Source organism: Uloborus diversus, chromosome 10 (assembly GCF_026930045.1).
Source record: "Uloborus diversus isolate 005 chromosome 10, Udiv.v.3.1, whole genome shotgun sequence".
NCBI classification, from domain to species: domain Eukaryota; kingdom Metazoa; phylum Arthropoda; class Arachnida; order Araneae; family Uloboridae; genus Uloborus; species Uloborus diversus.
Window position 1 is genome coordinate 35,493,418 of NC_072740.1, and position 222,284 is coordinate 35,715,701.

At 33.2% G+C, this 222,284-nt stretch overlaps 2 protein-coding genes across 2 annotated transcripts; one reads left to right on the forward strand and one right to left on the reverse strand.

Moving 5' to 3' along the window:
* Nucleotides 1-11,205: 11,205 nt before the first annotated feature.
* Nucleotides 11,206-133,015, reverse strand: LOC129231826 (AP-1 complex subunit gamma-1-like). The gene is made up of 23 exons (XM_054866206.1): nucleotides 132,977-133,015; nucleotides 114,626-114,845; nucleotides 108,190-108,314; nucleotides 103,314-103,455; nucleotides 103,115-103,211; nucleotides 86,185-86,261; nucleotides 77,713-77,808; nucleotides 77,529-77,609; nucleotides 70,171-70,271; nucleotides 70,025-70,078; nucleotides 59,735-59,848; nucleotides 52,508-52,648; nucleotides 52,377-52,431; nucleotides 46,403-46,618; nucleotides 46,115-46,242; nucleotides 45,898-46,002; nucleotides 34,718-34,862; nucleotides 26,519-26,663; nucleotides 22,474-22,548; nucleotides 19,906-20,066; nucleotides 19,721-19,819; nucleotides 17,677-17,786; nucleotides 11,206-14,600 (listed from the first exon to the last, which is right to left on the reverse strand). The coding sequence occupies exons 1-22, from the start codon at nucleotides 133,000-133,002 to the stop codon at nucleotides 17,685-17,687; spliced, it is 2,505 nt and encodes an 834-aa protein (XP_054722181.1). The 5' UTR covers nucleotides 133,003-133,015; the 3' UTR covers nucleotides 11,206-14,600; nucleotides 17,677-17,684.
* A 1,400-nt stretch (nucleotides 133,016-134,415) lies between these two features.
* LOC129231445 (uncharacterized) lies at nucleotides 134,416-209,451 on the forward strand. Its single transcript, XM_054865763.1, has 7 exons — nucleotides 134,416-134,547; nucleotides 141,192-141,372; nucleotides 184,941-185,144; nucleotides 189,833-189,932; nucleotides 192,745-192,800; nucleotides 204,875-204,971; nucleotides 209,368-209,451. The coding sequence occupies exons 2-7, from the start codon at nucleotides 141,202-141,204 to the stop codon at nucleotides 209,379-209,381; spliced, it is 642 nt and encodes a 213-aa protein (XP_054721738.1). The 5' UTR covers nucleotides 134,416-134,547; nucleotides 141,192-141,201; the 3' UTR covers nucleotides 209,382-209,451.
* The last annotated feature ends 12,833 nt before the right edge of the window (nucleotides 209,452-222,284 follow it).

Consider the following 222,284-nt stretch of genomic DNA (forward strand, 5'->3'; position numbering starts at 1 on the left):
AAGTTTTACCCTAACATCATAAGTTTACCCCAACAGAACTCGGCGCCTTTTCGACTCAGGCGACGTCGTGCGACGCACGACTTTGCACATAGGGACGGCCCGGCCTTGATCCTAGCCATTGGCTAGTTTGACCAATTACTTGCTCATCTAACCAGCTATTGATGATTTAAAACAATCACTTGTTCGTCCGTCAAATGCTCAGTTATCCTGCCACTAGTCAGTAGACCTCAGTCACTTGTCAGAATGACCAATCACTTGCTCGTCGGTCAATTAACCGTAATCATTGGTCAGATGGACCAAACACTCGTTTTACTGTCCAGCCATTAGTCAAATGAACCTCCCCATGAGTCAGTTGGACACGCCCTCTTGCTCAGCTGTTCAGCCATTGGTCAGCTGACCCTACCATGAGTCAGTTTGGTACTCTTACATCCTCGGCTGTCCAGCCATTTGACAGTTAGACAAGCGCAATCGCTCAGCTGTCCTGACATTGGTCAGTTGACCGTAGCCACTGGTCAAAGCGAATAATCACTTGCACTTCTGTCAATGAATCTTAGCAATTGGTCAGGGGACTGCAGCCATTGGCCAGTTGGTACATCTCTTTGTTCAACTGTCCTACTGTCCAGCTATTGGAGTGGGCCGAACAACTTTTTTTTAATTATTTTGATGATGGGTAATGTGGACAAGGTGCCATTGATAGAGCAAAGTGCACATAAAAAATTGAATTTTTTTGGACAATTTCTTGATCTTGCGCAAAGGATAGTTTCGACTAAATGCTGTTTTTTGATAATTATTAACAAAATTGGTAAAAAATAGTATTATTTTATAAAAAATAATGGGTAGCTCGGAAAAGGTACCATTGATGGCACTAAAATCAAATAAAAAATTTTGAGATGTGTGCGTGAGGTGTAGTTCTTTCTTTTGTCGTAAATGCGTAGAAGTTTTTGCAATTTTCTGTTTCTTTAGCATTTCAATAAATCTTGTCAAACAGTAAAAATTTCAATTTCGCTATAATTGTCTGAAGTAAATATATATTTTATTTCATGAGATGAACTTTTTGATGCGTGGTATGTTATAAATTCACAGCTTATTACTAACAAATTTTTTAATTTGAAATATGCCATTAGAAAACTTAGTGCAGCTCCTTTGTTTGCTTTCGTTTAAAACCAACGGGAGTAACTCAGATCTCGCTCTTAACCCAATAAACGCCGCTACATGTACCACATTGAAATACTTAAGTCTTCACATGTTTTGAGGTTCAATACACTCCTCTAATCATATGTAGCTGAAATTTTGTAGCAATATTTATTAGGTTAGGATATATGGTATGGTCCCAAAATGGGAGACTCTTGGCGTTTAATGGGGATAACATACAAATCTCTTCCACTATTTTGATACTTGAATAATATCTGGCTAAATCCAGTTAAAAAACCCTAAAATCATCTTTATGTATTTAATGAAGTTAGTTCCTGGTACTTTAAGTACATATTTAACATATTCTACTTTAAAATATAGAACTTGTAAGTTTTATGAGGCCCGGATCTATAAATTTTGGGCCCCCTGCAAAAAAAGTATGTGGAGGCTAGCAATGTATATTTGCAAATAAGTCTTAGTGCTAGTCATTTTCATTTTTTTCTTCAAATTCTTGAGCCGTTAGGCCGCTTAGGGACGACCCCCCCCCCTCCCCTCCTGCCCGCCCTGCGGGTACGCTGATCCAGGCCTGGTTTTCATTCCTTTTTCTTACACATTTGTGTACGAAACGGAACTTTTCTCACACAACTTAATATCTTTTAGCGAAAAGCCTTAGGTTTTGTATATGAGCCATTCCATTTCAGATCAGGCAGGGTCTGTCACATGACCATCACCGATTTTTTTGAAAAAATTACAGTAGTTACAACTAAGGGACATATGAAATATCCCAAAAGGATTTTGCAAGAAAAAATTTTTTTCTTCAGTTACAGCCTATTAAAATTCTGCACAAAATCCGCCATTTTGGAAAAAACCGGCAAAACACTCCATTTGAAATGGACACTATTTCAAAAGTATTTAACCTACTTGAATTATTCTTTTTTTCTAAAAATAAATAAGGACCCATATATCCTCTAGACATCGTTTTTGAAAGTTTAGTTAGGTTTTTTGATAAAGAAAAAAATTCATTTTTGCGCCAAAAAAACTGCATTTTTACCGATTTTATAATTTTTTTTCTCCATGAAAAAAAAGTTTTTTTTACTAAACAGAGATGGCAGTCTAAAGCCCTTATATGATAGTTTCATAACATATTTTATTATAATCCTTGGATGCATACAGCCTCGGAAAATAAATTTGAAATTTTGAAAATTTTCAAAAATTACCGATTTTTGAAGTGATTTTACTCAAAAAACTCATTTTTTAAAAATCTAAAAGTTGGCTCGTTTGAACCCCATATAATGCTTAACAAGTGGATAGACACCGCATTCCGTATTTTTTCCCATAAAATGTTTTATGATTTTTTGAAAGTGACCTTATCGCCCATGGCATGCATATAAAATAAAAATTTCTAATAATTTCAGTCACTGAAAATCTGATTATATTAATGCCTAATAGCTACAATAATGGTGCACTTTATCAGCAACAAATAAAATTTTACTGATTTTTAATAATATAGCGATATCAAACCGCTTCTAATGACCCAGTCAATTCGACTTTTTGTACTTCATTATATTAATATATTTTTCTGCTGATCGGCGCCTAATTGTTATAGGAACTGAGCTCCCATACTTCCTTATTTGTTTCACTCAAATTTTTGTATTTTTGACCAAATTCAGGCCACTTAAGCATAAAAAAAAGTTCTGAAGACTATAGGGCTCCTGCACTTCTTTTGTTAGAAATTGTATCCCTGGCTATAATAGCTACCTTTGGTGATCTGTTTGGTTACCTCAACTTACAACCATGTTCAATTGATTACTTCTCTCGTGAAACAGGTGGGCTTTTTGAATTCTTAAACTACAAGTGAGTTTTGCAGTTTGAATTTACTATACATATTCTTACGTATAAAAGTAATCATACGAGGTAGGATCCAAAAATTATGTGACAACATTCGCCAAAGACAACCAAAGCACGAAATTAAAATTAATCGTTTTAAATGCATTGTATTGTTTTTCCCTTTGATGGTTTCCCCTGTCGCGTAATTGAGTTGAAGAGAAAGAGAATTGAAAGAGAAAGAATATGATTTGTCGCTGCATATGAAAGTAACGGTGAATGCATAGCTTTGGAGACAAAATAAACTAATATTTATTTAAAAGAAAGGAAAGATTTTAACTGTTACTGATAAAGTACATCATTATCGTAGCAATTAGTCATTAATATAATCACCAAAGGCTCTTCTATCTAAAGGCTACACACAGAGTCTTACAAAAAGACGAATTGACTGGGTCATCAAAAGCGGTTTGTTACTGATATATTATTAAAAGTCAGTAAGATTTTAGTTGTTCCTGATAAAGTGCACCGTTATTGTAGCTATTAGGCATTAATATAATCAGAATTTCAGTTACTGAAATTATTAGACATTTTTATTTTACATGCATGCAATGGGCGATAAGGTCACTTTCAAAAAATCATAAAACATCTTATAGGAAAAAATACGGGATGCGGTGTCTATCCATTTGTTAAGCATTATATGGGGTTCAAATGAGCCAATTTTTGGATTGTTAAAAAATGGGTTTTTTGAGTAAAATCACTTCAAAAATCGCTAATTTTTGAAAATTTTCAAAATTTCAAATTTTATTTCCGAGGCTGTATGCATCCAAGGGTTATAATAAAATATGTTCTGAAACTATCATATAAGGGCTTTAGACTGCCATCGCCGTTTAGTAAAAAAAAACTTTTTTTTTCACGGAGAAAAAAAATCATAAAATTGGTAAAAATGCACTTTTTTCGCGGCAAAAATGAATTTTTTTCTTTATCAAAACACCTAACTAAACTTTCAAAAACGATGTCTAGAGGATATATGGGTTCTTATTTATTTTTAGAAAAAAGAATTATTCAAATAGGTTAAATACTTTTGAAATGGTGTCCATTTCAAATGGAGTGTTTTGCCGGTTTTTTCCAAAATGGCGGATTTTGTGCAGGATTTTAATAGGCTGTAACTGAAGAAAGAAACTTTTTCTTGCAAAATCCTTTTGGGATATTTCATATGTCCCTTAGTTGTAACTACTGTATTTTTTTCAAAAAAATCGGTGATGGTCATATGACACTTTTCATACCTGTCTGCCTGATTTGAAATGGAATGTCTCTATACAAAAAGAGAAGTGATAGGTCTCTTCAAATAACCATATCGAGGATCGAGTGACGGTAAATGACAATGACCCGAAGCACTAGACTTGTAAAAAATTGAACTAAGCTATGTTTCGACTGCGTGACGGTGTTTTAGTTTACTATAGGAGAGGGTTTTTTTTCACCTTCGACATTCCGGTTGCTTCACTACATGTTTGATGAAATGATTTATATAATCATAATGGTTTCAGAGATTAATGGCCTGCATGCTGCAAGATGAGGAATTAGCAAAGATTCTAGCTTTACCAATTTCATCCAACAAATTACAATAAATTGTAAAAATGCGAATTGAGACAGTTATCTCAATATCTGTGATCTAAGCAATTTCGATTAATTTTTTTTCTTCTCAAATGTCCGAACAGAATCTGGCGGTTCACAAACAAGTGATACTGCAGTCGTCTTTTTGTAATACGCTAAAATAAACTATTTTCGTATTGGTTGCTGCTTGTGGCAAAGTCAAAAATGCAAAACAAACAGTAAAATTTTCTATTAAAATCCAACCTCTCTTACTGAAAGCTCCTGAACTAGACTTCATTGTATTTATTTTAGGGGTGCCCTCAGGGGGGGGGGAGGGGCACATGGCGCTGACAGAGCTACTGACATTTTCAGGGGGGGCGGGCGGGACAATTTTAAAGCGATCTTTGATCTCATTTTAGGGAAATCTTTTCCGTGCTCTGTAGAAATTCAGAGATGCGTCATCATCCTTAGGGAGATTGGCACCCCTGTTTTTCCAGAACTTTCTCTTAAACGAATGGAATGTCACTTGTTTTGATAAAAGCATCTGCTCTTGACCTTGAACAACAAAAGAGTGTTTGCAATGAGAAAATACAAAGGAGGGCTGATGCTTTAACAGGAAAAAATAAAGAGGGGAGAGTTTATTCATGCAAAATGGTTGAACATTTGTACTAGCCTTGCCTTGCTCTGTTAATCAGAACACGCCCAAGTCTCCCATTTTGGGACTTCAGTAAATAAACCCCTATAAAACTCCTTTAAATTATTTTTCTTGACCTCTGTTTATTGTGATTGAAAAAAAGCTGTATTGAGCTTCATATTCTATGGTTCTAATTTTCTGCATTCGTATTCATAATTTTTAGGGATTTTTTTTTCCGTATAATAAAAACACGAGAAGTTTTTGTGAAATTGAAGTTTTTTGTAAAAAAAATTTTACATTACAAACCTTTTGTAAAATATTACCAATAAAGTTAGGTAATCTGTCATTAAATTTAAAATAATTTCAAAATGATATCTAAATTACTTGATGAAGAATAAAAAATCTTAATCGAAAGTTCTCAAAATGAGAGACTTGGCGCTTAATGGGTTAATTACTTGTGAACCTTTTCAAGTAAGAACAAAGTTACCATCTCATAACTAAAAGCAATCGGATGAAACGTCACTCCTGTAAAAACAAGAAAACAAAAAACAACGGTGTCATTACCAGTGTTGAAAAAAGAAAGAAGGAAATAAAAAACTGCAACATTTGGGGTCGTTTTTCATATGAACTAACTCCCAGTCTGACACCTGGTAAATAGGATAGAGAGAAAGTATTGTACCTAAGGACTTTCAGGTCCAATCAAAGCTAAGCTGATGGGATGCGAAAACCTACTTATGCTACCAATGTAGGTTACCTCCGTCATATTACATGAGCAAAAGAATGGGAAAATACTGAATATTGGAGCATGGCAAGTACAGGATAGTTGTGCAACTGTTTCAACTGGACTGTGCCCTCAGAGTTTCAAGACAGCCAACCATTGCTTTTACGTAGTCTAGATGGCTCACAGCTGCCTACAGAACACTTTGCTACCTCAAAACCTCGAATCATTTGCCAGTATGATTCGTTTAAATGAACGACCAGGTTACGTAAAGGAATCTAATATACACAGGCGGAAAAAAAAAATCCCAACACCAAGAAAGACTTCTGCTAGATAAATGAAATTTGGTAGACGTGTTTATACATCTGAAAGAAGACATCAACTGAAATTTCGCGCATAAATGTGGCGCTATTAGAATCACTATAGCGCCTAGAAGGATCTTCCCCTTCTAGGCACTATAGCGCCTAGAAGGATCTTCCCCTTCTAGGCACTATAGCGCCACTCAAAACTTTTAAATTAGGGTTGCTTTAAGCGCATGCTGTAAGGTTCGTGAGCGCTGTTTTTCTGCGAAGTTCGACGCATTGAGTTGATGTTAGACAAGAATGCCTTTAAGAAGACGAAGAAGCCATTATCGACTGCTCACCGAGTTGGATTGAGGTCGTGCAATAGAACTACGAAACTAGGGATTTTTCTTTCAGCGATATTGCATAAAGACTTGTCCGGAAAGCATCCACTGAGCATGATTGTTAGGAGCAGTGGTCAAGGGATGGTACTGCCTCAAGACGATTGGGTTCAGGGCGGCCACGTGGAAGTACTGAGAACGAAGACTTCTGTATTCGGCGTACGTCTGTCGTGTATCATACTGCGTCTACGACAGAACTACTACGGTACTTTTATACCAATTGTTCAGTTTGTCTCATGTTCAGATTTGTAATTATTAATGGGTATTGTATTTTTTTTTTTTTTTCTCAAAAATGTATGTTGTTTCCTTTGTTTTAACAGTTAGAAATATAACTAAATATTGGTTTTTTATTCCATTTTATATTATCATTTCATTTGTCCACATTTTTATCAAAGGAAATGAATACTACTGTAAATCATTCGTGTGAAAAATGCAAAATATTTATTAGTTTATGAATAAGAAATATGCACTTCCCGTTTATCTTAACTCATTTTACAATTTACAGTAAGCAAATTTTATTTTGTACTTTCTCTTTCATTATGATTTAAAGTTCAAGTGTATTTTCTTTTTACCCATTCAAATAAATTTTCATTTTCATTTCTTATCTATATTTATTGAAAATACAATATTTAATGTTTCATGCATTAATTTTTATTTAGTTTACTATTTAAGAACTATTTGTCGATATTAAAACTCGAACGATATATATTTTTAATTGAGAGATGTATCTGAGTATTTCATGTAAAAGCCAACTGCTCTCTCAATGGATTTAAAAAAATCAAAATTTTTATTCACGGTAGTGCGTTATGAGATGTAAACAAACAGCCTTCCCGGGGCAGCCATGTTGAATGAGCACGCAGGCCTTGTGTTAAGATGGCTGTGGTAGAACTCTAAAAATTGGCAGGATTTACTTATCTTGTCACATGTGTCCCCGCTCACCAAATGTTGTTACAATCGGAAATGGTGAGGTCAAAAACTTTTTAAATTTGATTTGACGTGGAATCGCCCATTTGCAGCAGCTGCTCCTCGAGTTTTTCTCCTTGAGTTTGCAGCTTGTGCACACCTGCTAGGATCGGGCCTGACCAATAGTAAACAACATAATTAAGCAGTTTTCTCATTTGTGCTTGATTACGTTGTTAACTACTGTTGTATTGAGCTCCTTATTAGACTGATAGGAAACACACAACCTTAAAGTATAGAAAAGAATTAGAAAACATTCTTCCACATTCGAAAGATGAGGATTAATTCGCAAAATCCCATCAGATTGTAGTCTAAAGAGAAGAGTTCTCCAACTGGTTTCTTTCTCGCTGATAATTACAAGAAACCTATTTTTTTTTCAACTTACAAATCAACTTTACAACAAGTACCATTGTTTAAATTATTATTAAAGTAAACGAACACTTAAAAGTAGACAAAGAATTTTTTTCTTTTGATTTTAGCCTTTCCTGTCACTAGTACAAAATTATGTTCATTGGATCTAATTAATAGCACTAAATTATCAATTCATTTATTAAATTAGTAATTTTATTTAAAATATTGTGTAATTATGTAGCTTTTCAATATTGTGGTTAAGATGATGCGCCAGCTATGATGCTACTTTGTAGACAGTCCCAAAGAGGACATGAAAACAAGGTTCAACTGAATTCGTAACATAAGAAGTATAACAGTAACCTTAGTATCAAATTGTAACTTTTAACCGTAACTCAGAATGTAAACAGAACAGATATGTTAAGTTAACTTTCTCTCAAAATTAATCATACATCGCATTCTAAATAGTTCTTCTCCATACTAGATTTTTTTTTCTAAATAAATAGCTAAGTCACCTCATACATCACACATAGTAACAAGCTATTGCTTTAATTGTTACCATGTCAATGTGACCAACTTGTACTTCTTCCGAGATCTGTCTTTTCAAAATCTACGGAATACCAACTTTTTGCCATAGAAAATGCAACCAGATTCGAGACAGTAAGATTGCTCCTTTCCCTTCAAATCTGTACTCAATTTCAATTCTTGTGGAAGTGGTTCTAATTTTACATCATCTGAAGTTGCTTTTTCCAAATGCTTAGCTGTTACTGGAAGTGTCTCAGTCTAGGAGACTTGAAATATTTGAGACATCATCCGTGACACATATTTCTTCTGATTAAAGAGCTAATCTCAATAGACAGCCAGCATTACTATTGTCTTTGCATTGCGATATTTTATATCAAACTAAAAAGATAAAAAATTAAATGCATAGTGTAGAAGTCCGGAGGCTAACATCATAGGAAACATCCTCTTTGATCCAAAAATCTGAGTAAGGGGTCTGTGGTCAGTTACAAAAATGAATCTGATCCTTGAGACAGATAAAATTTCTTCACACCCCAGGGTATACCCAGAGCCTCTTCATCAATCTGGGAATATCTTATTTCAATCTTGGTCACAATCATTGAAGCAAAGGATATAGGGCTTTGAGTTCTATCTGGTAATCTGGGTGATAACACAGAGCCTAAACCAACAGGTGAGGCATCTGTTGCTAGCACTATAGGTAAATTTTGGTCATACAGTGAAACCTGTGTAAGTTGACCACTCGCGGTGCAGTGATTTGGTGGTCAACTTAGACAGGTGGTCAACTTATAAAGGGCGGTAATGATTTTTTTTTTTTGTCATTTCTAGCACCATGTATTCATTTTTGAGTAATTCACCCTTATTCTTTCTGTTCAACTCACTTTCATTGTTTAACATTATTGAAAGTGAAACAATAATTAAAAATACTATTCAAATAATTTTGTTATTGTTTTTCTTGTTTTTAACTATATTAGACACTGTAGTTTTAGAAATTCCATATGTGCCGGCTAATTTTCTCTGGCTTTCTCCATTTTCAATTAATTTTAATATAATATTTCTTATTTTTTATTAATCTCAAGTTCACAACTAACTTTCTTTTTCAAGCCTTTTTTGTACAACTTATAGCACAAAGAGCAACAAGCGCGACTCTCCCAGTTCATAAAGGCAAAATTAAAATATCCTATCTCTTAATCCCTTGCACCAGAAACATGTAATTTTACTCATTAGCAGGCCCAGATCTGCATACCCACAGAGCGAGGAGCCCGCGTCCTTAAAGGGGCTAACGGCCCTAGAAATTGAAGAAAAAATAGAAAAAAACTAGCACTAAGACTTATTCACTTTACAAATAGACACTGCTGGCCACTAGGGAGGGGCCCTACATATTTTGTTGCATGGGGGCCCAAAATGTATAGATCCGGTCCTGCTCTTTTTAGCACGATTCCTGTGTTGCCACAACATATTGCAACTGAAAGAAAAGACTGAACTTTTCTTCTGACATCTATTTTCATTGAACAGAGTACAAACAGCTATCTCAAGTAGAACAACAAATGAAAAACTAAATAAATAAAATAATTTGCTGAAGAAAGTTCAAAAACACAAACCAAGTGGTCAACTTACAAAGGGTTTTTTACAATACTTAAAACCAAATTTGGCGTACATTAGTCGTCAAGATAGAGAGGTGGTCAAGTTACAGAGGTTTTCCTTCATTATATGAGATAGGACTAATTCCGTTCCTGACAAAAGCGGTCAACATAGACAGGTGGTCAACTTTACAGGTTTTACTGTAGTGTATTAGTATTGTGTCTGAACAAATTTCATTCTTAATTGCATCACCTGTTGCTTTAGGTGCTGTGTTATCATACAGATTACCAGATGGAACTAAGAGACTTATAGACTTATTTAATCTAATTCAAAGACTCAGACGAACACTGAAATAAGATATTCACAGATTAATGAAAAGGCTCTGGATAAACATTGGTGTGTAAATTTTTTTTATCTATCTCAAGGGTCAAAGATTCATTTTGGTAACTGATCACAAGCCCATGACTCAGATTTTCAGATCAAAGAAAAGTTACCAAAAATGTCAGCCATCTAACTCCTACACAAACAGAACTTACAGAAACAAACAATTTGTTTGATTAAAATGTAAAAAAAAAAAAAAAAATTAATTTGAATTTTGAATTCAAATTATGTTTTTCGCAATCACGAACTGCGACAGGACCCTACTCGTTGAAGTTATTGTTTCTAGAAACGGCTCCTGTCCCCCCAAGCCTGCCTCTCCTCCTGGGCGGTTACGTGTGCATAGTTGTGTGTGTAAGTATGTAGGCTTGTGTGTGTGCGTACACCTGCGTGTATGCACATAGACGTGTGTGAGTGTATGTGTGTGAAATCGTATGTGTGAGCGTGCGTGTGTGTAGGATATGGACGCCTCCGACCAGGAGAAGCAGATAACTCAGGACAGGAGAAGCGGCGCCTGTAGAGGACGGTGGGGCTGCAGAGGCCTCTGGTCCAAGCTGAAAAAGGCACGGACATCAAGGACGGTCAAGTGAGGACAATAAGCAATCGTGATTGCTCAAAAAAAAAAAAAAAAAAAAAACGTTTGACAGCTTTTTGCTTACAACAAAGAACACATTTCAGAAAGGATCCAGAACCTTTTAAAAAGCTATTTCTTGTTGTCTAGTTTTATTGGTCTATGTATTGCTTCAAATTAGATACTTATTAAAAGAATATGCATTTATTTTTGTTGAAGATAGAAAACATTGAATGCATAACACATAGCAAAGAAAAGAACCACAATATGGGGCAATATTTTTATTGAAAAAATATATTTATCAATAAATCATCACAACCACCATTCATTTTGCTGAATTGCTGAGTTTCACATATTTTTAAAATGGATCAATTCATAAATACTCAAAATGTAGATGAAGTCATTTTAGACTAAAGAAACACTTTAAAACAAAGAAACAAAAATTAATTTTTTCCTAAAATGCTTTTAAAAAACAAGTATTATAGGTAATAGAATAACTCTTTGAATTAAATGACTGAATGTAATGATTTCAGGTTATCTTTAAAATTTAAATGTAAGGAAATGGGAAAACTCAATAATTAAAACATACACAAAAGACATCAACAACGATAGGAATATCTTCACAAAAATTAATAAATACGAGTTAGAAGGCTTTTCATGTGATGGAACAATTATGGTTAAGTAAAGTGAAGCAGAAGATTTACAATATGTTGAAACTGACAATCATGGGCCCTCTTATTACTGCTCTGGACAGACACAAAAAGAAAAAGTAGTTAAATATAAATTGAAAAAAAAAAGTAAAATGACACAAAAAATGTTGAGAAACATTCTATAACCGGGTTCTCACAAACTTCAAAACATATTTCTCTACTGGAAATTTTATCAGTGTGATTTTTACAATATTTTTGTAACAATATCAATTAACCAACAAACCAGCCTCAAGCATCTCTACACAGGCATACTCTAATCATTAATAGTTTTTTTTTATTTTTAGAAATTACAAAAATTTAATTGTAACATAGTCACTACAAACTGAAATAATGGCAAATTAGGTAAGCAATTAAAAGAAAGAAAAACATTGAGTGTTCAACTAATAGTTCATTTTACAAATATGTTGCTCAACATATTTATCCAGTTGAACTTTTTCGTCAACCTAACACTATTTGTGTCTATAATAAATAAAAATGCAGGTGGACTTTTTTTTTTTTCTAACTTAAATACAGTACAAATTTGCAAAACAAGTAGAATACACCTATATCAGGATTATGAAGATACCAATGGGGAAAAAATGCAGCTTTTCAAGAAAAACAACAATATATACCCAGCACGTTTTTTTTGCATAGCTTTTCTTTTCTTTTGCCCTAAAAAGGCACTTACTGACACTCTGAAACCAATGTATGCAAATTTAAGCCTCATTTACATTAGAATAGATGAAGTTTTCAAGTTCAAGCATAAAGCATGTTTTTTGTTTTGCAGAAAAATGTGAGTGTGCTAATACAGCTATTTTTTTCAAATGCATTTTCAATAACTTTTTTAATCTCTTCCATTCATGCATTCTATCTAGTGAGTTATACTTCCTATTTTCTTTTTAAAAATCTCTTTTAGTCTGGTCAGCCTTTTAAGAATAGTGTTCATTGAGTCTTTGAGTTTTAAACTGCAAAAACCCAGTAGAACTGCTAACAGCTCAGTAGAATGCATTTTTGAGAATTTACACAAAATTAGTTATAATTTTCCAACTCAAGCAATTTCACAAGAAACTTCCCTCACTTTTTCAACTTGTGAGGTTTCAGGGCGCTCTGATAACTAGATAAACACAAAGGAGTAGGAATCTTTTGGAACAGTCTTACAAATGAAAAGTAATGAGCATCTGATGAGAAAGTACATAGGAAAAATTATGCAAAATTTAATTCTAAGATTTATATGAAAAAAAAATATATAAACATGCATGTGAGCACTTTTGGAACAACCATAAGAAATGCAATGATTATGGAAAATAGAATGACCCATAGAGAAATTTCATTTCATAGAGCGAGATAAGAAACAGAGATAATGTTCATAGATATTGAGAGAACTTATTTCTGAAAAAGACATCTTCGTGTAAAATTTTCTTTTAAATACTGTACCAGTAGTTTTTTTACAAATAAAAAAAATGCTGCAATTCTATATAAACAGTCGACATTTTTAGATAAAAAAAATAAATACATTATTAACATTTTACTATTAAAAAGATAAATCATGAAACATTTCAGAGCATGAAACCTACTCTAAATGAGAAGAAATAGGAGGTTACCCAAGTGTGTACTAACTTCATACATATGAAAAAGTCAAACCAAAAAAATCCACGTTCAAAAAGACTACTTCCGAACATTTATATCACTTTGAAAGTGTTCTTTTAGATGAACAACAAGCACTTCAAACAAATTAAATTCACAGAAATAATGCATATAAATCAGTTTAATACTCAACTTCTTGATTATACTTAGTCGAAATTGAAAACAGTTAAGTACATTTTATGTAACTATTTCTAAATAATATAAATTCAAAAAAATATTTACAGAATCTAAAATCAGTTTAAGACAACACAGTTAAAATTGTAAACTTTAAGGGGAAAACCCCTGTAAGATTTCTCTTGGTAGCAAATTTTCTACATAGAAATGTAAAATGTTTGTGGTTTAAATTAATGAATTTTTAGAAAACCAATCATGCTAGACATATAATGCAATTTTGCAATTGGCCTTTCATATTTAAAATATTGAATCGCACCAAAGAAGAAATAAATTTAAAATTCATTTGTATAATGTGTTATTTTCCAATCCTAAATCAGAAATTCAAGAAAATGTATCTAGGCAATATTTTATAATTAAAATAATAACCGGTTAAACCAGTTATAAAATTGCCAAAATAAGTGTCACATGGTTATAAATAAGTTTCAAACTAAATTAAAAGTAAGAATATTTTGACACAAGTTAAAATGTACAATAAATGAACACAAAGTTATGTTTTAGCTTTTTCAAATATACATATTTACAGTCAAATTGAACTAAACTAGCTGTAATAATAAATTTAATACGATAAAGAATGCAAACAAAATCCTACTTCCAAAGACTAGGCATCTGGATCTTTCAAATTGCCAGCAGTAATATTGATCCAGCTACAAACTTCCAAAACTTTGAAGAAAGTAAGTGAAAGACATGATTCATAATACAAAAGATTTATGTATCAGAGAGAACAATTTTAACCTTTTTAAAAATAATACAAAATTATAAAATACTTTAATTTTCCATAGCTGGAAGTAATAAGAAGTAATATCACACTTTTAAGTTTCAAATGATGTAAAAATTTTGCTAAATTCCAACTATGGATGTAATTTCAGATCCCATGAATTACACAAATTTTTCATCATATTTTCATGGCTTGTAAATTGTAATGGAATGATAGAGTGCAAAATATGGTATTTAAGAGAAGCTCCTAGAATTATTTCTCTTTTAGCTAACTGTAATTCAGCATACAAACATTAGTCATTCACTTAGTCTTTCATATGTAGCTACATGGAAGCCAAAGACGGCATAAACCTTCAAAATTTTTGAAGCAACTTTAGCGTCCATCACTACGGGAGTCTCACTCGGATTTCCCAGCCATTATCTTGCTTACAAGTTCTTAAAATCTAAAGAATGAAAGTGTATACAAATTATTTGTCATGGAATTTCAGAATGATTGCGGTATTAAAGTAACTAACATCAGTAAGAAACAAACTATTCTTCATGCACACACAATTAACATTTTGCGAACTGCAACAACAAAAAAAATGGTCAAATCAGATTCTTACTGTTGCATGAGGTGACTTAATGTCAACATTGGGGTGAGATTGTGCCAGATCATATGTACCAATATCTATACATGGAGGTTTAATTAGGTTATGCAAAAGATAAAACAGAGTTCAGCATATTTCAAACCTTCTACCTGAAACGCAAACACCATTCTACCTCTCACAGTTATGCCACAATCCATGTGGCACAATCTCATCTTTGCTGTCACAAAGTCACCCCATTTGATAGTACTTTTTAAGGTTTTACTTATACACATAAAATCCATTAATTTCTGTTTTTTTTTAATTAGGCCTGATTACAGTTATATAATCGCATACATAGTCTGGCTCCAGATCCATGGGTCAGGATCAGTGGTTGGAAGTAGCGCGCTACAAGTAGTGACGCTACTGTAGTAGCTACATTTTTTAGTAGTTTGTAGTGCAGCGCACTACTTTTGAAAAAAAGTAGAGTGGCAAGTAGTTCGATACAAAAAAAAGTAGTTTGTAGCGATTTCAAGAAACTACTTTTAAATAAAGTTTCGAAAAAAAAGAAAAGAAAAAAGGAAAGAAAAAGAAACGAGGTTTCAAACGAATCTGACTGGTGCAAGTCTTAAGCGAGTAAAAGTTGCACCAATCAGGCTTGTAAGAAAAATACGAGCTGATCTCAAGCCTATTATTTCGACGCCGTACGTTTTTCCTGTTTGACGCCCATTTAGTTCGTTTGGCATCGAAATGTTCACATTTCCCCAATATTCGCCTTGAATCGAGCATGCATAGAAAAAAAAAGAATAAGCGATAATTGCCAATTTAGTGCAGCGTTTGTGCTTTCTGGCAGCAGAAAATCTCTCGTGGATGAACATTTTAAAATTTTTTAAGCTCTGACTAGTTAACAATAAATATACCAGTGCTATAAAAATGTATGCTAACCGAAACTTTTCCATTTCATGTGCCCGTCAAGCAAAAAGCTTTCGGTATCAGTGTCATACGTATATACAGTCGAATATCAACTTACGCGAGGGATGCGTTCCAAGACTCCTCGCATCAGTTGAAAAAGCTGTGTTACTGAATAAAAAATACTGTTAGAATGCACATAATCAATGGGAAAGAATGGCATAAAATGAAACAGTACGGTAAGTATAGTATGTAGGAATAACAAAATGCAGCACTACAATAGTACTGTATAATAAATGCAGTAATTATATTCGACGCATTTTTAGTTGTTCAAGAATTTCGAAAATCTTTAAATTTCTATAGTTGTCAGAAAATTTCTATTTTTTCTTTCATTTTCAAAGTTTAGATAAACAGCTTGTTTCACCAACGTCATATTTAGAATGAAAAAGATGCGCAGTGGCGATTTGTCCGTTAACAAAGCGATGTTTCGACTAGTACGGTGTGAAGAACTTCCGCTTTCAGTGATGCTAAAGAAAAAGTTCATTCACGGTACTAATATTTAGTACCCAATAAAGAAGGCAATACTTAAGACGCGCGATTCAGTTCCGAAAATTTTCGTGTTGTGAGCGAGGAATTCGCGTTAGCTCCAAAGTTTGTTCTTCGGGGAAAACTCGCAATATAGCCATCTCGCGTTTTTCAAATCGCGTTGCGACGCGAGTCCACTGTAGTTTAAAATTGCAAATAGAAGTAAAGCAAGCATGTTTAGTTACGTTTCATATTTTTGGATATTTAATAATATTTGATTTTTAATGCTAGTACTGTTTGGGATATTCTTCCTATTTCTTTATTTTTTTTTTTTCTTTTTTGCTGATTGAGTTTTGACACATTAACATAATAAGGGTGAATTATTAAATATTGTAAGTTTTTGAGGTTATTCGGTAAAAATGAATGATTTTTTTTTTTTCTCTTTAAATCAGTGGCGTAAGAAAGGAAATGGTGTCCATGTCCAGACCCGTAACTTGAAGCTCTAAATCAATTAATTAGTTCCTACAAAATATAAGTTCCTATAAAATCAACTCCTATGGTGGAAATTAAAGTTTTTCTGTTTTGTTTAAAATATGATTTTCATCATCTAAATCAGTTTTATGTATATGTATGCTTATATAAAATTTAAATGAAATTACGGCTGCATTTATTTACATTTTCAAGTACCCGAGTTGTACTTCTTTAATTAAAATATTCACAGTCAAGAAGGAATTTAAAATTTGAAGGTTGATTTCTTTTAACTTTTAAATCCAACTTTCAACTTTTAATTTCTTACAGCAAATATTCGAGAAAATCGTAAAACATGTTTGGAATGAAATTGGTTCAACAAAGTTAAGAAATAATACATAATACTTTGTAATATTCCATGTTAAAATGAGCCAATTTATTTATTTAAACCACATTTTGAATTTTTTTGTTCAATCCTCAAACGGTGTGTATGTGTACGCTTTTCATGTATTTATTTTTTAAAAAGTAGCGAAGTAGCGACTTCAAACTACTTTTCAAAAGTAGTTTGTAGTTGCTATATTTTTAAAAAAGTAGTTGTAGTTGTAGTTAACTACATTTGTAATAAAGTAGTTGTAGTTGTAGTTAACTACATTTGTAATAAAGTAGCTGTAGTTCGCTATAAAAAAAATGTAGTTTTTCCAACCACTGGTCAGGATATGAATTTTAATCAAAGCATAAACATTAGTAGGCAGTAACTCTTTCCTAGAAGATGAGATCTCACTCTAAGCTATAGATGTCCTTCTGATTAATACTGGCACTTTATACTTGACAAGCCAAATATAAACACGTAAGATAGTTGATTATTGGGTTATAAACAAAGTACAAGCCAGCCTAATTGTATTTAAAAATAAATTGAAAGGCTGTTTTACCTATCTTTTGACATAAGAAACACATAATTATTGACTAATCATAAAATTAAGTCATTTATACAGAAGCAAATACACACATTTTAGACATGGCATTCTTAAGCTGAAAAAATTTGAGTTCTTACCAATTTATTTACAGATATACTGCTTGGGGTATATTATTTACTTCTGCTTGCTCTAGAACAGCATTTCCATTTGATACGTACGATATCCTAAGCTTCATTCGTAATTGACTCTAAAAAATAAACATTTGCATTCATGTCATTTAACAGCAGGAGAATATTGCACGACATTTTACTCTATCACACACACACCAAAAAAAAAAATAAGGATCTATTATTTCTTACACACAATATAAAAAATGAAATATCTATAACACATCATTTAAAGGCAGAAGTAAAAGAGTTGGCAATTGAGGCGGTGAAAAGCACAGGCAGTGGATCTGCGGCATTTAGAGTTTTCAAATCCATGACTTTCCATGACTTTGGCTAGTAAGTTTTCATGACAACCGGGATACAACTTTTTCAGAAAAAAAAGCATACATTTTTCTTAATAATTGCAAACTAGTGTTTTGGTAAAATAAAATAGTAAGAATCTGAGCTATGCTTTGCACATAAATGTTTCTAAAAATACAAAAATGTAAAGGGCTACCACTATAACAAATAAAAAAAAACAATTAAAGCAACTATAATTATAATTGGAGTAAAGTTAACTTGCTAAAATTGTGAAGACTACATAGATCCTAATCCCACCATTGCATTTGCTGCCAGGTTAGGTTCGCACAAACGATAGTAATATTTATAAAATACAAATAGCTGCAGGGTTTTTTTTAAATGCATGATAATACTCGTTCAGCCACAAAAAGTATTGAATAAAAGTATTTGTTGAATAAAGAATTACTAAAGCAAAAGAATCTTCAACTTTGCGACACTAATGATATCAATTTTCTGACCAATAGGGAACCATTATATATATATAGGCCCGTTTTAGAAGTTTTATTTTAAGAAGATATTGTTTAAACAAATATTTTTCTTCAAAAAAGAAAAGAAAGGAAAAGATTCAAACAATTGAGTAATTATTATTTACAAAGTTGGCTTTTTTTTTTTTTAAATATGCAACAATCATTAATTTATTAAGTACTACAATTAAAGTCACAAGAAATAAATAAAATAAGTTAATTAATTAATGAAAACGAAAAATAACTAAATTAGTTAACTTAAGCTGGTATATATCAAAATAACTTCCATTGTTTAAAATTATTGAAATATTAATAGGGTGTAAAAAGAATGATATCTCCAAAAAGTCATTAGAAACCACCAAAATGTTGCCTTTTGGTGGTGGTTATATTTTTGATAAGACAACAGATATTTAATACTGAACTTACTTGGTAATATCGTCAACATTTTATGTAAGGTAGCATATAATTAACGAAAATATTCTCTAATTTTGAATAACTCACTATACAGGGTGGCCACTATCTAGTCCCAAGATTTCCAGGTTTTTCCACAGGAAAACTTCTGAAATTCCACACACAACGAGACATATTTCTGATATTTTAATTTGATTTTGAAACATAATTAAACCACTATATTGTACAACACATCTGAAATTCCAGACACCATGAGACGTATTTCTGATATATCAATTTGATTTTGAAACATAATTAAACCACTATATTTATACAACTATGTAAACACCCCTAAATAAAAATTGTTCACATGTGCCCTCTTTCCCCCTATATACTATTGAGGTAAAATTTAAAACATCATGAAGAATGCTGTTTAGAATTTGTTCTTTAAATTAATTCAAACTGTATTATGGCCAGAGCTTGAATTTAACATTTTCTAGCTTTGATAGTTTGCTTCGGAGCTTTTTTATTAAATAGTTACATTTTTATTTGTAAAAAATATCTTCAATTGAAAAATAAATTCTGATCACAATTGTAGTAAACGACAGTATATTTTGTTGTCAGTCTTACACATTCAAAAGTAATTTCCTAAATCTTTCCAGTATTTCAATAAAAATTCCAGTATAAATCCAGTATTTCCAGTACATAAAAACTTCATCTAAAAACTTAGCCCTAATATTTCCAGATCCATAGACATCCTGTTTTATCAAAATTCAGTTTAAAATGCTTAAACTAGATTCAGAAAAGTTAAATTCACATACCTTACTAGGATTTAGTATTTTGAGCGTTTGGTGTATCTCACCCATATTATTGGCAGGTATTACATTATTTGTAGGAGGGAGTAGCTGTAATTGAAACACCTGAAAGACAGTACAGCTTATTAAACTTTAACATACAAAAAAAAAAGGCATTTGAATTGAAAATAAAATAATTATGTTTTACATACTTTGGGTACAGCAGCTTGGAACAAAAAATCATTTATGGGAGCTAAGGAATGATTTGTGGCAATGAGATTGATAATGATCATTTGAGGATTATCTGAAGGCTTTTCAAATTCAAACATAATCTTTAAACCATTTTTATCAAAAGCTGTTATGGGAGCAATACCTACAAAATTAAAAATATGATTTCACGTATGAATTGAGAACAAGATTAAGAGTATGTTACAAACTTGATTTCATATATTTAAGAGCCAGTTTTTGTAAGAACGGGCAGAAATGGGATGTTCGGACATACACCATTTTTGATTTTGCTCAAATTTTTATGGTGGATTCTTTTAAAGATTTTAGAAGACACGTATTTTTTCTTTTAATCCAGAAAAATTTTTGGGGACCTGTAAAAATTCCTTAGCCCGACGTAGAGGTTTTCCCAAATCAACATTTTTTTTTAATGCGATTATTTCTGTGTGTCAAGCATCAGCTTAAAAAAATCTTGTGTTTATAATATGACATTTAGTACCTAAATTGAAACATATTGTAAATTTTGTGGTTGATCTTCAGTACAGCCTTTCACGGGTCACCAAACTTTGTCCAAATAACCAAAAAGTGTCATGTTTGAGGCCCTCTGGTGCCCTGCATTCACGCTCAAGCATGGTTTTTGTACGTAATTTGTTTAAGAATACATATAAATTATTCAATACCCTCATTAGTTGCATGGCTCACCCTCTGAGCAGCCAAAAAATGACAGTTTTTGTATTGAAGAATGCTAGAAAGTGCAGTTTTCATAAGCCTTTATCTCAGTGCACCGAGGGTCAGGGTAGAATTGTATGCCTGCATTTCAAACTAGAGTATGTATATTTTCACAAACAAGTGACAGAACTATGGGCAAATTCTTTTCAAGAACACAATAGGTATTTCAAAACAGTAAAATGAACTTCAATTCTGTCAACTTATCCGGGTTTAACTTTCCTCCAGGGACTTCCAGATACTATTTAAAAAACTAGTATGATCAAAAACGTACCATAAAAGAGTTATAAACTTTCAAATAGACTGATTATGCTTACTTGCATACTTTATAATATGATAACTAGAAGCAAAATATAAGAAAAACATCAAAAAATGATTAAAAAATGTACTTTTTATTGGCCTGTATCTCAGTGCCCTGAGGGTTAGTATAGAACTTGATGCCTACATTTCAAACTAGAGAGTATGTCTTTTTACAAACAAGTGACAGAACTATGGGCAATGGTTCTGCAGACTCATAAAATGCACTTCAAGCTGAGGAAATTGCATAAGAATTAACAACGCATCCAGTTAGTTGTACTCAAGATACAATGCTTTGTCTTGCATTTTTTTATTGTTCCAGTTAGGCAACTATACCCTTGTTTTATAATGTCATAGTATTGCTTTTCTCATAAATAATAAAATATGACTAAGTAATTGTTTGCTATCATAGTAGTTTAGTGCGGCAAAAATAATTTTTTTCACTCGTTGCGTCGTTAACTCTTATGCAATTTCCTCATCTTGAAGTGCATTTTATGAGCCTGCAGAACCATTGCCCACAGTTATGTCACTTGTTTGTGAAAAGACACACACTCTAGTTTGAAATGTAGGCATCAAGATCTATCCTCAGGGCATTGAGTCTTATCCTCAGGGCACTGAGATACTAGCGAATAAAAAGTACATTTTTTATCATTTTTTGATGTTTTGCTTCTAGTTATCATATTATGAAGTATGCGAGTAAGCATAATTGGTCTATTTGAAAGTTTATAACTCTTTCATGGTACGTTTTTGATCATACTAGTTTTTTAAATAATATCTGGAAATCCCTGGAGGAAAGTTAAATCCGGATAAGTTGACAGAACTTAAGTTTACTTTACTGGTTTGAAATACCTGTTGTGTTCTTGAAAAGAATTTGCCCATAGTTCTGTCACTTGTTTGTGAAAACACAACTTCAGTTTGAAATGCAGGCATACAGTTCTACCCTGACCCTCGGTGCACTGAGATAAAGGCTTATGAAAATTGCACTTTTTAGCATTTTTTGATATAAAAACTATCATTTTTTGGCAGCTCAGAGGGTGAGCCATGCAACTAATGACGGCATTGAATAATTTATATATATATATATACTTAAACAAATTACGTACAAAAACCATGCTTGAGCGTGAATGCAGGGCACCAGAGGGCCTCAAATATGGCACTTTTTTGTTTTTTCTGACAAAGTTTGGCAACCCCTGAAAGGCTATACTGAAGATCAACCACAAAATTTACGATATATTTCAATTTAGGTACTAAATGTCATATTGTAAACACAAGATTTTTTTAAGTTGATGCTTAATACAAAGCATTTTAAAAAACGCTGATTTCGAAAAACCTCTACGTCGGGCTCCACTTTAGGAATTTTTGCAGGTCCTCAAAAAAAATTTTTGAAGAAAAGAAAAAATATGTGTCTTCTAAAATCATTCAAAGAAACCATTTTAAATTTTTAGCTTAATAAAAAATGGCATGTATTTGACCTGCCTGACTCTTATAAAAATTGACTCTTAATGATATAAAACACACATCAGAAAACTTACTTTTTGTGTTAGATTGAGAGGCAACATATTTGTCTAACAATATATTTGTGGGTGGTGGAGGTGGGGGATATGAACCTTAAAGAAATATGATACATTAAAAGAAACCAAACATTCAGAAAACAAACACAGATGCATTTTAAAACAACAAATATCTTACAATACAAAAAAAAAAAAAAATTCAAGTCAAAAAAGCAGTAAAAAGCAAAGAGTATCCTCAAACAAACTTTTCCAGCCATGATTTTGTACTAAAACTGGACCTAGCTGTGGTTTGTTGTTTTATATCCTTGAGGTCTAGTGGCAGCTAGACTTATTCTATGAGGTTATAAATTTGCAAGTCCAGAAGATCTCTATTTAAGTCATCACAGGTGAATAGGAGGCAGTTCAAAATGTACTTGAATGAAGCATTCTCAAAAGCACACTTATTGCAAACCCAAAAAATCTTAAGTCCTCCATAAAAAGCAATTCTCTCAAATGACCAACAGCAAACATTGATAAAGCAGTCTTAAATTTTTGGTCATAAGTCAGGCCTAATAAACCGCTTGGACTTCATCTTTTGTACTCGTCATTTGTCGAAGATACAAGCCATTTATGCTTGTCCTTATTTTTTATAATTTAGAAGATATCATTGAATGTCCCAACAGGTGCAGGAGGCGGGACCTCTGAACTGCTCTTTGCAAGTTTATCTGTGACCTCATTTCCTTGAATGTTGACGAGTGGGAGTATCTACTGCAGATGTATCTGCATGGAGGAAATCTGATTTAGCATATCAAGGACAGAAATAGTAACACTACATCTCACATCACTCTAGTCTTATCGATGTTGGACTGAACTCTGATGTTCAATAGCATCCATACCTCCCCACAGAGCTTTCTTCCAGAATAGCCTTCAAGCTCACTTCAATAGCAATAGGTTCACTTCTGTCCTGTTCTCTATCTGAGATCTTAATATAGATACCACTGCCTGATTGGTTATTTTCTCCTTTATTACCATCTGTATAAATTTTGATAGCATCACCCAGAATCTCATTCATAATGCAGGGATGTGCCAGCTGAAACCCACTTTTGGAGCAATTTCAGGAGTAGAAAAATAGTGACTTTAGAGCAGCTTGGCTCAGGAAAATAGTGACTTTGGAGCAGCTTGGCTCAGGAAAATAGTGAACTAGGAGCAGTTTGGCTCACCAAAAAGTTTGTTTTGTAGAAACTCAGAGCACGAAAATAGTGTAATTGGAGCGGCAAAAAGTATGTTTTGAAGTAAGGAAGTACTACACACACCCACACGTTATATATATGTGCCGACCAAAACTCGCTTTTGGAGCAATCTTGGGAGCAGGAAAATGGTGAGTTTGGAGTAGCAAAACGGTGAATTTGGAGCAGTCTGGAGCAGTAAAATTGCAAATTTGGAGCAGCCTGGAGCAGTAAAATTGCAAGTTTAGAGCAGCTTGCAGCAGCAAAAATTTAAATTTCGCATCAATGTAGAGCAACTATGTATATTTCACACACAGAAACAGGTGTGACATGATAAAATAATAAAAAAGAAGATTAAGGATGCAAAAACATCAAACTACAACTAAAAATTAAAGCTCTCTTAATTACATTTTTTTTGTCTAATATTTTTCACAAAAGACAAGTCCTGTCCTGCTTTTTTTTCTGACACTTCTTTTGATAAAAATTTAGTGCACACAACCTCAAAAGTGAGCTGTTTGAGAAGTTCTGGAATACTTTTACTCTTGGTCAGTAGAGAAAGCATTACAATATGAAAAAAACACCCCTCATCCTTCATCAAGGAGATTGTGCACAAGCATATATACATTTACTTATTTAAAGCATCATGTGACTCACTATCTACCAATCACAAATCAAAATATAAAAAGATAATGTCAAGTCACAGCATAGTGAATTTTAATAGCACTTTTTGATTTCTCAAAAATAGACTTATTTCATGCAAGAAAAGCAAACAATAATATTTACGTCCACTTTTTATCCCTCAATAAGCCTGAAAGAAATCAAATCTCAACTTCTATAACACGACATTACCTCAAAGCTAACGCCAAGTCACAGTAGTGCAAAATCAATAGCAATGCATTCTTGAATGCTCAAAAAAAAAAAAAATAAATAAATAAATAAAACTGCAAAGATAAACAAGATTCCAGTATATGAATGATTTACACTTGAAACTTTTATTAAAAATTAAACTTTAAAAATTTTACTTCACGTAGAATGTAAGCTCTTTATTTTCAGAAAAAAACTGCTGTATGAAAATGTTTAATTGCAAGGAATCAACAAGCAGTTCCATCCAGAACTAAACGAGCCTACTTTCCCATACACACAATATTGACTTTCTAGTATCTGATCAATATTCCCAAAATTAGCTAACATTGCAAAATATTTCAAGCATGACTTCTTAATATTTTAAGCTGATATCTAGAAATAAAATATGTCTTGCTCATCTAAAGAATCAGATGCATAGAAATAAATAAAGAAATAAAGTAGAAGCACTTTTTAAACAAAGCAACTAATACATTTTTTTTTCTATTAAAAGCAAGTCTTTAACCGCTTTCAAAAAGAAAAAAAGAAAAGAATTGAAGTTAATAAGCTCATTAAAATAGATACATGATAACAAAAAATATATATATCATTTGTTTTTCTATTGGTGGCCAAAAAATAATGAAAAAATAAATAAATAAATGTACTTTCAAAAATAAATAAACAATAAAATGTCCACTTAAAGAAATAATTATCAAAAAAAAAAATCATCTGTGCATATCTTTATGTAGAAACATAAAGGATTCCGAATTTCTCCTCCAAAAACTGAATGCATAAATTAAAACTTTAGAGTGAAAATAAAAACAAATCATAAAAACAATAATTATTTCTCAGTAAAAGCTATGGCTGTAGAGTTGGCATCAATCTCATTTCGGGAAAAAAGAGTCAGATTCGGGAGCCAAAGGTTTTTAATTCAAAGGCTCAAAGTTCAAATCAGTCATTTTCCCTCAAAGTCCGTAACTCTGCCGAAGTTTGTGGAGTCTTATTTTGGGATAAAAGAGTCAGAGTTGGAGTCGAATTTTCAAAAGTTGGAGTCGGTCATTTTTCCTCCGTGTATAAATTTTTGCCAAAGCTACAAAGTTAGACACAAAGTCAGGAAGTCGGAGTTCGACTAATTTTCGGGCACAGGAGTTGGAGTCAAGTGCACTGAAATTCTTGGAGTCGGAGTCGGGAGTTGGTTGTCAAGAGCTATTTTCAACAAAATTTACTTGAACCAAATCTGCCTTTAAGTTTGGAATCTATATTGACTTTCGGTTTCCCCGTAGGCGCTAATGTTAAGGGATTTGAACAGTTCAAAATTTAACGGAAAACTATTCAAATAAAAAAAAATTTATATACATGTTCTACATTAAAGCTTTTTCCTACAAAATTTGTTTGAAGCGAATTAGCCTCTTAGTTCAGGATTTCTATTTGTCTTGAATTTCCCTACAGGCACTTTTATATTCAGTTTTTTGAAATGTTCAAAATTGAACGAAAAATTGTTCAAATCAAAAAATGAAATATAGGAATGAGGTGTCCTAGCTGAGATCTTTCGAACAAAAAAAAAATGTTCGAATCGGACTATTCGCTCAAAGGTTATTGGGGGAGGGGAACAGACAGACATTTCTCCCCATCTCAATACCCTACTTTGCAATTTCTAATTTTTCAATACTTATTTATTTTTGACTTTTTGTTTTTCATGATATTTTTAAGATGCATTAAGCCTTATTTTATGCTTTTTTCTTCTTTCTCTAACTTTTACTGGGAAAGTAGGGAAAAAAGAAAAAGCGTCATTGATTTTAAAGGACAGTTTGCTTTTTTATAATGAGGAGTTAAAAATAATCAGCCCTCTCTAGTCTCATTTTCAAAACACAAAAAAAAAAGTTAAAAAAATCAAAGAAAATAAATTCTAGATGTTATAGATTTATAAGCATTGAATAAAATTAAAATATAAAATAAACAAGAAATGAGAAAATGCCATAAAATATTACTCCAATAAACAGAAAAAACTAATTGTAACATACTTTGCACCTGAGGTTCAAGCTCCAAACCTCCTAAGAGGTCAAGTAAATTTGGCTCATCACTAGTAGGTTTAACTACAGGTACTGGCAACTCAGAATTAAATGCTGAAATTTCTGAAGATCCAGACAAAAGATCAAGAAGAACATTCTGAAAAAAAGACAAATAAGCTTTTTTGTCAACAATAATTACTAACAGTCTTGAGGATCCAATATTTTCCTGGCTTTTCATACAATAAAAACCATTAAAAATATTTTTCTAAAAGTAGAAGCTGTGAAATAGTGCAAAATTGTGGACAATAGGGTTTGAAATAGGGCGTGGGATTGTATGAATCATGCACAAAGTTGGGAACTCCCGCACAGTTTCAAATGCAGTACAGGATTTCCCCGCTTAAACTTTTGGTATACTATCACTGCTGAGATTGAGGAAAATATGATAAAGCTTCAGTATGGCAATGCTTACTCTAAGATAAGGTGGTTAAATAAGGCATCATTGGCAACATTGTGCAGAGAATCCAGCATTGCAGTAGTGGGAAATTCTTACTATTGTTTTAATTTGCCACTTCCTAAAAATAAGAAAGAAAAAATGGCGGAACATTTCCGGACATCGCTAAAGTTGGAGATGGTGCTTTAGCGCCTAGTCCATGAACATGCTTTCTTTCATTAACAGTTTCTTTAAAATGGAAAATTAACCACCAACTCTACTTTTCATCCCCTAATTCTCCACATGACCATGCTACCATAACCCAACCAATTAGTAATCCGATCTTTTTAATGAAAACCCCCTCCTCCTCCTCCTCCCCCAGCAGAAAAACGTAAAATTTAAAAAACACTGCATATCTAGAACAAAAGAGAAACCCCACACCCCCGTCTCACACGAATGAAAAAGAATTTAAATATCTAAAAGCTATCGTTTGAAAAAAAAGACCGTATAAGAATGAAACTCTCCCCTCTTCTCACTCTGATGTAAAATAATCATTTTCTTTAACTAAAATGCGTACATACCCTTTAAAAGACCAAAAGCAAAATTCTTTAATTTTAAAATATTTCACAAAATAAAAAAGACATTAAATTACAATTACAGTTATTTAAAAATGAAATAATAATGATCCACCAACTTTACTGTTTGACTCGCCAAACGACCATGATACCGTAACCCAGCTGATTAGCAAGCAAAGCGGACTCCCATTGCTTAGCGATCCAATCTGATTAACAAAAATGTTTAAACAATGATCCCTCTGTCTCGCCTCCCCCCTCCCCCGAAGGAAAACTTAAAACAAAAGGAAAGTCCTCGCTCATATATTGATGTCAAAGATTCGATGCCAGTGGGAAATTATTGCGAGATTTCCAATTATTGAAATCTTCCATTAAATTTATTTTTTGCAGATAGAATTCAACCTTTCTAATGAGGTCATTGAAGTACAAATCAATGTTCAAAAAATTGTTCCCATAATCCAGGCATATTTGCATTAGTGATTTTGGGAAACTTCAATCGTGTTAGGGCGACAAAGAGAAATTGTCACCAAATGCAGAGATTCTTTCAGTGATCATAAAATTTTTCTAAAAATTTTCCTCTGAAATGAGTTATCTTGTTTAAAAGCTTGCTTACTTTAGTTGGTGGATTATTTTATCCATTAACAAAAGTTTTTAGGTTATTTTGTTGGCGACTAAGGGAATTGGTAAAAAAAAAATATAAAGTTAAAAAATTTGAACTTCTGGGGATACTATTGAGATTATGGAGGGGCCAATAAATTTCAGACAATAACAGTTTTGTTTTGGTTACATTGTTAAAATCGAAAACATTAATATGTAGTTTTGGGCATTAAAAAAAGTGAGGAAATTTCTTTTTAGTCTAAAACTTAAATTTCTGAAAACACTTAAAAACTTCCTTTCAAATTACCTCTTTAAAAATCCACACTTTGAATTTCTTTGTTATGATCTTCTGATCTACAAAGTTGGTTCAACTCAACAAAATCAAACCTATTATTGCACTTTTAGTTTTTTGCAAAAATCCTTCAATTATTTAAATTTTTACAAACTACACAGTAAACTTTTGGATTATTTTCCTATCAATGATCTACAAATTATCTTTAGTTATAAATTCAACCCTCCTTTCTCGAAAAAAATTCTAAACTATCAAGAAGTAGCTAAAACTTTGATAATTATTTGACTTTGATTGCAACTGCGCTAACTTCTCTAGCTCCATCTTCTACAATTCTGATCTTGGTCATATTCTGACAGATGATTTAAATTTTTTACAAAACGAAAAACTCGTTAGACTTTTTAGTTTGGGTACTAAATATCGACCTAATTTTCGTATTAATTTTTTGAAAGTTTATCATAAGCTTGCCTTTGAACTTGAGTATTTTTTAAGAAAAATCTCCTATAGGTTTAATGTTCCACTTAATGCATTTCTTGAAAAAGTGGTGTCTGTATAGACACCACTTTTTAATTGGACGTTTGGTGTGGTCTTTTCAATATTTTTCACTTTATATATTTATATATATATAGAAGACATATTAAAGAGGAAAAATTAGAATACCATAAACCACAAGCCCAAAGATGCGCAAAGCAACTAAACAAATAAGCCAGGTAAATATAAACAACAATAAAACAACAAGCAGACAAGATTACAACATACACTCAAGAGCCAAAACATTATGACCACCCCTACATTTTGCAATGAACTTGCCTGGATGACGTGGAAGGCACGTGAATAGGTGGAAGTGATATTTAACTGCTGCTGGAGAGTCTGAAGAATCATTCTTCCACTTACTTTTGTGCGTGAGGGGAAAGGCTGTGGATCTAAGCGACTTCGAAGAAGGCAGATTGTAATGGCTCAAAGGCTCGGAACAAGTATTTCAGAAACTGAATCAACCCAACTCGTGGGTTGTTCGCGACCTACAGTTGTTAGTACTTATGCAAAGTGAATGAATGACGGTGAAACCAGAAGTAGACGACATGGTATTGGACGTCCACATGCTATCGAAGAAAAAGGTCGTCGGAGAATGTCTCGCATGGTGAAGCAAAACCGAAGCCAGAAAGTGGCTCAGCTGACAGCCCAATACAATGCAGGGCCAAGTAGAATAGTATCGAAGCACACTTCAGCGGACACTGTTGGATATGGGGCTATGCAGCAAACGTCCCACTCGTGTGTCTTTGCTGACCAAGCATCACCGCCAACTGCACCTACGCTGGGCCCGGGAACATCGCGACTGGTCGTTGGATCAGTGGGACAGAGTTGCCTGGTAAGATGAATCACGTTTTGTCATGCATCACGGCGATGGCCGTGTCAGGATACGCCGTCTTCCGGGCGAACAGTTGCTCCCTCAATGTACAGTAGGTCATACACAGGCCGGTGGTGGCGGTTTTATGCTTTGGGGGACGTTTTCTTGGGCGTCTCTGGGACCCATGGTTGTGGTACAGCAGACCCTGAATGCCACAGGGTATCTGAACATCATTGCGGACCAGTAGCACCCTTACATGGCCTCTGTTTTTCCAGCTAGAAATGGAATGTTCCAACAGGACAACGCCCCGTATCTCAAGGCTAAAATTGTGTTGGAGTGGTTCGAGGAACATGATGCTGAATTCCAGTTAATGTCCCGGCCGCCTCACTCACCGGATCTCAATCCGATAGAACACATTTGGAATGTCATGAGATGGCAGCTCAGAGTTCAAAGACCACCAATTCGCAATATCTCGGATTAGCGTAACAATTGCTTAAACATCTGGTACAATCTGTCTCCGGCCATCTACCAAGGACTTGTGGCATCCATGCCAAGGCGGGTTGAAGCTGTGTTGCGCGCCAAAGGTGGGCCAACTCATTATTGACAGGTGGTCATAATGTTTTATCTCTTGAGTGTAGATAAATGACAGAGATGAAGCCAGTACTCTTCAGCAGTGGAAACTTCATCATATGGTCGAAAGACCAAAATATTTATACTAAAACTAAATGGAGGATGTCCTGTTCCGAAAAAGCTAACATTCAGGATTACATTGGGCTTAACGCACCACATGTGAAAAATGAATACAGATTTTTGGAACTAAGACCTATGTTTCACTGTTGTTGACAAAGCCAGCTCCCATTTTCTATCTGTTGTAAAAAACTTTATGTTACTACAGTGAAATTCCGTTACAACGAATATCAATACAACGAAATTTCCGTTTCAACGAAAAAAAATTTCAGTCCCGATTAAATTTCTAGTATGTAGATTGAATTCCATTATAACGAAATTCCCGATACAACGAACAAAATTTGCGGTCCCTTGAAGTTCGTTGTAACGGGATTTCACTGTATCGTGAAATCTGAATTAGAAAAAACTATTACTTATAGATACTCCACACTAAATGAATCTTCCATCATAAAAAAAAATCTTTGCTGTCTACAAACTCATGACATTACCCCGGCATAAGACTATCCATTTACCTTACCTTTATGCATTTCCTAAATTCCACAAAACAATATTTTTTTTTTTTTGTTCTATCTGTTCTACCACTAACACCATTGGAAAAAATCTCAGTGTTAAACTTGAATTTTATCTTAAAAAGATTTTAAACCAACTTAAGCTCTGTCAAGAGAAATGTTATTGGATAATCGATAACAGCAATGATGAGATAAAATTACTTAATATGCTCGACATCTTTCATCTGGAAACATTTGATTTTGAAAATCTGTTTACTAACATTCCACTCAATGAACTGCAATTCACAGTTACTGAACTTCTCAAAACAGTCAATACTTCACTCAATATTAATGAGGAATTTTTTCTCAAACTTTTTAAATTTTGCATCTTTAACAACTATTTCAAAAATGGCAATTCTTGCTTTCAACAAATTAATGGTATTGCTATGGGTGCTAACTTTAGTTCTACCCTAGCTAACCTTTTTCTTTTATTTTATGAAAAAAAAATTCTATTAATAATCCTGGTACTACACCTTTTTGTTGCAGATATATTGATGATTTATTATGTATCAACTACTCTAACTTTTCTGAACTCAGCACAAATATTTATCATAACTCCCTCACATTAAAAAAGACTACTTCTAATTGTAAAATTTTTAATTTTCTTGACATTAAAATTAATAGTGACTTCAACTGTGAAACCACTATTTATGATAAAAGACGTGAATTTCAATTCAAAGTTAACTGTCTGCGAAGTTTTTCTTCTTGTCTCAGTAAAAAAGTTTTAATTGTCATTATTGTTTCGCAAGCCACATCAGGATCAAAAGAATTTGTAACACTTTTACGGCATTCAACAAAGAATTTAATCTACTTAAAAATAAACTACTTGAAAACCATTTCCCAAATATAATCTAGTAAATAATATTATCTCTAGCATAGCCTTTAACCAACACTTCGCTTCACTGTAACCATCTAACTTTTCATGTGTATGAATTTTTTGGAGGAAACCATGTGATTGGACTCCAGTTCATGACGATTTATTAAATGTGTTTTTCGGTCGACTTGGAATGTCTTTGGACCTGTTTAATTGGATGATCCTCTTATTTTTTATTCATTTGATTGGTTTTGTTTTAATTTCATTTTTATCGACTGGCACGAAAACTGAACTGATGATCACGGATTGAAATTTGCACCCGGACACATAGGTAAGACATGATTTTTCACTACCGGTACGGTTGAGGGACATTATTGATAGCCTTTGCCTTTGAAGACAAAACCCCACTACTTATGAAATACACCGCCAGCTCAGTCATCTCCAGCCGAGGACTGCAGTTTCGTGCTTATTTAGAGATTTTCCATCTCCAGCTCAGTCACTTTCCTACGCCGGGCTGATGAGTGCTAATAAGCATGAAACTGCAGTCCTTGGCTGGATATGATTGAGCTGGTGGTGTATTTCTTGCATTTCTGCTTTAGCCCTGGCTAATGGGCGCTAATTTACTAAATATACCCAGTACTTAGTTTTAGATTCTTAGTTCCATAAATCTGTATTCATTTTTCACATGTGGTGCGCTTAGCCCAATGTAATCCCGAATGTTAGCTTTTTCGGAACAGGACATCCTACATTTAGTTTTAGTATAAATGTTTCGGTCTTTTGACCATAGGATGAAGTTTCCACTGCTGAAGAGTACTGGCTTCATCTCTGTCATTTATCTATGTTGTAACCTTGTTTGCTTGTTGTTTTACTGATGTTTATATTGTATATATATATATATAATTATAATAAAAGTGAAAACTATTGAAAAGACCACACCAAAAGCCCATAGATGCACAATGCAGCAAAACTAAAAAGCAATGTAAACCAAGTAAATATAAAAAGTATACAAGCCAAATAACAAGTTTTCAACAATTTTTACAAAAAATGATGATGAGAAAAAGGAAAATATAAACAGCAATTTAATAGGAAAAGGCAAAGGATGAGCCCAGAGCTCATCAACCGTGGAGGATTCAATAAGTATGGTCAAAAGACCAAAAGATTTGACTACAAACTAAAAGAGAGTGTTTAAGCTCCAGTATATGCAATACAGAGTAACACTGGGCTAAAAGCACCAAGTGTTAAACTATAAACAAATAAGCAAGAACTTAAACCTAAAATATTGGCCTAATTTTTGCATTAATTTTTTGAAAGCTTATAATAAGCTTGCCATTGAACTTGAGTATTTTTTAAGAAAAATCTCATATAAGTTTAATGTTTCACTTAATGCATTTCTTGAATACAGACACCACTTTTTAATTGAATTGAAATTATGTTTATGTGATACTGTCAATAAAGAATCTTCATACTTCCATCTCTCTGCTGACAAAAATAATATCATTAATGATTTTAAAGAAGCTTATATAGTTAAGTTATTGATAAAGCTAGTGTTAATTATTCTATTTGCTGCAAAAAATTATATGCTAATACCTTGAAAACTGAACTTGAAAAAAATAACCACTTACAATTCCTCCAAACTTAATGAATCTTCTATCATCAAAAAATTCTCTACTGCTTAGAAACTTTTCAAATTGCCACGTCCTGAGTCTGTTAACTTACCTTACTTATATGCAATTCCAAAATTTCATAAAACACCTATTGTTTATAGTTTAACATGTGGTACCTTTAGCCCAATTGTACTCTGAATGGCATATACTGGAGCTTAAACACTTTCTTTTAGCTTGTAGTTAAATTTTTTGGTCTTTTGACCATATTTATTGAATCCTTCACAGCTGATGAGCTCTGGATTCGTCCTTTGTCTTTTTCTATTAAATTGCTGTTTGCATTTTCCTTTTTCTCATCATTATTTTTTTTTAAATTGTTATTTGGCTTGTATACTTATATATATATATATATATACAGGGTCCATTATGAAAGTAATGAGCATAATGCTATTGTGACGCGACGATAGATGGCAGCACGGTAAAACCGGCTGGGAAATGTGGCGCGGGATATGCCTTTTCAATGCATCCAGTCGTCAGTTGCTTTTGAGCAGTGTGAGCGGAGATAAGTGCCTCCGCTTGAAGTATGTTTTCAACTTTTGTAACATAACGCAATGGAGCGTTCGCTTGAACAATGATACGCTATAAAGTTTTGCGTGAGGTTTGGAAAAAATGCAACCGAAACATTCCAGATGCTGCAAGAAGCCTTCAAGGATGATTGCATTTCAAGATCACAGTCTGGGAAGTGGCACAAGGCATTCAAAGAGAGCAAGGAGGAGGTCGCCGACGAACCCCCGTTATGGATGTCCCCCCCCCCCGGTGATCCCTCACCACCTTACAGTCCCTACTTAGCTTCATGTGACTTATTTTTGTTTCCCCGACTCAAGAGAGAGAGAGAGAGAGAGAAAGAAAGGAAAACATTGGGGAACCTTGGGAAACATCCAACACCATGTTACAACGTTCTTGAGAGGCATTCCCTTGGAAGAGTTTCAGGGTGCCTTTCAGGCGTAGCAAACACGTCTCCGCAAGTGTATTGATGCAGGAGGAATGTATTTTGAAGAATATTGAACATTTGTACAAATTACGATCAATAAATATATTTTGCCAGTAAATGCTCATTACTTTCATAATGGACCCTGTATATATATATATCAAGACCTCTCTGCATTAGAGTATAGAGAGACTATATTCTCCCTATATATCTCTCTTTTTATTTATCTATTTCCATCTCTTTTTCAAACTCTCTATATAAATAGCATATTAGCTTAGCATTAATTATGCACTAACCTAAATTTTGTAGAAAACAAATCTAGTTAGTTCAATGCACTTACAGACTCCTCAGCATTCTTGTGGTTTTCTTTCTCTTCTTTTATAGAATTGCTCAGCAGTTCATCTTCACCGGCATCTCCATTAGGTATGGCATTATTGCTTGAACTTTTACATTCCATATCTGGCATGCGTTCTAAGAGACTAGGTCTGAAAAATAAATATTTTCATGCTAGTAAAATACATTATCCAGCATGCAGAGTACACTACTGCTGTAGGCAGGCAAAAGGTAGTAACTGTAAATTTATCGATTTTCATTTTTATGCATTTTTGAAGTATGTACTACTTCAGTTTTATACTACAATCATGTTTAGTTGGTTGCCTCTTTTTAAAAAAAAGGCATTTTTTATTAGAGGTAATTAGCAGTTACTGCTTTTACTGCTACATTGTGCAGGTAAACAGCAGTATCGGCAAAAATGAGTTTTTGAGACATTTGAAGCACAATGCAAAAACCGTTTTCACGACTATCTTTGCAGCTCAACTAAGAGCAAACAGGAGTGCCACAATGGGAGGTCACGAGAAGTCCTTGTGACCTCTCAAATTATACCTTTATTCAGCAAATTTAGAGACAATATTACAAACACTACATTTTTTTAAATGATGCCTAGTCGCTTCTCATTAGATGTAGGTATGTGTGCGTTGTAGTATTTTATCATTCCGAAAAATTGGAAAGTTATTCAGTAAATTAAAAACTTACCCCTCCCAAAATTTAACTTTGGGATGCCCCTGAGTGCAAGATATACTTCAAACTATTATTTAGGGAAAATAATCATAGCACTATTCTCATATAAATTCGAAGTAAACGTTTTGTAATTTTACAGAGCTCAGACATTTTATTTTAAATCTTCTTTTACTCTTCATATTCTTGTTCTAAAAATAACAATACAAAATTATTTCATACTAAAATACATTTATAAAAAGATAACATACGAGGAAACATAAGCAAAACTTAGCAGACGACAAATAAACATGTAGTAACAGAATGATTCTATTCAATTTGTTTTGTTTTTTTCTTTTAAATACAGTTACTTTCAATTAGCAGATGGTATTTCCCTCAATTTACATAATCCTAAGCTGTTACACTTTTAGTAGTTTGGTGAAAGTCATCGTTAATGCACGAAGCATTTAAAGATCCTAAATTGTCTAAGGGATATTGTTTTCTTGCTAAGTGCAAAACATTAAGTGACTTGAAGTAATTTTTGAAAATGGCTAAAAATCTTCAAGTTGTCAAGTGACAACACATCACACTTTAGGGTCCCAAACAGCTACCACTACTTGTGGTTTTATCGGTTGGATAGGGCCTTGCAGACAGCTCTGTTTTTTCGACCTAGACTAAAAGCCAAGCAGTCCCTGGTCCAGTACCCCCCAAAGGTATTGATCCACTTGGAGAACTTTGTGAAACTGACATATTTAATGTGCCCCAGTCACCATTAATGAACAAGGAGGATCTTCAATTGGCTGACATTGAACCAGGGACCCTTCAGTTAGGAGTTTGACGCCTTACTAATCAGGCCACCACAGAAAGCACAAGAACATAAAAGATTATTTAATAAACTCTAGAAAGGAGTTTGTGTTAGTTATTTCTGTTTAAGTATGCAAGAATTTCTGGTATCCGAGTAGGTACGTAAATGTTATTGCATTAATTTATATCAAGTCACAAAAATTTATATCATGCTGATGTATCATTTTGTTCAACACATATTTTAACTAGATATTTTTTAATATTAAATTTAAAACTAACACACAACTGCACAATATATATGGCATTTACTCATACTTTGTGTAAAAATTAATGTTTTAATTTTATTTCTAAGTTATATTTCGTTCACTTATATCAAATTAATATAAAGTGTACATACAGTACATATGTTTTTAATAAAATATATTTTTCCCTTTGCAATAATATATTTTGTAAGAACGTATCTACTCCATATTATGTCGAATTTGTAATTACTGGACATTTAATAGCATACTGTGCAGTTACTGCTAACTACTAGTCAGAAGTGTATGACAATTACTAGTGCAAAAGGCATGCAAACAGCATTATCTGCATTAACTAAAATTTTGATTGCAAAATCAAAATTAAACCTACTGCTAAAAAAATATTTCGAAAAAACAAATGTAACAACCTAAATTCAAATTTTACTATTTTATTGATGTTTGTGGGAAATCAAAAATGTGTTTTATCAAATATTTTGATAAAACACATATTTTTTGTAGATACTGCCATTTACATGAGGACAGCAGACTACCATTTTATATCTCAGAAAGTTTCAGAAGTATACAATGACACAATTGATACCTAATTAACAATGACAATACAAATTACAGCACAAAGAAAGCATCGGTAAATTTGAACAACATGTTAAATAGCAAATACTGGTAATGCCAAGCTGTGCTGAAATCATAATTCAAATTGCATGTACAAAGCCCAAAATGCAAAGAATCCATACTTGTTCTTAGAAAGCAGTTTTTTACCAGACACTATTGCAACAAATATAAAAGAACTGAACTTGAATATAATTTTACTGCATGAAAAATATTCAAAGAAAACATACTAAACATTGGTTGTGAAAACAAGTTAATTTTGTCATCTTTGTCTGGAAAACACATCTTACAACAATGGAGGGGGAAAAATAGAGGAAAAAAAAATATTGCAGAACTGCTACTAAACAAAATTAATACAGATGTTTTCATCACTCAGATATGACTGTTTTAGAGAAATAATTTTATGAAATTGTGGCACTAAATTGGATAAGTAGATGTATAACTCCTTTATTTAGCATCTACAGCTGTTACCATTTTCTTTTAGTTCTCTTGTACTTGAGCAGAAAAGTTTTATGCACACATATAATGTGTGTAAGTGCATTTCTGATAAAATTTTAATTTTGTCTGGATACCAGTCATTTCAGGGAAGAAAAAACTAGAAGAAGCTTGAAACTACTCTAAAACAGGAACTATTTCAAATGTATAAAGAAGGTAACACATCAATATCCATTGCAGATGTGATCTTCTTCGCTCTTTAGACATTGTAACTGATCGGTTTTTCCCTTAACTATAGGAAGGAAAATTTGTACAATAAAAATACGTATGGAGTAACATCATTATTAGCATAATAATAAACCAATCAGTGCTCACTGAAAAATTCAGGGTGTTCAAAAATATCTTTACCATTCTAAACATTAAAAGTAAAAATACTAACAGAGGATCTGAAAGGCAGTTTGCTGCAAAAAAAAAAAAAAAAAGTTTTTCTGGTATCAGTTGCCTGGTGAAGAGGGAACTAGTTGCTATCCAGTTGAGCTAAAAAAAAAAAAAAAAAAAAAAAAAATGAAATGGTGACTGCATAAGTGAAAGGGCAGTGTTTATTCTGTTGTGCTAAGCACAAATGTGGTATTTGCAGTGGAACTCAAAATGATAAATTCAAGATTAAAGTTTCCCCAACTCGTTTCTTTGATTTGCGGTTTAATAAATTATTCAACTCACTGTAGTTGTTTTCTAAACAACTAGTCTAACCTTCGTGAGTGCTTGTTTTTGTAAAAGTCTTTGTTAAAAATTAAAGAATGTAGTTAATACAAATTTTCTCTTAAATAACATTTTTATATACAGGGTAATTTCTGCCGTAAGTGACTATTGCTAGTGATATTTAGTGGTATCTGCAAAGATGACAAAAATAGCTTATTGAAATGCGCTTATAGTATTGCTAAATATTTCTGAAAACATCTTCATTATCTGGACTTAGCAACTTAGCAGTCACTTAATTTTGTTAATACAAATCTAACAGAATCTGCCTTCCGAATTATACCATTTAAAAAATTTCAGACGTTTAGAACTGTGTAAACAAAAATAATATTTTCTTCCATTATTATTCATTAACTGAGCATGTAACTTAGTTTTGACAGTAGAGAATACTGAAACAAAAATATAATGAGCTGTAGTATTTGTAGTAATGAATTTGTAGAAAAAAAATGAGATATCAACATTTTAAGTGCATTTCTTTACAAGGAATTTGCATTTTAAATAAACATTTTGAAAGAAAAAGTTGAGTTTTCACATGAAGATTTTTGGAAGATTGTATTAGTTCTTATTATTGATCCATATCAACTACTCAATTCATAGGTAAATTATATTTTAGTAATCTGTTACAATAAACACACACGCAATTAAATGCTGCATTACTAAAGTATAAAAGATGTATCTACATTATTACAGGGTTCATACTCATTTTTAAAAGTGAAAATTAAGGCCTTTTTAAGGACTTATCAGAAATGATTAGCTAACTTTAAGTACACCATTTCAAAGATTTCCAGGGAAGGGGGGTGCAAAGTACTTGATATACACTCTATAACAAAAAAATCGACGTACCAAGAAGCAATCATCTGATTATTTTGAAATTTTGTACGCATGAGTGTTTTGACCAGATATGCAAATGATTAAAATTTTGCGTCCAATGAATGAATAGTTTGACCTCCAGCTAATCGAAACTGAGCGTTCAGCAGATGCATATAAAAAGCAGTTCTTAAACAGTTGTTAAAACTTTCAGTTTTATTGCGATTCAGATTACCATTCAACAACTTAAAAATGTCTTGCCTCATGGTTTGTGCTCATTATGAGCAACTGTCACAGTTTAAAAGAGGTTGTATCATTGGATTGAAAGAGGTCGGTTGGTCTAATCGGAGAATCGTTTGTCATTTGAGTCGAAGCGATGCGGCGATTCGAAGATGCTGGCAAGGATGGGTCGAAAATGGCCAAGTTCAGCGTCAGGATGGTGGCGGTCGACCTATGGTCACAACAGATCGTGATGACAGAGTGATTGTCCGATCAGCTGTCACAGCACTTTCTTCATCTCTATGAAGCATCCGACATTCAACCCAAACCCAAGTGTCCATCATGACCATTTACAGACGTTTGGGACAGCGAAATCTACTCGCGCCAACCGTTGCTCCACCTGCCACTAACGTCTACACACTGCTGAGCCAGATTACAGTGGTGCATAGCTTGATCAGGTTGAAATGATGCCGACTGGAGACGTATAGTCTTTAGCAACAAATCTCGCTTCCAACTGTGTCCTGACGATCATCGAAGACGCGTTTGGTGACACCCAGGGCAGAGGAGGATCCTAGTTTCCCTTTTGCACACCACACTGGCCTTCATCAAGGCATTATGGTCTGGGGTGCCATTTCCTTTGATAGCTGGACCCCTTTGGTTGTAATTAGAGGTACACTTACTGCACAGCGGTACGTCGACGACATCTTAAGACCTGTTTTGCTGCCGTTCCTTTTGCAGTACCCTAGGTTGGTTTTCAGCAGGACAATGCCAGATATCATATAGCACGTGTTGCCATAACTGTCTGCAAGCTTGTCAAACTCTTCTGTGGTCTGCCAGATAGCCAAAACTCTCTCCCATCGAACATGTCTGGGATATGATGGGATGGCGATTGCATCTGGCAAGGAATGTTGATAACCTCATTCGACAATTGGAGTAAATACGGCAGGACACCCTTCGGGAGCTTTTTTGATCTTTGCCACGCCTTGATTCAGCTTGTATCCAGGCTAGAGGCAGGTTAACACCTTATTGAACTTGTTAGTGTAACTCCGATATAAAATATTCAATTGTTAGGAGAATTTAATCATTTACTATTTTGTGCATTGTCTTCCTGTCCACTAATTTTCGTCTCAATCGAACCACTCCTTCTTGGTGCGTCAATTTCTTTGTTATAGAGTATTATATATACACATTCACAAATGCATAACATTGTTTCTAACAAGCAGGGAGAGACGCAATTGAATGAAATGTCTCATTATCAGTGAATTATATTTTAAAAGTCCATACATCACATGGATGAAAGTGGTCAGAGAGCAAAGAGGAGGAAATCCCTCCCCCCCCCCCTTTCCAAAAAAAAAATTCTTAAAATCAAGCAAAAAAAGGAAGAGACCAAAATAGCTCCTCGAGTTCATGACGTTCCAAAATTCAACAAAAAATTACTTAAGTTTCAGAGATAATACGAAATTTTTTCCTTATTAATTATGCTTGAAATGATTGGGTAGTGATTAATGCAATTCATGACCTATATTGTTCTTAAAGCATTGTATTTATTTCTTGAATTTCAGTTATAAAAAAAGATCAGGAAAATGGGGATAACTGTAGAAAATTAGTTGTATATTAAAGCATAATTTTTTTAGCATACATTATTGGAGTGAGAGGCAAACTGAAGGAAAAGAACTAAAATATCTTTTCTTCAAGATATTTATAGTTTTGTTATTTTTGCTTTTTATTTGTGGTCGTCACTAAAATCCCATTTTGTACAAATTTGCTATGTTGCACAATTTTTCCCAAGTTTGTTTGCTTCTATATAAATTTAAATTTTGAAAGAGAGGCAATAATTTCTAACTCCTGAGTCCTCGAATAAAGGGGTTGATGGAGCCAGAGTTTAATCTTGGCTATATCACTCAATAGAATCAATTTTTTATATATTTTTAAGAGAAAAATATATTTTTTAAGTTAAAAATATTAGAATTTAAGAGATTAAAAATGAGAACGTAAATTTTAAAACTAGGTTTGTTTATGAAGTAAAAATTTACAGCAGAGTAAAAAGTTTTCCTTATATGGTAAAACCTACTTCTCACAGCGAGAATTGAAAATAAATAAATATATAATTGGTTATCCTTTTTCCTTGCATTAGAACTCATTATTTGGTTTAAAAAACTTCATAATACTATTTGCAGATAAAAAAAAACAATTTGAAGTTGCTTCAACATTTAATCATAAAATTCCAAACAATTTTACAGGCTGTAAAGCCTAACCTAAACCATTACAGATTCACCATAAATATTTTGAACGCTTTCTTAAATACATTAAAAAAAGTAACCATGCCAAGTTTTAATACAATTCGAGACTGGGAGTTGGACCATTTTTTTTATTGTCTTTTGCATTTTTTCTAAAATAAATTCAAGAAAGAAAAATATTATTGAAATAATAAATAAAATAAGCAGATATAAAGTAGCATAAGGTAAAAAACCTTCCAACATTTGAAATATTTGCTGGATGCAAAAGGATTGAAATCTCAAACAAGGCATGCAATTTTCGACGAAACACGTGTTTGACGTCGTTGGCATGTCTCCCAAACATACCTTTTCAGCAAATATCGTGGAGGATGAAGATGTTGAGGGGGCAAAATACAAAAAATAAGAAAACAGGGGCCAAACTTGATATATTTTTTAAAAATTAAGGAAATTTTCAGAAAATTAAGGGTTTTTTAAGGATCTTAATTTTGCTTGATGAAATTAAGGACTTCTTAAGGGTTTTTTAAGGAAGTACAAACCCTGTATTACAAAGGAAAAGAGGGATAACTGTCCCAGATATCACTTTAAATGCTTAGTATTTGCCACTTACCATTCAAATATTCAATACACACTCATTTCAATATGAACTATGCAGATATCATTTTGTCTCATTATTTCACGTTCACAAATTGCCAAAAAACCTTGAGATTTAGGAAAATTAAATTCCTAATTAACACCTGTTGACAACAACTCAATTTTGATAAAATGTGAGGATACCACACTTGTGCTTAGCATGGCAGTATTATGTTTTAGAGAAATAAAATCACACATAACTTTACAAAGAAATCTTTGCATGTTTAAGATTGAACATTTCTTTGCATGGTTATCTGTGACTTTCTGTCAGCTAACCACAACACTCCTGTGAAGCAAGCCATTTTCTTCATAGCTTAATTGATAGGCTAGCAACTAGCATATTTTACTTCAGGCAATTAGTATCATAAAACACTTGCAGAGTTTTTCATTCTTTTGCAGCAAACTGCATCTCACTTGACCTATTTTTGTTATTAATATTTAGAATGGTGAAGACTTTTCTCAATTACCTTATTACTCTAATTCCTCACCATACTATAACAGAAGAAATCTACCGGTGATAACCCTCACTTCCTGCACTTTTGTCCAATAAATTCTCTACATTGCATATTTGTAGTTCAGAATAAAAACATTTCATACATTGTATCTAGATTCAGATGATGTAAAATACTATTTATGTAGATTTAACAGATTTTAAAATGTCACACTAGTAACAGCTGAAACTGGAGTCACAGCATAATGCAATGTATTCACAGAAGATTAAAAATTAAAAGAAACTAAAACATATTAGATCAATAATTACCAATTAACAAATGTATGAATTAAATGAATTTAAATATATTTATATAGCATCAAAGAAACTCAGATAATTTATCTTCTAAATTTCAAATCTTTAATTTAAACAAGCAGAAAATGATCATTTAATGAAAAAAAATTACACACTAGAAAAAAATTGAAAAAGTTGAGATTAATTAGGGCAAACAATCTTGGTTAAAAAGTAAAGAACATATTATGGTTCCATATTTTAATATAAATATAGTAGAACCTCGATTATCCGAGCTAATTGGGACTGCTAGTGCCTCAGATATCAGAAATCTCGGTTAATAGAAGCTTTCCATAAAAACTTGTCAGGATTGCAAATTTATAAACTGTATTACTTCAAAATACAATTACATATTTTTGAAAGATGAAAATGGTATAAAAAGTAACGTTTAAAAGTTAAAAAACTGAATACGAAAATAACTTGTAGTAAGGTTTAAAAAGTCAACTGATTTTTTTTTATGGCAATTGAAAGATGCATGAAAAAATCATTAATTTACAGAAAATATTTTTATTCTCAAATTAAAAAAAAAAATCAACATTTTTTAAAATGTACATTATTTTTTGAAAAAGTTTGTTGCCTTTCTTTGCAAAAGTCCCGAATTTCTGTCAACAGCTGCTCGATCATGCAAATTTTTAACCAACAAAAAATTTCTATTGGCGTAGTATCTCTTCTCTGCTCTAAGTATTTCAGAGCCGTAGTTCGAGTTTGGACACCTTCGGAATGACTTATAGTCTTAAAATCCTCAGAGAGTCCTGATCCTCATTCTCAACATCACAAACATTCGATGAAGGATCGACTGCTCGTATGATTTTCTTCATCGATAAGAATTTGAAAACTTGGATTCTGGTTTTCAACATCCAGCCTCTCTACAATGTCCTCTTCTTCACTCCCTTCAATGCCACTCATCATGCTCAGAAGTTTTCTGTCTGTTGGTGAGTTTTCTCTGAGCTGGGATTCCTCATCTTTTTTTTTTTTTTTTTGAATAATTATCTTGTTGAAAGCCTTTCAGATCGTATCCGGATTTACTAATTCCTATGCCTGAGCAATCATGTAAATTATGCCTTTTTTTAAGCGTTTCATTCAGATTATCTTCACTTTCGAGAATACGATTGATTATTATTATTATTATTTTTTTTTTTTTGTAATACCTTTTCAAGGTTTCAATCACTCCTTGATCCGTTGGTTGTAACAAAGATGTTACATTTGGCGGAAGAAAAATCGCTTTTATTTCTCCTAAAGTTAGAATTTCTTCTTCTGGGTGGCAGGGAGCTTTATCAATTAGCAGAACTGCTTTACATGGAAGATTAAGAAGCATCAAATGTTTCTTTACATGTGGTACAAAATCATCTCGAAAACATTTTTCAAAAATTTCGGAGTTCATCCAAGCAGATCTCTGATTTCTGTACTTCACTGGCAGGGAATTAACATTTATGTTTTCAAATGCTCTTGGCTTTTTGGATTTTCCTATTAGAAGCAGCGGTGGCTTATCAGATCCACTTGCATTTACGCAAACAAGAAGCAAAACTCTGTCTTTACTCTTCATATAGTCTGGGGCACTTGCTTCTTTAGACGCCAAAGTTTTCGGTGGCATCATTCTGTAAAACAAGCCGGTTTCATCGTCATTATAAATTTGATCTAACATCAAATTTTCTTTTTCTATCATTTCCTCAAAGTTTTCAACAAAGTCTTGAGCCCTATCTCTATTGGTGGACAGCTTTTCTCCTGCATTTCTCAGTTGTCGAATCCCGTGTCTTTTTTAAAATTTATCTAACCATCCTCGACTTGCAGAGAAACTTTCATTTTTGTTTAATTTTTGATTGAGAAGGGCTTTCTCTTTTATAATGTTCCCGGAAATTGGAATGCCTTGTGCACGTTGTTGCTTGAACCAAAGATAAACTGCCTCATCAAGTATTTCTGTTTTGGCTTTTTTTAATGTCAACCCTTCCTCTAAAGCTTTTGACGAATCAATCTTTGAGCAAAAAGCTTCTATTTGAGCTTTGTTCCATTTCCAGTCCCCTACTGTTGTTTCTCCAACTCCAAATTGCAAAGCAATTTCTTTTAAACTCTAACCATTATTAATTCTTTTAACAGTATCAAGTTTTTTACCCATCAAAACAACAACTCTTTTCCTTTTTCCACTTGACATTTTAAAAAGGAATGACTTACTAGCTCCATGGTCAGAAGTGAAATGATTAAAGCAAAGGCTGACAACAAAATAGGGGAATCGTAAAGAAAAGGTAAAATAGAAACCTCTCATCCAACTCAAATGTCCACTAGGAGAATCTTCTCTCCTCTCATTCATGCCGATCAAATTGGAGGAATGCCATTGCTTGATAAGACACTGCATCTGGTGTTTTCTGGTCTTTCTTACGTTTCTTGGAAGTTAGAACTGTTGACTCTTTTTATCCCAAGGGCAGTCATTTTCAATACACCTAGAATCCCAGTCACATGTCCAAGTTTCTTGTTCTATGCTCCCCCCCCTCCTTGTCCTGCCTCATAGTGCACTGCTGAGTTGTTAATCCTGTAAGTAACATCCTATCCATTTCTTCTGCTAATCAAACAGTGACAGCTATTTTACCTTTTCCATGTGCCACTGAAAATTTAAGTGAAAGTGCGATTCAGTTTATGCATTTCCTCAATGTCCCATGTATCAGCTGTCGCTTCCTAATTCAGTGCTCATATCGAGTTCATTTTTGTTAGCTCAGTTAGCTGTAAAGGGGGTGGAAACTTATTCTCGGCTGCCTTGGGTTATTATGGGAGCATTAGATTGTGTACGGCTTTTCTGGGAATGAAAGAGTTAAAGACAGAATAGCATGCAGCACAAGCAGAGAAATAAATCACCTTGTCTTTTCCAGGGCTTACCATTTTCCAAAAAAAAAGTTAAATACCGGCTTGGTTAACAGAAACTTCAGATAATCGAAGCTAGGTGAATGGAGGTTCTACTACGAAAAAAAAATTATATTAGTTTTGCAAAGAAATAAATGTGTTTTACCGTAGATGGTTGTACTTTCTAAATAATGAAGAAAATTCGATGGCTCGTTGCTGCAACTCCACGTTTACATTTGTTCCAAAAATATCCAGGAATCGTTTTATACGCCTTTTAGAGAAAAAAAAATCAGCTTTTATAATGCCTTAAATATTAGACACATTAGTACTTTTCAATGAAAAAAATTTGAAGCAATTGCAGAATAAAAGAAAATATAACTTACGGAGCAGAATCTGGAAAGCGAACACTCAGTTTCATAAGTGCTGTGGTGGAATATTCTTTGGTTGTCAAAGTCATGTGAATATTTAATGTGATTTTTTCAAACATATCTATGATGTCATCTGCAGTTACCTAAAAAAGAAAGTTCAATATAAATCTGACGACAAAAACTCTTAATAGTTTGGATTTGAAAAACTGTTTAATTTTAGATGCTATTATCAGACACATGAAATTTTAGATAAAATTGTTGATTAAAAAATCTAAAAGAAATTCATAAATAAATTAATTTTACATTAGCAGGTTTTGCATCTTGACCTTCTGATGAATTTAAAAGGTCTCCGAATTCTCCTATACTCCACGATGCCACCTGAACTAATGGCTGCTTAACAGCAAGGTCACCAGTCAACTGCTTCCACAATTGCTGGGCAGTATAAGTATGTAAAGAAGTAGATTCAGATATCAACTGAATGAGGTTTCCCACAACATCATCAATCACATAATTTCCAGCCTAAAAAAAAAAAAAAAATTTAAGTGTCAGGTTTTATAAAGGTCAAAATTAGCAATTGTCACCATCCACAGGATGACTAGATGATGAAAAAGGGCAATTAAAAGTTCATGTCATCAACAATCACCAACACAGAAAACAAATAGGGATCTTAAAGGATTTAAGTAGTAATTTTTTTGAACAAAAATAAAGTGCAGCCTCTACGGCCTAACCTATTATAATATATTATTTATATTAATTAGTGTGATTAGGATAGTCAGCTTCCACACATTTTTCAAAAAATATTTTTCATTACTTTGAGTAACAAAATAGGCAACTTATGAAATTGTTATAATCGGAATACTGGCAACCAGGGTTTACCTTAGGGCGCGGGATTGCGCAGGACTCTTTTCTAAAATCCCACTCAATAAAAGTTCGTTTGCTAGCTGTTCCCACTGTTCACCATTAGCGGACAGTTTAAAAGATCGCAAAATTTCTCATCTCGAATTTTTCCATTTTTCAAATTTTTTTAAAAAAAGATGGCAAGTATAAATGGAATGCTGACAATAATTTTTAACTTTCATCCCATTATAATCAATGAAATAAAGAATCTGAAAATTATCTACAGAACATGAAGAAAAATAGAGAATAGCATTATTTTTTTACTTTATTGTATGCTTAAACACCTTTGGAGTTTTGACATTATCTTTTGCTCCTAAATGCACCAAAAAAAAATGTGTTTTTAATGTCAAAGCTGCACCAAAACGCATTCTTTGACAAGATTGCCATGTTGGGAGTTTTTCTTTTTCTTTTTTTTTTTTTGAAGCATTGAGATGCATTTTTAATGGGAATAAAAGAGTACATCATTAGCACACTATTTAGTAAATAATTGGTTAAATACTGCCTATGTTCCACAGATTAAAAGAGATTTTAATGTTAATTTGGGCCCATTAACTATAATCCGACTTCAATTCTAAAAAATCCCACTTAAAATTTTGGTCAGGTTAGGAATTCTCAACTTAACTTTCCCCCTAGAGTGAACCCTGCTGGCAACTAAAGAATTTCTCCAGTTTTGTCCTGCTTGAACATGTTACTCACATATCAAGCATATTACATTCAAGTGTCTACCTTCATTTATTATTTATTTCCTTTTCCTTCACTCTCTCTCACAGGCACACATGGTTTAATAGGCCTGACAGCTTGATTGAGAAGATAAGTTTTAAAAGAGAATCAACTGATATAAATAAAAAATATTTTTACACTGAAATTGACTAGAAAGAAAAACTCAACAGAACTCAGCAATATAGTACGAGAATGTGGGGCAAAGTGAAATGATGAAATATTTACTCTGCTTTTACAGCCACCTATCTGGAAATATTTTAAGTAGTCGATTCCAGTCAAGAAAAACTTACCTCTGAAAATCGAAGAATAAGATAATACAAGCAATTTTCAAAAATAGATACTCATTATGTAATGTTTGGATATAAGTCAAAAATTATTTTTGTTATTACTGAGAATGAAACTTTTTCCTGGAATTTAGAATGTCATAAATTCTGAACGAAAATGATTCGAAAGCTTGTACTTTGTAATTCCATTGTCAATATACATGTTTTTAATGGGTTATAGTTGCAGAGCGTAAATACTGATAATCTAAAAGATATTGGCATCCAAAGTGGCTGTCAAAATTCTTCACATGAAAAATGGCCTTTTTTTAATACGCTGTAGCTCAAGTTTGTCACCTTGCATCGTCTTTTCGTTGGTACCATTGGAAAGAAGATATTTTTTCCTACAAAAATAGTTTTTCTTACGATGGTGTTCTTTCAGATAAGTGTATAAAAATGAACTTGAAATACTATTTGTGGTTAGCGAGAAACTCTTGTTCCACAATAAATAAAGCATGGTGAATGTCATGGAAACTGACTAATAATGATTTTGCAACTGTTATAAGTCAGAAATTGTTTTTAATTTATCTTTTAAAAAGATACTTTGCAAATGAAATATAATAGAAGAAAATTATCTTGTTCTGTGTGATGTATCAGTCTGCTTTCACAGAACAGGATATTTTTGTTTTGATCATATTTAATTAGCAAAGAACTTTTAAAAAGAGAAAAAGCTATTTCTGACTAATAACAGTTGCAAAATCCCTATTAGTCAGTTTCCGCGTCAATCACCATTCTTTATTTATTGCAGAATGAGATTTTCTCACTATGGACAAACAGTACTGCTGTGTGCAGGTAAAGGGCAGTATCTACAAAAAAGAGTGTTTGAGATACTTGAAGAAACGCGTTTTTGATTTCCCACAAACATCAATAAAATATTGAAATTTGATTTTTGGCAATTCAGTATGTTTATATCGAAATATTTTTTTGGGTAGACTATTTCATTTTGATTTTCCAATCAAAATTTTGATTAAAGCAGATACTGTCATTTACCTGCTCTTCGCACTTGTAATTTTCCTACACTTTTGACTGGCAATTAGCAGTAACTGCAATATAATTACAGATTTGGCCAATAATTACAGATTTGACATAATACGGAGTAGAAACATTATTACAAAGTATATTTATTGAAATATAAATAATTTTATTTTAAAACATAAATAAATACTGTTTATACACTTGACATTAATTTAATATGAATAAACTAAATGTAACTTCAAAATTAAATGAAAATTAGATTTTTTTACACAAATGTAAATAACTATATATAATATATATCGTCGCCTCAGAGCAACAGCAGAATATCTTAGCGTTATTCCTGGGATCAGATGTCTTAGTTTTGCTCTGAGGCGATGATATGTTGGTCATAAATTTATTATTAAAAAAGATATAACTTAAATATATATCAAACGTAATGACCTACATCCACTTGATAGTCGAGTAGAGGATGGATTGGATGAGTGCTCTTGCTCCGATTCTTCTGACAACGAATAACCGACAAAGCATATGTTTTGATTACTATCGAAAACTCTTTTATGTTTCTGTGTTGTCCCTTGGCAAATGGAAGATTCTTTAGGCATTTTTAAAATTTACGGCAAACCGCTTAATGTTCCGCACTTTGCAATAAAGCTACAGATCTCTATGAAAATTTTGGCAAAAGAAATGCTTTGTGTGTTAACAAGAATAAGAAGAATCAAAGAACATTTAAAAAAAATGTCTGAGGCCTGTGAAATTACAAAACATTTTCTTCAACTTTATTTGAAATAAAGTATGGAAATTTTCCCTAAATAATAGTTTTAAGGCTCTCTTATGTGTGCGCTAGGGACGCCCAAAGTTAAATTCTTGAGAAGTGGTAATTCTCAATTTTGCCAAATGATAAAATACGACCTGGCACAAATACTTACGTCTAATGAGAAGCGAATAGAAATAATTTTAAAAAATGCAATATTGTCTCTAAATTTACGAAATAAAGGACATTTTTGAGAGGTCACACAATGGCCTCCATTCGGGGGTGCTATTGCTTGTGCTTAGTTGAGCTAAAAAATAAAAAAAAAATCGCAATAACGGTTTTTGAATTTTGGTGCAAGTTTTGGCAGCGATTCATTTATGTTCCATTCTTCTGACAATGGTTATAGGCAGGTATAGAGCAGTAAATACATACTGTTGATTACCTGCACAATGTAACGATAATATCAGTTATACTGCTAATCACCACTGAAAAAAATGCTTTTATTTAGCGACAACCATATAAACATGTTTGCATCATAAAACTGAAGTAATACAGATTTTAAAAAAGCAAAAAAAAAAAGGGGTTAAAATCGTAAATTTTGCAGTTACTGCTGTTTACCCTCCCAAGGCAGAACGGTTATGGGCAAAAAATTTCAAAGAGGCAAAAAAAAAAAAAAAAAGAAAATGAAATTCAAAACATTTGCAGTTACTGCCGTTTGCCGGCCCATGGGAGAAAGTTTCCTTTCTGCAGTGAGCAGGTAAAGAGCAGTAAGTACATTTTGCCAATTACCTGCAAAACGTAGCGATAAAAGCAGTTACTGGCGTTTGCCTGCCCACGGGAGAAAGTTTGCATTCTACTGTGGGCAGGTAAGGAGCAGTATGTACATACTGCCGACTTCCTGCACAATGCTGCGATAAAAGCAGTTACTGTTAATTACCACTGATAAAAAAAATGCTTTTTTTTCTGCAGCAGCCAAATAAATAGGCTTGCACCACAAAACTATAGTAATATAGATTTCAAAAATGCAAAAAAATGAAATTTGAAAAATCTGCAGTTACTGCTGTTTACCAGCCCTTGGCAGACTATTTCAAGCTCATTTTTTTACGCTTATCTGACAGAACACCAAGGGAAACAAAAACTATTTTTATAGGGAAAATATGTTCTTTCTAATGGTAGCAACGTAAAGAGGATGCAAGGTGACAAACTTCAGCTACAGCTATTTTTCATGTGAACGGTTTTGACAGCCACTTTGGATGCCAATATCTGTTAGAAAATCAATATTTATACTCTGCAGTTATAGCAACTTAAAAACATGTATTTTGACTGTGGAACTACAAATTACGAGCAGTTGAATAATTTTTGTTCAGAATTTATGACATTTTAAAATCCAGGATACAGTTTCTCCCACTTCGTTTTTCTTGCGACTTTGCATGCGTGCTACGCAAAAGTTAGTGAACTCAAATTCATAAACATACTAGAACATGTTGACAACCAAAAGTAATTTAAGCCCCTCAAATTTCCAGCTTCCAGTGTAATAAAATATTTCCCGACCTGCTCTTAAACATGGCAATTTGTTACGAGAGACAGAATTTAAAGCTGAATTTTTTATCCTTAAATGAAATAACACCATCGAAAAAATAACTTATTTTGAAAGGAAAATATCTGTTTTTTTTTATGGTTTTAATGAAAAGAAGATGCGAAGTGACTTGAGTTACAAACTTGAGCTATAGCGCTTCGAAAATAGGCTATTTTTCACGTGAACAGTTTTGATAGCCACTTTGGATGACAATATCTTTTAGAAAATACATATTTAAGCTCTGCAACTCCATTAAAAACAAGTATTTTTACATTAAAATCACAAAGCACGAGCTTTTGAATTATTTTTGTTCAGATTTTATGACAACCTAAAAGCCAGGAAAAATTTTCCATGTCGCTCTTTTTCACAAGTTTATGCACATGCTACACAAAATCTAATAAGCTCAAATTCACAAAAATACTTGAATATATTAATAGCCAATTGTACTTTAGGTGCCTAAAATTTTAGGCTTCCAGCACTATGAAATTTTCTGTAAATTTAGTCTGAACTTGGCAATTTCACACAAAAAGCTGATCCGCAATTATGGATCACATTCCATAGATCCTCAGGATTTGGATCTAGGAAGCTGAAAATTTCAATAGGTTAGTTTCAAAAACATCTCTAGACTTCTATAAAGCTTCATCCAAATCGGAGATGGTCGAGCGGGGACCCTTAGGTCACTTGAAATGGAATGACTCACATGTCTAATGGATAAAAAAATAATATAGCACAAAATTCGGGGGGGGGGGGGGGGGAAGCCAACTATGTTATTTTGACTATCAAATTAAGATTAATGAAAAACCTAATAATATTTTGATTTAAGTCTCAATTGGATTATGTACAAGATTTACTGTACTTTTGTACATTCTAAAACTCCTTTACTAGTTTTTACTATTTTTGCCAGATTTCACCAGGTTTATTCCAGTTTTTGCCATTATTCTGGCAATAACATCATTTAGCCAGCAAAATGATCAACCCTAGCTGCAAGGTCTGTGATTGCAAGGCATATCTTTCTATTAAATGTAAAAATATACATACCATTGTGAGAACTTTTATCATTGTGTCTATATGCCAGCGTTTAGAAGGTGCATACCTAAAACATGGAAATAAAAGAATGAATAAAGTTTTAAATAAACTTAATTAAATACAAATTTATAAAGGATACATACATTTCTGCGCAAATAAAGAGATTTGAGGAGCATTGTGATTTAAATTCAGGATCAGCTTTTTCTAAAAACATGAGTAGTTCTTTGGTCATTGAGCGAATATTATTTGAGTTCACCAATGCAAAACAAAGTTCCATAGCCCTCCTGTAGAAAACAGGAAATCACTTTAAATTGTGAAAAAATAATCAAGTAAAGCATTTATACAATCTCAAAATAACACAGTGCATAGCAATTTTTTTTAATACTTAAAACTTAATAAAACAGTTTAGATCAAAAAACATAAAACAAAAAAAGCATTTAAGATGTTTTAGAAGTTAATTTCCTCTGAAGTACAGTACAAGCTTGAAAATTCAGAAATCTCTAAAAAAAAACATTGGAAGATTATTTTCATTTTTCAAATTTGTTCATTCAATAATTTTTAGATAACATATTTTCATCCTTGTCTTTAAATAATGATTAATAAAATGATTAATGAAAAAAAAAATTATTCTATGTATTATACTAGCTGTGTTGCCACCATTGCACGATCTACCTCGCAATAAAAGATGCGTTAAGTGATGCATGTTCAACAATCAGGGTTAAATAAAGGCAAAAATTGTATAAAGTTTGCCATCAACCTGCAGAAAAGAGCAATTTTATGACTTACAGTTTAAATTTAGACTTCTTTGGATTTTTTTTAAGTTCCAAAAATTTAGGTATTATTATTATTAATAGGTGTAAGAAGTTCATGTCATGGATTCTCTGGCAAAACTCCCGAACAGGAAGCACAAGAACTCTATGTTGAGTCCCTGGGCATCAAAGGAGTTTTTGTGCCAAATTTGGCAAAAAAAAAAAAAAAAACAGGATTTTCATAAACAAAACCCCCCTATGACAATCCCTGAGCATCAAAGACCCTTTCTGTCAAATTTGGCAAAAGATCCAGCGAACACTGGATTTATATACGGAACATACACAAACATACACATATATAGATAATCCTCCATTTATGTATAAGATTTGAAACTTTAAAAGCTATTTTTATGACGAACTTGAGTTTTTTATTCTGTAATTAATTGTGACTATAAACAGAAATGAAACTTTTTACTTTTTAATTAACTTATTTTCATAAGTAAAAGTATATAGTCGACTCGTGCTACAACAAGAAGTAGCTATAATGCGAGTTTTCACGCAAGAATTTATTTAGAGCAAAATTTCAATTTGTGTAAGGGGTCATGGAATGCATCCTTTTCATAAGTAGAGACTCGAATGTATATTAGGGAGGGCCGAAAAAACCAAATATTTCTACTGAGCACTTAGCCTTAGTGCAGAAAATTTGCTACTCCCTAACACTAATTACGGTGGAAAATTTCGTGACTCTGAGTTAATGTCTTCTGCTCCGACAAGAGACTTGAATTTTTGAGATTTTTAGAAAAACATCAAATAAAGAGAAAATTAAAAAAATATTTTAAAAATTCCACTGAACTTAAAGCCTTAGTGCGGTAATTTTTTAACTTCCTAACACAAACTACTGCGTAAAATGTCAAGCCTGCGAGTTATTTTTTAATGCTTTGGCAAGAGGCCTGAATTTTGAGAGCTTTACATAAAATTTAAATAAATACGAGTGAGGCATTACAAAGCAGCTACATACCCAATATGAGGCAATATTTCAAATTTTTAATCACATCAATGACATCAGTCCACCCATTGAACCAAGTCGGTCATTTAAAATATTGGGGGAAAGGGGGTCAATATCCCCCTCCTACATAAAAAAATAACGCTTTTGCATATAAGTTGGCGTGGTTTTCTGATAAAATTTCATTGAGTTCACGCCCTTTATCTCCTTCCCCCCCCTTCCAGGGAAAATTCAAAATAACAGGCTTGTCTTTAATTTTATAAAATCTTAACACAAATTATTATTCCAAGTTTCCTATCTCTGGGTTAATTTCCTCTGCTCTGGCAAAAGGTCTAAATTTCAATGGAAATTTTTTTTTTTTTTTTTAAATCGTGTGTGTGGATGTTGAAGTGGGTAGACATCATGGGACGCGGGAGCGTCCTGGCCGCCAAGGAAACCAAACGTCAGCAGCCAACAAAAGCAAATCCATCGCCAAGAAAGATGGAAGAAAACACAACTAAGAACAGTTTAAACGACAGAACAAGTTGGAGTTTTCTGGGGTTTTCACCCCTCTGTATCTCAGCCCCATGAAGAATCCCGAAGTTGATTTTTGGTATACTCAATCTCTAGTGGCCCCTGACGATGTAAACCAAAATACAATTCCCTGGACCATCAGGGGGAGGAGGAATTTAAGTTAGAAAATCGCTGTTCAAAAAAGTTTTCGTTTTCTTTAACAGGGCTACAGCCCAGAAGAAAATAGAAATCAAGCTGAAATTTTGCACAGACATTCCTTGTGTTTACATATTCTCGGGGGTCCATTGAGTAGGGGAGACCAGGGTTAGTTGTTACAATTTTTTTCAATATTTTTTTTACGCTAAGCTATTTAAATTATTTACACACGTGAAACTTTAAAATGCATCTAGATTGTTCAACATTCATAACATGTTTTTTAAAAAATGATTAGAAGCCACTACTCCAAAATATTTCAAGGTTTTTGAATAGATGTAGATTGTAACAACTTACCCCACCACGGGCATGTTGTTACACTATATGGGGTTAGTTGTTACATGAGATATATTTTAGTGATGAAATGAATTTTACACATTTTCTGGTTTATTCTGTTAAATTTTAAAAATTCTTAACCTGGTTAAAAATCAAAAACTTTTTGGCTTTACAAATTTACTTCATTAATGACCTATTCTAATAAACTATCATCATCATCATTGTCCGAATTACAATTTTCACCAGCATATAATTTATCAAACTTAGCACATCGGTCATGTGCTCATTTGTCAAAATTACGATATTGAAGCCATTTAGTTGGTTTTTTGGATTCTGAGTACGGTTTAGAGCACTCTATGCAGAACCAGTCTTCATCATTTTCATATGAAGGACGCACTGTTTGAACACAATTTTTTTTTTTTTTTTTGCCTTTGTGTCTGTTGATTTCTTCTCTGTTAGACACAATTTCCGTTTCACAGATTTTTGTTTCCCAGCTTCAGCTTGGAAAACATTTTTTACTGGTGTATCTATTAAAGTGGCGCTGACTTATGGTTTCCGCTTGCGAACCGTCTTCACTTCTGCACTCCTGCAGCATTGGAGAAAGACCTACATTCGAATAATACACTATTTATTATTATTATCGTTGTTGTAATTATTATTATTATTTATTCAACCATACATATTAACAATAAATTAATCATAGAATGAAAGAGATAAGAATTATTACTTTTATTACTATTGTCATCCAAGTACAGTAATTTATATGATTTAAATCATGCAATAAAACAGATCAGAAATAAGACTTATTAGCACTAGCATTTTTCATCTTACTACAGAAAATCTCAAGTGTCATGAAATTCATCGGCTGCCTTTTTTAATGAACTACCTGCAATTACTTCTTTAGCCACATCCAGGTATGTTTCTTTAGGTGTTTTGCCCTTGCCCGTCTTGTTTTTATAGTCCCCCGCCATATCACATTTAAAAAGAAAACATAATATTAAATTAAAGCTTGCATGGGGCAAGTAGTTACTTGTAACAACTAACCCCAACAAAATTGTAACAACTTGCCCCATACGACGCCACTTTAGTTCTTGGCACATATTACTGGTATTATATCTTTGTACAAAACTTTGAAATATGTTAGCACTTACCTAAAAATTTAGGCTTTCACGTGGTACAGAAATAAATTCGTTATCTGCAACGGCTTCATCACAAATAGAAAAATAACAGCGGAAAGAAAAATTACTTCTAGACTCAAAAAACCATGCTACTGACTGCAAGCACTGCAGTGAATGTCAGGGAATGCAGATGGGTTAGTGTTATCATCTACTGCAAGGAAAGTCAGTTTCTCCTGGCGGTTATTTTTAAATTCGAATGTAACAACTAACCCCGTGTAACAACTAACCTTAGTCTCCCCTACATATACAAAAATTCAACTCCCAGGGACGTCATGGGCTGGAGTAATTAAAGTTTGAAAATCACTAATTTCCCTTAAATTCTTATGTACCTACTCTCAGCTCATAGGGTTTGCTAATCTCGGACTGCAATTGCAAGGTTAGAACAGATCTAACAGTTATTCGAAAGTTGCCTTAGGAAATGAAATTCAAGCAAGACTAAAACAGATGCAACAGTTGCCACAAATTTGCCACAGCGACTGCACATGCACGCGGACTTCGCTCATTGGGCTGTCTGTTTTTAAGATTCCATGTTGTTTGTTTATATATAAGCAGAGAAACAAATTAATGAATGAGATTAGAATGCTGTCCTTAATGTTAGGGAGTCAGAAATTTTCCGCACTAAGGCTAAGTGTTCAGTACAAATGCGATTTTTTCGGCCCACCTTACTGTATATTCCGTTGTTCATTTAATTTAAATGTTATTTTCCTTGCTTGTCTGAGTTTTGTATTCCCTAGTCAATTGTGATTTTAAAGAAACTTAAGGGAGCGTAGGGTACCTTGGACCTATTTTCACTTTTCAATTTTTAATTTCATAATTATTTGCCAAATCTGAATACAAATACCTTTAGTTAAAACTTTATAATTTTTTACACAACATAAATTTCTTAAAAATTTATTTAACTTATTTCAATTACATTTTAAAGGAAAAATGGAAGAATGCAATTAGTACCGAGGTACACCACCGGTGGTGTACCTTGGGTCTTGGGATGGTGTTCCTTGGACCAATGATTAACAAGTAAAGAAAACATGATTTTCAGTAAGAGCATCACTATTTATCAATCACACAAATAATAATAACATCAAACACATAATAATAACATCACACACATAATCAATAACCACACATGATTTTAGAAATACATTTTTTATTTGATTCAAAGATAAATAAAAATTTAGATCTTATTATCTTATTACGGTTCACTTTTTTAATAAAATAACTAGATGCTCTAGCTTCTGAAAACCATACTAAAGATTTTTTTTAAAGCTACACTTATTTCTAACTAAGATTGTAATCGGATAAGTCAATTCCAAATGTTAACTTCTCGAGCTGCCTTTCAGATCCACCTAGCTTGAATATGATATCCTTTTTGTCAACCTCATAAGGGGTAGGATCTTCTCTGGTGAACTTCTGACAGTTTGGATCTTTTTTTAAATATTACACTTCATATCCATCATCAGCAATAAAAATAATCTTTGCATGAAAATATTTGATAGTTTTCTTGCCAGAGAATTTCACCAATTCAAAAACACCAATCTTAATATTGATGTTATCTGGATCTTCTAGCTCATTAAAATGATGATCTGAAGTATCAATATCCTCATATAAATCTTTAATATTCTCAAGTTCAGACTCTGAGGAATAATAAAGTTTTCTTTACTTTTCTATTTCAAAACACTCTTTCTCGGGTGTGTCGATCAAAATCCAAGACTTTCTTTTAGGTCTCCTCCTATGAAATTGTTTTCTTAGTAGTGCCTTTGGATATGGCCTTATTTCTTCAGGAGTGACAAGGCTTGGCAAAGAAATACTAGCTTCAGATGTTGGCACACCAGTAAAATCATTTTGTGTGTTATTTTCTTGTTGCTTTTGCATTGAGAGATCAGTGACATTTGATAGGAGGAAAACAAAATCTTGAGAAATATTTTCCTTCAGTATATGTAAGCCAGTGACCTTAAAGCCATGGATTATATTTGATAACATGAAGGCCAGTGGGAATGCTTGTCCAACTATTCCAAAAAACTGGAAAACATGAAATTTTAGGAGCTGTAATAATTATGCAGAAGTGTACCTCGGACCAGTCCAAGGTACACCACTTGTTATTGGGTTCGAGGTACACTACTTGGTTGTAAAAAACAAAATAGCTGACCATCATGTTACAGTTAGGCCTAACTTTGTTTCAACCACATGGTGTTATAGCTAGTACATGACAGTATAATGCATGACCTTCATTTCAGAATAAACGATACTTGTTTCATAATAAAAAATACATAAAAGTATCTAGAAAAACTTACTTTTGAATGGTATATTTCTTTTTTAAATAATACTTCCATCAGATGAGCTTTCAACAAAACAGAAAGGTATGCAAGGAGACGTCTAGTGGCAAATACTTTAACTACACATGTTGCTATTCAAATAATTTAATAAGCAGAGCTATAATCAGCCTAGGTCCAAGGTACACATATGTCCGAGGTACAACACTTACCCCTATTCTTAAAAAAATAGCACTAGAAACAGACAAGTGCAAATTTTATGATAATCATTGTTATTATCTCTAAATTAAGAAACATTAAAAATTCAGAGAGTTTAAATTTGCGAGCAGTCTGGATTTTTTAGGTTGTATGTATTGTATACAGAAAACAAAAGTAATGTCACATAATAAAGGGTGTCCCAAAATTAACGCAAGATTTGAATTTGCCGCCATTTTTGCAATAAATGGTTGGCAACCCTGAAAAAAGAACAATTTGACAGCTGAGAGTTTAGAGTAATCAAAAATGGAGCGTTATACGATACAATAACACACTTTCATTATTGAACAATTGTTTCAAAAATAATGAAAGTTAAGGCTGGTCAAGCAGTTACTGTTATTGGCGCTCGGTATCGCAACACGGTAATGCACGGGTGGTTGTGGGCTTGTTGACATAGACCTTTGAATTCAAATAACCCCATAAGAAGAAATTTAAAAATGTTAAATCACACGATCTAGGGTGCTAATTCTGATGACCGAAATGAGAGAGTACGCAATGAGGAAATGCCTTATGCAGTAATTGAAATGTTTCACTCTCTCTAAGTGTATGGTACAATAACACCCCATTTTTACTAACCCTAAACTTCTCAACTGTCAAATTGTTCTTTTTTCATGGCTGCCAACAATTTATGGGAAAAACGGTGGCAAATTCAAATCTTGCGTTAATTTTGGGACACCCTTTATTTATACCATGAAGTATTGAATGATTGCATACAGGTTTTATTAAATGAGATTTTCTTAGGAGAGAAGAAGTGAATTCAAATATATCAATGTGATTATTATTTAATTAATGGCAGAAAGAGGAAAGGTACTTTAAAATGGGGGGCTCTCTATCACAATAAAAAAAACAGTAATTATATGTAGCTTGACATTAAGAAACCTACAAGAATACTGATACAAAAGAACACATTTATAAGTAGCAACAATGTACAATTTACTTTCTGATAGATATATCAGGATCTTTTAGGCACTCGACAATAGTACTACGATGTCTTTGAACTGCACTATAATCAGCTCCAACTGTGCAAAGGAGGGTATTTAAAGCAACATATCTGCAGAAAAAAGTTTTTGATTAATCTACAATATAATAACATTAAAATAAACGATTACTTTTAAAACATCTAAAATTACATAGGTAATGAACAGCTAAAGTGCATTAATTGTTTAGTAAAAACAAAGAGAAAGAGAGAGACTGAGAAATGTATAACTTTTGAAAAATAAATATTAATTATAGTTCAACTAGTTTTTAACAAATACCATGCTCTTGAAAAAAATTTCTATTTTGTCACTTCAGTAGCTGCTCAATAATAATTGGTAATTGAAAAGTCACATTTATTAGCATTTTCTAAAGACAAAGGCGCAAAAATAACCTTTCATTTAAAAGAAAATGCTGTAGATTTCTATAAAGTTTCATGTATTGAGGAAGTAAAAGATTGAATATTTCAATTTTAAATAATTTTCTGTGCAAGCCACAATACTTTCCTTCTCCTAATTAGTAAAATTTTGTTCCAAAAAGTTTCATTTTTACATTATTGAGCAAAAAATTCATTTTTTTTTCTTTTTTTTAAAGGTAGGAAATTGATTTTGTAAACATTAAAAGAAAGAAAGAAAAATTGAATTAAGTAATTAAGAGCAATAATCTGAGAGAGTCACAGCTGTGATTCATGCCATCTCGGATTTTCTCCATAAAATTAACACCTGTTACTCATTAAACAACAAAATCCAGAAATTTTTATTCTAAAGTTAGGTTCTTCAATTTCTATGGGCCTATAAAGGTTTATGTGTGGTATCAGAGATCAAGCAGATATTTGAGACATAGAAATTGCTATTGAGCCACAACTCTTTCCACAAACTGTTTTTATCCAATTTTTTTTCATGTTTGAAATATAGAAGGGTCTAATTTTATATAATAAACGATAAATTTAGGACAACTAGTTGCCCCAAGGTCATTGAAGGTCACAAAAAAGCGACATTTTTGACGTTTTTTAGCAAGAGGTCCAAAAACAGCTTGCACTTTTTAGTTGCCATGACAAAAGTAGCGCAAAAGTAGTGCCCTTTGAAAGGCAAGTATAAGCACTTTTTAAAAAATGTATAAATTATTCAGGCAAGTTCGATGTGATTTCAGTTACATTAGGACGAAATATGGAAAATATCATTTTAGCGATATTCAAATTGTCATAATTTCTTGCGCAAACAACATATTGGAATAATTCTTTTGCCATTTTTATACTCTATTATGTGTATAATCACAGCAGTAAAATCTATTCAGGCGAAATGCTTTTAAAAATTTTTAAAACTTAGACTATCCATGTAGTGTGGGGTTTTTTGCTTTTTGATACGTACTTGCCTCACTTTGTTTTTAATCATACAGTTTGCAAAGTAAGGTGATATTTTAAAGTTCTGTGACACATATATGACATTTTCAAAATGTATTTAGCTTTATGTATGACCCTAATAACATTTAGGTTAGTCTGGGGACAGTTATCCCCTTTTTTGTTGGAGTTTTAGCTCATAACTTTTGTTGAATTTAGTGAAACATCTAACGATACATATTTAGATCAGGCTTTTCCCTGTCAAATTGCAGTGCCGTTTTTAAAATTTATATATTACAATTAAATATTTATTTAAAAAAAAACAGAGGTTGGTAAAAGGATCAAGTCTCCTTTGCACAAGAAGATATAATCAATCAGCAAGAGACTGTCCTTAGAAGTGTTTGAAATGCAAATAAAACTTTTAGAATTGAAACATAGTTATTATTTACTCATTCAAAAATTTGATCATGTCAAACTAAAAACTGAAACAAAAACAACAGCTATTATATTATTAGTCGACAAACTAGGGGGTTCTGTCCCCAGCTCGCTGGCACTCACCAACCCCTGAAGATTGCTTGGCAATCTTATTGGTTTATGAATATTTAGATTGTTCAATAGAAAGAATCAGACAAAAGAACGCATAATAAGTTCCATTTCGAACAAATGAAAATCCCACTCTCCTTTCTGTAGAAAATGGAATTTAAGTAAAAAGATCATAATTAGAACACAATTCCGATCCTACCCGAAGTAAAAAAGAATTTAATAAAAATATGCATAACCGAGGTATTAAAAAAAAAGGCTTTGAAGAGCACTAATTTGCCGGGTTCCAAACTTACTTGTACCAACTTGCACAGCTATAGGTGCTAAGGGCGTCTCTGAGCGTTGCAAAAAGGCAGTTTTAAACGCTTGAAAAGTCACTTTCAAATTCGTGACCTCTCGTAATATATTTTGCTCTTTAGCTACGGGCTTGAATAGAGTTGAGCCTAGGACTTTTCGGTAAATTAGGAACCCTTATCTCTGTTGCTCTTATTTATTGAAAAAATCGGAACAAGCTTTATTTGAAGTAGAAAAAAATCCCTTTTGAATGGCATCGAATGTTGACGGGGTGTGGGAAATCTTTCATGTCTTTAATAGGCAATTTTTGTGAAATTTTAGCTTATAAAATTAATTTTTAAAACATAATAATATGAATTAAAAAAAAAAAAACAGGTGTGAACTCCAAGGCTTGAAGTAATTTCATACAAAATTTCAAGGCTCTAGAGGATCTCCTGGACCCCCTAGAGTCCAGGGGACATAAGCTCAGCACAGACATCTTTTCACAATGTCTTCGACATAACTTTTTTTTTTATTATATAGAGACAAAACTCTGAAAGAGGAAATAACTAGCATTGCTAATGAAACTTATACTTTTCATCAATTTTTATTAAGTAAGTAGTGAAAATTACCAAATAAAAATACCCAAACTATTAAAGCTACTACTAAACTTATGGGATGCTTTTAGTTTTCCAAACTAGTTCTTGAAATTAGAAAATTAACATATTTTTAATTTTCATTTGAACCACTAATTTTAGCTGATTTTTGGTGTTAATTTTACATTTTTCTATAATTTATGATGTTAAAACAGTGATTTTGCTCAGCACGATTAGTATATAAGTTAATATTTTTTAATGTTTATTTTTTAGATTTCTCATTACTTGATTAAGGCTGATGAAAAAGTATTAGTTTCTTTCGCAATTATTTTCTATTATAAAGTTGATTTTGTTTGTTAAATAAAAGTTTAATTATTTATTGTTGTTGTTTTGTTTCAGTTTTAAATTGACATGTTAAACTTTGTCTCTTTTTATGAGTAAATAATAACCGTGTCACAATAATATATGTTTGCCTTGCATTTAAAACACTTCTAAGAGCACATTTCCCCCCAGATCAAGTTTCTTGCAGACTGGGATCATATCTCCTTGTACAAAGGAAACTTGATCCTTTAACCAACTTGCTTTTTTTTTTCTGGGGGGGGGGGTAAATATTTTATTCTGATGAATAAATTTTAAAAACAGTACAGCATTTTGACAGGGAAAATCCCATTCTAAACATGCAACGTTAGATATTTCACTAAATTCAATAAAAGGTATAAGCTCTAACAAAAAAGAGGATAACTGTCCCAGACTAACCTTAAAGTTATTACTGTCATAGGTAAAACTAAATACATTCTTTAACTGTCATATATTTGTCGCAGAGCATTGAAATATCATTTTACTTTGCAAACTACGTGATTAATTAACATTAAGTGAGGCAAGTAGTATCAAGCAAAAAACCCAGCCTACAGGAATTGGCTAAGTTAAAAAAAATTTTTAATTTTTGTAAAGCATTTTGCCTCTATGGATTTTACTGCTACTGTAAGACACCTAATAGAGTATAATAACAGCAAAAAAAAATTATCACAATATGTTGTTCGTGCAAGAAGTTATGGCAGTTTGAATATCGGTAAAATATGACATTTTCCATATTTTGTCCTAATGTAACTGAAAGCACATTGAACTTGTCTGAATAATTTATAATTTTTTTAATGTGCTTATATTTGCCTTTCAAACTACACTACTTTTGCCATGGCAACTTAAAAGTGCAAGCTGTTTTTGAACCTCAAAAATTCTAAAAAATGTCAAATGTCACTGAGACCTTCATTGACCTTGGGACAACTAGTTGTCTCAAATTCGAAGTTTGTAATATTAGACCCTTCTATACTTCAAACATTGAAAAAAATTGGATACAAACAGTTTGTAGAAAGAGTTGTGGCTCATAGCAATTTCTATGCTTCAAAAATCGGCTTGATTTCTGATACCGCACATAAACCTTTAGAGGCACGCAGAAACTGAACAACTCAACTTTGGAATCCAAAATTCTGGATTTGGCCTTTGAATAAAATAACTGACAGTTGTTAATTTTTTGAAAAAAATCTGAGATGGCATGAATCAGCTCATAATGCTATGCGTGACAGTTTCTCAGATTCTTGCTCTGAAGTATAGATGTTCCGGTTAACTTTCAGCCTCTTTAGTTTTTTTAATATATTCAAATTTTTAAAAAAATAGAAGGTCCAGTGCTTTGCTCTGTTTGCTAAGTTATTAAATCAGTTTTCTACTCTGTATCTTAAGAGTTAGTGTAGACAGCAAATTGTAAAATAAAATAAATGTAAAGTTACTGTTTGGAAGCTATTTCGGAATGCCGATTTGAAGTTGTTGAAATCCTACTAATCTTTTAAAGTGACATTAAACTCATTTATCATGGATTTTATTTGTTATTTACGGTGAATTTCTCAGCATCTTAATAGTTTATTTAGTAATACTTAGTGAAAGGACAAAAAGTAAGACATTATAGTTTTTCTCAAATTAACTTTGAGCCAGCTCCACATTAGGCTTTGCATTGTTGTTTATCAGTGGGTCAATTCATATTATTTCATTGTATATTTGAGAAAAGTGCTGATTTTTTTTTTTTTTTTAAAGACAAATTTAATGATGTTTTCATATTGTATATATGTTTTAGCGTATGCATTAACTAGTCGAATTACTCAATTTCAAGCAACCATATCTTTCTTACAAACCAAATACACAAAACAATGTTCACAACATGTATATAGTGCTTCAATGGAATACTCAATTGGCCAAGGAATTTTATTTTTAATTCCACCTTTTTTGGTTTAAAGGGGTTTCAAAATGTAGTCTCAATCATTTCTCAAATTTTTAAGATACTGTTAGTTATAAAGGGTAAACAAACACATAATTAGCTAGATTTCCTCATTAGTATGATGATTCCAGTGAGTAATTTTTGCCACGAAACATTTTGTGTTTTTGTTTCCTGAGCGAGTTATCCCTCTTTGAAGTGAGTAAAAATTTTACATTCAGTTTGGTGTCAGTGTCACCTAATATTTTTTTCTTAGTTGCCAAAATATTTGGTTTGGTTGCAATTTTAAAATTATGTTGATCAGATCCATAAATCATGCAAAGATTTAAGCAAAACTGTATAAAGTAAACATAATAAAAGTTTAAACTAGCTTTTTATAAAAAAAAACAAAGAAAAACAACCCTAAAACATACACAGTACAAAGTTATCCCTATAGTGCATTGTATATAAGAAAAGTACAATGCAAATCCCTTTCCCCAAGAATGAAATGTTGCTAACAAACTTAATCAATTTTAATTCAACTGCTATTTAAATAATTGTACACACTATTGACATAAAGCAAATAGGGCCTGCAGCATATAGCAGTTTTTTTTTTTTTTTTTTCTAAATCATCTTAAGATCATTTGTTTAGTTCATATGACTATGATAATTCATAATTATGTTAACACAATTTTTAATACAAAACCAAAAATATGTTCTTTTATTATTACAAGGAAAATAGCCAAAGTGGCATTTTAAACGGGAAAAAAGTAGTTTTCAGAGAAAGCATTTAAAAAAAATTTTACTACTGATATCTGACAGAAATCTATAATTCCTGGTTTGTCAAAAATATGGCAAAATAAAACAAATGCTACAGATAAAGGAATAAAAATATTATTTTACACCACAGTAGTAAATTTCAAGCAAAGCAATAAAGTTCTACAGCAAATCTACCACAAAGTTACCAACCACTAAGTACCCAATACAGGAGCACCCCCCCCCCTCAAAAGAGAAAAATATTAGTTAAAACACCCCTCTAAAAACTTTAACAGTGCATGACTCCCCTCCCCCCTTTTGGTGGGCACACCAGATTAAATGCATCAAATACTTTTACAGGTAAATAATTAAATTGGGACACACCAATGATTTGATAGCAAAAATAACGGAAAAATAAATAATTTCTCGAAACAAAAAATAAAATGGGTAGATTAAGGGTATCAAGGGTTAAAACAGCTTTTAACTTTCAGAAGAATAAAATACTTTCAGGACGCAAAATAATTGAAATCTCAAAGTTAGAGCACCCTTTTCGGTCATGCATAAATTGGATGTTGGCATGTTTCCAAATCAAATTTGTTTTTCACTTGTATAAGTTTGAAGTGATTGATAAAACTTAGAAACTACAAGAAATCTGTTTAAATGTTATCCCCTCAATCCCCACACACACACATATCTACACTTCGGTCACGAATCCTATCACAGATTTGGATCAACCTATAAGCTTTTAAAAAAAAGCGAATTTCTGCAAAAAAAAAAAAGGAAAATAGTCATACCTGAATATATGTAACATGTCAAAATCGTAAGAAAATAAAAAATAATAAAGGAAAAACAGAACATTTACGATTTTTTATGTTATAAACTGAATTAATCCAGCAGGATTTTTGATTCACCATTGCAGAGAATGTATGTGTGGCTACTAATGGCTGAATGTTTGAGGTAGGTACAAATGGAAACACAGGCAACTGGACCACAAATAGCAGACAGCTTGCTTGGCTTTTTCAATGGAGTGCGTTATCACATTTCAGACATGATGCTGATAAGGAATAGACAGGTGAAAGTGTGAGACTGAAATGGGAAGGAATCCCAGGAGGCTCATGATACAGAACAAAAGGAAGCAAAGATTAAGAGGAAAAAGAGGAGAAAGGGAACAAAACATTGTGCTAGTAATGTTTCCAGTTGATATCACATTACCCTGGGGGAGGGGGAGGGGAGGCAGTGATAATCTCAGGAAGAGTAGGAAGTAGATGTTTGAAAACAAATCTTCTGAAACTGGGAGCTGAACATTGAGGGGGGAAGCAAAAAGTTAGGGTTCAGAATGGCGAATGGGTTTAACATCGCGGTTCTCAAAACAAAATTTATAGTTGTAAAATACGACTGAACACTTCTAATTTCTAGCACTGTCTGTAACACTATCTCCTCTGGACTTTGAATTTATACCAGGTTAATACTGGTACTGTTGTATACAGGACATCTATGGAAAGACATTCTGCTCTGTCTCATCCATCTAAACCTCAAGGGTCTGGATATCCAGGGTAAAAAATATTAAAATCATCAATTGTAACCCGGTGAAAGTGGCCAATGGGAGTTGAGTGAAGTGCGCAGGGGGGAGGATTCCTCTAGTTTTAATTACTGAGTTAGTCAAAAAACTTAAAATGTCAGACAGTTATCTCATGTACTTTGACACCAAAAGATTAAATAACTGCCATAAACGTACTTCTAATAGATTTGAGCCAAAATTAAAAGGTCTAAAAGTCTCATTGATAACGAAAATGACTTTTAATGACCTCTAAACAATGATAGGCACAGATTAGGGGGGGGGGGATTAAAAGTGGTTTTCAACATTTTTCATATGCACCCCATTAGGGGTATGAGTTTAAAAAAAACAAAAATGATCAAGCACAGTCATCCGATGAATCTGTATGGCTTGACCCTTATGTAGATGGATACATTTAACACAAACTGAAATGTGAACTGTAAGAATATTTCTCAAAATACAGTTTAGTTTGTTTTATAACTGACAAACACAGTTTAAACATTTTGAGCATTAAAAATTTAAACTCACATAAAAAGTTCTACCGTAGCCATAGTAATGAAATGATTAAGTCGAAATTAATGGGTAGAACTTTGACTATTAATCTCAATATTGAATAGGTTACATGTTGGTTTTTTTATTTCTTTAGCAACTTTGCCAGTATAATTTCATAAAAAGGGGTGTATTTTTTAGTTTAAAAATTGAAAATTATTTTCTATGTCATTTTTATTTCTTACACAAATAGTGCTTCTTTTTTCTCTAAATACAGAGCAACGCAAAAGTTTAAAACGAGCAAATTTACACAGATTTTGAAAAACATTTAATCACTTTTCCTAGGACTGCTTCAGTCTAATGTACTATGCATATAATACTTATAACAATGAAAAGTTGACGTGCGCATCTCACAAGTCATTATATGGTAACAAAAAAATAACATTGTCTCAAAAGTTAAGACACAAACGAAATAAAATTTAAATAGGTTTTAAAACCTGCTTGTGCATCCATTCTTTTTTATTAGTTCATAAATACGAGTTTCCATCGCATGGTTTGGGGTTCAATATCGTACTGTAATTCCTCAACAGATCTCTTCTGTTCCTGTACAGAAGTGTATTGTCTACCATTGGTGTAAACTTAGCAACACATGATGCCCAAAAGATTCTCCATAGGGTTGAGATCTGGACTACATGCTGACCAATTGAGAACTTTTATATTAGATGAATTTAACCAGGATTTTTTATTGCTTGCAGTGTGACTCAAAGCATTGTCTTGCTGAAGTTCCCCCTAAGGGTGGCCTGAAAGTTTAGCAAATGGTAGGAGATTATCCTACAATGTCTTAGTATAATGCTCTGATGTTTGGCAACCTAAAGGTCCAAGACACTTGTCCATTGTAGCAAAAGGCTGCCCAAACCATCACCAAGCCACCACCTTGTCGGCGACTTAAAAAACATCTGGGTTCCTTTTGCAAGTCATGCCAGTACAGTGTCCAGCCATCTGGAACATCCATATTCCACTTTTTTTCTTCGCTGACTATTACTTATAGCTCTTTCGGTCCATATGACATATGATTTCCAGCCAACAACATTCTTTGTGACTTATGTTGTGGCTTTAGAGCTGGTTTCTCTTACATTTTCCAGTAAATCATTGTTAATGTTTCCAAAATTCATCTCCGAATGGTATCCGTTGATACTAAAAGTCCAGAGGACGTGTGAACTTCACAAACAGTCGGTTGTTGGGTTCTCGCTCTAGTCATTGAATCTGGTAATCATCTTGTTTTATTCGCCACACGCGACCCTCCCAGATCTGCATTTTGCTTTATATTTGCAGTCACTTGACAAAACTCAATCGAGATTTATTTGATTTTTTAATAATAACAGAAATTTCAGGAACAAGCTTACTTTCAGCTTTCAACTGCCAAATCTTAGTAACCTCATCTGCTTGAATCTGTTTAGCTTGTGGCATCTTGACTACCAAGTGTTATCCTTGGCAGACTAGTACAAGAAATCTGTGACTTCATCTGGTTTAAGTTTGCATATGCCAACAAAAATTCACAGAAACTTATAATAGGGCTTAAACTTTTGCAACAAGCAAATTTCTATTTTTATCCAAAAAAAGTATTGTTAAAGCATATCAAACAACCGTGTTTTATAACTAAACAACTGTGTTTTGATTTTAGTATTTTAAAAGAACTTTTGAATATGCTTACAGCCTTTTGTGTATTTCTATTATCGTAATTCGAAGCCAGCTGAATTGCGTCATTATCTAAACTTTTGCATCTCATTGTATTGATGTTTTTTCTTCATTCACTCTTCTATACATGTAATATTCTGTGAAATATAATAATTTGTATAAAACTTCTGATGCTACAGAACAAAGTGAGAAGTTTTTAAATGTTCACAAATCATACATTTCTATACTAAAGTTCTACAGCTATAATACTTTATAAAAAATAATTTTTTTCTCAACACATTTATAACCTGGCTCAAAATTACCCTGAGTGTCAGGTTAACTTTGAGCCAGGTGAAAATCCAAGGTAAATAGCTTTAATAATAATTATTTCTACAACTGGATGACTGCAAAACACATTCCGAGTTCTTTCATTTTATGCCAATAGATGAAACAGTCCTATTTAAACAGGCACAGGATAGTTAAAAGTCAAGAAAATGTGGCACAAAAGTTACCATGAATGACTGTAAACAAGAATATTTAGCAAAGTGGTTTTCTTTTTATCTTTTGTCTCTTCCAACTTTGAAATTAGTCTCCAAAATATCAATTTTGTTCCTCATATAGAATTTTCATAGCATGAATTTCTTTATTTTTACAGAAATATTCGGAAAACAGAAGATATTTTATGCAATAATTTTTTTTACACAAATTCAATTTACCAAAGCAAAATGCATTTCCAGCTACAGTATGCACAAAATTTTCAACTTATATTAGTAAAAAAATAATTAAAGACATACCGAATATTTTTATCTGTGTTCAATAAAAATCTTCCTAATATATTGACAACCAAGGACCTATATTTAGAAAAATGTACACAAATATTAATCAAAATTAAGTTTAATAAAAATAATAAGAATGGTTATAAAGGTTACATATATTACTTACCCTTAGTCCACTCTCAGATTTTATATCCATGATAGAAAGAACTGTTTCATACAAAATTGCGTTTCCAACATTTTTACTAGTTTCAGTGTTAGTTGCAACCTATAACATTAGAACTATAACTAAAAGCAACACTCAAATATTAACACAATTACATATTTTCCACTTTTTTGTACTTTAGAAATCTTCCTGTTACATGGAACAAGGACTACTGATTTTATATCAGTCAAGATTTAACTATTTTGAAAGCATTAGTTTTGCAAAAAATTAGATTCAACTAATTAATAGCACTTTATTCATAGCATAATCTTTATTGAAGTAAGGTAAAACACCAGTAGTGGCCAGAGTGCTAAAGTAGTGGTCTTTTCAAGGTTTGTATTTGAAAAATTAGGATTTTAGGCCTCGCACTGGATTCAAAAGAGCATCAAATGTGCAGCAGGTATTACCTAATGCATGCTTGAATCCATTGGGGAAACCTGGGATTCTATGTTTTTTAAATATAAACCTTGAAGTGGCAACTACTGGTGTGTTTACCATGCATAAAATAAAAGTTTTAGCAAAAATAATGATCTGTGTTTGCAAGTGGAAAATTTAAACAAAAATTTAAGTTAAACAAGAAATTACAATATGTTGAAGATGTATAATCAATTAAAATGTAAACAACATATGTAAGATATATTTCTGCTACATTCTACAACAGAGCATTTTTTTCAATTCTTTCTGAATGAATTTTTTCTTTCAGAATTAGCTTACAATTGCATCATTCATTAAAAAACAATTTAAATTACATAAATAAATTGAAAGGAAAAGCTTTTTTAATTATTATTTTATTTATTCTTTTTTTTTCTCTCAATTTAGAGCACTAATAAAGATTTTTTAACATCTAAAGCTTGAACACAGTAATAAAACATTAAAATGAATATCACACCAAGGATAAAAGTAGAAAACTATTTCATGGTAAATTCAAAAAAAATATTTTACTATATATCTATCTTAAATTACACTCTATTACAAAAAAAATTGATGCACTGAGAATGAGTTGTCAGAGTGAAACAAAATTTTACATACATGAGGACAACATTGATAAAAGAAAGTTATAAAAAATGAAAGCAAAAAAATTATCATTTATTGCTGGGAAAATCTCAAATGGAGGTTTAAGAACGCTGTTGGGATACCTGTAGCATGAATGCATGAGGCGATATTGGCAAGGATTGAGGCTTAAAAGTATCATAGCATGTCCTACCTCAGTTCATTCCACATTTACTTAAGGCGACACTAGTTTGATTTAACTCATAGGCCGTCTCACCGCCCAGAGTGATCAAAGATATGCTCTATCTGTGACAAATCAGGGGATAGAGCAGGTCAAATAAGGTGGAAGTCCCATGACAGACTTGCTGTGCATGACCAAGCAAAGGCCCAGAAGTGGCATTTGCCAAAAGAAATATTGACGATTATAGGAACTTTTTGAGAAAAAAAATGCGAAACAAAATTTTTTTTGGAAAAAAACAGGAATTGTTTCAAAAATATACGAACTTCTTGCACAAAAATAGTATGGAAAAAACAGGAAAAAAATATAAATTTTGGAGTAATGGGAAATTTTTGATCAAATTTTGGATTTTTTCTGAATTTTGGAATGGTTTACTATTTTATGAAACATTCTGTCTTCAAGTTCTACGAGGAAAAAGGAAACTACAGTGACATAAGAGTGTGAGCCATAGATCAAGAGGACTTCAAATGTTACTCAAAAAATAAATGTAATGTCACGTATAAAATGAAGGAACTATAAAACAAAGAAAAGAAAAAGAAAATTAGCTTGAATTTTGAGATCTCCTCTCTTGAGTGAATCAAAATTACACTTTTTCTCAATCACGCATTGGGTTAGGACTCGACTTGTTGGGTTTCTTATTTCTGCTAATGGCTTTTTATCCAACTTTGACCTGTCTCTGAGTGTCAGACTGAAGCCATGTAATGTCTGCATTATAAGCATAGAAAAATTAAATCAATGGATGCAGAAGTCATTCATTGGTCAAATGAAAACAATAAGCAATTTGTGACTGCCCAAAAAAATGTTTTCACATTTAGAGGAAATGTGCCTATCTAAGTCAGCTCTTTATAATACCTGGTACAATAGCCTATTTTAGATTTCCGCATTGCTTCCACTTAGCGACACAGATCTCATGAACTTAGGGGGTCTTTCCATACTTTCTAATTGCAAAACACTGCACTTTAAAAATATTACTATTTTGTAAATTGTGTTGTAAGCTCAATTGTTATAAGTATTTGCATGAATTATGATTTGTTGCAAACTGATTTTTTAGGCACTAATATGAGTAAATATCAACAAGGACAGCACTTTTGACTTTCAACTTCTTTTGAAGGGCAATAAACCTGATTCAAGATGGCAGAAATATATACAAGTTCATACATTGCATACGCCTGTGAGTCATTAGATATTTTGGATTTACTGCCTGTGAAATTAAAAGTATTACAAACAGTTCTGTACTTGTACTATTTCCTTGAAATTGAAGTGAAAATGTACAGTGTCAGTATACAAAAACATCAAAATAACACATTCAATTTTTTTTCACCGAAAACTTCATTTTAAGTTTCAACGGCTGCAATACTGCAATAAAGTACTTTTTGATATGTCAACATACTAACAACACATATCATTCAGATTAGTTGCAAGAAATATATTCAGAAATACTTTTTTTGCCACAAATGTTATTTGTGACACAATTCTACCGAACTGTTTTCCTCCGCACATCATCTTCAAATCACACGTTAAAAAAATAAATACACGCATTTTGCAGTTATAGATGAATGTTGAAAATATATTTTAGGCATAACAATATTTTATTTTAAGTTAAACTAGAAACACAATCTTCTGCTAACACCTTTTTCCAAAAATTAAATAAAAATTGCACATATTGTAAATTATCAATCAAAAAAAGAAGAAAAAACTAGCAGTGAATTTTCTTTGTAGCAATAGAATAAACCTTTAAGCTTTAATTTAAATACAGACATTGTTGAATAGTGCCTCTGTCTAACTGAAAAAATCCACTTTTCTCACCTCATGTTTTTCACTAAAAAAATTACTTGTCATGTTTTATTTATTTCTTTTATTAAAATTATATTACATTTTATAAATTTCATTTTTTTAATTAAATTCTTATGCCTTCAACAACAAATGTATGAAATTTTGGAGAGGTTGAATGATTTTTGTGTCAGACAATTCATAAAAGATGCACATTTGCATACATATTAGTCTTAGTGGATGACAGAAAAATGAAATTTTTTTCCAGGGGCTATAAAATCCACCCAAGCACACAGGAAAGAAAAAATGCACATGATTAATTTCCAGAATAGACATATTGAATATACCAAATTTTATCAAAATCCAAGAACAACAGATTACAAGGCTGGGTGAATTGATGTGAAATGAAAGGGGGATAAAAAAAACCATCCACACCAAAAATATCCTGTTTTTAATGTACTGTAGCTCAAATTTGAAATAATGTTTTTATTTATTTTTTTAGCCCCATTTGAAAGAGCAGATTTTCTCCTATCATAATATGCTCTTGCAATTGTGCTTTTCTTTCAGAAAGGATTAAAAAAAAAAAAAAAAGAGTTGAAAATGAATTATTTTTTTTGCAAATATTAAGAGGTTTCGCTGCTATCAAAAGTTATAATATCTATGTTCCATGGCGGCGTAGGCACAAACATTTTTACAACTTGTAACTCCATCTCAAAGGTGTCACTCCAGATAATGTGGGAGTCGCAGTGGTATTTTTGTGTTTTTCAAAACAAGGTATTTTTATTTTTCTATTTAATATGCAAAATAATCTTTTTAAAGAAGAATAAAAACTGTTTCTGACTAATAACAGATATAAACCACTGCAAATATGTTTCTATGGGGATCACTATTTGTAATACATTGCAGAACAAGCTTTTGTGTGAATGACAGAGGTTTTCAAGCTTATTTTTTCATCCTTATCTGAAAGAAGACAATGAAAGAAATCTCAAGGAGAAAAAGCAGTTTTTCTAATTTTGTTATCAAAAAGAAAATTGAAGGTGGTGAACTTGAGTAGCAGTGCATTGAAAACAGGCTATTTTTAATGTGAAGGATTTTGATAGTTAGGCTGGATGATAATACCTTTTATGACTTAAAAAAATCACTCACAGTAACCCTAGCATCTCAAAAAACAAGTATTTTGATAATAGATTTATGAAATACTAGCTTTTGAATCATTTTTGTTCAAAATTTTATGGCAACCTACTGTTCGTTTTCTTTAGCCAAGACCTTCCGTCAATTTGTGCATGCGTCAGATCTGCTTTGATTTCATCTAAATTGGCAGAGAAACCCAGAAGTAAAAGGTGTAAAATAACGTGTTCAGTGGTTCTGCCTAAGTTTCGTTGAAAAAGACAGAGATGCAAGAGGAAAGTTCCCATCTTCAACCTATCATCCCTTTCTAAAAGGAATCAATCCCGAGTACTAGTCTTTGCCTTCGAGAAACGGCAGTAAACCCCAGGAAAAAGTTTAACTACCGCAATTGGTCAAAAGTTTAATTGCATGCTACACAAAAGCTAATGAGCATAACCTCACAAAATTACTAGAAAACACATAAATGACCTTAAGTAATCAAAGCTCCTGAAATTTCAGGCTTCCAGAGTAATAATTTTTAAAAGCTTAGCCTAAGCATGACAATTTGATTCACAAAGCTGCTCTGCCATTTTGGAGCCCTTTATTTCAGGGATTCTAGATCCTCAAGATTTGGATCTTGGAAATTAAAAATTTGCATAAGTTGGTTTCACTCTCTACACTTCTACAAAATTGCATCCAAATCAGAGATGGTTGGGTGGAAAACACTAGATAACTTGATATGGAATGACTCTATAGGCCCGGGTAGCAGAAACTGCGAGACGTGAGTCCCAGATTTTTCAGCGGCCTGCAGATAATTTTACCAAAGAACAAAAAGAAATAAAGAAAAATAAATAAATAAAAGAAAAAAAAAGAAAGTTGGCAATGATCGTATGGAGATCATTTTTTGACCAGAAAAGCGATGAATGCTTCAGCATTTCAGCTAGAAACATAGTCACCGTATTTGGTCATTCACAGGATTGAAATAGATAAGATGTTCAAGTGCCTAAGTTTTGAAAAACAAAGCAGAATTGATTGTTTTATTTACCAAAAACTAATGAAAATAACTTAAATGTGCATCAAATCGTTTTGTTTTTCTTCTTAAATAATGTTCTTGAGAAATGAAACATTTTATATTTAAAATTTCACCTTGTCCTCATTGCTTTGAGTGCAAAAGCACCAAAATTTTTTGACTAAAGTGTAGTCTCATGAGGATTTTTATTTTTAAATTATTTTTTTGCAACAAATTCCGAAATTTATATCCAAATTTTTTGGCACAGTCACCATGTTTGGTCATTCCCAAGATGTTGGTACAAAAGACTCTTAATTGCCTACATTTTCACAAATGGAATTGGATGTTTATTGCAATGCAAACTATTGAAAATTATGCAAAAAGTGCCATTTTTTTTTCAGAAAATTCTTAATTGTCTTGAAAATGCTAAATTTTATCTTTTGAATATTATTTTATCTTTATTGCTTTAGAGGCTATGTGCTAAAAACTGGCAATTTTATCTAAATTTTAGTTTTTTAAGAAATTTGATGTAACAAATTCAAAAATCTATTTATAAGCATGAATTTTTTGCGTAAACACCATATTTGGTCATATGCAAAATGGCAATAGACGTGCCTATAACTTACTTAAGTTTCCAAAAACAGAACTGGACCTTTACCTCAACACAAACTATTGAAGATAACAAAATGTACAATAAATCATGTTTTTTTTTAAATTATTTTCCTGAAACATGTGAATTATTATCTGCACAATTGTATTTGATCCTCATTGCTTTGGAAGCTTTGCTATAAACTAAAACATTCATCTAGAATGCAGTTTCCTGCCAACTTCTCATTTACTAATTCATTTATTTAATCATTTAAAAAAATCAAAACCCTTATTTTAACTTATATTTTCCATATTTAAATAAATATGTAATGAATAATTGTTTTTCACAGTGCGCAGTTCTATTTATTTTTATTCCCCCCCCCCCCCCTTTTTATGCTTTAAAACTCTGCGACAGTGGTGGCGACTAAGTTTTTCGGGTCTAGTGGTCACTGGACAGTTAGAAAATTTTTGAGTCTTGACCTTTACCAGGGACTTGCGTATTTTATGAAAACTTAAAATAAAACTAATTATAATACTGTAGATTATTTTCAACTGCCCAAAATAGTGTCGCAGACTGGCTAGAAAGTTTCTTCTAATGGGTCTATACGTAAAATTAGTTTTATTGCAAGATTTAGAGCGTCTGGCAGACATTACAACCAACAGAAAGTGTTTGGCTGGGTTCATGATTAATTATTGACAACGTTCTGTTAAATACACAGAAAAATCAGCCCTCAAAATTTAAGAAAAGTTAGTCTTTGTGCACATTACTGGTACCTGTAAATTGGCCGTTGGCCCAAGCTAGTAATCTCTAATTCCATCCCACACATTTTGTGACTCTGAAAATCAGTCACATAAGACAACCTTGGGTTCTTGCTATATCAAATCTTTGACACAAAAACCACAGAGTCAAAGATCATAGCCAAAACTAAGTGTTCAAGTTGTGCTCTAAGCAAAATGTCAGAATTTCATTCCAATTCAAAATTAAATGCAGAAGAATATAATTTTGTATAAAATTCTACTTATTAAGTTAAAGTAAAAGTTTTGAAAAAGTCACATTGCAAGCAAATGCCAAACAGCTACGGGGCAAGTACCTCTAGCTTTTAAGCCACATCAGTTGGTAAGTTATTCAAAATCTACACATGATATATAGATCTAATTTTAATAAGTGACATTGCTACCTCCTTGCAAAGTAAATTATAGTGCCTATTTTCGGTTTTAAAAAATTCAATACTCAAAGTAAAATGTTAAATATTATGTGATGTTCCCAAACACATCTTTCAGGAATACTCCAGCTCTAATGGTCAGAAAACAATAAAACTGGTTATTTCAATTAATTTAGGTACCGAAAATTCATTTCTATAGTGCACTGTAAACAAAACAATTACATTTACTTTGATGAATAGGCATAACGATTGTGCAGATAAACTAGGTGATATTGTCGCCTCACAGCACCAGTAAGATATCTTAGTGTTATTTCTGGCATTAGATATCTTACTGTTGCTCTGAGGCGACGATCTGTCTGTTACAGGATTTCTGCATACTAACAGAAGCAAGTAAATTAATAGCTTCTTCGTTTTATATTTTGTAATCCTATTAAGTCAAATAAAAATATACATACTTGGGCTAAAATATCATTCATTGTTTCACTAGCTTCAGAATCATTTTTCCCCAATAATCTAAGTAACCTCAAAATCTTAACCTGCAGGAGAATACCAAAGGAAAATTAATTGTCTTAAACTGAAAAATTATTTGTATATTAAAACTGAAATATATTATTTGTATAAATTAAAGAACTAACATACTTGTAAGAAGGGATCACTGACACCACAAACATCATGTTCTGGGGAATAACCGGCCATAATTAGATTTTTAAGTACACGCACCAAATTTGACACAAGCTGAAATAAAAAATTGAACTTACTAAACACATGAAAGTAATGAAATACAGTAAAGCAGCAGTTAAATATTATTCAAAAGACAGTTTATAAATGATGTATGAATAAGAAAGATAAGCAGGCAAAAAGTATTCGCTACAAAATTTTAAATACTGTTTTACTATTGATGTGACACAGTTATGTTATTTTATGCTTAATTAGCTTAAAATATTTATCTACGTTTATCAAATTTTAAACTCAGGGTCTGTATAATAAGTAATGAGACTCATTTTTTCCTGATGTGACTGCACCTCTCTTAGTGGGCACAAACTGACAGGGGCGGATCTAGAGGGGGGCCATGGGGGCCATGGCCCCTCCCAAAGCCTTGTGATTGTAGGATTTTTTTTTAAGAAAAAAAAACGAAAATATTATGAAAAAAATAACAAAATTTAACACATGTTTTTTATATTAAAAGAAATTTTGGCCTTAATTGGGAGAGAAATTATATCTCTCTCCTCGAAAAAGAACTATTATTCCCAAAATTTTGCTCCTTCGTTTACATCATATCTTGATTCCAACTTTAGACACTTGGACGTTCTCTAAATGCTGTTGTCCTCAGAGTCACCTATTGCTCACGAGACCAAAGAGAGCCTAAATTTGCGTATTTATGGCTTTAATTTCGAAATTTTTCGGAGGGAGAGCTCACGAATCCTCCATTGCTTTCTCTAATACATGCAAAATAGATTAGAATTAGATTTTTAGAGCCTCTAAGGTAAAATATTTCTAGGAAGGGGGGATTCCAAACACACACACACACACAAACACACTCACTCTCCTTTTAGAATCATTCATTTTAATAAAGTTTTTCGAGAGTTTGTTCAAAAATTTTGGATGGCCCCTCCCAAAATGATCGGCTAGATCCGCCACTGCAAACTGATTAGGTTTGTGGGTTACTGGTGGGACTTACTCCGGTCCACAGTCGATTGGGAGTCTTTGTTCAGGCAGTATCATTGTTGTAGTGTATCTCTGTTGCGATCGTCGGTTCCAGCTCCAAAATGCAGAGAACATTTGAGAAGCGGTATGAGATTAAGTTTTGTGTGGAACTTGGTAAATTGGCCTCAAAGACTTTAGATATGCATCAGCAGGTGTTCAGAGACAATTGTCTGTTAAAGGCGCATAACAAAGTAACTATCAGTCTACAGTGGTAAAATATTTTTAAATGTATCATACTTCTATTCTAACTACCACTATCAGTAACTTTTCCTCCAGGAACATCTTTATACATTATTTCTGTAGCCTGTTTTTTTGTCACTATGCAAGATCTTTCTCCATTCTTGATCAATTTCCTTGATTTACCCCTCATATTAAAGCTATCGAGCAGGCTAACGAAGAAAAATAGAACCAAGGTCTAAAAATTGTTTTCTCTGTCAAAAAAATCTGTTTAAAAACATCAGACAGAGTTTTTCCATTAAATTTATAAGTTCAACTTGCACTGGGAACGAGAAAGCTAAATAGCTCTATCGGTAGAGCGTTCGTCTGGTAACCAGAAGAGCGAGTGTTCGGGCTTGCCCTGGACGATCTGCTGAAATGGAAAAATTAGACCTATAGCATGCATACGTGTACACTTACCATACAATAAGTAACGTACGTGAAACAGTGAAATAAATGAGCCGGGAAAACTCCTTGATGCAACCTGTAAAATAGAGTGGTTCAAAAAAAAAAATGTTCAGCTAGAGTCCAAGACCCCATATTTTTTTTAGACTTACTATTAGTATTATGCTGTAAAAATTTTAGCTTCTTACTCAAATTTTAAGAGGGTGTTCAATGACCCCTTAATTTAACATTAGAAGAGCATAGAAAATGTCCCAAATTTAGAAACTTAATTTCCCCAGATGTTTTTTTTTTTTTTTGTAAATAATTATTTTATTGCAATGTATATGCATCTTACTCTTGTGTATTATAACATGTAGCATTGTTTTTTACAGTTCAATAAATTTTTTTAAACTGCCTCACCATACTTATGAAGTTTGGGGGAAGAGTTTGAGCAGCCTCTTTCAGTTGAAATAGGAAGCTAAAATTCTTCCAGTGTATTACTATCCACAAGTCTAAAAATATTGAGGGGTGTCCTGTAATCTAGGAGACACTTTTTTTACATGTATTTTTAAACCACCCTAGTGTATGGATTGATTGTTATTCGGAAGTTTTTTTGTTTTTTTTAAAGCTTTGTCTTCTGTTAGAAAACTAAAGCATAATATAAGCAAAAATATAAGAGTCGAACCTTGTTAAACCGCCCACCGAAAAACTGCCACTCTCTTAGTTCGCCAAAAAAGACTGAAAAAAAAAAAACAATTCAGTATTAGAATGTAGTACAAATTCCCTCATTAAACCGCCGACTTACTGTCCGCCAACTGCCATTGATTTTCGACGGAGAAACTACATCCTCAGCATCTTAAAATAACTGTTTAAACCGCCATATTGAAAGCAGGACTAGAGAATATAGACTATACAATGGATACTTTTCAATGCCCTCAATTGAAAGAATGTCAGACAGTTCAAAGTAAGAGATAAACCATTTACTAGAGTGTGACTACAGACATAGAAATCATGCATACACTATATGACCAAAAGTATTGGGACACTTTCAAAAATTCAGTTTTAAAGATTTCTAAAGAACTATAAGAATAATGGCTTTGAAACTTTTATCACATAAAAAGTATGCTCCAGCTTTCATTTTTCAATAAAAATTGTACTACCCTTGCGTTTCGGGGGTCAGTAAGGAATAGAGGACAGCAAAAATGTTTTTTGGTCATCATTCATCGTAAATAGCTGAGAATAAGCTGTAAATTTCAGAAATTAGTTAGTTTCTTACGTGCAATCATTTTACGTACTTTTGAGATGGTATCACTGATATTCACGAAAATATAAGCATTTATTTAAAAACTACAAATTTTATTTGAAGGTTTTTGGCTCATAACACACCATGTTTTGATCAAAACTTATGAAACTTTCAGAAAACTTGACAGCATATAAGAGAAGCATAATACTAACATTTGAAATTAAAATGTTTAAAATTTGATAAAATATGGACATTCAAAGCAATAAATTTTTCATTGTGCATGCGCGAAAGATAACAATTTAAAACTTTCATAATCTAAAACCCAACTAACTTCTTCAGCTCATAAAAAAAATCCAGTTCAATATCTTTAAAATTCAGAAAGTTATCAGTGATCTAATGAGCTGAATTTCAATAATTGTTGGGTAAGCAACGAACCTTGAGGGGTCGTTTGCAAGTTTGCAAAATTTGCTTACAATTGTTCAGGGTGATTCATGATAAAAACAGCTTATTAGCGAATGATTTCTCGCAATCCGCAGCCTATCCAAGACTTATTCAAATTCGGCTCATTTGTTTGCTGATAACTTTTTAAATTTTTGAGATATTGAACTGGAATTTTTTTTATGAGTTGAGAAATTTAGTTGCTATTAGATGATGAAAGTTATAAATTCTTATCCATCGCACATGCGCAGTGATAAATTAAATGCTTTCAATGTCCATATTTTATCAAATTTTAAACATTTTAATTTCAAATTTTAGTATTATGCTTCTCTTGTATGCTGTCAAGTTTTCTGAAAGTTTCGTAAGCTTTGATGAAAAATTCTGTGTGTTATATGAGTCAAAAACCTTCAAATAAAATTTGTAGTTTTTAAAGAAATGCTTATATTTTCGTGAATATCAGTGATACCTTCTCAAAAGTATGAAAAATGATTGTACATAGTAGGCTAAACTAATTTTTGAAATTTACAGCTTATTCTGAGCTGTTAACAATGAATGATGACCAAAAAACATTTTTGCTTTCCTCAATTTGTTACTGACCCCCGAAATGCAAGGGTGATATAATTTTTATTGCAAAATGACAGCTGGAGCATACTTCTCATGTGACAAAATTTTCAAAGCAATTAATTGGCCTTCAATTTCTTGAGAAATCCTTAAAAATGTGAATTTTTGAAAGTGTCCCTATACTTTTGGTCATATACTGTATGTCACTTGCACCTGCCACTTGTTGTTGCCCACAATTTATTGCCCTGAACAAATTTCCCTACATTAGTCACTAAGGCAAGTGTCCAGCTTTCTTTTCACTCTCTGTCAGTATTCAGCTCCACCTCTACTTTCTGACTATGTCATTTACCCATTAATTCTTCCGCTGCCGAGTTCAGTTCCCCAAGGAGCATTGTTTTCAACGTCTCCAAGAATTCTTAACCTGAGTTTATCAGCTCTTCCATGTTTCTACTCTTCGATTTGACATTTTGTCTTTTACTCAGCTATGAAAGCATTCATTCTCCACTCCTTCTCGGATCTGGTTTGGGGCTTGGGGGAATGGGGGGGGGGGGGGAGTGAGGCTAAACCTTTGACATCTTATGCAGGCTTTTGCAAACGACTGTTGTAGGTATCAGCATTCTATAATGTTCCGTTCTCTCATCTGGCAGCGTAAAAATGTCGAAAACTATCTTAAGCGCGCACGAAAAAATTCTAATTTGTGAGTCTAAAGAAAAAAAATCAAGCCGCAAGCCAACAATCCCTATTGCCAATCATTTCTCCCGATATTCTGGAATATTCATCCAGAACTCTATCAAATATTGTTTCAAAGAAAAGGCGTGGATGAATGAAGTTGAATTTACTGACTGGTTAAATGTTTTTAACAACGGGATGAAAATGCAAAAAAGAAATGTGCTGCTGATTCTCCACAATGCACCATGCCACAAATTAAAGAAACTGCCCAATGTGAGAATAGAATTTTTGCCACCCAACACTACAGGAATTCTGCAACCAATGGATGCTGGCATCATCAAATCATTTAAGGCCCATTACAGATGGTTTTTGGTAAAGAAAACAAGTCGAGGATATAAATGAAAATCGTAAATGCGATGCTAGGTTGAAAAATGCAATTCACTTTGTAAATAAAGCCTGAGACTGTGTAAGTGAGGACACAATCAAAAACTGCTGGAAACATACCGGATTGATAAGAGCCGATGCAAATGTTGACCAACAGATTTTTCAAGACCCTGCACTTACAGGTTTCAATGAAACATTTCAAGAAGTGAATGAGGTGCTTAGTCTTGAAATGAATGTTGATGAATTTTTAAAGATTGACCATGATAAGCCAATATTTGAAGTGTTGACAGATGAAAAAATAGTTACCACAGTGAATCGGACTGTGACGAAGAGGAATCAAAACCAAAAATCACTGGGAAAGAAGCACAGGGTTGCATCAAAAAACTTAAGACTCTACTTTGAACAAAACGAAAAAACTGACAAAGAAATTATTAACAATGTACTCCCTCTTGAGAAAAATGTGGATGAGTTATGTACCCGACAAAAAAAAAAGCACTTTAGATAGTTATTTTTTTAAACATTAAACTGGTTCATGCCGGTAAGTTTATCTTTTAAATATTTGTGTTTGTTTTATTATCTTAGTTTTCATTTTCAATTATGATTCAAAGATCAATTGAGAAGGAAAATACACATTTTTAACTATATTTTCTTAAAACCATGCATTTATGAAGGATAGGGGAAACCTTGTTAAACCACAACCCTCGAGTTTCACCAACTTTTGGCTTGTCACTAAGGTTGGCAGTTTAACGAGGTTCCACTATATCATGTTAAGATTTCAAACTACAAGGTAATTTTCGTTCAGAAAAAAAACTTACAGTAAAATGTAGATTCTTCTAATGACATTTTTGATCTTTTGTATGAATAAAAAAAATTACCACCCCAAACTGAAATTATGCTTTTCATTTAGTTAACCTATGAATATTTATTAGAATACGAAGTAAAACATTAAAATTACTAACAACTTCATGGGTAATATATACATTTTTTTTTCTTCCTTTCGGCAAAAAACAAATAGCCAGCGAAAAGCTATGCCTAAAAAACAAACTTTGTTCAACTGATTTTGTATTTTAACTGTTCGATTAAATGATGAACACGTTCTACCATCTCAGTCCTAACGGTGCACAACATTTAATTTTAGCACACATTGGCAATCCTAGTATGGTAGTTTATGTGCATGTAAGAAACATCATGACCATCCCCCCTCCTGCTTGAAAAACAAATTCCAGATACGCTACTATGCACAAATATGATTATTTTGTAATTTATTTGAGAAATTCGATTTTTTTGCCCCTGTTCTTTGTTAGCCTTCAGCGATTAAACTTAGTTGAACCGAATTATGTAAAGATCCGACGTAAATCATGGAATAGTATAAAGATAAAGAACATATGCATATTGGTTTAAAGGATCATCCAACATTAAATTGTTGAAGCTTGTACATGGATAATGAATGAATTATTGATACTGACTTAATTTTGGTATTTTCTTGGCTGTTCATGTGGAAAATACTCATCCATATTTTCGTTCTACCATTACTGCTATGGAAATACCAAAGTAGAACCGTCGGGGACCGCAATGATTTCTGCTTTGCAGGATGCTATTCAAAAAACGCTTAAGAGCAGCATTTCTTTTCCGTTCGGCTTTCTTGCCAAACATGCTTACGCTTGTTGCTAATCAATTTTACGGCCATTGTTAAGTATACTTTTTGTGTTGATTGCATTTAAAATATCTCCTGGTGGTTATATGTTGCTGAACATTTTCATTTGCTTTGAACCAAGGTTCACAAACTTAACGATTACAGTTAATCTTTGAAGAGACTTTATTTAGGGCATTTTTTAAAGGCTTTTCATTCGGACCAAACTCATAATATGAAAATTCGTTACGTCGAAAACAGCCTTTTATGATTAAAAATATAAACTTTAACCTCTTTGGATCTTTTTTAAATTCCAAAACCAGCCTATATAAAGCTTTGAGCAATAATTTACCTCTGTGCCAAATTTGGAAGAATCCGATTAAAACTGTGGATTTGTATAAGGAACATACACCCCCTCCCCACAAACATACATCCATTTTTATATTTATGGATACATGTAAGAAAAGCCTTGACCACTCCCTCCCCTTTGAAAGATAAATTCTGAATGCGCTATTATGATTTACTATGCTTATTTTGTAATTTATTTGCTTTATTAGTGCTTTTACCCCTGTTCTTTGACAGCCTGAAGTGACTTCTATTAAACTGAATTAGGTTAGCAGTTATAGTTGAACCGAATTACTTAAAGATTAGACGTAAATCAAGGAATAGTATAAAGAAAATTTATACATTGCAAATTGGTTTCATAAGGATCATAGAACGCTAAGTTAAATTTCTGTTCCAAGGATGAAATAGATGTGGTTTTAATAAAAGTTGCCTAATGCTGAAACAGTCGAAGATTGTACGACAATATTGACTGCAATATTATTACTTTATTTACATTCATATTTTCTCTGCTATTAACGGGAAAAAAAACTGATCAAAAATTACACGCAACCCTTACTGTTGTGGATTTTATAATTAAACAGTATTTAAAAACTATAATTTAACGATAGCATTCAAATTAAGTAGCACCATGAGTAGCATCAGTGGACCCCTGGGGCTTTGTAGGTCATAGTTTAAGAAACGATGTACAGTATCATTTCTTATACCTACGGCTTTCTCACCAAACATGCTTTAACGCTCATGGCTAAACGGCATTGACGGCCAGCGTTCAGGATACATTTTGTGTTGATTGCATTTAAAATAGCTCCTGGTGGTTATATGTTGATAACCGTTTTCATTTGCTTTGAACCAAGGTTCATAAATTTAACAATTAAAGTTAATCTTTGAAAAAACTTCATCTAGGGTAGTTTTTTTACAGGCTTTTCATTTAGACTTAATTCATAACTATACAAAAATTCGTTTGTGCAGAAAAGAGAATTTTATGACTCAAAATATGAAATTAGACCTCTTTGGGTCTTTTTAAAAAATTTCCAAAACCCCGCCTATATGAATTCTTGAGCAACAATTTACCTTTGTGCCAAATTTGGAAGAAATCCGACGAAAACTGGATTTGTATAAGGAACATACACACATACCCACATACATCCATTTATATATATATATATAGATTACTATTACACTGATATTTTTTATGATTCTAAATTGTTTTGGATTCGTTACTTCTCTTTTTAACTTGTAAAACATGTAAACCTTGTCTCTTTTGGGGCACATTTTATGTCTCCCAAACATGTGTCACACACTTATCTGTCACACACTTTTTATGTGAATGCTTCACTCATTTTATACAAATGCTCTCTTCACAATTTTATTCTTCACTCTCTTACTATTAAGCATTATGAAAGATAACAAACATTCAAAATCAAAATCTAAATTCTTAGTAGAGTGATATTGAAGAAAAATAATAGATTTCACTATATTTTCAGGGATTAACCAGCAATATGCACATATATAATATCTATTGAACTTATGCATTTCATACCTTTTTGAAATGATGAAGAGCATCTGGACTTTTCTCACACATTTCTGTTATCAGTACAACTGCAGTGATTAGAACACCTGCAAAATATTAAAACTTTTAAATCAATAAGAAACTTAAAAAATAATATGGATAGTTATAAAAGGAATATTTTCTCTCAGGTAATGTTTAAACACATACAAGAAATTGTCTTATCTAAAATAGCAATAAAATAAGGTGTGGATTACAGTCAGATCTCGATATAAGGTCACATGCATAAAAGGTCACCCTACACATATGGTCATTTTCCTTAAGTCCTGACTCATTGAATAACGATTCTGTGTGATGACTTATCGGATATATAGTCAGGTCTCAAATACCGCCATTGATTATAAGGTCATTTTTGTCTGACTTTCTTTGAGTGATTTCAATGCCTCACTGATTCAGTTCCACGAATTTTTCCTAGTACATCGACTGCCATCTGTAAAACGAATGTAAGGAAAACTTTTCCACAAAACCCTTTATCCCCTCAAATTCTAAGAAAAAAGCGTGTAGAGACCCTGGAATGCTGTACAGAGAAGACGACTGGAATGAGTAGGAGGGATCATTCACCCCCCCCCCCTAACGCAGGTAAAAAGAGTTTTTTCCCCCTGGCTGCTTGCTGTTGGTCCCTATTTATGCTTTGTGGATTGAGGGTGATAGCTTTTAGATAAGGGTCAAGGTCAATAGAGATGGCATTTAGCAATGTATACAAATTTCGAAGGCAGGTCCCCCATAGTGTCACATGTCCATAGTAACACACGTCCATTTTCAACCAGCAGATCACCAGAAATTATCTCATTACAACATTGTGCAAAAAATAAATCCGAAATCCCAAGTCTTGTATTCTGGATAGAGACGTAAAAATTCGGGAAATTTTGAAGTGGTGGAAAAAAACTGGTTTTTACCAGTTTTTTTTCGGGAAAAATGTAAAAATTGATTTTTTTATGAATAAAAATAGGGTTTCTTAATAGCTGTGTGTTTCTTGGAATATATAAAGGGTTAAGCATGAAAAATATATGCAATCCACACATCTTCTTTTTATGCTTGACAGAAACACACATAACGGTAAGTTTAATAATTTTTTTAAAAAAACTTTTTTTTTCTTCATTTATCCAATTTTCCCTGAATTTTTGTTATTTTTTCGAAATTCCCTGATATTTCCCTGATCTGTTGCCACCCTGTCCAAATGAAAACTAAATTGGTTTTTCTTTTTCTTTCCAACTGAAATCCCAAACCAAAACTTTGTAATGGTTTCTAAAGCTGAATCAAAACTTAAACTAGAGTTTCAGGTTGTTCATACGGCCGTGCTAAACACAGTAGTAAAAGTAGTCATACCTGCACTTATGAACAAAACTGAGTTATTACAACCCAGTTTTTCTCTGTTTCGCATATTACTTAACCAATAAAATGTTTTAGGGTGATTTGATCAGGAACTTTTTTTTTTAAATTCTGAAAAAAAAAAAACTAGAACAATCATATTTAGTCTGTAGACACTCCAAGCACCTTGGAAAATGTTGAACATCAACAAAATCGGAAGTCAGGCTTTGTCTGTGATGGAATTAGCACAAGCGACCAAAAAATCTCTGGTTTTTTGTGGATGAGGGCCATAAAATGAATCAAAAAATGTACCAGAAGGAAATTTTAGAAGCTGTTGTACTTCTGTGGAGCTAAGAGCACTTCACGCCCAAAAAGACAAGAATGGTGCAAGGTTTTTGACATGGTATCATCTTTACAGTGGACGTTCTACTAGCTGGAACTAAATCCCATTTATTACACTGAATGGTCTGTTTTAGAGTCAAAGGTCTACCCTAAACTACACATAAGTTTGGACTCTCTAAACTAATTGCTTTATAGGGAATGGGATGGATTAAAGGACTTGCAGCTCTTGAATGAAAATTTCAATAAGCAGTTGAACCTCTGTATTACGTCAAAAGGTGACCAGTTTGAAACCAATTAATTGATTGCTAGAGGTCTTCTCATTTTATTACTTCTTGTGTTTTGTTAATATATTTATTTTTAATGAAGTTACATGGAAAATTCCTTGCCCTGTACTTTTGGTTTGCACAGTTTGCAGAAACATAGTTCTGTGATTAAAGTTATGCTTGTTTGTTTTATGAAGAAGGAAAATAAATTCTTCCTTAAGAATATTGATTTATTTATTTATTTTTTGCAAAAAGTATGTAAATGTTTTTTGATCTATAAGGTATAGTTCTTATCCACTGAGGCGGAATATGTATGATTTAAGGGTGCTGACCCAAATGCATAAACAACCCATACATGTATCCAAGTCCAATTAAATAATTTAATAATTAAGGCTTTCCCAATCTTCATTGCTTTGAGAAGTTTTTCAAATGGCATGAGAACAAAAACAATAACTTCTAAACTTAGAGTCAGTACTGAACATTTTTATTTCTGCGCCATTCTTTAAAAAACGTATACATTTTTCAGATTTACATAAACTTTCCATACAACATTTATAAGTTTTCTGAATAAATATTTAAAATATCTTCTGATAATTCCCAGATTTTTTCCAAAAATTCAAATATCAATAAGAATTTCCTTATTGCCCAGTCATGTTACTATAGCAAAAAAAGTAGGGGAATGTAGGACAAAGTAAAATAGTTAGAATAATTCTTACCTTTTTCAAAATGAAAAAATTGGAAATTTGTTTTGAGAATTATAGAACATGGGGAAAAAAAAGTACTTTGTAAGTACTTTATAATAAAATTTGCATTGAAACTTAATTGTTAATTTTTAGCAGTAAATTTGTACCTCAAAACTTTTTTTGTTTGCATAGAGCAAAATTAAAAATAAAATATTTTTGACTCTAATATTTTCTATTTGATTACTAAACATAGTTTTGGTAAGATGAAAGGGAAAATAAAAGAATGAATGAATAAATGAATAGATTACAAAACAATGAAAGAATAAATAATATACAATAAAATTAATGAATGATTAAAATAATGAATAATAAGGAAATAAGCAAATGACTGAATCAATAGAGAAATTATTGATTGAAGGAATGTAAATGAATTAATTATTAAATGAATAAGAAAAAGAAATGAACGATTTCACTTTGCTCCATCCACTTCGTCCCACATGCACATGACTCATTGGACAAAGCATTTGAAACAAAATAAGCTTAATATCAAATAAAATACTGCACTAAATATTAGTAAATATTATTAACAAGAACTTTATCATTTTTAAATAACCAGAGTTGCTAAGCAGTTGTTAGAACCAGGGCTGTGGGGTTGGACTGATTTTGGAGTATAGGAGTTGGAGTCGTTAGCAAACATGCCGACTTCAACTTTCTCATTTTTCTATAATTTTCACCGACTCTCCTTGTATTTTTTAAAAACTGACTACCAATTGCTTCAATTACATGTATAAAGGGCTACAAATAAGAAAATAACTGCCATTGGCAACTAGCTGGCTTGATTGTTTATCAAACTTTCTGTAACCCTCCCTTAGTTTGCTTGTTTTATAACTTTCTTTAACTAATAGCAACAGTCAGCAAACGGTTTCGTTGCTTTCAGCCGATTTGCTGGGCAGAAACTATTTTCTGCATGCACTCTTACAGCATAGTGCCAAAAGATTTGTTCCACACAGTCATGTTTCCACTAAAATCAATATCACGGATAAAGTGGCACCTAAAACTGAAAACTTTGCTATATAACTAAATTAAAAGTGTTTTCTGGTTACTTGCTGCTAAATAAAATTCTAAATTTTCATATCTACATTTACATATAAAGTTCCTGAAATATCCTCATTTTTAAATGCCTCTAGAACCTGTTAAGCAAAAAAGTGGAAGCTCTCCTTTTCAGGAAAGGTAGTGCTCAGTGGTACTGATCAACAGTTAAAAAAAATTAAAATTTGAAATTACAATTTTGGAGAAAAATAAAGATTTTTTTTTTTTTTTCAAAAGACTGGAAAGAAAACTAATACATGTATTTTTAAATTGTTGCATAGCTTTTGAAACAGAAAAATAACCTTTTAAATAAAACAAACTGCAACAAAACATGTTGTACCGTTCCTGAGAAAAGGAACTTTAAAGATTTTTTTGGAAAATCAGCCCAGGAATTTTGTTGGACAAAACCAAAATATACCCTGATCTTACTTTTTTATAAGTTTTAACACATGTTTCATTCAAAAAGTTCTATCAAGATAACACCCTGGTTAAATTGACATGGATTCTACCATAATAAAAGTAGAGTAACATTGGTACCAAGTCATGTTTCCTATTGTTTTTAACGGGGATAAATCACTGTCCCAATGTTACCCCAATCAATGGGGGGTAAGATTGGGACAAATTATTTTTTTTATAAACTACCATAGCAACTAGATTTACTCTTTTGTCATATCAAGTAAGAGGAATACTCAACTAACGTACTAATATTTTTTTTCAACCTTATTACTTTGGAAAGAACTCGTCAAGTTTTTGGAAAACCTTTTAGAATATAATGCAGAACAGTGGTTTTTATAATTTCCTTCTATAAAGCAATAAATGTTTCAGTGGTTTCATATACAGTAGTTTAATGCATTTGTCCCAATTAGACCCTTGGCAAGTCCCATTAGATACCAGAGTCAGAGTTCAGTGGGAAAAATGTTTTTCATAAAAATAAGTAAAATTCTTGTTGAAAAAAAAGGCCTATAATTTCAAGTTTTTATCCTTGAATAGAGAAAAGTTTATGTTATCTATGAAAAAAAAAAAAGATTTAAAGAATATAAGATTTAGCTATTTTATAGTATAAAATGCATAACATGTCCCATTAGCACCCAGTTCCCACTATTTTACCATTTTATTTAGCCCTAAATTTCCCTACATTAAATATTGGAATTCTTAGTAGTCTCCCACTGAAAAGTTTTTCATTGTAAAGACAAAAAAACATTGAATATAACACATCTGAAAACAAAGAGCAGCACAATTACGCTTCTACACATTTTAGGCACAGCACACAAGAAGTGCTATAGTGTTTCACTGAACTTCGGTACAACACAGGAAAAGCCTGATAGCACTTTGTCACACTCAAACGGTTAACCCTTTGTCACTGCTGACTTTCCGCAATTGGAGAAGAAAAGCCCACATTAAATTAATCAAGAACTTTTGCAGCAAAGCACGCCACAATAAGTTTTTTAGAAAAGGTAAAGTTAAAATCAGTCCAGAAAAGAGTTTGGACAAGAAGATAAGAATTCCTAAAAATTATTCTGATTTGAAAACATTCCCAGTTATTTTAAATAATAAAACAATATTTTTCCTTAAAAAAATAAGAAATAAGCTATAAACAATTTCATTTTGAGTAGATGCAGAATAAAAATGCTGTTAAAAGCATTTTAGAACATGCTGCTACGTGTCAAAGAGTTTAGCCTGTTAAAGCCACCAAAACATTTCCTTGTAAAAAATTAATTTAGTACTAAAATTTTTCAGCTTACAAAAACTGTTTCAGGAGAAGCCATTTTAAATCTTGGGTCATGAGGGAAAGAAGACACTTATGATGGACTGGTAAAACACAGCAAAGGCAAAAAAGTGCAAAATTGATGAAATTAGCAATTTTATAACTATGAAAATATGTTGAAAAAAAATAAGTAATACAATAAAAATACCCATTTCATACTCTATTTGGCAATTTTTGCTAGATGAAAGTTTTCTCTTCTTTACATAATAGTCCAATAAATTTGGGCAGAAAATAAGGTCAATGGACCACAAATTTATAATTCGCTGAGTTTTTCAGGATTAGTTTCTGAACATGTGTAGAAGAAATCCTAAAAAGTCCCCTAAGTTCCTGTGTGAGCTTCTATCTAAAATGGCAAATCAAAGATGGCAGCCTAGTACTTTTTTCCTCCCTTATATCAGTGTCATAAAATGAAAATTTTTCAGTTCTGAAAAAACCTGTAGGTTCTACAAGTAATAGTGTTTCAATACACAAACTAAAACAACTAAAAAAAAATTTCAAGTGTTTGTTTTGACACCAAAAACTGAAATTTCTGTGTTCTACATAATATGCAGCAGAACACATTAGCTACTAATATAATTTTTTTTTTTTGGCTTATTTTTTAAATATTTTCTCTCATATATTAGTAATAGTTATTACCTTTTAGCTCTAAAGATCCTTTGTACTCCATTCTGAAAAATGCTAATGTATGAGTAAAACGACAACAACGTGCATAAAGTACAAATTAAGTAATAAAATAGAGTTAAAAACTCTGCAAACAGCTGTTTCGGGGCTGTCAAATGCAAGCCCCTTATCAGTGCATAAAAGAACGAAAAGTTCACACAATGCAGACCGAACGACAAATGAACAAAAATGGAAGGAAGCAAAGTAAATAGACATGGAAACTGGAAACACATGCATCACAGAACAGCATGCGTCACAGAACTGGGAACACATGCATCACAGAGGGACCATATGAACAAATTAAGAAAGGCCCGACTGCAAGGGAATTGAAACCCATTGGTAATGCTATCAAGTCTTCCCCGTTAATTTCTGATACTTATAAGAAAGTTTTGATTCCTTCTGTCGCACGTTGTACTAGATTTTACGTTTTACCGAAAGTACATAAACCACTTATTCCTCTCCCTCCCATTGTTTCTAATATTGGTACTGCTTCCTACAAACTGACAAATTTTTTGGTTTCTGTTTTTTCACCTCTTCTTTCACTGTTCGGAATTCTTTGAATTTTGTTAACAAACTTCATAGTTTTCATTTAAAAGATCATCTCTTTTAACTAACGTCCCGGTTGAAGGGGCGTTGGATTGTTTTAAAATGAAATTCGTTGAACATCATTTTTCTTGTTTCGAGATCGATAAATTGTGTAAGCTAACTAGGTCTTGCTTAGAACAAAATACTTTTATTTTTGACAACAATTTTTTCCGAATGGCCGAGGGTCTTGCGATGGGTAACCCGTTGAGTCCAATCTTAAGTGACTTTTATATGCACTATTTTGAGGTTAAATTATTTAAAATTTTAGTTTCAATTTTACATCAGGTACATTGATGATATTTTTGTTCTTTTGGACTCGTCTTTTCATGAGTATCATAGTCTTTTGTCGGTTTTAAACTGAATTGATCCACATATTTAATTCACCGTTGAAATGGAATCTAACAATCATCTCTCTTTCTTGTATGTTTCCATCACTCGTTCAGATAATAATTTTATCACTAGTTTTCCGTAAACCCTTTGCAGTCACTCTTCCCCCACATAAATTATCTCTTCATCCCCTCAATAAAAATTAGCGGCATTCAGAACTTTTATTTTCCGGGCTTTAACGATTTGTTCTGGGTTTGCAATTGACATCATTGACACCATACACAGGAAACTTATCAATTCAACTAATAAAAATCAAGAACTGGCTAAGATGAATTATTCTAATTTGGTTGTTTTACCCTTTTTTCCAAGAATCAGTCTTCAAATCGCAAGAATTTTTAAAAAGTTTATTTTATCGGTTGCATTTTCCCCGTCAACAAACAAATTTTCGCAACAAAAACACCCGGTTCCGGAAGTTGACCGATGGGGCATTTATAGTATTTCTTGTCAGTGTCAAATGACATACATAGGACAGACCCGACGTTCTCTTAAATTTCATATTAAGGAACGTGAAAATTATGTCAAGAAGCAAGATTTAAAACCTTCCTCGATTGCACAACACTGTTGGTCTTTCAATCATATTTTCGATTTTTCTTCTGTCATGGGTGTTCTTCAATTTATGATTTAGATTTTTGGGAATCCTATTACATTTGGAAAAATCCTACTTCAATAGTTAATAATTTGTCGAGTACTGCCCCTTTCCCTGGTGTTTGGAAATCTTATCTTAAAAAACTTTTTTCTGTTTGTGACGTTTTTCCGCACTATAGGTGTCGTTGCTGTTCTGTGACGCATGTGTTTCCAGTTTCCATGTCTATTTACTTTGCTTCCTTCCATTTTTGTTCATTTGTCGTTCGGTCTACATTGTGTAGACTTTTCGTTCTTCTTTTATGCATTGATGAAAGGGCTTGCATTTGACAGCCCCGAAACAGCTGTTTGCTGAGTTTTTAACTCTATTTTATAACTTTATTTGTACTTAATGCACGTTGTTGTCATTTTACTCATTCCATAGTACAAAGCTTTTGACTGCTTTTTTACAATGCTAATGTACGTTTGAATTGATGCTTGTGTTTTACCAGTATTTCCCTATAAAAAGCTATTCACACATATGGTCTGCAAATGTGTTTTTTGTCTGAAACGCAAAATTTTTGTTGTGAAAATTAAATGCTGATCTGTTTAGCTCTTCAAAAATACTATAAATCATAAATGGTTCTAAATTCATTTTTTGATATTAAGTGGGAAATTGAAAAAAAACAAAAAAAAACATTTGCAGTAAAAGTAGAAAGTTGTCAAAAATGGTTCAAAAGTTTTATTTTTAATTAGGGATGCACCGGATAACCATCCAGTATCCGGCCTATCAGGCTGATTTTTTAACTATCCGGAACTATGAGGTATCCGATCCGGCAAGCCACTCCGGATCCGGATATCCGACAGTTTTTTGCAGGATATCCGGGCAATTATCCAGTAAAAATGTGAGAGATATCCGGGGTTGATGTGGGGTTATTCGGTACGAAATGAGGGTTTAATTTTGAATTTACTTTTGCAAAAATTCCAGTTAAAGCTTTCACTGTTTCATAAACTTTTCGATGATGCTTTCTCTTTTAATTGCTGCTTCAAAAACGACCATTCCTCTTCAAACCTAGCTTCTGGCATTCCCCCGCGTTGTCGTCCCCCCTCTCCTTTGCAAATCTGCTGACGGTATGTTGCCAATAATTTCTCCCTCCCTCTCACTCTCTCTCTCTGCTTTAACACGCTGAAGTGAAAAGTCGACCTTGAAATGGTTCATATCAAAGCGCTTGAAGTTGGAGGAGCGGCCATGTGGAAAATTAAAATACAGTCAAGTTCCGACTTGCGGGAGGAATGCATTCCACTACTCCTCTCACGTAAGTTGAAATTTAGCGTAGTAGAAAAATGTATGAATTCGGATTTTTAGAAACACACTAAAAAGTTTTAGGCATTTGTAAACACCTCTCACACTATTTTGAACCATTTCTTAACTATATATTACCGTTTCTTGCATAAAAAAAGCTGTATTATTCAACATAAAACTCTGTTACGATGTACAAAATTGATGGTCAATGGGAGAGAGACATGTAAATAAAACAATAACATAGTTACAGTGTATTAATAATTTAATAATGCACGCTTTGGTGCCATTATACCTCATGAACATTAAAACGAAGAATGAAAGAAACTAATGAAAAATGTGGAATAGTTCCCAGTAGCAGAAACTTTCTAGCCAGTCTGCGACATTATTTTGGGCAGTTGAAAATAATCTGCAGCATTATTATTAGTTTTATTTTAAGTTTTCATAAAATACACAAGTCCCTTGAAAGGTCAAGATTCAGATATGTTCCAACTGGCCAGTGGCCACTAGACCCGAAAAATTTAGTGGCCCCCACCGTCGCCGAATTTTAGAGTATAAAAAGGGTGGGGGAGGGGGGGTCACTACTTTCATAAAAATAAGTAAAACTCTGCTCACTATGAAAAACAATTATTCAATTCATATTTATTTAAATGTGGAAAAATTCAAGTTAAAATAGGTTTTTGAATTTTTTTTTTTTTTTTCAAAAAATGAATAAATAAATTAGTGAATGAGAAGTTGACAGGAAACTGCATTTTAGATGAATGTTTTATTCATGGAGATATGGCTGAATAGACTCCATGGTTTTAGCTTATAGCAGAGCTTCCAAAGCAATGAGGACCAAATACAATTGTACAGATAATAATTCATTTTTCATGAAAATAATTAAAAAAAAAGATTTATTGTACATTTTATGTTACCTTCAATAGTTTGTATTGAAGTAAACTGATCAAAACTTGATCCAATTCTTTTTTTGGGAACTTAGGCAAGTAATAGTCTCGTCTATTTCCATCTTGCGAATGACCAAACATGGCGTCTACGCGAAAAGTTCAATGATTATAAATAGATTTTTTAATTTGTAAAGTAGTAATAGAGAGAGATTCAAAATTCTTGAAATAGTCAGTTTTTAGCACATTAGCCCTTAAAACAATGAATATAGGATAATATTGTAAAGATAAAGTTTTGCATTTTTCAAGACAACTATTAAGAATTATCCGAAAAACAAGAAGTTCTGTCTAGAACTAGACGAGCCTACTTTCCCGTATACCCATACTACTTTCTAGTACCTGATCAATATTCTCAAAAATAGCTAAAATCGCAAATGTTTTTAAACATATTTTTAAAATACTTTAAGCTGATTTCTAGGAATAAAATATTCCTCACTCATCTAAAAAAAAATTAGATGCGTTAAAAAAAAAGGAACAAATAAAATAGCAGCAACTTTTAAACAAAGCAGCTAATACACTTTTTTTCATTAAAAAAATCTTTAACAGCTTTTAAAATGAAAAAATAATAATTAAAATTAATAAGCTCATTAAAATAAATACATCATATCAAAAAAAAAAAAAAAATCATTTCTTTTTCCCCTGTTGCCAAAAACAATTTTTTAAACGAATTAATGCACTTACCAAAATAAATAAAAACAATAAAATGTCAACTTAAAGAAATAATTTTCATTGTCAAAAAAAAAAAAACGTCTGCGCATATCTTTATGTAGAAACATAAATGACTTCGAGTTTATTCGACGAAAACTGAATACCTAAATTAAAACTTTAGCGTAAAAATAAAAACAAGTCAAATCAAAAATAATTGTTTCACAGTCAAAACCATAGCTGCGGAGTCGGAGTCAATCTCATTTTGGGGTAAGGGAGTCGGAGTCGAATATCTAAGAATCGGAGTCAGTCATTTGCCCTCCGAGTATAAATTTTTGCCAAAGCTACGAAGTCAGAGTCGAAGTCGGGGAGTCGGAGTTCGATTAAATGTTGGGCACAGGAGTCGGAGTCAAGTGCCCCTAAATTCTCGGAGTCGAAGTCTAGTGTCAAGAGCTATTTCCAACAAAATTTGTTAGAAGTAAATCCGCCTTCAAGTACGGAATCTACATTGACTTTCAGTTTCCCCGTACGTGCTAATGTTAAGGGATTTGAACTGTTCAAAATTGAACAGAAAATTGTTCAAATCAAAAAGATATTTGATATACAAGTTTTTCATCAAAAGCTTTTTCCTACAAAGTTTGTTTGAAGCAAATTTGCCTCACAGTTTGGAATTGCCTTGAATTTCCCCGTAGGCGCTAATGTTAAGTTTTTTTGAACTGTTCAAAATTGAACGAAAAATTGTTCAAATCAAAAAATGAATTATGGGAATGAGATGTCTTCGCCGAGATCTTTCTAACAAAAAAAAATTTGTTCGAATCGGACTATTCATTCAAAAGTTATTAGGGGGGGTGACAGACAGACCGACAGACATTTTTCCCCCTCTCAATACCCTACTTTCCAATTTTTAATTTTTCAATATTTATCTAACTATTTTATTTATTTTTGACTTTTTTTTTTTTCGGGATATTTTTAAGAAAAGCCTTCGTTCATGCTTTTTTCTTCTTTCTCTGACTTTACTGGGAAAATAGGCTAAAAAGGGCACATTTTGCACAATTTTCAACAGCATGAATTGCAATAAACATACAATTCCGTTTTATGAAAACGTAGGCACTTAAAGAGTCTTGTGTACCAACATCTTGGGAATGACCAAACATGGCGACTACGCCAAAAATTATGATCTTAATTTCTGAATTTGTTGCTAAAAAATAATTTAAAAATAAAAATCCTCATGAGACTACACTTAAGTTGCAAAGTTTTTAGCTCTTTTGCACCCAAAGCAATGAGTTTAAGGTGAAATTTTAAATATAAAATTTTTCGTTTCTCAAGAAAACTATTTTTAAAAAATCCAAAAAAAAACAAAAAAAAAAGATTTGCAGCACATTTTAAGTCATTTTTATTAGTTTGCAGTTAAATGAAACATCCAATTCTCCTTTGTTTTGGAAAATGTAGGCACTTAAGCATCTTATCCACTTCGATCTTATGAATGACCAAATATGGCGAATATGTTTCTAGCTGAAATGTTGAAGCATCCATCGCTTTTCCAGTGAAAAAACGAACGCCGAACGATCTTTTTGCCAAGTTGTATTTCTTTTCTTTCTTTTTGTTTATTGGTAAAATTATCTGCAGGCCGCTGAAAAATCTGCGACACACATCTCGCGTCTCGCAGTTTCTGCTACCGGGGAATAGTTGCACTGAAACAAAGCAATGTTTAGAGTAGTACGGTGTGGAAACTTCCGTTTTCAGTGTTACTAAAAGGATGAAGAACCATCAAGAAACTAATATGTAGCGACCAATGACATAGTCGATGCTTGCACCCAGTGCGCGCAGTTGTACAAACGAACTATTTTCGAAATTATATTTGCTTGTATATTTCTACATTCTATGCTAAAATCCTTTCGTTGCATTCATTGATATCCAAAATTTTGTGTTGCGTTTGTATTTTTTCCATTTTTAGTTATCCGTAAAAGTTTTCTCCCCCTTTTTTAAATTATTCCACTTCCGTAAAAATGAGTTGAAATCTACCTGGAAGAAAAAACATCCACAAAAAAAAAAAAAAAAATCTCAGAACAAACGTACAATTCATTTTATTGAAAGCATGACACATTTTAGAGGAAGGAGAAGGGAGGGTGGCAGATCGGCATCCAACTATCACCGAAAAATGTAGAAAAACTTCTGTTTGTAATGAAAAATCTAAAATATTCCCCTGCATTGATAAATAAAGATTTTTAAGTGTATATTGCATGAAATGAAGCATAATTCTAACTGTCATATTCAACGCCGATCTTAACTTGAGTCCATTGGAAATTTTAGAATGTTGAATAAAGTAATAATTGTTTTTCCCAGAATAATTATTTTAACTAAGACTTTCAACTGATATTTAGCATTTAAAATAGACGGTGAATATAGCAGTGAGAAATAACAGCTATAAGTTATTGCTTCATTTTCTTCTTTATTTTTTAATTGTATGGTATAATTTTTAATAATATATTTAAGAATTTAATTTGTATTCTTTAAGAATGTGTATTTTTATTTTTTCTAGAATTAAAGTAAAATTTAAGTTTATTGTTCAAATATAAATTTATAAATTCATTTAAGAAAGATTGAACATGTTTAGCATATTTTTTAATATTATATATAAGATGTTAATTTGCATCATTAAGAATGTGTAACTTTATTTTTTGGAATTTAGTAAAATTTCAAGTTGATTATTTAAGAATTGGTTTATTAATTTATTTTTAAAAGCGTGAACGTGCTTAACACGACTCTTAATAGTTCGTTTAAAATGTTAATTTGCATCATTTACGAATGTGAATCTTTATTTTCTGAAATTAAAGTGAAATTCTCAGTTGAGTATTTAAGTATAATTTTATTTATGTTAAAAAAAAATTGTTAACATGTTGAGAACGACTTTTAATAATATATTTAAGATATTAATTTGCAATTTTTAATAATGTGAATCGTTATTTTCTGGAATTAAAGGGAAATTTTAAGTTGATTATTTAAGCGTAAGTTTATTAATTTGTTTTTAAAAAGTGAACGCGTTGAGAATGACTCTTAATACTGTATTTAAGATGTTAATTTGCATCTTTTAAGAGAGTGAATCTTAGTTTTCTGGAATTAAAGTAAAATTTCCAATTGATTGTTTTAGCATAAGTTTATTAATTTGTTAACTGGGGTGCCCACCTAGGGGGGGATGTTTTAGGGGTATTTTTCTCTCTTTTGGGGGGGGGATATTTATGGTTTTTAGGGGGTGGACCCTTGCTCTTAAGGGGGCACCCCTGTATTTAAGATGCTAATTTGCATCTTTAGAGAGAGTGAATCTTTGTTTTCTGGAATTAAAGTAAAATTTTAAGTTGATTATTTAAGTTTATTTATTTATTTTTTGAGTTAAACTGGCCCTGTTTTAATATTTTCTTTTTTAACTTGTATGTTAGAAAAATTTTACACGTGTATTATCTGTAATAAAAATGATTTCAAAGCAAAGTTTTATTTTTTGTTATTTCTAAATTGGAAACAAGAAAATGTATTACTTTATGATGAAGTTTTAAAAAATTTCTACACATCATGCAAATCTAATAACAAATACGACTCATTATACGACTTTTAAGATTTCAACTATGAATAATTAAAAGTTTAAACCATGTGTGCATTACATACAGAATTAATTTTTGCCGAAAGTTTGTCTCTTTTGAAAAAATCTGTCGAAATAAAACAATATTTTAATGTTTCATTTTATATATAGCACAATTACTAAATTAAAATATAGAGGCTCTAAAAAAGTACATTTGAATGTACTTAACATGTTTTTAAAGAAATGATATGTGGAACAAGTTTGATTGATTGTTTTGAAACGACGTTGTAGAAAAATATGCGAACATGCAATGCAATCGAAATGCCGGATATCCAAATCCGGCAGGAAAGGGGGCATCGGATATCCGGTATCCGGCAAAATCACTATCCGGTGCATCCCTATTTTTAATAAATATAACATTGTTACCTCAAAATCGTATTTTTTGTGCATTTTAGATAGCAAATAGTTACTCAAGAATGATTTTTTAAAATTACATTTCCATATAATTAAGTGGCAATGGAGAAAATGTCGGTGAAAAATTACTGCCTTCGACTTCACAAAGTTCTTTTGGGGAAGTTAAATTTCAAAAGAAAAAGGGAGTTTTTAGTAAGAAATGGGTGTTCTGTTCAGTCTTTCACAGTTTTTCGCCAGGATTGCTGCTGATCTCAAATGGAACAATAATTTACGAGATCATCTCAAAGATTAATTAGCCCTTCAACTCCCCTTGCTTTTTGGTCAGGTTTCTCTGAGAAAGGATTTAAAAAAACAAGTGAGACAGCTATCATTGAATCAGTCGAGCCTTGTTTTAAGATGCCACCAATCTATTCGGCCATTAAAGATGAAGGATTTCTCATGCATGCATTGACATGGACAAGTCAGGCATATAATAAAAAGACATATGACTCAAATACTTCAGGTGTCTTCAGAAAAAACTTCTCTTTATGTGAGGCAGTGGGTTTTAATGGATACACTGGTGCATTACCAACTAATACTGTGAAGAAACAAAGGGTTATGCTGAAAGTGTCGGAGACTACTCCTTTTTTAAGAAAATGTAATGGCAACGACAATATACTTATATTTTTGCAGAATTCTGAGAACAAATCAAGATTAATTTCAACTATGATGGAATACTTCCGATTAGGATTAATCAGTGTCGTACAAGTGGATAGGGACACATATGTATTAATTTGCTCAATTGTCATAAAAACATGCCAGAACAGCTCCAGACCAGTGGCAGTAATAGGTACCGATACAGATCTGCTCTCGATTCTAATTGAAAGAGGTTTTTCTGGAACATCACTGTATATTTTACCTCCAAAACCAATTTAGCATAAAGAAAATGTTACAATATATTAAAAGTACAAGAAGCCTTGGGTCCCTTGATGGATCCTCTTCTACTTCTCCCAAGCACCTACAGGATGTGACTCCACATCAACAATATTTTAAAAGGGGAAATCTAGAGCTTTCAAGTTGCTTCAGGAAATTATCAAACTGCTTTCTCTGATCTCACAGTTCAGTAGTTACCAGCTTGATCCAGAAAAGGTCACTCAAATTGCAGAAGTGTTCCTGAAACATCGTTTTGGTGGGAGGGAGAACACTTAATTCTCTAGATGCCTTACAATACAACCACAATAATAACTAAGTAACCAAAACTCGTTCTTCAAAGTTTAAAACCTAGCAACTCTTCTGATCACAAGTGCAGCAGCTTCACAGAATTAACTTTGTGTTCAAGTACAACAGGGGCTGAAGAAAAACATAAATTCAATTAAATGGTGAGGCGTTATGAAAGAAGGTGGACTGTGCACATTGCTTTCATCCCTTTCCGAAGCTTCTGAAGGAATTCTACAATTAATGTTCTGTGACTACAAAATAAAAGTAATTATGTGAGACTGTGATTTCAGATGCCAATGAAAATGCAGACCTTCAATGTTTCAAGTTTTAGATGCATTGTTTAGGTGAAGCTTGCAAAAGTTCAGTTTTTGTGCACAGTTTCAAAGATGAGAATGATTATGATGATGTTGAATAATGATGCCTTTTTTTTTCCAGATCTTTACTGACATTACTATCTTCTCTTTGTATATTTTACATGTTCCTTCATAAGATATTATAAGTTAATTTTTATAATACTAAGTAAAAGATATTTTGCATTCTTTTTTTTTTTTTTTTAATTCTTTATAAGGTTACTTTTTTTCTCTGATCATATTCTCATTAAAAAGCTAGAAATAGCAAGATTTCTTTCAGAAATGGAATACAAGCTACTAGGTTATTAAATAAGTGGAATATATCTATCATTTTGCACTTAATATTGTGAAAACAATGCTATAAAAAAATTCTTTATTTTAGTAGCTTATTTGTTTTGCTGCATATTACCCAGAAAGTAGAATTTTTAGCTTTTGGTGTCAAAACAATTGTTTGAACTTTTTTATTAGTTATTTTAGGGTATATATCAAAACAGTATTACTTTTAGAGCATACAGATCATTTTAGAACTGAAAAATCTGCATTTTTGACAGACACATGAGAAAGGCAAAAAGTAGTAGGTGGCCATCTTTGATTCGCCATTTTGGTTGAAAGCTCACAAACAAACTTAGGGAACTTTTTAGAATTTACTCTACATGCTATAAGGAACTAATTCAGAAAATATTTCTGAATTATAAATTTGTGGTGCAAAAAATCCTAAATTTACTAGGTTATAATGGCTGTTTTTAACTTAATGAAAGTTAAAATCACTTTCCCCATTTTTCTTACGATTTGGGGAGGAAAGAAGAAAATTATTGCGTTCAAAAAATTACAAACATTACCATGATTTTTTTCAGAAAGTAATGATCTAGTGGCCGGAATAAACATCTCCATTAGTTCAGGAACCTTTTTGATAATTCTAAATGCACAAAGAGCAGCCTAGTAAAAAATAATACATGGAAGGTTTGATTACAATAAATTTTTAGTCAAAAGAATAAAACAAAATGTATGCATTGCAAATATTTATATGTACTGACTCACCTTTTTCCTAACATAAGCATTTGAAGTTTTTAACAATTTTTCCACTTCACCAGCTAAATCCCTACTCATCTCAGGAGAACAAATAACACCCAAAGCACATAGTGCTAAACCAATAACAAACTGAGTTTGGCTACTTAGGTCACTAAAAAGAAAAAAGGCTTACATTTATTTTAAAGGTCTATAAATGAAGATAATTAAACATGCTTATGATAATACAAATTCCACATCACATTTTGTTAATTAAAAACCCTGTAGTCTTGGATGCCGTAAGCTAAATTAATAGCATGTTAGCTCGTATTATTTTAGCTGCTACTTCTGCTTTCAAATAGGTGGAAGTAAGTAAAAAAGAATTTTTTTTTGTATTTTTGTTGTAAAATACCTTAGAGGCCACTGTAGCCCCTCCCACCTTTCCAGGTATAAGGTTCAACATTTACATTTCTATTAAGCTAATAGACTGAATTATTTAATAAGCATTGAAATAGGGTCATATTATGAAAAGGCAGAAAGTTCTACTACGTTTAGTTAGTGTTTTTTCAGCTCATTGAACAACAAGCTATGCGAGGGGCCACATAATTCAACACAAAGAACCCCGCATGGGGATCACAGATTTTTGATTCAAAAGGATCCCAAATCAAAGACCATCTCAATGACATTGACTTCTCTGTTCTTAACAACAATAAAATCACCTATCTGTCAAAGACAAATGGCACAGCATCAGCTATAGACATTACAGCTATAAACCATCAATCAGCAGATCAAACAACATGGAAGATCTTTAAAAAAGCCATCAGTGACCATTTCCTAATTCTTATCAAGACCAACCAAAAGATTAAGGCAGCCACCCAAAATAAAGGTCAAAGCAAAGATTTAAATACCTAGGGTCAAAAGAGGAGAAAAATGGATACCTTATTGGAAGAACAGCAAAATTGACGATCTAATCAAGGAACACGACCAACTGAGTGTGGAACTTCAAAGTAATAAAACTGAATCAAATAGGGGAAAATTCTCTGAACTTTGTCATAACATTGAGAAGGAAATCACCTCTTGCAAAATGTAAGAAATGGGTTCAATTCTGCGACAAACTTGACCCTAGAAAGGATTCACAACACTGGAAAGATATAAAACTTAAAGCAATCAAACTGCCTCACAGAAAACGACTATTAAAACAAACATCATTACCTACAACAACAGAAGGGCCTGTACAGATAAAGAAGCAGCATCAATGCTCGCTGAGCATTACACAAATAATAGCAAACTGTCCATTGACATAAATGACAAAACTATGCACCACGACTATAGAACATCTATTGAAAACTCAAAGAGATACTGTCATGAAGACATTTTTATAGAACTGATCACCATGTATGAGCTAGAATGTGCTATACTGAAAATGGATCAAAGCAAGGCACCTGGCCCTGATCTTATCTTTGGTCGTATGGTGCAGCATTTTGGTACAGCTGCAAAGAACCTTTTACTAAAAATTTTCAACCTCTCCTGGGTCTAAGGCAAACTACCAAAATCTTGGAAAATGTCTTTAGTTATCCCTGTTTTAAAACCAAATAAAGAAGCTTCAGAGTGCAATAGCTATAAGCCCATCCCTCACGACCTACAAGAGAAAATCTACAGGAAAACTGTAGTGGTATTTCTTGACCTTTCAGCCGCTTTTGATCAGGTTTGGCGCCAAAAATTGATCCATATTATCCATAACACTGGGATCAAAGGAAATACACTAATTTGGATTAATGACTTTTTAAGGGGTCGACAGTTCTCTGTAAAATTCCACGATATAGTTTCTAGAGCACACAGGATGAGGGCAGGGGTCCCACAAGACTCAGTCTTAAGTCCTCTCCTCTTCTTAATCTACATGAATACCGTACACCCCAATATGCATCCTGAAACAAAAATTGCATGCTATGCGGATGATATAGCAGTCTGGCACTCACAGAAAGACATTAAGAAGTCTAAGAAAATCCTGAACACAATGCTGGAAGGCATCGCTACATGGGCAGACGCCCTTAAACTATCCATCAACACTAGTAAAACAAATTATTTTCTCAACTGGGATAAACGACGCAGAGGCAACTTCAGTTTAAACATTAGCATCAAAGAGCAAAAAATCGAAAAAGTTGATGCGTCTGGTCTGACTTATCTGGGTGTGATCTTGGATCCAGAACTTCACTTTACAAAATGCGTAGAACATAAGGCAAATAAAGTTCTTGGAAGATTAAATATTCTCAGGAAGCTATGTGGAACTACATGGGGTTCTAGATCTCGAACCCTGAAAAACACATACTGCTCTATCATCAGACCCGTACTCGAGTATGCTACTCCAATCTGGGCTCCGGCTGCAACTACTACAAAACAACAAATAGATTCTGTGTAACATAGAGCCTCAAAAATTATAATAGGTGCCATCTCCTCAACTAACAATGAAAAGGCAGAACAAGAGAGTGGTCTATCACCATTGGAGAGCAGACGCAATCTTGCTACTGTCAAATTCACAAATAGACTCCACAGCAACAACGATCATATCTCTACCCCCCAGAGTCTTTAATAACTGGAATACTTCGACAAAGCTTAAAAGATCATCAACTCTCCAGTTAGATAGAGATATTCGAAGACAGACAAATCTGGAGCATTCATCCCTTGATTTCCTACTGGAACCTCTTTTTCCAAGAACACCACCACCTAACACGACTATTCATCTGAACCTGCTCCAACCATGCTCGAAAAAAAGAGGATCCCATTCTGCTCAAATAAAAGGGCCTTGAAACCATAGAAAAGCTTTCGCAAGAGAACCTAGCTATTGCCTTTACTGATGGTTCTTAAGACAAATTCCTCAATGGAGGTGGAGCAGGCATCTTTTTCACTCTTCCAAGCTGAGAAAAATTTAATCTTAAAATTAACACAGGATTAATTTTCTCTAATTTCACCAGCGAGCTCTTGGCGATCAAGGAAGCTATAACTTTTTACGTAACTAATTCTCAAGCTGTGGATCTTGCTGAGGAACTAGTTGTCTTCTCAAACTCGAAATCAGTCCAAGAGGCCATCCGAAATGGAGAGACAAACATCACCTTCACCATAAAAAACTTGCTCGATCGGATGCATTGCAAAAGGAAATCTTGCGTGTTGCAGTGGATACCCGCACATGTAGGTATCAAGGGGAATGAATGTGTGGACGCCTTGGCCAAAGAGGTACGTGGTCTTGACCAACCTCTCCCCACCATCACACTTGCAGATGCAAACGCAGTGGCCGGATGCAGACTTCTAAACCAGCCCTTAAAGAAACCTTTGATAACCGACTTCGCCTTCCCTAGGGACATCACGAGCACACTAGCCCAACTCAGAACAGAGCATTACAAGGGAATGAAAATACTTCCTGACAAGACAAGAACTTATCCTTACTGCAAGAACTGCCCAGACTCAATTCACACCAAGACACATCCTTGAATGCCCATGCATTACTGCAGCAATCTTGAAATTCGGCTTGTTACCAAATAGAGATCTGCTGCAGTAGACCCTCTATATAAAGCAGTGTCAAAAAAAAAAAAAAAAAATTGACAAGTTTTTTTTAATGTACTTTTTTAAATAAATTACAAAATTCAAAGACTAAAGATATATTTTAATGTTTCACTAGGTTTCCAAGCACTTGAAAATGAAACTTTTTATTTTAAAGTTTTTTTTTAACTGTATGAACCATGGGGTAGTAGAACTGAAACATTTCAAATATGCCATTAAAACCATGCTTAATTCTTAGATTTCAAAATAAATGCCATTAATCTTTAACTATTTGTTTAAAGTATTTTCTATCTGCTGTTAAATGGCAGGAAATTACAAGGTATTTAGGATTATTTACGTACTTTGTAAATACAAATATTATAGTTAATACATACACTTCAAGTGTTTCTCCAATAAAGTTAACATTAACATAACTTTTGGATATTACCTGCATATTTTAAATACCAATTCAGGTTGAACTAAGACTGCTTTTTAAACAGGAAATTCGTGAATTTTCAAATAAGTAAAATGATAACATAACTGTTTCATTGCAGAATTTGAGCACTCAATAGCAGTGGTGTGTCAGACAAGAATTTGGAAAATTTTGAACGGTAATGTGGTTAAGTTTTGGAGCAGGTATGAATAATTTTAGTTCTTTTCTATCGCCAAAAAAAAAAAAAGATATTTTCTGAGCTTTGGAGGGATATAATGTCTCAATGTCGATTATTTTGAAAAATTGAGCTTGAAATGAAAAATAAAACTCAACTCTAGTTAAATTCAATCTATCTGTTATTCAACAGCCAAAACATGTTTTCAAAAAATAATGTTTCAGGCTTGTTTGCAGAAAAATTTCAATTATCCTCCCCCCCCCCCAAAAAAAAAAAAATCATTATCAGCATGAAACTGAGACTAAACCCTTATTTGTGATTTAAATGCAAACAACTTACCAATCTGCAGATTAGTGTTGATCGTCAACTTTAAAAGTAATTACAGTTAGGTAAAACTCTCTAAAGACATGATCTCTACCAATAACAAATGCAGATTAGAAATTTCTTCTCTGCCAACTTAACAATAAATGCACCAAATTCTTTAATTATCATAAGAGCAAACAGTGAGTGAATAACTACCAACTTTGAAATGCAATGAAATTAACAATGAAATGAATTTTATAGGTGTTTTTAAGAAGATCCGCTAAACTAGGAATCAATAAACTACATTTTATTATTAATAAAACAAGTGTCTTCTTGTGTTCAAAGGAAAATTTTACCTAAGTGTGAAAAATATCTCTGAACTATTGATATGTGTACATATGTTTACACTACATATAAACAGAGGAAAAAATACAACTAAAATACATTATATTTTTGAAAACACTTACTTTTTCAGTGAATTTGTGATAAGAAGGTGTACATCTTGCCTTTCATCAAGAAGTAGCATAGACCCAAGGTAACCTATTCTTTTATCAGTAAATCTAGGCGAAGCTATTAATTTTAAGCACTCCAACTACAAAATGCACAAGAAGAAATTAGATGAAATTAATTTATAAAAATTACATTTTTTTTTAACAATAGGAGAAGTGGGGAGAAGGGGTTAGATACCAACAGGGTTCAAAACATGCATTACACATTGTTCTGAAGAGCAAAAGCAAGACAATTCAATATCACACAGTTAATGTCTCCTTTAAATGGATGTAATATATGACAGAACTGAATACTGTTTAACCATTTGTTAAAATGGGCATCCTAATTCATTTTTTTAGTTCACATTTTTCTAGAGTTGGAGATCTATAAAGCTCAAATGTTTTGCACAGACAAGCAAATTTAATATTCAACACACATACACAAAAAATAACCAAAATTAACAGCCAATTTGCCCTTCTCATTTTTTTTTCCGAAGAGCAGTCAAGACCCACTATTCAGACAGGATGATCTCGTCAAAATCTCATGACATCTAATCATATTCTGTTATGCTCAGAGTTAGCGTAACTGATGTTATGCAAACTCATGCGTTCTGACATGGGCATGCTTATTGCACCACCCAGTAGAGCTCATAGTGCAGGAAAGACCAAAATCTCTATTCAGGAATTCTCCATATAGTTTAATCTCTGTGTGTGATATTCAGAAGAATCTGTAGCACTTGAAGACTTGAAGTTAGCTACATAGGTAGTTTGAAATCTTAGATGATGTACCTTAAAGCATTTTTTTAATATTCTGTCTAGAAATTCTTAAACGAATTTTTAAACACATTGCTGTCTCAAAATGTCCATTAATTCTTCAGTTAGCCATCTTGCACAATATACATGCACAGAAAGCCTGAGAAATAATTCTAGCTTTAACGCAGAATATAAAAGGAACGACTTAAAATATAGAATCGACTTTCAAACCCTTGTGATTTCTTCCATCGATAAAAAAATTCGGGTCTTTAATTTGAGCATTGAAAAAAAAATATGTTTTAAGACCTAAAAATAAGGAAGATTTTAAACATCTTATTTTGAACAAATTAAGAGTTAAGTTGAACCTAAATTGGTGAAACATCCTATACTTAACGGAACCATTTAAAAAGTACGAAAAACTTAAATTGTATTACCTGGTCACAAAAGGGTAACATTAATTAGTATTTCCAACGGAACCGAACAAAAGTAAATCTTGAATGATACACATATTATTTTGCAAGAATCACGTCTGATTAATGTGTCTCACTAAATGTCGATTCAGGTATTATTCTCACCAATTCATCTTAAAAGCTAAGTGTAAATATATTTACTCACTTGTTCCTTTATTAATGAATGAGCAGTTTATCTTGTCCCGTTACGGACCCTTGTTACGAAACGCGGATCGGAAAGTTATGATGTGTAAACATCAGAATGAAAGAAGGATTCAAAGGATGTGACGTCAGTGCATGAGCGGATGGATGACGTAATCTCCTGATGACTCGAAGCAGATAGAATGTTCTGGAAGGATCCTGGTGGTTCTTACGTATGCATTTCCGGCGTGACGTGCTACTTCGTACGAGGACAGGATATAAGCAGAAGAAATAAGAAGGAAATCACTTCTGCTCGCGTTTCTCATTTTTTTCGGCTGAGGATAGTTGTTCGTTTTAGAGGATTGCTCGCTTATTGAAGCGGCATCCTGAAATCAGCTTAGGAAATGGTTGTTAGTTTTTGCCATGATAGTTAGGGTATTAAATTTTGCAAAACTTATTTAGAACATGAGTGTTAGGGACTTCAATCTTCATGAAACGTATTTAAGAAAACTTTATGTTTTAGTTGATAGCAGTTGAAATCTGTAATGATTAATTTACTATTTACATAAGTTATATTATTTTACAGTTGTTAGTTATTATACTGATGAATAAAATGAAGTTAGTTTTTAACTGAATTCTGTTAAAAACTAACTTCATTGTGCATGCATTTTAGATATTTTACACTGGAGGGGGAGGAAAAAGAAAGATTTTCATTTATTCAAGGGACTTCCTTAAATTTTTAACACAGGCATTGCCATGCGGATACAGCTAGTTTTGAATAACTCAGACTTTCAGTAATATTTTTATAGTTCAATTCTTCATAATCAATGAAATTTGAGACTTTTGTACATGTTTTATAACAACAAAAACAGTAATAGAAAAGAAAACACAATTGTGTTATTTAAAAAAATATGACAAAAGATAACTGCACTTTCTGGTTAAACCTTGGACAGAGAGTTTAAATATTTCTCTCAGAGATAGAAACTTTATAATTATGGCAAATCATGCTTTTGTCATCAGCACAATAGTTTGCATCTTTCAGTAAGAATAAAAGGCAGATCTTGTTGGTTAGCATAAAAATGTCTGAATATTTTTGCACAACAATTTCAAACTGTTAGGTGTTATATTTCAGTAAATTTGAAATTTTGTACTCAAACCTTTTACACAGAATGCTTTAAATTCAAGCGATTCTTTGTAACATTTAGACAAACAAGTGTTGCAGCAGTAAATTGCAGAATTGAATTCTCAAAAATATTTCTCCAAGGGTAAAACCTTGAATCAGAATAGGTAAAAATAAATAAATAAATGAGTAAACAAATGAAGAGTAAGAACAGTTTTTATACAATACAAATGCAGATAATTTTGTAGCTTTTCGATGCAAGAAAACCTCTGACATTATTGCCCAAGAAAAAAAAGGGTACAGTAAAACAGAAAAAATAGGACAAAATGAAAAGTTCATCTCAAGAAATGATATCAAAATAAAATTGCTAGCAGTTTTTTTTTTTTTTTTTTTCAATTTACGGAAAATAAACACATGGGACTTTGCTTACACCCCCCCCCCCCCATTGCTAAACATTAAAGAACAGTAGTAAAAAAATGCAGTGAAAGTTGTTTTTTCTACAACCATTTACATATAAAGTAAAATCATTTGCACTTTGATTTCATTTCACTTTCATCCAATAAATCTATGTCTAATTTCCTTAGTACTATTAAGTGTTTGGAACAGTGTTTAGAAACAAAAAAATTTAAAATGTGTACAGGATATTCAGTTTTCCAATACTAAATACTATAAATTTCTCTCTTATTGGTTTTGGAATGAAGAGTTATAAGTTCTACAATAGGTTAAAAAATGTTGATTTGTTCAAAAAGTGTCGTTGAAATAACTAAATCAGAAAACAAATGTTTTTTGAAAATATTCTATGTCAAAAAGTTATTTAAAATGATGCTTGGCTAAAGTCTCTAATCACTCTTAGGTTCCATATGTGCTTTAAATTTCCCCTAAGATGCTTTTTTTTTTGAACTGCTCATCATGTTCCTAATTATTTATAATTTTCTACAAGGATGAAATTTTATTTCAAATTTGCAATACAATTAAGTAAGCAACCTTGATATTATTTTCATTCCCTACAATGGGTGAATATTACAAATAAACAGATTCCTAGTTTTTCTTTTTTCAATTGAAAAACTTGATCAATTTTCATGAACTAACTTAAGCTTTACATAACAACCCACTTATGGCCAATTCATGTCATTTAAATAAACTGACCATTTAATATTCTTCCAGAAGCATCAGTAATAGTTTTTTTTTTTTTTTTTTTCTTTTTTTGACTAGTGCAGTTCTAGCTGCGCTCTCTACTTCTGCTACATTTCATACTCCTTTAACCTTTTTTTGTGTTGCAATGTGACAAAGAGTAACAGCCTCGTGATCTATTAACTGCACACTTACCAACATATTTCCCCTTTTCTTTTTTTCCTTCCTCCTTTTTTTTCTTTTTCATTTTTATTCAATCATTTCTCTGTTTTATAGTAAGAAGCTCTTCCATAATTAGAAATTTGTGCTCGCCCATCATTTCACATTTTGCCAGGGGCTGTGTCAAAGAGTTATGTGCTCAAAGTATGTTAAGTCAAAAAATAGCACAAACCAAGCAGACAAATATGTAAACATATTAACTTTTTCAAAGCCCTGAAGTCTCCCTTAAATGATGAGCCTTGAATCCATGTATATTCTGCTATCAAGGAGTTTTCATCAGGATCAGTAGAAGGACATTGAAACAAACCGTTTCATTAAAAGGACCCTATCAACCAGAAGAATATTCAACTGTGCCAATGTCTGGGAGGCAGAAAACTAATATTAGCGTCAAAACTTGTTCAGTAGGACCAGTTCTTATCAAGAGGTTTCATTAGCATACCAATTTTCTGCGATACAGCAGTCAAGCTCAACCTAATGCTTCTGTATTGAATCTTAAGCAACATTCACATGTCCTCCGTACGGCACGTGATCGACGTTTTTCTCTCCCTAAAACCAGTTTTTGATTGGTGTTGCCATGACAGCAAGCCATATTATACAGGATCCGTCAACAGGACGAGAAGTTAGATATCTGACGTCCATAGAGTTGGGAGTCACATTTCATTGGTCTCCACGAGATGAGAGTGCTCTCTCTATTAGGTGAGAGTGCTGAAATGTGCTTTACTCATGTTCGCAACATATGAATGCTTCTCCCGTTTTGGAAAATGTATGTCTGTCCGCTTAACGTGGTGAACGTGATGTGCGGACGATGTCTGAATTAAACTTTAAACTGCAGGCAACTGCACTATGGCTTTAATGCACATGCAAAATTCAGGAAAAAATTTTTATACTACATAGCTGCTAACATTTAAAGATTAAAATTAGGGAGACTTATGGGCAAAATTAGGAAATAGCATGAATAAATTTAACGACAAAAGTTTGAGCCGAAAAGGATTTTTTAAACTAGTTCTTAAATTAAGCATGTATAGGTATATTAAGAAATTGAAATTACTATTGTTACTTTCTTGAAGTAAAAAAAAAGCTTTAGACCCTTTCTTGAAGAGAGAGGCATTAAGTTAGCCAGCTTCCAGTCCTTTGGCACTCTCCCGGAGTTGCCAGAAGCATTGAAAATATTTAAAATAACAGGTACAAATTCCTCTGCACATTTACCTAAAATTTTAGGATAAATATTATCAGGCCCTGAAGCTTTAGTTGCTTTAATTTTCTTCAAATGAAATAAAATGTCCTATCTGGAAAACATAAAATCCTCAAACTGTATAATAGCTTGTGTCTTGATAGTGTCAAATGCTAAGATAAAGTTATAGTGAAAAACACTGGAGAAAAAATTATTTAGAATATTTGCAATATCCCTATCATTTTAAATTACATTTCTATGCTCATCGAATAGTGGGTCAATTTGACCATTTCCAATTTTCCCAGAATTAGCATAAGCAAAAGAACTCTTAGGGTTCCTGTCAATTTTATCAGGTTTTGGGTTTGATCCTAGTTGGTTGAAAATCCACCGCTTCATTAATTGTGACTGGGGGAAGTTAAACATGCTCATGGTAACAAAGTCCTACAAGTGAAAGGATACCTCTGGGGGTGCTGGACCAGGGATTTTCTGGCCCCTGGTCTGGATCAAAATATCAGAGCTGTCTTCAGGGACCCATCCAACTATTTAAACCATAAACAGCGATAGGTATGGGGGACCCTGGAGTGAAAAGGGAAAAGTATGAATTTCATCTGCTAGCCTTTGCTCTAATTCCCTTTTCTGAATCTGTATCAAGAACTTGATACTGCACCTTGCCTTAGAATGCTGGAGCCTGTCTATCTGCACACTGACCGGTTTCTTTAAATCAATGATTGCTTAAAGCTTCTTTAAACTCCCTGGAGAACCACATGGGCCAAATTTTAGTATTAACACCCTTTGTCCTGTAGCTACATTTCTGAAAAATAAAGCATATCCATTTTTACAAAGATAATTTTTACCATTTTTTTAAACCTTCGGCTAAAAGCCCCTCCTTTATAGCAGAAGCTTTCTCTTTTACTACACCAATCATGTCATGTGCTTGGCTCATGGGAATATGAAAATTATTTCCAGCTGTTTTTGCATTGTCCTAGTTTTCCACACAAAACTTCCAAGGCCTTGAAAAAAAATAAATTTGAGAACTTGGAAGGTTTTCTGGGACATGCACCCACCGTGTAATGACTAGTCATGAAACCGCTTTTTGTTGTAATTTCTTGATAGTTAGTGCTTTACTGACATAGATTACAGTATAACCCCGATTTATTTTGATCGTCACAGGACTGGAAAAAGTTATTGTTAAATTAAGAATATCGTTAAATTGAGGAGCATAGACTGACGTTCAATGCAGTCAAATCCGTACCAGTGAAATGTATCATTGAATTGAGGAAATAATTAAATTGGTTTTTGTTAAACAGAAGTTATACTGGATTTGTTTAATTCATTGGATATGGAAACAATAACAACACTTGGGCTAGTAATAATATTTTGAATGAGTTCTTGATGACAATACATGGAAACATATTTTGAAAAAATTACTACCTGTCCAAAATGAGCTTGATATCCTAACATATGTATGTACAATAGTTTAGCAACATTTCTACACCTCCAGGTGTTATCTTCTTCACGAAACAAAGAACGAATGTATGCACACTCTTTTTGTACAACAGCTCTTTCATCAGCAGCAGTGCGAGCTGCTCGAATTTGTCTTATTAAGTCCCTCAGCCTCATAGGTGTGGGCATATTTGCATAGGCATTTAATCTAAAAGTGAGATAAAAGGTAAGATTCAATGAAGTAAAATTTTTGCATAAGAATTATAATTTATCAAAACAATAAACAAAAAACTTCAAGTTAAAATCACCTTCAAATCTGATTTTACATAGATATACTAATGAAGAACTGATTGATGCAGTAAATTTTCAAGCAGAAAAAAAAATATATGCTATACAATCCCACCCGTTAAAAGGGAAATTGGAAGAATCAAATAAGTTTCCTTATTGCTGTAATTTTGAAGCACAACAAAAAGTTAAATAATCTAAAATTAATAAAAGTTGTTGTATGTGATACCCTTTCTGTCTATGCCATTGCTACTCCAGGTGAACGACAGACAACTGAGCATCAAACCAGGTATCGATAGATTCCTAATTTTCCTGGCTATATGTTTAGCTATGTAGCATAGCTGTGCTACTTTAATTAGCAGAGACATTAATTAAAAATGATTAAAAACCTAACACTCTTCATTGGCTCTTTTTTCGGAAGATTTTCCCCTTCTTTCGGATCACTTTTCCCCATAATATTCCCCATCATTCTGGCAGAAGTGACTCACAGAGCGAAGATTTTTCTTTTTCTCAAGGCCACGTTATACTGATTTCTTAATTTTTTCTCTTTTTTTTCAGCTTAAACCGGAAGTTATTGAATTGTTCAGAATTGAATGATTCTAGAGCTGCGTCTCAAAATAAATTAACACACTGTTATTAATTAATGCACCGAAGCTTTGTTGAGATATTTTTTTCATCTTTTCCTTTGAAGGAATGTAATTTAGTTATCGAAAACGTCATTTAAATTTCTTTCGCTAATCGAAGCCAAAGGCATTGGTAGATAGATATTTGGATTTTGAAGCATGGCAAGTAACTATTTCATATTATGTAAAATGGTAACTTACTTATTAAGTATTATAGTAATTAAATCTGAAGATATGTTGTCATGTTCATTGAACATTAGGCTTGTATTTCGATAGAAAATATTGCATGTAGCCGTAGTTATGTTAGGCCTAAAATAACAGATAATCTATATAGTGCAGTATGGAGCAGGTTGAAACACCTTAAAAGGTGCAAGTTTAGTTAAAACACTGTTTCAACATGTCCATTGTTATCTCTTGTTGCATAGGACAGTGTATAAATATTAATTTTTAATGTCTTTATTGAAATAGTTAGATTATTGTGAATATAAGTAGTGATAATGTCCCTAGAAAAAAAATTGTTATAAATCTGGTATTTTATCAATATTTAAATGTTTCATTACTTTTTTAAAGATGTTGTGGTATTATTTTACAATCATTTTTGAACTTCAGATATTTAATTTTGGTTTAGCATTGCAACCAGTTACTAAATCAAGGCCAAAACTATATTGGTTTTGGTTTATTTAAGTTTAGCTTAAGTTAAGTAAAGCTAAACTAAAGCTTAGAACAGTCAATTTCAAACATCTAGTTCAGAGAGGCATAATTTTAGTTTGTTTTTGTGATTGAATTTATCCTTGTGTTGTGAAATAAAAATTCATTTCTTCTTTTGTAGGTGCTCCCCAGGTGACTTTTCGAAATTCAAATCTAAAAAATGGAATTGCAGGTCTTCATTAACAAAATAAAGGCTACCCGTAAATTTTTCAAAATTGAAGCTTAAAAAATGTTATTTTAGTCGACTTTTAATGACGTGAAGGAAGGAGTTTCTGGACCCATAAAAATAATCTTTTAACATTTCGGACTGATGTGGTACTTTTCAGTGACACTGTGTAGGTCTTCTTTTCCCAACTTTATTTCATTTTAAATATCATGCCTCCAGAATCTCTTCATAAAGCTTTGGTTTATTTTCGTTTTGTACATTCAAACAATTATAGGTCATTCTTCAAAAAGTGTTTTCTCAAAAATTTTTCTGTCACACGCGTTTTACAGTAAAAATGTTAAGGAGCAATTCATTTAACAATGATTTTTAATTTCATCAAAAATATATCTATTTAAACCTACCAACAATTTTTTAATAATAATTTTTATTTTAGTATATTTTTGGTTCACAACATGTGAATTCTCACTTCTGTGTCAGGTCATACACCTTGTGTGACTGTTTATGTTGCTTAATAACTTGCTTAAATCAAATTATCTACTTATTTATTTATTATTCCTTTCACAAGTGTCTCAAATACCAATTGTTTAAGTATATTTAATTTTTTAATATTGTGTTTTAGTTCATTTTAGTAGGCCTAGAAGTCATGTCACACAAATTCTCACCTCCATTACCTAAACGTAAAATGCCATTCCTCATTAACACGTGGCAGTAATGACATCAAAATTTTATTTTCCATGATACAAGGGAGCCCTCTTGTTTATTTTCAGTTGCAGTTGTAAGATTTCCTTCGAAAAACAAGACAGATTTTGCTTTAAAAACTCAGTATGGTTATTCTGACTTCTCACATCCGTGAACTTGAATTTCAGGGATGTAAATTAATGTAAAAAAAGAAGTGAACATGTTTTCATATGCTTAACATGTTCAGATTGTAGCAACGAAGAAAAAAAATACCCTGAAAAGTGTATCTACTAGGCCTATATTAATGGAAAATTCCTCACCTCCGTGACAGACCTTGTGAATGTCATTATTTCTGAGGCGAAAATAAATGATGGAGGGAAATACATCAATAATAGGCATTCTACCAAAATTATAAATTTCCAGTATATCCTCTAATTTACTATTTTTTAACATACATTTGAAACTGAAGCTGTACTTTAATTAAGAAAGCTTAATATTATGTTCCCACTAATCATTAAAATGGCTGATTGTTTGCACAATTAACAAAATTCTACATTGATATTAAATTGGTCTCGATTTTTAAACATTAAAAGTCCCCCCCCCCCCCCCCGTGACCAAGGCATTTTTAATTTTTTTTTAATTTATGAGTAAAATAATTGGAACTTAGCTGGGCCATTGTTTATGGTTACTTCTAGTAGGTAACATTTTCATGTAAGAATGAGAAAAAAGGAAAACAAAAGGTTCAGAAATTGAAAAATATTTGTGTTCAAAAGTTACGTTTTCTGGAGAATGGGCCTTATAGCACTACTGGTGCAGGCTCCGCAGGCAGTTTTTGAAAAACAAAAGTAGGAAATATAGAGAAAAATTTAAAAATAGGAAAATTATACTTTAAAAAAATAGGGAAAAAAACATAGGGAAATAACATCCAAAAAAGGAAGAAATTTGCAACTTAAATATCACAATTACAAATGTAACTGTGAAAAAGGAGCTACAAAGCTCTTCCATGTTCATTAAACATGATATTACAATTAATGAAAACAAATAGAAATTGCGAAGGTAAATTTTTTTAGGTATAAACTTTTAGTTGGTTTTAGCCTTTTCGTGCAGTAGATAATTTCTCCGTTGTTCTCTGGACTAGTTGTAATAGTCTGAATTAAATTTGATAACAGTGTAACAGTGACATAATCTTTTTGAAAGCATCTCTCCCTTAATTTCTCATTGTTTTCAACTAAACATGTATTTGCAGAGCTCAGTTTGCCACAGAATTCAAAAGCTTTGGTGTCAAAAGGAGAGAGAGGATACCTCTACGATTTTTTATAGCACATTCAACATGTCATATTGTTACTTCAGACAGGTTTAACCTGCACTTGGACAGTATATTGTTATTCAAAGAGAAACCTCACTCCACATCAGAATTACTGTGAAAGAGTGATAGGCATTCATGAGATCTGAGAGATGAGAATACTTCTTATTCCCAGTAAGCAACTCTTTTAAAAATTAGGAAATTTCCTGCCAGTAAGAATTCTTTGCTCATTTCCTTCCGATCCAAACTCTTTGCATAGTTCCTGAACATCACTATCTAAACTGTAATCATGCCACTCTTGTGCTATATTACCCATAGTATGACTTTTTAATTTCAAAGTTTCCAAATTTATGCATTAAGGTTTAACAACATTACTTTTAGCACTGCGTAAAAGTGGATGAAGAATTTCTAAATCTATACTAATATTAGAAGAGACAGAACGGATTTTTGTATGTTTATATGTTCAAGGTAATCTCCAGAACCACTGCAACTATTTGAAAAATTCTTTCACTATATGAAAGGTGAATTCTTACTGAGTGACATGAGTCATTCTCATTGCATCCGCTGATGTACTCGAGTTAAGATTTGCACCAGTCATATTAGTTTGAACATAGTTTTTTTTCCTTTTTTTTTAATTTTATCGAAAAGTAGTTTCTAGAAATCACCATAAACAACTATTTTTTGCATTGAAATTCTGGCTACTCTATTTTTTTTACGAAGCAGTCCGCTACACAACAAAGTACTAAAAAATGTAGCTAATACAGTAGCGTCTCTACTTGTAGCAGGCTACTTCCAACCACTGAGAAAGAGCTAGTAAACAATGTTGACATTTACAGATGGCATTGGCTTAGATCAATTTGGATGCAACTGGATTGACATTTTCGAGTGGGTATGCAAAAAGATGAAGGTTTCAGTCCTCTCTTACCGAAAATAATAGAAAGAATGGTTGAAAATAATGGTCAATACAAAATTATTGAGGTCAAAGTGGAAGAATCATAGCACATTAGAAAGATTGAGTCTTGTAAAATCGGATGCAATTTAATTTTGAAGTACGTAAAAAATACAGGACTGAATCAAAAAATCGTAAATAACAGCACCAAATACATTAACTTTATGTTAATCTGCAAAAATTGCCATATATACTGAAGTGATGGCACCAGGGTTGCCAGATTTAAGAACAGTAAATATGGGACAGGCTTCTAGGAGTGAAGGGGGGTTGGAGGGGGAGTATCTTTGAGGTTGCGGACAATAACTGGGTATTCTTAAGGGGTGCTTTCCGACGTAGAACGTCCTCTTCATGATAAACCTGTAAAATTCAATCTTAGCAAAGCATTAAACCTTACAAAATGTCGCCGATCAAAGTATAAAAATTGTTTTCATTGTGATTGATGACGCATGCGCAGAGATATATTTCCAGCCTTAGTCAATGAGCAAAGAAGAAGCAACTATTTGGTTCCTCATGGTCTGCCGCCAAAACAAAAACCAAATTAAAACGAAAATAATTTTTGCATTTGCTGCCACATGATTTTCTTATTGCTCTTTATTTCATTTTTTGTTTTACTTATTTTTTTTTACATTCAAATAATGCCTCGTTTTGTGAAATATTGTTATTAGCTAGAATACAAGACTTGAGTCGTCCCGTATGGAAGTTCCCCAGGATGCGGGACATCTGGCAACCCTGTATAGCACAATTAAATGCAAAACTGCACTTTTGGCACAAGTTTATTTGATATGGCCCTGAAACATACTTAAGATAGTAAGATTATAGTTGACCTCTTTTGCGCTTTGTTAAAAGTGATCTTTTGCAAGAAAGAGATGTAAAATTGGACTTGAAACTCCGAGTTTTGCTGAGGAAACTTTGAACATGTATGGGATTAAGCGGGGTATGGATGAAAAAATATTTCTTGAAGTCAGGAAATTTAACATTGGAGCTACAGGATTTTTATTAATTTATTTTTATTTATTTATTTTTTTTTTGTTCCAGATTTATATTTGATCACGGTATTTGATTATCCGTTACTTGATTAAGTGGGGACGACTGTACTAAATGTTGAATATAATTGAATAGTGTAGTATAGAACCCCAATTATTCGGGATGTTAGGGATCATCCCTATCCCGAATATCTGAATTTCCTGTTTTTCTAGATCGCTAAAAATTGCTGTTTGCGATTGTTTAAAAGACCCAAATTACTATAATAAATGAAGGGTCATGGAGAAGAATGATCATAGTCCCTGACACAATAATTTCCAGTATTGTATTTTTAAACTTTGAAGTCCGTTAGTCTTGCACGTTAGCGCCAAACTTTTTTCCATTATAACTCATTGACTATGATCTCTCTTGCCAGAATGATATAGTTAAAAACTATTAACAGTTCCCGTAGAAATCTGATTATCGCAAAAAAAGGACTATAATCATTCGTCCCTTTGGCCTTTCAAATAGTAATGCATCTTAAAATATGAAGGTAACTGTTTAGAAACGCATATAAATATGAAAATATTTTTAAATATTAATTGAAAGGATAATTTAAAATCCGAAAAGTTTTGCATATTCACAACACCCTAAAAAAATATTAATGCTGTACGTGATAATGTTTTAGACAAAATGAAAGAAAATTAAGGGTAAGAAACATGTTTATGAACGTAAATGTTCGATTTTTTTCATATTGGTGTATAAAAAAATTCGCTTTTATGAATTTATTTTTCTTTCCTTTTTTTTTGTAGAGGTTTCGTTTTTGTAATAACAATAGTCATTAATAGTTGCATTGAATTAATATGGATAGAAATTTGTTTTGAAGTTGTTGCAGCCTTATTACAGTCCTACGTTTAACGATTTCTAGGCTCCACTGTATCAACTATAAAAATTCGAGAATCTGGTATTCAGCATTGCCCGCAAATTTTGTGTGATCACTTTTATTGTATAAAGGGTTTTATTAACCATTTAAAAATAATTAACATTAGAATGCATTAGTACTTAGTTCTTTAGTTTTAAGTTGGAAAAAAATAGGGTAAAATTGGGATTTTTGATTGTCTCTTTTGAATTTCGCTCAATAAAATCGAACAAAAACTTTCTAGTTTTCTGGATCCCTGATAAAAGGTTCTGCACTGTATCTTGATAGGAGAAAAAATTCTCTTAGTTTTTGCAAATGAAATTGTATTTTAATTTTTAAAAAACTAAAATTTATGTTTACAATACGTTCAATAAATTGTTTGAAATTAATCAATTGAATTCAAATATATATATATTTTTTGTTTTTAAAGTTAGAAATAATTTAAATATTTTCTAAATTTCAAGACCCTTTTATGTACTATTTTCATTGAAAACAAACCAAATAAAAGGACATGAAAAAATATGAAGAAAAAAATGGCTTTTAAGCTCAACCCCTGTGGTCACACACTATTGCAAATGGTTTGTGTCACTTGTATTGTCCTTAGAGGTCTTTCTCGAAATGGTAGTTTAAAGAAACAGTATCATAGCAACGGCACATTTTTGGGCTGAAATGAGTGGCAGTATAGAAGAGTTTTTATTACACCTCCATGGAGTTAGTTCTTTTCATTTTCTTGCCAAACTGAGAGCCCGGTAGCAGAAACTGCGAGACATGCATCGCAGATTTTTCGGCGGCCTGCAGATAATTTTACCAAAGAACAAAAAGAAAGAAAAAATAAATAAAAGAAAAAAAAAGAAATACAACTTGGCAAAGATCGTTTGGAGATCGCTTTTTGACCTGGAAGGTGATGGATGCTTCAGCATTTCACCTAGAAACATATTTGGTCGCTAACCATATTTGGTCATTCACAAAATAGAAGTAGAAAAGTGCAAAAGTTTTTAAAAACAAAGATGAATTGTAAAGTATTCAATAAATCATGTTTTTTTTTCTTTTTATAAATTATTTTTTTGAAAAATGCAAATTATCTGTACAGTTGTATTTGATTCTCATTGATTTGAAGGCTTTGCTATAAGCTAAATATTTCATCTAAAATGCAGTTTCCCTGCCAACTTTTCATTTACTAATTTAAAAAATTTAAAAACCTATTTCAACGCAAATTTTCAACATTAAAATTAATATGTCTTGAATAATTGTTTTTCATAGTGTGCAAAGTTCTATTTATTTTTATGAAAGTAGTGAAAGCTGCTGCCTCCCCTCAACCCCCCCTTAATACTTTAAAACTCAGGGACAGTGGTGGTCACTAAATATTTCGGGTCTAGTGGCCATAGGCCAGTTGGAAAATTGTCCAAGTCTTGACCTTCACAAAGGACTTGTGTATTTTATGAAAACTTAAAATAAAACTAATACTAATACTACAGATCATTTTCAACTACCCAAAATGGTGTTGCAGACTGGATCGAAAGTTTCTTCTACTGGGACTGAGAGGGAGGTAGTTTAATGAGGTTTAATTGCATCTGATAATTCGGAAATCATTTCTAAATTTTTAAGATGTTGATTTTGAAATATTTAATTCTTACTAATGTATATTCACGTTACAAAGGTTTGCACAGTAATATTATTCCTTTTTAAATCATACATAACTTTCAGATCATATCATTTTTAGATTGCATCCAAAGAAATTTCATACATAGTTACAACAAAAATTAGAAAAAGACGAAGAAAACACATGACTGGGAGAAAAAGATTAAACATAACATAACAGTCATTATCAAACAGAAAATGTTCAAAAGATAAAAGATTAGTGAAAGTGAAATTTTCATCAATATTAATTAATATTTTGAATTAAATTTTTTCTGGGAAAATAGTAGATACATATAGCTTACAATCAAAGGCAGATTAAACAAAAAAGAAGACTATTTTGAAACATGCCATGCGAAGTTTTATTTACTAATTCATGCTAAATATTGTTTCATTTAGCTTTTTTTCCACACTCCAACTGCAGGCATTAAACCAAATCTTTAATGAATAAACATAATACCTTGAAAGTATGAAATACGAAGCTTGTTATTTGATTGAAATAATAAATTTTTAAAACCTGCTCCACAGATCGTATTATGCAGTTGTGACTTGCTCTTTAACAAATATAACAATTACTGAAAAAAAGTATAACAAAAAACAAGTTCAATACAGGTAAAAAACCATAAATTTTGCATTTAAAACATTTGCACAACCATAAGAACATGGGTATTAGTCTGTCATTAAGCACAGTTTAAGTACAACAGTTTAACAAAACATTTTCATACCTGCCAACCTTTGAAGAAGAAAAAAACAGGAGATACCATTAGAGGTTTTATAGGTGATTCGCCAGCGACATATTTTACATCAAAGTTACTAAATTATGCTTTCAAATAACATGAATACTAAACTTCGAGTGAAATTGAGATTTTTCTGAGATGTAACTAATTAGTAACAGCAAGAAAAATATAAAATACTGCAATGGAAAAATCAAACAATAAGGAGTGAACTATCTTAAAATTTTGCACATCCCCAGTCTCTACAAAAACAGTAACTACAAAAATTTAAGTACAAAAATTCGAAAAAAAAAATCAATATATTATTAAAATAAAATATGAAATAAGTAGATAAAGGGTAGCACATGATAAAATAAACTCTTGTTTGAAAATTGCAACACCAGGAAGGAAGCACCATAGTTGAATGACACAGTTGAGTGGTAATGGTAAAAATAAATGATTACATTTTCAAACCAAACAAACAATAAAAAGAGATAGAAATTAGTATTTTGTGTGGCCACCACGCGCCGCAATAAGACCTGCTACACGACTCGGCATGGAGTGAAACAAAGTTTGAATATCTACCTGCGGAAGAGTATTCCATATTGTTTGTATGCGCAATAGGGTAGTCACAAGGTACATGGCGGAAAACGTTTTTCAACTAATCTTTCGCGGTACCCCCCTAAAATGTGTCAATAGACTAGAAAATATGATTTGGAAAGTTTCAAGCCATTTCGATGGTATTAACATGTGCTGCAAAGAGGCTAAAGTTACGAAAAATGGTAATTTTTAGCAAAAAATCATAGTTTTTCATCTGTAAAACCAGAACTATTCATTCTAGAAACTTCGTTCTGGTCTCATATTATAGCGAATTTTATTCTTTTTCAGTCTAATTTTATCTAAATTCTTGTAAAAATAAATTGAACATTATTCAGGATTTTTCAAGTCAGGTCGTAACTAATATCCTCAAAATTGGGTAAAAAGAACGAATCATTATAATATAAATTTTATTGCTTCTTTTAGTTAATGGTTGTAACCCCTTACAATGTTAAGCTATCAGAGCAAAAACAGCAATATTATCAGAAATATATGCAGTAAAATCCGGTTACAACGAATACTGATACAACGAAATATCTGTTTCAACGAAAGAAATTTTCAGCTCCGATTTGATTTCCGTTACGTTGACTGAATTTCATTACTACTAAAACCTTGTAACAACGAAGAAAATTTCTGGTAATTTGAAGTTCGTTGTAACAGAATTTCACTGTACTATAGTTATGTCTCTAAAACTCGAAGCTAAAACAAACAACAGGGTTCATACTCTATTCGAATGAAAAAATTCCATAACTTTTCCAAGACTTTTTCATGACTTCATAAAAATTTTCATGAACTTGTTACATGAAGAGAATAGCACTATTTAAAGTCAAACTTGCCATTTTTTGGAAATGAGCATTAGCAAAACTGCTATGTGAATGCCACCACCTCTTAGAAGCTTGTGATGGAAAAAGTATAAGTGTACACCTAAAAAACTAAACTATTCTTATTTCTCTACATCATATAAATTTAAGTAAAGTAAAAATACGGTGAATGGAATATAATGATGCTTAAATGTCTCATATTTTTTTTATTAACAGGCAGAATAAAAATGAATGGGACAAAGGTTAAATGAGTCATAAGTTTCAATAAATTTGCTTCAAAGGTTGTTTTTTAGTGTTTACAGTGCATTTAATCATCCACATAACTTGACAGTTTTTTTGGTTCTTTAAAGTAAAGCTGCATTCTTTAGTAAATTCATGTTTCTAAACCAGATATTTATTTAAATAAAAAATTCAGAAGTGAATAAATCTTCTTATTCAAATGTACAGTCGGACCTACATATATTGAAGTAGTAAATTGCCGGCAAAAAATTCGATATATAGAAACAACCTGTTTTTTTGACAGAAATCTCCTAAAACATTAAACTTAAAGCTAATTTTCTTGTATGAAATCCAATTTCCAATTTATACGAGCATCGGATTAAACGAAAGTTAAGAATTAAAAAATTAACAGAAATTACACTTTTGCGCCTTCATACATCTTCATTTTTCGGCAATTCAACTTGATCCGCAACATTAGGGTATTTTCGTTTTGACAATGTAATTGAGAGAAAAGTAAAAAACCAATCTACTTAACCTGAATGATTTTTACTGAAGCTAAAAAGACTAAAAATGATAATCAACAGACAAAAGGGATAACTTGAAACTGACTTTACAGTGTTACTGGTTACAACTAAGATTTGAAATGAACTTGACAGAATTTAAGAACTCCAGAATGGAACAGCAACCTATCTTCACACCACTCAACCCCAGATTACTTGTGAATTTCAGAGCAACCTTTAGTAAACATAATTTTCTCCCCTAACCTTCATTTTTCATGAGACAAACAGTCTAAAGTGGGAAAAAAAATCTACGAATGTCTCGAGAAAAATTTCGATATATAGAGATTTTTTCGATATATAGAAACAAATTTTCTATGTAATGAACATGGATATGTGCTGGGATTTCGATACATAGAAAATTTCGATATGTGGAAGTTCGATATATGGAGGTCCGACTGTACTTGTTTATTTGCACATTTTCAAATGCATATAAATTAATAGGTTCAGGAATTTCAGAACATAGTGTTTGATTCCTGATATTGAACGCAGCAGTGGATCACATGATCACATGGATTATTTTTGCGGGCCGTACGTAGGGCACTACCATTTTAGAGTATTAGAATTCCCCTACTTCTGTATTCTATCGCCTGACTAAAGATCTTTATTTTCTAAAACCTTCAGCAAATTAAGATAAACTCTGACAAATTTAATAGTAAAGTTTTCACGAGTGATAGAAATGACTTTGGATGCAATTGAATTGCATTTAAGTGGACGTGGCAAAATCAAGAATGTGCAAGTTCGCTACTACAGAATATAAAATGCTAGAAGTGTTGAAAATAATGATAAATTCAAGATGAGTGATGTCCAAGCAGTAAAATCACATTGCAAAAAAAGACGAGCTGCTGCTACAGAAGTGGATGAAATGAGATTTCAAAATTCAAATTTTTTTTTTTTTTGAGATCGTTCAATTTTCCAGTTTTATAAGCTTTTTTTGTTCAATACTGTTAAATCACTCTAGGTTTGTAATGCTCTTTTAGCTAGTTACTTTCTCTTTGGCCAGAACATTTTTCCATGACTTTAAATGAAAATTTCAATTTTCCGTGACTTTTCCAGGTCTGAAATTTGCTTATTTTTTTTTCCATGACTTTCCAGGATTTCCATGACTCGTACGAACCCTGAAACAACTGCATGTAAAACTGATGAAATTAGCTGTAGAGGCCATAAATACGGAACGTTGCTTTCCTCCTTGGTTCTCAGCGCTAAACACTAGCTTAAAAATCCCAGTTTTGTAAGGGTTTTGGACCCCCAAGAGAAAGGAAAAACTACGATTCCCAGGAAAGTGGCCTGTGTTCTTAGACGAGGACTTGTTAGGGCTTTCGTTAAAATGAGTCCTGTTATGGCTCTTTTTTGCAGTACAAACCTGCGTTTTGTGAGTACAGTTGTTACAGAAAAAGTTTTTGTATTTAGCATGTCGCTACCACATCTTAGAAGTTGGTTTGAAAGCAGTTTTGATTTGAAAAATAGGTACGTTCACCAGTCCTCAACCAGATATTTTTCAAGAATTTCAAGATGAATAGATAAGAAGCAATTCAAAGCAAGTATAGAAGATTAAAAACAAAATAAGAAATCCAGGTGAAATTTGAAGCTTTCTTTTTGAGAAATAAATACAGTGACAGCTTAGGGATGCCTATAAGAAGTTCATTCCACTTTGCTTAACTTATTTAGGGAGTCTTTCTCCAAACAATGTTACTTTTTGAGTACCTGGCGCTATTCATCACACAAGATGGATGGCAAAGGCCATATGACGTAGTGAGAAGCAAAGGCATGTAAGTGAACTTTTTAAAGTTCCTTATAAAACGCATTTAAAGTGCAGATCCTAGGTAGACTTTCATTAAACTTTTTTTAAAAATCATGCTATATAACAGCCCCTACCAGAGCTACTAGTACCATCTCTTGCCCCTAAGCAGAGGAGAGGTTCCCCTAATATTTGTAATGATTATCTCAAAATTTTTAATTTTGTCAATTACATTACTTTGCTTCTCACTGCCTCATATACTCTTCAAAAACATATCTTCTCAGGGATCAGCTTTCCTTAATCGATTGAAAGATAAAAGGTATTAAAGATATTTGGTTGTTTATCAACAATATTTGCGGAAAAGTATGGTTTATTGTCTGCGATCCATCAAAACCTGTCATGTCGAAGCCATTACCACTTTAACTTCTCAATGAAAAGTAATAACTTAATGATGTATAGTTTAACAGTGTAAGAAATAAAATGCATTAGATTTTTTCTTTTCTTTTTTGTAATTTTTGAGCAATCACGATTGCTTATTGTTCTCATTTGACTGTTTTGATGTGCTATCATTTTATTTTTCCACCACCTCCCTCTGCCAGCACTACCGTCGCGTCGACCGGCCTCACGATGCTACTCCTCTTGGGGAAAACCGTCTCCAGGTTGCGTCCATGTCCTACACACACACGCGCCTACACACATATACACACACTCATGCCTCCACACAGACACAAACACACACTCCTACACACACACATACACGAACGCCTACACACACACGCGCGTACACACACAGCACTGCATACATAACACGCACACACATGAATACACACACACATGGGCATACACAAACACACACACGCATTCATACACACACGCTCGTGATTGCGAAAAACATAATTTGAATTCAAGATGCCAAAAATTCAAATTAATATATATTTTTTAATTCTGCTTTCTTTTCTGAACTGCTTAGTTATTTTATTTTAAATCAGCAATTTGTTGCATTTAATTTTTAAAGTACCTCCAAATGAAGCTTTTTTAATGGATAAATTAAAATCAACAAAGAGCAAATAAATGTAATTGAATATTGTAATGCTTTTAGATCTTTGCATGAACAGGGATGAGCACTGAATGGCCGGGGTTCTTGCCCCGGGAGGCAACTTTAGGAGTCGAATTCGAGTGGTGCTTCCAAGGGCAAACAGGTCAATAGGCCCGCAGGCCTGTGCACCCCCCTCCCACTTCTGTGCGCCCTTGTGGCTTTGTTTTTTTAATGCAGAAGTTAATCAAACTAAAAAAGTAAGGAGTTACTCACTAAAAAAAACTTAGCAGATAGGGAAAAAATCGTATAGGTGGGATTTTATGTATTCTTGTGTATTTGGCCGACAACTGAAATTGATTAATAGAGTCATTTACTTTTTAAAACTGCGGCATATTTTTCAAAAGAAGTCGATATAACGAGGCAGTGAGCAGGATGTCTCTTTACACAGGCATTTTTAGGTGTTAGAGGTGTTAGGTGTGGGATAAGTAAGCACTTTTAGTGGAACTCAACTGGAACACGTGTACTAGCCACCTAAATAGTTTCGTCTCTAAGTCCCTATAGTAAATTAAATAACAAAATACGGAATATTAATTGCTTTTTCATTGATCAACTACTGGCTCCTGGTGTAAACGCCGTGCTACCACCCCCTGCTACCCTGAAATTACACAATGGCGCTTTATTTCAAGGGGGCGGCACAGTTTCGCATTTAAAGCATGAATACACTTTTTCTTCTTGTGATAAAACCAGACATCAAAATAATTATTCTTTTACAATTGTTTTAACTTACCCTTTTCTTAGAACGGGAGAAGGGGGGAGGGGAGGAAATGTGCCTGTAAATTTTGCCGGAGGCATTTACAAGCACCAGCGAGTTAACATATGGGCTCAAAAAGGTGGTCATGGGCACAAAAAGGAGGGAAACAGTCTTGTCCCCGAATCAAAAGAAGAAAAAAATATTGCTAACTTTGTTCTGTAGTATTTATTATGCAACTATAAAATAAGAGTATTTGGAGATTTTGGTGTAACATCTGACCGGTATTACACAGAACAAAGCATTAAAATAGCAGAAGAATGCTCAGTTTAGGTATTACGAAGAGGGTCATTCTGTAAATAGTATTAGATTAACTTAGATTATAGCTGAATCAGGGTAAAAACATTGACATTGAGAATTTCCTGCTTACTAGCATAAATGCTAAGGATCATATATACAGTAAAACCCCTCCTAACGGACACCGCTCTTATGCAGACAATTTTTAATTCCTCAGTTCCAATGAAAATAACATTATTAAACTCCTGTCCTGCAGACACCTCTCTTATTGCGGACAAAAAAAATTGTCCTGTTAGTGTCCGTATTAGAGGGATTTTACTGTACTGAGATCTCATTTTAACACAAACCTTTAATGACATTTTATTGACAATTGGCTTAGACCCATCTGACAAGGGTGCAACCAATGGGGAGGGAAGAGGCATGGGCCTGCACTTTCCCCAGAAAGCCGAGTATATTAATTTTCCAAAAACATTCCATATTGTTAAAGAGAACACGCCTTGGGAAAACAATAATTTTAAATAGGAAAAAATATAGAATGTTAGGTGAAAATCTAAAGTCTTCAAAATGCAACACACTTCGGAAGCCTCCTTCCGATAGCCAAAACTATTCAAGAGCGGTCTCAAATCTCATTTCCAGGGCTTCATTTTCACAAAATTCCAGGGGATCTCGCCTTCTAACAACATCGAAAATTGTTTAAGACTGCTTTTTTAGAAAGAACAATTTTGAAAAACTGCTGAGCCCCATAAGTTACCAAATGTGGTCTACAGTCACGTTTTCAATACTACAGTTTTGGAAAAATTTCAGACAAGGCCCTTGAATCTTTTTTCCCTAAGACCATCCAATTCATCAAAATTACAATTCCAATAAATAAATAAATAAATAAATAAATAAATACGGAGGAGAGCTTTAAACCCCTCTTCCCAGTGTCACAAAATCTTGCTTAAAAACTTTAGTCTTTTAGAGGACTTCTATTTTGAAATATTTTTTGGGGAGAGCCTCAGAGCACCTTCCCTAAAATCATCAAATTTTGTCGGTAACTGTGTTTTACAACTTTAATTTCGAAAAATTTGGAGAGGAATAATTGATTTCACTCTAGTTTAAAAAAAAAAAAAATTTCAATAGCCCCTAAGTTCCCTCCTTTTCCCTAACGTCAATAAATATCGCCTATAAATAGTGTTTTTCAAACTTCAGTTTCTAAAAATTTCTTCAGAAGTCCTCCCGAAACCCCCCCTCCCCCCCCGTAACATCACCAGAGACACTCTGAACCTGCGTTCTTAGGACTATAATTTCAAACATTTCTCCAGGGGAGAGCCCCCGGACCCCCTATGAGATAAGGGAAATTTCAAGTGTGCCTTCTTAAAATACCTGTTATTCTTTCTGCAAGTGTAGTAGCAAAGGTTCACAAATAACTCGAACAAAACTGTTAAAATATACTTTTCAGATTATATTACATATTAGATTTTTACTTACTGTACTTTTTAACTTAAATTTGAACATGTTTCAATGCATTTACTATCTGCATTCTTTTTTTACTATTCGCAAAAGAATATGCGTTAGACAATAAATAGTTATTAATTTATAGCAATTGTTAAAACGCATTGCAATCCACCTTAAAAACACTAATTGCAACATACTGACCAGATTCTGTAGCAAATCGGTTAAGTATAATGTAGATACGAGCATTTATGAGGGTGGCCTGTCTCCACCTTTGATGGAGTCAGTCTAGAAAATGTACCAGCAAATGTCCACTCAAAGCTCAAAATACTTTCTGGGATACCTATTAAACTTTTGTGTTAAAACATTCTCCCTGCTCAAACTTTCTACAGAAGTGTTGAGCATTTATGAGCGCTACCGGCCGTCATCTTTGAAAATGTACCAGGTGGAAGATGTCTAACCAAGTGCAAAATACTTTCTAGGACACCAATTGAAAATTTTTGAAAAAAAAAAACCCTTCACTCAAATTTTCCAACACGTGTGCTGTCAGATTCTGGACTAAGTGGCAAAAATTAGAAGATTAAAAATAAATCACCCGTATCTGAATACTGAACTCGTTTTCGGAAAAAAAAAGGGGGAAAGGGTTTTTCATTGCAATTCGTCTTACGGTATATCTCCGTTTTAACGAAAAAAAAATCACACTGACATGCTAAGTATAAAGCAAATTTTTAATCAAACCCTTTCGTACTTTACAGTTTATTAAAAATACTAAAATACAACTTGTTAGAAAAATTTAAAGCAAGATGGATGTGTGTGTGGGGAGAGGGGCATTTTGAAGATTTGCCCCACCTTGGAAACTTCCTAGATCCGGCACTGGTTGTATGTAAACAAGAAGCCAAACTGGTTTTATTTGAAGCAAATTCCCCTCTCCTCCCCTATGCGAAGTAAATAACTGGACCCTATAACAAAGCCTTGGAATATACAGTATTCCACTTGTCTGTAGTGCATATCCAATAAAAATAATAATTAATGGACAGTGGAAAATTCAGAAATAAAAATTAATTTATCCTTCCATCAAATAACAAGGAATTTTTTTCAGTATTAAGTTCATAAAAATAATGTAATAATTATAATAAAAATAATAATTAACAATAAATTAGTTGATGCTTCAATAATAATTTATATTGTTGCAAGCAGTTTTTTAGAGCTCAATTATGAAGGAGTAAAATGTAGATTACATGACACTTAAAGGACATTCATTTAGGAAAGAAGATTTTTATATCCCAAAATATTTGCAAGGCTTTCTCACAATGAATAAATTTTCAAAGGTGGAAAAGCTGTGTCAGACTTCTTTCCAAATTGGGAAAAGTTCTTTAATATTCAAAATTAAGATAGGAGCCACCTCAGTGAAATATTTTACTGATGTGAATTGTTTCAAATTTTACTGAATGCTATGCATTTAATCCGTAGATGTATGAATTTTATCCGCAGAACATCTTGGATTTTAAAACGATAGCATTGAAATTTTAGTTTCATTTTAAGTTTAAAAACATCGGCATGAACAGCGAGTTTCTCACATTTTGAAACTTTAATAGAATATTGACTCATAATTAAAATCTTACATATTAAACTAATGTTGAATCAGAATCTAGCAAACAATAAAACATAGTAAAATGTGAAATCAATAGAACAATTTTTGTAATCCTATTTACACTCTATTTAAAGAGCCGCATGAGGATAATTTCAGCTGACACTTCTCAGTTCACGTTACGCAAGTTTTACAGTTAGACTGACTGATGCGAAAGGTGCGATATGTGATTTGGTCCTTCGAAATAATCGACGCTCTTGGAAACTTAAATAATACTATAGGTTGTTTTGAACAAGAAATCTATGAAAAACAACAGAACCAGCAGGAATTATTGTAGTAAATTTTAATAAACATAAACAACTTACTTTGATATGGCAGACTGAATATCCATGACGATGGGAGTTGCCAACTATGGGAAACTTTAACCACGTGTACCAAAAATTACTCTTGTAGAAAGGACAAAAAATGCGAAATACGGTAACATAACTCTAAAAACTTTATTTTTGTTATTTTCAATTCAGTCTATGAAAGACACTAAGAATGCTCCCGTTTTGAAAAGGTTTCTTAACACATAGCAGAGACATAAATAAAGATAACTTCAAAGCTAAACATCGAAAACAAAACCCGTTTTTTAAAAAATATTATATATATATATATATATACTATATATATATAGAGAGAGAGAGGTATGTAGTTCAAAGATATCGCAATGATAAACACATTATTACATCCATTTAAAAACTAAACCATATTTTAGAGGCCATTTAAGAAAATGATATTTTATTCTGAAAATTTAGAGAATAAAACAGTGAAAAACAGAGGTTCTCTTTTTTGAGTGACTTGAGCCTCCTCGGTAAAGTGTTCGTAATTTTTCTTTTTTGTGTGAATCGTACAGTTCCCTGGTTGCAGGGACTCTACATGTACTTAAAATACCATATTTTGGTTCGACATTTGTGTTAAATCCAAGGGCTCTAGGGGGTTAATATCTCACCCAACTCCCCCATTGTGGATAAAATGTCTCTCCAAATCCTGCTAAACGACATGTTTCGATCGTTGTAAATATCTGAACACGCCCATGTCTCCATTGTGGATTAAATTCGATTCGATTCAGAGTCACAACTGACTTCAACTGTATTTATGTCGAGGACTGCATACTAAGTGCCTTGCCTCCATTATTTTATCTACCGATAGATGGCAGCACCATCACCGGATCGAACAGTTAGTGAGAATTTTGAACTAGTCCAGGAGCTAATAGCTACCTAGTACTAGCACCCCCAGAGGTATCGTTTCACTTGGAGGACATTGAGACCACGAGCATATTTAACGTCGCCCAGTCCCCATCAATGACGACGGTGGGTCATCGACCAGCGAGGATCGAACCCGAGGCCCTCCGGTCCCGAGTCCAATGCCTTACCGATCAGGCTACCACGGCCCATTTTGTGGATTAAATACCTTCTTAAATCCTGCTAGGATGCGTTCGCTGATTTCGACTGGTCGACCGGTGACTAACCGCAGCGTTCTATGCTTACGTTCGACGAGCACGACATTCACCATCAAAACAAAATCGCATCACGATTTTCACCCCTTTTAAAGAAAGACAACGTCCATCAATCCTAGAGTCCCTACGTTTTCATATAGGGACTCTAATCAATCCTACCCGTCTCGCCTGCAGCCCAGACGAAACCTCGGCTGATGAAGCTTCGACTCCAGTTTGTGTCGTATCTCCAAGGTTTAACGAAAGTAAGGAGGCTGACTTTTAACTGTAACCAGTTTCAGTAGTTTTTGTTTTTGCACCGTTGTATTGGTGTAGTCACAGGTTCTTGTTCTTGCAAGCAAGCAATACCGGTTTGGTCGTGGTTTCGTCTTAGTTTCTTTGTTAATGGCGATTGTGCTTGGTAGCATTCTAGTATCCTTTGTTCACGATTAGCGTGCTTAGGTACGATTCAGTTTTTCTATTATTTCTCTTGTGAGAGCGGTGCACGTATTATTATTTGCCACTTAAATGTTTCTATTATGTCTTTCGTATTGAATAATGAAAAAACATCTTTAAAGTTAAAAGGGTATGTTTTTCAAGCAATCGTTCTAGGACATGGGCGTATCCAAAAGGAGCCAAGGGCCCCCCTTTCAAAATATAAAATATTTAAAGTAAAAAAAATGTGGGTGGAAAAAAGGGTCAGTTGTCACTTTTTTGTGTACCCCTATGAGGCAAATGAAAAAACAATATTTTCAGGTCTTGTAAATATATTCGTAAAAGCAGGCCCGGACTGGTCCGCGGGGCCAACATGGCCAATGCGCCCCTACGCCAAATTTTTTTTTTGTTCAAAAAAAGTTCTTCGCCAAAAAAAAAATTATCCTTTTTTTTTCTTCTTTTTAAAAAATATTTTTTCCCCTTTAACTATCGAAATTCTTCGAGCAAAAGTTTTACGACAATAAAAGCCTTTTAGCTAATCACTGAGGAACCTCGAATAATTTTGCCTTCCTTTTCAAAACTTGTTTCTTTCTTTTCAATCATTGTCACTGGGCGACTTTAAAGGTTATTTGACGGTCAAAATCCCTGGTCCCCCACTGCCTTTGGACAGGTATCTTGACAAGTAACATAAATTCCCCGGAACCAGGAACCACTGATAGCTTACTCAATACCCAGAATCACCTGCAAAATTCTGGCGGGGAAATTTTACATTGGTGATTTGGATGGAGGGAGGAGAGCAGGTAGACATGCATGAAAGTAAGTTCAGTTTTTATCATGGATGATTCCTTAAAAGTAATTATCAGTTGTGTATATTAAATTATCATTTTTAATAGGAATTAAAATTTCCTCCTTTTTTTTCCTAAATAAAAATTGCATAACTTGTTTTGTTTCTGTAACAGTGTATTACGACTGCAATATTTTCCATTGCAATTTTAATCATCAGTTTTCATGCTATCGCACCTCCGATTGCATTCACACAGTTAACGAGCATCCAGAGTTGGCTCATCTTTATTTGGAAGAAAGCAACATCCTGTTGCGCCCTTTTGCCTTCTAAAAAGCCCTGTAGATTTTTTCCCTTATGCAGACAAACATCTCGTACCTGTAATCGTTAATTTTTAAATGCCTAATTGCGCCCTTCCGTCATTTTAAAGCGCCCTGCAGCCATATTGTGACTTCCCCCCCCCCCCCCCCCGCTCTTTCCTTCTTTTTTCAGGTCTTTAAAAGAAGTTTTTGAAGGGCCCGTTTTAAAATTACTTAAACTTGTTTTAAATTACTTAAATTAATTTAATTTTAAAATTACTTAAACTTAAACAGATATTTTGAGACATTAAAAAAACATTTTCAGATAAGAGAGCTCTTTCAATTTAGAATCAAGACAAACGTCCCGTACTGGTAATTGTTAGTCAGTGAATGCCTCTTCCCCCATTTTTCAGGTATTCAAGGATATTTTTTTATACTGTTGTAGGCGAATAGTTTCTTGAAAGGTCCGTTTTTGCCATCTTGAATTTTGAAAAGACTTTTGAGACAACAGAAACTTCTTGCAATTTCAAAGGTGTGATTCATCAATTCTTCAATACAATGAAAAAGTTACTGACAAACTGTGTTAAGGTAGTCAAGAAATGAGACTACTTTTATCATTGTGAAAATATTTATTAAATTAATCCTTTAAACTTTATATTTATAACCTTTTACTTTTCTGAGGGAAATGTTTTCTTTTTAAGAAGCATCATTATGTACATATATTATTAATTCATATCTTCCCTTATCTGATTCCACAATCGCTATTATTGACTTCAGTTCATTTTCGTATTTCGTAATATTTATTCACAATTATTTATAGATTTTTCGTTATTTTCAGATAACATTATATAACGTTTTTGTGTTTATGTTTACTCATGTTACTTTAGCTTGGGATGTGATAACAGGGGTCTGTCCAGGATTTTCACAGGGTCCATTTTTTGTGAAAAATCAAATAATTTTGTGAAAAATGAATTAATTTTGTGAAAAATCAAAAAAAGAATTTTTTTTTTTTTTTTTGTTAAAACGAAATTTTAGAATTTAGAGATGGCACAAACTGCATCAATTAAACTTAAAGTTGAGTGTTTTCTTCTTCTATGAGGAGAAAATCATTCTGGATTTTTTTTTCTGATATTTGGCGAGGGGGGGGGGGGGGGCATCGCTCTTTCAAGTATCAATATTTATCTACCATTCTGCATTATGTTAAATTATACTAGATATATTTCTGTACATTATTTAAAATAATCGTAGCAAAAATATAAATAAATAAAACAAAATTCAGAATAGGGTTCAGCATTCAACTTTTTGACCCAAGACACTCTTAAAAAGCACGAATTTCGTTTCAAACTTATAAATTCCGTGATTTTAACAAACATAAAAAGATATTTCAATTGTTTACCTCTTAACAAAGCGTAATAATCATCAAAAATTCGAAAAATCGGATTCCCATAGCGGATGCAAAGAGATCGTAATTCTCAAAGTGGAGGCATCAAAAGTATAAAAACGGCTTGTAAAAGAAATATTTTTGATAAAATTATTTTAAAATTGCATTTTAGAGTCCTATGATAACATATCATTAATATCTGTGAACACAGTTGACCCAAAAAAAAAAAATAATAAAATAAAATAAACCATCTATTCAGCATTTTAATTTTTGACTCATAACAGAAAATGGAATTTTGCTTTAAAAACTTGAAATGAGAGTTCTAACAGAAATAAAGAGACTTTTCATTTATTTGAATCCTAATAAAGCAAAGTTAGCTTGAAAAAAGAACAAAATATGATTCTCATATCGGATGTTAAAAGATTGCATTTTTCAAAATGTAGACATCTAAAGAAAAAAAAACGGTAATTAAAAGAGTTTACTTAAAGTTAATCATCCTTGTTAGCATCGAAAAATCAAAACCCATATAATTTTCTCCCAAAATAACAATTAAACGTCGCACCGCACCTTAAAAACGCAAATAGTGACAAGCTGACAAAATGATGAGAATATTTTCTAATCTCATTATAAAGGTTCATCGCCAGACGCTAAGTGGTGATAGTTTTGAAGTTGGTAACCCTATCTGAAGCGATCATATTTTTTCCTCACCCTTACTATCCCTTTGCAGTTCTAAGTTCATTTCGCAGATATATATTATTATTGTTTATTAAATCATGAGCAGAGAAAAGTGCTTACCAATGCCTTTTCAGAAAAGTTTACAACAACACCGCTGCTAATTAGCTGTGATAAAACAAACAACCATTATATTTATTTGGCAGTAGCAATTATTTATCGCTTGCAGGAGCATCAAGCATCGGAGCATCGCAAGAGTGCCGATTTTTTTTTTTCTTTTTTTTTTTCAAAATTAGCTGATTTTGTATAAGCTGATCCTTCTAATTTGACTTAAAAAAAGGTTCCAAAAATTATCGGTTTATACACAGAAATATGCGTTATTTTGCTTTCAGATTTGTTCTTTCAATAAACAATTTGTGACAGATCCGATCTTGTTTATCAGAATTTTGTGAAGGGTCCGTTTTGTTTGATCGGGATTTTGTGAAAGGTCCGTTTTGTTTGATCGGGATTTTGTGAAAGGTCCGTTTTGTTTGATCGGGATTTTGTGAAAGGTCCGTTTTGGTTGATCGGATTTTTGTGAAGGGTCCGTTAACGGACCCAAATATCCTCTGGCCAGACCCCTGGATAATAATGTTGACCAAAAGAGCAATTTCTTGTACATTATGATTCGGTAATCACAATTTTTAAATATAATTTTAAATCCAAAAGAATCCTATTTTCCTTTTATTATAATGAAATATTTAATATTATCAAATATACAATGAGCAATAATATTTTAATTCATTCAAAAGGAGCAAGAAAGTCAATGAAATGTAATCAGTTAAAGTAGAAACGTCATAAAAGCTTTACAGGTTCCTTTTGCAAAATTTCTGTGCAATTATTGAAGAATTTTTGGTTGGAGGTCAGTGGCGCAACCTGAAGGGTACCCCCCCCCCCCCCCAGAATGCTGAGTTGAATCAGTTGAATGTTTTTCAAAACTATTCTTTATTATTGAAGAGAAGAAAGGAACACATATTGGGAAAACAAAGTGATTTTAGTTTAAAAATAATAATAATAAATGATATGGTTGGGGAAAATCTTAATTTCTTTTAAAGAAATCTTTTGAATGAAAAATATTCAATAGTTACAGCTTATTCAGTTAATTATCCCCCCCCCCCCCCCCAAAAAAAAAAAAACCATTCCTTTCCTTTTTTCCCTAGTTCGTCTGAAAATAAGTAAGTCTTCAAAATGCTACTCCTCCAGACCCCCCTTCCACACCGAAAGCATTATGTAGCATCTGAAATTTCATGTCCAAATCTTCAATTTCTCAAAACTTCCAGGGTAGGATCCAAATACCCAGCTAGAGCGAAAATGTTTTCGGAGCTTTAATTTCGAAAAATTACTGGCTCTAGTACAGTGACCCCCGTTTATATGAATCATGTTTGCTATAAACAGTTTTGATTCCATAAAGTGGCTAATTCAACAAAGCTGGATTTTATTCTGTTTTTGACAATTTGATTCATTAAAGCGGTTAATTCAATGAACCACTGATTAAATTAACCAGCGTCCACTGTATTACAAAATATGGTATTACAATCGCGTTTTTAAGACTTATATACGAGCAAGGGTCCCCGAACCGCCTTCCTCTAATACAGCGGTTCCCAAACTTTTTCTGCTATGGAATCCTTATAGTGCTTCACTTATCCTTCAAAGAAACCCCCAAGACAAAATGCTAACGATCTGAAAATCAAATGAAAAGTAATAATCATTCGCTATCATAATTACTTATATAGAAGAAACTCAGTTTCGAAAAAATTTTCATATTTTGACACATTAGCCAGTTTTAAGTTATGTCCAACCTACTTTAAGCATTTTTCGAATTTGTCCGTGTGTCTGCGTCTACATGTATTTGACTGATTTTTTGTGGGTACTCCAACTCAAGGGACTGTATGAAAAAAGCGTACAAACGAAAAAACGTATAATAGGTATAGGTTAATGTGTATTAGACTTTGCAAGGACCAATTTTAAAAATGTATAATTGATAAAAACCTATAAAAGAGAAACTTATGAACGGTGCTTCACTGTATTTGCAATCCCTATCGCTCCGCGTGGAAAACATTAAAAGCTTACTGATACTGATGTTTTTTGTTCCCAGTTAAAAAAGCTTCAGTTTGTCAGGAAGTTCATTAAATCTCATAAAAACTTTTCCTGCGGAAAGCAAACATATTTCTATCTGGGAAAGTAGTTATTTGTTTAACTACTCATGTCTCTAATATGAATAAAATAAATGTAGCTGAATAGTCTTAACTGGAGGGTATGAAACTTGATAAAACTACTGCTAAAGCTAAAGGAAGAATTTGCTTTAAATCAGATGGAATTTTCTTTGTCATGCTGGCATGGCGATGCAAAACACGATGACGACTACAACTACAATCTGTCGTGGCATTTTAAATCCTTGATGTTTGTTTTTTTAAATTTTTTATTAATTTACTGTGGAAAATAAGTTTTGCAATAATTAATACGTGGCGGAAACCTAGGGTTCCACAGAACACACTTTGGGAATCGATGCATAAAAAAAAATAGGTTCTTTAAGCTACATTTACCTCCTTACCTTTTCCAGGGAAATGCTCCAGAACCTCCTTTCCATAAAATCTTCAAAGTTTGTCGACAAATGAGTTTTTTGAAATTTAATTTCAAAAATTTGAAGGGGGAGGAATAATTGATTTCGATCTATTTAAAATAAAATAAATCGGGGGCAGTCCTTTAAACTCCATTCTTTACCTAAAATTCCGTAAATCTGGCCTATAATCGCGCTTTCAAGATTTCAATTTCTAGAATATCCGCTGAGACCAATGTACTTTTTCCCCCCTATTATCAGCAAAGAAAGTCTAAAATTGCGTTTTAAAACTACAAGTGTCAAATTTTTTCCGGGAAACCCCTGGAACCCTCCCTTTTCCTTCCCTATTAGATTGGATCTTTCTTTTTTTTTCATGTGCTTCCTCTAAAGAAAAGTCTTGTTACGCGAAACCCCTGGACACCCTAAATTTTCAAGCATTACATATCTCACTTAAAGGAAAAGCCTGCACTACTCTCCTAATACCATTCCCTCTCGTCAGGACAAAAAAAAAAAGATAGCAGGCAAAATATTATAATCCCACACGCACAAGGACGACGACTCCCCTCCCCCCCCCCCCAAAATACCCCGCAAAACGCCCAAATAAAAGTTTTAATGCCCCTCTCGTGTGAACACGTATGTGCCCCTCTGAAGTTCTAAGGTTTGCGCCCCTTTGAGGGGTCCAGTCCGGCCCTGCGTAAAAGGTACTAAATTGTTAGGCACTTTTAATATAATTGGTGCTCCTCATTAAGTTTAAGTGAAATGTCCATTGTTTTAAAAATAATTTCCCATCTATTGTTACCTTTTCACATTCATATTCCATTGCTTTTTTTTATGTTTTTATGGGGAACAAAAATATGTGAAATGTCCATTGTTTTAAAAATAATTTCCCATCTATTGTTACCTTTTCACATTCATATTCCATTGCTTTTTTTTATGTTTCAGATTTTCAAAAATGTTGGAAATAGATAGAGATTTTGAACGAATAAGATGGATCACTGTTCATGAAACCTCTTTCCTAGCTAAGTTTGTATTTAAAAGTGATAACTATTCAATAGTTATGACAGATTTGACTGATGTTTATATTGAAACATTGGATCTAGATTCTGTATGTGCAAGGTTTGATGTAAGTATCTTCTTTTATGGAACGGCTAACATTTATTCTTATGTTTAACTTGTACAGCGTAACAAGAAATAATTGGACACACAAAATAAAATATATTATAACTATAATGTGAATGAAAACATTACAATCAAACTTCAAAATAAATATGAATAGGGTCTGTTGGGAGAAAGTGGTCAATGGGGTAAAGTGGTCAAATTTGAAATAAATGAAAGAATGCGAGTAAATTTTTTATTTTAGATTTTAAATATTAGAAACTACATCCTGAATTCAAATTTTGTTACTGGCAGTATTTTTGTTTCATGAAAAAATGCGTTTTGTGTGCACATGAAACATTTAAAAAACATCAGTTAAATATTAAGTTTACATACCATTTACTGTTTTAAAACTAAACTGAAATAAATACAACTAAGTTTATATTTGATTTGAATTAAAGCAAGATTGTAATCCTAGAATATTTGGGGGGGAAAAAAATCTGCATTCAAAGCTTTCAATTTATTCTAGTAGAATAATTTATGCAACCCCCTTCCCCTCTCCAAAAAAATCATTAGCTAAATATCGATAAAAAGTAGAAATTTAGAGCTAGAAGTATTTGGCAGACATTGAAGAAACATGTCAAGCTTGATCATTTATTCTTTTTTTGTTTTTAAAATAAGTAATATTTTTTTGGAACTCTATTTGAATGTAATATTTTCTTATCATGTAATTTAGTTAGTTAAGACGTTATTTGAACGCTATATTATATTCCTAAAGAAATAAAACATTGCAAATTATCACACCTTTCCTGATGATATTGATAAAATCCAGGAGTGAAATATGATTAAAATAATTGGTGAACCAACTTTTGACTATGGTTGACCATCAAAGATGTATTTAGATAAAGTTAATTTCTTCAAAAGAACTAGGTGTGTTGAGCATAAAAAAATTACAATTATTTATGGGTCATTCTCCAGAAAACTTCACTTTTGAATGCAAATATTTTTCAATTTTGAAACCTTTTGTTTTGTTTTTGTTTTTTTTTTCATTCTTACATGAAAGTGTTACCTACTAGAGGTAACCATAAACAATGGCCCAGCTAAGTTCCAATTATTTTACTCATAAATTTAAAAAAAAAATGCCTTGTTCATAGAAATTATAAAAAGAAAAAAACTTTTAATATTTAAAAATTGAGGCCAATTTAATATCAAAGTAGAAATTTTGTTAATTTTGCAAACAATCGGCTATTTTAATGATTTATGGGACTATAATATTAAGCTCTCTTAATTAAAGTATGGCTTAGTTAGTAGTTTGAAATGCATGTTAAAAAATAGTATTTAGTAAATTTGAGAATATATTGGCAATTTATAATTTTGGTAGAGTGCCTATTATTGATGTATTTTGCCTCCTTTATTTATTTTCACCTCAGAAATAATGACATTGATAAGGTGTATCACAGAGGTGAGATTCACAGAAGTGAGGAATTTTTCATTACTATAGGCCTAATAGATATATTTTTCAGGGAAATTTTTTTTTCTTTGTTGCTACAATCTGCGAAAACATGTTCACTTCTTTTTAACATTAATTTACATCCCTGAAATTCAAGTTCACGGAGGTGAGAAGTCAGAATAACCATACTGAGTTTTTAAAGCAAAATATATCTTTTTGTTTTTCGACAAAAAGCTCACAACTTTAACTGTGGCTGAAAATAAACGATTTGGCTCCCTTGTATCATGGAAAATAAAATTTGAGGTCATTACTGCCATGTGTTAGTGAGGAATGGAATTTTTTGTTTAGATAACGGAGGTGAGAATTTATTGTGTGACTTGAGTTCTTATCCTGCTAAAACAAACTAAAACACAATCTTAAAAAATTAAATATACTTAAATAATTAGTACTTGAGTCACTTTTGAAAGGAATAATCAGTAAATAAGTATATACTTTTAATTAAACAAGTTATTAAGCAACATAAACAGTCACACAAGGTGTGTGACATGCCACGTAGCTTAGAATTCAAATGTTGTGACCCAAAAATATACTAAAATAAAAATTATTATTAAAAATCGTTGGCAAGTTTAAATAGATATATTTTTGATGAAATTAAAAATCATTGTAAAATGAATTGCTGTAGAAGGCGTGTGACAGAAAAGTTGCACTTTTTGAAGAATAACCCTTATGATGGTTTCAGATCAATTTTTTAAGCTCTGACCACTTTACCTCACCCCAGGCCATTAACAGACATGAAAAGAAAATGCCATTAAGCTATTTAAATCGACATTTTTTTTCCGAAAATTTAGTGCAGCACTTTCTTTATTAATGTTATTTCTTAAAAACGATATGAAGTTTTAAAAGAAATTCCTGTATTTATTCTTTACCTGAGTTGAAAAACCTGTGTTTTTTTACATGACCACTTTACTCCACCAGACCCTGTACATTATATCGTCTAATAGACAGTGAATTACCATTGCAACGAACTTCAAGGGACTGTAACCTTTGTTCGTTGTAATGGAAATTCAAATAGGACTGAAAATTAATTTTGTTGAAATGGATACTTTGTTGTATTGACATTCGTTGTAATGGAATTTCACTGTATTTGCAAATTTTCAAAGTGGCTACCTGTAGCCTTAATACAAAGCTTTAAACATGTCGTAATATTTTCGGCTATGGGCCGCAACTCACTTACTGATATTTATCCCATTCCTTGCATAAGGATTTCTTTAGAGATGCCAAAGTTTTATGAGGTTTAGCACACAGTCTTGTCTGCATGGCCTCAATGATCCAAATCTGTAATGGTTTGGAGTGGGATATCAGGTTGGCCACTCACTCTGGAAAGGAATTCTCAGGGAATTTTGAAATACCACTGGAAAACTCGGGGAAATTGGTGATGGACTCTGGAAATTACGACAGGCAGCGTATTGGCTTTTACTGCTAACATGGTCATGTGATTTTCCACCAATTCTTTTTGTGTGCAACTGTGGGAAAGTTTGTTCTATATTTTAATATCAGTGTAGTTGCTTCAGAGAAGAAAAAATTTTTTAGTTTTGATTCTATTTTAAAATGGGATTTCATGGGAGATATTCTAGCAAGGGGTTTTACTTTTAGATTCATTTGTGTAGCCATGGTGAACACGTTTTCTTGAGGAGGAAATATCTAAATTTGTTACCGATCCATCTATGGATCTTTCTAGCAATAGTGAAACAACTATTAATTACTAGCTGACCCAGCCACACATTGCTGTGGCGAAGTAGTTGGATTAAAATAATCTTTTACTCATTATTTTGATAGAATCAAATTAATATTTTTAATAGAGCTTAAGATGGTGCAGTCGATTTTAAAACATATGAGATTGATAATGGGCGTGTTTCAATGTAAAAATGATTCATAAATGTTCCTGGAAAATAATGAACAGCTGATGTGGCCAATTTCTGCCAGTAACATGTCTTGCCAAAACCAAGAACGTTTTCCGATCAAATTCAGTAAACGTCCAGAAACTATCTCGGAAACCTCCTGAAAAATTGAAAGATCTTTCCGTTTGAAGCTAGTCGTGTTTCTAGAACTTAGGTAGGTATAAAAAAAAAGCATGCCACATTTCTGATTTATTAAGGAAGTTCCATAAGCAGTAATGCAAACATATTCAAAGCTTAGCCAGAATTGCAAGCAAGTATCAAGAATTTTTAATCAGGAAGGATTCAGATATTTTTTACAGTGCAGGCTGAAGAAAGCACTTATTGAATTCAGTAAGTACTAACTAAGTTTTCTATGGCAAAAGCACTATACTTACGCTTAGTAAATTTTGCAAGTATGATGACAGTAAATAAAGTGATAGTAAATATTGAAACTAATTGTAAAATATTGGAATATGTATGAACTAAGCGTAAACCACCATACACTTTTAGATTCTAGACTATATTTTATTCATCTCAGATTTCTCTATAGTTTGTAATCAATAACTTCTTTACAAAATATACTAACTAAATTAAAAACATATAAAAATCAAATTTTATCAATGAGGTGGATAACATTGACTTTGAACTATTGTTTCTATTATTTGAAAACTGAAAATTATCTAAGCACTAAGTTTTGCACAATGTTCTTGCTTAGCCTGTCTTTTGCTAATACGAAAGGTATGATAGCTTTCCCACTTGAGAGTAGGCGATATATGGTTGCCCATGAGAGAAACATGTATGCTTCAAGTCCAAACCGAAAGTAGACATTGTTTGATCTTGAGATCTATTTATGGTCTTTGCAAAAGCTAAATGAATCGGAAATTGAAGCCTTCCAAATGCGTTTGAAAATTATGACGCTATTAATGGATTACGTGGCAACACAAACATTTCTCCTTTAAACTTTCCCGTCAAAGTGTTGACTTTTGATGAAGAAACGTGTTCCGTTGCACAATCTAGGTGGGTTTAAATCGCGAAAAAGAATAAAGTGTTGAGCCAACTTTCAACCGGAAATCGTGTAGTCACATTCCTGGTGTATCCAGGGAATTTAAAAATTCAGTTGGAATGTGTACGGTTTTATTTTAATCGACAATTGTATAGCCTTGTTCAGCATCAACGGTCAGCATTTTTTCCAACCATCAGTAATGGCTCATTATTCGCAATAATTGTAGCTAACACAGCGTCATTGCACTGCTTTTTCTGGTTGCAAATCAGTGTTAACTAAGTCGGTGACCCAACAATCAAGTGACGGCATACCATAATGACTAAGTGGCGAATTTGAAATTGAAATGCAAAAACCTTCAGTCAAAACTAAAGCTTCCTTATTAATCTCTGGTGTAAAATCTGGATCTGGACATTTGTGTGTTTGTTAAACTTTATGAAATATGTCTTCAAACGTAAAAGTTATCTAGTTTGTCAACAGAAATGATGATTGTGTTGGATATTATGTCCACAAAATTGTTGATGAATACTGTTTCTCGTTACGTCAAACCTGCATTAGAAAGTGTCAACTCCCAATGACTGTGTGCAACCAATAAATACAATTTGAGGCATGAATCTTGATATGTATTAAACATTCGACAATTAACGGTCCGCAAATATTCCTGTCTGTTCGGGAATGTTTACCGAAAATAAATGCAAAACAAATATTCACTTTGTTTTAGATGCAGAGTTTTGTTTTAAATGGAGCTTTGATCCCAAAATCTTGGCTTTAACTATGCCCAAGATTGATGAATCTTGTATTTTTTATTTGCGTGAATTCCATGATTTTCTGATTTTATTCAACACTAAAAACAATTGAGAAACGCCCTAAAAAATAATGCGCAGCGAATAGGCTCAATTTCTGCCTGTAACATATCTTTCAAAAAGTAGGAACATTTTCCTTCAAAAATTATCCTGAAATCTTTCTGAAGAATTCCGAAACCTCTCTGATTCAAAACAATCATTGCACTAAAACCTTCAGAGGTAACAAGTAACTAAGGCACATTTTTCGACTCACCCAGAAAGTTCCAAAATAATAATCGCAACCATAGGCACTGCTAAGAAGGACTTGCAAGCATGCACAAAGAATTCTACTTGTAAGTTACTCTTGGAAAGTTACGGAATCCAGAAACTCACTTGCTCCCATTGGATGTTATGTCATTCTGGACTTTAACCCGCACGCACCCCACCACTTAGCTGTAAGCCTTAGGTTCACCGTCTGGGGGGTCCGCGTAATGGGCCCCCCACATGGCTGGGTGTGAACGTCATTCTGGACTGGCCATGATGAAGGTATTGAAGTCAATTCTCATCACTAAAATTCATTAACCTTCCTGAAAACTATCATGGAATCGTTTTGATGAATTCAGCCATCTCCCTGTCTAAAAGTCAGTCGTGCCTCTGGACCCCCCCTCCCCCTTCAGAGACAACTTAGGTAAGTTTAATACAAAAGCTTGACACCTTTCTACTTTTCCAAGAAAGCTCCAAAAGTATTACTGCAAGCATGATGAAAGGTAAGTCAGAATCGCAAGCAAGTACAATGAGACTTACGCGCCAGCAACTCCTGCAAAGCTACGGAATCCAGAGGCTCATTCACTGTCATTCGGAGCTTAGCCACAATAGACGGAACGTAATCTATTTGAAGCTGATACACTTAATAAATATACTCAGTTAATCTTTAAACTGGGAGTTAAAAATATTTTTCACAACAGTGAGATGTCTGTACTCATGACATTTGTAGCAATTCAGGAAACGTTTTAACGCAGATACTTGAATTTCAAAAGACATTGTTGTGGACCTGTGAAATTCCGACACGTTCCACGGAAATAATCAGTGACATTTTGTATTTTTTTACAGTTCATGTAAAATAGCGTCGAACATTGGTAAATAGTTTCATTTCTGAGAGTCGGACGAACATATTAGTTTTTTGAGACAATATAAAAAAAAAGTGTTTCTGGTGGTTGATGTGCTCTTTGTAGAAAATATCTTTGGTAAAATATACTCGTTGGTTGTTTTCAAGATTTCGTTTTATACTGCAAGATGCTGGACAGAAGGATCTCTTTCGTATATGGGGAAACTAAATTATGCCAGGTAGCTGCATTGCTGCTTATATAACTTACTCATCTCACATCGTGTTATTTCGCCATATTTCGTACATCAAATGCGACCTAATAAGGACCTTTAATAACGTATTGGCAAAAGTGCTTCACGGATTTCTCGGAACTGCAGAACTCGACATTAATATGAGCCTCATACGTTTTTAAAAGCAGTGGTGAGTATGGAACTACCCGCCGCTTATCAATTTCAACTTGATTTGTAGAATTTGACATTTACATTGAAAAGTGCGGCCATTGTTTCTACGGCGATACAATTGCCATCGATATACGTAACATAGTATCAATTGTAAATTTTAGTTAACTTAAGAATAAGGAATTTTGAGGAAGAATTACTAACTTTCAGCACCATCTATTAAGAATTTATAGAACTAAACAATTAATACACACTATTAATGTGTAATAAACATTTTATTTGCAATTAAAAATTATAAAAACCATCCTATCTTTTAAGTTGAACCAAATTACAGATAGGTATGAAATTTGATAAACATCGGTTCAGTAGTTTCAGTGTTTACCCCAAACAAACATCGTGACACGAGATTTTTATATATATATATAGATTGAAGTTCTTGATACATTAGTTACTTCCCAAAATCATATGCTGAAAAAGAAAGCAAAGAACTTAGACAGAGATGTGTAGTTTGCTCAATGCACAATAAAAGACATAACACTACCTATGAGTAAAATGCACATTGATTAGTGCTTTGAAATTTTTATGGTGCTTTAAATTATTAATTGTTACAATATTCTTCAAGTATTTCATAATATTAAGTGCAAATATTTTTCCTGTTTTGTACAAAATATATTGTTTAATTTTGGTACTTTTAGTTATTGTAAAAAAAAAAAATATTTTTTGTATTTTTGTTGTTGAATATCAATTATTTGTATAAATTTTTTTTTGTTATGATTGAAATTGATATATTTTATCATATAGTAAAAAATGGTTTCATTTCTACATAAAGTGTGCATTTTATCCATTATTATGTAATGCATACTTTCCGAACTTGCATATTAGGCTTAGCGGGAGAAATTACCCCGGGCTGTATGCACAGTTCGCGTATAACAGCTGCTGTCCTGAGGGAGTGCCCTTAGAAATTAGAACTTCCTTGCTTTTAATACTTTTTTCTTTGAAAAAATGTAAAAATATTTCTTCTCTAGCCATTAATGAATAAGTAATTAAAATTGTCCAATTTTAATGACTCTAATCTGTCCTGAAATTGGTTTGCATGGGGAAAATATCATGCTAAACCATGGTTAAAATATCTGAGCCCCCCCCCCCCTTACAATGTTGCATATGGGCGCCCATGGTTGCATTTGATTCTCATTGCTTTTGAGACCTTGCTGTGAACTAAAATTGTTCCATCTATAATGCAGTTTTCTGCAGAATTCTCATTCATTTATTTTGAAACAATTCAAAAACCTATTTTAACTTAAATTTTCCAAAATGCATATTTTTAATAAATGAATAGGTATTAAGTAATTCTCTTTAGGAATGTGCAAGGATCTAACTATTTATTTATTTTTTATAAAAGTGGTAAAAATTACCCCCCCCCCCCCCCCCACTCTCCCTTTTTTACTTCAAAACTTGGTGACAGTGGTGATCACTAAGCTGTTTAGGTCTAGTGGCCATTTAGAATGTTTTAGTCTTGACCAGGCCCGGATCTCTACCCACAGTGCCGGGAGGCCAACATCCTTAAGTGGCTCAATGGTCCTAGAAATTGAAACAAAAAATTAAAAAAAAACTAGCACTAAGATTTATTAATGTTGCAAATATACACTGCTAGCCTCTGGGTTCAGATTTTGTTGCAGGAGGGTTCCAATATTTATAGATCCAGGCCTGGTCTTGACCTTTATCATAAAAGTGCTCTTTTAACCTTGAAGACTTATTTTAAACCAAGGCCAAATTTGTCACTAATACTTCAGCTGGTTGGTTTTGCTTTGATGACCAAATACTCTTAAATTAACTATATATTTTATAGTGTGTCCTTGCACCTGGAAAGTCATAGGAAATCATAAATGTAACTATGATCGAATTTGGTAATGAACAGTCAGGATTTTCAGCAAAAAATGCTCAAAAGTCATATCAGAGATTTTTCTGAGAAAAAACATCGCATACATTTAAGTTTTTAACTGTTACATACATTTAATTTTTTACCTGATAAAACTTTTGAAGGAAATTCACAATAATTTATTTTTTACAAAAATAAAGAAAATTCACAATAATTTCTTTTTTACAAAAATAAAGAAAATTCACAATAATTTCTTTTTTATAAAAATAAAGAAAATTCACAATAATTTCTTTTTTACAAAAACAAAGAAAATTCGCAAAAATATTTTGCTTTCTCACAAAATCGGGACTTGGAAAAATAAAACCTGGATCGACCTCTGAACTATTTCAGCAGGCTTTGACCAGAGGTTCCTCGTTGAAGACTAATGTTTGTTAATGATTATTGTTTTCATAATTATAAATCTTATTAATCATAAACAATTTTGTAACGAATAAATGATACCCTAACCACTTCTTATACCTTTTTCCGTATTTTAAATTTATTCATCAATTTTCAATAAAAAAAAGAATTTTATTTCAAATTATATGCTTTTCAAATTCAATCTGCAGCAAAAAATGGAATCCGAATTTAATAAAATTTTATATTTAACCATGAAACATCATTTGGAAATTTTTTCATGCTGTGCCCGATAAAAATCAGGAACCTTTTTCTTCAGCATATAGGACCCACCCTACAACCTATTCAAAAACTAATGTTGAAAAGTTAAACGTTTTGCAGGTTAAATATTTCCATTAAAATGAGAAGAACGGTGCACAAACCACAGACATTGTGAAATATGTTTTTTTTGAAAATGCAGTAGTGTAAGCATGAAGTTTCTATATTATCTAATTTTGAGAAGAAACTAATATTTTGAAAAAAATCAAACAAAGCGAAACAATGTTTTAAACTTATTTCATTGCATTTGGTGTTTCTTTTTTCAAGATTGTAGATTAATAAGACTTTTCTATTACTTTAGATAGCTAGTAACGGAAATTTCCTTGTCCTGACTAGAAAATTCACATCTCCCAAATGTTTTTGTGCGCTTTCAAGCAGCTTTTTTTTACTTTTTGTGCATTGAAGAAGGAAGTAATACTTGTTAGTTACACACAGCTGAAGTAGATTTTACTGAACTGCCATAGTGGATTTAGGACTGAATTCCTGGGGAGGGGGGGAGAACAGGATTTTTTTTCTTTTGAGCAAAATTAGTTGTAATCAAGGCTGGATTTATAGACTTCACATGGTCCAAAGCTATTTCAGGTTTTTGAGTCTCTTTTGTAGTCCAGACAACTTTTCTGTTGGTGGCGAAAAAGACCATTTTATAAAGCCCCCCTTCCCTATGTTTTCCCCCCGTGATTTCAGAAGGTCCTATTTTTGTGTTTGCGTTGCTTGCTGTCCTTTTTAAATTAAACTTAAGAGGGGAAATGGCATCCCTAAGTGGGGTATAGAATATCTCCAATGTTAGGGGGTCCGGGGGTTTCTCCCCCAGAGGAATTTTTGTAAAATAGGTGTAAAATTCAGCATTTTAAAACCTTATAAGGGGTTATTGGAACTACAAAAATCTCAGAAAAAATAGGCAAAATATCATTTTGCAAATTACAATAATACGCAGTAAAAATTGTTTTCGGGTCAAAAAATCAATGACAGCAGTCCTCAGAGAGAAAAAGCGAGGGAGAAGAAAAGATTATGCATTGTTAATTGCTTAACATCGGCTGTCGGTTCAATTCAGTTAGTTTTTGATCACGCCTCCAACCCACCCACAAATGCAACATTGAATTATATACAAAATGATCAATAGTAAAAGATGTTTTAAAAGAAATTGTGTGCAAGTTTCGAAAATAGGTAACAAGAATAACATGCTGCCCATTTGGACAATTCATAATTTATACATTTGATAAGAAATAAAATTGAGGTACAGGGTGGCGACAGATCAGGGAAATATCAGGCAATTTTGAAAAAATAACACAAAATCAGGGAAAATTGATTTTATGAAAAAAAAAATTTTTTTTTCCTTTACCAAATTAAGTACTCTAATTCCCTATGCATTTTCCGCCAATTATCTGTCCAAAAAAAAAGTAAAATTAATGAGGTGCGATTATACATTGCTGCATATTTGTGCATCTTTTTTCGTCGAAGTATTGAATCTTACTTATTAACCACAGGATGAACTTCCTCAGATTGCTTCTGTGTCTGTTAGGTTTTTATTTTACCTAGCTTGAAATTTCCTTTTACGCTTTCAAAGCTATGTAAAATAAACAACCATACAGGCAAAGAGGAAGCCTTCATTAATGCCTTAGCTCCTTTGCCTTTATTCCAATGTCTCGAAGTAATTAGCGTACTGTAATCATGATTTCAAGAAGAAATCTTTGGTTTTTGAATTAATACTAAAAACGCTTAAAAGTTATTACTTCTTCGCGTTTTTAATTTCATTGCTAAAATTGAACTTTGAATAAAAAAAACTTTGTTTTTTTGCCATTATACTATTTGTTGTCACTGCAGATTATAAAGGTTTTCTTTTCTTCAGACTTAAGTGAGTCTTTAATTTTATAACCAAGTTGTATTCTTCTTTTATATATTTTGAAATTAACTAATTGCTTTTATTTTCTTTTTTTTCCTTGCATTTCAAAGTTGTTTGTTACAAAAGCAATCTAAGATTTTTTTTTCATTACATACTGAAATCATTTGAAATCGAGTTAACTTGTGTACTTAAGTAAATATCTTAATTTTTTTATTGTTAAAATGCTGTATTCATTCATTAAAACCTATGTTCTTGATTAGAGAAAAGCTCCCTATGAATGGATGTCAAATGGTTTCATCTGTTTTGCATAAATATGTCAATTAGTTATATAAGAATAACTGCATTACTTCTATTCTTTCACTATTACTTGTTATTCTTGCAACAATTATTATACGGTTTGAAAACTTAGTTCAAAATAATTTCAATTACTTTTTAGTTCTATCATAAATATACATGTTTTTAAGAGTAATTTTAATAGTTTCTTAAAATTCTTATGCTAAGTGGTTTCTGAAAGTAAAGTTTTTTTTTTTTTTTAATTTTCTGTAATCTTTCCATGTAGAAAAATTTAATATACTTTTTTGTATGTTTTGTTTTTTCCCAAAAAATTGACTTTATGTTTTTTTTAACAATTTTATTAAAAAAGTAGCATTTTTTAAAAATATATCTTTAGTTCAACAACTTTACACAACTTAAAACCTTTAAAATACTGCATTTTATACAAACATACAATGGATTTCAAGTACAGCAAAGAAAGAAAACCATTGTCATTGGTAACGTAAATCAGGGAAATTTGGTGAACTTAATCAGGGAAAAGGCAGGGAACTTTTTTTCACAGTTCCTGTCGCCACTTGTTTTAGTATACTTTTGGTTCACCACATGTGAATTCTCACCTCCGTGGCATGTCACACCTTGAGTGACTGTTTATATTACTTCATAACTTATTTAATTTAAAGTATATACTTATTTATTGATTATTCCTTTCACAAGTATCTCAAATATTAATTGTTTAAACATATTCAATTATTTAATATTGTGTTTTAGCTTGTTTCAGTAGGACAAGAAGTCATGTCACACAATAAATTCTCACCTCACCACAATAAATGCCATTACTCATTAACACGTGGCAGTAATGACATCAAATTTTATTTTCCATGATACAAGGAGCCCCTTGGTTCTTTTCAGCCATAATTAAAGTTCTGCGATTTTTGTCGAAAAACAGAAAGACAGATTTTTTTTCAAAAACTTACACAGGGATTCAAGTGAAAAACAGCCGATGGCAATGCACCGATGCGATCACTATTTCCACAATTTGAATTCAAGTGTAACATTTTAATTGCCTTCAGTCCTGATTCTCTCGCAAAAATTGCAATTACTCTCGAGCTGTCATAAGTTTAGAAATTCTCTCGTAAGTGCAGAAAAACATCAATGGCGTCTATTTTGAATGCATAGTTTATTTTAGAATTAATGAAATGTTAGTGTTAAAATTTTTCAATTCTAAATTGGCAACTCAATTCAAGACTTGTTTTTGTTTACCGTAGTATTTTTGCAGTAGCCTTTATTTAAATTGGAAGTATAATTGATTTTATTTGCTTAAAATATGCGATACTAGCCTCAATTTTACTTCATTTTCATTCCCAAATGCAGTGCTTATTTTCATTATGACTTAATACTTGATGGCATAATAATATTCTACTTAATTATTATATTACTTCCTCGTTTTGAAGAAACCAACAAGAACAACAGTACAAGTTGAATTACGATTGTGATGAGAAATTATAATTAAATTCTCTTCATTGTTGTAATTTTGCTGGTATTACTTGTTGAGAAAGAAAAAGAAAAGTGATTGTTGAAAGTAAGTAAATTTGTTTAACGTTCACTATCTTACTTTTCTGAAATCTCAATTCTATGCTAGTTTTTTTTAATTATTTGCTAAAATTGCATTTACTTGCATACAGTCGAGTTTCCATATAACAAAGCCACAAGGGACTTTTGAATAGGTTCGTTATGTAGAAACTTCGCAAAAAAGAAAATAGTAAATTTCTGTGCTTAATTTTTAACAAAGGTTATTTCCGATTGCGCACAGAATAATTCCATTTTAAAACGGCCTGATCAACGTCATTGTACAAGCACAATTGTACTGATTTTCCATTAGAACTGCACATTTCACCAACTTTACTTAAAATGGAAGTACTTATTTTTTAGTGTAGAGTGGCTACACTTTTTGCAGTAATTCCGTATTTGCGGCTACATCTTTCTTCTTAATTCCGTTTCCAACATCATTGACAAGTGAATTTTTGTGAGTCAAACAATTTCTCTTCAACATTTTGAGAACAATGCACCACATTGCAGAGCAAGGTGAAAATGAGCAAAACGTGCACATTGTTACTTCAAGAGACTCCAGTGCAGCATCAACACATTTCCAGGAAATTCACCCTTTCAAATCCATCCCCTTCCATCACAACAAGTGACAAAGAGAAAAGAATGTTGAAAGAAAAGATGAGGAAATTGTGGAATGCGTGAGCCTCCACAACAGCCCCAGAATAAGAACGTCTATTTTCCGGAATATCAATACTTTCCCCCCCATAAAAAGTTTGCTATAGAGAAATTCAATCTTTTGATATTTGTTAAGGACAGACAGACTTGCATGCTTTTTTATTGAAACTTTCTGTGTCACTGAACATGTTTCGTTATATAGAGAACTTTGCTAAATAGAGTGTTCGCTATATGGAGACCCAACTGTATTATGGTACAATAACAAAATGCATCAAACTTAGCTACATGGCCCAAGCATAAGTTCCGACAATGACATGCATTGTACTCCCACCAAAAGTTAAACTGAAAGCATGAAATCTGGTAACTGTCTACATAGCCTGTGCATATCAACATCAGGGCCGAATTTAGCTCCATGCTGCCCCTAGACAGATTTGAAATCTGCCGCCCCCTCCCCCTAAAGGAAGAAAAAACTCAAAAACATGCAAAAAAGTGTTTTCGAAACTGTCAAGCTTATGAAGAAATGATGACATTTCACATTCAGGGGCTTGAGTGATTTGATTATGACCATCACTATAGTCCTTACTAGTGATGGGCATAATCGAGTTCTCATAATCGAATCACTTGATTATTCAATATCATTCGAGAACTCGATTACCACGAGTTCTCGATTATTGTATCTCAAGTTCTCGATTATCACTTCTCGAGTTCACGATAATCACTTTTCGAGTTCTCGAGCGATGAACTTCTCGAGTTCTCGATTATCACTTTTCGAGTACTCAAGCGTTCAACTGCTCGAGTTTTCACTTTGAACTTCTCGAGATGTCAATCACTCCAGCAGTGTATTCTTCGATCGATTTGATAATCGAATGAACCTCTCAATATAGTTGACTTCTAACAAGAGTGCCCACCTAGGGAGGGGAGGGGTCATGGCGCAGACTGTGCTAGCTATTGACATTTTTAAGGGGGGGTGTTTTAAGGGGTATTTTTCTCATTTTTTGGGGGGGAGGTCTCTGCAATATTGGGGGGGGGCTCGAACTCACTGCAGGTGGGCACCCCTGCTTCTGAAGTGTTTCAGTTGCTGGGGCGGATCCGTCATTTAGGGGGTTAGAGGGCTGGCTTTGAAAAGTTAATGATTTTACTTATGAATGAGCATGGTTTTTTTCTGTCTTCCGAAAAAATTTGCATCGAAACCCTTTAATCCTTCCCCTAGAAAGACGCTCTGCGCTGAGGAGCCCACAGGGGAGGTGGGTCATTGCGCAGACTGCGCCATTGAAATTCATAATAAACATTAGTCTTTTTTAGGGAGTATCCTTCATGAGGGGGGGAGGATTTCTAATTTTAAAAAGTGTGCCAGCATACTTGAGGAATAGATACCCTTGCGATCTAAATGGTATTATGATGAAATAATTGCCTTTCGAATGTTTCATTCGAATAGTGTTATAATTGAATGTGTATACTGTTGAAAGCTTGATTATCAAATGATTCTTTGGGATGCCTTGGTAGTCTAATGATATGTTTTGAGCGAAAGGTGTTAATGAATAAACATATGGACTTGTGGGGGGGAATTTTTGAGAGACATGTGTTGTGTGTCCCAGTGGTGGAAGTAACGGTTGGGGGCACTAATACGGTTCTAACTTGAGAGGCATTAAAATTATAGTTCAGGTAAAAATGGGGAATACTTAAGTTGAAAACCTGAGGGGACATCTTCCCCCTTCGACTATACCATTCGGTAATGATACAAGTGTAACAGGCAAAAACAAATGTTTTAGAGCCCAAATATACAGATAACTGCAGACACGTGTTTCGGGGTTTCAAGGAACCCTTTTTTCAACGCAAAATAGTGAGATTGTGGATGTAAGAACATTGCTGGATGCCTTTACGGACCATTCATTAATTATGTAAGGGTCCCGAGGGGGGGGGGGGTGGAAAAATGTCTACATACTTTGGGGGGGGGGGGGTTCAAACCCATTCTTGCGCAGTATTTTCCAAGTCGATGTTTTACATTTGAAATCGCGCGGCCAAGTGGTTTGACAGGGATTATATATTTCATTTGCGTCTGGAAAATAAAAAAGTATTAGGATGAGCTGTTTTTTATTTGCTTTACGAAGAATTAATAATGTAAAACATAATGAAAGAATTGCACTATGTATGGCATGATTTATTTTTAACTAGTATTGCATCACATACAAAAAAATGTCGAAAACACACTGAGTCTAGATTCACCCTTTTTAGTAAATATTTCATTACACAAAAAGGTTTAATTTAATAATAGTGAATGAAATTTCGATTCCAGTGATATTAGATTAGTTATTTCATTATTTCGAAAAACGAAATGGAATCTTACTTGAGAATAAGAGGAGGGGTTTGAAAAGTGTTACGTACCCTTACATGGGGGGACGGGGTCAAAAATGGCCAAATGTTGAAAAAAGGGTACCTTAAAACTCCAAAACACGTTTCTGCAGTACTCTGTATATTTAGGATAAAAAACGTTTGTTATTTCATGTTACTTCTCCGCACAAAGGTATTTATTTATTTCTTAATAAAACAAGTGGTTTATCCCCCTTTAAGTGACTAAGGTTATCTTAAAGCTGAGTTTAGGGAAGTTATGCTTCGGGATATTTGCCCCAGACCTCCTAGTAATGCTTAAAGTTGACACTTATGACCAAGGGTTATTCCAGGGTAAGATATGGAAGGGAGTCAGGTCTGTCATTAGGCAATCAGAGGGCAGTTCAATTCCCTTCCCAGAGTTTGGAAACAATTTAATTATGCATTTGTGTATGAATTTAGTTTTTATTCTCTACAATAGTCCCCCCCCCCCCCACCCCTTGAAATATTCTGAAAAGATAGGCCTAAGGAAGGCATTTTTCTAAATTTAAATCTTCTCACTGCATTTGTACAGGGGGTTCTGTGTAATACCAGACTTTTTCAAAAGAACTAACACTTTTTTGCAGAAATTTTGTGGAAAAAGCAGGGGTGGTCACAAGGGATGGGGGGGAGGGGCTGTTCCTTAGACTGTAACATTGAAATTTGAGTGGGTTTCCGATCTGATCTAACTTGAAGAGGGGGGGGGGCTCTTGTTCTGGGCTGGAGGATGATGCTCCATAGCATTTGAGGGGGAAGGGGATGCGGCATCATCACCATTGGAGAGAATGGGTATCTCTACTAAAGGGAAATGTTTTGGCGCTGTGTTACATTTATTGTGGTAATAACCCAACAAAACTCCAATAACTTTCCATTTCAATGAGTTGTCACAGAAGGATTATACTTTCAATTTCAAATTCAGTCACAAAGTTACTAGAGACGAAGTCATCAATAAATTCCTCTCACTTGACATTCCTCTGACGTTTGGATCCCGGCCTCTGTAAGCTGCACATTCTATTAGCACGAGTAGTAAAAAACTTTTACTGGGGGAAGGGGATTACAGATGAATTTTTTTTTTTTATTAAAGGCCAAAATGCGCAATTTAAGTCCTTGCATGTGTGTTCATACAGATAATTTTGTTACTTCATTGAGAAGGAAAGAAGGGGGGGGGGGGTTCAATCCCTATCCCCCCTCTTTCATTCCCTGCAGATGTGAGACAACTGCTCCAATTCTGGGTCTCCGCACTGTTCACCCATGCACAGACGCCACTACCTAGGAGGCGGGGCCTGCTCGAGGCCCCTGAACCATAGGATATTGACTCCATAGTTCAAAAGGAGGGACATGCTCGCAGAGGTTTGATCTGTGCTGGATGCTATTTTTGTCTAAAAAGGATTATGTAAAGCCGAGAGTATCAACTATAAATAAAGTAGATTCCGCAGGGCAAACCTGGATCTTCACATTTTGGGCCTCCTGCAAAAAATTACCAATGCCCTTATTGCCCACTGGATTGGGCCGCAGCCCCTCATTGCTGGGTCAACCTACACTCCGGGGCCCGCCGCAGGGACAGGAGCTATATCGTCGCCTCAGAGCAACAGTAGGATATCTTACTGTTATTCCTGGGATTAGATGTCATAGTGCTGCTCGAAGGCGACAACAAAGGCAACTTGGGAAATCTATGATATTCCCATTAAATGCCTGCTAATCTTTGCTACGGCTACTGGTCTTTTTTAAGATTTTTGTTTGAGGTTTAGTACAATAGACCTCTGGTCGCAGTGCTTGACTCTGCTGAGCCCCCCTCTCCTTCATTTCATTCATTCAAGGCGACAACATGTAGAAACAAGAAACCCTACGAGTAGGGTCCTATAGCAACTCATGATTGCAAAAAATATAATTTAAATTATATTTTTTGCATTAATTAATTTGTCAAGATGCAAATTATAATTTTATTAGTTTTCATTTGCATTAATTCAAGGCTTAACTTAATTAAGCATAAAACTTAACTCTGCAAGCGGGACCACTCCTGGGTAGTGGCGTATTTGTGCTACTCACGCATGCGCTCTTACATACAAACACCAGCATGCGTACATACACCCACACACTCTAGATTGCATATAACATAATTTGAATTCAAGATGTCAAAAATTGAATGTTTTAAAAAATATTTATCTATATTTTTTTTTTTTTTAGTTCTATCTTTAGCAATCAACAAATTGCTTATTACTCTCTCACATAAGACTCTCCACACACGCGTCACTGTTCAGGAGGAGGGACATTCCTCAGGTCATAGATGCCACCACTCAGAAAGTGGGATATGAATGCAGACAATTTTTTTGTGCTAGAGTTAATGTCAAAAACAGCATCTGGCTTGGGCGTAAATAAAGTTGATTCTGGTGAACAAGGAATTTTGTAGTAACAAGAAATGCGAATGAATAGGGTCCCATTACAACTCATGGTCGTGGAACACATAATTTAAATTCCAAATTCAAATTATATTATCTTGCATTAGCCGGCATGCCAGGAAAAGTTTTGTTGACAAACATGCTAGGAAATTTGAATTTTCCTGCATGCCAAACATAATGTGGAGTCCTACAATACTTCCGATCTTTTCAGTGAGTGATGTAGCGATAGTTTACGAACTCATTACAGGAACTTGCGACAAATAATGTTATTCAATTGAAAATGCTGTTAGTTTCTTATATAGTTAATTCACTTATATGAGCAATAATATTTTTCAACTCATTAAAATACAATCTCAGTTGCCATTTTCTACAAATTGTCTCCCCCCTGCCTCATTGTAAAGTATATTTGGTCATTTGCTCGCCTGGACTTTAAGCATGCGTGCAGTAAATACCACATCACAAAAGAGTGTGGTAATTACATTTTATGCAAAAAAAAACTACTTAAAGGGCACCAGATATAATGATTCCTACTAAAGTGCGAAATACAGAACCAATGTGTTGTGAGTTCATATTGAATGTAACCATATGATGCACTAATTTTGACCATTTGTTGGGTTAAAAAAGGCATTTGATAAAGTTAGGAACCAATGGATACTGGAATAAACAGCAGGTTTATATAAGTCTATAGATATATTTTTCAATAATTAAATGGAACATAAAGATATGTGGGCCATTCCACAAAAAATGGTCATTTTGTCCCGCACGTGACACTTTATTTGTTTCATAAAAAATAATAATTTAGAAGGATGATGAACAAAATTTTGTTGCTTAAGAAATCACTAACGTATGTGTGACTTCTTAAGTAAAATATTTCTTCAAAAATTATTTCTTTTTTATGAAATATTGGAACCCTCACGTGCGGGACAAAATGACTATTTTCAATGGATTAGGCATGTACTTTTTTTTTTTCAATGGTTGTTTAAACCATTGTTAGAAACAATTATTTTTAAACTAATGAGAAATGTTTCCTTTACATTGGAATCATAGCTTTCAAAGTATACAATTTGTTTCGTCATTCCTGTTTTAATAGAGCAAAAATATTAGCTTATTCGTCAGCAAGTTACCAGAGGTTGACTTTGGATGTCCCGCACGTGACGCAAGTAAAAAAATTTTATTTTAAATGACAAAATTATTTAATAAAAATATAATTGTGTCAGGAGTATCTTTGTATCAAATGTAAAGATTTAAAAAATTGCTTACCCCTGTTTCATTAAAATACTAAGAGATATGACGAAATGTTAATGAAATTTAATCATATTTTTGTCCCGCACGTGACAATGGAATGGCCCAAATACATAGTGTATTACCAGATTTACGTGCCAATTGGTTTTTCTTTTGTCGTGACAAAAAGAAAATATAGAAAGAATATATTGAAAGTTTGCATATGAAATTGCAGTTTATTTAAAAATTTCTAAGCAAAAGGTTGTGTTGTGGCAATTCACTATAGGAATTAGACAAATCGCTTCATAGTTCCGATAACAGTACGAGTTAAATTAATCTAGATTTTACAATTAAAAAAAAAATAGCAGTACTTAGGCCAGATGTTCGTATACTTTTTTAATTACTCACTCTGTGTCAAAATAAAGATAGGTAAATTTTTCGTTCTAATTTGAGCTACTTTCAGCTGACTATCTCAACGTACAATCCGGTACGAATCAATAATTATGAATCATATTATAAAACGAAATGCGATCGGAATGCAAGGAGTAACAGGTTCAGTGAAAAGCTAATTTTCTTTACATCACAAAGGTAAAGAACCACCATACAATCTTCGCATGAAGGTTTGTAACCAGTACAAACATAGACATATGTACCGTGAAGTGAATTGTTTACGTTCAGGGAGGTAGAATGGAGGAGATAAATCTTTCCTTTTTAAAAAGTGGCAACGATTGTTCACTTCTTTAGAGGGCGCTGTCGGCGAGCCGCTCCCGACAATCACAGCAGATCAATGTAAATAATACTAAGTTTCTCATTTTTTTAGAGGCAGATATAGAGCAGAAAAAGAAAAAAACTACTGGAAATTGGTTGTAATAGGGGGCTAATATAGTGGACGATGTACGGCTTTCGTTCACAGGAAGTTTGCACAGTATTTTGATGGAAAAATTAATTTTATTTTTCATCACCAACTTGCCGAATTCGTCTGCTATAATATTGCAGTGTGCGATGCTTTATTTTTTACGAGTTGGAATGTTTCTATTCCTGTAAATAATTGACGAAATGAGAATATAGAATTAATTACGTAAATAGTTTTTTTTTAATTAGTTGTAAATTTCGTGACATGTTTCGAGAACTAATTAAAGCGAAATGATTTTTGCTTTCACGACCTTAAACAGATAAAAATAAATGTTAATGTTCTATTTACTTAACTTCAAGCTGATATTGATCAATTCGCAACTCCAACGAACTACAGGGGGCACTGCAGTCACTGTCTAATGGCCGACTTAAAAACTAAAGCAAATGCATGTGGTAACGAAGAAAATGCTAAAAGTGTTGTGATTTTTGTTCGCATGTATGATATTTTTCGCTTTATTCTTTTTAAATTAATTTTCAAAGTCTTGTGGATATTCTGGCCCACGTAGAAAGAAATGAGAATTCAAGAAGCATTACTAAACGTCAAAGATTAATGCAAACTACGTAGTTCGTAGTTCTAAGCAGCTATTTCCACGATGTTGATTTCGATATTTATCAATTCTTGATAAAACTAAATAATAATTGTGGCCTGACAATAACAACAATTAATGCTAGAAATTTCAATTTGACATTACAAATTATTATCGAAAGAAGATGATACTTCTTTGCCTTGCTTGGCTAGCGCTTATTGTTTTGCATTTGTTGCTGAGTTATTTCTCTCGAATTCCCGAATCAGTTAATTTAAAATTTTTCTGTTTCGATTTTTCTAATTTCTGAGTTACGATTTAATTATGTCAAGTTATGCAAATCATCTACAGAATTCTTACGGATATATGGTGGTAGTTTTCTTTTCAGTTGATTGACCATTATTTCCTTTTACTTATCGAATTCTGTAATCTTACTACCATTTTATTCCACTTATGATAAAAATTAAAAATGGTTTAACTAAAAACGCGAAATCTCGCCAAGGCTACTTTGCTCGCACAATACTAAAACTATAACCCTAAACAAATTTGGCGAAACCTTTCAACTGAGAATAAAAGGAATAAAGTAAATTCTTTCTCGGTGAAACATTTTTCATTTTGTTCTACGATAATATATTCAAGAAAATATTTTGCATATTGTCCATTCCAACTAAATGCTGCTGTAAGAGATGGTTAGTTAAATTAATTTAAGATTAAAAAAAACTCATATTCTTAAAAATTCATACAAAACAATAAAAATTTTTACCTTGTATAACGTTATCCAAGTTTGTTAATCCAGTTTTCGCTTTCACCATTTTCAATCAACTCATATTTTAGAAGGAAATAAGGAAAACTAACAATATTTTGAGAAGCTCGAGAATACTACTAAGGAACGAATTAATTTCTGTAGCTAAAAGCAAAACTAAGACTCATCGATTGCGTTAATAAATACTCAGAACAAACTGCCTGTGTTTACGTCAACAGACACACGTGGAACGCAACGTGGCAATGTTTTAGTTTCATCGGCAGTTTTGTAAATCACCGCAAGGTAGCGTATTCGAGCGCTGGAGTTCCGAATATAATTTTATTCCTGTATTTACTCACTGCTTAAAGAGAATTGTTATCAATATTTTTTTTTATTATTATTGCATTTTTTTCGACAACCAAATGGAAAAGAAATCAAGAAACCGTATTCTTTCAAAAAATTATACATTGGAACGCTTTTTTGAGATAGTTGTGGGGTTTTCTGTTGAAATTAATTAAGGTTTGGAAAATTACAATTTATTCTTATTGTACATGTATTATTCAAATGAAAAAGGTTTCCCGAATTTTTTTCGATTTGGTTGTAGAAAAAAATAAGATTTATTTTTATCTGTTAAAGGTAGTGAAAGCAAAAAAATTATTTCGCTTTACTTAGTTCTCCAAACATGTCACGAAAATTACAACTAATTAAAAAAAATGTATTTACGTAAATAATTGTACTACATTCTCATTTCGTCAATTATTTACAGGAATAGAAAAATTCCAACTCGTAATAAATGAAACATCGCACAGCGCAATATTAATAGCAGACGAATTCGGCAAGTTGGTGATGAAAAAAAAAAATAAATAAATTTTTCCATCAAAATACTGCACTAACTTCCTGTGGACGAAAGCCGTACATCGTGAACTATATTGGCCCCTTATTACAACCAATTTCCAGTATTTTTTTTCTTTTTTTGCTTTAATAGCTGCCTTTAAAAAAAAAGAGAAACTTTGCATCATTTACATTGATCTGCTGCCATTGTCGGGAGCTGCTCGCCGACGGCGCCCTCTAAAAAAGTGGACAATCATTGCCACTTTTACACTAGCAAACCCGTAGGACATTTCTCTCATGTTTAACGTAGCAGCATGGAAACCGGAAACGCCGTCATTCATGCCGGGAAACCCCGTTCACCTCTCATGTGACTACAGCGCTCATGGTGAGAAAGTGAAATTTTTGAGCCGTTTTCAAGTGTTGCCATTCGTAGGAGATTTCTCTCCTTCTTACATCTCCATGATCAAAACAAATATTGCATCACGATTTTTACCCATCTCAAACCCAGGGAGCGGAAACCTAAACTCACATTGGTTGACATCAGTTAGTCGCTCCAAGTACATGCGATTATCATCGACCAGTAGCTCCTATCCCGACTTCCCACTTGCGAGTGTCCAAAATGTGTCACTTGAATCTGACATCCAACAACGATTGCAAATCTGGTCGATTGCGATTGTGAAGTGTTTCACTTGCATCCGGCCGTCCCACAGGGATTCAAGTGAAACACGGCCGATCGCAATGCACGGATGCGATCGCTATTTCTGCAATTTGAATTCGACTGTAACATTGCGGTTGTCTTCGGTCCCGATTCTCTCGCAAAAATTGTAATTGCTCCCTAGCTGTCATAAGTTTGGAAAATCCCTCGCAAGTGCAAAAAAACATCAATGGCGTCTGTTTTGAATGCATAGTTAATTTTAGATTTAATGAAATGTTATTGTTAAAAATTTTCAGTTCTAAATTGGTTACTCAATTCAAGACAGTAGCCTTCAATTTAAATTGGAAGTATAATCGATTCTATTTGCCTAAAATATGCGATACTTGTTTCAATTTTACCTTGTTTTCATCCACAAATGCATCACCTTGTTTGCATTTACTCCACACATCAATAAACCTGATACTACGCTTAACGCAAATTTCCTTGAGTACCAGGTTCATACACCTAGCCCGTTGGTTTAATCAACTCCTATGCACTCCATATCTGGGAAGCAAACCAACCACTTGGGCATTTGCCGAACAGTTGGTTGCATCAATAAAAATGCTTTCAATGATATGCGACAAATACTAGCTTTTAAACACACTGAATTCCTGAAGCTGAAATTGTGCTCGAGCGACCGAGTGACTAATGATCAGTTTGTCATTCACTTGTCAGACTAACCAAACTTGTAATAAAAAATTTAAAGAGAAGGGGGGGGAAAAAGAGAATCCATGTCTTTTTGTAAACAGTAATGATTAATTTTCGGTTTGCGTTCGCCACTAATCGGCCTCCGTTTGGAAAAATTTGTCAAAAGCTGGCAATTCTGGTTCGAAACCCCTTTGAGGACCTACGTAGGGGCCGATGGAAGGGCATTACTGGCTGACCTTTAATAGCAGGCCTTTAGTATTTAATCAGGGACCATAACCCGATCGTTAAAGTAAAATCTTCCCTCCTGAGCGAGCTCTTTTTCTTTCCCTGCGGAGCTAATTCGAGGTTGTAGGGAACCATGATGGACGTAAGAGCTGTGTTCGTTCCACTGAAACTTAACCTTTGACTCGAATGGTGGGTATGGCGAAGGTTTCCGGGTGCAACAACACTTGGGTGATATGTTTTTACTGTGTTGCACATGTCTCGATGTCGATCTGTATCAGGGGTGAAAGCTGCACCAAAAGAGCTGCTTCAAGGGTTAAGACAAGATGCCATTGTTGGAATTTCAAATAGGTGTTTATTTCATAGTCGCTCTTTAGCATTTTAGCCGACTTTTGAAACAAATTAGACGGTGAAAAAATGGTTTCGAGAATTCCTCGCTTGCCAGCGAAGAACAGTACTTGATGTTTTATGGATGCTTGCCTTTCATATTCAACAGTCTGCTCTTTCAAAAAGCAGCCTGATGGATGCTTTAAATTGTTTTGCGTGGATGCTATTACCTTCAGAACAGTCATTTACACCTGCATAAAATTTCGAGGCTCATTTTTCATTCTCTTTCATAAGTTTGGAAGATGGCGAAAATAGGGAAGTTGTTTACTACTAGACAGATTAATTAAATTAGGTTAAGGTCAGAGTACTTTTTCGTAGTAAAGAAAGGTATTTATGTCTTCCTTCAATAAGAAAGTATTAAAAATTTTTATCGACATAATAGAGACCATTCAGTGTTACATCTGGTTGAAGCAGTCTTTTTATCTTATAATATACGGAAACGGTAAATCATTTTTCTCATCACAGTTAAATGTTAGTTAATGCTTATAGAAGAAATTGTTTAATCATTCAATATATACGTCAGTGACCTAGAATGCAAATAGCACTTGGGCTGAATGTTCAATTGGAAGGTAGTAACGAAAACTGATTTTTTTTTTCAACTAAACGAAATTTAAAATGATTGTATAGCACCATGTTCATCTCCTAATTTACCCCTACATCTGATTTACATCCTGAAATGTCTGGGGTGCTGTGAGCAATTTTATGAAACTTTTTGAAATTTCACTTTTAAAGGTTAATTTTCAATAGCACATTAATAGGGATATTTTTCCAATAATGTTTAATTGTATTTGACTCGGCATTTAGTTAAAATTTTCAATACTCCTTTTTGGCCTTATTTTCTTGCCCGAAATGATAAGACCCTTTCTTCCAGCTAAATTTATTTCTGTCCTCATCAAGTGTCAAATCATTAAATAAATATTTGTCGAAACATGCCTAAACAAGAATAATGCGAATTCAAGAGTTGGCATATGAGGTATATGGAGCCCATGCGCAGATATTACACCTACACAGTCAGCTTAAGTCATTATCACGCCTGTTCACGAGCTGAACTCTATTTTTTCAAAATCACTATTAGTGTGACTTTTCTCCGAGCTGTAAGAAATGTATTCCTTGTCAGGGCCACCGAGGGTTTTACGAGATCCCGTGGCAAAATACTGACATGCCGAATCACATCCTACTCCTACCCAAAAATTTCTTCCCATCATGGCTGTCGTCAACCCTTACTTACATTCTGTCTTATTTATTTCTTTTTCTTCATATTTAACTTTTTTTTTTTTTTTTTTTGCATTGTCAGTAACAGGCAAGTCGTTCATTCGTGAAAAAGATACCTTTATTTAATATTTTACCAATAAAACATAATATTATCACAAAAATATATCGTTTTGTATAAGCAACCGAGAATTCATGTGCTTAAAATTTTACGTTGGTACAAAAAAAAAAAAAAAAAAAATCGCTCTAGCCCAGGATGTTAGTTCTCTGAATTGTATAAAATTAAAGCATTCACTTTTTTTTTTTTTTCAGTTGGGTCATTCTTCAAAAAGTAACTTTTCTGGCACACTGCTTTTCCCGTAAAAACTTTAAGGAACAATTCATTTAACAATGATTTTTAATTTCATCAAAAATATATCTATTTAGACCTGCCTACGATTTTTTAATAATTTTTATTTTAGTATATTTTCCGTTCATATATGAATTCACACCTCCGTGGCATGTCACACACCTGGTGTGACTGTTTATGTTGCTTAATAACTTGTTTAATTAAAAGTGTATATTTATTTATTTATTATTCCTTTCACAAGTGTCTCAAATACTAATTGTTTAAGTATATTTATTTTTTCAATATTGTGTTTTAGTTCGTTTTAGTAGGACAAGGAGTCATGTCACACAATAAACTCTCACCTCCGTTACCTAAACACAAAATGCCATTCCTCATTAACACGTGGCAGTAATGACATCAAATTTAATTTTTCATAATACAACGGAGTCCCCTTGTTTATTTTTAGCCATAGTTGAAGTTGTGAGATTTTTGTCGAAAAAGAAGAAGATAGATTTTGCTGTAAAAATTTAGTGGTTATTCTGACTTCTCACCTCCGTGAACTTGAATTTCAGGGACGTAAATTAATGTAAAAAAAACTGAACATGTTTTCATATGCTTAACATGTGCAGAGTATAGCAAAGCAGAAAACAAAAATTCCCTGAAAAATGTATCTATTAGGTCTATATTAATGGAAAATTCCTCGCCTCCGTGAATCTCACCTCCGTGACAGATCTTATCAATGTCATTATTTCTGAGGTGAAAATAAACGATAGAGGGAAATACATCAATAATAGGTATTCTACCAAAATTATAAATTGCCAGTATATCCTCAAATTTACTAAATACTATTTTTAATATACATTTGAAACTACTAATTAAGCCGTACTTTAATTAAGAGAGCTTAATATTACATTCCCACTTATCATTGGAATGGCTGATTGTCTGCACAATTAACAAAATTACTACTTTGATATTAAATAGGCCTCGATTTTTAAATATTAAAAGTTTTTTATTTTTTTTTTATTTCCGTGAACAAGGTTTTTTTTTTTTTTTCATTTATGAGTAAAATAATTGGAACTTAGCTGGGCCATTGTTTCTTTTTACTTCCAGTAGGTAACACTTTCATGTAAAAATGAAAAAAAAAAGGTTTCGAAATTGAAAAACATTTGCGTTTAAAAATTACGTTTTCTGAAGAATGTCCCACACTCTCAAAAATGGACTTTCAAATTTGACGAAATTTTCTTCGTTTTTGACGAAACCACTTCCAGGGATATGCTCCGAGCGAACATTTCGTCAAATTGAAGAAACTGCTTTTGTTAGTGGTTTGAGGATGCGAATTTCGTCAATGTAACAAAATATTTTTTCATTCTAGTTTCGTCAAATTAACAATCATTTTCGTAGTTTTGAGAGCATTAGTTTCGTCAAATTAATTTCGTCGTATATGAGGACGTTAATTTAGTAAATTTTTAAGAAAATTTCTTTTTTTTTTCTTTTTAAATCTTGGAGCACACATTATTTTTTTTTTATTTTTCAGAATACAGTCGAACCTCGTTAATTCGAACACGCTTAAAACAAAAAAATGCTGAAATGAACTTTTTTGCAATCCTTGTCTTATTGTTTATTGTTTTTCGGATAAAGCGTAAAAATATTTCTTCTCCAGCCATTAATGAATAAGTTATTAAAAATGCCAAATTTTAATGACTAATCTGTGCTGAAATCGGTTTCCATGGGCAAAATGTCCTACTAAACCAGGGGGAAAATGTCTGAGCTCCCCCCCCCCTTTAAAATTTTGCATATGGGTGCCTATGGCGGAAACTCTTTCCTCCACAAAAAGAATCCCTTCATTGACAGAAAACTTATTCGGAGTAGTTTGAAGTACTATGACATTTAGACTTCCTTTAGTTGTAATATTTGGGGTACTTAAATCGTGGCACTAAATATTACCCCCAGTAGATAAAAGCACAATAAAATTATTTCAACATGAATATCTGCTACCTGATTTTTTTTTTTTTTTTTAATCCTAAGTGTGGAGAGTCAAATATCTACATTTTGGGAACAGAGAGGTAAAGCCGATTTTAGAATGTGGCAGATTTTTGGACCCTAAAATAACCATTTCTTTAGAGTAATTAAAATAGAATAGTATTGCTATCTATTCAGAAACTAATGTTTGCACAGCCGTGCGAAGGAAAGGAGCAGTATCTGCAGAACCGAGTTTTTGAGGTACTTAAAGAAGACAAAAAATGCAAAGAAATGAAAAAATTGCACCAACTTTCCATCGGCAGTGTAGTTTCTGAACACCAATAAAAAAACAAAACACATAAACAATTTTTCATCTCCATATTGCAAAAGCAAAAATATAGGGTGTGTATGAAAAGTACCGGGAAAAGTTTCGGAAGAATCAAGTAACTTGACTTAGTATCTTTATCTCATAAGGTTAAAAAAAAAGAAAATGTGAGCAGATTTTTGATTTTGGCAGATTTTGGTGCTTAACTGCTTCTGCAATGAACTGTGGATTTCATAATACTGTAGATGAATTTGAGTTAGGGGTTATCCCTAAATGATATCACACTTTTTTAAACACTTTGATCTAGGCTTTTCCATGGCTCAAATGTCAGGCGAATTTTGGGAGACCCTTAATGGCACACTAGTAAGCTTCTTTGGTTAGCACCATGGAGATATAAGAAGGAGAGAAAGCTCCTTCGAATGGCAACACCTGAAAACGGCTCAAAAATTTCACTTTCTCACCATGAGCGCTGTCGTCGATCTATAGATAGATCGGGTTTCCGGCTTTAATGGCAACATTTCCAGTTTCCATGTTTCAGTGTAAACAAATCGGATTTCAGATCTTCTTCATGCAAAGATTAATGGCAAAGAGTTCTATAATAGGTTCTATAATTCCCTATTATAGAACTCTTTGATTAATGGTTCTTTTACCGTGTGTATTCAGGACTAGGAAGATTTTTTACCTTTGTGATGAAAAGAAATTTAGTTTTTTCACTGCATCTGTTTCTAGTTGCATTCCGATTGCATTTCATTTTATAATACGACTCATGATTATTGCTTCGTGTCGGATTGCACTATGAGAAATTCAGCTGAAAGTAGCTCAACTTAAAAGGAAAAATTTACCCATGTTTATTGAGACCCAGAGTGAGTAATTAGAAAAGCATATGAAACATCTGACCTAAATGCTACTATTTTCTTTTTTTTTTCAATTGCAAAATCGAAGAAAATAATTTAACTAGCACTGTTATCAAAATTCTGAAGCAATTTGTCCAAGTCCTAAGTGAATTGCCACAAACTTTTGCTTAGGATTTTTTTAATAAACTGAAATTTCTTATGCAAACCTTTAATATGTTCCTGCTATGTTTTCTTTTTGTCTCAACAAAAGAAAAATCAGTAAACACGTATATATATATATATATATATATATATATATATATATATATATATATATATATATATATAAATAGACACATGTATAATAAACCTGCTGTTTATACCGGTATCCATTGGTTCAAAATCTTATCAAATTCCTCTTTTAACCACACAAAGGGCCAAAATTAGGGCATCATATGGTTACATTCAATGATTCAATATGAACTTACAGCACATTGATCGTGTATTCAGCACTTCAATAGAAATTATTATGTCTAGTGCTCTTCAAGTAAATTCGTTTTTCGTAGAAATTCATTACCAGAAGTTCTTATGAGGTGGTATTTACTCCATGCAAGCAAATGACCAAATAAAATTTACTGTAGGGGGGAAGGGGGGGGGGGGAAATGGCAATTGAGGCGGTGTTTTAATGCGTTGAAAAATGTAATTACATTAACTATAAGAAACTAACAGCACTTTCAATTAATTAACGTTATTGGTCGTAAGTTCCTGTCAAAAGGTTGTATAATATCGCTCACTTGAAAGATCGCAAGTATTGTAAGACTCCACGGATTATCCGGCATGCGAGAAAATCTGAAATTCCTTGCATGTTTGACAACCACACTTTATTTTTCCAGCATGCCTGCTAATGCAAGGTAATACGGTAATTTGAATTTTGACATTTTGAAATTAAATTATGTTTTACGTTCACGAGCAGGGCCGATCCTAGCAGATGTGCAGCTCATATGCACCGCACACGGGCGGCCAAGAGCAAGGGGCGGCCGCAGACCGCACATAGCTCTCTGAATTAAGCAAAATTTCTCAAGAATTCTTAAGGATATAACTTTTTAGAAGTCGAATAAATATGCTGATTTTTAAACGTTTTTTCCAAACAAAGTAATTCCCAATTTTCCGACTGCATAGCATGTTTGAGAAAAATAGAAAGTGAGTGCGCAAGTTTGCTTGAATATTCTCCACTCATTTCTCCTTGCAACCTAACACAACCAAAATTAATTAAAATCGTTTATCATGCGTCAACTTACTTCGAAATTTTTTTGGGGGAAACAGCCCCCTCCCCTCTTATTCTTCCTCAGATGTCACCGAAGGCAGATTAAAATGCCTTTTACGGATAGTAATAATTTTTGAATGTATTATTTTTTTCAAATACAGTCAAACCTCATTATCGCGACACCCAGATTTCACGTCACTTTTTCATAGGCGGATTTAGGACTGAGTTCCTGGGGGGGGGCAGGATTTTTTTTTTTAGCAACATTTTTATTGTCCCCCACTCCCATGTTTTTGTCTGTTTCCTGTGCTGCATAAGTCCATGTTTTACTTTTTTGTGTGTCGTTTGTATTAATGAGTGTTTTCATGCTGTCCTTTTTGAATTGACCTTAAGAGAGGGACTTGGTGTCAAGAGATTGAAGCAGGGATCCTTTAAGTGGGAAATAGAATATCTCCAATTTTAGGGGGCCAGGGGCTTCTTCCCCGGAAAAATTTTTGTAAAATGGATATAAAATTCTGCATTTTGAAGATTTATAAAGGTTAACTGGATAGACATAGCAATTGATAACTAGATTATACAGTTGTACAGTATTGTTCAAACTTTGTAAGAAACAGCCATTTTAAGTTTGAAGGAAGAAATAAACTATAGATTTCTCATTACAACAACCTTTTTTTAATTATAAGTAGTGCAGAAAACGAAAAGAAATAGAGAAAAGGAATAGAAGTAGTGTAAAAAAAATTTTCCCTGGCTAAACAGATTAACAATATGCAGTAGAAGTAATTGGAGCCCATTTTGCTTAGGATTTTCAAAGACTTATCTAATTATTTTCAAGGACTTTAGAATAAATAAAATTATTTAATGCACTTCATTTGTACTTTCCAGTCTCTGATATTTTAGTACTTGATTGTAAATTTTTACAGTCCTGTTCTAACTTTGTGAGAAATAGCTATTTTAAATTTAAAAGAAAAAAGAAACCATAGATTTCTCATAACAACTTTTCTTCAGTTGCAAGTGGGGCAGAAAACGAATAGAAATAGAAGTAGTGTGTATTTTTTCCGTGCTAAACAGATAGACAATATGCAGAAGAAGTAAGATAAAAGCAATGAATACAAAAGAATTTCCAAAATACTGCATTCGGGATTGAATCAATAGCAAGATATGAAATATGTGAGTCACAAAAATTTACTTGAAATAATATGTTACCAACGTGAGGACCATGATTTTTACATTTTTAATACAGGATGTGGCAAGGAGCTGAATTTGACATATTTTGGCATTCCTCCCCCCTCTACCATTTGTTTGAAATTTTAAAATTTAAGGTTTGTAGCCACACGTTTCCAAATATTCAAGGTTTTCAAGCACTTAAAAATGAAATTAGTTTTTTCAAGCAATTTCCATTTTTTAAGGAACGAATCATGAATTTTTTTGGGAGTTAGGGACCCACTTCAAAGCAGAGGACCTAAGCAATAGCTTGTTTATCTTATAGGCAAATTCGGTCCCATTTGTAACTCTTACCTGCGAATTTTTGCTTGATTTTTTTGTAATTTACGAAATTTCGTCAGTTTTTACGGTTAAAGGATTTTTACGATTTTACCAATCTTTGTTAGGCTTTTATAGACTTTTATAAAATTTCAGCAAATTTTTCCAAAACTTTTGATGACTCAATTATTTATGTTTCCATAATGACAAGGACTGATTCACTTAGACTTAGATGATTATGACTTACCTTACTTTTTAAACAGTATTTATAAAGTAGGTAAAATTGTACTCTCCCTCTAAGTAAAAAGATACATTTAATCAAAACACTCAGATAACTGAAATTTATTCAGTTTGCGATAGTATTTATTTTCTCTCTCTCTCTTTTTGAGAGAGGGAGAGGGGGGAGAAGGAAAAAAACTGTGTTTTTCAGAATTTCTCAAAAGGCCAATTAATCTACTAAGAACATAAATATTATGCACAAATATACTTTAAATGTGGACACAAATCATAACGAGTAGATCGAGTATATCGTTCTGTTAGCGCAAATGGGGTGGGGGGGGGGGGGGAGTTTTTTCTCCTTTGCTTTAGGTTCCAATTTGTTAAAATAATCGTCAATTATTATAAGTGTTGCAGCTTAATGTATAGCTCGTTTAGCCTATATTTTCATTCATATACTTGCCCAAATGGTTTTCAGTTCAAAATAGTGAATTTAGACACATTTTCAGCACCCCAGTGACAGCTGTACTGTTTGTATATTTAATGTTTTTTTTTTTTTTCCTTTTCTTTTCTCCCATCAGAAAAGGACATTCGCTTTTCTCTTCATTTTCATTGAACTATTCTAAAAAGAAAAGGTCATGATTTTTTTGTTTTAAGATTTTGCAAGATGTGTTGATACTATATAAAGTCCTCCCAAAACTGGGGGGCATTGCCCACTATGCCCCCCTATAAATCCACCCATGCCCTTCTGAACTATTTAAAAAAGAAAAAATAATATATATTTTTTTAATTTTTGGAAGATGTGTTGTTACTACAAGAAGTCATCCCAAAATTGGGGGGGGGGCATTGCCCCCCTCTGCCCCCCCCCATAAATCCGCCCATGCACTTTTTCAAAGTTTCGAACTTATGCCTTCAGTGTTAAGTGGCTCCTGAGTTTACGACAGTTTTTTTCGTGCAACTCCGATTATGACGACTCTTCGAGCTGAGCAGACTGGAACAAATATTTCGTTGCAATTGAAAAATGTTCAGTAAAATAATAAAGACATCTGGAAATGTTTATTGTAAGAACTTCGGACTCTGACTAGAGATTTGACCAGGCATGACACCTCGAGAATGGTGGGGGTGAGTAGATAAGTTCTGAAAGGTACACGTTTCAGACTTAGACAAGAGGGACAGTAGAAAAGACTTAAAGCAGGTGGATTGCAATCAGGCTTGGAGTCAATTACGAGGGAATCCTTATATATTATTTCTGTAGCCTGTTTTTGGTTTCTACGCCAGATTTTCCTCAATTCTTGATCGATTTCCTTGATTTACACCTTATTTGAAAGCTTATGGTGCTGGCTACTGACGAAAAATAGACCCACGGTCTAAAAATTGTTTTTTTCTGCCGAAAAACCTGTTTTAAATAACCAGAATGAGGTTTTCGGTTAAACTTATAACTTTAATTTGCAGTATAACCGACATAGCTTAATAGCTCGATCGGCAGAGCGTTCTCCTCGTAACCAGGAGAATGCAAGTTCGGGCCCACTTCCGGACAATCTGCAACAAAAAATTAGAAAAATATCGCGCATTACATGAACAATGAATAACAAATATGAGGGAATACATGAGGTAGATACGCTCCTAGCTGTTATGAAAACTTGATGCAACATGGAGCTAAATTGATAGTCAATTGTAAGGTTTTTTTTTTTTTAAGCTTTGGCTCCGGGAAGAAAATTAAAGCATAATGTAAGCGAAAATATAAGTAACAGGTTTAAGATTTCAGACTACAATAGAATTTTTTTTTGTTCAGAAAAAAAATAATAAATTGTATATTGAAATATATATTCTTCTAATGAGTTTTTGACTCTTTGTACAAATAAAAAAAATACTACCTCAATTTGAAGAGTAAAATATATTTTTTTTCTTCTTTTTGCAAAAAAACAAATAGCTTATCACATTTTCACTACATTCAAAAAGCTACGCTTAAAAAAGAGCATAGTTCAATTTATTTTGTATTTTAACCGTGCTGTTAAATGATGAACACGTGCTGCCATCTAAGTCATAACGGTTCAAGCAGCCTGCAGTAACAAATTGTAAAAATTTTCAAAAATAAAATCATTTTTCTTCAATATCTTATCTTATATATTATTCCCCTCTCATTTTAAAACTTATCAGGCTGGCTAATGACGGAAAACAGACTTACGGTCGAAAAATCAAGTTTTCGAAAACTCCCCTTGCTGTTTCAAAACCTTGATGCAGCCAGTAGTTCTTATGCATTTTTTTTTTTTTTAAGCAAAGTTCTAATGCAGTTTTTCAATTTTTTACGTCGCTTTCGGCAAAAAAAAAAAAAAAAAGCCTGTGTGTGTGTTCATATTTTAATAAAGCTTAAAAGCAATGGACTTAGTTGTTCGGTTAAATTGATAAGTTTTCTTCGGTAGAGCGTTCGGCTATAAACTATCTGAACTTCGGGCAAGCTCGGGCTATCCGATATTATAGCAAATTTTATAACGCATTACATGTACTCATAACATAGAACAGATAACACACGTAATAAAATAAATGCAGTGGGAATGCTACTTGGTGTTTCGACTCCTTTATGAAGGCTACAGTCATCATTCAGATAAGTTGACTATTAATCGAAGGGTGTTCTTCCTTTTTTTTTTAAAGCTTTGACTCCGTTCAGACCACTAAGCATAATGTAAGAATAACGGATTAGATTTACCTCAAAGAAATCCTTTTTGCGTAGAAAAACATTTTCATTGTATGCTGAAATGTAGATTTTTCTAATAGCAGAGTTCGACCTTTTGTACAAATGAAAAAATACTACTTCAAATTGAAGCTACGAGTTTCACGCAGTAAACCTTCAATTATTTTTTTGAATATGATATAAAACATTAAAATTGTTATCAACCTTATTAGTAAGAAATCATTTTCTTTTCTTCAGCTTTTGGCTGAAAAAAAAAATATTTTGTCTACTTTCGAAAAATTACACTTAAAAAACGGACTCACTTCAACTGGTTTTGGTTTTGAATTGAAATGTTCGATTAAAAGAAGAACATGTGCGGGCATTCAAGCCGTAACGGTTCAAGCAGCCTGCTATGGAAAATTGTTCAATATTCAAAAAAAAAAAAATAAATAAATAAAATAAAATAAAATAAACACTTATTTCCAGTCTAATTTATTACTTCTCTAGAATGTTTGTTTTAATCGCTAAGTGAGATCTTCCCCATTCTTTAATCAAAATCAATGTTTTACGAATAATTTTAAATCGTATTATTCTGGCTAATGACAAAACATCGACGCATGGTATTTTTTTTTTTGGCGAAAAGTTTTTTGCTGTTTTTCATTACGCATTCCTTCAATGAATAGCATTAGAAAAGTAAGCCGCAATTCCTAAGTTTGTTGGAGTGTCGTGCAGTTAATCAGAATGGCGCCAGTTCGAATCCGTACCAATAAATATTTCTTTAATGATTTTTTTTCCGTCAGATGCTCACGTGGGCAGGACTGTATTTGCCACAACCTGTTTTTTCACATGCAAAATTACTGCTTTTTCACGAGTCACTCAGCCACACTTTTAATGATATTTATGTTTGCATTAAAAATACGTACAACCAAAAGGTGAGCGATGATCAAATTGTCACAACGTTGTATTTAACGAGGTTTTGTTCATGATGTCTTCAAATTATATGCCTTCATTTGTGCGCTTACTTTTTTCCGTTTTCTTAATTCCGATTACTTTTTTCGGTTCTTTTTCATAATGTTCTTCTTTGAAATTTTTAAAGAGAGAAATGCCACGTGTGACGATTCAAAGCAGAGTGCGGAGTTCCGCACGGGTCGACTAGTTTAATAGATTACGATTATGATTACGGGCACAATAAAAGGGGGATTACAATTACGATTACGATTATAATCCTCTGGCAAAACGTAATTACGATTACAGCGATTATGTAGAAAATGTAATCGATTACGATTATAATATGCCGATTATGATTTTGATTACGATTACAGACTTACATTATAATGTATATATATCACTCATTTGCATCAACAACGTGATAGTTGAAAATTATGATTTTTGATTTAATATTAAAGAGATAATTGCAACTACCGTGTAGTATTAACCTAAAGATTATTTATTTTGTATTATTGCGCTGTTGCAGGGAAAGAGATGATATGAAAGATTTTAAAAAAATCTAGAAAATTCAAATTGCGTACATTACACAATGCTACAATGACTGTACAGGTATAGACACACTCTTATTCAAATAAATACACAGTGCATATTGTTTTTGACTCGGCTGTTCATTATTATTTTGCCATTGCAGTAGTTCTGCCTTAGCCATAGCTTAAGGGCAATGACTTACTGCTGAATTGCTAAACATTTTATAGCTTATTATTTCTGAAAATTGTGAGTTATATTTCAGCATTGTATTCTCAATTATTTAGTATATTATCAGTTAATTTAATACGCAGCTATTTAAAAAAAGAACCTCGTATGGGTCTTTATGCAGAAAAACTGCCAGGTAATAAAATACGCAGAAACTGTAACTAAAAAATACGAAACTAAACAATTGAAAATTTAGAAAAAAAGGAATTAAATGCATTGAAATGTAATTAATACTTCAAAGATGTCTGTTTTTTTTTTCCCTCATTCTTTGAGAAGTGAAAAAATTTGGAAGAAAAAAAAGAAATAAATACAAGTAGACAGAAAAAAAAAGGAAGATAATCAAATGAGCGAACGCCCGCCGCAAGCACTGAAAGGGGTTTGATTACTGTCTCTGCGCGGAATCAGCTGTTACAGAACCCTCCCATTCGCAAAATTTCCTCTACTACTCCAATCACTGACCTTCAAGTGACCTGTGCCCCTGAAAAAGCTTCATGAGGCATCCGCAACTATCCCCGCTAGCCCGCGGCAAAAATTCCGAATTCTCACCCACATCTGCCTAAAAGCGGAAAAATCACGTGAAAATACGGGGGTCGTCTCCACGCTGCATTTGCCGTAAAGCATATTTTATTTTAAAAAAGGGGGACCCTAATACTTAAATTTTATTTTTCCATCATGTCAGTGTGTGGGGGGGGGGGATCTATTCAGACTCATTCTATATTAAAAACTCGTTTTTTGCTGGTGGTTGCATCACATATCACACAAACACAAATATATTCAACAAAATTAGTTGAGACAAAGGAAAAACTTTAAAATCCGGACGTTTTGTCCAGCCTGCTCAGAAAACTGGACGTTATGTCCTAGCTGTCCAAAAATGTGGACGTTCTGTCCTTGGACCTTTTGTCCGTCGGACATTATGTCTGTTGGACGTTATGTCCGCTGGACGTTATGTCCGTCGGACGTTCTGTCCTTCGGACATTTTGTCTCTCGGACGTTTTGGACCTGGACGTTATGTCCGTGGACGTTTTGGATTTGGACGTTTTGTCCGGATCCCAGATGACGCAGAGGTGAAAAAATACTTGGGTAGTATTATTTTTAGCAAAAGGATACTTATGAGTGTTAGACCCATACAACTCTACAGGATCAGTTTTATGATCATTTGATAAGCTATTTGCATATGCTTTGATTTCATTTTTGAGTCACTCACGTACTATATAAATTGCACTTTTACAAGAGCTAAAAGGTTTCAACTTAACACACATAAAAAATAAGATTGGACATAACATGTTTTGCTATGATTTCCACTTTTTTGTCATACAGCTTTTTTTTTTTTTTTTTTTTTGCATAAATGAGTATTTTATAATGATATTTATACATCACAGTTTTAATGCAACACTGAAGTGCAATTTTTCTCACTTTAAAAATATAGCTTAAAAGATAAATAAAGTTCAAAATTTGTGTTAATTCCTTGATACAATAAAACGAAAACAAATTTTATAAAATCTCTCAATGCAAAATATTTACTTTCATACATACTCATTAATTAGAGATAATATCAGTTGTAAACATAGAAACATACATTTAAGATAAAACTATGCGAGGATCTTATTCACCATTGTTTAGAATAGATCTCATGTAGCAAAAAATAAATGCAATACGTGTAAAGGAAAGAATACTTAAAGAATCACTGAAACACAAATGCGAATTTGGTTATCTTTTGACAAAATCTTTTTTTCAGGCATTCACTATTTTCTCATGAAAGTATAAAAAAAAAACCAAAAGCTTTTTGTTGCACAAAACTTAGTTGTACTTTTGATATCATTGTACTTTTTTGCTAAAATACGATTTTGAGGCGGCAATGTGCTTCGCTTGATTGCCTAACATTGACAGATGAAAGGGAAACTGATGAATGACCAATTGTAAGGATTTGGGAAGACGTTTCCAAGAAGCCCTGAAATGCAAATCGGGGCAGGGTACTAATTGTACTAAACACTTAAGATGGGGCTCGATTTATGACTCTCGTTTGCAAACAGGGACGAGTGGGGACGAGCACTGAATAGTCGCTTAAAGTTTAAAGAAAGAAGTTGTTTTCAATGTTACTATTGAACTATGTTATCTTTCCATACATTAATAAAAGGGAGGTTTAAACGTTTTCTCTTTTAGAAAGTAGAGATTACACGATTACAAGGGGAAATTACGGATTATTTTGCTTAGATTACAGTTACGATTACACATAAAAATCCTGATTATGATTTCGATTACGATTACGGCAGTATCTCATCGACGGATTACGATTATGTTTATGATTACACAAAAAAGTAATCGATTACTCAGATTACGATTACGTAATCGGCGATTACTCGAAGCCTGATTGCAATACTGAACGAGGAAAACAGCACGAGAAGAGAAAAATCACAGCTACATTAAGCTGTAGGTGGTCACAACAAGCTTCTCCCATGAGAGAAAAAGAGATAAGGGGCTCCTCATTAGATTCAAAACGGAAACACAACTCGTAAAGTGGATAAAAGGATGAGAAAAGGAAAGGTGGGGCTTAGCCGTCAAAATCTAATCATATTGCAGACAAAAGTGAAAAGAGTTTTGAATTGATTTCTTTCTTGCTGGTTATTTCGTGGAAGAAGGAATGCGACAAATGTTATTCAATAATTTATCAAACATTCTATTGGAAAGTATTGTAGAATTGAAAAAAAAAAAGAAAGAAAAAGAATAATTATAATAATAAGAAGGTTTTTTATTTTCAATAATTTTTGTTACTTTCACCAATAATTAAAATTTACAAGAGTAAATCTAATTAAAAAAAATGTAAACACTATTAATTTCTTCATTGAATCTAATTTTAAGGTTAACTAATGTTTAATTATGAATTTTTTAAACTGTTCCGGTTATGACGTCGTTCAGGCTATGAAGACACTTTGTCGACAGTCCCAAAGATGCCGTGATAACGAGGTTCGACTCTACAGAAAGAGTACCTTGCTAGAATTAACTTTTTTACTTTTCATAAATTCATCCTTCTTCTGGTATTTTCCTTTAAACCTGACACAAAAACTTGAAGGAAGATGGATAAGCACGTTAAAAACTAGTCAAAAATTGCAAGATGCTTTAGACGGGCGACACATTTGGTCTTTGCACACGGGTGGCCGACACCCTAGGATCGACACTGTTCACGAGTTAAGTGAATAATAATAAAATTATAATTTGTCTTCTGACAAATCATGGTTTTCGCAATCATGAGTTGCAATAGTACCCTACTCGTAGGGTTTCTTGTTTCTACTGTCCCTGCAGCGGGCCCCACAGCACTGAAGGGCCTGCGGCCCAATCCAGTGGGTGGTAAGAGTCTCTGGTAATAGCATCCAGCACAGATCAAAACTCTGCCAGCATGTCCCTCCTTTGAACGACGGCATCAATATCCGAATGGTTCAGGGCAGGGTGCAGCATGTGCACCGTACAAGGGCGGCCAAAGCAAGGGACGGCCGCAGGCCGCATCATATAGTTCTTTTAATCAAGAAAAAATCCTCAAGAATTTCTCACGAGATAACTTATAATAAGTCAAATAAATATGCTGAATTTTAAATGTTCAATCATCAAAGTAAGTGCCAATTTCCCGACAGCGTAGCATAGTTTAAGAAAAATAGAATGTTAAGGAACATTGTGCTGGTTCATTGTCCATTATTATTCACTCTTTACACACATGCTTCATTTGGTTGTAAAATTTGTGACAGAACTGGTAATCAGGCATGGATGCAGGGGAGGGGAAATGAGGGAAATGGCCCCCTTTGATGCATGAAAGGGTGCCTTCTAAAAGGAGCACCGAGGGCGGCCACTAATGTTTAACCGCCAAGCTTTTATAGACTATAGATATAGTTTTATTTTATATATAAAAAAGCTATACTGATTAGATACTCTCGCAAGCGTTTCAAACAACAAATTCTGTGTTCAACAATCGGGGATGCGTTGAGTGACAGTGGAAAATTACAACTCCCCTGATAGTTGAACATATACGAATGACGAACAAAAATTTTGTAATTTTCTCCCTCTGCAGCATTTTTTTCTAATTAAAATCACAGATGAACTGCTCTGTTTCAAATCTGGTAGGAGGACAGGGCTCTTGACCAGGGTAGTAAATTTAAATGTGGCTCCAAAACAAAGATCCAAAAGGAAGCCATGACCTCCTTGACAAGATTAAAGAAGGCTCAAAATTGCGTTTTTAGGACTTTATTTTCGGAAAATTTCGCTGGTTGAACCACCGATCTTAAGGACCGAATTAAGCCTCTGATTCACCCCATCCACCATAACTGAATCAAACATAGCGTAAAAATGTACTCCAAAATTCAAAGTGTGTTTTCGGAAAACAGCACTTCCTAATGTTATCAAAAATTCTTAATGACATTTTTGGATTTCTTTTCGAAATGTTTGTGATGGAGGGCCCCGCAATCCATTCGCAAACATTACTACCAAAGATAGTCTCATTTAGCGTCTTTAAAGAGGCCCATAATCCCACCCCCTCTCACTTCACGTGTTGAAAAACGAACTAAAATTGCGTTTTTCAGACATCAGTTTCAAGAACTTTCGGGGAAGGACCCCGGATTCCCTTTTATTCCAACGCAGTCACTATACATCTAAGATTCGTATTTAGACAGTTCCGTGGAGTCACAGAACCCTTTCTGCCTAAACTAGCTTGATTTTGACTTCAGTTTCAAAAAAACAGTTCGTGAGGGCACATTGAACCCTCGCCCGCTCTCTGTCCCATCGTTATCAAACAATGCTAAAAATACGATTTTAGGACTTCAATTTTTAAAAAATTCCGGAGAACTGCCTTGCTTATGTAACTTTTCACGGCGCTAGGGCACACCCGTCAATCGTCGAGGTGAGATGGACAGAAGTCTATATAGTTGTATTTTTCATATATTAATATCGAAAAATATCCGAAAGATCCACCGGAGCTTCCCATTTTCGTTAACGCCACCAACGATAGTATAAAATTGTGCTTTTAGAAATATCCGCTTCGGAGCCCCAAAACCCTTCCTTCCCAAAAATAGCCTGAAATGGATTTTAGCTCCGAAAAATATTTCGGTTAAGAATATTTTTACGTTTCCCCTTATCGTTTTCAAATGTAGTCAAAGTGGGTCTTTGAAACAATCGTCCCGAGAAATTACCAAAGGAAAGCCGCCAGATCCCCTTACCGTCACCAAAGACAACCTAAATTTGCGTTTTAAACTTCCATTTCGAAAACTTTCGATGAGAGGCGATTGAATCTCCCTCCCTTTAGAAACGTCAACAAAGATAACCAAAATTGCGTGTTTAAAACTCCAGTTTCCAAAAATTTTCGGGAAGAGTGCCGATCCTTCCAAGGCTACGGACACAAAAAATAGCTTCAAATTGGTTTCAATTTCGAAAGAATTTTAGGAAAGAACTCCAGCTTGCATTAGTACTTTTCCTGAAGTCTCGAAAAAGTTCCTAAAATTGCTATATTTGGCGTCAATTTCGAAAATTTCTCCATGCACCTTGAATATACCCGACTCTTTAGTCATTGCAACCAAACATAGCCAAATATTAATTAAAACAATTTTTCATACGCCAATTTCGATAATTTTCTGGGATAAATCCTCCCACCCCACTTCCTCTCCTCCGTCCTTCTTCTGATGTCGCTGAAGACAGACTATAGAATGGTACAGACAGACTAGTAAATTTTGGTATACCTATTACTTTCTTCAAAGATACAAATTGTACCTAAGGAGTTCCTTACTATAAAATTTGGCTTCCTTTTCATAAGTTCATCGTTCTTCTTCTTCTTTTTTTTTTTTTTTTTTTTGTTATTTAAATCAAAATTTGACACAGAAATTTGAAAACAGATTTATATGGACGTTAAAGATTAGTCAAAATATGCAAAATACTCTTTGAGGGGTGGCCGACACCCTAGGATCGGCCGTAGTTCAGGGGCTTCGAGCAGGTCTTTCCTCCTGGGCAGTGGCGTGTGCGTGTATTTTTAAGATAGGATATGCTTGTGGTCACCAAGTCCTCCGAGCGAAACGATAGCTCTGGGGGTTCTGGACCAGGGATTGGTCGGTTTCTGGTCTGGATCTAAAAATCAGAGCTGTCTTGAGGGTCCTATCCAACTGGTTAAGCCACAAATAGTGTTTGGTACGGGGGACCCTGGAGTGAAAAGTAGAGCTCACAGAGACCGGGATCCACATTTCTCCTAATGGTGATGCTGCATCCTTTCAAATGTTACAGAGCACCATCCCCCATCCCAAAACGAGCCCCCCCCCCCCCCAAAAAAAAGAGATCAGAAACCCACTCTAAATACTTCAATGGCTTCGTGTTAGTTTCTCTCCCTTGTCACAAACTCACAATTTCATAAACCCTCCTCCTCCCAAATCGTGACATCATGTGTAGACAGCCCCTTATGAGAAGATATTGTTATGGTGTAGCGGCCCTAAAATACGAAATACTAAACTTACCTGCTGTAAATGTCATTGAAATATGTTAAACATCATAATGATAAGAAGGAAAAGCATCGCTCATTTTTTAGGGTTCTTAAGAACGTATTGTTAGTAGTTAATAAAATCCTAAAACTCTTGTTGTATTTTATTGAAATTGTTCTTACATTTTATAAAAATAATTATGTAGCAGCAGACTTATGTGGCTTTATGCAGTGTATTTGTATTGATTATGTTTTGATTTTGAGTTAACTAATCTTCATTGTTATGTGTGGTTTTTAACAATTTGTCTTTACGTTAAAATCATTATAATAACATTAAAATGGCACAAATAGCAATAAGAATGGCAGGCGTGTTTATTTTCATCCGCATGCATTTGTTATGTTCTGCTTTGAAAAGGTAGTTCCTTGTAACCCTAAAAAACTTGTCTGAAATTCTTATTTGTTGTTTGTGTATTTTTAACATTGCATAAAAATGAACATGTTACCTGTAATCTCTACATGTATTGTTGTTGTTATTTAAGGTTTGCTAGTGATTCTGTATTCATTTCTTTTGGATCAAATAAGTTTTTCTATAAATTGATTATTTTCATTTCAAGCTATCCTGAGTACATTTATATTATATTTTAGAAGATCAATCCCGGTGAAGATATTAAGCCATTTGACATCCTAAGCAGTCTTGGGAAGACGATACGTGATTATTTGTATAAAAATGAAGGCTTTGTTATTGTGAGAAAATATAATGACAGAGCGGTTGAGATTAAACTCCAATTTCGTATAAATAAAGGAATATTTTTCTATGCTATGTTGCTTATCAAGCAACCAGCTGAAAAGGTAATCATTTCTTGTCCTATTTACAAATGATAAGTTTATCTCTAATCAGTAATTTAACATGTTCATTTGCAACAACTAAAAATTCCTCAGTTAAACCTTGCAAAAGGCTAAGACTCTGAAAATATGTCTTCTATTATTGCTGTCTTTTGCTAGGGCAAGTCACAAGTTTTGCATTAAATTACATCCTTATATATTATTTCTGTAGCCTCTTTTTTGTTTCTACGCGAGATCTTCCTCAAATCTTGATCGATTTCTTTGATTTACACATTATTTTAAAGCTTATCGTGCAGGCTAATGACGAAAAATAGACCCACGGTCTAAAAAAAAGTTTTTTTTTTCTGTCAAAAAGCCTGTTTTAAAGCACCAGAATGAGGTTTTCAGTTAAATTTATAACTTTAAAACTTGCACTGTGACCGACAGAGCTGAATAGCTCGATCGGCAGAGCGTTCGACTGGTAACCAGAAGAATGAGTGTTCTGGCCGAAGTCCGGACAATCTGCATCAAAAAATTAGAGGAATATCACGCACTACCTGAACACCTAATAACAACAAATAAAAGATATGAGGTAATAGAATAAATGAGATTGAAGCGCTCCTTACTGTTAAGAAAACTTGATGCAACATGGAGCTTAATTGATTCTTATTTGTAAAGTTTTTTTTTTTTTTTTTTTGTTTCGTTTATAAAGCTTTGGTTCCGGTCAGAAAATTAAAGCACAATGTAAGCGAAAATATAAGTATCAGGTTTAGGATTTCACACTACAATGGAGTAGTTTTTTGTTCAGAAAAAAAAAATCGTATATTGAGATATAGATTCTTCTAATGAGTTTTTGACCCTTTGTACAAATAAAAAATTGCTGCCTCAAATTGAAATTATGCTTTTTATTAAAAACTAAGAATATTTTTTTTTTTTAGAATACGAAGTAAAACTAATAACTTCATTAGTAAGAAATCACTACTCCTCTGCTTTCGGCTGAAAAAAAAATGCATTTTGTCAACGTTCGAAAAATTTAACTTAAAAAACGGACTCAGTTCAACTGGTTTTGGTTTTGAATTTAAAGTGTTCAATTAAATGAAGCAGTCGGCATGGGACATTGTGTTCAATTTTCTAAATTAAAAACGCTTATTTTCAATCTAATTTATTATTTCTCTAGAATGTGTGTTTCAATCGCTACGCGAGATCTTCCTCATTCTTTAATCAAATTCCATGTTTTACGAATAATTTTAAATCGTATGCTGGCTAATGACAAAACATAGACGCATGATCTTATTTTTTTTTTGGCAAAAAGCTTTTTTGCTGGTCTTTATTACACATTCCTTCAATAAATAGCATTCGAAAACGAAGGCGAAATTGCTAGGTTTGTTGGACTGTCGTGCTGTTAATCAGAATGGCGCCAGTTAGAATCTGTGCAATAAATATCTCTTTAAGTTTCTTTTTTTCCCGTCAGATGTTCGCATGGGCAGGACAGTATTTGCCACAACCCGTTTTTTCACATGCACAATTACTGCTTTTTCACGAGTCACTCAGTCACACTTTTAATGATATTTATGTTTGCATTGAAAATACGTGCAACCAAAACGTGAGCGATGATCAAATTATCACAACGTTGTGCTTAACGAGGTTTTGTTACTGATGTCTTCAAATTACATGCCTTCTCTTGTGCGCTTACGTTCTTCCGTTTGCTTCAAATCCGTTTACTTTTTTTCGGTTCTTCTTCATAATGTTCTTCCTTTGAAATTTTTAAAGAGCTAAATGCCTCATGAAGCGATTCGAAGCACAGTGCGGAGTTTCGCACCGGGTCGACTAGTACTTATAATTTATTCAGCAATGCATTGTTACCTTCAGGGTCAGGGTGTCAACAATTTAAAGAAAGTAACTTAAATCCGCGATTAATCATGATTTAAATAAAATGATTTTGCGTTTAAGGGGGGTTCGGCGGTTGGATTATCCGTGGATCTTTTCACATTTTTTCCCCTCTTAACGGGTCATTTAATGTTTTTTAAACTAATGTTTGTGTTATTGTTCGCTTTTAGCTTTTATACATATATTAGAGGCCTTTCCCGACATTGTTCGGGTTAAAACATTATTTGTCTTATACAAAGTTTTTGCACTTACTTTTTAATTTAAAATTTAATGGTAAGCAACGTTTTTTCCTTCGTTTTTATGAAGTTTTGAAACAAATTGATTTACCTCGTTTCCTGATCAAGACAAACCAACATATAATTCCCACTGAATACAACCTTCCCATATGTAACGTTGTACTAAACTCTTATTAAGTTCAAATGAACATGAAACAACGGAAGACCTCGTGGTAGCTGTTCATAACCTTCCACCACTGCTTTGTAAATACCAACTCGCTCATTAAATTCACTCTGCTAACACTAGATGGTTGCACCATATTCATGGGTCACAGCATTATCAGTTTTATACCAGCCTAAAATTCTCATTACTTAAATCCAAACTTACGACTGTCTGTTACTGGTGCCGTTACCCTGTATCTCTTGTCTATTTTCTTTCTTTTTTTTCTCGAGCATGAACGAATAACATTCTGGCTTTTGTTTTGAGGCTTTTTCTTGTCATTGGGGGATTTAACATTTTTCACTTTTGTTTATCTTTTTGCTATCTGTCGGAAAATTTTACAGATTTTTTTTTTTTTGTTTAAGCCTGATTGTTGAACACGCGTCACTTGAGATAACTTTTATTTTCGAGGCAGACTGTGCTAAGCCAGCCGATGCAGTTAGTGATAAATAAAAATAATGTAGCAACAGAATATTTCTATTTGTTTTATTTTTTCGTTGTTGCCCAGACGAAATTTATTGATGCAGAATTTTTCTAATTTCCTATTTGATAATATGCGTTTTGTTCTTTGTAAATGAAGTTGGTATTTTTTTTTCTTCTCTTGCTTTTCTTTATTTTTTATTTTTATAAATATTTATTTTTATGAAAGTTAATAGCGTGTTTTGTGGGTTTTATTGAAACAAAATTTCAGTTATTATCAAATTTTACACCTTAAGATCTGATTTTGGACAAACTACACATTGCATTGATTTACATTGTTTCATAAGTTCATATTACACAGTACCGATGGGACATGAAACACGGTTTCAATACAACACAGTAAACGTTGCCCTGATTTATGGTATGTAAATACATAAAAATAATTGAAATAATAATTTAAATAAGTAAATATAAAACTCTCGCGCATAACACGGTTTGGTAATCTGAAATGTAATGGATTAGATTTTGAAAACTATTTTGAAAAAGACTTTTAAAAAAATTGGAAATGCAGAAAAAACTTAGTTCACGGTGCCCCTTCATATATTTACGCATGGGGCGATCGCCCTGCTCGCCCAGTCTTTAGACGGCCCTGATCAGAACTCTTTGATATTGTGCAATAAGCAAGCCTAAATACTGGCTGTTTTATTGGTTATCTTCCGCAATTGACTCACATACAAGTGATAGTTCAATGCTCTAAATTTTGTGTTTTAGACATGTTTTGTGTCTCATTTGTCTATGGTATAAGTTGCTTATAATTATTAAATTTTTTGTTATATTTTGGAGTGTAAATATCAATGTGTTTCTTATCAGTAGTGCATTTGAAATAAATATTTTTGAAAAAATATTTAATATTATTATCATTTTCATTTTACATCAAACATTTTTGGTAGGATGCTGAATGATTAAAAATTTCTTACCTTGCAAGTATTTAAAAAAGAAATTTTAAATGCTGTAAACTTAACTGCTAAAACTTTTTCTGAAGAAACAGCTATTTAGATCCAATAATATCACAGAATTGAAGAACTTAAGTAAATCTCCCTAGATGGATTTAAATACATAAATAAATCAGAGGAATATAATTGCATTTTTAAAGCACTTTCAGCTGCCTTTTGATTTAAAAATTCATTAAAATATCAAAATTCAATAAAATATTTAATTTCTTTATTACACAAAGCTTTTTTTTACTTTCAAGTCAAAAAAAAAATTCTTATTCAATTAGTTTGAAGTCTAAGTTGTAAAAAATGCTGAGGATCAAATGAAATGTTAAGTGATTCTTTATCAAATTAATTTAACAACAACCAGGCCTGAAAGTACACAAATTTGGTAAAAGCTGCTCCTGTGTATCCAATCTCATGTTTCTGATTTTCCTTACAATTTTTTCTACGTAGTGCACAAGTTTTGGTCTCAAGGCATTCTTTATAAGAATGACCGCAACCTATTCAAGGAAAAATCAATAAAAACGTTTTTTCTCTCATTAAAACTGAGGGATATAAAAACATGACACCTATGAACAATTCAGAGCAAGAGTCGAGTCAACTATTATTTACCTATTGCTCTTTTGCTTGAGAACATTCATGTTTGAGGTTCAGTAAAACCTTACCAAAATTGAACTGAAATACACATCAAATGAACCAGACAGGTACATGTTAGAACTCTGGTATAGCATTCCTTGCTAATAAAATAATGAATCTTCAGAAAAAACATGAGATAATTTTGATAAAATTACCAACATTATTATACTGTATTCCTGTTCCCGTGAAGTTACATTCAGTAAAAAATTATCAGTTTGCTACAGTTATTTTATGACTTCATCAATTACTCTGCTTCTAGTATTAGTTTGTTTCAACTTGAAGTATTGTCGTTTAGTTAGTCTAGCAAAGAAGCAGTAACACTTCTTTTTCTTCTACATTTAGATGTTTGAATACGTCACAGGCCCATTCATTTTATACGGCTGCATTTCTAAAAACTGGTTGGAGTGTAAACAATTTGAACATGATGAGCCACCACTTCTCGGTAACATTTTGTTTCATTTAGTTTTTTGTTTCTTTTAGTTATGCTATTAAATTAAATTTTTGTGATATTTAACTTATGAATAATAAAATATTTTATTTGAATAAGAAATCTACCCTTACCTCTTTCTCTGTAGATTAATGTGACTTTTCCATATAGTTTTTCTTCAACCTATTTTTCCATTTCTATAAATAAATTTTTCACCATTGATCTAACAACCACTTAAGAAATAAACTTAAAAGAAATAGCCTGAATGTTTTTTGCTTCGAAATTATGCGTCATTTTAGTAGAACTGTAGCAAAAACGGAAAACTGTATTTAAGATGTTAAATTGATTTTTAAGCTTTTACCAATACAATACAATTGCAAGTGTGATGACCAGCAACAGGCTCTGGACCCAGCTAGGTTGCTTCTTGTCAATTAATTAGCCCTCAATGAAGATCAAGCCTTATTCAGCCTTTTAAGTCTGGTATCATAATCTAAATTTGAAAGTTCCTTTATTAGCCTATAGTCCTTCTTTGAAGCCTTTCCAATAAAGATATATTTCTTGAGATAAGGAGATCAAAACTGAACAGCATACTCCAAATGAGGTTTTACCAAACTTCTATACAAAAGCAAAAGAACCTCCTTAGATTTGTTTGAATTAGATCTATTGATAAACCCAAGCGTTGTATTGGCTTGTAAGATTTGATTTGTGTGCAAAAGGCTTGGTAACTTTCTACCAGAACAGAAAAAGGGACAGAAGAAATAGGTTTCTTCTCTGTATAGGAAATAGAAGAAACTTATGTATTACACATTAAATTTTAATTTGTGTTTCCTGTGTTGCAAATTCATAAGATAAAGTAAGTATGTTTTTGTAGAAAGTACGCATAGATAAGCCTATGAACATTAATTGCTTATGACTTATTAATAGTCAAGTTATTCAATTCTACTCTCTGATCCATGATAAACATTCAGTGGCGGATTGGTTAAAGAAATTGACCCTGGCATAAAGGGATGTCGCGGTCCCACAGCTTCTATAGATATTATTTTTTACAAAAATGATTGGGAAACGATGTCACTTAAATATGAGGAAATTATTCAAAAAAAAAATATAAATAAATAATAATAATGAATAAATACTTTCTTTTTTAAACAAAATTTAACAGATGGGATTCTTTTCTGTGTTTTAATGGTGAACAATTGATAGGGTCTGGTGAGGTCGTAGGTTTAAATCGTAGGTTTTCAACTTAGGTGGATAATAAATACAATAATTTTTTTAACCGACTTCAAAAAAAGAGGTTATGATTCCGGCTTGCGGATTTTTATGTGTGTTTTCGTATTACTTCAAGAATACTGGACCGATTTGAAAAATTCTTTTTTTGTTTGGAAGGGTATGCTTCCCAGATGGTCCCATGTTAATTTTGTCTGAATCTGTTGAGGGGTCTCGGAGAAATCTAAAACTTTAAATTTCACACGTTGTGGCTACGTAGACCAGCTTTCGTCACTGCGCGATACGTCGCAGGAGGTCATGTGGTTTTGGCGTGAACGGTGCATTTTTTTGACGGAGGTATCTTGTTTTTAATAATACGTATATAATTCTCTCGCACCGGGGTTTGATTTTCACGGCGCCGCCTGCTAATTTTAATTTTGTCTTTCTAATGTATTTCTTACTCATGTAGCAAATCAGTAAATTAAATGCAATTTGCTACGAAAATAGTTGAATTAATTTATTATATACATTTTTTTGCTAATAAATAACTTCATTTAGTCATCAGTTTTTTTTTAATATTTCAGTTTCGAAATATATTTAGTGTTAAATTCAAGGGGAATTTAAAACAAAAATCCCCCCTCCGCAGATTAAATTTATGTTTCTTAATAAATATATCGTAACTGGCGTCCGATTTCTGAAGTTTGACTAGTATTCTAGATTTAATATTTGATGACGCCGTCAGCTTAATTTACAGTTAGGGTAATATTAATTTACAGACTTAGGTGGAATTTTTTTATGTACTATGCTCCCCGATTACTAGTAGACGCATGTACAGATTAGGAAAATTCTTTTTCTGTTTGAAACGGTATACTTCTCCCTGTCGTCTAATGGTCTTCAAGTCCGGGTATAAGGGATCCTGGAGAAATCGAGAGAGAGGATAGAATTAAAGACTATTTCGCGTTTAGTTAAATTAGTGTTCAACTCAGGTGGGTTGTCAGTTACGTTATGTAGCAGTTTATAGGAGGCCCCGACTTCAAAAGGTTATAAAAAATTAAGAGATCGTATATAATTAGTTAGGTATTAAAATAATTCATCGTATAGTAATTAAAATCTGTGTTTATTTTATAACTAGATGTTTAGTTTAGTTGATTTTTGTACTGGAATTATAAAATAAATTTCATACTCGCGCTTTGTTGTTTGTAAACTCATAGCGTCTCACTTAAAGAAACGATTTTTATGTTTTTTTTTTTTTTTTTTAAATGCATAGAAGGGATCTAACTTAAGACCCAAACCTTTGCTTCACCATATTTGTTCTTTAAAAAACAGTTATGGGCAAAAAAAACAATAAACTTCATTCAATTTCAATATCAAACGATTAAATATAAAATCCATTGTTAAAGAAAGTGCCCCCCATAAAATAAAGGTACTTTCTTTACTCAGTGTTAAAGAAAGTACCATAAAACATTAATATAAGTCAAAGGTGCCCCCTTATGGGCGAGGGAGGGTGTTTTGAGGGGTATTTTTCCTTTTTAGGGGGGCTCTTCCATTACATTAATATTTAGTTGAAGTATCAGAAGCTCTTTTCATATTAATTTACATAATATCCTTGCATGTTTCATTTTAGGCTTCAAGAGCACAACGGATGCTGTCCAGTTTGATTCAGCATGGCTAACTAGCATGGTATGTAAATTTTTGCATTAAAACTAAATTTATGTCAGATAATTTGGAAACAAACAGTTAGTCTAAGATCACCGAGCTTGACCTACCCTCATCGAGTTTCTAAAAATTGTTACCATAGATGAAGAGTAAAAGTTCTAAATAAAACGTGAAAGTTTGGATTTCTACCTCTTTCGCGTGAACTAAGCAGGGTTGCCAGGGGTTGAAAGGTGAATACAAATGAGTAATTTACCTTCATTGAGTTTTCGAAAATGGGCACCTTTTAGCATCTGGCAACCTGGATTCGTTCACACGCAATAGGTAGGCAACCTTACATAGGCATTTCGTTTACAACTTTTACTCTTTATTTATAATAACAATTTTTGGAAACTCAATGATGGTAAATTACTAACCTGCAAGACCTCTGTTTTCGCAACCATTTGTCCTAGATACATACTTCCAATCGCAAAAATGTTCAAAATCAGATGCGGAGTTAAGATATTTAAAGTTTGAAGCAAAAATAAAAATGAGTGAAAAAATACAAATTTTAACTTTTTATACGGGCTCCAGGTCTTCAAACTATTTAGGGAATTAATCTCCATTGAAAAACAATTCCAACACAAAAAGTTTCAAATTAGTACGACCAATATTCAACGACATATGAAATGCAGCGTTTTGTGACTTACACACACCACTTTACACTCACCGTCAATAACACCTTTTGGGGGAAAATATAGCAGTTAACATGTGTTTAAAATTATGTGTGTGCAGAGTGTGGTTTTTCAAATTGTTCGAGGTTTTGCTGAGTTTTTTTGCGTATCACAGCATAACGTTTCATGAATTTTGAAATAGCAAAGAAGAATATAATTACCTTGTTTTTTTAGTTTGATATTGCCTGTCTTTCACGGGAAAAGCTCCCGCCATCAAGTCTGAGCTCGTCTACTGCCATAGAAACGGACTTCGTTCATTTTCTGCAAGGGTTAGCAGGAAGGCTTTTTAGTGCCATTTCGCTGCTCGCCTTTGTTTAGTTGTATGGGTTTTTCCAACATTAAGCTTCTCTTGGAAAAATGAGATGCGCCTCGTTGCTATAGCATTAGACAGGCGCAGACATTTCGGCGGTGTTTTTTTTTTTCGTGATGGTCGGACAGTAACTTGTCGTTCTTCTGTAAGGACGATAAGTTCCAATCTTAACTTCTGTATGATCCCTTAAAACTTTGAACTCGAATATCTCCTTGAGTTTGGGTCTCATAAATGTCAAATTTTTTGTGCCAGTAATAGTTTTCAATGGAGATTATTTCTCTAAATATAAGTTAGGGGACCTAGGGCCTGTATAAAAAGTTAAATTTTGTATTTTTTGACTCATTTTAGTTTTTGCTTCAAACTTTCAATATCTTAACTTCGCATCTGATTTTGAACATTTCTGCAATTTGAAAGTATGCATCTAGGACTAACGATTGCGAAAATAGACGTCTTGCAGGTTAAAACGGAGCACCCTGTATATGTTAAAAATACAAATATTGGAAGAATGGCCTCTGAAAAAACAGCATTATTATTTGTCAATCTCGTTCACATTTGGGGGGGGGGGGGGATGGGAGGGGGAGGTGTTGAGTTTTCTCGAGTAAATTTAATGCTATTTTGATTTTGATTTCATAGCAATTGATTTCCTCCAATTATTTGCTGACTAATATCAAAGGAAATGCTCTCCTTTTGGAAAGTGCCTTTAATTTTGCACCTTCCTCTAACTTTAAATATGGCATATGAGGCCGATAACTAATTCTGTTTTGCACAAATGCTCAGTTATTAGTCATCTATTATTTAGTTCGATGTTGCTAATTCCACAACTTTTTTTTAAAAAAATACTAGCATTACTTATGTTTTCTTAAGACTATACACCTTGTTACTGTTGAATCTTACTTGTTACATTTGTAGAGAATTCAGTTAACTAAGACCAAAACAAAAAACTGCACCGGCAAACAAAAATTATTTTAGATCAACAACTAGTTGATTACAAAGCTGTCAATGAATTTTAAACACGTAGTTTGATATAACTTTTTAATGTACAGCGGCATCTCTTCATTTAGAATACAGTTGAGTGTTGATAGGCGTATTGAAGCAGCTCAGATCTCAAAGTGTGTGCAAACACCAAAACCCTTCTTCATACATCCCCACCAACATATTCGCAAAGCACCACCTCAGATTTGTTGCTAATAACTGTGTTAAGCGTCAAATTCTGGTTTATATTTGATCTGCCCTCATAAATTAAAAAGATAAAACTTCTGCATAAAAGTAAGATAATAGCTCATAACTTTTTACAAACAAATACTTAGTTTCTGAAGTATTAATTGTAGAATCTAAGTATTTATCAGCAGACGATTAAAAATTGGAGCTAAAATCTTTTAACTTTAGAATGAGAGCTAATGAAACATACAAGATGAAATATATATGATACTTTATTTTTAATCACTATCAACGTCATCATTGCAATCAATATTTACAGACAGCTGTTTTGCACGCAAAAAGAGATTAGAACGGGTGGACAACAACTTAGAAACCCTTTCATTTTTTAGTCTGTTCCGTGTTAAACTGTGAGTATGTGAAAAGGCCGAGAAAATTCTCTCACAAGCAGCAATAGAGGGCGGATGTTGAATAAACGACGAGCAACAGAATATAAGCTTTGGCCTTTAAAAAGCCTTTCCTACACACGAGGAGTATAACCAGTTTTGCACTTTCTCTAACAGAACTATTACCGTAAATCCCATCATGTGCATTATATTTTACAACATCAGCTAAACAATTTTCTGTGGGTTGGGTGTAGGTAAATTTCCAATGAAGTCGACTGCATCTAAAATACTGCACCTCCGAATTATTTTACAATAGCACAGATCTAAAAGATGTATACAGTATATTGAATAGGTTGACAAAACATTTCTCGCCATGCCTCTACTCTTACTTTTTATAGCCTCCTCTTCTTCTGTCTGTAATGGTGTCAAAACAAGAGAAGAAACTTAATCCTCCACTAACAAAAACACATGGAGGACATCAGATAACATTGCACTATCTGACTCGAGCTTAGAAATGCCATCACATATTGTTCTATTACACGAACTAAACTTTGGATGCTAGTTCAGAAAATATCATACTCAAGAACTAATTGTCTGATATTTCTCAATATTAAGCTTTTCAAGCAATTCAGCCGCTTGCAGCGATTCTTTCCCATTTAAAAGGCTCTCAACATAATAAGACTACTGCACCATCTTGTCTCTGCAGAAAGCTTTAAACACGATACTGCTTGTTTATTTTTACATACTTAACTAGCTGCAAAACCCGGCGTTGCTCGGGTTAAAATACATTGCATGTTTAATGGTACATAAAATATTTAAGAATTCTCTTTTTAACGTAGATAATATAGATTTCTATTTTAAATATTGAGAGACTTAGTCGACCATTAAACATGCGATGTATAGAGAGTATAGCAAATTAATTAACTAATTAACTAATTGAAATAATTATAAGTTAAAATACGAAACATCTTAGTAAATTGAAAAGTTATGTTTTATTTTGCGCTAAAGTTCACAGACGTTTTGGAACTTTCTAGATCATTCTGGAAATTTCTAGAACATTCTTAGTCGATTGTAGCGTTTGCGCATGTTTTGGAACTTTCTAGATCATTCTAGAAACATTGAGAATCTTCTAGAACAATCTAGATCGATTGTAACAGTTGCACACATTCTGGAGTTTTCAAGACTATTCCTAAAATTTTCTGAACTTTCTCGTAGTTCTCATAAGTTAGAAAAGGACAGACATATACTTTTTCACATTTTTGCCACCCACTTCCACCCACCGCGACCAAACACCCTTATTCCCACCAGGAGACCAAGGGGTGCTTACCACCCCAAGCAGAAGTTGATTGGAATTGGTGGTGATAGATAAAACCCTGTCTTTACGTACGCACATTAGCATTTTATATATATATTAAGATTAAGATTACTTTCTTTGCATTTATAGTAATCTGAAATATGTCAGTTTTACAAATGTCCCTTAAAAGCAGCTCAACCAATAGTAAACATATAAGGATGTTCTTCTTGTACTAACATCTGTGCATTTTTCATGTTTTTAGCCTTATCTGTTACCATTGTAGTGACTTTTCCAGCATCAATTTCTGTTTGTAATTGTTACACAGTAGGGTGCAGTGGCGTACTCAGGGGTGGGTTGACAGAGCTGCAGCCCATAAAATTAATTTCTGGGGTACGCAAATGGAACATGCAATATGCTATTTATTTAACTTCTTTTCTTTGGTTGGTATTCATTTCCAATGTTACAGTATATTAAAAGCTTTCAAATCATACGAACATTCTTTACTCATTTCATAACTCTAGGTAAAAAAAGGGAGAGCGAAATTGCAAAACTGCATCAAATAAGAAGTCTTGTGATTAAACTAAATAATAAAATATGCTAACTAGTTAATACTATCTGTTTTTTTTTTTAAACTTTTTACATTTTAATATGGCTCCTCTAACAGAAAAGGAAATTTTTAAAAATGTTCCCGAGCTGAATAATGCTCATAGTTCATGTGAGAGAGCTTTAAAATGAAATTAAAAAAAAAAATCAGTTGAAGTATGAGTTATTCAGCAAAGTTACTTTTGTGTTAAACTAGTGGTCTCATGCGATCGAGCTCGATTCCCATTACGGGAAGAATTAGATTATATCTTCCTACAAGCTGCACGGTAACTCAACCCAAAAGGTTGAAAAGCGGGGAGCTAGGGCCGCGGCCGTTGCGAAGTCAAAAAAAAAAAAAAAAGAGCTATGCAATTGGCGGATTCTTAGTTTTTTAAAATATAGATATATGTGTTTATATAATATACCGAGAGAGAGAGAGAAGAAGAGGAGGATTCAGCTTATGATTTAAGAAGGAGTTATTAGTCATTACTAAATCTAAGTATTCACTCAGAAATGATGCATGCTTGAAGATACAGTATGGGGGGGGGGGGGGGCAACAATAAAGATGAACTTGCAAATAGTAGGAAAGAGTGTGTGATATAAATTGCTGTTATTAATTTTCAGACTTGCTCCAAACTACTTCGTTTTCGATATTTATCCGGCTTTTATCAAAAATGCTTGAACAAATAATTCTTTTGTACACTAAAAATATTTAAAGAAATAATCAAATTATTTTGGAAAATTAAAAATGAGTGTTGCCCTGAAGTCAAGAAATTTCACTCAACAAACATCGCGTGTTTGCGTGATTAAACGGCAAAGTATACAAAGTATATTGCAAAAAAATAAATAAATAAATAAATAAAATAATAATAATAATAATAATAATGCAGGAAACTTGAAATTTCCAAAGAGAAAGTTGATTTTTCAGCCTTATACTCTTACAGCCAGTTTATCAATCATTAGTACGAAACTAATTTCGTAGAAAGAATTATTTGTAATCACAACTTTACAGTAAAAGTTACCAACCCTTGTATATTCCAGTAATGCGTTCGAGCGAGAGAGGAGAGATTTGCATCATGCTTCTGATTGAGCTGTGCTATGATAGCTTCTTGTAGTTAATTAAAAATCTAATTGCTAAAAAAATTTCAAAATCAAATTTCTTAAAACTTTGAAAATTCCCAACACTCCCGAAAATTTTCACAATTCTCTTTCAAAAAAAATCCGCTTTTTTCCCCTGGAATAAACTGGGTTTTTTCCATCCTTTGCAACTCTAGTTGGCAGCTGGCACTGTTGGCGGGTCTCCCAGAAGCCATTTTTTAACAGGGCAATGCTAATTCACACACAACAAGGGTCTCAAAAGGCTTCCTCTTCCATATTATCAACTTCTCTTGTCTGCACCTTGCCCTTTGTCACAAACCTTGCATATCTGGGATCCCTTGGTGGCGCATTTACAGCAGTAATCGTGGTACGAGATGATGTAGGACATCGTACAGACTGTTATGCCTCAATGCTCGACTGTATCGCCTCGTACATTCATGCTACAGTCGGCTCAACAAGTAACTTAAACCTCCATTCAGTTGGGAGTTTTCTAGTTATAAATGATCATTTTGTTTTCATTTTGTAATCACTTTCTAATATCAATGTTGCCATCGTGTGTGTAAAATTTCCTTTCATTCTGACTTTTCCTTCTTGGTGATGGTGTGTGTTACTGAACACATAGGTCATTTAGCAAGTAATCCAAAATTTGAAATTTTTTTCCCTCACATTTTTGTATTTCTTTGAAATTTGGCTCATCAATTGTACCTTTCGAGGTTTTTATCTCTTTTGTTTATGAGACTTTGAGTTTTGGAAAAAACCCTCTTTTTTCATGGATGATTGAACATAAAATGGACGATAACTCAGCACCGAATATAGGTAGAACGATTTGGTAAAAAGCATTTGAAAGTGCATTAGCTGCTGTTTAATATGATATGCCACATGACTAATTTTATAAAAAATATCATTTAAAAAATTAAATTTAAAATTTAAATTTCCTAGAAAGCGTAAAATGATTTTTTTTTTTTTGAAAAAATTCTTAAAAATTTTTGTGTATATTATCTTTGTTTGTGCAAAATTTCAAGTTGGGATCTCAATGGGATCATATTATTTTGAATTTTTGAATAAAATTTGAGGAAAGAAATAATGATATTTTCAGATTCTATTCAGTTAAATAGTCCCAGGAAGAGAACCCCACTCTTCCTGGGAGGTGATGGTCTAGAAAGAAGAAATTAAACATGATTATACTTGAAATGAGCTGGCATGAACTTGTACAGTGGTAAGCCCCCCCCCCCCCACCCACACTACTTGTAATATCTTTCAAAATTTAAATAAAAAAATAAAATAAAACAAAATAAATGGTAAATTTTATTAAAAGTTGGTAAATGTTTTTCTTTAAAACAAGACGAAGTACATCCCCTCCCCCCCTCCCACCCACTCATACATAGGATTAACACTTAGTACAACGCCTAGAAAGAGGCTATATACTATAACTAATGTACTATAGTGCTCTTTCTAGGCACTATAGTTTGTAACCCATATGTTATATTTTTTTCAGACCAAGTGTTTCGTTTCTTAACCTAACTTTACAAAGTGATTAATTCAATATCTGATGAGGAAAGTCATGATTCATTTCATCCCCTACACCAGCACCAACCTTCAATTTTGGAGGGAGAAAGCAATAGTTTGCCCCCAAGATCATAGCAAAATAGTAGTTTCCCCCATGTTGTTTTAATGTTTTTCCTTTCTTTTCACACGAAACTAAAAATAAATCAAAGTTATCATATCATATGTCTGTTCAGTGTCCACATAACTCTTTCAATAACATCTGAAGTGCAGCTGTTTTTTCTTTTCTTTATTGCATGTTTTCTTTTTAATTTCCGTGGTAAAGGAGAGTAATGCATCGAAATCTATCCATGCAGAATTAAAAGCAGTTATAGATCAAACAAACTTTGCTCTTTTGAGCATAACCTTCCATGCTGATAAGCTTCATTCCAGATTCCCTTCCCCCTTTACCCTACCGTCCCAATTCCCGAGAAAAAAACTGCAAATTTGTGTGGTTCTATTTGTCTAAAAGTCTCTCCGACTTTTAGTTTTTATGATCCCCCCCCCCCCCGCTTCCATTTGTAAGCCTTAGTCACTGCTGATGTTTGGCAGCGTCTTAGTTTGCTAGATTGTTAATCTTACGTACCAGTTTTTTTTTTTTTTTTAAATTTTGGGAAAAAAAAAACGAAGCAGGTAAAAAGTAGGGGGAGGGGGAGCGTATACCAATTTACAAGTTCATGTCAGCTCATTTCCAGCACAGTCATGTTTAATTACTAGTCTCTAGGCCATCAGCAGTAAGAGAACCCCATATTTAACTGAAAGGATCTCAAAAATATCATTATTTCTTTTATCACATTTTATTCAAAAATTCATAAAAATATGATCCCATTGACATCCCAACTTGAAATTTCGCACAAACGAAGATAAAATACAAAAAAATGTTAGAGAATTTAAATTAAAAAAAAAGATAATTAATTTGAATTTTGACATCTTGAATTCAAATTATGTTTTTCGCAATCACGAGTGTGTGTGGTATGTCGGCATGTGTGTTTGTGTCCAGGCATGAGTGTATGGGGAGTTGGGTGTATGTGTGTGTGTATGTATGCGTGTGTGTTTGTGTGTGTGTTTGTGTATGTGTGTGTAGGTGTTAGGACTCGACCGATGCATCGGCCTGGCCGATGCATCGGCGCCGATGGTTCAACAATTTAGCCATCGGCATCGGCATCGGCGGCCGATGCTAACTTGCAGGAAACATCGGCCCATCGGCCTTAAAAAACATCGAAAAGCCGATGGAATTTGCCGATGTTTTTGGAAAAAAAAGGACCTTTGTTGTTTTACTTTTTAATACAAAGTAAAGTGAGTTATTGTTTTCACATAAAATTTTTTACTTAAATTTCAGTATGAATTTTTATTTTAATCACCCCTGAAAGAGTTTTTAATACTGCATTCAGGTACCAAACAAGTTAATTATTGCGTTGTTTCTTGCGGTTGGATGTACGTAAGTATCTCTCATAAGTCATAACTCAAAAATGGTAAGCTGTAGAAGGCTAAATGTTCGCGTGTGGGATGTGCATACGTTCCAGGTGTGCAATTCCCTTCTTGTTTTCAATCGGATGTTCTAAAAAGCCTATTTACTCATTTTTTGTGGCTATTAATTACTTATTTCAAGGCAAAACTAATACAGCGCCTCAGACTGACGATCATTTGGTGATATATTGCCGAATTGGAGACTATGGAAACAAATATGAGATGGCGAAACCGGTTTTGTTTCATTTTGTTAGATTCTCGTTGAACCGACGGTAATTTTTAATTTTTCCATATTTGTAATATGAATCACAGTAATGCAGTCTTTTTTGTATCGCTTCTGCGGAGCTACAAGTTTGGGGCCCGTCGAAATACATTTTGGGGCCCTATTTCTCTATCATAGAAAATGTAAAACATTTATCATAAGCATTTTTGTAACTCGGGCCCCTACGGTTATGGGGCCTCTCGTGCAATTGCAATATTTGCTATATTTTAAATCGCGCCTGCGCGTCAAAACAAACTCTGGTGCAAGTTTTAAAAGAGTTTTTCTGCTCAATGTTTATGATTACTTTGAACTCTATTTTTTACGACTATTTTTTGTATTTCCGAGAACACTTGCGTGCCCCTCCTCCCACCCCCTCAATTTCTGAAATTAAACTGTAGTTATACTTTTGAGTTGTTTAAAAGTAACACCATTCATAAAATTTAGACTTTTTTTTTTTTCAAGCTTTATTTTTTGTTTAGGAAAAATTTAGAGAATTAATCTAACAAAATTGATTAAAGACGTTTTGAATACTGACATAATTCGGAAATCAAAGGGACTTTTGAATTTTTTCTTCGTAAGTGCTGAAGTAGATTCAGAAACTCTTCCGAGGCGTTGGTGTAACGGTTCTGTACTAAAAAAATAAGGCCAAAAAGTTTAATGTTGTGAGTTACCCCAAAATCAAAGGGTGACTCTCCTAACCCACCCTCGTCGTGTCAAGCATTTCTTGCATATTTAACGATTATTTATTTTGGTCATGAAATGTCATTTTGCGTATTTCTTATATTTGTTTCACCTATATTTCGTAATGCGAAATCTTTTTTGCATCATGAATAGCGATCGATTTTTTTTTCTGTTATAAGTAACTATTTTTATGTATTTATATAAAATCAATGAATAAGTTATTTTCGTTTTCATCATATTTTTAATAATATGTTATAGAAAAGTTTAAAGGATTTTCTATTATGCAATTTTTTAAATTTCAGAAAATTATTGTTAAATTGAAAAATTTAATTTGAACTTGTTCGTAGTGCTTCATAAAAGATTAAACAATCAAATTATTCAATATTACGTGTGCAAACATCAGATCAAGTAGTATATGTATTCAGTTATTAACTTGGTGTAAATATTGAGTTTGTTTATTGTAGTTGCGTTTTAAGAACCTTGCTCTTTTCATGGCTATTTCTTTTTTCAGCAAAATTTATGTCACTCTTATAGCTTTTATGAAAAATGCAAACTTTTCTATTCATAAATTTTAAATAAATATAAACATTTTCCTAATATGATTTAATATTGAAATTTATCTGTTACCTTTTTTGTTTAATTTGATGACTAAAAAATGTCTACGTGCAATTTTTCCACTTTAATTGCGTTATTTGTTGACGGTATTATAGTTTTATTCTTAATTTTCATTTTTAAGATAAAACATAATTTAATGTTTTTTTAATTATGTTTAATGTACCTAAATCCATACATTTTGACAATATTACTAAAATCTTAGTTATATGTTCAATTTAAAAAAACCAATTGGTTATTAAATAGTCTCTTTGTTTTTCTTCCTTTTTTTTCTTTCTTTCTTTATTTTATTCTTTTTTTTTTTTTTTTTTACTTTGTCTTCCATCATACAGCAGTCAAAAAAGGAAAAACATAACTACACCCTATACAGATTGTACGTATTACGATCCAAAAGTTCGGGGGACAAGCTGTATAAAACCTTACCCAGAATAATTCACATAACCAAAGCACATCCACCTTCAAAAGGTCGCCATGAGGGACTATGATACTTCTTCCAGCGTTCATATAACTTTTGGAAACACTCATGGAAGCCATTTTTCGCTACCTTCTGTGATGAAGCTTTATCTTCTCCTGACGGAAGAAAGCGGCGTCCATGCAAATCTTTTTTGCAGGGAACAGGTAAAAGTCATACGGAGCTAAGTCCGACGAAACGTTAGGTTATTTGTTTGTCATATCAGAGTATTGACAAACCAAACCGTGCATCCTCAGCATGAAAGTCGCCTTCTTCCTCACGATGAAGTTAAAGCCTTACAGGAAGTTGCGAAACAGGCTGCCAGTGCTTCTAAAAGCTATACGAACGTTGGCAGAAGTGCATAGTCGTTCAAAGTGACAATTTTGTAGATAGATATGCTTCGGTAATGTGAACTATTCAGGGTAAGGTTTTATACAGCTTGCCTCAAACTTTTAGATCATACTACGTACGTATGAGTTTTCAACTTACTATTTTATAACGTTTTTGAGTGACGCAAGTTTACGCGGATGAAGACATCACATCACAAGTGAGTTTGCGATAATTAACTAAGGATGAGTTCAAAATGGAAATTTCGGTCATCTATATATTCTTAGGTACATATGCATGTACAGATGTGCCGAAAAAACTTGTGAAGTTTAAATTGGGTGATCGTAAAATATAAATTTAGGTCTAAATCTGATATATATATTTCGTGATTACAATTCCTTATTCGTCGAAAGAAAGTAAAATGAAATGAATCAATGATTCTTTAAACCTGACAATCTTATCAATTTATTTCTGTTAGATTTTTTTTTTTGCCATCGGCCAACAACATCGGCCATCGGCAATCGGCCATTTGGAGGAAAACAATCGGCCATCGGCCATCGGCCATCTTTGAACAATCGGCCAACAATCGGCATCGGCCCATCGGCCAAAAAATGCCATCGGTCGAGCCCTAGTAGGTGTATGTGTGCGTGTGTAGTTGTGTATGTATCCGCGTGTGTGTAGGACATGGATGCAACCTGGAGACGGATTTCGCTATAGGAGCAGCATCGTGAGGAGCCGGTCGACGGTGATGGTGCGGAGGGTGGCGGTGGGAAAATAAAATGATAGGACGTCAAAAACAGTCAAGTGAAAGCAATAAATAATCGTGATTGCTCAAAAATCATTATATGTTTTCCAAGAATTTTAAATTTAAGTTTAATTTTTTCAAAAGGAAAATGTTTATAAAATTTTTCACGTTGCATATCATATCATATCAACTAATATACTTTAAAATGCTTTTTACCAAATCTTTCTATCTATATTTGGTGCTGAGTTATCGTCCATTTCATGTTCAAGCATCCATGAAAAAAAGAGGGTTTTTCTAAAAATCAGTCTCACAAATAAAAAAAATAAATAAATAAAAAAGATAAAAACCTAAAAATTCGGACTTTTGATTACCTTGAAAGATACAATCGATGAACCCAATTTCAAAGAAATACAAAAATGTGAGGGGAAAATCGTTGGATCACTTGACATGGAATGACCCACATCTGTTAATTTTAGGTACCTCGTGAAGAAATCATGAAATCATTTCTTGGATTGCAAGGAAACTTGTACGAATTACTTTCCGAAAATAACTGTGCTATGTATTCAGGATCAGGTAAGCAATTTCTTAATACTATATCCTGAATGTTTTCATGAAGCCTGAAATGGACAGTACCTTTAAAATAAAATTAAGAGCGCAAATATCGTTTATTTTTCCTGAAGTATGTTGTATGAAGTGAGAAGTTGTTTACCACAGTTTTGTTCTTTTTGAAACTGGTTTAATTTGTTACGTGAAAGAGTACAAAAAACATTTAGTTTGGAATTTCACCTTCCTTGCTATTTTGATGTGCGGTTTAGTATTTTCATTTACTTCATTCACAGTGTATGGATTAGAGATGAGTTCGGGCTCATTTTTGAGAGCCCGGGTCCGCCCGAGCCCGAAGGAAATTTTCTTGTATCAAACACCGAGCCGTCCACAGTCTGACATGATATCTCTGTTAATGAAATATGTTATGTCAAATGTTCTTCATAAACAGAAATTTCTAAATTTTCTCAAAATGCTCCATTTCAAATGCATTACTGTTTGACATATTGCAATAGTAATCGCAATAAAACATATTATGATTAAGAGTTAATTCATTTTCTGATTTTTTATTTTTTTATTTATTTATTTTTCTTTTTTTTGGTTAAATTTTCACATTGATTGAACTGATTTAAATGTTCCTTTCATTTTCTCACAGTAAGAAAATGTGCCCCGAAAGATGTTTTAAATAGAAGAAAGGTTAAAGTTCAGAAAGATATACCAGCAGTTCTAAATCTTTCTAAGGTAAAAATGAATGAACTGCATAAGTATATCAAGAAATTCAAGAGCTACGATATTAAAATTTAAATAAAACGAAAAAAAAAAAACATAAGATATCACTGCTAAAGATCACTTTAGTCCAAACCGTCAAAAGTTTTTTTTTTTCTGCGGCCAAAAACGTTTGTTTTTCAAACAGACAAAAATTTGAGGGAGAAATTTGAAAATTCCATTATTGGAAAACTAAAACAGTTAAATATTTTTGAAAAGAAAAAGTGGGAGCAGGATATGTTTTACAATGTATTTTTAAAAATAAAAAAAGATTGCGAACAAAGCAAAATGAAGGAAGGGAGGCGTTTTCTGAACAAAATCCCATCTTTTTACTTCACCAAAGGTAGCCTAAATTGCGTTTTTATAACTTTAATTTCATAAAAACTTTAGAGGAAATTCCATAAACCCGCTTAAATTATCAAAATTTTTTTTAGAGCGTTCTTTGCCGATCCTCGCCTTTTCCCAACACTTTGAAGATCATCTAAAATTTCAAAAAAATTCCGTTGTAAAGTCCCCCAAACCCATCCCGTTACGCATCACTATTAGATGCATTAAAGCTAGTACGCTTCAATTTCAAAAAATTCCCGGGGGGAAGCCCCCCCCCCCCCCCAACCCATTTGAATATCATCGAACGAAAACAAAGAAAGAAATACATCGTTCATTTTGTCAAAACACAGGGGAGCGCGAAATCTTCACTAAACACTGGCCGCTGCTAAGCCTCTGGGAATGGCTGGGGGAGGAGGGGGGAAATGATTTCTATAGAGTTCGGATATATTAGGTGGGACATAATCTCCAAGTTTGGCCTGGGGTCGTAAATAGGTGTTAATCCGGCCCTGATTAAACAGCACGATTATTTAGGAAAAGTCAAGAAAGGATAAAGCTTTTAATGAAAATACAGAGGAGCAGCTAGCAAAAAAAGTCTGCTTGGGATCAAAATGACCACTCCCATAATTCTATAGCGTTAAGCTATCATTTAGGAAGACATAACAAAGCTTGGGTGTGAAGAAAATTTCAAGTTATTATTTTTTTTTAAAGAAAAATTCCAAAGTCACAATGAAACAAGTATTTCCTAATCTGTATTAAAAATTGCTTTTTTGCAAAAAAAAAAAAAACTCTTTATATATATATATATATATATATATATATATATATATATATATATATATATATGTATATATACTTGTAATATCGATAATTTGGTTATGGTCTTATTCGTCTCAGCGTAAAAAAAAAATACGTTAGAAATCAACCACACATTAATAGATAGTAAAGTTTAAATTTACCCCCTTCCTCTTCTCTCCCCCAAAAAGGGATGAAGCGTGCAGCAAAAAGTAGGTTAATTTTGAGATGTCATTGAAGAAGACCTAACAAAGCTTTTTGTGAAGAAAAACCTTGGGTTTTGATTTTTCTAAGTAAAATGCTAATTTTACTGGGCTACTTGAATTGATTATTTCAGAAAGGGCGTAAGTTTCCACTATCGCAACTTTTCAGAAATCAATAAAAAGTGATTATTTCATTCATTAATGAACAAAATGCTGCAAAAAATTTTATGACTAATCTAGCCACAAGTCAAATCATTACCTCCGCCTTAAATTACGTTTAATTTCGTCACTGAAATTAATAATTTTTTTTTTTTTTTTTAATTTGGACTAACTCCCTTTATGCAATAAATATCCTGAAAGTCTAGTTTAGAGTGATAAAAATGTAAATGACGTGAAATAGATTTGTTTTAAACTGATTTATGATAGTAAAATATAATATAACAAAGTGGCAAAAATAACACTATGTGACAAAATTTTACTTTTTTTCTATAACATTGAGAAAAATAGCTGATTTATGTCAAGTTGAGTCTGCTAAACAAAAATATACAAACTAAATTTTTGTGACATACAATTTTAAAGTTATGGCAAATTCAATTTCCATAAATGGCTAAAAATTGATTTTTTTAAATCTGTTCCAAACATGGTTTATCTTTACTAATAGCAAAGCTCAAAATTTGTCCGGATGTCTGTATCTCTGTCGGGATATCTGTCCAGATTTCTGTCTAGATCTCTGAGACGCGCATAGTGCCTAAACCGGTCGACCAATTTTCATGAAATTAGGTACAAAATTAGTTTGTAGCATGAAGGTGTGCGCCTCGAAGCGTTTTTTCGAAAATTCGATTTTGTTCTTTTTCTATACCAAAATTTTTAAGCCCATTTTACCGAGCGAATTATCCCAACATGGACGAGTAAATTATCATAACATGGATGATCAAATTACCATAACAAGGACGAGCAAATTATCATAGCATATTGGCGAGAAATTCATCATCCTGTGTATCCAGTAAATATACAGGCGAACCAAAATGATCTTTTAATTTTCTACTACGTGCAAAGCCGTGCGGGTACGCCTCGTCCTACTTATGTTTTGAATCTTAATGCAAATATAATAATAATATACACGTATAAATACATTGTGAGGAGAAATAGCGCAGGTTTTTTTATCATTAAGTAGAAAAATAATTCACTTGCTAATAAAGGAAATTACTGAAAAATTAACTTTTCCTCTTGTGAGTAATGAAATCCTCTTCAATTAGAAACCAACAGTAATTACCCAACATTTTTGTATGACATTTTCCTGTAAAATGTCTCATTGATGTGTTGATGATGGAAGAAAGTTGTACAATTTTGGAATAATTTTCCAGTTAACTATTTTCTTACTACTGTCAGCAGCATCAATTAGCAAACAAATTTAAAGTATGAGTATTGCTTGGAACTGGAGGTGTTGCTGCGTTTTTCAGTCCACAGTTTTTTCCCCCCCCATACATGAACTTTATCAAACTCTTCTCTTCTAATATTTTTTTGAAATCCAAGTCATAATTTAATAAGTTTTTCTCCCTCTCAAAAAAATTGCTATTCTTCAAAAGCTTGGTACTGCGTGAAGATCTAAACAGAACTTGCCTACATCTAATGTGTCCACATTCTGTTCGAAGTATTTTTATTTATGCACCTTGCAATTTATGTGAATTGCTCGGCATGACAAATGTCGGATGTACTTTTTAGAGTAACTAGACAATATTTTGAGGATTTTTTCTGTGCTTTATTTCTTTTTGAGAATAGCTCTGCTCTCTAAAACACCTTTCCTATGCTAAATAAATTTTGTTGTTTCTTATGAGTAAACAATTGTTATTAAATATTAGTTTTGTTTCACATCATTTCTTTACCGACTGAATGTGATAAATTCTCGAACTTGATTTTCACTGTTTGCACTATTCTTCGCAGTTCTGTCTTTTAGACTATTCCACATTAACTTTTTTTTCATTTTACTGGCTCGTTTTTTTATATCGGTTAAAAAGTTTAGTGTATATTTTTGTTAAAAAGAAAGAATAATCTGAATTGCTCTTATGTTTTTTAATATTTAACATCTTTTCAGAAAATGTAACTTGTAAACTAAATTTTAATTTGTAAAAAATCAATTTTTCCTGAAAACAACAGGGAAATTTATTTATTTTATTTTTTTTTACTTCCTCAAAATTTCTGGAAAATTTGCTTTTCTATTATCTTTTCTTCTTTTGTTCATGCTTTTATGTTATTGTAATTAATAATTTATAGCTGTTTTCCTGTGCAGTTTTTATTAGTTGTTAATAAAATCCACTTAAACATGTTCATTTATGTTCCAGGGTTTGACAGATAAGTTGCTGATCATGTAAAGCATTTTGAAGAATTTTGTATTTTTTTACAATAAACATTTGTCTTCTCTTGGATTTGTGATTAATAAATGTTAAATTTAAAATGTATTTAAATAGTTAAAATGCAGGTATTTCATTAATAAGGCATAGATACAGAGTGTTTCTGAACTCTTTGGCAAAACTTTAAGGGGTGATAGTACATATCAGAACAAACGAACAAACAACAAATGATCATAAAAAACGGAAAAATTGGTCGATTCGTTTGCGGTTTTCGCTAAAAATTATCTTTTTATCAGTATTTTCTTGAAAATAAATTTGAAGATGTAGTTTAAGAAATGGCAATAGAGGGCGCTTTAGACTGAAGTTACGAACAACTATTTTATATCGCTATTTTTAAATTTCATTGAATGTTTTTTAATGTTTGGGTTTCAACTTAAATTTTCAGCTCAAAATCAGAATCACTGAGAGTTTTAAAGTCGCGCAAACTGAACTCTGTTCAGATGTTGAAATACACTGTCACAAAAAAAGTACATTCACCCAGAAGAAAACGAGCGATCTTCACGAAACTTAAAAAAGTTGTAATACAAAAAAACGTTACAAAACCGTAAGTAGTATAGCTTCCTCAAGCAGCTATACAGGACAAAACATGACGTGGTATGGAGTGAAATAGATTACCTATGACCCCTGGGACTAAATCGGAATTCATTTCTGAAGATAACACGCCTCCTGTGTGTCACAACCCAGCTAATCAAGCGCAGCGAAAATCCAATCCATCGCACCCCGGTTCTAGATACCAGCGTCGTCCAATCTACTCCGGATTGTTTATCTTGATACCATCAGTTTCTTGGAAGGTGGTAAACGGCATTGAACTAACGTTAGCGACCTTGTTGATATGGTAGCGGCCTCTCTTATGAAGTGCAACTTCAACGCCCGTTTCTGTTTAGAATGCTTTAACAGATCGCAATAGAGCGATTGATTTATTTTCGATTACACTAAGCCACTACAATATCGCTCCGGCCGAGGGTGGCGGCAGATACACCCGTAAAACCAACCTGTTTCTCTGAGACTTACTCTACACTCCTTTTAAAAGTCCAACAATTGTTCGTATTCTTCTAAAAGGTCGTCCTAGTCACAATAGCATCCTTAAAAACTCCACAGTTATGTTTGAAGTGTCCTTTGACACAAACTTTTCCACTTTTAATCGTACCTATCTGCGCATTTTGTATGCACATAGCGTGCTTACCCTTTCCTCACTGGCGACGATATTTAAATCATCTCTTACCAAACTACATTTCTGCCGAGTTTGTTAGGTGTAGCTCAATTTATTCTTGGTGCATACATTTTTTTTGTGATAAAGTGTATTTCAAACTTTGAAGAAAATTCAGTTTTCACTACTTCATCACTCCCAACAATTCAGATTTTAAGCTCAAACTTTTAAGTTGAAGTCCGAGCATTAGAAAACATTTAATGAGATTCAAAAATAGCAGTAAAAATAGTTGTTCGTTACTCCAAAGTCTAAAGCTCTCTCCCCCCCCCCCCCCCCTTTCGGCATTTTTAAAACTACATCTTCAAAATTTATTTTCAAGAAAATATTGATAAAAAGAATAAATAATAGGTAAAACCACAAACGAATCGACCAATTTTTCCGTTTTTTATGATCATTTGAAATTTTGGACACTAAACTTTAAATGGCGCCTATCTCCTTTTGAAGACGTTTCGGACCCTTATTTTGGACTTTATCTTGTTTTTTCCCGATGTGGATCATAAAGTGGTTCAAAAATACATGTAAAAAAAAAAGTTTCTCCTAGATACCTGGACACCCCTCAATATTTTTAGACTTGTGGATAGCAATATACTGGAAGAATTTTAGCTTCCTTTTTCAATTGAAAGAGGGTGCTCAACCACCCCCTCTCCCAAACTTCATCAGCATGAGGAGGAGGGTTAAAAATACATTGAAATGAAAAAAACAACGCTACATATTATAATATACACGAGTATTGTGCATATACATTGCAATAAAATAATAATTTACAAAAAAACAGCTGGGGAAATTAAATGTTTCTAAATTTGACATTTTCTATGCTACGGCTAATGTTAAGTTGAGGGGTCATTGAGCACTGTCTTAAAATTTCAGTACGAAACTAAAAGTTTTACAGCATAATACTATTAGTAAGTCTAAAAAAATAGGGGGGGGGGGGATCCTGGACTCTAGCTGAAAAAAAAAAGTTTTTTTGAACCACCCTAGTGTACTACAACCCAAATTCAAAATAATAGAATACTTCCCACTTTTTGGGAAAAGGTTATTCTAACCAAATATAAGTGCAAACTAGGTATTTAAATGAACGTGCCCACCCTTCTTAGACCTTAAAGTGTGCACTTTATTTCAAATATACTCAATTAAAAATAATCATAGACAAAATAATCCAAAAGTTTATAGTGATGAGGATTTGCATTGAGTCAAAAAATTAGAATATTCAAATTAAAGAGGGAAAAAAACACTTTATATATATATATATATATATATATATATCAATACTAGAATGCGTCATTTTTTGCTGGATTCAATGCTTTAATCCTTTCTCACACGGATTCAACTACCTGTTTACATTAATTGCTTCTGACACTGTTTCCATACCCTCTTCAATGCGGTAACGAGCTCAATTTTATTGGCGAGCACCAGGTCTTGAACCGATTTCTTTAGATTTGAAAGTACCACAAATTCTGGATCGTATTGAGATTGGTAGAGTTACTTGACCAGTTTCATACAAAAATTCCTCTTTCTGTTTAAAATCTATGAGTCGATTTAGGACCCTCATAAGGACGAGTGGCGGCAGTAATGGACTATTTGTTTACGCATATGTAAACGGGTTTTCCTGCGAGCTGATTATTGACACTGGAGCCAAGTTACCATCATTAGAACCCCATGTGGCTCTTCAATTTGGACTCAACATTCTATGGACGCCGCCCTGCGTTACCCTCAATCTGTGACAGGTGACAAGATCGAGATTGAAAGGTAAAGTGAACTTAGAAATGTGTTTGGAAATGCCACTTTACCATTATACGGCATTCGTTGCTGATATCACGGATCCTTTCATTCTCGGATTGGACTTTTTTAAAGAAATATGACTTCAGCCTCGACTTCAAGACTATAATGAGCTGCACTCAATGAAGGAAGACATAGCCGCTTTCCAAGCAGAAAATGAAGTCAAATCCGCTCATCAAATAATAGCACAAAAGGACTTCACCTTACCCTCTAGAACAGAATCATTAATACCTGGCTCCATTGAAGAAAGCAATATTTTTCGATTTTGCCTCATCGAATACCCTAACCTAAGCAATAAACCAAAAGGAGTGCTGGTAGCATCTACACTTGTTGACCTTTCTAAGGATGTAATTCCTGTGAGAGTCGCCAACGTGAGTGAAAAGCCGTGGAACATTCGGAAATGTGAAGTGTGGCAACTTGTACTCCAGTAAACTGCTTCATTAGAAGAATCAATTCCCCCGAGACTGTGTCTTCTGAGTCCTTGACATCGCAGTTAATTGGGAGTGCGCCATTACCGAAAGATCAAAAACCTGCTACGGAACAATTGGTGGACGACTTCAAACATTTGTTTTCATCTACATTGGAGAATGTTGGCAGTACGAATTTAACGCAATATATGATATACACTGGAGAACTTATTAAGCAACTGATTAACCCTTATAAAGCAGCATCCAAAACGACTACCGTTCGCCAAGAAAGAAGAGGTTGAGACCCTGCTGAAATAAGGCCCCTGCAGTGGAGGAGCCGACGCATCCGCTATTTTGGAATAAACTTGATCCAGTGCTTCGTCGCGATAGCATTGCTGCTAATGTTTACATTTCTGTAGCATGTGTTAAATTGAGACAAATGGGTGGTAGTTCGACTGTAAATTGTGCAAACAGCTCTAAAAAAGGATTTCAACTCTTCAGATTTCCAGCAGATGCAGAAAGAAAAGAGAAATGGATAAATAATAGCCCGCCAAGTGACTGGCAGCCTGGAAACGACGCCAACTGTTTCCAAAATTTCGCCAATATTCACCTTCGCTCTCCGACTCTCTCGTTCCTTGTTTGGCGAGTGATTACCAATAAAGGTAGCTTTCCCTGTTGTACGCTTGCTCCAAAACGGCGGATGCGTCGCCCTTTTCAGTTATAGGGGTTCTATCCTGAAAGAGATGCAGGAGATTGACGTCATCGAACCCTCGTCCAGTCCTTGGGCCTCTCCCATCGTCTTGGTTCGAAAGACAGATGGCTCCACCAGATTTTGTGTCGATTACCGACCGCTAAATGAAATCACCAAGAAAGACAGTTACCCTCTTCCACGGATAGACGACACCTTGGACACAAGTGGTTTTTGACCCTGGACTTGAAGAGCGGCTACTGGCAGACGAGATTTCTCGGTGATGACCGAGAGAAGACGGCCTCAAATCTCTTCTCCCTCTAACATCATCAAAGATCGTCTACTGCATTCTTAGAGCTACTATTTCGAAAAATTGACAGGGGAGCGCCACCGAACCTCTTCTCCCCTAACATTACCAAAGATCGTCTAAAATACGTTTTTAAGACTTCAAATTCGAAAATTTTCTGGGGGAGAAATCAAATCCCCCTTACTTTGGAGTTAATATTAGGGAGTTAATACTTCGGAGTTAATATACTTACGGTTGGTTCATATTGGCTTCCTCTTAAATCAGAAGTCCTGAAGAATCCGAAAAATTTCCGAGAGTAGGTCATCAAGCTCTCCCCTCTCCCCAACACATCGCAAAAAATGCCTACAATTGTATTTTTGCGACTTAAATTCCAAAAATTTTCCGGGGGAGAGTCCCTGAGCCCCTTCTTGCCAATGTTATCGAAGATCGCCAAAGAGTTTGGACCTTTGGGAGCTTCAATTTCGAAAAAATTGCCGGGAAAGATTTCTTGAATTCCATCCCTTTACCTAATGCTACCAAAGTTATCCTACATTTACGTTTTTAAGACGTCAGTGTTTCAAAAACCGCAGGAAGACTACAAAACCTCACCTCTTCCTAACATCAGAAAAAAATCTTAAACTATGTTTTTGGAAATTTAATATCAACATATGTCCGCGCAGTGGCGCATCCAGAAATTTTTTTTAGGAGGAGTTTTCCGAAATCGAAAAATATATTTTGCTTTCTTTTTCATTTATAATGCGAAAATATTTTTCAATGCATTTAATAAAGCAGTTTCAGGGACTTAGTATTTATTCATTTATTTATTCTTATATTCGTTTTTCGTTAGATCATTCAAAAACTCTTCTTATAGGGCTTATAGGGGAGGGTGGCCCAGAGCGGGTAAGTTTTCGAAGAACGCTCGAAAATTATGGTTGTTGGATTTTTATCGCAACAATTTTGGTTTTATTTCCTAGCAGGGTTCTTGAACTTCAAAATTAAAAGCGATTTTTGCAAAATTTCAAACCCAATGTTTATTTATTATCAAACTTTACAATCATTGGAAAAATCCGCTTTGAAAAATCCCCTACCAGGAAGCCCAAACCGGTGTTTAACGAATTGTGATTTGGTACATTAGCCAATCAAATATGAAGTTATAAATGATTAAAATAATTGACTAGCTACCTGCCATTAAAAATACATGTATAAAAAGATGTACTTATCCAATTTAAAGTCAAAACATTTGTTTATAAAACATAAAAACAAATAACTGATTAAATTAATAGACTAATTAATTGTCATAGTAAAAGTCCTTATACTTATCCTATTGGAATAGAAAATCTAAGTCAGCACACGAGTCAAGAAATTATAAATAAATATATGATTAAACCCTATACCTGCTTTGCCCAAAGGCACGACGTTTTTTTTTTTTTTTTTTCAATAATTATATCTTTAAATTTAAAAAAGAAACAAACGAAATGACTATCGCAGTTTGTAGGTGGATGGTGTCAGAGTAACGTAATATTATTGACAAAATAAAAAAAAAAAAAGGCTGGTCTTCGACTAATCACAAGTAGCAAAACTTCATTTTGTTTTAAAGAAATGTATCTTTTTTTTTTAAATTTTAAGCCTGGTTGCGCCATGCCGCTTCACTGCTGCTTTGCTGGGACTGATTAAAACTCGGGGGGGGGGGGGGGGGTTCATGTAAGCACGACATACGTATGCATCGCCGCTTACACACCATGGGGGGGGGGGAGCATACGAAGGCCTACCCGCTTTGGGCCACCTTCCCCTACATCAGTGGCGGGTCATCACTATGGGCCGGGTGATCCAGGCCCACCCGGAAAAATAGTACATAATTAAATAAACTGTTAAAAAATATCTTCTGGTGTTTCAGTTTTAAAAAAAATCAGGGCATGAAACTGATTTTAAATTTCTAGCACTCTGCTTATCGCTAATATAAAAAAAAAAGGTTCTATTTTCTGTTAACTAGCGTTAGCGCTTTAAGAACGTTCCTTTGGACCTTTTTAACGGCGGCCCACAACTTAACCAACTGGGATGATTGAACCAAAGTAACGAAAACGGCATGCGATGTTACGCCGAACGTGGTGTATTTGTCGGGTCCTTCCGGGAATAGTAGAAGCAAGTGGTTGTCGGGTCCTTCCGGGAATAGTAGAAGCAAGTGGGAGGAAAGTGTACAGATACAGATACAGATAGGAAATTAAATGGGCCAGAGCGGAGCTCTTTTACCCTGTATGAGGGAAAGTCATGAAGGAGTTGATTTGGAATGGTAGTGAGGGGGGGGGGATGGGAAAAAAAAGGAATCTTTTCAGAGCCACACTATATACATATTTACAGGGTTTACATAGTTAAAATGACAGTAAAATGAATGATCTGGAATATGATAAGAGTATATACAAGTATTTACATGGTATGTACAATTGGAAGAAAGCTGATAGGCCTAGTCCTATCAGTGTTGGAAAGGAGAGAAGCTTAGGCAAAACCTAAGAACGAGAGCCATTAGTAGATGAACATGGCATCTGACGGCATATTTTTGCCGCCAGAATGAAAAGTGTGGAAGATTTGCTCATAAATCAGTGGGTTGTCATGATGACCAAGTTTGGTGAAAAAGTTGGTGGTGGTGTCAATGATGTAGTTATTGATATAAGAAATCCCTGAGTCCTTGTGCATGGTTTTGTTGGAGACAAACCATGGTGCTCTAAATATTTTTCTCAGAATTTTATTTTGGAGAGTTTGAATTTTTTTGATATTGCTAGTAGCTGCATATCCCCAGCAGGGGATGCTGTATGTGAGAGCAGGGCGGAAATGATCGAGGTGTAAAGAAGCAGTCTGCTTTTTGTGTTCAGAGAGTTTTTTTTGTTAAGTAGAGCGTATAAATATCCCACTTTGACATTGGCCTTTTTGATAACATGATCAATGTGACTATTGAACCTGAGCCGTCTGTCAAGATAGACGCCCAAGTACTTAACATTCATAGAGTAAGGGATGGTATCTTTTCCCACCATGATTTTCTTGGGATAATTTTTAATGTTGTTGGGGGAGAAGCAAATTGCTTGAGTTTTATCAGTTTTGATGGCTATACGCCATTTGTTTAGGTATTGTGTAATGATATTTACATATTTTTGGAGCCGATGCCTAGCGAAGCTTTTACAGTAGTCTGTTGTCATAATGCTGGTATCGTCGGCGAAGAGGCAAGTGAGATGGTCCTCATTTGAGGGGAAGTCATGTATATAAATATTGTAGAGGGTGGGACCCAGGGCACTACCTTGGGGTACTCCAGCCCTGATAGTGTATTTGTCAGAAAAACTGTCAAGAATTTTCACTTGGAAGGTACGATTTTGGAGATAATGGTTCAGGATATGTATGATGTATTTTGGGAAATTTAGATTAATAAGTTTGAATAAGAGTCCATCATGCCAGACTCTGTCAAAAGCCTTGCTGATGTCAAAGAAGACTCCCACCGTAAATTTGTTGTTGTTATTATTATTTTGGATATAATTGACCATACGGATAAGTTGATGAGTGGTGGAGTGTTTTTCCTTAAACCCAAACTGAAAATTGGGGATGATGTTGTTTGAGATAATAAAATCTTTAATTTTTTTGAGAAGGACTTTCTCCACTAATTTGGAGATGGAGGAAAGTAGACTTATTGGCCGGTAATTTTGTGGGTAAGAGTGATCAGTGTTGGGCTTGGGGATAGGAATGACAATTGCATTCTTCCAATAGTTCGGGAAATAACCCAGCCCGAAGATCTTATTTATGATTTTGGTGAGATGCGTAATAGCATTAAGTGGGAGATGTTGTAGGTGGATATTTTTAATATTATCCTCTCCACCAGCCTTCCTGGTGGGGAGGTCCTTAATAGTGACCATAATTTCTAGAGGGGTAATAATTGGAATGGTATCAGTGGGAGGAAGGGGATTCTCAAGGAATGCCTTGATAGTATTACTGATCAGAGTATTGTTATTCTCAGTATCATCTTGGGGGTTGGGGTAAAAAATTTTTTCTAATGTGCTGGCAATTAAATTGGTTTTATCGGGGTATGTATAGGCAAGCTCGTTATCAGAGATATGAAGGGCAGGAATAACTTGTTTCTTAGTAGTAAATTTACGAACAAGAGTAAAGAAGGCCTTGGTATTGTTTTCCAGTGAGTCAAGGTAGTCATTGAAGGTTTTAGTCTTGTACTTATCAGTCAGTGTTTTGATTTCTTTTTGGAGATTGTTAAGTACAGTTTTAAGAGCAGGGTCTTTGGAGTTCTGCCAGTGTTTTTTAATTCGATTTTTATGTTTAATTATGGAGATAATATCAGCAGGGAGCCTAGTGTGATTTTTGTGGATAATTTTTGTGGTGGTGGACCTATCCAATGCAAATTGGATGTTCTCAGTGAAGGTCTTGATACCAGTTTCAATGTCATTGGTATTATGGATGGAAGGGTTACCTTGTATCTTGCCATGAAGGATGGTAGTATAGGAGTTCCAATTTGTAGTACGAATTGTAATAGAGTCAGTGGAAGGGCGATGTAGGAGTCCAAAATCCAAAAGAATGGGGCAATGGTCGGAGCTGAGCTCCGTAACCGCAGTGATATGGGCAGCATTCGGAATATTCTTAAGCAGTGCAAAATCAATAGTAGTGTTGGAAGAATTCCCAAAGTGAGTGGGAGTGTCAGTGGCAAAAATGTCAACACTATGATTTACAGTATAGGTAAGCAGTTTTTCGCCGTTGGAGTTGGGAAGGCCATCAGACCAGACCTGGTGCTTGCAGTTAAAATCACCAATCAAAATGGTGGATGGACTGAGCATGAATATACTGTCAAAATCCGAATCAATGAAAGGCCTGTTAGGAGGGAAGTAAATAGATGATATGGTGATATTGGAGCTGTCAAGTGAACAAATAATCGTGGTATTCTCGAAGCTGGAGGAGTGGGCTGGGCGAACATAATGTTTAATACCCAGCTTAACAAAAATAGCAGTACCGCCACCACGATTAGTGGTGCGGTCGACACGATGACAAACATAATTGGGGAAGAAGACCCTTTGAGAACCATTTAGGTGGGGTCTCCTGGACACAAAAAATATCAGGAGAGTGAGCAATGAGGAAATCCGCGACCTCCCCTCTTTTAGAGAAGAGGCCGTTTGCATTCCAAGAACAAATAGAAAAATGGGGAGCACTAGCCATGGGCAAAAGTAGCGCTGAGAGTAGACAAATCCCTCATAAGAATTTCCATTCCTTTAAGAATGTTGTTGATGAGGGAGGGAATATCTTGAAAGTGTTTCAGTAGTTTAAGAACGTCATGAATATCATTAGGTTTATTTTCAGTATATTTGTGAGGGTTATGAGTAGTGGTGGAATTTTTTAGCATTTCTGAGTAGCTTGTAGTTAAGTTTTGGTTATTGGCAGCATTGAGTGGATTATGAGTGGGATTGGTAGGGTGATCCCTATTAGGTGGTCGATTAGGGCAGCCCCTGTAGTTAGCAGTGTGATCGCCACTGCAATTGGCGCATTTGGCCGGAGTATCCTTGGGTTTAGTGCATTCCTTAGTAGGGTGCGATTGTGCACATTTTAGGCATTTGTATTGCTTGTTACAGTTAATGCTGGAGTGACCAAATTCCTGGCATCTATAACATTGAGTGGGGGAGGACTTGAGTCGCAAGGATTCCACTTTGATGTGGAAGAATCCAAGGAAATTTACGTGGTAGATCCTATTGTTGTCCTCAGTACGAGGTAAATTGATAAGGAAGAGTGGGAGAGGCTTTCTATCACGACCATGCATTTGGGTGATTTTGTCGGGGTGAAGGCCTATTTCTGCCAACTTATCCTTTATGAATGATGGGTCTCGTCTCACGTCGCTTATATACAATGTTTCAGCGAGGCAAAGGGCAGAAAACTCGGAGCCCACCCCACCTGGGGAAAGGAAAAGTCCTCTCATCGCTCTCTTCCTTTTTTGATAGATTTTTAATTCATTTTTTCCTTTTCTTTAATCTTAAACGGCTGTTACTATCAGGTACTGGAGTTTACAATATTTTGGGTTCCCTCTGACTTCATTCCATGGAAAACGCATTTTTAATGTGTTTATTTTTCTTTATGGAACTTTGATCGCATTCTCGAAATTTCTGAATGGAGATTTTATTTTCGAAAAGGCGTTTGCCATTTTTTAAGTTGCAGTTTGAATTTAGGTGCAGTTGGTTTTCGGTGTTGTGCTAATATAGTAAGAGTTCAGACTTTGTATTTTTGAATTAAAAGGTGTTCCTAATATAGTTTTCATTGGGTGAGATTTTTTTCAATTTTCTGATAAGTTATGATATTTGGTTAAAGTAATAAGTCTTAATCATGTAGGGCTTATTGTCATGCCTTTTCTACGCTAGAGTATTCTAACACTGAGCAAATCTAAATTATTACACTGTGTAAATTAAAAGTAAATTAAATTTCTTATGAACAGAATATATTGCTAATTCAGTAAACTGCATGTTTCTAGAAAAATTAAAAATTTGATCAAATTGTTATTAGGTATCAACTAGAAAACCACCCGTCATGGTATGACGAGTGAAAATTGCTTCTACATTTGAAGGGAGCAATTGCCTGTTTAGTGATATTTTGATCGTTGAAATTTTAATCCTCATTCCAGTGGATTAACTCTAAACTCCAGTGAATAATGTTAATTTTTACCGCTTTTTTGAGTCTTCATTCCTTATAATTACTGTCTTACAGGTAAAACAGTTAAGTTCCCGGATCGAGTTCAGCCTTATCACAATGAAGCCTTTCCCTGCATGTTAAACATTACCAAAACATATTATCAAATTATCATGCCGTGGTGCGAGTCTCATTGTTGAATCACGCGGGTTACTGGATCATCGACTATTATTTAGATGAAGATATATAATAACGAAGTATATGCTAAAGTAAAAGCTAATGCTGCTGCATGATCCCAGGATCGTGTTGGTATCGAGGGTGTAATATGAGTTAGATTAATGCCTTTTGTCATTTATTAGTAGTGGCTTGTGTTTGGTGTTTTTAAATATCAAAAATATATTATTGAAGTTGTTTCCCTCGAACTTTTAAAAAATAATCAAGTGGATTATTTTCTAAAACCACCAATTTCAACTTTGACACTTGAGGAGAAGCTCGAAATAAGTAAATTGCAATAAAGCCTATAAAAAAACTGCGATAAAGACTGGTATTAATATTAGAGCAATTAAGGTATCAATTATGTTTTTCAGCAGATATAACCAAGAACAGCGATTTGGCCTTATTAGGAGCACGTGTCCCTCCAATAGGGCCAACTCTCAAAAGATGCCAAAAGTACAATGAAACTAAAAACAGTTGAAAAATTCTTTATTGTCAATTCGTCTGGTAAACTCAAAAACTTAGCATTTTTAAAAATTCAATATTTACTTCAATGGAAATGAGAAGGATCAATCGTCACATTTGGGGCACTGATATGTCGTTATCTTCTGTAGGTCACTGCTGTGCACGTCTGTGCACTATATACATCAGGATCATATCTCTCCACCCGATCTGTCGGTATGTTAATAAGGACACCGCGGTGTCTTTATAAGCCAATCGTGGTCTTTTTTGGACTACTACATCCAACTTTTCAACGGGAATCAAATCATATTCAAACTGACGATACTCAGCAACATTTTTCTCTTTGAATTCGCTAACTATATGAATTACTTTCTAGAACAATTAACTTTTTTTACACCATTAAACTACAGAGAACCACGAAGAAACAAAATGTACAGTAAAATAAGATCAGGCAATTTTGATAAGACTCTTTTGCAATAACTGTTGCTGTATTTTTGCCTACTTTTGACAAACAGCTTATTGATAATGCTTTATCATCAGTTAGGCTTTCTGACGACGATAAAACCACGATCTGTTTTTCTTTTTTTTTCTGTGAAAATTTTATACAAACGCCAGAGGCACCCCAAACTAAAATTTTTGGGAGGAGAGGGGTTAAGTTCTCAATTCACAAAATGAAACTCCAAACTATACCGAATGATAAAAATTAGATACTTAAACATAATTAAAAGATACATTAGGCCTAAAAAGCTATATGGTCTCCAAATTTGCCAAATAAAGAAACTTTTGGGAGGCCACAGTGACCTCCCATCGGGGCGCCTCTGATAGCAGCGGACCCACCCGCCGAATTAAGCCACGAGCCGCCACTGTCCTACATCAATGTCTTTTTTACGATTTCGTCGTACGTCATGTGCTACTAGAGATACCTGCACATTTTCTCAAAATTTGTTAAAAATCTGTTGCTCAAACCTGTTTAAAACTGCAATGCTTGCTCAGTTACCCAGACAGCACAGATCTTCTAATGGGGGAAAGTGGTCAATGGGGTAAAGTGGTCATTCGTCAAATGAATGGCTATGGCTTAGAAATAAATGTTCGAATGAATTTGAAAATTTTATTATAGAGTAGAGCAGTTAGAAACTACATTTTGAATGCAAAATTTTACAACTG

What these genes read in the sequence shown, in the direction of transcription:
- LOC129231826 (XM_054866206.1), bottom strand. Translation starts at nt 133,002, where the DNA reads ATGGATATTCAGTCTGCCATATCAAA. An exon ending in ATTCAGTCTGCCATATCAAA is followed by an intron (nt 114,846 to 132,976) that starts GTAAGTTGTTTA and finishes TCTCACTTTTAG; the next exon opens with ATTAAATGCCTATGCAAATA. An exon ending in ATCACAAATTCACTGAAAAA is followed by an intron (nt 103,456 to 108,189) that starts GTAAGTGTTTTC and finishes TTTTCTTTTTAG; the next exon opens with TGACCTAAGTAGCCAAACTC.
- LOC129231445 (XM_054865763.1), top strand. Translation starts at nt 141,202, where the DNA reads ATGTTGGAAATAGATAGAGATTTTGAACGAATAAGATGGATCACTGTT. An exon ending in CTGTATGTGCAAGGTTTGAT is followed by an intron (nt 141,373 to 184,940) that starts GTAAGTATCTTC and finishes ATTATATTTTAG; the next exon opens with AAGATCAATCCCGGTGAAGA. An exon ending in TCAAGCAACCAGCTGAAAAG is followed by an intron (nt 185,145 to 189,832) that starts GTAATCATTTCT and finishes TTCTACATTTAG; the next exon opens with ATGTTTGAATACGTCACAGG.